The sequence below is a fragment of the Symphalangus syndactylus genome, chromosome 3 (genome assembly GCF_028878055.3).
Source record: "Symphalangus syndactylus isolate Jambi chromosome 3, NHGRI_mSymSyn1-v2.1_pri, whole genome shotgun sequence".
Taxonomy (NCBI): Eukaryota; Metazoa; Chordata; class Mammalia; order Primates; family Hylobatidae; genus Symphalangus; species Symphalangus syndactylus.
In genome coordinates, this window is record NC_072425.2 from 77,006,349 (window position 1) to 77,294,706 (window position 288,358).

Here is a 288,358-nt window from a genome sequence, read left to right on the forward strand (position 1 = left end):
TTGCACTCTACTCCACTTTTTTCCATTCCATTCTATTCCATTCCATTGCATTCCGTTCCATTCCGTTCCATTCCCTTCCATTCCATGTCATTCCATTCCCTTCTTTTCCCCTAGAATCTACTCCAGTCCACTCCAATCCATTCCATTCTATTCAAATCCACTCTTCTCCACTACACTGCTCTCCAATCTCTGCATTGCATTCTTTCCCATTCGCCTCCATTCCATTCATTCCATTCAATTCCATTCCATTCCATTCCATTCCATTCCATTGAAATCCACGCCTCTCCCTTCCTTTCTTCTCCATTCCACTACACTGCACTCCATTGCACTTTTTTCCATTCCATTGCATTCCTTTCCTTTCCATTCTATTCCATTCCATTCCATTCCATTCCATTAAACCCCACACAATTCCATTCCAATCCACTGCATTCCATTCCATTACATTCTATTCCATTTCAATCCATTGCACCTGAATCCACTCTACTATCCTCCACTACTCTACACTCCACTCCTCTCCACTACACTCCATTCCACCTCATTCCATTCCTTCCCATTCTGCTCCACTCCACTCCACTCCTTTCCATACAATTCATTTCCAATACACTGCACTGCACTCCATCCCATTCCATTTCATTTCATTGCATCCATTCCATTCAATTCAAATCCACTCTTCTCCACTCCACTCCACTCCCCTCCACTGCATTCCACTCCTTCCCATTCCCCTCCATTCCAGTCGACTCCATTGCATTCCATTTCATTCCATTCTTTTCCATTCCATTCCATTCCATTCCACTCCATTCCGCACCACTGCAATCCGTTCCTTCCTTCTCCATTCCATTCCACTGCACTCCACTTCACATTTTTCCATTAATATCATTCCATTCCATTCCATTCCATTCCGTTGCACTCCATTCAAACTGAGTCTTCTGCACTCCCCTTCTCTCCACACCACTGCCTTCCATTCCTTCCCATTCGCCTCCATTCCAATCCACTCTATTCCATTCTATTCCATTCCATACAATTCTATTCCACTCCATTCCACTCAATTCCACTCCCTTCCTTTCTTCTCCGTGCCTATCCAGTGCACTCCACTGCACTTTTTTCCATTCCATTCCATCCCATTCCATTCCATTGCATTCCATTCCATTACTTTCCATTATTTTCCACTAGAATCCACTCCACTCCACTCAAATAGATTCATTTCTATTAAACGTAATTTAAATCCACTGTTCTGCACTACAAGCATCTCTACACCACTGCATTCCATTCCTTCACCTTCGCCTTCATTGCAATCCACTCCATTCCATTCCAGTCCATTTCATTCCATTCCATTCCATTCCACTACATTCCACTCCACACCACTCCCTTCCATTCTTCTCCATTATTCTCCACTGCACTCCACTGTACTTTTTACGATTCTGTTCCTTTCCTTTCAATTCCATTCCATTCCATTCCCTTCCATTCCATTCCATTCCATTACACTCTTTTCCACTCTTTTCCATTCCATTCTATTCCATTCCATTCCATTCCATTCCATTCCATTCCATTCCATTCCATTCCATTATATTCCATTCCATTCCATTCCATTACTTTCCATTCCGTTCCATTCTTTTCCACTAGAATCCACTCCACTACACTCCAATCCATTCCAATCAATTCAAATGCACTCTCCTCCACTCCACTCCTCTCCAATCCACTATTTTCCACTCCTTCCCATTGGCCTTCATTCCAGTCAACTCCATTCCATTCCTTTCCATTCCATTCCATTCCACTCTATAACACTCCATTCTACTCCGTGCCTTTCTTCTCTGTTCCACTCCACTACACATCATTGCACATTTTTCCATTCCTTTCCTTTCCATTCCATTCCGTTCCACTCCATTCCATTCCTTTCCATTTCATTCCTTTCCACTAGAATCCACTCCACTTCATTCCATTCCATTCAAATTCACTCTTCTCCACTCCAATGCCCTCCACTCCACAGGATTCCATTCCTTCCCTTTCACCTCCATTCTGGTTCAATCCATTCCATTCCATTCTATTCCTTTCCATTCCATTCTATTCCATTCCATTCCATTCTTTTCCACTCCATTCCACTCCACTCCACTCCCTTCATTTCTTGTGTATTACACTCCACTGCACTACATTCTTCTTTTTTCCATTCCATTCCATTCCATTCCACTCCATTCCACTCCACTCCACTAACTTCCTTTCTTCTCCATTTCACTATACTGCACTCCGCTTCACTTTTTTCCAATTCATTCCATTCCATTCCATTTGATTCCCTTCCATACCATTCCATTCTATTCCATTCCATTCCCTTCCACGCAAGTCCAATCAAAACCACTGCATTCCATTTCATTCTATTCCATTCCATTCCATTCCACCTGAATCCACTCTTCTGCCCTTCATTCAACTCCACTCTATTCCTCTTCATTTCATTCCTTCCCATTCCACTCTACAGCCCTCCACCCCTCTCCAATCCATTCATTTCCAATACACTCCACTCCACTCCATTCCATTCCATTCCTTTTCATTCCATTCCATTGTATTGCATTCCATTCCATTACTTTCGATTAAATTCCATTCTCCTCCAATCCACTCCAATCCAACGCACTGCATTCCATTCCATTCCTTTCCATTTCTTCGAATTCAAATCCACACTTCTTCACAGCACTCCTTCACTGCATTCCATTCCTTCCCAATCGTCTCCATTCCAGTCCAATCCATTCCATTCCATTCCATTCCATTTCATTCCATTCCATTCCACTCCAATCCAATCTTATCCACTCCACTCCTATCCACACCTCTGCATTCCATACTTCCCATTCTCCTCCAATCCAGTCCACTCCATTGCATTCCATTCCATTCCATTCCATTTCATATCATTCCATTCCATTCCATGGAATTCCACACCATTCCACTCCACTCCATTCCCTCGTTTCTTCTCCATTCCACTCCACTTCCCTCCAATGCAATTTTTTCGTTCCATTCCATTCCATTCCTTTCCATTCCATTCCATTCTTTTCCAATAGAATCCACTCCACTCCAATCCATTCTATTCCATTCCATTCAATTCAAATCCACTCTTATACACTCCACTCGTCTCCACTCCACTGCATTCCATTCTTTCCCGTTCGCTGCCATTCCAATCCACTCCACTCCATTCCACTCCATTCCATTCTATTGCAATCCACTCTATTCCATTCCACTCCACGCAACTCAAATCCAATCCACTTCATTCCATTCCATTCCATTCCATTCTATTCCATTCTAATCCATTCTGCCTGATTCCACTCTACGATTTTCCACTCCACTCCACACCATTCCATTCCTTGCCTTCCACTCCATTTTTCTATGCTCCTCTCCATACCATTCAATTCCAATACACTGCACTCCACTCCACTCCATTCCATTCCATTGCATTCTAATCCATTCCATTCTATTCAGTTGAGATCCACTTTTCTCCACTCCACTCCTCTCCAGTCCACTCTTTTCCATTACTTACCATTCGCCTCCATTCCAGTGCATTACATTCCATTTCATTCCTTTCCATTTAATTCCACTCTATTCCAATCCAATCTACTCCCTTTCTTCTCCATTCAACTCCACCACAATGCACTGCAATTTTTTCCAATCCATTCCATTCCATTCCATTCCATTCCATTCCATTCCATTCCATTCCTATACATTCCATTCCATTCCATTCTTTTCCACTAGAATCTACTGCACTACACTCTAATCCATTCCATTCCATTTCACTAAATTCAAATGCACTCTAATCCACTCCACTCCTCTCAGATCCACTGTATTCTATTTGTTCCCATTTCCCTCCCTTCCAGTTTACTCCATTCCATTCCATTCCATTCCATTCCATTCCATTCCATAGCATTCCATTCCATTCCATTCTTTTCCTCTAGAATCCACTCCACTCCACTCCAATCCATTCCATTCCATTCCATTCAATACAAATCCACTCTTCTCCACTCCACTCCTCTGCACTCCACTGCATTTCATTCCTTCCAGTTTGCCTCCATTCTAGTCCACTCCATACCAATCCAATCCATTCCATTCCATTCCACCCCATTCCACTCCATTCCACTCCCTTCCTTTCTTCTCAATTCCACTCCATTGCACTCTACTCCACTTTTTTCCATTCCATTCTATTCCATTCCATTGCATTCCGTTCCATTCCGTTCCATTCCCTTCCATTCCATGTCATTCCATTCCCTTCTTTTCCCCTAGAATCTACTCCAGTCCACTCCTATCCATTCCATTCTATTCAAATCCACTCTTCTCCACTACACTGCTCTCCAATCTCTGCATTGCATTCTTTCCCATTCGCCTCCATTCCATTCATTCCATTCCATTCCATTCCATTCCATTGAAATCCACGCCTCTCCCTTCCTTTCTTCTCCATTCCACTACACTGCACTCCATTGCACTTTTTTCCATTCCATTGCATTCCTTTCCTTTCCATTCTATTCCATTCCATTCCATTCCATTCCATTAAACCCCACACAACTCCATTCCAATCCACTGCATTCCATTCCATTACATTCTATTCCATTTCAATCCATTGCACCTGAATCCACTCTACTATCCTCCACTACTCTACACTCCACTCCTCTCCACTACACTCCATTCCACCTCATTCCATTCCTGCCCATTCTGCTCCATTCCACTCCACTCCTTTCCATACAATTCATTTCCAATACACTGCACTGCACTCCATCCCATTCCATTTCATTTCATTGCATCCATTCCATTCAATTCAAATCCACTCTTCTCCACTCCACTCCTCTCCCCTCCACTGCATTCCACTCCTTCCCATTCCCCTCCATTCCAGTCGACTCCATTGCATTCCATTTCATTCCATTCTTTTCCATTCCATTCCATTCCATTCCATTCCATTCCACTCCATTCCACTCCACTCCACTAACTTCCTTTCTTCTCCATTTCACTATACTGCACTCCGCTTCACTTTTTTCCAATTCATTCCATTCCATTCCATTTGATTCCCTTCCATACCATTCCATTCTATTCCATTCCATTCCCTTCCACGCAAGTCCAATCAAAACCACTGCATTCCATTTCATTCCATTCCATTCCATTCCATTCCACCTGAATCCACTCTTCTGCCCTTCATTCAACTCCACTCTATTCCTCTTCATTTCATTCCTTCCCATTCCACTCTACAGCCCTCCACCCCTCTCCAATCCATTCATTTCCAATACACTCCACTCCACTCCATTCCATTCCATTCCTTTTCATTCCATTCCATTGTATTGCATTCCATTCCATTACTTTCCATTAAATTCCATTCTCCTCCAATCCACTCCAATCCAACGCACTGCATTCCATTCCATTCCTTTCCATTTCTTCGAATTCAAATCCACACTTCTTCACAGCACTCCTTCACTGCATTCCATTCCTTCCCAATCGTCTCCATTCCAGTCCAATCCATTCCATTCCATTCCATTCCATTCCATTCCATTCCAATCCAATCTTATCCACTCCACTCCTCTCCACTCCTCTGCATTCCATACTTCCCATTCTCCTCCAATCCAGTCCACTCCATTGCATTCCATTCCATTCCATTCCATTTCATATCATTCCATTCCATTCCATGCAATTCCACACCATTCCACTCCACTCCATTCCCTTCGTTTCTTCTCCATTCCACTCCACTTCACTTCAATGCAATTTTTCGTTCCATTCCATTCCATTCCATTCCTTTCCATTCCATTCCATTCTTTTCCGATAGAATCCACTCCACTCCAATCCATTCTATTCCATTCCATTCAATTCAAATCCACTCTTATCCACTCCACTCGTCTCCCCTCCACTGCATTCCATTCTTTCCCGTTCGCTGCCATTCCAATCCACTCCACTCCATTCCACTCCATTCCATTCCATTGCAATCCACTCTATTCCATTCCACTCCACGCAACTCAAATCCAATCCACTTCATTCCATTCCATTCCATTCCATTCTATTCCATTCAAATCCATTCTGCCTGATTCCACTCTAAGACTTTCCACTCCACTCCACTCCATTCCATTCCTTGCCTTCCACTCCATTTTTCTATGCTCATCTCCATACCGTTCAATTCCAATACACTGCACTCCACTCCACTCCATTCCATTCCATTGCATTCTAATCCATTCCATTCTATTCAGTTGAGATCCACTTTTCTCCACTCCACTCCTCTCCAGTACACTCTTTTCCATTACTTACCATTCGCCTCCATTCCAGTGCACTACATTCCATTTCATTCCTTTCCATTTAATTCCACTCTATTCCACTCCACTCTACTCCCTTTCTTCTCCATTCAACTCCACCACAATGCACTGCACTTTTTTCCATTCCATTCCATTCCATTCCATTCCATTCCATTCCATTCCATTCCATTCCATTCCATTCCTATACATTCCATTCCATTCCATTCTTTTCCACTAGAATCTACTGCACTACATTCTAATCCATTCCATTCCATTTCACTAAATTCAAATGCACTCTAATCCACTCCACTCCTCTCAGATCCACTGTATTCTATTTGTTCCCATTTGCCTCCCTTCCAGTTTACTCCATTCCATTCTATTCCATTCCATTCCATAGCATTCCATTCCATTCCATTCTTTTCCTCTAGAATCCACTCCACTCCACTCCAATCCATTCCATTCCATTCCATTCAATACAAATCCACTCTTCTCCACTCCACTCCTCTGCACTCCACTGCATTTCATTCCTTCCAGTTTGCCTCCATTCTAGTCCACTCCATACCAATCCAATCCATTCCCTTCCATTCCACCCCATTCCACTCCATTCCACTCCCTTCCTTTCTTCTCAATTCCACTCCATTGCACTCTACTCCACTTTTTTCCATTCCATTCTATTCCATTCCATTGCATTCCGTTCCATTCCGTTCCATTCCCTTCCATTCCATGTCATTCCATTCCCTTCTTTTCCCCTAGAATCTACTCCAGTCCACTCCAATCCATTCCATTCTATTCAAATCCACTCTTCTCCACTACACTGCTCTCCAATCTCTGCATTGCATTCTTTCCCATTCGCCTCCATTCCATTCATTCCATTCAATTCCATTCCATTCCATTCCATTCCATTGAAATCCACGCCTCTCCCTTCCTTTCTTCTCCATTCCACTACACTGCACTCCATTGCACTTTTTTCCATTCCATTGCATTCCTTTCCTTTCCATTCTATTCCATTCCATTCCATTCCATTCCATTAAACCCCACACAATTCCATTCCAATCCACTGCATTCCATTCCATTACATTCTATTCCATTTCAATCCATTGCACCTGAATCCACTCTACTATCCTCCACTACTCTACACTCCACTCCTCTCCACTACACTCCATTCCACCTCATTCCATTCCTTCCCATTCTGCTCCACTCCACTCCACTCCTTTCCATACAATTCATTTCCAATACACTGCACTGCACTCCATCCCATTCCATTTCATTTCATTGCATCCATTCCATTCAATTCAAATCCACTCTTCTCCACTCCACTCCTCTCCCCTCCACTGCATTCCACTCCTTCCCATTCCCCTCCATTCCAGTCGACTCCATTGCATTCCATTTCATTCCATTCTTTTCCATTCCATTCCATTCCATTCCATTCCATTCCATTCCATTCCACTCCATTCCGCACCACTGCAATCCGTTCCTTCCTTCTCCATTCCATTCCACTGCACTCCACTTCACTTTTTTCCATTAATATCATTCCATTCCATTCCATTCCATTCCGTTGCACTCCATTCAAACTGAGTCTTCTGCACTCCCCTTCTCTCCACACCACTGCCTTCCATTCCTTCCCATTCACCTCCATTCCAATCCACTCTATTCCATTCTATTCCATTCCATACCATTCTATTCCACTCCATTCCACTCAATTCCACTCCCTTCCTTTCTTCTCCGTGCCTATCCAATGCACTCCACTGCACTTTTTTCCATTCCATTCCATCCCATTCCATTCCATTGCATTACATTCCATTACTTTCCATTATTTTCCACTAGAATCCACTCCACTCCACTCAAATAGATTCATTTCTATTAAACGTAATTTAAATCCACTGTTCTGCACTACAAGCATCTCCACACCACTGCATTCCATTCCTTCACCTTCGCCTTCATTGCAATCCACTCCATTCCATTCCAGTCCATTTCATTCCATTCCATTCCATTCCACTACATTCCACTCCACACCACTCCCTTCCATTCTTCTCCATTATTCTCCACTGCACTCCACTGTACTTTTTACGATTCTGTTCCTTTCCATTCAATTCCATTCCATTCCGTTCCCTTCCATTCCATTCCATTCCATTACACTCTTTTCCACTCTTTTCCATTCCATTCTATTCCATTCCATTCCATTCCATTCCATTCCATTCCATTCCATTATATTCCATTCCATTAAATTCCATTACTTTCCATTCCGTTCCATTTCATTCCATTCTTTTCCACTAGAATCCACTCCACTACACTCCAATCCATTCCAATCAATTCAAATGCACTCTCCTCCACTCCATTCCTCTCCAATCCACTATTTTCCACTCCTTCCCATTGGCCTTCATTCCAGTCAACTCCATTCCATTCCTTTCCATTCCATTCCATTCCACTCTATAACACTCCATTCTACTCCGTGCCTTTCTTCTCTGTTCCACTCCACTACACATCATTGCACATTTTTCCATTCCTTTCCTTTCCATTCCATTCCGTTCCACTCCATTCCATTCCTTTCCATTTCATTCCTTTCCACTACAATCCACTCCACTTCATTCCATTCCATTCAAATTCACTCTTCTCCACTCCAATGCCCTCCACTCCACAGGATTCCATTCCTTCCCTTTCACCTCCATTCTGGTTCAATCCATTCCATTCCATTCTATTCCTTTCCATTCCATTCTATTCCATTCCATTCCATTCTTTTCCACTCCATTCCACTCCACTCCACTCCCTTCATTTCTTGTGTATTACACTCCACTGCACTACATTCTTCTTTTTTCCATTCCATTCCATTCCATTCCACTCCATTCCACTCCACTCCACTAACTTCCTTTCTTCTCCATTTCACTATACTGCACTCCGCTTCACTTTTTTCCAATTCATTCCATTCCATTCCATTTGATTCCCTTCCATACCATTCCATTCTATTCCATTCCATTCCCTTCCACGCAAGTCCAATCAAAACCACTGCATTCCATTTCATTCCATTCCATTCCATTCCATTCCACCTGAATCCACTCTTCTGCCCTTCATTCAACTCCACTCTATTCCTCTTCATTTCATTCCTTCCCATTCCACTCTACAGCCCTCCACCCCTCTCCAATCCATTCATTTCCAATACACTCCACTCCACTCCATTCCATTCCATTCCTTTTTATTCCATTCCATTGTATTGCATTCCATTCCATTACTTTCCATTAAATTCCATTCTCCTCCAATCCACTCCAATCCAACGCACTGCATTCCATTCCATTCCTTTCCATTTCATCGAATTCAAATACACACTTCTTCACAGCACTCCTTCACTGCATTCCATTCCTTCCCAATCGTCTCCATTCCAGTCCAATCCATTCAATTCCATTCCATTCCATTTCATTCCATTCCATTCCATTCCAATCCAATCTTATCCACTCCACTCCTCTCCACTCCTCTGCATTCCATACTTCCCATTCTCCTCCAATCCAGTCCACTCCATTGCATTCCATTCCATTCCATTCCATTCCATTTCATATCATTCCATTCCATTCCATGCAATTCCACACCATTCCACTCCACTCCATTCCCTTCGTTTCTTCTCCATTCCACTCCACTTCACTCCAATGCAATTTTTTCGTTCCATTCCATTCCATTCCTTTCCATTCCATTCCATTCTTTTCCAATAGAATCCACTCCACTCCAATCCATTCTATTCCATTCCATTCAATTCAAATCCACTCTTATCCACTCCACTCGTCTCCACTCCACTGCATTCCATTCTTTCCCGTTCGCTGCCATTCCAATCCACTCCACTCCATTCCACTCCATTCCATTCCATTGCAATCCACTCTATTCCATTCCACTCCACGCAACTCAAATCCAATCCACTTCATTCCATTCCATTCCATTCCATTCCATTCCATTCCATTCCATTCTATTCCATTCAAATCCATTCTGCCTGATTCCACTCTACGACTTTCAACTCCACTCCACTCCATTCCATTCCTTGCCTTCCACTCCATTTTTCTATGCTCCCCTCCATACCATTCAATTCCAAAACACTGCAGTCCACTCCACTCCATTCCATTCCATTGCATTCTAATCCATTCCATTCTATTCAGTTGAGATCCACTTTTCTCCACTCCACTCCTCTCCAGTCCACTCTTTTCCATTACTTACCATTCGCCTCCATTCCAGTGCACTACATTCCATTTCATTCCTTTCCATTTAATTCCACTCTATTCCACTCCACTCTACTCCCTTTCTTCTCCATTCAACTCCACCACAATGCACTGCACTTTTTTCCATTCCATTCCATTCCATTCCATTCCATTCCATTCCATTCCATTCTTTTCCACTAGAATCTACTGCACTGCACTCTAATCCATTCCATTCCATTTCACTAAATTCAAATGCACTCTAATCCACTCCACTCCTCTCAGATCCACTGTATTCTATTTGTTCCCATTTGCCTCCCTTCCAGTTTACTCCATTCCATTACATTCCATTCCATTCCTTTCCTTTCCATAGCATTCCATTCCATTCCATTCTTTTCCTCTAGAATCCACTCCACTCCACTCCAATCCATTCCATTCCATTCCATTCAATACAAATCCACTCTTCTCCACTCCACTCCTCTGCACTCCACTGCATTTCATTCCTTCCAGTTTGCCTCCATTCTAGTCCACTCCATACCAATCCAATCCATTCCATTCCATTCCACCCCATTCCACTCCCTTCCTTTCTTCTCAATTCCACTCCATTGCACTCTACTCCACTTTTTTCCATTCCACTCTATTCCATTCCATTGCATTCCGTTCCATTCCGTTCCATTCCCTTCCATTCCATGTCATTCCATTCCCTTCTTTTCCCCTAGAATCTACTCCAGTCCACTCCAATCCATTCCATTCTATTCAAATCCACTCTTCTCCACTACACTGCTCTCCAATCTCTGCATTGCATTCTTTCCCATTCGCCTCCATTCCATTCATTCCATTCCATTCCATTCCATTCCATTCCATTCCATTCCATTGAAATCCACGCCTCTCCCTTCCTTTCTTCTCCATTCCACTACACTGCACTCCATTGCACTTTTTTCCATTCCATTGCATTCCTTTCCTTTCCATTCTATTCCATTCCATTCCATTCCATTCCATTAAACCCCACACAACTCCATTCCAATCCACTGCATTCCATTCCATTACATTCTATTCCATTTCAATCCATTGCACCTGAATCCACTCTACTATCCTCCACTACTCTACACTCCACTCCTCTCCACTACACTCCATTCCACCTCATTCCATTCCTGCCCATTCTGCTCCATTCCACTCCACTCCTTTCCATACAATTCATTTCCAATACACTGCACTGCACTCCATCCCATTCCATTTCATTTCATTGCATCCATTCCATTCAATTCAAATCCACTCTTCTCCACTCCACTCCTCTCCCCTCCACTGCATTCCACTCCTTCCCATTCCCCTCCATTCCAGTCGACACCATTGCATTCCATTTCATTCCATTCTTTTCCATTCCATTGCATTCCATTCCATTCCATTCCATTCCATTCCACTCCATTCCGCACCACTGCAATCCGTTCCTTCCTTCTCCATTCCATTCCACTGCAATCCACTTCCCTTTTTTCCATTAATATCATTCCATTCCATTCCATTCCGTTGCACTCCATTCAAACTGAGTCTTCTGCACTCCCCTTCTCTCCACACCACTGCCTTCCATTCCTTCCCATTCGCCTCCATTCCAATCCACTCTATTCCATTCTATTCCATTCCATACCATTCTATTCCACTCCATTCCACTCAATTCCACTCCCTTCCTTTCTTCTCCGTGCCTATCCAGTGCACTCCACTGCACTTTTTTCCATTCCATTGCATCCCATTCCATTCCATTGCATTCCATTCCATTACTTTCCTTTATTTTCCACTAGAATCCACTCCACTCCACTCTAATAGATTCATTTCTATTAAACGTAATTTAAATCCACTGTTCTGCACTACAAGCATCTCCACACCACTGCATTCCATTCCTTCACCTTCGCCTTCATTGCAATCCACTCCATTCCATTCCAGTCCATTTCATTCCATTCCATTCCATTCCACTACATTCCACTCCACACCACTCCCTTCCATTCTTCTCCATTATTCTCCACTGCACTCCACTGTACTTTTTACGATTCTGTTCCTTTCCTTTCAATTCCATTCCATTCCATTCCCTTCCATTCCATTCCATTCCATTACACTCTTTTCCACTCTTTTCCATTCCATTCTATTCCATTCCATTCCATTCCATTCCATTCCATTCCATTCCATTATATTCCATTCCATTCCATTCCATTACTTTCCATTCCGTTCCATTCTTTTCCACTAGAATCCACTCCACTACACTCCAATCCATTCCAATCAATTCAAATGCACTCTCCTCCACTCCATTCCTCTCCAATCCACTATTTTCCACTCCTTCCCATTGGCCTTCATTCCAGTCAACTCTATTCCATTCCTTTCCATTCCATTCCATTCCACTCTATAACACTCCATTCTACTCCGTGCCTTTCTTCTCTGTTCCACTCCACTACACATCATTGCACATTTTTCCATTCCTTTCCTTTCCATTCCATTCCGTTCCACTCCATTCCATTCCTTTCCATTTCATTCCTTTCCACTACAATCCACTCCACTTCATTCCATTCCATTCAAATTCACTCTTCTCCACTCCAATGCCCTCCACTCCACAGGATTCCATTCCTTCCCTTTCACCTCCATTCTGGTTCAATCCATTCCATTCCATTCTATTCCTTTCCATTCCATTCTATTCCATTCCATTCCATTCTTTTCCACTCCATTCCACTCCACTCCACTCCCTTCATTTCTTGTGTATTACACTCCACTGCACTACATTCTTCTTTTTTCCATTCCATTCCATTCCATTCCACTCCATTCCACTCCACTCCACTAACTTCCTTTCTTCTCCATTTCACTATACTGCACTCCGCTTCACTTTTTTCCAATTCATTCCATTCCATTCCATTTGATTCCCTTCCATACCATTCCATTCTATTCCATTCCATTCCCTTCCACGCAAGTCCAATCAAAACCACTGCATTCCATTTCATTCCATTCTATTCCATTCCATTCCACCTGAATCCACTCTTCTGCCCTTCATTCAACTCCACTCTATTCCTCTTCATTTCATTCCTTCCCATTCCACTCTACAGCCCTCCACCCCTCTCCAATCCATTCATTTCCAATACACTCCACTCCACTCCATTCCATTCCATTCCTTTTCATTCCATTCCATTGTATTGCATTCCATTCCATTACTTTCCATTAAATTCCATTCTCCTCCAATCCACTCCAATCCAACGCACTGCATTCCATTCCATTCCTTTCCATTTCTTCAAATTCAAATCCACACTTCTTCACAGCACTCCTTCACTGCATTCCATTCCTTCCCAATCGTCTCCATTCCAGTCCAATCCATTCCATTCCATTCCATTCCATTTCATTCCGTTCCATTCCACTCCAATCCAATCTTATCCGCTCCACTCCTCTCCACACCTCTGCATTCCATACTTCCCATTCTCCTCCAATCCAGTCCACTCCATTGCATTCCATTCCATTCCATTCCATTTCATATCATTCCATTCCATTCCATGGAATTCCACACCATTCCACTCCACTCCATTCCCTCGTTTCTTCTCCATTCCACTCCACTTCCCTCCAATGCAATTTTTTCGTACCATTCCATTCCATTCCTTTCCATTCCATTCCATTCTTTTCCAATAGAATCCACTCCACTCCAATCCATTCTATTCCATTCCATTCAATTCAAATCCACTCTTATACACTCCACTCGTCTCCACTCCACTGCATTCCATTCTTTCCCGTTCGCTGCCATTCCAATCCACTCCACTCCATTCCACTCCATTCCATTCTATTGCAATCCACTCTATTCCATTTCACTCCACGCAACTCAAATCCAATCCACTTCATTCCATTCCATTCCATTCCATTCTATTCCATTCTAATCCATTCTGCCTGATTCCACTCTACGACTTTCCACTCCACTCCACTCCATTCCATTCCTTGCCTTCCACTCCATTTTTCTATGCTCCTCTCCATAACATTCAATTCCAATACACTGCACTCCACTCCACTCCATTCCATTCCATTGCATTCTAATCCATTCCATTCTATTCAGTTGAGATCCACTTTTCTCCACTCCACTCCTCTCCAGTCCATTCTTTTCCATTACTTACCATTCGCCTCCATTCCAGTGCACTACATTCCATTTCATTCCTTTCCATTTAATTCCACTCTATTCCACTCAAATCTACTCCCTTTCTTCTCCATTCAACTCCACCACAATGCACTGCAATTTTTTCCATTCCATTCCATTCCATTCCATTCCATTCCATTCCATTCCATTCCATTCCATTCCATTCCTATACATTCCATTCCATTCCATTCTTTTCCACTAGAATCTACTGCACTACACTCTAATCCATTCCATTCCATTTCACTAAATTCAAATGCACTCTAAACCACTCCACTCCTCTCAGATCCACTGTATTCTATTTGTTAACATTTGCCTCCCTTCCAGTTTACTCCATTCCATTCCATTCCATTCCATTCCATTCCATTCCATTCCATTCCATAGCATTCCATTCCATTCCATTCTTTTCCTCTAGAATCCACTCCACTCCACTCCAATCCATTCCATTCCATTCCATTCAATACAAATCCACTCTTCTCCACTCCACTCCTCTGCACTCCACTGCATTTCATTCCTTCCAGTTTGCCTCCATTCTAGTCCACTCCATACCAATCCAATCCATTCCATTCCATTCCACCCCTTTCCACTCCATTCCACTCCCTTCCTTTCTTCTCAATTCCACTCCATTGCACTCTACTCCACTTTTTTCCATTCCATTCTATTCCATTCCTTTGCATTCCGTTCCATTCCGTTCCATTCCCTTCCATTCCATGTCATTCCATTCCCTTCTTTTCCCCTAGAATCTACTCCAGTCCACTCCAATCCATTCCATTCTATTCAAATCCACTCTTCTCCACTACACTGCTCTCCAATCTCTGCATTGCATTCTTTCCCATTCGCCTCCATTCCATTCATTCCATTCCATTCCATTCCATTCCATTCCATTGAAATCCACGCCTCTCCCTTCCTTTCTTCTCCATTCCACTACACTGCACTCCATTGCACTTTTTTCCATTCCATTGCATTCCTTTCCTTTCCATTCTATTCCATTCCATTCCATTCCATTCCATTAAACCCCACACAACTCCATTCCAATCCACTGCATTCCATTCCATTACATTCTATTCCATTTCAATCCATTGCACCTGAATCCACTCTACTATCCTCCACTACTCTACACTCCACTCCTCTCCACTACACTCCATTCCACCTCATTCCATTCCTGCCCATTCTGCTCCATTCCACTCCACTCCTTTCCATACAATTCATTTCCAATACACTGCACTGCACTCCATCCCATTCCATTTCATTTCATTGCATCCATTCCATTCAATTCAAATCCACTCTTCTCCACTCCACTCCTCTCCCCTCCACTGCATTCCACTCCTTCCCATTCCCCTCCATTCCAGTCGACACCATTGCATTCCATTTCATTCCATTCTTTTCCATTCCATTGCATTCCATTCCATTCCATTCCATTCCATTCCACTCCATTCCGCACCACTGCAATCCGTTCCTTCCTTCTCCATTCCATTCCACTGCAATCCACTTCCCTTTTTTCCATTAATATCATTCCATTCCATTCCATTCCGTTGCACTCCATTCAAACTGAGTCTTCTGCACTCCCCTTCTCTCCACACCACTGCCTTCCATTCCTTCCCATTCGCCTCCATTCCAATCCACTCTATTCCATTCTATTCCATTCCATACCATTCTATTCCACTCCATTCCACTCAATTCCACTCCCTTCCTTTCTTCTCCGTGCCTATCCAGTGCACTCCACTGCACTTTTTTCCATTCCATTGCATCCCATTCCATTCCATTGCATTCCATTCCATTACTTTCCTTTATTTTCCACTAGAATCCACTCCACTCCACTCTAATAGATTCATTTCTATTAAACGTAATTTAAATCCACTGTTCTGCACTACAAGCATCTCCACACCACTGCATTCCATTCCTTCACCTTCGCCTTCATTGCAATCCACTCCATTCCATTCCAGTCCATTTCATTCCATTCCACTCCATTCCACTACATTCCACTCCAAACCACTCCCTTCCATTCTTCTCCATTATTCTCCACTGCACTCCACTGTACTTTTTACGATTCTGTTCCTTTCCTTTCAATTCCATTCCATTCCATTCCCTTCCATTCCATTCCATTCCATTACACTCTTTTCCACTCTTTTCCATTCCATTCTATTCCATTCCATTCCAATCCATTCCATTCCATTCCATTCCATTCCATTCCATTCCATTCCATTCCATTATATTCCATTCCATTCCATTCCATTACTTTCCATTCCGTTCCATTCTTTTCCACTAGAATCCACTCCACTACACTCCAATCCATTCCAATCAATTCAAATGCACTCTCCTCCACTCCACTCCTCTCCAATCCACTATTTTCCACTCCTTCCCATTGGCCTTCATTCCAGTCAACTCCATTCAATTCCTTTCCATTCCATTCCATTCCACTCTGTAACACTCCATTCTACTCCGTTCCTTTCTTCTCTGTTCCACTCCACTACACATCATTGCACATTTTTCCATTCCTTTCCTTTCCATTCCATTCCGTTCCACTGCATTCCATTCCTTTCCATTTCATTCCTTTCCACTAGAATCCACTCCACTTCATTCCATTCCATTCAAATTCACTCTTCTCCACTCCAATGCCCTCCACTCCACAGGATTCCATTCCTTCCCTTTCACCTCCATTCTGGTTCAATCCATTCCATTCCATTCTATTCCTTTCCATTCCATTCTATTCCATTCCATTCCATTCTTTTCCACTCCATTCCACTCCACTCCACTCCCTTCATTTCTTGTGTATTACACTCCACTGCACTACATTCTTCTTTTTTCCATTCCATTCCGTTCCATTCCACTCCATTCCACTCCACTCCACTAACTTCCTTTCTTCTCCATTTCACTATACTGCACTCCGCTTCACTTTTTTCCAATTCATTCCATTCCATTCCATTTGATTCCCTTCCATACCATTCCATTCTATTCCATTCCATTCCCTTCCACGCAAGTCCAATCAAAACCACTGCATTCCATTTCATTCCATTCCATTCCATTCCATTCCACCTGAATCCACTCTTCTGCCCTTCATTCAACTCCACTCTATTCCTCTTCATTTCATTCCTTCCCATTCCACTCTACAGCCCTCCACCCCTCTCCAATCCATTCATTTCCAATACACTCCACTCCACTCCATTCCATTCCATTCCTTTTCATTCCATTCCATTGTATTGCATTCCATTCCATTACTTTCCATTAAATTCCATTCTCCTCCAATCCACTCCAATCCAACGCATTGCATTCCATTCCATTCCTTTCCATTTCTTCGAATTCAAATCCACACTTCTTCACAGCACTCCTTCACTGCATTCCATTCCTTCCCATTCGTCTCCATTCCAGTCCAATCCATTCCATTCCATTCCATTCCATTCCATTCCAATCCAATCTTATCCACTCCACTCCTCTCCACTCCTCTGCATTCCATACTTCCCATTCTCCTCCAATCCAGTCCACTCCATTGCATTCCATTCCATTCCATTCCATTTCATATCATTCCATTCCATTCCATGCAATTCCACACCATTCCACTCCACTCCATTCCCTTCGTTTCTTCTCCATTCCACTCCACTTCACTCCAGTGCAATTTTTTCGTTCCATTCCATTCCATTCCTTTCCATTCCATTCCATTCTTTTCCGATAGAATCCACTCCACTCCAATCCATTCTATTCCATTCCATTCAATTCAAATCCACTCTTATCCACTCCACTCGTCTCCACTCCACTGCATTCCATTCTTTCCCGTTCGCTGCCATTCCAATCCACTCCACTCCATTCCACTCCATTCCATTCCATTGCAATCCATTCTATTCCATTCCACTCCACGCAACTCAAATCCAATCCACTAAATTCCATTCCATTCCATTCCATTCTATTCCATTCAAATCCATTCTGCCTGATTCCACTCTAAGACTTTCCACTCCACTCCACTCCATTCCATTCCTTGCCTTCCACTCCATTTTTCTATGCTCATCTCCATACCGTTCAATTCCAATACACTGCACTCCACTCCACTCCATTCCATTCCATTGCATTCTAATCCATTCCATTCTATTCAGTTGAGATCCACTTTTCTCCACTCCACTCCTCTCCAGTCCACTCTTTTCCATTACTTACAATTCGCCTCCATTCCAGTGCACTACATTCCATTTCATACTTTTCCATTTAATTCCACTCTATTCCACTCCACTCTACTCCCTTTCTTCTCCATTCAACTCCACCACAATGCACTGCACTTTTTTCCATTCCATTCCATTCCATTCCATTCCATTCCATTCCATTCCATTCCATTCCATTCCATTCCATTCCATTCCTATACATTCCATTCCATTCCATTCTTTTCCACCAGAATCTACTGCACTACACTCTAATCCATTCCATTAAATTTCACTAAATTCAAATGCACTCTAATCCACTCCACTCCTCTCAGATCCACTGTATTCTATTTGTTCCCATTTGCCTCCCTTCCAGTTTACTCCATTCCATTCCATTCCATTCCATTCCATTCCATTCCATTCCATTCCATAGCATTCCATTCCATTCCATTCTTTTCCTCTAGAATCCACTCCACTCCACTCCAATCCATTCCATTCCATTCCATTCAATACAAATCCACTCTTCTCCACTCCACTCCTCTGCACTCCACTGCATTTCATTCCTTCCAGTTTCCCTGCATTCTAGTCCACTCCATACCAATCCAATCCATTCCCTTCCATTCCACCCCATTCCACTCCATTCCACTCCCTTCTTTTCTTCTCAATTCCACTCCATTGCACTCTTCTCCACTTTTTTCCATTCCATTCTATTCCATTCCATTGCATTCCGTTCCATTCCGTTCCATTCCCTTCCATTCCATGTCATTCCATTCCCTTCTTTTCCCCTAGAATCTACTCCAGTCCACTCCAATCCATTCCATTCTACTCAAATCCACTCTTCTCCACTAACTGCTCTCCAATCTCTGCATTGCATTCTTTCCCATTCGCCTCCATTCCATTCATTCCATTCAATTCCATTCCATTCCATTCCATTCCATTGAAATCCACGCCTCTCCCTTCCTTTCTTCTCCATTCCACTACACTGCACTCCATTGCACTTTTTTCCATTCCATTGCATTCCTTTAATTTCCATTCTATTCCATTCCATTCCATTCCATTCCATTAAACCCCACACAATTCCATTCCAATCCACTGCATTCCATTCCATTACATTCTATTCCATTTCAATCCATTGCACCTGAATCCACTCTACTATCCTCCACTACTCTACACTCCACTCCTCTCCACTACACTCCATTCCACCTCATTCCATTCCTTCCCATTCTGCTCCACTCCACTCCACTCCTTTCCATACAATTCATTTCCAATACACTGCACTGCACTCCATCCCATTCCATTTCATTTCATTGCATCCATTCCATTCAATTCAAATGCACTCTTCTCCACTCCACTCCTCTCCCCTCCACTGCATTCCACTCCTTCCCATTCCCCTCCATTCCAGTCGACTCCATTGCATTCCATTTCATTCCATTCTTTTCCATTCCATTCCATTCCATTCCACTCCATTCCGCACCACTGCAATCCGTTCCTTCCTTCTCCATTCCATTCCACTGCACTCCACTTCACTTTTTTCCATTAATATCATTCCATTCCATTCCATTCCATTCCGTTGCACTCCATTCAAACTGAGTCTTCTGCACTCCCCTTCTCTCCACACCACTGCCTTCCATTCCTTCCCATTCACCTCCATTCCAATCCACTCTATTCCATTCTATTCCATTCCATACCATTCTATTCCACTCCATTCCACTCAATTCCACTCCCTTCCTTTCTTCTCCGTGCCTATCCAGTGCACTCCAGTGCACTTTTTTCCATTCCATTCCATCCCATTCCATTCCATTGCATTCCATTCCATTACTTTCCATTATTTTCCACTAGAATCCACTCCACTCCACTCAAATAGATTCATTTCTATTAAACGTAATTTAAATCCACTGTTCTGCACTACAAGCATCTAAACACCACTGCATTCCATTCCTTCACCTTCGCCTTCATTGCAATCCACTCCATTCCATTCCAGTCCATTTCATTCCATTCCATTCCATTCCACTACATTCCACTCCACACCACTCCCTTCCATTCTTCTCCATTATTCTCCACTGCACTCCACTGTACTTTTTACGATTCTGTTCCTTTCCTTTCAATTCCATTCCGTTCCGTTCCCTTCCATTCCATTCCATTCCATTACACTCTTTTCGACTCTTTTCCATTCCATTCTATTCCATTCCATTCCATTCCATTCCATACCATTCCATTCCATTCCATTCCATTCCATTATATTCCATTCCATTCCATTCCATTACTTTCCACTCCTTTCCATTTCATTCCATTCTTTTCCACTAGAATCCACTCCACTACACTCCAATCCATTCCAAGCAATTCAAATGCACTCTCCTCCACTCCACTCCTCTCCAATCCACTATTTTCCACTCCTTCCCATTGGCCTTCATTCCAGTCAACTCCATTCCATTCCTTTCCATTCCATTCCATTCCACTCTATAACACTCCATTCTACTCCGTTCCTTTCTTCTCTGTTCCACTCCACTACACATCATTGCACATTTTTCCATTCCTTTCCTTTCCATTCCATTCCGTTCCACTCCATTCCATTCCTTTCCATTTCATTCCTTTCCACTAGAATCCACTCCACTTCATTCCATTCCATTCAAATTCACTCTTCTCCACTCCAATGCCCTCCACTCCACAGGATTCCATTCCTTCCCTTTCACCTCCATTCTGGTTCAATCCATTCCATTCCATTCTATTCCTTTCCATTCCATTCTATTCCATTCCATTCCATTCTTTTCCACTCCATTCCACTCCACTCCACTCCCTTCATTTCTTGTGTATTACACTCCACTGCACTACATTCTTCTTTTTTCCATTCCATTCCATTCCATTCCACTCCATTCCACTCCACTCCACTAACTTCCTTTTTTCTCCATTTCACTATACTGCACTCCGCTTCACTTTTTTCCAATTCATTCCATTCCATTCCATTTGATTCCCTTCCATACCATTCCATTCTATTCCATTCCATTCCCTTCCACGCAAGTCCAATCTAAACCACTGCATTCCATTTCATTCCATTCCATTCCATTCCATTCCACCTGAATCCACTCTTCTGCCCTTCATTCAACTCCACTCTATTCCTCTTCATTTCATTCCTTCCCATTCCACTCTACAGCCCTCCACCCCTCTCCAATCCATTCATTTCCAATACACTCCACTCCACTCCATTCCATTCCATTCCTTTTCATTCCATTCCATTGTATTGCATTCCATTCCATTACTTTCCATTAAATTCCATTCTCCTCCAATCCACTCCAATCCAACGCACTGCATTACATTCCATTCCTTTCCATTTCTTCGAATTCAAATCCACACTTCTTCACAGCACTCCTTCACTGCATTCCATTCCTTCCCAATCGTCTCCATTCCAGTCCAATCCTTTCAATTCCATTCCATTCCATTTCATTCCATTCCATTCCATTCCAATCCAATCTTATCCACTCCACTCCTCTCCACTCCTCTGCATTCCATACTTCCCATTCTCCTCCAATCCAGTCCACTCCATTGCATTCCATTCCATTCCATTCCATTTCATATCATTCCATTCCATTCCATGCAATTCCACACCATTCCACTCCACTCCATTCCCTTCGTTTCTTCTCCATTCCACTCCACTTCACTCCAATGCAATTTTTTCGTTCCATTCCATTCCATTCCTTTCCATTCCATTCCATTCTTTTCCAATAGAATCCACTCCACTCCAATCCATTCTATTCCATTCCATTCAATTATAATCCACTCTTATCCACTCCACTCGTCTCCACTCCACTGCATTCCATTCTTTCCCGTTCGCTGCCATTCCAATCCACTCCACTCCCTTCCACTCCATTCCATTCCATTGCAATCCACTCTATTCCATTCCACTCCACGCAACTCAAATCCAATCCACTTCATTCCATTCCATTCCATTCCATTCTATTCCATTCAAATCCATTCTGCCTGATTCCACTCTACGACTTTCCACTCCACTCCACTCCATTCCATTCCTTGCCTTCCACTCCATTTTTCTATGCTCCTCTCCATACCATTCAATTCCAAAACACTGCAGTCCACTCCACTCCATTCCATTCCATTCCATTCTAATCCATTCCATTCTATTCAGTTGAGATCCACTTTTCTCCACTCCACTCCTCTCCAGTCCACTCTTTTCCATTACTTACCCTTCGCCTCCATTCCAGTGCACTACATTCCATTTCATTCCTTTCCATTTAATTCCACTCTATTCCACTCCACTCTACTCCCTTTCTTCTCCATTCAACTCCACCACAATGCACTGCACTTTTTTCCATTCCATTCCATTCCATTCCATTCCATTCCATTCCATTCCATTCTTTTCCACTAGAATCTACTGCACTACACTCTAATCCATTCCATTCCATTTCACTAAATTCAAATGCACTCTAATCCACTCCACTCCTCTCAGATCCACTGTATTCTATTTGTTCCCATTTGCCTCCCTTCCAGTTTACTCCATTCCATTACATTCCATTCCATTCCTTTCCTTTCCATAGCATTCCATTCCATTCCATTCTTTTCCTCTAGAATCCACTCCACTCCACTCCAATCCATTCCATTACATTCCATTCAATACGAATCCACTCTTCTCCACTCCACTCCTCTGCACTCCACTGCATTTCATTCCTTCCAGTTTGCCTCCATTCTAGTCCACTCCATACCAATCCAATCCATTCCATTCCATTCCACCCCATTCCACTCCCTTCCTTTCTTCTCAATTCCACTCCATTGCACTCTACTCCACTTTTTTCCATTCCACTCTATTCCATTCCATTGCATTCCGTTCCATTCCGTTCCATTCCCTTCCATTCCATGTCATTCCATTCCCTTCTTTTCCCCTAGAATCTACTCCAGTCCACTCCAATCCATTCCATTCTACTCAAATCCACTCTTCTCCACTACACTGCTCTCCAATCTCTGCATTGCATTCTTTCCCATTCGCCTCCATTCCATTCATTCCATTCAATTCCATTCCATTCCATTCCATTCCATTCCATTCCATTCCATTCCATTGAAATCCACGCCTCTCCCTTCCTTTCTTCTCCATTCCACTACACTGCACTCCATTGCACTTTTTTCCATTCCATTGCATTCCTTTCCTTTCCATTCTATTCCATTCCATTCCATTCCATTCCATTAAACCCCACACAACTCCATTCCAATCCACTGCATTCCATTCTATTACATTCTATTCCATTTCAATCCATTGCACCTGAATCCACTCTACTATCCGCCACTACTCTACACTCCACTCCTCTCCACTACACTCCATTCCACCTCATTCCATTCCTTCCCATTCTGCTCCACTCCACTCCACTCCTTTCCATACAATTCATTTCCAATACACTGGACTGCACTCCATCCCATTCCATTTCATTTCATTGCATCCATTCCATTCAATTCAAATCCACTATTCTCCCCTCCAGTCCTCTCCCCTCCACTGCATTCCACTCCTTCCCATTCCCCTCCATTCCAGTCGACTCCATTGCATTCCATTTCATTCCATTCTTTTCCATTCCATTCCACTCCATTCCGCACCACTGCAATCCGTTCCTTCCTTCTCCATTCCATTCCACTGCACTCCACTTCACTTTTTTCCATTAATATCATTCCATTCCATTCCATTCCATTCCATTCCATTCCATTCCACTCCATTCCGCACCACTGCAATCCGTTCCTTCCTTCTCCATTCCATTCCACTGCACTCCACTTCACTTTTTTCCATTAATATCATTCCATTCCATTCCATTCCATTCCGTTGCACTCCATTCAAACTGAGTCTTCTGCACTCCCCTTCTCTCCACACCACTGCCTTCCATTCCTTCCCATTCGCCTCCATTCCAATCCACTCTATTCCATTCTATTCCATTCCATACCATTCTATTCCACTCCATTCCACTCAATTCCACTCCCTTCCTTTCTTCTCCGTGCCTATCCAGTGCACTCCACTGCACTTTTTTCCATTCCATTCCATCCCATTCCATTCCATTGCATTCCATTCCATTACTTTCCATTATTTTCCACTAGAATCCACTCCACTCCACTCAAATAGATTCATTTCTATTAAACGTAATTTAAATCCACTGTTCTGCACTACAAGCATCTCCACACCACTGCATTCCATTCCTTCACCTTCGCCTTCATTGCAATCCACTCCATTCCGTTCCAGTCCATTTCATTCCATTCCATTCCATTCCACTACATTCCACTCCACACCACTCCCTTCCATTCTTCTCCATTATTCTCCACTGCACTCCACTGTACTTTTTACGATTCTGTTCCTTTCCTTTCAATTCCATTCCATTCCATTCCCTTCCATTCCATTCCATTCCATTACACTCTTTTCCACTCTTTTCCATTCCATTCTATTCCATTCCATTCCATTCCATTCCATTCCATTCCATTCCATTATATTCCATTCCATTCCATTCCATTACTTTCCATTCCGTTCCATTCTTTTCCACTAGAATCCACTCCACTACACTCCAATCCATTCCAATCAATTCAAATGCACTCTCCTCCACTCCACTCCTCTCCAATCCACTATTTTCCACTCCTTCCCATTGGCCTTCATTCCAGTCAACTCCATTCCATTCCTTTCCATTCCATTCCATTCCACTCTATAACACTCCATTCTACTCCGTTCCTTTCTTCTCTGTTCCACTCCACTACACATCATTGCACATTTTTCCATTCCTTTCCTTTCCATTCCATTCCGTTCCACTCCATTCCATTCCTTTCCATTTCATTCCTTTCCACTACAATCCACTCCACTTCATTCCATTCCATTCAAATTCACTCTTCTCCACTCCAATGCCCTCCACTCCACAGGATTCCATTCCTTCCCTTTCACCTCCATTCTGGTTCAATCCATTCCATTCCATTCTATTCCTTTCCATTCCATTCTATTCCATTCCATTCCATTCTTTTCCACTCCATTCCACTCCACTCCACTCCCTTCATTTCTTGTGTATTACACTCCACTGCACTACATTCTTCTTTTTTCCATTCCATTCCATTCCATTCCACTCCATTCCACTCCACTCCACTAACTTCCTTTCTTCTCCATTTCACTATACTACACTCCGCTTCACTTTTTTCCAATTTATTCCATTCCATTCCATTTGATTCCCTTCCATACCATACCATTCTATTCCATTCCATTCCCTTCCACGCAAGTCCAATCAAAACCACTGCATTCCATTTCATTCCATTCCATTCCATTCCATTCCACCTGAATCCACTCTTCTGCCCTTCATTCAACTCCACTCTATTCCTCTTCATTTCATTCCTTCCCATTCCACTCTACAGCCCTCCACCCCTCTCCAATCCATTCATTTCCAATACACTCTACTCCACTCCATTCCATTCCATTGCTTTTCATTCCATTCCATTGTATTGCATTCCATTCCATTACTTTCCATTAAATTCCATTCTCATCCAATCCACTCCAATTCAACGCACTGCATTCCATTCCGTTCCTTTACATTTCATCGAATTCAAATACACACTTCTTCACAGCACTCCTTCACTGCATTCCATTCCTTCCCAATCGTCTCCATTCCAGTCCAATCCATTCCATTCCATTCCATTCCATTCCATTCCATTCCATTCCAATCCAATCTTATCCACTCCACTCCTCTCCACTCCTCTGCATTCCATACTTCCCATTCTCCTCCAATCCAGTCCACTCCATTGCATTCCATTCCATTCCATTCCATTTCACATCATACCATTCCATTACATGCAATTCCACACCATTCCACTCCACTACACTCCCTTCGTTTCTTCTCCATTCCACTCCACTTCCCTCCAATGCAATTTTTTCGTTCCATTCCATTCCATTCCTTTCCATTCCATTCCATTCTTTTCCAATAGAATCCACTCCACTCCGATCCATTCTATTCCATTCCATTCAATTCAAATCCACTCTTATCCACTCCACTCGTCTCCACTCCACTGCATTCCATTCTTTCCCGTTCGCTGCCATTCCAATCCACTCCACTCCATTCCACTCCATTCCATTCCATTGCAATCCACTCTATTCCATTCCACTCCACGCAACTCAAATCCAATCCACTTCATTCCATTCCATTCCATTCTATTCCATTCAAATCCATTCTGCCTGATTCCACTCTACGACTTTCCACTCCACTCCACTCCATTCCATTCCTTGCCTTCCACTCCACTTTTCTATGCTCCTCTCCATACCATTCAATTCCAATACACTGCACTCCACTCCACTCCATTCCATTCCATTGCATTCCAATCCATTCCATTCTATTCAGTTGAGATCCACTTTTCTCCACTCCACTCCTCTCCAGTCCACTCTTTTCCATTACTTACCATTCGCCTCCATTCCAGTGCACTACATTCCATTTCATTCCTTTCCATTTAATTCCACTCTATTCCACTCCACTCTACTCCCATTCGTCTCCATTCAACTCCACCACAATGCACTGCACTTTTTTCCATTCCATTCCATTCCATTCCTATACATTCCATTCCATTTCATTCTTTTCCACTAGAATCTACTGCACTACACTCTAATCCATTCCATTCCATTTCACTAAATTCAAATGCACTCTAATCCACTCCACTCCTCTCAGATCCACTGTATTCTATTTGTTCCCATTTGCCTCCCTTCCAGTTTACTCCATTCCATTCCATTCCATTCCATTCCATTCCATAGCATTCCATTCCATTCCATTCTTTTCCTCTAGAATCCACTCCACTCCACTCCAATCCATTCCATTCCATTCCATTCAATACAAATCCACTCTTCTCCACTCCACTCCTCTGCACTCCACTGCATTTCATTTCTTCCACTTTGCCTCCATTCTAGTCCACTCCATAACAATCCAATGCATTCCATTCCATTCCACCCCATTCCACTCCATTCCACTCCCTTCCTTTCTTCTCAATTCCACTCCATTGCACTCTACTCCACTTTTTCCATTCCATTCTATTCCATTCCATTGCATTCCGTTCCATTCCGTTCCATTCCCTTCCATTCCATGTCATTCCATTCCCTTCTTTTCCCCTAGAATCTACTCCAGTCCACTCCAATCCATTCCATTCTATTCAAATCCACTCTTCTCCACTACACTGCTCTCCAATCTCTGCATTGCATTCTTTCCCATTCGCCTCCATTCCATTCATTCCATTCAATTCCATTCCATTCCATTCCATTCCATTCCATTCCATTGAAATCCACGCCTCTCCCTTCCTTTCTTCTCCATTCCACTACACTGCACTCCATTGCACTTTTTTCCATTCCATTGCATTCCTTTCTTTCCATTCTATTCCATTCCATTCCATTCCATTCCATTAAACCCCACACAAATCCATTCCAATCCACTGCATTCCATTCCATTACATTCTATTCCATATCAATCCATTGCACCTGAATCCACTCTACTATCCTCCACTACTCTACACTCCACTCCTCTCCACTACACTCCATTCCACCTCATTCCATTCCTTCCCATTCTGCTCCACTCCACTCCACTCCTTTCCATACAATTCATTTCCAATACACTGCACTTCACTCCATCCCATTCCATTTCATTTCATTGCATCCATTCCATTCAATTCAAATCCACTCTTCTCCACTCCACTCCTCTCCCCTCCACTGCATTCCACTCCTTCCCATTCCCCTCCATTCCAGTCGACTCCATTGCATTCCATTCCATTCCATTCTTTTCCATTCCATTCCATTCCATTCCATTCCATTCCATTCCATTCCACTCCATTCCGCACCACTGCAATCCGTTCCTTCCTTCTCCATTCCATTACACTGCACTCCACTTCTCTTTTTTCCATTAATATCATTCCATTCCATTCCATTCCATTCCGTTGCACTCCATTCAAACTGAGTCTTCGGCACTCCCCTTCTCTCCACACCACTGCCTTCCATTCCTTCCCATTCGCCTCCATTCCAATCCACTCTATTCCATTCTATTCCATTCCATACCGTTCTATTCCACTCCATTCCACTCAATTCCACTCCCTTCCTTTCTTCTCCGTGCCTATCCAGTGCACGCCACTGCACTTTTTTCCATTCCATTCCATCCCATTCCATTCCATTGCATTCCATTCCATTACTTTCCATTATTTTCCACTAGAATCCACTCCACTCCACTCAAATAGATTCATTTCTATTAAACGTAATTTAAATCCACTGTTCTGCACTACAAGCATCTCCACACCACTGCATTCCATTCCTTCACCTTCGCCTTCATTGCCATCCACTCCATTCCATTCCAGTCCATTTCATTCCATTCCATTCCATTCCACTACATTCGACTGCACACCACTCCCTTCCATTCTTCTCCATTATTCTCCACTGCACTCCACTGTACTTTTTACGATTCTGTTCCTTTCCTTTCAATTCCATTCCATTCCATTCCCTTCCATTCCATTCCATTCCATTCCATTACACTCTTTTCCACTCTTTTCCATTCCATTCTATTCCATTCCATTCCATTCCATTCCATTCCATTCCATTCCATTCCATTATATTCCATTCCATTCCATTACTTTCCATTCCGTTCCATTCTTTTCCACTAGAATCCACTCCACTACACTCCAATCCATTCCAATCAATTCAAATGCACTCTCCTCCACTCCACTCCTCCCCAATCCACTATTTTCCAATCCTTCCCATTGGCCTTCATTCCAGTCAACTCCATTCCATTCCTTTCCATTCCATTCCATTCCACTCTATAACACTCCATTCTACTCCGTTCCTTTCTTCTCTGTTCCACTCCACTACACATCATTGCACATTTTTCCATTCCTTTCCTTTCCATTCCATTCCGTTCCACTCCATTCCGTTCCTTTCCATTTCATTCCTTTCCACTAGAATCCACTCCACTTCATTCCATTCCATTCAAATTCACTCTTCTCCACTCCAATGCCCTCCACTCCACAGGATTCCATTCCTTCCCTTTCACCTCCATTCTGGTTCAATCCATTCCATTCCATTCTATTCCTTTCCATTCCATTCTATTCCATTCCATTCCATTCTTTTCCACTCCATTCCACTCCACTCCACTCCCTTCATTTCTTGTGTATTACACTCCACTGCACTACATTCTTCTTTTTTCCATTCCATTCCATTCCATTCCACTCCATTCCACTCCACTCCACTAACTTCCTTTCTTCTCCATTTCACTATACTGCACTCCGCTTCACTTTTTTCCAATTCATTCCATTCCATTTCATTTGATTCCTTTCCATACCATTCCATTCTATTCCATTCCATTCCCTTCCACCCAAGTCCAATCAAAACCACTGCATTCCATTTCATTCCATTCCATTCCATTCCATTCCACCTGAATCCACTCTTCTGCCCTTCATTCAACTCCACTCTATTCCTCTTCATTTCATTCCTTCCCATTCCACTCTACAGCCCTCCACCCCTCTCCAATCCATTCATTTCCAATACACTCCACTACACTCCATTCCATTCCATTCCTTTTCATTCCATTCCATTGTATTGCATTCCATTCCATTACTTTCCATTATATTCCATTCTCCTCCAATCCACTCCAATCCAACGCACTGCATTCCATTCCATTCCTTTCCATTTCTTCGATTCAAATCCACACTTCTGCACAGCACTCCTTCACTGCATTCCATTCCTTCCCAATCGTCTCCATTCCTGTCCAATCCATTCCATTCCATTCCATTCCATTCCATTCCATTCCATTCCAATCCAATCTTATCCACTCCACTCCTCTCCACTCCTCTGCATTCCATACTTCCCATTCTCCTCCAATCCAGTCCACTCCATTGCATTCCATTCCATTCCATTCCATTTCATATCATTCCATTCCATTCCATGCAATTCCACACCATTCCACTCCACTCCACTCCCTTCATTTCTTCTCCATTCCACTCCACTTCCCTCCAATGCAATTTTTTCGTTCCATTCCATTCCATTCCTTTCCATTCCATTCCATTCTTTTCCAATAGAATCCACTCCACTCCAATCCATTCTATTCCATTCCATTCAATTCAAATCCACTCTTATCCACTCCACTCGTCTCCACTCCACTGCATTCCATTCTTTCCCGTTCGCTGCCATTCCAATCCACTCCACTCCATTCCACTCCATTCCATTCCATTGCAATCCACTCTATTCCATTCCACTCCACGCAACTCAAATCCAATCCACTTCATTCCATTCCATTCCATTCTATTCCATTCAAATCCATTCTGCCTGATTCCACTCTACGACTTTCCACTCCACTCCACTCCATTCCATTCCTTGCATTCCACTCCACTTTTCTATGCTCCTCTCCTTACCATTCAATTCCAATACACTGCACTCCACTCCACTCCATTCCATTCCATTGCATTCCAATCCATTCCATTCTATTCAGTTGAGATCCACTTTTCTCCACTCCACTCCTCTCCAGTCCACTCTTTTCCATTACTTACCATTCGCCTCCATTCCAGTGCACTACATTCCATTTCATTCCTTTCCATTTAATTCCACTTTATTCCACTCCACTCTACTCCCTTTCTTCTCCATTCAACTCCACCACAATGCACTGCACCTTTTTCCATTCCATTCCATTCCATTCCTATACATTCCATTCCATTCCATTCTTTTCCACTAGCATCTACTGCACTACCCTCTAATCCATTCCATTCCATTTCACTAAATTCAAATGCACTCTAATCCACTCCACTCCTCTCAGATCCACTGTATTCTGTTTGTTCCCATTTGCCTCCCTTCCAGTTTACTCCATTCCATTCCATTCCATTCCATTCCATTCCATTCCATAGCATTCCATTCCATTCCATTCTTTTCCTCTAGAATCTACTCCACTCCACTCCAATCCATTCCATTCCATTCCATTCAATACAAATCCACTCTTCTCCACTCCACTCCTCTGCACTCCACTGCATTTCATTCCTTCCAGTTTGCCTCCATTCTAGTCCACTCCATACCAATCCAATCCATTCCATTCCATTTCATATCATACCATTCCATTCCATGCAATTCCACACCATTCCACTCCACTCCACTCCCTTCGTTTCTTCTCCATTCCACTCCACTTCCCTCCAATGCAATTTTTTCGTTCCATTCCATTCCATTCCTTTCCATTCCATTCCATTCTTTTCCAATACAATCCACTCCACTCCGATCCATTCTATTCCATTCCATTCAATTCAAATCCACTCTTATCCACTCCACTCGTCTCCACTCCACTGCATTCCATTCTTTCCCGTTCGCTGCCATTCCAGTCCACTCCACTCCATTCCACTCCATTCCATTCCATTGCAATCCACTCTATTCCATTCCACTCCACGCAACTCAAATCCAATCCACTTCATTCCATTCTATTCCATTCTATTCCATTCAAATCCATTCTGCCTGATTCCACTCTACGACTTTCCACTCCACTCCACTCCATTCCATTCCTTGCCTTCCACTCCACTTTTCTATGCTCCTCTCCATACCATTCAATTCCAATACACTGCACTCCACTTTTCTATGCTCCTCTCCATACCATTCAATTCCAATACACTGCACTCCACTCCACTCCATTCCATTCCATTGCATTCCAATCCATTCCATTCTATTCAGTTGAGATCCACTTTTCTCCACTCCACTCCTCTCCAGTCCACTCTTTTCCATTACATACCATTCGCCTCCATTCCAGTGCACTACATTCCATTTCATTCCTTTCCATTTAATTCCACTCTATTCCACTCCACTCTACTCCCTTTCTTCTCCATTCAACTCCACCACAATGCACTGCACTTTTATCCATTCCATTCCATTCCATTCCATTCCATTCCAATCCATTCCATTCCCTTCCTATACATTCCATTCCATTCCATTCTTTTCCACTAGAATCTACTGCACTACACTCTAATCCATTCCATTCCATTTCACTAAATTCAAATGCACTCTAATCCACTCCACTCCTCTCAGATCCACTGTATTCTATTTGTTCCCATTTGCCTCCCTTCCAGTTTACTCCATTCCATTCCATTCCATTCCATTCCATAGCATTCCATTCCATTCCATTCTTTTCCTCTAGAATCCACTCCACTCCACTCCAATCCATTCCATTCCATTCCATTCAATACAAATCCACTATTCTCCACTCCACTCCTCTGCACTCCACTGCATTTCACTTCTTCCAGTTTGCCTCCATTCTAGTCCACTCCATACCAATCCAATGCATTCCATTCCATTCCACCCCATTCCACTCCATTCCACTCCCTTCCTTTCTTCTCAATTCCACTCCATTGCACTCTACTCCACTTTTTTCCATTCCATTCTATTCCATTCCATTGCATTCCGTTCCATTCCGTTCCATTCCCTTCCATTCCATGTCATTCCATTCCCTTCTTTTCCCCTAGAATCTACTCCAGTCAACTCCAATCCATTCCATTCTATTCAAATCCACTCTTCTCCACTACACTGCTCTCCAAACTCTGCATTGCATTCTTTCCCATTCGCCTCCATTCCATTCATTCCATTCAATTCCATTCCATTCCATTCCATTCCATTGAAATCCACGCCTCTCCCTTCCTTTCTTCTCTATTCCACTACACTGCACTCCATTGCACTTTTTTCCATTCCATTGCATTCCTTTCCTTTCCATTCTATTCCATTCCATTCCATTCCATTCCATTAAACCCCACACAACTCCATTCCAATCCACTGCATTCCATTCCATTACATTCTATTCCATTTCAATCCATTGCACCTGAATCCACTCTACTATCCTCCACTACTCTACACTCCACTCCTCTCCACTACACTCCATTCCACCTCATTCCATTCCTTCCCATTCTGCTCCACTCCACTCCACTCCTTTCCATACAATTCATTTGAAATACACTGCACTGCACTCCATCCCATTCCATTTCATTTCATTGCGTCCATTCCATTCAATTCAAATCCACTCTTCTCCACTCCACTCCTCTCTCCTCCACTGCATTCCACTCCTTCCCATTCCCCTCCATTCCAGTCGACTCCATTGCATTCCATTTCATTCCATTCTTTTCCATTCCATTCCATTCCATTCCATTCCATTCCATTCCATTCCATTCCATTCCATTCCATTCCATTCCACTCCATTCCGCACCACTGCAATCCGTTCCTTCCTTCTCCATTCCATTCCACTGCACTCCACTTCACTTTTTTCCATAAATATCATTCCATTCCATTCCATTCCATTCCGTTGCACTCCATTCAAACTGAGTCTTCTGCACTCCCCTTCTCTCCACACCACTGCCTTCCATTCCTTCCCATTCGCCTCCATTCCAATCCACTCTATTCCATTCTATTCCATTCCATACCATTCTATTCCACTCCATTCCACCCAATTCCACTCCCTTCCTTTCTTCTCCGTGCCTATCCAGTGCACTCCACTGCACTTTTTTCCATTCCATTCCATGCCATTCCATTCCATTGCATTCCATTCCATTACTTTCCATTATTTTCCACTAGAATCCACTCCACTCCACTCAAATAGATTCATTTCTATTAAACGTAATTTAAATCCACTGTTCTGCACTACAAGCATCTCCACACCACTGCATTCCATTCCTTCACCTTCGCCTTCATTGCAATCCACTCCATTCCATTCCAGTCCATTTCATTCCATTCCATTCCATTCCACTACATTCCACCCCACACCACTCCCTTCCATTCTTCTCCATTATTCTCCACTGCACTCACCTGTACTTTTTACGATTCTGTTCCTTTCCTTTCAATTCCATTCCATTCCATTCCCTTCCATTCCATTCCATTCCATTACACTCTTTTCCACTCTTTTCCATTCCATTCTTTTCCATTCCATTCCATTCCATTCCATTCCATTCCATTCCATTCCATTATATTCCATTCCATTCCATTCCATTACTTTCCATTCCGTTCCATTCTTTTCCACTAGAATCCACTCCACTACACTCCAATCCATTCCAATCAATTCAAATGCACTCTCCTCCATTCCACTCCTCTCCAATCCACTATTTTCCACTCCTTCCCATTGGCCTTCATTCCAGTCAACTCCATTCCATTCCTTTCCATTCCATTCCATTCCACTCTATAACACTCCATTCTACTCCGTTCCTTTCTTCTCTGTTCCACTCCACTACACATCATTGCACATTTTTCCAATCCTTTCCTTTCCATTCCATTCCATTCCACTCCATTCCGTTCCTTTCCATTTCATTCCTTTCCACTAGAATCCACTCCACTTCATTCCATTCCATTCAAATTCACTCTTCTCCACTCCAATGCCCTCCAATCCACAGGATTCCATTCCTTCACTTTCACCTCCATTCTGGTTCAATCCATTCCATTCCATTCTATTCCTTTCCATTCCATTCTATTCCATTCCATTCCATTCTTTTCCACTCCATTCCACTCCACTCCACTCCACTCCCTTCATTTCTTGTGTATTACACTCCACTGCACTACATTCTTCTTTTTTCCATTCCATTCCATTCCATTCCACTCCATTCCACTCCACTCCACTAACTTCCTTTCTTCTTCATTTCACTATACTGCACTCCGCTTCACTTTTATCCAATTCATTCCATTCCATTCCATTTGATTCCTTTCCATACCATTCCATTCTATTCCATTCCATTCCCTTCCACGCAAGTCCAATCAAAACCACTGCATTCCATTTCATTCCATTCCATTCCATTCCATTCCACCTGAATCCACTCTTCTGCCCTTCATTCAACACCACTCTATTCCTCTTCATTTCATTCCTTCCCATTCCACTCTACAGCCCTCCACCCCTCTCCAATCCATTCATTTCCAATACACTCCACTCCACTCCATTCCATTCCATTCCTTTTCATTCCATTCCATTGTATTGCATTCCATTCCATTACTTTCCATTAAATTCCATTCTCCTCCAATCCACTCCAATCCAACGCACTGCATTCCATTCCATTCCTTTCCATTTCTTCGAATTCAAATCCACACTTCCTCACAGCACTCCTTCACTGCATTCCATTCCTTCCCAATCGTCTCCATTCCAGTCCAATCCATTCCATTCCATTCCATTCCATTCCATTCCATTCCATTCCATTCCAATCCAATCTTATCCACTCCACTCCTCTCCACTCCTCTGCATTCCATAATTTCCATTCTCCCCCAATCCAGTCCACTCCATTGCATTCCATTCCATTCCATTCCATTTCATATCATTCCATTCCATTCCATGCAATTCCACACCATTCCACTCCACTCCACTCCCTTCGTTTCTTCTCCATTCCACTCCACTTCCCTCCAATGCAATTTTTTCGTTCCATTCCATTCCATTCCTTTCCATTCCATTCCATTCTTTTCCAATAGAATCCACTCCACTCCAATCCATTCTATTCCATTCCATTCAATTCAAATCCACTCTTATCCACTCCACTCGTCTCCACTCCACTGCATTCCATTCTTTCCCGTTCGCTGCCATTCCAATCCACTCCACTCCATTCCACTCCATTCCATTCCATTTCAATCCACTCTATTCCATTCCACTCCACGCAACTCAAATCCAATCCACTTCATTCCATTCCATTCCATTCTATTCCATTCAAATCCATTCTGCCTGATTCCACTCTACGACTTTCCACTCCACTCCACTCCATTCCATTCCTTGCCTTCCACTCCACTTTTCTATGCTCCTCTCCATACCATTCAATTCCAATACACTGCACTCCACTCCACTCCATTCCATTCCATTACATTCCAATCCATTCCATTCTATTCAGTTGAGATCCACTTTTCTCCCCTCCACTCCTCTCCAGTCCACTCTTTTCCATTACTTACCATTCGCCTCCATTCCAGTGCACTACATTCCATTTCATTCCTTTCCATTTAATTCCACTCTATTCCACTCCACTCTACTCCCTTTCTTCTCCATTCAACTCCACCACAATGCACTGCACTTTTTTCCATTCCATTCCATTCCATTCCTATACATTCCATTCCATTCCATTCTTTTCCACTAGAATCTACTGCACTACACTCTAATCCATTCCATTCCATTTCACTAAATTCAAATGCACTCTAATCCACTCCACTCCTCTCAGATCAAGTGTATTCTATTTGTTCCCATTTGCCTCCCTTCCAGTTTACTCCATTCCATTCCATTCCATTCCATTCCATTCCATTCCATTCCATTCCATTCCATTCTTTTCCTCTAGAATCCACTCCACTCCACTCCAATCCATTCCATTCCATTCCATTCAATACAAATCCACTCTTCTCCACTCCACTCCTCTGCACTCCACTGCATTTCATTTCTTCCAGTTTGCCTCCATTCTAGTCCACTCCATACCAATCCAATGCATTCCATTCCATTCCACCCCATTCCACTCCATTCCACTCCCTTCCTTTCTTCTCAATTCCACTCCATTGCACTCTACTCCACTTTTTTCCATTCCATTCTATTCCATTCCATTGCATTCCGTTCCATTCCGTTCCATTCCCTTCCATTCCATGTCATTCCATTCCCTTCTTTTCCCCTAGAATCTACTCCAGTCCACTCCAATCCATTCCATTCTATTCAAATCCACTCTTCTCCACTACACTGCTCTCCAATCTCTGCATTGCATTCTTTCCCATTCGCCTCCATTCCATTCATTCCATTCAATTCCATTCCATTCCATTCCATTCCATTGAAATCCACGCCTCTCCCTTCCTTTCTTCTCCATTCCACTACACTGCACTCCATTGCACTTTTTTCCATTCCATTGCATTCCTTTCCTTTCCATTATATTCCATTCCATTCCATTCCATTCCATTAAACCCCACACAACTCCATTCCAATCCACTGCATTCCATTCCATTACATTCTATTCCATTTCAATCCATTGCACCTGAATCCACTCTACTATCCTGCACTACTCTACACTCCACTCCTCTCCACTACACTCCATTCCACCTCATTCCATTCCTTCCCATTCTGCTCCACTCCACTCCACTCCTTTCCATACAATTCATTTCCAATACACTGCACTGCACTCCATCCCATTCCATTTCATTTCATTGCATCCATTCCATTCAATTCAAATCCACTCTTCTCCACTCCACTCCTCTCCCCTCCACTGCATTCCACTCCTTCCCATTCCCCTCCATTCCAGTCGACTCCATTGCATTCCATTTCATTCCATTCTTTTCCATTCCATTCCATTCCATTCCATTCCATTCCATTCCATTCCATTCCATTCCATTCCACTCCATTCCGCACCACTGCAATCCGTTCCTTCCTTCTCCATTCCGTTCCACTGCACTCCACTTCACTTTTTTCCATAAATATCATTCCATTCCATTCCATTCCATTCCGTTGCACTCCATTCAAACTGAGTCTTCTGCACTCCCCTTCTCTCCACACCACTGCCTTCCATTCCTTCCCATTCGCCTCCATTCCAATCCACTCTATTCCATTCTATTCCATTCCATACCGTTCTATTCCACTCCATTCCACTCAATTCCACTCCCTTCCTTTCTTCTCCGTGCCTATCCAGTGCACTCCACTGCCCTTTTTTCCATTCCATTCCATCCCATTCCATTCCATTGCATTCCATTCCATTACTTTCCATTATTTTCCACTAGAATCCACTCCACTCCACTCAAATAGATTCATTTCTATTAAACGTAATTTAAATCCACTGTTCTGCACTACAAGCATCTCCAAACCACTGCATTTAATTCCTTCACCTTCGCCTTCATTGCAATCCACTCCATTCCATTCCAGTCCATTTCATTCCATTCCATTCAATTCCACTACATTCCACCCCACACCACTCCCTTCCATTCTTCTCCATTATTCTCCACTGCACTCCACTGTACTTTTTACGATTCTGTTCCTTTCCTTTCAATTCCATTCCATTCCATTCCCTTCCATTCCATTCCATTCCATTACACTCTTTTCCACTCTTTTCCATTCCATTCTATTACATTCCATTCCATTCCATTCCATTCCATTCCATTATATTCCATTCCATTCCATTCCATTACTTTCCATTCCGTTCCATTCTTTTCCATTAGAATCCACTCCACTACACTCCAATCCATTCCAATCAATTCAAATGCACTCTCCTCCACTCCACTCCTCTCCAATCCACTATTTTCCACTCCTTCCCATTGGCCTTCATTCCAGTCAACTCCATTCCATTCCTTTCCATTCCATTCCATTCCACTCTATAACACTCCATTCTACTCCGTTCCTTTCTTCTCTGTTCCACTCCACTACACATCATTGCACATTTTTCCATTCCTTTCCTTTCCATTCCATTCCGTTCCACTCCATTCCGTTCCTTTCCATTTCATTCCTTTCCACTAGAATCCACTCCACTTCATTCCATTCCATTCAAATTCACTCTTCTCCACTCCAATGCCCTCCACTCCACAGGATTCCATTCCTTCCCTTTCACCTCCATTCTGGTTCAATCCATTCCATTCCATTCTATTCCTTTCCATTCCATTCTATTCCATTCCATTCCATTCTTTTCCACTCCATTCCACTCCACTCCACTCCCTTCATTTCTTGTGTATTACACTCCAATGCACTACATTCTTCTTTTTTCCATTCCATTGAATTCCATTCCACTCCATTCCACTCCACTCCACTAACTTCCTTTCTTCTCCATTTCACTATACTGCACTCCGCTTCACTTTTATCCAATTCATTCCATTCCATTCCATTTGATTCCTTTCCATACCATTCCATTCTATTCCATTCCATTCCCTTCCACGCAAGTCCAATCAAAACCACTGCATTCCATTTCATTCCATTCCATTCCATTCCATTCCACTTGAATCCACTCTTCTGCTCTTCATTCAACTCCACTCTATTCCTCTTCATTTCATTCCTTCCCATTCCACTCTACAGCCCTCCACCCCTCTCCAATCCATTCATTTCCAATACACTCCACTCCACTCCATTGCATTCCATTCCTTTTCATTCCATTCCACTGTATTGCATTCCATTCCATTACTTTCCATTAAATTCCATTCTCCTCCAATCCACTCCAATCCAACGCACTGCATTCCATTCCATTCCTTTCCATTTCTTCGAATTCAAATCCACACTTCTTCACAGCACTCCTTCACTGCATTCCATTCCTTCCCAATCGTCTCCATTCCAGTCCAATCCATTCCATTCCATTCCATTCCATTCCATTCCATTCCATTCCATTCCAATCTTATCCACTCCACTCCTCTCCACTCCTCTGCATTCCATACTTCCCATTCTCCTCCAATCCAGTCCACTCCATTGCATTCCATTCCATTCCATTCCATTTCATATCATTCCATTCCATTCCATGGAATTCCACACCATTCCACTCCACTCCACTCCCTTCGTTTCTTCTCCATTCCACTCCACTTCCCTCCAATGCAATTTTTTCGTTCCATTCCATTCCATTCCTTTCCATTCCATTCCATTCTTTTCCAATAGAATCCACTCCACTCCGATCCATTCTATTCTATTCCATTCCATTCAAATCCACTCTTATCCACTCCACTCGTCTCCACTCCACTGCATTCCATTCTTTCCCGTTCGCTGCCATTCCAATCCACTCCACTCCATTCCACTCCATTCCATTCCATTGCAATCCACTCTATTCCATTCCACTCCACGCAACTCAAATCCAATCCACTTCATTCCATTCCATTCCATTCTATTCCATTCAAATCCATTCTGCCTGATTCCACTCTACGACTTTCCACTCCACTCCACTCCATTCCATTCCTTGCCTTCCACTCCACTTTTCTATGCTCCTCTCCATACCATTCAATTCCAATACACTGCACTCCACTCCACTCCATTCCATTCCATTGCATTCCAATCCATTCCATTCTATTCAGTTGAGATCCACTTTTCTCCACTCCACTCCTCTCCAGTCCACTCTTTTCCATTACTTACCATTCGCCTCCATTCCAGTGCACTACATTCCATTTCATTCCTTTCCATTTAATTCCACTCTATTCCTCTCCCCTCTACTCCCTTTCTTCTCCATTCAACTCCACCACAATGCACTGCACTTTTTTCCATTCCATTCCATTCCATTCCTATACATTCCATTCCATTCCATTCTTTTCCACTAGAATCTACTGCACTACACTCTAATCCATTCCATTCCATTTCACTAAATTCAAATGCACTCTAATCCACTCCACTCCTCTCAGATCCACTGTATTCTATTTGTTCCCATTTGCCTCCCTTCCAGTTTACTCCATTCCATTCCATTCCATTCCATTCCATAGCATTCCATTCCATTCCATTCTTTTCCTCTAGAATCCACTCCACTCCACTCCAATCCATTCCATTCCATTCCATTCCATTCAATACAAATCCACTCTTCTCCACTCCACTCCTCTGCACTCCACTGCATTTCATTCCTTCCAGTTTGCCTCCATTCTAGTCCACTCCATACCAATCCAATCCATTCCATTCCATTCCACCCCATTCCACTCCATTCCACTCCCTTCCTTTCTTCTCAATTCCACTCCATTGCACTCTACTCCACTTTTTTCCATTCCATTCTATTCCATTCCATTGCATTCCGTTCCATTCCGTTCCATTCCCTTCCATTCCATGTCATTCCATTCCCTTCTTTTCCCCTAGAATCTACTCCAGTCCACTCCTATCCATTCCATTCTATTCAAATCCACTCTTCTCCACTACACTGCTCTCCAATCTCTGCATTGCATTCTTTCCCATTCGCCTCCATTCCATTCATTCCATTCCATTCCATTCCATTCCATTGAAATCCACGCCTCTCCCTTCCTTTCTTCTCCATTCCACTACACTGCACTCCATTGCACTTTTTTCCATTCCATTGCATTCCTTTCCTTTCCATTCTATTCCATTCCATTCCATTCCATTCCATTCCATTAAACCCCACACAACTCCATTCCAATCCACTGCATTCCATTCCATTACATTCTATTCCATTTCAATCCATTGCACCTGAATCCACTCTACTATCCTCCACTACTCTACACTCCACTCCTCTCCACTACACTCCATTCCACCTCATTCCATTCCTTCCCATTCTGCTCCACTCCACTCCACTCCTTTCCATACAATTCATTTCCAATACACTGCACTGCACTCCATCCCATTCCATTTCATTTCATTGCATCCATTCCATTCAATTCAAATCCACTCTTCTCCACTCCACTCCTCTCCCCTCCACTGCATTCCACTCCTTCCCATTCCCCTCCATTCCAGTCGACTCCATTGCATTCCATTTCATTCCATTCTTTTCCATTCCATTCCATTCCATTCCATTCCATTCCATTCCACTCCATTCCGCACCACTGCAATCCGTTCCTTCCTTCTCCATTCCATTCCATTGCACTCCACTTCACATTTTTCCATTAATATCATTCCATTCCATTCCATTCCGTTGCACTCCATTCAAACTGAGTCTTCTTCACTCCCCTTCTCTCCACACCACTGCCTTCCATTCCTTCCCATTCGCCTCCATTCCAATCCACTCTATTCCATTCTATTCCATTCCATACCATTCTATTCCACTCCATTCCACTCAATTCCACTCCCTTCCTTTCTTCTCCGTGCCTATCCAGTGCACTCCACTGCACTTTTTTCCATTCCATTCCATCCCATTCCATTCCATTGCATTCCATTCCATTACTTTCCTTTATTTTCCACTAGAATCCACTCCACTCCACTCAAATAGATTCATTTCTATTAAACGTAATTTAAATCCACTGTTCTGCACTACAAGCATCTCCACACCACTGCATTCCATTCCTTCACCTTCGCCTTCATTGCAATCCACTCCATTCCATTCCAGTACATTTCATTCCATTCCATTCCATTCCACTACATTCCACTCCACACCACTCCCTTCCATTCTTCTCCATTATTCTCCACTGCACTCCACTGTACTTTTTACGATTCTGTTCCTTTCCTTTCAATTCCATTCCATTCCATTCCCTTCCATTCCATTCCATTCCAATACACTCTTTTCCACTCTTTTCCATTCCATTCTATTCCATTCCATTCCATTCCATTCCATTCCATTCCATTCCATTATATTCCATTCCATTCCATTACTTTCCATTCCGTTCCATTCTTTTCCACTAGAATCCACTCCACTACACTCCAATCCATTCCAATCAATTCAAATGCACTCTCCTCCACTCCACTCCTCTGCAATCCACTATTTTCCACTCCTTCCCATTGACCTTCATTCCAGTCAACTCCATTCCATTCCTTTCCATTCCATTCCATTCCACTCTATAACACTCCATTCTACTCCGTGCCTTTCTTCTCTGTTCCACTCCACTACACATCATTGCACATTTTTCCATTCCTTTCCTTTCCATTCCATTCCGTTCCACTCCATTCCGTTCCTTTCCATTTGATTCCTTTCCACTAGAATCCACTCCACTTCATTCCATTCCATTCAAATTCACTCTTCTCCACTCCAATGCCCTCCACTCCACAGGATTCCATTCCTTCCCTTTCAACTCCATTCTGGTTCAATCCACTCCATTCCATTCTATTCCTTTCCATTCCATTCTATTCCATTCCATTCCATTCTTTTCCACTCCATTCCACTCCACTCCACTCCCTTCATTTCTTGTGTATTACACTCCACTGCACTACATTCTTCTTTTTTCCATTCCATTCCATTCCATTCCACTCCATTCCACTCCACTCCACTAACTTCCTTTCTTCTCCATTTCACTATACTGCACTCCGCTTCACTTTTTTCCAATTCATTCCATTCCATTCCATTTGATTCCCTTCCATACCATTCCATTCTATTCCATTCCATTCCCTTCCACGCAAGTCCAATCAAAACCACTGCATTCCATTTCATTCCATTCCATTCCATTCCATTCCACCTGAATCCACTCTTCTGCCCTTCATTCAACTCCACTCTATTCCTCTTCATTTCATTCCTTCCCATTCCACTCTACAGCCCTCCACCCCTCTCCAATCCATTCATTTCCAATACACTCCACTCCACTCCATTCCATTCCATTCCTTTTCATTCCATTCCATTGTATTGCATTCCATTCCATTACTTTCCATTAAATTCCATTCTCCTCCAATCCACTCCAATCCAACGCACTGCATTCCATTCCATTCCTTTCCATTTCATCGAATTCAAATACACACTTCTTCACAGCACTCATTCACTGCATTCCATTCCTTCCCAATCGTCTCCATTCCAGTCCAATCCATTCCATTCCATTCCATTCCATTCCATTCCATTCCATTCCATTCCAATCCAATCTTATCCACTCCACTCCTCTCCACTCCTCTGCATTCCATACTTCCCATTCTCCTCCAATCCAGTCCACTCCATTGCATTCCATTCCATTCCATTTCATATCATTCCATTCCATTCCATGGAATTCCACACCATTCCACTCCACTCCACTCCCTTCGTTTCTTCTCCATTCCACTCCACTTCCCTCCAATGCAATTTTTTCGTTCCATTCCATTCCATTCCTTTCCATTCCATTCCATTCTTTTCCAATAGAATCCACTCCACTCCAATCCATTCTATTCCATTCCATTCCATTCAAATCCACTCTTATCCACTCCACTCGTCTCCACTCCACTGCATTCCATTCTTTCCCGTTCGCTGCCATTCCAATCCACTCCACTCCATTCCACTCCATTCCATTCCATTGCAATCCACTCTATTCCATTCCACTCCACGCAACTCAAATCCAAACCACTTCATTCCATTCCATTCCATTCTATTCCATTCAAATCCATTCTGCCTGATTCCACTCTACGACTTTCCACTCCACTCCACTCCATTCCATTCCTTGCCTTCCACTCCACTTTTCTATGCTCCTCTCCATACCATTCAATTCCAATACACTGCACTCCACTCCACTCCATTCCATTCCATTGCATTCCAATCCATTCCATTCTATTCAGTTGAGATCCACTTTTCTCCACTCCACTCCTCTCCAGTCCACTCTTTTCCATTACTTACCATTCGCCTCCATTCCAGTGCACTACATTCCATTTCATTCCTTTCCTTTTAATTCCACTCTATTCCTCTCCACTCTACTCCCTTTCTTCTCCATTCAACTCCACCACAATGCACTGCACTTTTTTCCATTCCATTCCATTCCATTCCTATACATTCCATTCCATTCCATTCTTTTCCACTAGAATCTACTGCACTACACTCTAATCCATTCCATTCCATTTCACTAAATTCAAATGCACTCTAATCCACTCCACTCCTCTCAGATCCACTGTATTCTATTTTTTCCCATTTGCCTCCCTTCCAGTTTACTCCATTCCATTCCATTCCATTCCATTCCATTCCATTCCATTCCATTCCATAGCATTCCATTCCATTCCATTCTTTTCCTCTAGAATCCACTCCACTCCACTCCAATCCATTCCATTCCATTCCATTCAATACAAATCCACTCTTCTCCACTCCACTCCTCTGCACTCCACTGCATTTCATTCCTTCCAGTTTGCCTCCATTCTAGTCCACTCCATACCTATCCAATCCATTCCATTCCATTCCACCCCATTCCACTCCATTCCACTCCCTTCCTTTCTTCTCAATTCCACTCCATTGCACTCTACTCCACTTTTTTCCATTCCATTCTATTCCATTCCATTGCATTCCGTTCCATTCCGTTCCATTCCCTTCCTTTCCATGTCATTCCATTCCCTTCTTTTCCCCTAGAATCTACTCCAGTCCACTCCAATCCATTCCATTCTATTCAAATCCACTCTTCTCCACTACACTGCTCTCCAATCTCTGCATTGCATTCTTTCCCATTCGCCTCCATTCCATTCATTCCATTCAATTCCATTCCATTCCATTCCATTCCATTCCATTCCATTCCATTGAAATCCACGCCTCTCCCTTCCTTTCTTCTCCATTCCACTACACTGCACTCCATTGCACTTTTTTCCATTCCATTGCATTCCTTTCCTTTCCATTCTATTCCATTCCATTCCATTCCATTCCATTAAACCCCACACAACTCCATTCCAATCCACTGCATTCCATTCCATTACATTCTATTCCATTTCAATCCATTGCACCTGAATCCACTCTACTATCCTCCACTACTCTACACTCCACTCCTCTCCACTACACTCCATTCCACCTCATTCCATTCCTTCCCATTCTGCTCCACTCCACTCCACTCCTTTCCATACAATTCATTTCCAATACACTGCACTGCACTCCATCCCATTCCATTTCATTTCATTGCATCCATTCCATTCAATTCAAATCCACTCTTCTCCACTCCACTCCTCTCCCCTCCACTGCATTCCACTCCTTCCCATTCCCCTCCATTCCAGTCGACTCCATTGCATTCCATTTCATTCCATTCTTTTCCATTCCATTCCATTCCATTCCATTCCATTCCATTCCATTCCATTCCATTCCACTCCATTCCGCACCACTGCAATCCGTTCCTTCCTTCATTCCATTCCACTGCACTCCACTTCACATTTTTCAATTAATATCATTCCATTCCATTCCATTCCATTCCGTTGCACTCCATTCAAACTGAGTCTTCTGCACTCCCCTTCTCTCCACACCACTGCCTTCCATTCCTTCCCATTCGCCTCCATTCCAATCCACTCTATTCCATTCTATTCCATTCCATACCATTCTATTCCACTCCATTCCACTCAATTCCACTCCCTTCCTTTCTTCTCCGTGCCTATCCAGTGCACTCCACTGCACTTTTTTCCATTCCATTCCATCCCATTCCATTCCATTGCATTCCATTCCATTACTTTCCTTTATTTTCCACTAGAATCCACTCCACTCCACTCAAATAGATTCATTTCTATTAAACGTAATTTAAATCCACTGTTCTGCACTACAAGCATCTCCACACCACTGCATTCCATTCCTTCACATTCGCCTTCATTGCAATCCACTCCATTCCATTCCAGTCCATTTCATTCCATTCCATTCCATTCCACTACATTCCACTCCACACCACTCCCTTCCATTCTTCTCCATTATTCTCCACTGCACTCCACTGTACTTTTTACGATTCTGTTCCTTTCCTTTCAATTCCATTCCATTCCATTCCCTTCCATTCCATTCCATTCCAATACCCTCTTTTCCACTCTTTTCCATTCCATTCTATTCCATTCCATTCCATTCCATTCCATTCCATTATATTCCATTCCATTCCATTACTTTCCATTCCGTTCCATTCTTTTCCACTAGAATCCACTCCACTACACTCCAATCCATTCCAATCAATTCAAATGCACTCTCCTCCACTCCACTCCTCTGCAATCCACTATTTTCCACTCCTTCCCATTGGCCTTCATTCCAGTCAACTCCATTCCATTCCTTTCCATTCCATTCCATTCCACTCTATAACACTCCATTCTACTCCGTGCCTTTCTTCTCTGTTCCACTCCACTACACATCATTGCACATTTTTCCATTCCTTTCCTTTCCATTCCATTCCGTTCCACTCCATTCCGTTCCTTTCCTTTTCATTCCTTTCCACTCGAATCCACTCCACTTCATTCCATTCCATTCAAATTCACTCTTCTCCACTCCAATGCCCTCCACTCCACAGGATTCCATTCCTTCCCTTTCACCTCCATTCTGGTTCAATCCATTCCATTCCATTCTATTCCTTTCCATTCCATTCTATTCCATTCCATTCCATTCTTTTCCACTCCATTCCACTCCACTGCACTCCCTTCATTTCTTGTGTATTACACTCCACTGCACTACATTCTTCTTTTTTCCATTCCATTCCATTCCATTCCACTCCATTCCACTCCACTCCACTAACTTCCTTTCTTCTCCATTTCACTATACTGCACTCCGCTTCACTTTTTTCCAATTCATTCCATTCCATTCCATTTGATTCCCTTCCATACCATTCCATTCTATTCCATTCCATTCCCTTCCACGCAAGTCCAATCAAAACCACTGCATTCCATTTCATTCCATTCCATTCCATTCCATTCCACCTGAATCCACTCTTCTGCCCTTCATTCAACTCCACTCTATTCCTCTTCATTTCATTCCTTCCCATTCCACTCTACAGCCCTCCACCCCTCTCCAATCCATTCATTTCCAATACACTCCACTCCACTCCATTCCATTCCATTCCTTTTCATTCCATTCCATTGTATTGCATTCCATTCCATTACTTTCCATTAAATTCCATTCTCCTCCAATCCACTCCAATCCAACGCACTGCATTCCATTCCATTCCTTTCCATTTCATCGAATTCAAATACACACTTCTTCACAGCATTCATTCACTGCATTCCATTCCTTCCCAATCGTCTCCATTCCAGTCCAATCCATTCCATTCCATTCCATTCCATTCCATTCCATTCCAATCCAATCTTATCCACTCCACTCCTCTCCACTCCTCTGCATTCCATACTTCCCATTCTCCTCCAATCCAGTCCACTCCATTGCATTCCATTCCATTCAATTTCATATCATTCCATTCCATTCCATGGAATTCCACACCATTCCACTCCACTCCACTCCCTTCGTTTCTTCTCCATTCCACTCCACTTCCCTCCAATGCAATTTTTTCGTTCCATTCCATTCCATTCCTTTCCATTCCATTCCATTCTTTTCCAATAGAATCCACTCCACTCCAATCCATTCTATTCCATTCCATTCCATTCAAATCCACTCTTATCCACTCCACTCGTCTCCACTCCACTGCATTCCATTCTTTCCCGTTCGCTGCCATTCCAATCCACTCCACTCCATTCCACTCCATTCCATTCCATTGCAATCCACTCTATTCCATTCCACTCCACGCAACTCAAATCCAATCCACTTCATTCCATTCCATTCCATTCTATTCCATTCAAATCCATTCTGCCTGATTCCACTCTACGACTTTCCACTCCACTCCACTCCATTCCATTCCTTGCCTTCCACTCCACTTTTCTATGCTCCTCTCCATACCATTCAATTCCAATACACTGCACTCCACTCCACTCCATTCCATTCCATTGCATTCCAATCCATTCCATTCTATTCAGTTGAGATCCACTTTTCTCCACTCCACTCCTCTCCAGTCCACTCTTTTCCATTACTTACCATTCGCCTCCATTCCAGTGCACTACATTCCATTTCATTCCTTTCCTTTTAATTCCACTCTATTCCTCTCCACTCTACTCCCTTTCTTCTCCATTCAACTCCACCACAATGCACTGCACTTTTTTCCATTCCATTCCATTCCATTCCTATACATTCCATTCCATTCCATTCTTTTCCACTAGAATCTACTGCACTACACTCTAATCCATTCCATTCCATTTCACTAAATTCAAATGCACTCTAATCCACTCCACTCCTCTCAGATCCACTGTATTCTATTTTTTCCCATTTGCCTCCCTTCCAGTTTACTCCATTCCATTCCATTCCATTCCATTCCATTCCATTCCATTCCATAGCATTCCATTCCATTCCATTCTTTTCCTCTAGAATCCACTCCACTCCACTCCAATCCATTCCATTCCATTCCATTCAATACAAATCCACTCTTCTCCACTCCACTCCTCTGCACTCCACTGCATTTCATTCCTTCCAGTTTGCCTCCATTCTAGTCCACTCCATACCTATCCAATCCATTCCATTCCATTCCACCCCATTCCACTCCATTCCACTCCCTTCCTTTCTTCTCAATTCCACTCCATTGCACTCTACTCCACTTTTTTCCATTCCATTCTATTCCATTCCATTGCATTCCGTTCCATTCCGTTCCATTCCCTTCCTTTCCATGTCATTCCATTCCCTTCTTTTCCCCTAGAATCTACTCCAGTCCACTCCAATCCATTCCATTCTATTCAAATCCACTCTTCTCCACTACACTGCTCTCCAATCTCTGCATTGCATTCTTTCCCATTCGCCTCCATTCCATTCATTCCATTCAATTCCATTCCATTCCATTCCATTCCATTCCATTCCATTCCATTGAAATCCACGCCTCTCCCTTCCTTTCTTCTCCATTCCACTACACTGCACTCCATTGCACTTTTTTCCATTCCATTGGATTCCTTTCCTTTCCATTCTATTCCATTCCATTCCATTCCATTCCATTAAACCCCACACAACTCCATTCCAATCCACTGCATTCCATTCCATTACATTCTATTCCATTTCAATCCATTGCACCTGAATCCACTCTACTATCCTCCACTACTCTACACTCCACTCCTCTCCACTACACTCCATTCCACCTCATTCCATTCCTTCCCATTCTGCTCCACTCCACTCCACTCCTTTCCATACAATTCATTTCCAATACACTGCACTGCACTCCATCCCATTCCATTTCATTTCATTGCATCCATTCCATTCAATTCAAATCCACTCTTCTCCACTCCACTCCTCTCCCCTCCACTGCATTCCACTCCTTCCCATTCCCCTCCATTCCAGTCGACTCCATTGCATTCCATTTCATTCCATTCTTTTCCATTCCATTCCATTCCATTCCATTCCATTCCATTCCATTCCATTCCATTCCATTCCATTCCATTCCATTCCACTCCATTCCGCACCACTGCAATCCGTTCCTTCCTTCATTCCATTCCACTGCACTCCACTTCACATTTTTCCATTAATATCATTCCATTCCATTCCATTCCATTCCGTTGCACTCCATTCAAACTGAGTCTTCTGCACTCCCCTTCTCTCCACACCACTGCCTTCCATTCCTTCCCATTCGCCTCCATTCCAATCCACTCTATTCCATTCTATTCCATTCCATACCATTCTATTCCACTCCATTCCACTCAATTCCACTCCCTTCCTTTCTTCTCCGTGCCTATCCAGTGCACTCCACTGCACTTTTTTCCATTCCATTCCATCCCATTCCATTCCATTGCATTCCATTCCATTACTTTCCTTTATTTTCCACTAGAATCCACTCCACTCCACTCAAATAGATTCATTTCTATTAAACGTAATTTAAATCCACTGTTCTGCACTACAAGCATCTCCACACCACTGCATTCCATTCCTTCACCTTCGCCTTCATTGCAATCCACTCCATTCCATTCCAGTCCATTTCATTCCATTCCATTCCATTCCACTACATTCCACTCCACACCACTCCCTTCCATTCTTCTCCATTATTCTCCACTGCACTCCACTGTACTTTTTACGATTCTGTTCCTTTCCTTTCAATTCCATTCCATTCCATTCCCTTCCATTCCATTCCATTCCAATACACTCTTTTCCACTCTTTTCCATTCCATTCTATTCCATTCCATTCCATTCCATTCCATTCCATTCCATTATATTCCATTCCATTCCATTACTTTCCATTCCGTTCCATTCTTTTCCACTAGAATCCACTCCACTACACTCCAATCCATTCCAATCAATTCAAATGCACTCTCCTCCACTCCACTCCTCTGCAATCCACTATTTTCCACTCCTTCCCATTGGCCTTCATTCCAGTCAACTCCATTCCATTCCTTTCCATTCCATTCCATTCCACTCTATAACACTCCATTCTACTCCGTGCCTTTCTTCTCTGTTCCACTCCACTACACATCATTGCACATTTTTCCATTCCTTTCCTTTCCATTCCATTCCGTTCCACTCCATTCCGTTCCTTTCCATTTCATTCCTTTCCACTCGAATCCACTCCACTTCATTCCATTCCATTCAAATTCACTCTTCTCCACTCCAATGCCCTCCACTCCACAGGATTCCATTCCTTCCCTTTCACCTCCATTCTGGTTCAATCCATTCCATTCCATTCTATTCCTTTCCATTCCATTCTATTCCATTCCATTCCATTCTTTTCCACTCCATTCCACTCCACTGCACTCCCTTCATTTCTTGTGTATTACACTCCACTGCACTACATTCTTCTTTTTTCCATTCCATTCCATTCCATTCCACTCCATTCCACTCCACTCCACTAACTTCCTTTCTTCTCCATTTCACTATACTGCACTCCGCTTCACTTTTTTCCAATTCATTCCATTCCATTCCATTTGATTCCCTTCCATACCATTCCATTCTATTCCATTCCATTCCCTTCCACGCAAGTCCAATCAAAACCGCTGCATTCCATTTCATTCCATTCCATTCCATTCCATTCCACCTGAATCCACTCTTCTGCCCTTCATTCAACTCCACTCTATTCCTCTTCATTTCATTCCTTCCCATTCCACTCTACAGCCCTCCACCCCTCTCCAATCCATTCATTTCCAATACACTCCACTCCACTCCATTCCATTCCATTCCTTTTCATTCCATTCCATTGTATTGCATTCCATTCCATTACTTTCCATTAAATTCCATTCTCCTCCAATCCACTCCAATCCAACGCACTGCATTCCATTCCATTCCTTTCCATTTCATCGAATTCAAATACACACTTCTTCACAGCACTCATTCACTGCATTCCATTCCTTCCCAATCGTCTCCATTCCAGTCCAATCCATTCCATTCCATTCCATTCCATTCCATTCCATTCCATTCCAATCCAATCTTATCCACTCCACTCCTCTCCACTCCTCTGCATTCCATACTTCCCATTCTCCTCCAATCCAGTCCACTCCATTGCATTCCATTCCATTCAATTTCATATCATTCCATTCCATTCCATGGAATTCCACACCATTCCACTCCACTCCACTCCCTTCGTTTCTTCTCCATTCCACTCCACTTCCCTCCAATGCAATTTTTTCGTTCCATTCCATTCCATTCCTTTCCATTCCATTCCATTCTTTTCCAATAGAATCCACTCCACTCCAATCCATTCTATTCCATTCCATTCCATTCAAATCCACTCTTATCCACTCCACTCGTCTCCACTCCACTGCATTCCATTCTTTCCCGTTCGCTGCCATTCCAATCCACTCCACTCCATTCCACTCCATTCCATTCCATTGCAATCCACTCTATTCCATTCCACTCCACGCAACTCAAATCCAATCCACTTCATTCCATTCCATTCCATTCTATTCCATTCAAATCCATTCTGCCTGATTCCACTCTACGACTTTCCACTCCACTCCACTCCATTCCATTCCTTGCCTTCCACTCCACTTTTCTATGCTCCTCTCCATACCATTCAATTCCAATACACTGCACTCCACTCCACTCCATTCCATTCCATTGCATTCCAATCCATTCCATTCTATTCAGTTGAGATCCACTTTTCTCCACTCCACTCCTCTCCAGTCCACTCTTTTCCATTACTTACCATTCGCCTCCATTCCAGTGCACTACATTCCATTTCATTCCTTTCCATTTAATTCCACTCTATTCCTCTCCACTCTACTCCCTTTCTTCTCCATTCAACTCCACCACAATGCACTGCACTTTTTTCCATTCCATTCCATTCCATTCCTATACATTCCATTCCATTCCATTCTTTTCCACTAGAATCTACTGCACTACACTCTAATCCATTCCATTCCATTTCACTAAATTCAAATGCACTCTAATCCACTCCACTCCTCTCAGATCCACTGTATTCTATTTTTTCCCATTTGTCTCCCTTCCAGTTTACTCCATTCCATTCCATTCCATTCCATTCCATAGCATTCCATTCCATTCCATTCTTTTCCTCTAGAATCCACTCCACTCCACTCCAATCCATTCCATTCCATTCCATTCAATACAAATCCACTCTTCTCCACTCCACTCCTCTGCACTCCACTGCATTTCATTCCTTCCAGTTTGCCTCCATTCTAGTCCACTCCATACCAATCCAATCCATTCCATTCCATTCCACCCCATTCCACTCCATTCCACTCCCTTCCTTTCTTCTCAATTCCACTCCATTGCACTCTACTCCACTTTTTTCCATTCCATTCTATTCCATTCCATTGCATTCCGTTCCATTCCGTTCCATTCCCTTCCATTCCATGTCATTCCATTCCCTTCTTTTCCCCTAGAATCTACTCCAGTCCACTCCAATCCATTCCATTCTATTCAAATCCACTCTTCTCCACTACACTGCTCTCCAATCTCTGCATTGCATTCTTTCCCATTCGCCTCCATTCCATCCATTCCATTCAATTCCATTCCATTCCATTCCATTCCATTCCATTCCATTCCATTGAAATCCACGCCTCTCCCTTCCTTTCTTCTCCATTCCACTACACTGCACTCCATTGCACTTTTTTCCATTCCATTGCATTCCTTTCCTTTCCATTCTATTCCATTCCATTCCATTCCATTCCATTCCATTGAAATCCACGCCTCTCCCTTCCTTTCTTCTCCATTCCACTACACTGCACTCCATTGCACTTTTTTCCATTCCATTGCATTCCTTTCCTTTCCGTTCTATTCCATTCCATTCCATTCCATTCCATTAAACCCCACACAACTCCATTCCAATCCACTGCATTCCATTCCATTACATTCTATTCCATTTCAATCCATTGCACCTGAATCCACTCTACTATCCTCCACTACTCTACACTCCACTCCTCTCCACTACACTCCATTCCACCTCATTCCATTCCTTCCCATTCTACTCCACTCCACTCCACTCCTTTCCATACAATTCATTTCCAATACACTGCACTGCACTCCATCCCATTCCATTTCATTTCATTGCATCCATTCCATTCAATTCAAATCCACTCTTCTCCACTCCACTCCTCTCCCCTCCACTGCATTCCACTCCTTCCCATTCCCCTCCATTCCAGTCGACTCCATTGCATTCCATTTCATTCCATTCTTTTCCATTCCATTCCATTCCATTCCATTCCATTCCATTCCATTCCACTCCATTCCGCACCACTGCAATCCGTTCCTTCCTTCTCCATTCCATTCCACTGCACTCCACTTCACATTTTTCCATTAATATCATTCCATTCCATTCCATTCCATTCCGTTGCACTCCATTCAAACTGAGTCTTCTGCACTCCCCTTCTCTCCACACCACTGCCTTCCATTCCTTCCCATTCGCCTCCATTCCAATCCACTCTATTCCATTCTATTCCATTCCATACCATTCTATTCCACTCCATTCCACTCAATTCCACTCCCTTCCTTTCTTCTCCGTGCCTATCCAGTGCACTCCACTGCACTTTTTTCCATTCCATTCCATCCCATTCCATTCCATTGCATTCCATTCCATTACTTTCCTTTATTTTCCACTAGAATCCACTCCACTCCACTCAAATAGATTCATTTCTATTAAACGTAATTTAAATCCACTGTTCTGCACTACAAGCATCTCCACACCACTGCATTCCATTCCTTCACCTTCGCCTTCATTGCAATCCACTCCATTCCATTCCAGTCCATTTCATTTCATTCCATTCCATTCCACTACATTCCACTCCACACCACTCCCTTCCATTCTTCTCCATTATTCTCCACTGCACTCCACTGTACTTTTTACGATTCTGTTCCTTTCCTTTCAATTCCATTCCATTCCATTCCCTTCCATTCCATTCCATTCCAATACACTCTTTTCCACTCTTTTCCATTCCATTCTATTCCATTCCATTCCATTCCATTCCATTCCATTATATTCCATTCCATTCCATTACTTTCCATTCCGTTCCATTCTTTTCCACTAGAATCCACTCCACTACACTCCAATCCATTCCAATCAATTCAAATGCACTCTCCTCCACTCCACTCCTCTGCAATCCACTATTTTCCACTCCTTCCCATTGGCCTTCATTCCAGTCAACTCCATTCCATTCCTTTCCATTCCATTCCATTCCACTCTATAACACTCCATTCTACTCCGTGCCTTTCTTCTCTGTTCCACTCCACTACACATCATTGCACATTTTTCCATTCCTTTCCTTTCCATTCCATTCCGTTCCACTCCATTCCGTTCCTTTCCATTTCATTCCTTTCCACTAGAATCCACTCCACTTCATTCCATTCCATTCAAATTCACACTTCTCCACTCCAATGCCCTCCACTCCACAGGATTCCATTCCTTCCCTTTCACCTCCATTCTGGTTCAATCCATTCCATTCCATTCTATTCCTTTCCATTCCATTCTATTCCATTCCATTCCATTCTTTTCCACTCCATTCCACTCCACTCCACTCCCTTCATTTCTTGTGTATTACACTCCACTGCTCTACATTCTTCTTTTTTCCATTCCATTCCATTCCATTCCAATCCATTCCACTCCACTCCACTAACTTCCTTTCTTCTCCATTTCACTATACTGCACTCCGCTTCACTTTTATCCAATTCATTCCATTCCATTCCATTTGATTCCCTTCCATACCATTCCATTCTATTCCATTCCATTCCCTTCCACGCAAGTCCAATCAAAACCACTGCATTCCATTTCATTCCATTCCATTCCATTCCATTCCACCTGAATCCACTCTTCTGCCCTTCATTCAACTCCACTCTATTCCTCTTCATTTCATTCCTTCCCATTCCACTCTACAGCCCTCCACCCCTCTCCAATCCATTCATTTCCAATACACTCCACTCCACTCCATTCCATTCCATTCCTTTTCATTCCATTCCATTGTATTGCATTCCATTCCATTACTTTCCATTAAATTCCATTCTCCTCCAATCCACTCCAATCCAACGCACTGCATTCCATTCCATTCCTTTCCATTTCATCGAATTCAAATACACACTTCTTCACAGCACTCATTCACTGCATTCCATTCCTTCCCAATCGTCTCCATTCCAGTCCAATCCATTCCATTCCATTCCATTCCATTCCATTCCATTCCATTCCATTCCTTTCCATTCCAATCCAATCTTATCCACTCCACTCCTCTCCACTCCTCTGCATTCCATACTTCCCATTCTCCTCCAATCCAGTCCACTCCATTGCATTCCATTCCATTCCATTCCATTTCATATCATTCCATTCCATTCCATGCAATTCCACACCATTCCACTCCACTCCACTCCCTTCGTTTCTTCTCCATTCCACTCCACTTCCCTCCAATGCAATTTTTTCGTTCCATTCCATTCCATTCCTTTCCATTCCATTCCATTCTTTTCCAATAGAATCCACTCCACTCCAATCCATTCTATTCCATTCCATTCCATTCAAATCCACTCTTATCCACTCCACTCGTCTCCACTCCACTGCATTCCATTCTTTCCCGTTCGCTGCCATTCCAATCCACTCCACTCCATTCCACTCCATTCCATTCCATTGCAATCCACTCTATTCCATTCCACTCCACGCAACTCAAATCCAATCCACTTCATTCCATTCCATTCCATTCTATTCCATTCAAATCCATTCTGCCTGATTCCACTCTACGACTTTCCACTCCACTCCACTCCATTCCATTCCTTGCCTTCCACTCCACTTTTCTATGCTCCTCTCCATACCATTCAATTCCAATACACTGCACTCCACTCCACTCCATTCCATTCCATTGCATTCCAATCCATTCCATTCTATTCAGTTGAGATCCACTTTTCTCCACTCCACTCCTCTCCAGTCCACTCTTTTCCATTACTTACCATTCGCCTCCATTCCAGTGCACTACATTCCATTTCATTCCTTTCCATTTAATTCCACTCTATTCCTCTCCACTCTACTCCCTTTCTTCTCCATTCAACTCCACCACAATGCACTGCACTTTTTTCCATTCCATTCCATTCCATTCCTATACATTCCATTCCATTCCATTCTTTTCCACTAGAATCTACTGCACTACACTCTAATCCATTCCATTCCATTTCACTAAATTCAAATGCACTCTAATCCACTCCACTCCTCTCAGATCCACTGTATTCTATTTTTTCCCATTTGCCTCCCTTCCAGTTTACTCCATTCCATTCCATTCCATTCCATTCCATAGCATTCCATTCCATTCCATTCTTTTCCTCTAGAATCCACTCCACTCCACTCCAATCCATTCCATTCCATTCCATTCAATACAAATCCACTCTTCTCCACTCCACTCCTCTGCACTCCACTGCATTTCATTCCTTCCAGTTTGCCTCCATTCTAGTCCACTCCATACCAATCCAATCCATTCCATTCCATTCCACCCCATTCCACTCCATTCCACTCCCTTCCTTTCTTCTCAATTCCACTCCATTGCACTCTACTCCACTTTTTTCCATTCCATTCTATTCCATTCCATTGCATTCCGTTCCATTCCGTTCCATTCCCTTCCATTCCATGTCATTCCATTCCCTTCTTTTCCCCTAGAATCTACTCCAGTCCACTCCAATCCATTCCATTCTATTCAAATCCACTCTTCTCCACTACACTGCTCTCCAATCTCTGCATTGCATTCTTTCCCATTCGCCTCCATTCCATCCATTCCATTCAATTCCATTCCATTCCATTCCATTCCATTCCATTCCATTCCATTCCATTGAAATCCACGCCTCTCCCTTCCTTTCTTCTCCATTCCACTACACTGCACTCCATTGCACTTTTTCCATTCCATTGCATTCCTTTCCTTTCCATTCTATTCCATTCCATTCCATTCCATTCCATTCCATTGAAATCCACGCCTCTCCCTTCCTTTCTTCTCCATTCCACTACACTGCACTCCATTGCAATTTTTTCCATTCCATTGCATTCCTTTCCTTTCCGTTCTATTCCATTCCATTCCATTCCATTCCATTAAACCCCACACAACTCCATTCCAATCCACTGCATTCCATTCCATTACATTCTATTCCATTTCAATCCATTGCACCTGAATCCACTCTACTATCCTCCACTACTCTACACTCCACTCCTCTCCACTACACTCCATTCCACCTCATTCCATTCCTTCCCATTCTACTCCACTCCACTCCACTCCTTTCCATACAATTCATTTCCAATACACTGCACTGCACTCCATCCCATTCCATTTCATTTCATTGCATCCATTCCATTCAATTCAAATCCACTCTTCTCCACTCCACTCCTCTCCCCTCCACTGCATTCCACTCCTTCCCATTCCCCTCCATTCCAGTCGACTCCATTGCATTCCATTTCATTCCATTCTTTTCCATTCCATTCCATTCCATTCCATTCCATTCCATTCCATTCCACTCCATTCCGCACCACTGCAATCCGTTCCTTCCTTCTCCATTCCATTCCACTGCACTCCACTTCACATTTTTCCATTAATATCATTCCATTCCATTCCATTCCATTCCGTTGCACTCCATTCAAACTGAGTCTTCTGCACTCCCCTTCTCTCCACACCACTGCCTTCCATTCCTTCCCATTCGCCTCCATTCCAATCCACTCTATTCCATTCTATTCCATTCCATACCATTCTATTCCACTCCATTCCACTCAATTCCACTCCCTTCCTTTCTTCTCCGTGCCTATCCAGTGCACTCCACTGCACTTTTTTCCATTCCATTCCATCCCATTCCATTCCATTGCATTCCATTCCATTACTTTCCTTTATTTTCCACTAGAATCCACTCCACTCCACTCAAATAGATTCATTTCTATTAAACGTAATTTAAATCCACTGTTCTGCACTACAAGCATCTCCACACCACTGCATTCCATTCCTTCACCTTCGCCTTCATTGCAATCCACTCCATTCCATTCCAGTCCATTTCATATCATTCCATTCCATTCCACTACATTCCACTCCACACCACTCCCTTCCATTCTTCTCCATTATTCTCCACTGCACTCCACTGTACTTTTTACGATTCTGTTCCTTTCCTTTCAATTCCATTCCATTCCATTCCCTTCCATTCCATTCCATTCCAATACACTCTTTTCCACTCTTTTCCATTCCATTCTATTCCATTCCATTCCATTCCATTCCATTCCATTCCATTATATTCCATTCCATTCCATTACTTTCCATTCCGTTCCATTCTTTTCCACTAGAATCCACTCCACTACACTCCAATCCATTCCAATCAATTCAAATGCACTCTCCTCCACTCCACTCCTCTGCAATCCACTATTTTCCACTCCTTCCCATTGGCCTTCATTCCAGTCAACTCCATTCCATTCCTTTCCATTCCATTCCATTCCACTCTATAACACTCCATTCTACTCCGTGCCTTTCTTCTCTGTTCCACTCCACTACACATCATTGCACATTTTTCCATTCCTTTCCTTTCCATTCCATTCCGTTCCACTCCATTCCGTTCCTTTCCATTTCATTCCTTTCCACTAGAATCCACTCCACTTCATTCCATTCCATTCAAATTCACTCTTCTCCACTCCAATGCCCTCCCTCCACAGGATTCCATTCCTTCCCTTTCACCTCCATTCTGGTTCAATCCATTCCATTCCATTCTATTCCTTTCCATTCCATTCTATTCCATTCCATTCCATTCTTTTCCACTCCATTCCACTCCACTCCACTCCCTTCATTTCTTGTGTATTACACTCCACTGCTCTACATTCTTCTTTTTTCCATTCCATTCCATTCCATTCCAATCCATTCCACTCCACTCCACTAACTTCCTTTCTTCTCCATTTCACTATACTGCACTCCGCTTCACTTTTATCCAATTCATTCCATTCCATTCCATTTGATTCCCTTCCATACCATTCCATTCTATTCCATTCCATTCCCTTCCACGCAAGTCCAATCAAAACCACTGCATTCCATTTCATTCCATTCCATTCCATTCCATTCCACCTGAATCCACTCTTCTGCCCTTCGTTCAACTCCACTCTATTCCTCTTCATTTCATTCCTTCCCATTCCACTCTACAGCCCTCCACCCCTCTCCAATCCATTCATTTCCAATACACTCCACTCCACTCCATTCCATTCCATTCCTTTTCATTCCATTCCATTGTATTGCATTCCATTCCATTACTTTCCATTAAATTCCATTCTCCTCCAATCCACTCCAATCCAACGCACTGCATTCCATTCCATTCCTTTCCATTTCATCGAATTCAAATACACACTTCTTCACAGCACTCATTCACTGCATTCCATTCCTTCCCAATCGTCTCCATTCCAGTCCAATCCATTCCATTCCATTCCATTCCATTCCATTCCATTCCATTCCATTCCAATCCAATCTTATCCACTCCACTCCTCTCCACTCCTCTGCATTCCATACTTCCCATTCTCCTCCAATCCAGTCCACTCCATTGCATTCCATTCCATTCCATTCCATTTCATATCATTCCATTCCATTCCATGGAATTCCACACCATTCCACTCCACTCCACTCCCTTCGTTTCTTCTCCATTCCACTCCACTTCCCTCCAATGCAATTTTTTCGTTCCATTCCATTCCATTCCTTTCCATTCCATTCCATTCTTTTCCAATAGAATCCACTCCACTCCAATCCATTCTATTACATTCCATTCCATTCAAATCCACTCTTATCCACTCCACTCGTCTCCACTCCACTGCATTCCATTCTTTCCCGTTCGCTGCCATTCCAATCCACTCCACTCCATTCCACTCCATTCCATTCCATTGCAATCCACTCTATTCCATTCCACTCCACGCAACTCAAATCCAATCCACTTCATTCCATTCCATTCCATTCTATTCCATTCAAATCCATTCTGCCTGATTCCACTCTACGACTTTCCACTCCACTCCACTCCATTCCATTCCTTGCCTTCCACTCCACTTTTCTATGCTCCTCTCCATACCATTCAATTCCAATACACTGCACTCCACTCCACTCCATTCCATTCCATTGCATTCCAATCCATTCCACTCTATTCAGTTGAGATCCACTTTTCTCCACTCCACTCCTCTCCAGTCCACTCTTTTCCATTACTTACCATTCGCCTCCATTCCAGTGCACTACATTCCATTTCATTCCTTTCCATTTAATTCCACTCTGTTCCTCTCCACTCTACTCCCTTTCTTCTCCATTCAACTCCACCACAATGCACTGCACTTTTTTCCATTCCATTCCATTCCATTCCTATACATTCCATTCCATTCCATTCTTTTCCACTAGAATCTACTGCACTACACTCTAATCCATTCCATTCCATTTCACTAAATTCAAATGCACTCTAATCCACTCCACTCCTCTCAGATCCACTGTATTCTATTTTTTCCCATTTGCCTCCCTTCCAGTTTACTCCATTCCATTCCATTCCATTCCATTCCATTCCATTCCATAGCATTCCATTCCATTCCATTCTTTTCCTCTAGAATCCACTCCACTCCACTCCAATCCATTCCATTCCATTCCATTCAATACAAATCCACTCTTCTCCACTCCACTCCTCTGCACTCCACTGCATTTCATTCCTTCCAGTTTGCCTCCATTCTAGTCCACTCCATACCAATCCAATCCATTCCATTCCATTCCACCCCATTCCACTCCATTCCACTCCCTTCCTTTCTTCTCAATTCCACTCCATTGCACTCTACTCCACTTTTTTCCATTCCATTCTATTCCATTCCATTGCATTCCGTTCCATTCCGTTCCATTCCCTTCCATTCCATGTCATTCCATTCCCTTCTTTTCCCCTAGAATCTACTCCAGTCCACTCCAATCCATTCCATTCTATTCAAATCCACTCTTCTCCACTACACTGCTCTCCAATCTCTGCATTGCATTCTTTCCCATTCGCCTCCATTCCATCCATTCCATTCAATTCCATTCCATTCCATTCCATTCCATTCCATTCCATTCCATTGAAATCCACGCCTCTCCCTTCCTTTCTTCTCCATTCCACTACACTGCACTCCATTGCACTTTTTTCCATTCCATTGCATTCCTTTCCTTTCCATTCTATTCCATTCCATTCCATTCCATTCCATTCCATTGAAATCCACGCCTCTCCCTTCCTTTCTTCTCCATTCCACTACACTGCACTCCATTGCACTTTTTTCCATTCCATTGCATTCCTTTCCTTTCCGTTCTATTCCATTCCATTCCATTCCATTCCATTAAACCCCACACAACTCCATTCCAATCCACTGCATTCCATTCCATTACATTCTATTCCATTTCAATCCATTGCACCTGAATCCACTCTACTATCCTCCACTACTCTACACTCCACTCCTCTCCACTACACTCCATTCCACCTCATTCCATTCCTTCCCATTCTACTCCACTCCACTCCACTCCTTTCCATACAATTCATTTCCAATACACTGCACTGCACTCCATCCCATTCCATTTCATTTCATTGCATCCATTCCATTCAATTCAAATCCACTCTTCTCCACTCCACTCCTCTCCCCTCCACTGCATTCCACTCCTTCCCATTCCCCTCCATTCCAGTCGACTCCATTGCATTCCATTTCATTCCATTCTTTTCCATTCCATTCCATTCCATTCCATTCCATTCCATTCCATTCCATTCCACTCCATTCCGCACCACTGCAATCCGTTCCTTCCTTCTCCATTCCATTCCACTGCACTCCACTTCACATTTTTCCATTAATATCATTCCATTCCATTCCATTCCATTCCGTTGCACTCCATTCAAACTGAGTCTTCTGCACTCCCCTTCTCTCCACACCACTGCCTTCCATTCCTTCCCATTCGCCTCCATTCCAATCCACTCTATTCCATTCTATTCCATTCCATACCATTCTATTCCACTCCATTCCACTCAATTCCACTCCCTTCCTTTCTTCTCCGTGCCTATCCAGTGCACTCCACTGCACTTTTTTCCATTCCATTCCATCCCATTCCATTCCATTGCATTCCATTCCATTACTTTCCTTTATTTTCCACTAGAATCCACTCCACTCCACTCAAATAGATTCATTTCTATTAAACGTAATTTAAATCCACTGTTCTGCACTACAAGCATCTCCACACCACTGCATTCCATTCCTTCACCTTCGCCTTCATTGCAATCCACTCCATTCCATTCCAGTCCATTTCATTTCATTCCATTCCATTCCACTACATTCCACTCCACACCACTCCCTTCCATTCTTCTCCATTATTCTCCACTGCACTCCACTGTACTTTTTACGATTCTGTTCCTTTCCTTTCAATTCCATTCCATTCCATTCCCTTCCATTCCATTCCATTCCAATACACTCTTTTCCACTCTTTTCCATTCCATTCTATTCCATTCCATTCCATTCCATTCCATTCCATTATATTCCATTCCATTCCATTACTTTCCATTCCGTTCCATTCTTTTCCACTAGAATCCACTCCACTACACTCCAATCCATTCCAATCAATTCAAATGCACTCTCCTCCACTCCACTCCTCTGCAATCCACTATTTTCCACTCCTTCCCATTGGCCTTCATTCCAGTCAACTCCATTCCATTCCTTTCCATTCCATTCCATTCCACTCTATAACACTCCATTCTACTCCGTGCCTTTCTTCTCTGTTCCACTCCACTACACATCATTGCACATTTTTCCATTCCTTTCCTTTCCATTCCATTCCGTTCCACTCCATTCCGTTCCTTTCCATTTCATTCCTTTCCACTAGAATCCACTCCACTTCATTCCATTCCATTCAAATTCACACTTCTCCACTCCAATGCCCTCCACTCCACAGGATTCCATTCCTTCCCTTTCACCTCCATTCTGGTTCAATCCATTCCATTCCATTCTATTCCTTTCCATTCCATTCTATTCCATTCCATTCCATTCTTTTCCACTCCATTCCACTCCACTCCACTCCCTTCATTTCTTGTGTATTACACTCCACTGCTCTACATTCTTCTTTTTTCCATTCCATTCCATTCCATTCCAATCCATTCCACTCCACTCCACTAACTTCCTTTCTTCTCCATTTCACTATACTGCACTCCGCTTCACTTTTATCCAATTCATTCCATTCCATTCCATTTGATTCCCTTCCATACCATTCCATTCTATTCCATTCCATTCCCTTCCACGCAAGTCCAATCAAAACCACTGCATTCCATTTCATTCCATTCCATTCCATTCCATTCCACCTGAATCCACTCTTCTGCCCTTCATTCAACTCCACTCTATTCCTCTTCATTTCATTCCTTCCCATTCCACTCTACAGCCCTCCACCCCTCTCCAATCCATTCATTTCCAATACACTCCACTCCACTCCATTCCATTCCATTCCTTTTCATTCCATTCCATTGTATTGCATTCCATTCCATTACTTTCCATTAAATTCCATTCTCCTCCAATCCACTCCAATCCAACGCACTGCATTCCATTCCATTCCTTTCCATTTCATCGAATTCAAATACACACTTCTTCACAGCACTCATTCACTGCATTCCATTCCTTCCCAATCGTCTCCATTCCAGTCCAATCCATTCCATTCCATTCCATTCCATTCCATTCCATTCCATTCCATTCCTTTCCATTCCAATCCAATCTTATCCACTCCACTCCTCTCCACTCCTCTGCATTCCATACTTCCCATTCTCCTCCAATCCAGTCCACTCCATTGCATTCCATTCCATTCCATTCCATTTCATATCATTCCATTCCATTCCATGCAATTCCACACCATTCCACTCCACTCCACTCCCTTCGTTTCTTCTCCATTCCACTCCACTTCCCTCCAATGCAATTTTTTCGTTCCATTCCATTCCATTCCTTTCCATTCCATTCCATTCTTTTCCAATAGAATCCACTCCACTCCAATCCATTCTATTCCATTCCATTCCATTCAAATCCACTCTTATCCACTCCACTCGTCTCCACTCCACTGCATTCCATTCTTTCCCGTTCGCTGCCATTCCAATCCACTCCACTCCATTCCACTCCATTCCATTCCATTGCAATCCACTCTATTCCATTCCACTCCACGCAACTCAAATCCAATCCACTTCATTCCATTCCATTCCATTCTATTCCATTCAAATCCATTCTGCCTGATTCCACTCTACGACTTTCCACTCCACTCCACTCCATTCCATTCCTTGCCTTCCACTCCACTTTTCTATGCTCCTCTCCATACCATTCAATTCCAATACACTGCACTCCACTCCACTCCATTCCATTCCATTGCATTCCAATCCATTCCATTCTATTCAGTTGAGATCCACTTTTCTCCACTCCACTCCTCTCCAGTCCACTCTTTTCCATTACTTACCATTCGCCTCCATTCCAGTGCACTACATTCCATTTCATTCCTTTCCATTTAATTCCACTCTATTCCTCTCCACTCTACTCCCTTTCTTCTCCATTCAACTCCACCACAATGCACTGCACTTTTTTCCATTCCATTCCATTCCATTCCTATACATTCCATTCCATTCCATTCTTTTCCACTAGAATCTACTGCACTACACTCTAATCCATTCCATTCCATTTCACTAAATTCAAATGCACTCTAATCCACTCCACTCCTCTCAGATCCACTGTATTCTATTTTTTCCCATTTGCCTCCCTTCCAGTTTACTCCATTCCATTCCATTCCATTCCATTCCATTCCATAGCATTCCATTCCATTCCATTCTTTTCCTCTAGAATCCACTCCACTCCACTCCAATCCATTCCATTCCATTCCATTCAATACAAATCCACTCTTCTCCACTCCACTCCTCTGCACTCCACTGCATTTCATTCCTTCCAGTTTGCCTCCATTCTAGTCCACTCCATACCAATCCAATCCATTCCATTCCATTCCACCCCATTCCACTCCATTCCACTCCCTTCCTTTCTTCTCAATTCCACTCCATTGCACTCTACTCCACTTTTTTCCATTCCATTCTATTCCATTCCATTGCATTCCGTTCCATTCCGTTCCATTCCCTTCCATTCCATGTCATTCCATTCCCTTCTTTTCCCCTAGAATCTACTCCAGTCCACTCCAATCCATTCCATTCTATTCAAATCCACTCTTCTCCACTACACTGCTCTCCAATCTCTGCATTGCATTCTTTCCCATTCGCCTCCATTCCATCCATTCCATTCAATTCCATTCCATTCCATTCCATTCCATTCCATTCCATTCCATTCCATTGAAATCCACGCCTCTCCCTTCCTTTCTTCTCCATTCCACTACACTGCACTCCATTGCACTTTTTTCCATTCCATTGCATTCCTTTCCTTTCCATTCTATTCCATTCCATTCCATTCCATTCCATTCCATTGAAATCCACGCCTCTCCCTTCCTTTCTTCTCCATTCCACTACACTGCACTCCATTGCACTTTTTTCCATTCCATTGCATTCCTTTCCTTTCCGTTCTATTCCATTCCATTCCATTCCATTCCATTAAACCCCACACAACTCCATTCCAATCCACTGCATTCCATTCCATTACATTCTATTCCATTTCAATCCATTGCACCTGAATCCACTCTACTATCCTCCACTACTCTACACTCCACTCCTCTCCACTACACTCCATTCCACCTCATTCCATTCCTTCCCATTCTACTCCACTCCACTCCACTCCTTTCCATACAATTCATTTCCAATACACTGCACTGCACTCCATCCCATTCCATTTCATTTCATTGCATCCATTCCATTCAATTCAAATCCACTCTTCTCCACTCCACTCCTCTCCCCTCCACTGCATTCCACTCCTTCCCATTCCCCTCCATTCCAGTCGACTCCATTGCATTCCATTTCATTCCATTCTTTTCCATTCCATTCCATTCCATTCCATTCCATTCCATTCCATTCCACTCCATTCCGCACCACTGCAATCCGTTCCTTCCTTCTCCATTCCATTCCACTGCACTCCACTTCACATTTTTCCATTAATATCATTCCATTCCATTCCATTCCATTCCGTTGCACTCCATTCAAACTGAGTCTTCTGCACTCCCCTTCTCTCCACACCACTGCCTTCCATTCCTTCCCATTCGCCTCCATTCCAATCCACTCTATTCCATTCTATTCCATTCCATACCATTCTATTCCACTCCATTCCACTCAATTCCACTCCCTTCCTTTCTTCTCCGTGCCTATCCAGTGCACTCCACTGCACTTTTTTCCATTCCATTCCATCCCATTCCATTCCATTGCATTCCATTCCATTACTTTCCTTTATTTTCCACTAGAATCCACTCCACTCCACTCAAATAGATTCATTTCTATTAAACGTAATTTAAATCCACTGTTCTGCACTACAAGCATCTCCACACCACTGCATTCCATTCCTTCACCTTCGCCTTCATTGCAATCCACTCCATTCCATTCCAGTCCATTTCATATCATTCCATTCCATTCCACTACATTCCACTCCACACCACTCCCTTCCATTCTTCTCCATTATTCTCCACTGCACTCCACTGTACTTTTTACGATTCTGTTCCTTTCCTTTCAATTCCATTCCATTCCATTCCCTTCCATTCCATTCCATTCCAATACACTCTTTTCCACTCTTTTCCATTCCATTCTATTCCATTCCATTCCATTCCATTCCATTCCATTCCATTATATTCCATTCCATTCCATTACTTTCCATTCCGTTCCATTCTTTTCCACTAGAATCCACTCCACTACACTCCAATCCATTCCAATCAATTCAAATGCACTCTCCTCCACTCCACTCCTCTGCAATCCACTATTTTCCACTCCTTCCCATTGGCCTTCATTCCAGTCAACTCCATTCCATTCCTTTCCATTCCATTCCATTCCACTCTATAACACTCCATTCTACTCCGTGCCTTTCTTCTCTGTTCCACTCCACTACACATCATTGCACATTTTTCCATTCCTTTCCTTTCCATTCCATTCCGTTCCACTCCATTCCGTTCCTTTCCATTTCATTCCTTTCCACTAGAATCCACTCCACTTCATTCCATTCCATTCAAATTCACTCTTCTCCACTCCAATGCCCTCCCTCCACAGGATTCCATTCCTTCCCTTTCACCTCCATTCTGGTTCAATCCATTCCATTCCATTCTATTCCTTTCCATTCCATTCTATTCCATTCCATTCCATTCTTTTCCACTCCATTCCACTCCACTCCACTCCCTTCATTTCTTGTGTATTACACTCCACTGCTCTACATTCTTCTTTTTTCCATTCCATTCCATTCCATTCCAATCCATTCCACTCCACTCCACTAACTTCCTTTCTTCTCCATTTCACTATACTGCACTCCGCTTCACTTTTATCCAATTCATTCCATTCCATTCCATTTGATTCCCTTCCATACCATTCCATTCTATTCCATTCCATTCCCTTCCACGCAAGTCCAATCAAAACCACTGCATTCCATTTCATTCCATTCCATTCCATTCCATTCCACCTGAATCCACTCTTCTGCCCTTCGTTCAACTCCACTCTATTCCTCTTCATTTCATTCCTTCCCATTCCACTCTACAGCCCTCCACCCCTCTCCAATCCATTCATTTCCAATACACTCCACTCCACTCCATTCCATTCCATTCCTTTTCATTCCATTCCATTGTATTGCATTCCATTCCATTACTTTCCATTAAATTCCATTCTCCTCCAATCCACTCCAATCCAACGCACTGCATTCCATTCCATTCCTTTCCATTTCATCGAATTCAAATACACACTTCTTCACAGCACTCATTCACTGCATTCCATTCCTTCCCAATCGTCTCCATTCCAGTCCAATCCATTCCATTCCATTCCATTCCATTCCATTCCATTCCATTCCATTCCAATCCAATCTTATCCACTCCACTCCTCTCCACTCCTCTGCATTCCATACTTCCCATTCTCCTCCAATCCAGTCCACTCCATTGCATTCCATTCCATTCCATTCCATTTCATATCATTCCATTCCATTCCATGGAATTCCACACCATTCCACTCCACTCCACTCCCTTCGTTTCTTCTCCATTCCACTCCACTTCCCTCCAATGCAATTTTTTCGTTCCATTCCATTCCATTCCTTTCCATTCCATTCCATTCTTTTCCAATAGAATCCACTCCACTCCAATCCATTCTATTACATTCCATTCCATTCAAATCCACTCTTATCCACTCCACTCGTCTCCACTCCACTGCATTCCATTCTTTCCCGTTCGCTGCCATTCCAATCCACTCCACTCCATTCCACTCCATTCCATTCCATTGCAATCCACTCTATTCCATTCCACTCCACGCAACTCAAATCCAATCCACTTCATTCCATTCCATTCCATTCTATTCCATTCAAATCCATTCTGCCTGATTCCACTCTACGACTTTCCACTCCACTCCACTCCATTCCATTCCTTGCCTTCCACTCCACTTTTCTATGCTCCTCTCCATACCATTCAATTCCAATACACTGCACTCCACTCCACTCCATTCCATTCCATTGCATTCCAATCCATTCCACTCTATTCAGTTGAGATCCACTTTTCTCCACTCCACTCCTCTCCAGTCCACTCTTTTCCATTACTTACCATTCGCCTCCATTCCAGTGCACTACATTCCATTTCATTCCTTTCCATTTAATTCCACTCTATTCCTCTCCACTCTACTCCCTTTCTTCTCCATTCAACTCCACCACAATGCACTGCACTTTTTTCCATTCCATTCCATTCCATTCCTATACATTCCATTCCATTCCATTCTTTTCCACTAGAATCTACTGCACTACACTCTAATCCATTCCATTCCATTTCACTAAATTCAAATGCACTCTAATCCACTCCACTCCTCTCAGATCCACTGTATTCTATTTTTTCCCATTTGCCTCCCTTCCAGTTTACTCCATTCCATTCCATTCCATTCCATTCCATTCCATTCCATAGCATTCCATTCCATTCCATTCTTTTCCTCTAGAATCCACTCCACTCCACTCCAATCCATTCCATTCCATTCCATTCAATACAAATCCACTCTTCTCCACTCCACTCCTCTGCACTCCACTGCATTTCATTCCTTCCAGTTTGCCTCCATTCTAGTCCACTCCATACCAATCCAATCCATTCCATTCCATTCCACCCCATTCCACTCCATTCCACTCCCTTCCTTTCTTCTCAATTCCAGTCCATTGCACTCTACTCCACTTTATTCCATTCCATTCTATTCCATTCCATTGCATTCCGTTCCATTCCGTTCCATTCCCTTCCATTCCATGTCATTCCATTCCCTTCTTTTCCCCTAGAATCTACTCCAGACCACTCCAATCCATTCCATTCTATTCAAATCCACTCTTCTCCACTACACTGCTCTCCAATCTCTGCATTGCATTCTTTCCCATTCGCCTCCATTCCATTCATTCCATTCAATTCCATTCCATTCCATTCCATTCCATTCCATTCCTTTCCATTCCATTGAAATCCACGCCTCTCCCTTCCTTTCTTCTCCATTCCACTACACTGCACTCCATTGCACTTTTTTCCATTCCATTGCATTCCTTTCCTTTCCGTTCTATTCCATTCCATTCCATTCCATTCCATTAAACCCCACACAACTCCATTCCAATCCACTGCATTCCATTCCATTACATTCTATTCCATTTCAATCCATTGCACCTGAATCCACTCTACTATCCTCCACTACTCTACACTCCACTCCTCTCCACTACACTCCATTCCACCTCATTCCATTCCTTCCCATTCTGCTCCACTCCACTCCACTCCTTTCCATACAATTCATTTCCAATACACTGCACTGCACTCCATCCCATTCCATTTCATTTCATTGCATCCATTCCATTCAATTCAAATCCACTCTTCTCCACTCCACTCCTCTCCCCTCCACTGCATTCCACTCCTTCCCATTCCCCTCCATTCCAGTCGACTCCATTGCATTCCATTTCATTCCATTCTTTTCCATTCCATTCCATTCCATTCCATTCCATTCCATTCCATTCCATTCCATTCCACTCCATTCCGCACCACTGCAATCCATTCCTTCCTTCTCCATTCCATTCCACTGCACTCCACTTCACATTTTTCCATTAATATCATTCCATTCCATTCCATTCCATTCCGTTGCACTCCATTCAAACTGAGTCTTCTGCACTCCCCTTCTCTCCACACCACTGCCTTCCATTCCTTCCCATTCGCCTCCATTCCAATCCACTCTATTCCATTCTATTCCATTCCATACCATTCTATTCCACTCCATTCCACTCAATTCCACTCCCTTCCTTTCTTCTCCGTGCCTATCCAGTGCACTCCACTGCACTATTTTCCATTCCATTCCATCCCATTCCATTCCATTGCATTCCATTCCATTACTTTCCTTTATTTTCCACTAGAATCCACTCCACTCCACTCAAATAGATTCATTTCTATTAAACGTAATTTAAATCCACTGTTCTGCACTACAAGCATCTCCACACCACTGCATTCCATTCCTTCACCTTCGCCTTCATTGCAATCCACTCCATTCCATTCCAGTCCATTTCATTTCATTCCATTCCATTCCACTACATTCCACTCCACACCACTCCCTTCCATTCTTCTCCATTATTCTCCACTGCACTCCACTGTACTTTTTACGATTCTGTTCCTTTCCTTTCAATTCCATTCCATTCCATTCCCTTCCATTCCATTCCATTCCAATACACTCTTTTCCAATCTTTTCCATTCCATTCTATTCCATTCCATTCCATTCCATTCCATTCCATTCCATTATATTCCATTCCATTCCATTACTTTCCATTCCGTTCCATTCTTTTCCACTAGAATCCACTCCACTACACTCCAATCCATTCCAATCAATTCAAATGCACTCTCCTCCACTCCACTCCTCTGCAATCCACTATTTTCCACTCCTTCCCATTGGCCTTCATTCCAGTCAACTCCATTCCATTCCTTTCCATTCCATTCCATTCCACTCTATAACACTCCATTCTACTCCGTGCCTTTCTTCTCTGTTCCACTCCACTACACATCATTGCACATTTTTCCATTCCTTTCCTTTCCATTCCATTCCGTTCCTCTCCATTCCGTTCCTTTCCATTTCATTCCTTTCCACTAGAATCCACTCCACTTCATTCCATTCCATTCAAATTCACTCTTCTCCACTCCAATGCCCTCCACTCCACAGGATTCCATTCCTTCCCTTTCACCTCCATTCTGGTTCAATCCATTCCATTCCATTCTATTCCTTTCCATTCCATTCTATTCCATTCCATTCCATTCTTTTCCACTCCATTCCACTCCACTCCACTCCCTTCATTTCTTGTGTATTACACTCCACTGCTCTACATTCTTCTTTTTTCCATTCCATTCCATTCCATTCCAATCCATTCCACTCCACTCCACTAACTTCCTTTCTTCTCCATTTCACTATACTGCACTCCGCTTCACTTTTATCCAATTCATTCCATTCCATTCCATTTGATTCCCTTCCATACCATTCCATTCTATTCCATTCCATTCCCTTCCACGCAAGTCCAATCAAAACCACTGCATTCCATTTCATTCCATTCCATTCCATTCCATTCCACCTGAATCCACTCTTCTGCCCTTCATTCAACTCCACTCTATTCCTCTTCATTTCATTCCTTCCCATTCCACTCTACAGCCCTCCACCCCTCTCCAATCCATTCATTTCCAATACACTCCACTCCACTCCATTCCATTCCATTCCTTTTCATTCCATTCCATTGTATTGCATTGCATTCCATTACTTTCCATTAAATTCCATTCTCCTCCAACCCACTCCAATCCAACGCACTGCATTCCATTCCATTCCTTTCCATTTCATCGAATTCAAATACACACTTCTTCACAGCACTCATTCACTGCATTCCATTCCTTCCCAATCGTCTCCATTCCAGTCCAATCCATTCCATTCCATTCCATTCCATTCCATTCCATTCCATTCCATTCCAATCCAATCTTATCCACTCCACTCCTCTCCACTCCTCTGCATTCCATACTTCCCATTCTCCTCCAATCCAGTCCACTCCATTGCATTCCATTCCATTCCATTCCATTTCATATCATTCCATTCCATTCCATGCAATTCCACACCATTCCACTCCACTCCACTCCCTTCGTTTCTTCTCCATTCCACTCCACTTCCCTCCAATGCAATTTTTTCGTTCCATTCCATTCCATTCCTTTCCATTCCATTCCATTCTTTTCCAATAGAATCCACTCCACTCCAATCCATTCTATTACATTCCATTCCATTCAAATCCACTCTTATCCACTCCACTCGTCTCCACTCCACTGCATTCCATTCTTTCCCGTTCGCTGCCATTCCAATCCACTCCACTCCATTGCACTCCATTCCATTCCATTGCAATCCACTCTATTCCATTCCACTCCACGCAACTCAAATCCAATCCACTTCATTCCATTCCATTCCATTCTATTCCATTCAAATCCATTCTGCCTGATTCCACTCTACGACTTTCCACTCCACTCCACTCCATTCCATTCCTTGCCTTCCACTCCACTTTTCTATGCTCCTCTCCATACCATTCAATTCCAATACACTGCACTCCACTCCACTCCATTCCATTCCATTGCATTCCAATCCATTCCATTCTATTCAGTTGAGATCCACTTTTCTCCACTCCACTCCTCTCCAGTCCACTCTTTTCCATTACTTACCATTCGCCTCCATTCCAGTGCACTACATTCCATTTCATTCCTTTCCATTTAATTCCACTCTATTCCTCTCCACTCTACTCCCTTTCTTCTCCATTCAACTCCACCACAATGCACTGCACTTTTTTCCATTCCATTCCATTCCATTCCTATACATTCCATTCCATTCCATTCTTTTCCACTAGAATCTACTGCACTACACTCTAATCCATTCCATTCCATTTCACTAAATTCAAATGCACTCTAATCCACTCCACTCCTCTGAGATCCACTGTATTCTATTTTTTCCCATTTGCCTCCCTTCCAGTTTACTCCATTCCATTCCATTCCATTCCATTCCATTCCATAGCATTCCATTCCATTCCATTCTTTTCCTCTAGAATCCACTCCACTCCACTCCAATCCATTCCATTCCATTCCATTCAATACAAATCCACTCTTCTCCACTCCACTCCTCTGCACTCCACTGCATTTCATTCCTTCCAGTTTGCCTCCATTCTAGTCCACTCCATACCAATCCAATCCATTCCATTCCATTCCACCCCATTCCACTCCATTCTACTCCCTTCCTTTCTTCTCAATTCCACTCCATTGCACTCTACTCCACTTTTTTCCATTCCATTCTATTCCATTCCATTGCATTCCGTTCCATTCCGTTCCATTCCCTTCCATTCCATGTCATTCCATTCCCTTCTTTTCCCCTAGAATCTACTCCAGTCCACTCCAATCCATTCCATTCTATTCAAATCCACTCTTCTCCACTACACTGCTCTCCAATCTCTGCATTGCATTCTTTCCCATTCGCCTCCATTCCATTCCATTCCATTCCATTCCATTCCATTCCATTCCATTGAAATCCACGCCTCTCCCTTCCTTTCTTCTCCATTCCACTACACTGCACTCCATTGCACTTTTTTCCATTCCATTGCATTCCTTTCCTTTCCATTCTATTCCATTCCATTCCATTCCATTCCATTAAACCCCACACAACTCCATTCCAATCCACTGCATTCCATTCCATTACATTCTATTCCATTTCAATCCATTGCACCTGAATCCACTCTACTATCCTCCACTACTCTACACTCCACTCCTCTCCACTACACTCCATTCCACCTCATTCCATTCCTTCCCATTCTGCTCCACTCCACTCCACTCCTTTCCATACAATTCATTTCCAATACACTGCACTGCACTCCATCCCATTCCATTTCATTTCATTGCATCCATTCCATTCAATTCAAATCCACTCTTCTCCACTCCACTCCTCTCCCCTCCACTGCATTCCACTCCTTCCCATTCCCCTCCATTCCAGTCGACTCCATTGCATTCCATTTCATTCCATTCTTTTCCATTCCATTCCATTCCATTCCATTCCACTCCATTCCGCACCACTGCAATCCGTTCCTTCCTTCTCCATTCCATTCCACTGCACTCCACTTCACATTTTTCCATTAATATCATTCCATTCCATTCCATTCCATTCCGTTGCACTCCATTCAAACTGAGTCTTCTGCACTCCCCTTCTCTCCACACCACTGCCTTCCATTCCTTCCCATTCGCCTCCATTCCAATCCACTCTATTCCATTCTATTCCATTCCATACCATTCTATTCCACTCCATTCCACTCAATTCCACTCCCTTCCTTTCTTCTCCGTGCCTATCCAGTGCACTCCACTGCACTTTTTTCCATTCCATTCCATCCCATTCCATTCCATTGCATTCCATTCCATTACTTTCCTTTATTTTCCACTAGAATCCACTCCACTCCACTCAAATAGATTCATTTCTATTTAACGTAATTTAAATCCACTGTTCTGCACTACAAGCATCTCCACACCACTGCATTCCATTCCTTCACCTTCGCCTTCATTGCAATCCACTCCATTCCATTCCAGTCCATTTCATTCCATTCCATTCCATTCCACTACATTCCACTCCACACCACTCCCTTCCATTCTTCTCCATTATTCTCCACTGCACTCCACTGTACTTTTTACGATTCTGTTCCTTTCCTTTCAATTCCATTCCATTCCATTCCCTTCCATTCCATTCCATTCCAATACACTCTTTTCCACTCTTTTCCATTCCATTCTATTCCATTCCATTCCATTCCATTCCATTCCATTCCATTATATTCCATTCCATTCCATTACTTTCCATTCCGTTCCATTCTTTTCCACTAGAATCCACTCCACTACACTCCAATCCATTCCAATCAATTCAAATGCACTCTCCTCCACTCCACTCCTCTGCAATCCACTATTTTCCACTCCTTCCCATTGGCCTTCATTCCAGTCAACTCCATTCCATTCCTTTCCATTCCATTCCATTCCACTCTATAACACTCCATTCTACTCCGTGCCTTTCTTCTCTGTTCCACTCCACTACACATCATTGCACATTTTTCCATTCCTTTCCTTTCCATTCCATTCCGTTCCACTCCATTCCGTTCCTTTCCATTTCATTCCTTTCCACTAGAATCCACTCCACTTCATTCCATTCCATTCAAATTCACTCTTCTCCACTCCAATGCCCTCCACTCCACAGGATTCCATTCCTTCCCTTTCACCTCCATTCTGGTTCAATCCATTCCATTCCATTCTATTCCTTTCCATTCCATTCTATTCCATTCCATTCCATTCTTTTCCACTCCATTCCACTCCACTCCACTCCCTTCATTTCTTGTGTATTACACTCCACTGCACTACATTCTTCTTTTTTCCATTCCATTCCATTCCATTCCACTCCATTCCACTCCACTCCACTAACTTCCTTTCTTCTCCATTTCACTATACTGCACTCCGCTTCACTTTTATCCAATTCATTCCATTCCATTCCATTTGATTCCCTTCCATACCATTCCATTCTATTCCATTCCATTCCCTTCCACGCAAGTCCAATCAAAACCACTGCATTCCATTTCATTCCATTCCATTCCATTCCATTCCACCTGAATCCACTCTTCTGCCCTTCATTCAACTCCACTCTATTCCTCTTCATTTCATTCCTTCCCATTCCACTCTACAGCCCTCCACCCCTCTCCAATCCATTCATTTCCAATACACTCCACTCCACTCCATTCCATTCCATTCCTTTTCATTCCATTCCATTGTATTGCATTCCATTCCATTACTTTCCATTAAATTCCATTCTCCTCCAATCCACTCCAATCCAACGCACTGCATTCCATTCCATTCCTTTCCATTTCATCGAATTCAAATACACACTTCTTCACAGCACTCCTTCACTGCATTCCATTCCTTCCCAATCGTCTCCATTCCAGTCCAATCCATTCCATTCCATTCCATTCCATTCCATTCCATTCCATTCCATTCCAATCCAATCTTATCCACTCCACTCCTCTCCACTCCTCTGCATTCCATACTTCCCATTCTCCTCCAATCCAGTCCACTCCATTGCATTCCATTCCATTCCATTCCATTTCATATCATTCCATTCCATTCCATGGAATTCCACACCATTCCACTCCACTCCACTCCCTTCGTTTCTTCTCCATTCCACTCCACTTCCCTCCAATGCAATTTTTTCGTTCCATTCCATTCCATTCCTTTCCATTCCATTCCATTCTTTTCCAATAGAATCCACTCCACTCCAATCCATTCTATTCCATTCCATTCCATTCAAATCCACTCTTATCCACTCCACTCGTCTCCACTCCACTGCATTCCATTCTTTCCCGTTCGCTGCCATTCCAATCCACTCCACTCCATTCCACTCCATTCCATTCCATTGCAATCCACTCTATTCCATTCCACTCCACGCAACTCAAATCCAATCCACTTCATTCCATTCCATTCCATTCTATTCCATTCAAATCCATTCTGCCTGATTCCACTCTACGACTTTCCACTCCACTCCACTCCATTCCATTCCTTGCCTTCCACTCCACTTTTCTATGCTCCTCTCCATACCATTCAATTCCAATACACTGCACTCCACTCCACTCCATTCCATTCCATTGCATTCCAATCCTTTCCATTCTATTCAGTTGAGATCCACTTTTCTCCACTCCACTCCTCTCCAGTCCACTCTTTTCCATTACTTACCATTCGCCTCCATTCCAGTGCACTACATTCCATTTCATTCCTTTCCATTTAATTCCACTCTATTCCTCTCCACTCTACTCCCTTTCTTCTCCATTCAACTCCACCACAATGCACTGCACTTTTTTCCATTCCATTCCATTCCATTCCTATACATTCCATTCCATTCCATTCTTTTCCACTAGAATCTACTGCACTACACTCTAATCCATTCCATTCCATTTCACTAAATTCAAATGCACTCTAATCCACTCCACTCCTCTCAGATCCACTGTATTCTATTTTTTCCCATTTGCCTCCCTTCCAGTTTACTCCATTCCATTCCATTCCATTCCATTCCATTCCATTCCATTCCATAGCATTCCATTCCATTCCATTCTTTTCCTCTAGAATCCACTCCACTCCACTCCAATCCATTCCATTCCATTCCATTCAATACAAATCCACTCTTCTCCACTCCACTCCTCTGCACTCCACTGCATTTCATTCCTTCCAGTTTGCCTCCATTCTAGTCCACTCCATACCAATCCAATCCATTCCATTCCATTCCACCCCATTCCACTCCATTCCACTCCCTTCCTTTCTTCTCAATTCCACTCCATTGCACTCTACTCCACTTTTTTCCATTCCATTCTATTCCATTCCATTGCATTCCGTTCCATTCCGTTCCATTCCCTTCCATTCCATGTCATTCCATTCCCTTCTTTTCCCCTAGAATCTACTCCAGTCCACTCCAATCCATTCCATTCTATTCAAATCCACTCTTCTCCACTACACTGCTCTCCAATCTCTGCATTGCATTCTTTCCCATTCGCCTCCATTCCATTCATTCCATTCAATTCCATTCCATTCCATTCCATTCCATTCCATTCCATTGAAATCCACGCCTCTCCCTTCCTTTCTTCTCCATTCCACTACACTGCACTCCATTGCACTTTTTTCCATTCCATTGCATTCCTTTCCTTTCCGTTCTATTCCATTCCATTCCATTCCATTCCATTAAACCCCACACAACTCCATTCCAATCCACTGCATTCCATTCCATTACATTCTATTCCATTTCAATCCATTGCACCTGAATCCACTCTACTATCCTCCAGTACTCTACACTCCACTCCTCTCCACTACACTCCATTCCACCTCATTCCATTCCTTCCCATTCTGCTCCACTCCACTCCACTCCTTTCCATACAATTCATTTCCAATACACTGCACTGCACTCCATCCCATTCCATTTCATTTCATTGCATCCATTCCATTCAATTCAAATCCACTCTTCTCCACTCCACTCCTCTCCCCTCCACTGCATTCCACTCCTTCCCATTCCCCTCCATTCCAGTCGACTCCATTGCATTCCATTTCATTCCATTCTTTTCCATTCCATTCCATTCCATTCCATTCCATTCCATTCCAATCCATTCCATTCCACTCCATTCCGCACCACTGCAATCCGTTCCTTCCTTCTCCATTCCATTCCACTGCACTCCACTTCACTTTTTTCCATTAATATCATTCCATTCCATTCCATTCCATTCCGTTGCACTCCATTCAAACTGAGTCTTCTGCACTCCCCTTCTCTCCACACCACTGCCTTCCATTCCTTCCCATTCGCCTCCATTCCAATCCACTCTATTCCATTCTATTCCATTCCATACCATTCTATTCCACTCCATTCCTCTCAATTCCACTCCCTTCCTTTCTTCTCCGTGCCTATCCAGTGCACTCCACTGCACTTTTTTCCATTCCATTCCATCCCATTCCATTCCATTGCATTCCATTCCATTACTTTCGTTTATTTTCCACTAGAATCCACTCCACTCCACTCAAATAGATTCATTTCTATTAAACGTAATTTAAATCCACTGTTCTGCACTACAAGCATCTCTACACCACTGCATTCCATTCCTTCACCTTCGCCTTCATTGCAATCCACTCCATTCCATTCCAGTCCATTTCATTCCATTCCATTCCATTCCACTACATTCCACTCCACACCACTCCCTTCCATTCTTCTCCATTATTCTCCACTGCACTCCACTGTACTTTTTACGATTCTGTTCCTTTCCTTTCAATTCCATTCCATTCCATTCCCTTCCATTCCATTCCATTCCAATACACTCTTTTCCACTCTTTTCCATTCCATTCTATTCCATTCCATTCCATTCCATTCCATTCCATTCCATTCCATTATATTCCATTCCATTCCATTACTTTCCATTCCGTTCCATTCTTTTCCACTAGAATCCACTCCACTACACTCCAATCCATTCCAATCAATTCAAATGCACTCTCCTCCACTCCACTCCTCTGCAATCCACTATTTTCCACTCCTTCCCATTGGCCTTCATTCCAGTCAACTCCATTCCATTCCTTTGCATTCCATTCCATTCCACTCTATAACACTCCATTCTACTCCGTGCCTTTATTCTCTGTTCCACTCCACTACACATCATTGCACATTTTTCCATTCCTTTCCTTTCCATTCCATTCCGTTCCACTCCATTCCGTTCCTTTCCATTTCATTCCTTTCCACTAGAATCCACTCCACTTCATTCCATTCCATTCAAATTCACTCTTCTCCACTCCAATGCCCTCCACTCCACAGGATTCCATTCCTTCCCTTTCACCTCCATTCTGGTTCAATCCATTCCATTCCATTCTATTCCTTTCCATTCCATTCTATTCCATTCCATTCCATTCTTTTCCACTCCATTCCACTCCACTCCACTCCCTTCATTTCTTGTGTATTACACTCCACTGCTCTACATTCTTCTTTTTTCCATTCCATTCCATTCCATTCCAATCCATTCCACTCCACTCCACTAACTTCCTTTCTTCTCCATTTCACTATACTGCACTCCGCTTCACTTTTATCCAATTCATTCCATTCCATTCCATTTGATTCCCTTCCATACCATTCCATTCTATTCCATTCCATTCCCTTCCACGCAAGTCCAATCAAAACCACTGCATGCCATTTCATTCCATTCCATTCCATTCCATTCCCCCTGAATCCACTCTTCTGCCCTTCATTCAACTCCACTCTATTCCTCTTCATTTCATTCCTTCCCATTCCACTCTACAGCCCTCCACCCCTCTCCAATCCATTCATTTCCAATACACTCCACTCCACTCCATTCCATTCCATTCCTTTTCATTCCATTCCATTGTATTGCATTCCATTCCATTACTTTCCATTAAATTCCATTCTCCTCCAATCCACTCCAATCCAACGCACTGCATTCCATTCCATTCCTTTCCATTTCATCGAATTCAAATACACACTTCTTCACAGCACTCATTCACTGCATTCCATTCCTTCCCAATCGTCTCCATTCCAGTCCAATCCATTCCATTCCATTCCATTCCATTCCATTCCATTCCATTCCATTCCATTCCAATCCAATCTTATCCACTCCACTCCTCTCCACTCCTCTGCATTCCATACTTCCCATTCTCCTCCAATCCAGTCCACTCCATTGCATTCCATTCCATTCCATTCCATTTCATATCATTCCATTCCATTCCATGGAATTCCACACCATTCCACTCCACTCCACTCCCTTCGTTTCTTCTCCATTCCACTCCACTTCCCTCCAATGCAATTTTTTCGTTCCATTCCATTCCATTCTTTCCATTCCATTCCATTCTTTTCCAATAGAATCCACTCCACTCCAATCCATTCTATTACATTCCATTCCATTCAAATCCACTCTTATCCACTCCACTCGTCTCCACTCCACTGCATTCCATTCTTTCCCGTTCGCTGCCATTCCAATCCACTCCACTCCATTCCACTCCATTCCATTCCATTGCAATCCACTCTATTCCATTCCACTCCACGCAACTCAAATCCAATCCACTTCATTCCATTCCATTCCATTCTATTCCATTCAAATCCATTCTGCCTGATTCCACTCTACCACTTTCCACTCCACTCCACTCCATTCCATTCCTTGCCTTCCACTCCACTTTTCTATGCTGCTCTCCATACCATTCAATTCCAATACACTGCACTCCACTCCACTCCATTCCATTCCATTGCATTCCAATCCATTCCATTCTATTCAGTTGAGATCCACTTTTCTCCACTCCACTCCTCTCCAGTCCACTCTTTTCCATTACTTACCATTCGCCTCCATTCCAGTGCACTACATTCCATTTCATTCCTTTCCATTTAATTCCACTCTATTCCTCTCCACTCTACTCCCTTTCTTCTCCATTCTACTCCACCACAATGCACTGCACTTTTTTCCATTCCATTCCATTCCATTCCTATACATTCCATTCCATTCCATTCTTTTCCACTAGAATCTACTGCACTACACTCTAATCCATTCCATTCCATTTCACTAAATTCAAATGCACTCTAATCCACTCCACTCCTCTCAGATCCACTGTATTCTATTTGTTCCCATTTGCCTCCCTTCCAGTTTACTCCATTCCATTCCATTCCATTCCATTCCATTCCATTCCATTCCATAGCATTCCATTCCATTCCATTCTTTTCCTCTAGAATCCACTCCACTCCACTCCAATCCATTCCATTCCATTCCATTCAATACAAATCCACTCTTCTCCACTCCACTCCTCTGCACTCCACTGCATTTCATTCCTTCCAGTTTGCCTCCATTCTAGTCCACTCCATAGCAATCCAATCCATTCCATTCCATTCCACCCCATTCCACTCCATTCTACTCCCTTCCTTTCTTCTCAATTCCACTCCATTGCACTCTACTCCACTTTTTTCCATTCCATTCTATTCCATTCCATTGCATTCCGTTCCATTCCGTTCCATTCCCTTCCATTCCATGTCATTCCATTCCCTTCTTTTCCCCTAGAATCTACTCCAGTCCACTCCAATCCATTCCATTCTATTGAAATCCACTCTTCTCCACTACACTGCTCTCCAATCTCTGCATTGCATTCTTTCCCATTCGCCTCCATTCCATTCATTCCATTCAATTCCATTCCATTCCATTCCATTCCATTCCATTCCATTCCATTCCATTGAAATCCACGCCTCTCCCTTCCTTTCTTCTCCATTCCACTACACTGCACTCCATTGCACTTTTTTCCATTCCATTGCATTCCTTTCCTTTCCATTCTATTCCATTCCATTCCATTCCATTCCATTAAACCCCACACAACTCCATTCCAATCCACTGCATTCCATTCCATTACATTCTATTCCATTTGAATCCATTGCACCTGAATCCACTCTACTATCCTCCACTACTCTACACTCCACTCCTCTCCACTACACTCCATTCCACCTCATTCCATTCCTTCCCATTCTGCTCCACTCCACTCCACTCCTTTCCATACAATTCATTTCCAATACACTGCACTGCACTCCATCCCATTCCATTTCATTTCATTGCATCCATTCCATTCAATTCAAATCCACTCTTCTCCACTCCACTCCTCTCCCCTCCACTGCATTCCACTCCTTCCCATTACCCTCCATTCCAGTCGACTCCATTGCATTCCATTTCATTCCATTCTTTTCCATTCCATTCCATTCCATTCCATTCCACTCCATTCCGCACCACTGCAATCCGTTCCTTCCTTCTCCATTCCATTCCACTGCACTCCACTTCACATTTTTCCATTAATATCATTCCATTCCATTCCATTCCATTCCGTTGCACTCCATTCAAACTGAGTCTTCTGCACTCCCCTTCTCTCCACACCACTGCCTTCCATTCCTTCCCATTCGCCTCCATTCCAATCCACTCTATTCCATTCTATTCCATTCCATACCATTCTATTCCACTCCATTCCACTCAATTCCACTCCCTTCCTTTCTTCTCCGTGCCTATCCAGTGCACTCCACTGCACTTTTTTCCATTCCATTCCATCCCATTCCATTCCATTGCATTCCATTCCATTACTTTCCTTTATTTTCCACTAGAATCCACTCCACTCCACTCAAATAGATTCATTTCTATTTAACGTAATTTAAATCCACTGTTCTGCACTACAAGCATCTCCACACCACTGCATTCCATTCCTTCACCTTCGCCTTCATTGCAATCCACTCCATTCCATTCCAGTCCATTTCATTCCATTCCATTCCATTCCACTACATTCCACTCCACACCACTCCCTTCCATTCTTCTCCATTATTCTCCACTGCACTCCACTGTACTTTTTACGATTCTGTTCCTTTCCTTTCAATTCCATTCCATTCCATTCCCTTCCATTCCATTCCATTCCAATACACTCTTTTCCACTCTTTTCCATTCCATTCTATTCCATTCCATTCCATTCAATTCCATTCCATTCCATTATATTCCATTCCATTCCATTACTTTCCATTCCGTTCCATTCTTTTCCACTAGAATCCACTCCACTACACTCCAATCCATTCCAATCAATTCAAATGCACTGTCCTCCACTCCACTCCTCTGCAATCCACTATTTTCCACTCCTTCCCATTGGCCTTCATTCCAGTCAACTCCATTCCATTCCTTTCCATTCCATTCCATTCCACTCTATAACACTCCATTCTACTCCGTGCCTTTCTTCTCTGTTCCACTCCACTACACATCATTGCACATTTTTCCATTCCTTTCCTTTCCATTCCATTCCGTTCCACTCCATTCCGTTCCTTTCCATTTCATTCCTTTCCACTCGAATCCACTCCACTTCATTCCATTCCATTCAAATTCACTCTTCTCCACTCCAATGCCCTCCACTCCACAGGATTCCATTCCTTCCCTTTCACCTCCATTCTGGTTCAATCCATTCCATTCCATTCTATTCCTTTCCATTCCATTCTATTCCATTCCATTCCATTCTTTTCCACTCCATTCCACTCCACTCCACTCCCTTCATTTCTTGTGTACTACACTCCACTGCACTACATTCTTCTTTTTTCCATTCCATTCCATTCCATTCCAATCCATTCCACTCCACTCCACTAACTTCCTTTCTTCTCCATTTCACTATACTGCACTCCGCTTCACTTTTTTCCAATTCATTCCATTCCATTCCATTTGATTCCCTTCCATACCATTCCATTCTATTCCATTCCATTCCCTTCCACGCAAGTCCAATCAAAACCACTGCATTCCATTTCATTCCATTCCATTCCATTCCATTCCACCTGAATCCACTCTTCTGCCCTTCATTCAACTCCACTCTATTCCTCTTCATTTCATTCCTTCCCATTCCACTCTACAGCCCTCCACCCCTCTCCAATCCATTCATTTCCAATACACTCCACTCCACTCCATTCCATTCCATTCCTTTTTATTCCATTCCATTGTATTGCATTCCATTCCATTACTTTCCATTAAATTCCATTCTCCTCCAATCCACTCCAATCCAACGCACTGCGTTCCATTCCATTCCTTTCCATTTCATCGAATTCAAATACACACTTCTTCACAGCACTCATTCACTGCATTCCATTCCTTCCCAATCGTCTCCATTCCAGTCCAATCCATTCCATTCCATTCCATTCCATTCCATTCCATTCCATTCCATTCCATTCCATTCCAATCCAATCTTATCCACTCCACTCCTCTCCACTCCTCTGCATTCCATACTTCCCATTCTCCTCCAATCCAGTCCACTCCATTGCATTCCATTCCATTCAATTTCATATCATTCCATTCCATTCCATGGAATTCCACACCATTCCACTCCACTCCACTCCCTTCGTTTCTTCTCCATTCCACTCCACTTCCCTCCAATGCAATTTTTTCGTTCCATTCCATTCCATTCCTTTCCATTCCATTCCATTCTTTTCCAATAGAATCCACTCCACTCCAATCCATTCTATTCCATTCCATTCAATTCAAATCCACTCTTATCCACTCCACTCGTCTCCACTCCACTGCATTCCATTCTTTCCCGTTCGCTGCCATTCCAATCCACTCCACTCCATTCCACTCCATTCCATTCCATTGCAATCCACTCTATTCCATTCCACTCCACGCAACTCAAATCCAATCCACTTCATTCCATTCCATTCCATTCTATTCCATTCAAATCCATTCTGCCTGATTCCACTCTACGACTTTCCACTCCACTCCACTCCATTCCCATCCTTGCCTTCCACTCCACTTTTCTATGCTCCTCTCCATACCATTCAATTCCAATACACTGCACTCCACTCCACTCCATTCCATCCCATTGCATTCCAATCCATTCCATTCTATTCAGTTGAGATCCACTTTTCTCCACTCCACTCCTCTCCAGTCCACTCTTTTCCATTACTTACCATTCGCCTCCATTCCAGTGCACTACATTCCATTTCATTCCTTTCCATTTAATTCCACTCTATTCCACTCCACTCTACTCCCTTTCTTCTCCATTCAACTCCACCACAATGCACTGCACTTTTTTCCATTCCATTCCATTCCATTCCTATACATTCCATTCCATTCCATTCTTTTCCACTGGCATCTACTGCACTACACTCTAATCCATTCCATTCCATTTCACTAAATTCAAATGCATTCTAATCCACTCCACTCCTCTCAGATCCACTGTATTCTATTTGTTCCGATTCGCCTCCCTTCCAGTTTACTCCATTCCATTCCATTCCATTCCATTCCATTCCATTCCATTTCATTCCATTCCATTCCATTCCATTCCATAGCATTCCATTCCATTCCATTCTTTTCCTCTCGAATCCACTCCACTCCACTCCAATCCATTCCATTCCATTCCATTCAATACAAATCCACTCTTCTCCACTCCACTCCTCTGCACTCCACTGCATTTCATTCCTTCCAGTTTGCCTCCATTCTAGTCCACTCCATACCAATCCAATGCATTCCATTCCATTCCACCCCATTCCACTCCATTCCACTCCCTTCTTTTCCTCTCAATTCCACTCCATTGCACTCTACTCCACTTTTTTCCATTCCATTCTATTCCATTCCATTGCATTCCGTTCCATTCCGTTCCATTCCCTTCCATTCCATGTCATTCCATTCCCTTCTTTTCCCCTAGAATCTACTCCAGTCCACTCCAATCCATTCCATTCTATTCAAATCCACTCTTCTCCACTACACTGCTCTCCAATCTCTGCATTGCATTCTTTCCCATTCGCCTCCATTCCATTCATTCCATTCAATTCCATTCCATTCCATTCCATTCCATTGAAATCCACGCCTCTCCCTTCCTTTCTTCTCCATTCCACTACACTGCACTCCATTGCACTTTTTTCCATTCCATTGCATTCCGTTCCTTTCCATTCTATTCCATTCCATTCCATTCCATTCCATTAAACCCCACACAACTCCATTCCAATCCACTGCATTCCATTCCATTACATTCTATTCCATTTCTATCCATTGCACCTGAATCCACTCTACTATCCTCCACTACTCTACACTCCACTCCTCTCCACTACACTCCATTCCACCTCATTCCATTCCTTCCCATTCTGCTCCACTCCACTCCGCTCCTTTCCATACAATTCATTTCCAATACACTGCACTGCACTCCATCCCATTCCATTTCATTTCATTGCATCCATTCCATTCAATTCAAATCCACTCTTCTCCACTCCACTCCTCTCCCCTCCACTGCATTCCACTCCTTCCCATTCCCCTCCATTCCAGTCGACTCCATTGCATTCCATTTCATTCCATTCTTTTCCATTCCATTCCATTCCATTCCATTCCATTCCATTCCATTCCATTCCACTCCATTCCGCACCACTGCAATCCGTTCCTTCCTTCTCCATTCCATTCCACTGCACTCCACTTCACATTTTTCCATTAATATCATTCCATTCCATTCCATTCCATTCCGTTGCACTCCATTCAAACTGAGTCTTCTGCACTCCCCTTCTCTCCACACCACTGCCTTCCATTCCTTCCCATTCGCCTCCATTCCAATCCACTCTATTCCATTCTATTCCATTCCATACCATTCTATTCCACTCCATTCCACTCAATTCCACTCCCTTCCTTTCTTCTCCGTGCCTATCCAGTGCACTCCACTGCACTTTTTTCCATTCCATTCCATCCCATTCCATTCCATTGCATTCCATTCCATTACTTTCCTTTATTTTCCACTAGAATCCACTCCACTCCACTCAAATAGATTCATTTCTATTAAACGTAATTTAAATCCACTGTTCTGCACTACAAGCATCTCCACACCACTGCATTCCATTCCTTCACCTTCGCCTTCATTGCAATCCACTCCATTCCATTCCAGTCCATTTCATTCCATTCCATTCCATTCCACTACATTCCACTCCACACCACTCCCTTCCATTCTTCTCCATTATTCTCCACTGCACTCCACTGTACTTTTTACGATTCTGTTCCTTTCCTTTCAATTCCATTCCATTCCATTCAATTCCATTCCATTCCATTCCAATACACTCTTTTCCACTCTTTTCCATTCCATTCTATTCCATTCCATTCCATTCCATTCCATTCCATTCCATTATATTCCATTCCATTCCATTACTTTCCATTCCGTTCCATTCTTTTCCACTAGAATCCACTCCACTACACTCCAATCCATTCCAATCAATTCAAATGCACTCTCCTCCACTCCACTCCTCTGCAATCCACTATTTTCCACTCCTTCCCATTGGCCTTCATTCCAGTCAACTCCATTCCATTCCTTTCCATTCCATTCCATTCCACTCTATAACACTCCATTCTACTCGGTGCCTTTCTTCTCTGTTCCACTCCACTACACATCATTGCACATTTTTCCATTCCTTTCCTTTCCATTCCATTCCGTTCCACTCCATTCCGTTCCTTTCCATTTCATTCCTTTCCACTAGAATCCACTCCACTTCATTCCATTCCATTCAAATTCACTCTTCTCCACTCCAATGCCCTCCACTCCACAGGATTCCATTCCTTCCCTTTCACCTCCATTCTGGTTCAATCCATTCCATTCCATTCTATTCCTTTCCATTCCATTCTATTCCATTCCATTCCATTCTTTTCCACTCCATTCCACTCCACTCCACTCCCTTCATTTCTTGTGTATTACACTCCACTGCACTACATTCTTCTTTTTTCCATTCCATTCCATTCCATTCCACTCCATTCCACTCCACTCCACTAACTTCCTTTCTTCTCCATTTCACTATACTGCACTCCGCTTCACTTTTATCCAATTCATTCCATTCCATTCCATTTGATTCCCTTCCATACCATTCCATTCTATTCCATTCCATTCCCTTCCACGCAAGTCCAATCAAAACCACTGCATTCCATTTCATTCCATTCCATTCCATTCCATTCCACCTGAATCCACACTTCTGCCCTTCATTCAACTCCACTCTATTCCTCTTCATTTCATTCCTTCCCATTCCACTCTACAGCCCTCCACCCCTCTCCAATCCATTCATTTCCAATACACTCCACTCCACTCCATTCCATTCCATTCCTTTTCATTCCATTCCATTGTATTGCATTCCATTCCATTACTTTCGATTAAATTCCATTCTCCTCCAATCCACTCCAATCCAACGCACTGCATTCCATTCCATTCCTTTCCATTTCATCGAATTCAAATACACACTTCTTCACAGCACTCATTCACTGCATTCCATTCCTTCCCAATCGTCTCCATTCCAGTCCAATCCATTCCATTCCATTCCATTCCATTCCATTCCATTCCATTCCATTCCAATCCAATCTTATCCACTCCACTCCTCTCCACTCCTCTGCATTCCATACTTCCCATTCTCCTCCAATCCAGTCCACTCCATTGCATTCCATTCCATTCAATTTCATATCATTCCATTCCATTCCATGGAATTCCACACCATTCCACTCCACTCCACTCCCTTCATTTCTTCTCCATTCCACTCCACTTCCCTCCAATGCAATTTTTTCGTTCCATTCCATTCCATTCCTTTCCATTCCATTCCATTCTTTTCCAATAGAATCCACTCCACTCCAATCCATTCTATTCCATTCCATTCCATTCAAATCCACTCTTATCCACTCCACTCGTCTCCACTCCACTGCATTCCATTCTTTCCCGTTCGCTGCCATTCCAATCCACTCCACTCCATTCCACTCCATTCCATTCCATTGCAATCCACTCTATTCCATTCCACTCCACGCAACTCAAATCCAATCCACTTCATTCCATTCCATTCCATTCTATTCCATTCAAATCCATTCTGCCTGATTCCACTCTACGACTTTCCACTCCACTCCACTCCATTCCCATCCTTGCCTTCCACTCCACTTTTCTATGCTCCTCTCCATACCATTCAATTCCAATACACTGCACTCCTCTCCACTCCATTCCATTCCATTGCATTCCAATCCATTCCATTCTATGAAGTTGAGATCCACTTTTCTCCACTCCACTCCTCTCCAGTCCACTCTTTTCCATTACTTACCATTCGCCTCCATTCCAGTGCACTACATTCCATTTCATTCCTTTCCAATTAATTCCACTCTATTCCACTCCACTCTACTCCCTTTCTTCTCCATTCAACTCCACCACAATGCACTGCACTTTTTTCCATTCCATTCCATTCCATTCCTATACATTCCATTCCATTCCATTCTTTTCCACTAGCATCTACTGCACTACACTCTAATCCATTCCATTCCATTTCACTAAATTCAAATGCATTCTAATCCACTCAACTCCTCTCAGATCCACTGTATTCTATTTGTTCCGATTTGCCTCCCTTCCAGTTTACTCCATTCCATTCCATTCCATTCCATTCCATTCCATTCCATAGCAATCCATTCCATTCCATTCTTTTCCTCTAGAATCCACTCCACTCCACTCCAATCCATTCCATTCCATTCCATTCAATACAAATCCACTCTTCTCCACTCCACTACTCTGCACTCCACTGCATTTCATTCCTTCCAGTTTGCCTCCATTCTAGTCCACTCCATACCAATCCAATGCATTCCATTCCATTCCACCCCATTCCACTCCATTCCACTCCCTTCTTTTCCTCTCAATTCCCCTCCGTTGCACTCTACTCCACTTTTTTCCATTCCATTCTATTCCATTCCATTGCATTCCGTTCCATTCCGTTCCATTCCCTTCCATTCCATGTCATTCCATTCCTTTCTTTTCCCCTAGAATCTACTCCAGTCCACTCCAATCCATTCCATTCTATTCAAATCCACTCTTCTCCACTACACTGCTCTCCAATCTCTGCATTGCATTCTTTCCCATTCGCCTCCATTCCATTCATTCCATTCAATTCCATTCCATTTCATTCCATTCCATTGAAATGCACGCCTCTCCCTTCCTTTCTTCTCCATTCCACTACACTGCACTCCATTGCACTTTTTTCCATTCCATTGCATTCCTTTCCTTTCCATTCTATTCCATTCCATTCCATTCCATTCCATTAAACCCCACACAACTCCATTCCAATCCACTGCATTCCATTCCATTACATTCTATTCCATTTCAATCCATTGCACCTGAATCCACTCTACTATCCTCCACTACTCTACACTCCACTCCTCTCCACTACACTCCATTCCACCTCATTCCATTCCTTCCCATTCTGCTCCACTCCACTCCAATCCTTTCCATACAATTCATTTCCAATACACTGCACTGCACTCCATCCCATTCCATTTCATTTCATTGCATCCATTCCATTCAATTCAAATCCACTCTTCTCCACTCCACTCCTCTCCCCTCCACTGCATTCCACTCCTTCCCATTCCCCTCCGTTCCAGCCGACTCCATTGCATTCCATTTCATTCCATTCTTTTCCATTCCATTCCATTCCATTCCATTCCATTCCATTCCATTCCACTCCATTCCGCACCACTGCAATCCGTTCCTTCCTTCTCCATTCCATTCCACTGCACTCCACTTCACTTTTTTCCATTAATATCATTGCATTCCATTCCATTCCATTCCATTCAGTTGCACTCCATTCAAACAGAGTCTTCTGCACTCCCCTTCTCTCCACACCACTGCCTTCCATTCCTTCCCATTCGCCTCCATTCCAATCCACTCTATTCCATTCTATTCCATTCCATACCATTCTATTCCACTCCATTCCACTCAATTCCACTCCCTTCCTTTCTTCTCCGTGCCTATCCAGTGCACTCCACTGCACTTTTTTCCATTCCATTCCATCCCATTCCATTCCATTGCATTCCATTCCATTACTTTCCATTATTTTCCACTAGAATCCACTCCACTCCACTCAAATAGATTCATTTCTATTAAACGTAATTTAAATCCACTGTTCTGCACTACAAGCATCTTCACACCACTGCATTCCATTCCTTCAACTTCGCCTTCATTGCAATCCACTCCATTCCATTCCAGTCCATTTCATTCCATTCCATTCCATTCCACTACATTCCACTCCACACCACTCCCTTCCATTCTTCTCCATTATTCTCCACTGCACTCCACTGTACTTTTTACGATTCTGTTCCTTTCCTTTCAATTCCATTCCATTCCATTCCCTTACATTCCATTCCATTCCATTACCCTCTTTTCCACTCTTTTCCATTCCATTCTATTCCATTCCATTCCATTCCATTCCATTCCATTCCATTCCATTATATTCCATTCCATTCCATTACTTTCCATTCCGTTCCATTCTTTTCCACTAGAATCCACTCCACTACACTCCAATCCATTCCAATCAATTCAAATGCACTCTCCTCCACTCCACTCCTCTCCAATCCACTATTTTCCACTTTTTAACATTGGCCTTCATTCCAGTCAACTCCATTCCATTCCTTTCCATTCCATTCCATTCCACTCTATAACACTCCATTCTACTCCGTTCCTTTCTTCTCTGTTCCACTCCACTACACATCATTGCACATTTTTCCATTCCTTTCCTTTCCATTCCATTCCGTTCCACTCCATTCCGTTCCTTTCCATTTCATTCCTTTCCACTAGAATCCACTCCACTTCATTCCATTCCATTCAAATTCACTCTTCTCCACTCCAATGCCCTCCACTCCGCAGGATTCCATTCCTTCCCTTTCACCTCCATTCTGGTTCAATCCATTCCATTCCATTCTATTCCTTTCCATTCCATTCTATTCCATTCCATTCCATTCTTTTCCACTCCATTCCACTCCACTCCACTCCCTTCATTTCTTGTGTATTACACTCCACTGCACTACATTCTTCTTTTTTCCATTCCATTCCATTCCATTCCACTCCATTCCACTCCACTCCACTAACTTCCTTTCTTCTCCATTTCACTATACTCCACTCCGCTTCACTTTTTTCCAATTCATTCCATTCCATTCCATTTGATTCCCTTCCATACCATTCCATTCTATTCCATTCCATTCCCTTCCACGCAAGTCCAATCAAAACCACTGCATTCCATTTCATTCCATTCCATTCCATTCCATTCCACCTGAATCCACTCTTCTGCCCTTCATTCAACTCCACTCTATTCCTCTTCATTTCATTCCTTCCCATTCCACTCTACAGCCCTCCACCCCTCTCCAATCCATTCATTTCCAATACACTCCACTCCACTCCATTCCATTCCATTCCTTTTCATTCCATTCCATTGTATTGCATTCCATTCCATTACTTTCCATTAAATTCCATTCTCCTCCAATCCACTCCAATCCAACGCACTGCATTCCATTCCATTACTTTCCATTTCTTCGAATTCAAATCCACACTTCTTCACAGCACTCCTTCACTGCATTCCATTCCTTCCCAATCGTCTCCATTCCAGTCCAATCCATTCCATTCCATTCCATTCCATTCCATTCCATTCCATTCCAATCCAATCTTATCCACTCCACTCCTCTCCACTCCTCTGCATTCCATACTTCCCATTCTCCTCCAATCCAGTCCACTCCATTGCATTCCATTCCATTCCATTCCATTTCATATCATTCCATTCCATTCCATGGAATTCCACACCATTCCACTCCACTCCACTCCCTTCGTTTCTTCTCCATTCCACTCCACTTCCCTCCAATGCAATTTTTTCGTTCCATTCCATTCCATTCCTTTCCATTCCATTCCATTCTTTTCCAATAGAATCCACTCCACTCCAATCCATTCTATTCCATTCCATTCCATTCAAATCCACTCTTATCCACTCCACTCGTCTCCACTCCACTGCATTCCATTCTTTCCCGTTCGCTGCCATTCCAATCCACTCCACTCCATTCCACTCCATTCCATTCCATTGCAATCCACTCTATTCCATTCCACTCCACGCAACTCAAATCCAATCCACTTCATTCCATTCCATTCCATTCTATTCCATTCAAATCCATTCTGCCTGATTCCACTCTACGACTTTCCACTCCACTCCACTCCATTCCATTCCTTGCCTTCCACTCCACTTTTCTATGCTCCTCTCCATACCATTCAATTCCAATACACTGCACTCCACTCCACTCCATTCCATTCCATTGCATTCCAATCCATTCCATTCTATTCAGTTGAGATCCACTTTTCTCCACTCCACTCCTCTCCAGTCCACTCTTTTCCATTACTTACCATTCGCCTCCATTCCAGTGCACTACATTCCATTTCATTCCTTTCCATTTAATTCCACTCTATTCCTCTCCACTCTACTCCCTTTCTTCTCCATTCAACTCCACCACAATGCACTGCACTTTTTTCCATTCCATTCCATTCCATTCCTATACATTCCATTCCATTCCATTCTTTTCCACTAGAATCTACTGCACTACACTCTAATCCATTCCATTCCATTTCACTAAATTCAAATGCACTCTAATCCACTCCACTCCTCTCAGATCCACTGTATTCTATTTTTTCCCATTTGCCTCCCTTCCAGTTTACTCCATTCCATTCCATTCCATTCCATTCCATTCCATTCCATAGCATTCCATTCCATTCCATTCTTTTCCTCTAGAATCCACTCCACTCCACTCCAATCCATTCCATTCCATTCCATTCAATACAAATCCACTCTTCTCCACTCCACTCCTCTGCACTCCACTGCATTTCATTCCTTCCAGTTTGCCTCCATTCTAGTCCACTCCATACCAATCCAATCCATTCCATTCCATTCCACCCCATTCCACTCCATTCCACTCCCTTCCTTTCTTCTCAATTCCACTCCATTGCACTCTACTCCACTTTTTTCCATTCCATTCTATTCCATTCCATTGCATTCCGTTCCATTCCGTTCCATTCCCTTCCATTCCATGTCATTCCATTCCCTTCTTTTCCCCTAGAATCTACTCCAGTCCACTCTAATCCATTCCATTCTATTCAAATCCACTCTTCTCCACTACACTGCTCTCCAATCTCTGCATTGCATTCTTTCCCATTCGCCTCCATTCCATTCATTCCATTCAATTCCATTCCATTCCATTCCATTCCATTCCATTCCATTCCATTCCATTCCATTCCATTGAAATCCACGCCTCTCCCTTCCTTTCTTCTCCATTCCACTACACTGCACTCCATTGCACTTTTTTCCATTCCATTGCATTCCTTTCCTTTCCATTCTATTCCATTCCATTCCATTCCATTCCATTAAACCCCACACAACTCCATTCCAATCCACTGCATTCCATTCCATTACATTCTATTCCATTTCAATCCATTGCACCTGAATCCACTCTACTATCCTCCACTACTCTACACTCCACTCCTCTCCACTACACTCCATTCCACCTCATTCCATTCCTTCCCATTCTGCTCCACTCCACTCCACTCCTTTCCATACAATTCATTTCCAATACACTGCACTGCATTCCATCCCATTCCATTTCATTTCATTGCATCCATTCCATTCAATTCAAATCCACTCTTCTCCACTCCACTCCTCTCCCCTCCACTGCATTCCACTCCTTCCCATTCCCCTCCATTCCAGTCGACTCCATTGCATTCCATTTCATTCCATTCTTTTCCATTCCATTCCATTCCATTCCATTCCATTCCATTCCATTCCACTCCATTCCGCACCACTGCAGTCCGTTCCTTCCTTTTCCATTCCATTCCACTGCACTCCACTTCACATTTTTCCATTAATATCATTCCATTCCATTCCATTCCATTCCGTTGCACTCCATTCAAACTGAGTCTTCTGCACTCCCCTTCTCTCCACACCACTGCCTTCCATTCCTTCCCATTCGCCTCCATTCCAATCCACTCTATTCCATTCTATTCCATTCCATACCATTCTATTCCACTCCATTCCACTCAATTCCACTCCCTTCCTTTCTTCTCCGTGCCTATCCAGTGCACTCCACTGCACTTTTTTCCATTCCATTCCATCCCATTCCATTCCATTGCATTCCATTCCATTACTTTCCTTTATTTTGCACTAGAATCCACTCCACTCCACTCAAATAGATTCATTTCTATTAAACGTAATTTAAATCCACTGTTCTGCACTACAAGCATCTCCACACCACTGCATTCCATTCCTTCACCTTCGCCTTCATTGCAATCCACTCCATTCCATTCCAGTCCATTTCATTCCATTCCATTCCATTCCACTACATTCCACTCCACACCACTCCCTTCCATTCTTCTCCATTATTCTCCACTGCACTCCACTGTACTTTTTACGATTCTGTTCCTTTCCTTTCAATTCCATTCCATTCCATTCCCTTCCATTCCATTCCATTCCAATACACTCTTTTCCAATCTTTTCCATTCCATTCTATTCCATTCCATTCCATTCCATTCCATTCCATTCCATTATATTCCATTCCATTCCATTACTTTCCATTCCGTTCCATTCTTTTCCACTAGAATCCACTCCACTACACTCCAATCCATTCCAATCAATTCAAATGCACTCTCCTCCACTCCACTCCTCTGCAATCCACTATTTTCCACTCCTTCCCATTGGCCTTCATTCCAGTCAACTCCATTCCATTCCTTTCCATTCCATTCCATTCCACTCTATAACACTCCATTCTACTCCGTGCCTTTCTTCTCTGTTCCACTCCACTACACATCATTGCACATTTTTCCATTCCTTTCCTTTCCATTCCATTCCGTTCCACTCCATTCCGTTCCTTTCCATTTCATTCCTTTCCACTAGAATCCACTCCACTTCATTCCATTCCATTCAAATTCACTCTTCTCCACTCCAATGCCCTCCACTCCACAGGATTCCATTCCTTCCCTTTCACCTCCATTCTGGTTCAATCCATTCCATTCCATTCTATTCCTTTCCATTCCATTCTATTCCATTCCATTCCATTCTTTTCCACTCCATTCCACTCCACTCCACTCCCTTCATTTCTTGTGTATTACACTCCACTGCACTACATTCTTCTTTTTTCCATTCCATTCCATTCCATTCCACTCCATTCCACTCCACTCCACTAACTTCCTTTCTTCTCCATTTCACTATACTGCACTCCGCTTCACTTTTTTCCAATTCATTCCATTCCATTCCATTTGATTCCCTTCCATACCATTCCATTCTATTCCATTCCATTCCCTTCCACGCAAGTCCAATCAAAACCACTGCATTCCATTTCATTCCATTCCATTCCATTCCATTCCACCTGAATCCACTCTTCTGCCCTTCATTCAACTCCACTCTATTCCTCTTCATTTCATTCCTTCCCATTCCACTCTACAGCCCTCCACCCCTCTCCAATCCATTCATTTCCAATACACTCCACTCCACTCCATTCCATTCCATTCCTTTCATTCCATTCCATTGTATTGCATTCCATTCCATTACTTTCCATTAAATTCCATTCTCCTCCAATCCACTCCAATCCAACGCACTGCATTCCATTCCATTCCTTTCCATTTCTTCGAATTCAAATCCACACTTCTTCACAGCACTCCTTCACTGCATTCCATTCCTTCCCAATCGTCTCCATTCCAGTCCAATCCATTCCATTCCATTCCATTCCATTCCATTCCATTCCAATCCAATCTTATCCACTGCACTCCTCTCCACACCTCTGCATTCCATACTTCCCATTCTCCTCCAATCCAGTCCACTCCATTGCATTCCATTCCATTCCATTCCATTTCATATCATTCCAATCCATTCCATGCAATTCCACACCATTCCACTCCACTCCACTCCCTTCGTTTCTTCTCCATTCCACTCCACTTCCCTCCAATGCAATTTTTTCGTTCCATTCCATTCCATTCCTTTCCATTCCATTCCATTCTTTTCCAATAGAATCCACTCCACTCCAATCCATTCTATTCCATTCCATTCAATTCAAATCCACTCTTATCCACTCCACTCGTCTCCACTCCACTGCATTCCATTCTTTCCCGTTCGCTGCCATTCCAATCCACTCCACTCCATTCCACTCCATTCCATTCCATTGCAATCCACTCTATTCCATTCCACTCCACGCAACTCAAATCCAGTCCACTTCATTCCATTCCATTCCATTCTATTCCATTCAAATCCATTCTGCCTGATTCCACTCTACGACTTTCCACTCCACTCCACTCCATTCCATTCCTTGCATTCCACTCCACTTTTCTATGCTCCTCTCCATACCATTCAATTCCAATACACTGCACTCCACTCCACTCCATTCCATTCCATTGCATTCCAATCCATTCCATTCTATTCAGTTGAGATCCACTTTTCTCCACTCCACTCCTCTCCAGTCCACTCTTTTCCATTACTTACCATTCGCCTCCATTCCAGTGCACTACATTCCATTTCATTCCTTTCCATTTAATTCCACTCTATTCCACTCCACTCTACTCCCTTTCTTCTCCATTCAACTCCACCACAATGCACTGCACTTTTTTCCATTCCATTCCATTCCATTCCTATACATTCCATTCCATTCCATTCTTTTCCAATAGAATCTACTGCACTACACTCTAATCCATTCCATTCCATTTCACTAAATTCAAATGCACTCTAATCCACTCCACTCCTCTCAGATCCACTGTATTCTATTTGTTCCCATTTGCCTCCCTTCCAGTTTACTCCATTCCATTCCATTCCATTCCATTCCATTCCATTCCATTCCATTCCATAGCATTCCATTCCATTCCATTCTTTTCCTCTAGAATCCACTCCACTCCAATCCAATCCATTCCATTCCATTCCATTCAATACAAATCCACTCTTCTCCACTCCACTCCTCTGCACTCCACTGCATTTCATTCCTTCCAGTTTGCCTCCATTCTAGTCCACTCCATACCAATCCAATCCATTCCATTCCATTCCACCCCATTCCACTCCATTCCACTCCCTTCCTTTCTTCTCAATTCCACTCCATTGCACTCTACTCCACTTTTTTCCATTCCATTCTATTACATTCCATTACATTCCGTTCCATTCCGTTCCATTCCCTTCCATTCCATGTCATTAAATTCCCTTCTTTTCCCCTAGAATCTACTCCAGTCCACTCCAATCCATTCCATTCTATTCAAATCCACTCTTCTCCACTACACTGCTCTCCAATCTCTGCATTGCATTCTTTCCCATTCGCCTCCATTCCATTCATTCCATTCAATTCCATTCCATTCCATTCCATTCCATTCCATTCCATTCCATTGAAATCCATGCCTCTCCCTTCCTTTCTTCTCCATTCCACTACACTGCACTCCATTGCACTTTTTTCCATTCCATTGCATTCCTTTCCTTTCCATTCTATTCCATTCCATTCCATTCCATTCCATTAATCCCCACACAACTCCATTCCAATCCACTGCATTCCATTCCATTACATTCTATTCCATTTCAATCCATTGCACCTGAATCCACTCTACTATCCTCCACTACTCTACACTCCACTCCGCTCCACTACACTCCATTCCACCTCATTCCATTCCTTCCCATTCTGCTCCACTCCACTCCACTCCTTTCCACACAATTCATTTCCAATACACTGCACTGCACTCCATCCCATTCCATTTCATTTCATTGCATCCATTCCATTCAATTCAAATCCACTCTTCTCCACTCCACTCCTCTCCCCTCCACTGCATTCCACTCCTTCCCATTCCCCTCCGTTCCAGCCGACTCCATTGCATTCCATTTCATTCCATTCTTTTCCATTCCATTCCATTCCATTCCATTCCATTCCATTCCATTCCACTCCATTCCGCACCACTGCAATCCGTTCCTTCCTTCTCCATTCCATTCCACTGCACTCCACTTCACTTTTTTCCATTAATATCATTGCATTCCATTCCATTCCATTCCATTCAGTTGCACTCCATTCAAACTGAGTCTTCTGCACTCCCCTTCTCTCCACACCACTGCCTTCCATTCCTTCCCATTCGCCTCCATTCCAATCCACTCTATTCCATTCTATTCCATTCCATACCATTCTATTCCACTCCATTCCACTCAATTCCACTCCCTTCCTTTCTTCTCCGTGCCTATCCAGTGCACTCCACTGCACTTTTTTCCATTCCATTCCATCCCATTCCATTCCATTGCATTCCATTCCATTACTTTCCATTATTTTCCACTAGAATCCACTCCACTCCACTCAAATAGATTCATTTCTATTAAACGTAATTTAAATCCACTGTTCTGCACTACAAGCATCTTCACACCACTGCATTCCATTCCTTCAACTTCGCCTTCATTGCAATCCACTCCATTCCATTCCAGTCCATTTCATTCCATTCCATTCCATTCCACTACATTCCACTCCACACCACTCCCTTCCATTCTTCTCCATTATTCTCCACTGCACTCCACTGTACTTTTTACGATTCTGTTCCTTTCCTTTCAATTCCATTCCATTCCATTCCCTTCCATTCCATTCCATTCCATTACCCTCTTTTCCACTCTTTTCCATTCCATTCTATTCCATTCCATTCCATTCCATTCCATTCCATTCCATTCCATTATATTCCATTCCATTCCATTACTTTCCATTCCGTTCCATTCTTTTCCACTAGAATCCACTCCACTACACTCCAATCCATTCCAATCAATTCAAATGCACTCTCCTCCACTCCACTCCTCTCCAATCCACTATTTTCCACTTTTTAACATTGGCCTTCATTCCAGTCAACTCCATTCCATTCCTTTCCATTCCATTCCATTCCACTCTATAACACTCCATTCTACTCCGTTCCTTTCTTCTCTGTTCCACTCCACTACACATCATTGCACATTTTTCCATTCCTTTCCTTTCCATTCCATTCCGTTCCACTCCATTCCGTTCCTTTCCATTTCATTCCTTTCCACTAGAATCCACTCCACTTCATTCCATTCCATTCAAATTCACTCTTCTCCACTCCAATGCCCTCCACTCCGCAGGATTCCATTCCTTCCCTTTCACCTCCATTCTGGTTCAATCCATTCCATTCCATTCTATTCCTTTCCATTCCATTCTATTCCATTCCATTCCATTCTTTTCCACTCCATTCCACTCCACTCCACTCCCTTCATTTCTTGTGTATTACACTCCACTGCACTACATTCTTCTTTTTTCCATTCCATTCCATTCCATTCCACTCCATTCCACTCCACTCCACTAACTTCCTTTCTTCTCCATTTCACTATACTCCACTCCGCTTCACTTTTTTCCAATTCATTCCATTCCATTCCATTTGATTCCCTTCCATACCATTCCATTCTATTCCATTCCATTCCCTTCCACGCAAGTCCAATCAAAACCACTGCATTCCATTTCATTCCATTCCATTCCATTCCATTCCACCTGAATCCACTCTTCTGCCCTTCATTCAACTCCACTCTATTCCTCTTCATTTCATTCCTTCCCATTACACTCTACAGCCCTCCACCCCTCTCCAATCCATTCATTTCCAATACACTCCACTCCACTCCATTCCATTCCATTCCTTTTCATTCCATTCCATTGTATTGCATTCCATTCCATTACTTTCCATTAAATTCCATTCTCCTCCAATCCACTCCAATCCAACGCACTGCATTCCATTCCATTACTTTCCATTTCTTCGAATTCAAATCCACACTTCTTCACAGCACTCCTTCACTGCATTCCATTCTTTCCCAATCGTCTCCATTCCAGTCCAATCCATTCCATTCCATTCCATTCCATTCCATTCCATTCCAATCCAATCTTATCCACTCCACTCCTCTCCACTCCTCTGCATTCCATACTTCCCATTCTCCTCCAATCCAGTCCACTCCATTGCATTCCATTCCATTCCATTCCATTTCATATCATTCCATTCCATTCCATGGAATTCCACACCATTCCACTCCACTCCACTCCCTTCGTTTCTTCTCCATTCCACTCCACTTCCCTCCAATGCAATTTTTTCGTTCCATTCCATTCCATTCCTTTCCATTCCATTCCATTCTTTTCCAATAGAATCCACTCCACTCCAATCCATTCTATTCCATTCCATTCCATTCAAATCCACTCTTATCCACTCCACTCGTCTCCACTCCACTGCATTCCATTCTTTCCCGTTCGCTGCCATTCCAATCCACTCCACTCCATTCCACTCCATTCCATTCCATTGCAATCCACTCTATTCCATTCCACTCCACGCAACTCAAATCCAATCCACTTCATTCCATTCCATTCCATTCTATTCCATTCAAATCCATTCTGCCTGATTCCACTCTACGACTTTCCACTCCACTCCACTCCATTCCATTCCTTGCCTTCCACTCCACTTTTCTATGCTCCTCTCCATACCATTCAATTCCAATACACTGCACTCCACTCCACTCCATTCCATTCCATTGCATTCCAATCCATTCCATTCTATTCAGTTGAGATCCACTTTTCTCCACTCCACTCCTCTCCAGTCCACTCTTTTCCATTACTTACCATTCGCCTCCATTCCAGTGCACTACATTCCATTTCATTCCTTTCCATTTAATTCCACTCTATTCCTCTCCACTCTACTCCCTTTCTTCTCCATTCAACTCCACCACAATGCACTGCACTTTTTTCCATTCCATTCCATTCCATTCCTATACATTCCATTCCATTCCATTCTTTTCCACTAGAATCTACTGCACTACACTCTAATCCATTCCATTCCATTTCACTAAATTCAAATGCACTCTAATCCACTCCACTCCTCTCAGATCCACTGTATTCTATTTTTTCCCATTTGCCTCCCTTCCAGTTTACTCCATTCCATTCCATTCCATTCCATTCCATTCCATTCCATAGCATTCCATTCCATTCCATTCTTTTCCTCTAGAATCCACTCCACTCCACTCCAATCCATTCCATTCCATTCCATTCAATACAAATCCACTCTTCTCCACTCCACTCCTCTGCACTCCACTGCATTTCATTCCTTCCAGTTTGCCTCCATTCTAGTCCACTCCATACCAATCCAATCCATTCCATTCCATTCCACCCCATTCCACTCCATTCCACTCCCTTCCTTTCTTCTCAATTCCACTCCATTGCACTCTACTCCACTTTTTTCCATTCCATTCTATTCCATTCCATTGCATTCCGTTCCATTCCGTTCCATTCCCTTCCATTCCATGTCATTCCATTCCCTTCTTTTCCCCTAGAATCTACTCCAGTCCACTCTAATCCATTCCATTCTATTCAAATCCACTCTTCTCCACTACACTGCTCTCCAATCTCTGCATTGCATTCTTTCCCATTCGCCTCCATTCCATTCATTCCATTCAATTCCATTCCATTCCATTCCATTCCATTCCATTCCATTCCATTCCATTCCATTCCATTCCATTGAAATCCACGCCTCTCCCTTCCTTTCTTCTCCATTCCACTACACTGCACTCCATTGCACTTTTTTCCATTCCATTGCATTCCTTTCCTTTCCATTCTATTCCATTCCATTCCATTCCATTCCATTAAACCCCACACAACTCCATTCCAATCCACTGCATTCCATTCCATTACATTCTATTCCATTTCAATCCATTGCACCTGAATCCACTCTACTATCCTCCACTACTCTACACTCCACTCCTCTCCACTACACTCCATTCCACCTCATTCCATTCCTTCCCATTCTGCTCCACTCCACTCCACTCCTTTCCATACAATTCATTTCCAATACACTGCACTGCATTCCATCCCATTCCATTTCATTTCATTGCATCCATTCCATTCAATTCAAATCCACTCTTCTCCACTCCACTCCTCTCCCCTCCACTGCATTCCACTCCTTCCCATTCCCCTCCATTCCAGTCGACTCCATTGCATTCCATTTCATTCCATTCTTTTCCATTCCATTCCATTCCATTCCATTCCATTCCATTCCATTCCACTCCATTCCGCACCACTGCAGTCCGTTCCTTCCTTTTCCATTCCATTCCACTGCACTCCACTTCACATTTTTCCATTAATATCATTCCATTCCATTCCATTCCATTCCGTTGCACTCCATTCAAACTGAGTCTTCTGCACTCCCCTTCTCTCCACACCACTGCCTTCCATTCCTTCCCATTCGCCTCCATTCCAATCCACTCTATTCCATTCTATTCCATTCCATACCATTCTATTCCACTCCATTCCACTCAATTCCACTCCCTTCCTTTCTTCTCCGTGCCTATCCAGTGCACTCCACTGCACTTTTTTCCATTCCATTCCATCCCATTCCATTCCATTGCATTCCATTCCATTACTTTCCTTTATTTTGCACTAGAATCCACTCCACTCCACTCAAATAGATTCATTTCTATTAAACGTAATTTAAATCCACTGTTCTGCACTACAAGCATCTCCACACCACTGCATTCCATTCCTTCACCTTCGCCTTCATTGCAATCCACTCCATTCCATTCCAGTCCATTTCATTCCATTCCATTCCATTCCACTACATTCCACTCCACACCACTCCCTTCCATTCTTCTCCATTATTCTCCACTGCACTCCACTGTACTTTTTACGATTCTGTTCCTTTCCTTTCAATTCCATTCCATTCCATTCCCTTCCATTCCATTCCATTCCAATACACTCTTTTCCAATCTTTTCCATTCCATTCTATTCCATTCCATTCCATTCCATTCCATTCCATTCCATTATATTCCATTCCATTCCATTACTTTCCATTCCGTTCCATTCTTTTCCACTAGAATCCACTCCACTACACTCCAATCCATTCCAATCAATTCAAATGCACTCTCCTCCACTCCACTCCTCTGCAATCCACTATTTTCCACTCCTTCCCATTGGCCTTCATTCCAGTCAACTCCATTCCATTCCTTTCCATTCCATTCCATTCCACTCTATAACACTCCATTCTACTCCGTGCCTTTCTTCTCTGTTCCACTCCACTACACATCATTGCACATTTTTCCATTCCTTTCCTTTCCATTCCATTCCGTTCCACTCCATTCCGTTCCTTTCCATTTCATTCCTTTCCACTAGAATCCACTCCACTTCATTCCATTCCATTCAAATTCACTCTTCTCCACTCCAATGCCCTCCACTCCACAGGATTCCATTCCTTCCCTTTCACCTCCATTCTGGTTCAATCCATTCCATTCCATTCTATTCCTTTCCATTCCATTCTATTCCATTCCATTCCATTCTTTTCCACTCCATTCCACTCCACTCCACTCCCTTCATTTCTTGTGTATTACACTCCACTGCACTACATTCTTCTTTTTTCCATTCCATTCCATTCCATTCCACTCCATTCCACTCCACTCCACTAACTTCCTTTCTTCTCCATTTCACTATACTGCACTCCGCTTCACTTTTTTCCAATTCATTCCATTCCATTCCATTTGATTCCCTTCCATACCATTCCATTCTATTCCATTCCATTCCCTTCCACGCAAGTCCAATCAAAACCACTGCATTCCATTTCATTCCATTCCATTCCATTCCATTCCACCTGAATCCACTCTTCTGCCCTTCATTCAACTCCACTCTATTCCTCTTCATTTCATTCCTTCCCATTCCACTCTACAGCCCTCCACCCCTCTCCAATCCATTCATTTCCAATACACTCCACTCCACTCCATTCCATTCCATTCCTTTCATTCCATTCCATTGTATTGCATTCCATTCCATTACTTTCCATTAAATTCCATTCTCCTCCAATCCACTCCAATCCAACGCACTGCATTCCATTCCATTCCTTTCCATTTCTTCGAATTCAAATCCACACTTCTTCACAGCACTCCTTCACTGCATTCCATTCCTTCCCAATCGTCTCCATTCCAGTCCAATCCATTCCATTCCATTCCATTCCATTCCATTCCATTCCAATCCAATCTTATCCACTGCACTCCTCTCCACACCTCTGCATTCCATACTTCCCATTCTCCTCCAATCCAGTCCACTCCATTGCATTCCATTCCATTCCATTCCATTTCATATCATTCCAATCCATTCCATGCAATTCCACACCATTCCACTCCACTCCACTCCCTTCGTTTCTTCTCCATTCCACTCCACTTCCCTCCAATGCAATTTTTTCGTTCCATTCCATTCCATTCCTTTCCATTCCATTCCATTCTTTTCCAATAGAATCCACTCCACTCCAATCCATTCTATTCCATTCCATTCAATTCAAATCCACTCTTATCCACTCCACTCGTCTCCACTCCACTGCATTCCATTCTTTCCCGTTCGCTGCCATTCCAATCCACTCCACTCCATTCCACTCCATTCCATTCCATTGCAATCCACTCTATTCCATTCCACTCCACGCAACTCAAATCCAGTCCACTTCATTCCATTCCATTCCATTCTATTCCATTCAAATCCATTCTGCCTGATTCCACTCTACGACTTTCCACTCCACTCCACTCCATTCCATTCCTTGCATTCCACTCCACTTTTCTATGCTCCTCTCCATACCATTCAATTCCAATACACTGCACTCCACTCCACTCCATTCCATTCCATTGCATTCCAATCCATTCCATTCTATTCAGTTGAGATCCACTTTTCTCCACTCCACTCCTCTCCAGTCCACTCTTTTCCATTACTTACCATTCGCCTCCATTCCAGTGCACTACATTCCATTTCATTCCTTTCCATTTAATTCCACTCTATTCCACTCCACTCTACTCCCTTTCTTCTCCATTCAACTCCACCACAATGCACTGCACTTTTTTCCATTCCATTCCATTCCATTCCTATACATTCCATTCCATTCCATTCTTTTCCAATAGAATCTACTGCACTACACTCTAATCCATTCCATTCCATTTCACTAAATTCAAATGCACTCTAATCCACTCCACTCCTCTCAGATCCACTGTATTCTATTTGTTCCCATTTGCCTCCCTTCCAGTTTACTCCATTCCATTCCATTCCATTCCATTCCATTCCATTCCATTCCATTCCATAGCATTCCATTCCATTCCATTCTTTTCCTCTAGAATCCACTCCACTCCAATCCAATCCATTCCATTCCATTCCATTCAATACAAATCCACTCTTCTCCACTCCACTCCTCTGCACTCCACTGCATTTCATTCCTTCCAGTTTGCCTCCATTCTAGTCCACTCCATACCAATCCAATCCATTCCATTCCATTCCACCCCATTCCACTCCATTCCACTCCCTTCCTTTCTTCTCAATTCCACTCCATTGCACTCTACTCCACTTTTTTCCATTCCATTCTATTACATTCCATTACATTCCGTTCCATTCCGTTCCATTCCCTTCCATTCCATGTCATTAAATTCCCTTCTTTTCCCCTAGAATCTACTCCAGTCCACTCCAATCCATTCCATTCTATTCAAATCCACTCTTCTCCACTACACTGCTCTCCAATCTCTGCATTGCATTCTTTCCCATTCGCCTCCATTCCATTCATTCCATTCAATTCCATTCCATTCCATTCCATTCCATTCCATTCCATTGAAATCCATGCCTCTCCCTTCCTTTCTTCTCCATTCCACTACACTGCACTCCATTGCACTTTTTTCCATTCCATTGCATTCCTTTCCTTTCCATTCTATTCCATTCCATTCCATTCCATTCCATTAATCCCCACACAACTCCATTCCAATCCACTGCATTCCATTCCATTACATTCTATTCCATTTCAATCCATTGCACCTGAATCCACTCTACTATCCTCCACTACTCTACACTCCACTCCGCTCCACTACACTCCATTCCACCTCATTCCATTCCTTCCCATTCTGCTCCACTCCACTCCACTCCTTTCCACACAATTCATTTCCAATACACTGCACTGCACTCCATCCCATTCCATTTCATTTCATTGCATCCATTCCATTCAATTCAAATCCACTCTTCTCCACTCCACTCCTCTCCCCTCCACTGCATTCCACTCCTTCCCATTCCCCTCCATTCCAGTCGACTCCATTGCATTCCATTTCATTCCATTCTTTTCCATTCCATTCCATTCCATTCCATTCCACTCCATTCCGCACCACTCCATTCCGCACAACTGCAATCCGTTCCTTCCTTCTCCATTCCATTCCACTGCACTCCACTTCACTTTTTTCCATTAATATCATTCCATTCCATTCTATTCCATTCCGTTGCACTCCATTCAAACTGAGTCTTCTGCACTCCCCTTCTCTCCACACCACTGCCTTCCATTCCTTCCCATTCGCCTCCATTCCAATCCACTCTATTCCATTCTATTCCATTCCATACCATTCTATTCCACTCCATTCCACTTAATTCCACTCCCTTCCTTTCTTCTCCGTGCCTATCCAGTGCACTCCACTGCACTTTTTTCCATTCCATTCCATCCCATTCCATTCCATTGCATTCCATTCCATTACTTTCCATTATTTTCCACTAGAATCCACTCCACTCCACTCAAATAGATTCATTTCTATTAAACGTAATTTAAATCCACTGTTCTGCACTACAAGCATCTCCACACCACTGCATTCCATTCCTTCACCTTCGCCTTCATTGCAATCCACTCCATTCCATTCCAGTCCATTTCATTCCATTCCATTCCATTCCACTACATTCCACCCCACACCACTCCCTTCCATTCTTCTCCATTATTCTCCACTGCACTCCACTGTACTTTTTACGATTCTGTTCCTTTCCTTTCAATTCCATTCCATTCCATTCCCTTCCATTCCATTCCATTCCATTACACTCTTTTCCACTCTTTTCCATTCCATTCTATTCCATTCCATTCCATTGCATTCCATTCCATTCCATTCCATTCCATTCCATTCCATTCCATTCCATTATATTCCATTCCTTTCCATTCCATTACTTTCCATTCCGTTCCATTCTTTTCCACTAGAATCCACTCCACTACACTCCAATCCATTCCAATCAATTCAAATGCACTCTCCTCCACTCCACTCCTCTCCAATCCACTATTTTCCACTCCTTCCCATTGGCCTTCATTCCAGTCAACTCCATTCCATTCCTTTCCATTCCATTCCATTCCACTCTATAACACTCCATTCTACTCCGTGCCTTTCTTCTCTGTTCCACTCCACTACACATCATTGCACATTTTTCCATTCCTTTCCTTTCCATTCCATTCCGTTCCACTCCATTCCCTTCCTTTCCATTTCATTCCTTTCCACTAGAATCCACTGCACTTCATTCCATTCCATTCAAATTCACTCTTCTCCACTCCAATGCCCCCCACTCCACAGGATTCCTTTCCTTCCCTTTCACCTCTATTCTGGTTCAATCCATTCCATTCCATTCTATTCCTTTCCATTCCATTCTATTCCATTCCATTCCATTCTTTTCCACTCCATTCCACTCCACTCCACTCCCTTCATTTCTTGTGTATTACACTCCACTGCACTACATTCTTCTTTTTTCCATTCCATTCCACCCCATTCCACGCCACTCCACTAACTTCCTTTCTTCTCCATTTCACTATACTGCACTCCGCTTCACTTTTATCCAATTCATTCCATTCCATTCCATTTGATTCCTTTCCATACCATTTCATTCTATTCCATTCCATTCCCTTCCACGCAAGTCCAATCAAAACCACTGCATTCCATTTCATTCCATTCCATTCCATTCCATTCCACCTGAATCCACTCTTCTGCCCTTCATTCAACTCCACTCTATTCCTCTTCATTTCATTCCTTCCCATTCCACTCTACAGCCCTCCACCCCTCTCCAATCCATTCATTTCCAATACACTCCACTCCACTCCATTCCATTCCATTCCTTTTCATTCCATTCCATTGTATTGCATTCCATTCCATTACTTTCCATTAAATTCCATTCTCTTCCAATCCACTCCAATCCAACACACTGCATTCCATTCCATTCCTTTCCATTTCATCGAATTCAAATACACACTTCTTCACAGCACTCCTTCACTGCATTCCATTCCTTCCCAATCGTCTCCATTCCAGTCCAATCCATTCCATTCCATTCCATGCCATTCCATTCCATTCCATTCCATTCCATTCCAATCTTATCCACTCCACTCCTCTCCACTCCTCTGCATTCCATACTTCCCATTCTCCTCCAATCCAGTCCACTCCATTGCATTCCATTCCATTCCATTCCATTTCATATCATTCCATTCCATTCCATGCAATTCCACACCATTCCACTCCACTCCACTCCCTTCGTTTCTTCTCCATTCAACTCCACTTCCTTCCAATGCAATTTTTTCATTCCATTCCATTCCATTCCATTCTTTTCCAATAGAATCCACTCCACTCCAATCCATTCTATTCCATTCCATTCAATTCAAATCCACTCTTATCCACTCCACTCGTCTCCACTCCACTGCATTCCATTCTTTCCCGTTCGCTGCCATTCCAATCCACTCCACTCCATTGCACTCCATTCCATTCCATTGCAATCCACTCTATTCCATTCCACTCCACGCAACTCAAATCCAATCCACTTCATTCCATTCCATTCCATTCTATTCCATTCAAATCCATTCTGCCTGATTCCACTCTACGACTTTCCACTCCACTCCACTCCATTCCATTCCTTGCCTTCCACTCCACTTTTCTGTGCTCCTCTCCATACCATTCAATTCCAATACACTGCACTCCACTCCACTCCATTCCATTCCATTGCATTCCAATCCATTCCATTCTATTCAGTTGAGATCCACTTTTCTCCACTCCATTCCTCTCCAGTCCACTCTTTTCCATTACTTACCATTCGCCTCCATTCCAGTGCACTACATTCCATTTCATTCCTTTCCATTTAATTCCACTCTATTCCACTCCACTCTACTCCCTTTCTTCTCCATTCAACTCCACCACAATGCACTGCACTTTTTTCCATTCCATTCCATTCCATTCCATTCCATTCCATTCCTATACATTCCATTCCATTCCATTCTTTTCCACTAGAATCTACTGCACTACACTCTAATCCATTCCATTCCATTTCACTAAATTCAAATGCACTCTAATCCACTCCACTCCTCTCAGATCCACTGTATTCTATTTGTTCCCATTTGCCTCCCTTCCAGTTTACTCCATTCCATTCCATTCCATTCCATTACTTTCCATTCCATAGCATTCCATTCCATTCCATTCTTTTCCTCTAGAATCCACTCCACTCCACTCCAATCCATTCCATTCCATTCCATTCAATACAAATCCACTCTTCTCCACTCCACTCCTCTGCACTCCACTGCATTTCATTCCTTCCAGTTTGCCTCCATTCTAGTCCACTCCATACCAATCCAATGCATTCCATTCCATTCCACCCCATTCCACTCCATTCCACTCCCTTCCTTTCTTCTCAATTCCACTCCATTGCACTCTACTCCACTTTTTTCCATTCCATTCTATTCCATTCCATTGCATTCCGTTCCATTCCGTTCCATTCCCTTCCATTCCATGTCATTCCATTCCCTTCTTTTCCCCTAGAATCTACTCCAGTCCACTCCAATGCATTCCATTCTATTCAAATCCACTCTTCTCCACTACACTGCTCTCCAATCTCTGCATTGCATTCTTTCCCATTCGCCTCCATTCCATTCATTCCATTCAATTCCATTCCATTCCATTCCATTCCATTGAAATCCACGCCTCTCCCTTCCTTTCTTCTCCATTCCACTACACTGCACTCCATTGCACTTTTTTCCATTCCATTGCATTCCTTTCCTTTCCATTCTATTCCATTCCATTCCATTCCATTCCATTAAACCCCACACAACTCCATTCCAATCCACTGCATTCCATTCCATTACATTCTATTCCATTTCAATCCATTGCACCTGAATCCACTCTACTATCCTCCACTACTCTACACTCCACTCCTCTCCACTACACTCCATTCCACCTCATTCCATTCCTTCCCATTCTGCTCCACTCCACTCCACTCCTTTCCATACAATTCATTTCCAATACACTGCACTGCACTCCATCCCATTCCATTTCATTTCATTGCATCCATTCCATTCAATTCAAATCCACTCTTCTCCACTCCACTCCTCTCCCCTCCACTGCATTCCACTCCTTCCCATCCCCCTCCATTCCAGTCGACTCCATTGCATTCCATTTCATTCCATTCTTTTCCATTCCATTCCATTCCATTCCATTCCATTCCATTCCACTCCATTCCGCACCACTGCAATCCGTTCCTTCCTTCTCCATTCCATTCCACTGCACTCCACTTCACTTTTTTCCATTAATATCATTCCATTCCATTCCATTCCATTCCGTTGCACTCCATTCAAACTGAGTCTTCTGCACTCCCCTTCTCTCCACACCACTGCCTTCCATTCCTTCCCATTCGCCTCCATTCCAATCCACTCTATTCCATTCTATTCCATTCCATACCATTCTATTCCACTCCATTCCACTCAATTCCACTCCCTTCCTTTCTTCTCCGTGCCTATCCAGTGCACTCCACTGCACTTTTTTCCATTCCATTCCATCCCATTCCATTCCATTGCATTCCATTCCATTACTTTCCATTATTTTCCACTAGAATCCACTCCACTCCACTCAAATAGATTCATTTCTATTAAACGTAATTTAAATCCACTGTTCTGCACTACAAGCATCTCCACACCACTGCATTCCATTCCTTCACCTTCGCCTTCATTGCAATCCACTCCATTCCATTCCAGTCCATTTCATTCCATTCCATTCCATTCCACTACATTCCACTCCACACCACTCCCTTCCATTCTTCTCCATTATTCTCCACTGCAGTCCACTGTACTTTTTACGATTCTGTTCCTTTCCGTTCAAATCCATTCCATTCCATTCCCTTCCATTCCATTCCATTCCATTACACTCTTTTCCACTCTTTTCCATTCCATTCTATTCCATTCCATTCCATTCCATTCCATTCCATTCCATTCCATTCCATCCATTATTTTCCATTCCATTCCATTCCATTACTTTCCATTCCGTTCCATTCTTTTCCACTAGAATCCACTCCACTACACTCCAATCCATTCCAATCAATTCAAATGCACTCTCCTCCACTCCACTCCTCTCCAATCCACTATTTTCCACTCCTTCCCATTGGCCTTCATTCCAGTCAACTCCATTCCATTCCTTTCCATTCCATTCCATTCCACTCTATAACACTCCATTCTACTCCGTTCCTTTCTTCTCTTTTCCACTCCACTACACATCATTGCACATTTTTCCATTCCTTTCCTTTCCATTCCATTCCGTTCCACTCCACTCCATTCCTTTCCATTTCATTCCTTTCCACTAGAATCCACTCCACTTCATTCCATTCCATTCCAATTCACTCTTCTCCACTCCAATGCCCTCCACTCCACAGGATTCCATTCCTTCCCTTTCACCTCCATTCTGGTTCAATCCATTCCATTCCATTCTATTCTTTTCCATTCCATTCTATTCCATTCCATTCCATTCTTTTCCACTCCATTCCACTCCCCTCCACTCCCTTCATTTCTTGTGTATTACACTCCACTGCACTACATTCTTCTTTTTTCCATTCCATTCCATTCCATTCCACTCCATTCCACTCCACTCCCCTAACTTCCTTTCTTCTCCATTTCACTATACTGCACTCCGCTTCACTTTTTTCCAATTCATTCCATTCCATTCCATTTGATTCCCTTCCATACCATTCCATTCTATTCCATTCCATTCCCTTCCACGCAAGTCCAATCAAAACCACTGCATTCCATTTCATTCCATTCCATTCCATTCCACTCCACCTGAATCCACTCTTCTGCCCTTCATTCAACTCCACTCTATTCCTCTTTATTTCATTCCTTCCCATTCCACTCTACAGCCCTCGACCCCTCTCCAATCCATTCATTTCCAATACACTCCACTCCACTCCATTCCATTCCATTCCTTTTCATTCCATTCCATTGTATTGCATTCCCTTCCATTACAATCCATTAAATTCCATTCTCCTCCAATCCACTCCAATCCAACGCACTGCATTCCATTCCATTCCTTTCCATTTCATCGAATTCAAATACACACTTCTTGGCAGCACTCCTTCACTGCATTCCATTCCTTCCCAATCGTCTCCATTCCAGTCCAATCCATTCCATTCCATTCCATTAAATTCCATTCCATTCCATTCCATTCCATTCCAATCCAATCTTATCCACTCCACTCCTCTAAACTCCTCTGCATTCCATACTTCCCATTCTCCTCCAATCCAGTCCACTCCATTGCATTCCATTCCATTCCATTCCATTTCATATCATACCATTCCATTCCATGCAATTCCACACCATTCCACTCCACTCCACTCCCTTCGTTTCTTCTCCATTCCACTCCACTTCCCTCCAATGCAATTTTTTCGTGCCATTCCATTCCATTCCTTTCCATTCCATTCCATTCTTTTCCAATAGAATCCACTCCACTCCGATCCATTCTATTCCATTCCATTCAATTCAAATCCACTCTTATCCACTCCACTCGTCTCCACTCCACTGCATTCCATTCTTTCCCGTTCGCTGCCATTCCAATCCACTCCACTCCATTGCACTCCATTCCATTCCATTGCAATCCACTCTATTCCATTCCATTCCACGCAACTCAAATCCAATCCACTTCATTCCATTCCATTCCATTCTATTCCATTCAAATCCATTCTGCCTGATTCCACTCTACGACTTTCCACTCCACTATACTCCATTCCATTCCTTGCCTTCCACTCCACTTTTCTATGCTCCTCTCCATACCATTCAATTCCAATACACTGCACTCCACTCCACTCCATTCCATTCCATTGCATTCCAATCCATTCCATTCTATTCAGTTGAGATCCACTTTTCTCCACTCCACTCCTCTCCAGTCCACTCTTTTCCATTACTTACCATTCGCCTCCATTCCAGTGCACTACATTCCATTTCATTCCTTTCCATTTAATTCCACTCTATTCCACTCCACTCTACTCCCTTTCTTCTCCATTCAACTCCACCACAATGCACTGCACTTTTTTCCATTCCATTCCATTCCATTCCATTCCATTCCACTCCATTCCATTCCATTCCATTCCTATACATTCCATTCCATTCCATTCTTTTCCACTAGAATCTACTGCACTACACTCTAATCCATTCCATTCCATTTCACTAAATTCAAATGCACTCTAATCCACTCCACTCCTCTCAGATCCACTGTATTCTATTTGTTCCCATTTGCCTCCCTTCCAGTTTACTCCATTCCATTCCATTCCATTCCATTCCATTCCATTCCTTTCCATTCCATAGCATTCCATTCCATTCCATTCTTTTCCTCTAGAATCCACTCCACTCCACTCCAATCCATTCCATTCCATTCCATTCAATAAAAATCCACTACTCTCCACTCCACACCTCTGCACTCCACTGCATTTCATTCCTTCCAGTTTGCCTCCATTCTAGTCCACTCCATACCAATCCAATGCATTCCATTCCATTCCACCCCATTCCACTCCATTCCACTCCCTTCCTTTTTTCTCAATTCCACTCCATTGCACTCTACTCCACATTTTTCCATTCCATTCTATTCCATTCCATTGCATTCCGTTCCATTCCGTTCCATTCCCTTCCATTCCATGTCATTCCATTCCCTTCTTTTCCCCTAGAATCTACTCCAGTCCACTCCAATGCATTCCATTCTATTCAAATCCACTCTTCTCCACTACACTGCTCTCCAATCTCTGCATTGCATTCTTTCCCATTCGCCTCCATTCCATTCATTCCATTCAATTCCATTCCATTCCATTCCATTCCATTCCATTCCATTGAAATCCACGCCTCTCCCTTCCTTTCTTCTCCATTCCACTACACTGCACTCCATTGCACTTTTTTCCATTCCATTGCATTCCTTTCCTTTCCATTCTATTCCATTCCATTCCATTCCATTCCATTAAACCCCACACAACTCCATTCCAATCCACTGCATTCCATTCCATTACATTCTATTCCATTTCTATCCATTGCACCTGAATCCACTCTACTATCCTCCACTACTCTACACTCCACTCCTCTCCACTACACTCCATTCCACCTCATTCCATTCCTTCCCATTCTGCTCCACTCCACTCCACTCCTTTCCATACAATTCATTTCCAATACACTGCACTGCACTCCATCCCATTCCATTTCATTTCATTGCATCCATTCCATTCAATTCAAATCCACTCTTCTCCACTCCACTCCTCTCCCCTCCACTGCATTCCACTCCTTCCCATTCCCCTCCATTCCAGTCGACTCCATTGCATTCCATTTCATTCCATTCTTTTCCATTCCATTCCATTCCATTCCATTCCATTCCATTCCATTCCACTCCATTCCGCACCACTGCAATCCGTTCCTTCCTTCTCCATTCCATTCCATTGCACTCCACTTCACTTTTTTCCATTAATATCATTCCATTCCATTCCATTCCATTACGTTGCACTCCATTCAAACTGAGTCTTCTGCACTCCCCTTCTCTCCACACCACTGCCTTCCATTCCTTCCCATTCGCCTCCATTCCAATCCACTCTATTCCATTCTATTCCATTCCATACCATTCTATTCCACTCCATTCCACTCAATTCCACTCCCTTCCTTTCTTCTCCGTGCCTATCCAGTGCACTCCACTGCACTTTTTTCCATTCCATTCCATCCCATTCCATTCAATTGCATTCCATTCCATTACTTTCCATTATTTTCCACTAGAATCCACTCCACTCCACTCAAATAGATTCATTTCTATTAAACGTAATTTAAATCCACTGTTCTGCACTACAAGCATCTCCACACCACTGCATTCCATTCCTTCACCTTCGCCTTCATTGCAATCCACTCCATTCCTTTCCAGTCCATTTCATTCCATTCCATTCCATTCCACTACATTCCACTCCACACCACTCCCTTCCATTCTTCTCCATTATTCTCCACTGCACTCCACTGTACTTTTTACGATTCTGTTCCTTTCCGTTCAAATCCATTCCATTCCATTCCCTTCCATTCCATTCCATTCCATTACACTCTTTTCCACTCTTTTCCATTCCATTCTATTCATTCCATTCCATTCCATTCCATTCCACTCCATTCCATTCCATTCCATTATATTCCATTCCATTCCATTCCATTCCATTACTTTCCATTCTGTTCCATTCTTTTCCACTAGAATCCACTCCACTACACTCCAATCCATTCCAATCAATTCAAATGCACTCTCCTCCACTCCATTCCTCTCCAATCCACTATTTTCCACTCCTTCCCATTGGCCTTCATTCCAGTCAACTCCATTCCATTCCTTTCCATTCCATTCCATTCCACTCTATAACACTCCATTCTACTCCGTTCTTTTCTTCTCTGTTCCACTCCACTACACATCATTGCACATTTTTCCATTCCTTTCCTTTCCATTCCATTCCGTTCCACTCCATTCCATTCCTTTCCATTTCATTCCTTTCCACTAGAATCCACTCCACTTCATTCCATTCCATTCAAATTCACTCTTCTCCACTCCAATGCCCTCCACTCCGCAGGATTCCATTCCTTCCCTTTCACCTCCATTCTGGTTCAATCCATTCCATTCCATTCTATTCCTTTCCATTCCATTCTATTCCATTCCATTCCATTCTTTTCCACTCCATTCCACTCCACTCCACTCCCTTCATTTCTTGTATATTACACTCCACTGCACTACATTCTTCTTTTTTACATTCCATTCCATTCCATTCCACTCCATTCCACTCCACTCCACTAACTTCCTTTCTTCTCCATTTCACTATACTGCACTCCGCTTCACTTTTTTCCAATTCATTCCATTCCATTCCATTTGATTCCCTTCCATACCATTCCATTCTATTCCATTCCATTCCCTTCCACGCAAGTCCAATCAAAACCACTGCATTCCATTTCATTCCATTCCATTCCATTCCATTCCCCCTGAATCCACTCTTCTGCCCTTCATTCAACTCCACTCTATTCCTCTTCATTTCATTCCTTCCCATTCCACTCTACAGCCCTCCACCCCTCTCCAATCCATTCATTTCCAATACACTCCACTCCACTCCATTCCATTCCATTCCTTTTCATTCCATTCCATTGTATTGCATTCCATTCCATTTCTTTCCATTAAATTCCATTCTCCTCCAATCCACTCCAATCCAACGCACTGCATTCCATTCCATTCCTTTCCATTTCATCGAATTCAAATACACACTTCTTCACAGCACTCCTTCACTGCATTCCATTCCTTCCCAATCGTCTCCATTCCAGTCCAATCCATTCCATTCCATTCCATTCCATTCCAATCCAATCTTATCCACTCCACTCCTCTCCACTCCTCTGCATTCCATACTTCCCATTCTCCTCCAATCCAGTCCACTCCATTGCATTCCATTCCATTCCATTACATTTCATATCATTATATTCCATTCCATGCAATTCCACACCATTCCACTCCACTCCACTCCCTTCGTTTCTTCTCCATTCCACTCCACTTCCCTCCAATGCAATTTTTTCGTTCCATTCCATTCCATTCCTTTCCATTCCATTCCATTCTTTTCCAATAGAATCCACTCCACTCCAATCCATTCTATTCCATTCCATTCAATTCAAATCCACTCTTATCCACTCCACTCGTCTCCACTCCACTGCATTCCATTCTTTCCCGTTCGCTGCCATTCCAATCCACTCCACTCCATTCCACTCCATTCCATTCCATTGCAATCCACTCTATTCCATTCCACTCCACGCAACTCAAATCCAATCCACTTCATTCCATTCCATTCCATTCTATTCCATTCAAATCCATTCTGCCTGATTCCACTCTACGACTTTCCACTCCACTCCACTCCATTCCATTCCTTGCCTTCCACTCCACTTTTCTATGCTCCTCTCCATACCATTCAATTCCAATACACTGCACTCCACTCCACTCCATTCCATTCCATTGCATTCCAATCCATTCCATTCTATTCAGTTGAGATCCACTTTTCTCCACTCCACTCCTCTCCAGTCCACTCTTTTCCATTACTTACCATTCGCCTCCATTCCAGTGCACTACATTCCATTTCATTCCTTTCCATTTAATTCCACTCTATTCCACTCCACTCTACTCCCTTTCTTCTCCATTCAACTCCACCACAATGCACTGCACTTTTTTCCATTCCATTCCATTCCATTCCATTCCATTCCATTCCATTCCATTCCATTCTTTTCCACTAGAATCTACTGCACTACACTCTAATCCATTCCATTCCATTTCACTAAATTCAAATGCACTCTAATCCACTCCACTCCTCTCAGATCCACTGTATTCTATTTGTTCCCATTTGCCTCCCTTCCAGTTTACTCCATTCCATTCCATTCCATTCCATTCCATTCCATAGCATTCCATTCCATTCCATTCTTTTCCTCTAGAATCCACTCCACTCCACTCCAATCCATTCCATTCCATTCCATTCAATGCAAATCCACTCTTCTCCACTCCACTCCTCTGCACTCCACTGCATTTCATTCCTTCCAGTTTGCCTCCATTCTAGTCCACTCCATACCAATCCAATGCATTCCATTCCATTCCACCCCATTCCACTCCATTCCACTCCCTTCCTTTCTTCTCAATTCCACTCCATTGCACTCTACTCCACTTTTTTCCATTCCATTCTATTCCATTCCATTGCATTCCGTTCCATTCCGTTCCATTCCCTTCCATTCCATGTCATTCCATTCCCTTCTTTTCCCCTAGAATCTACTCCAGTCCACTCCAATCCATTCCATTCTATTCAAATCCACTCTTCTCCACTACACTGCTCTCCAATCTCTGCATTGCATTCTTTCCCATTCGCCTCCATTCCATTCATTCCATTCAATTCCATTCCATTCCATTCCATTCCATTGAAATCCACGCCTCTCCCTTCCTTTCTTCTCCATTCCACTACACTGCACTCCATTGCACTTTTTTCCATTCCCTTGCATTCCTTTCCTTTCCATTCTATTTCATTCCATTCCATTCCATTCCATTAAACCCCACACAACTCCATTCCAATCCACTGCATTCCATTCCATTACATTCTATTCCATTTCTATCCATTGCACCTGAATCCACTCTACTATCCTCCACTACTCTACACTCCACTCCTCTCCACTACACTCCATTCCACCTCATTCCATTCCTTCCCATTCTGCTCCACTCCACTCCACTCCTTTCCATACAATTCATTTCCAATACACTGCACTGCACTCCATCCCATTAAATTTCATTTCATTGCATCCATTCCATTCAATTCAAATCCACTCTTCTCCACTCCACTCCTCTCCCCTCCACTGCATTCCACTCCTTCCCATTCCCCTCCATTCCAGTCGACTCCATTGCATTCCATTTCATTCCATTCTTTTCCATTCCATTCTATTCCATTCCATTCCATTCCATTCCATTCCATTCCATTCCACTCCATTCCGCACCACTGCAATCCGTTCCTTCCTTCTCCATTCCATTCCATTGCACTCCACTTCACTTTTTTCCATTAATATCATTCCATTCCATTCCATTCCATTCCGTTGCACTCCATTCAAACTGAGTCTTCTGCACTCCCCTTCTCTCCACACCACTGCCTTCCATTCCTTCCCATTCGCCTCCATTCCAATCCACTCTATTCCATTCTATTCCATTCCATACCATTCTATTCCACTCCATTCCACTCAATTCCACTCCCTTCCTTTCTTCTCCGTGCCTATCCAGTGCACTCCACTGCACTTTTTTCCATTCCATTCCATCCCATTCCATTCCATTGCATTCCATTCCATTACTTTCCATTATTTTCCACTAGAATCCACTCCACTCCACTCAAATAGATTCATTTCTATTAAACGTAATTTAAATCCACTGTTCTGCACTACAAGCATCTCCACACCACTGCATTCCATTCCTTCAACTTCGCCTTCATTGCAATCCACTCCATTCCTTTCCAGTCCATTTCATTCCATTCCATTCCATTCCACTACATTCCACTCCACACCACTCCCTTCCATTCTTCTCCATTATTCTCCACTGCACTCCACTGTACTTTTTACGATTCTGTTCCTTTCCGTTCAAATCCATTCCATTCCTTTCCCTTCCATTCCATTCCATTCCATTACACTCTTTTCCACTCTTTTCCATTCCATTCTATTCATTCCATTCCATTCCATTCCATTCCACTCCATTCCATTCCATTCCATTATATTCCATTCCATTCCATTCCATTCCATTACTTTCCATTCCGTTCCATTCTTTTCCACTAGAATCCACTCCACTACACTCCAATCCATTCCAATCAATTCAAATGCACTCTCCTCCACTCCACTCCTCTCCAATCCACTATTTTCCACTCCTTCCCATTGGCCTTCATTCCAGTCAACTCCATTCCATTCCTTTCCATTCCATTCCATTCCACTCTATAACACTCCATTCTACTCCGTTCTTTTCTTCTCTCTTCCACTCCACTACACATCATTGCACATTTTTCCATTCCTTTCCTTTCCATTCCATTCCGTTCCACTCCATTCCATTCCTTTCCATTTCATTCCTTTCCACTAGAATCCACTCCACTTCATTCCATTCCATTCAAATTCACTCTTCTCCACTCCAATGCCCTCCACTCCACAGGATTCCATTCCTTCCCTTTCACCTCCATTCTGGTTCAATCCATTCCATTCCATTCTATTCCTTTCCATTCCATTCTATTCCATTCCATTCCATTCTTTTCCACTCCATTCCACTCCACTCCACTCCCTTCATTTCTTGTATATTACACTCCACTGCACTACATTCTTCTTTTTTCCATTCCATTCCATTCCATTCCACTCCATTCCACTCCACTCCACTAACTTCCTTTCTTCTCCATTTCACTATACTGCACTCCGCTTCACTTTTTTCCAATTCATTCCATTCCATTCCATTTGATTCCCTTCCATACCATTCCATTCTATTCCATTCCATTCCCTTCCATGCAAGTCCAATCAAAACCACTGCATTCCATTTCATTCCATTCCATTCCATTCCATTCCACCTGAATCCACTCTTCTGCCCTTCATTCAACTCCACTCTATTCCTCTTCATTTCATTCCTTCCCATTCCACTCTACAGCCCTCCACCCCTCTCCAATCCATTCATTTCCAATACACTCCACTCCACTCCATTCCATTCCATTCCTTTTCATTCCATTCCATTGTATTGCATTCCATTCCATTTCTTTCCATTAAATTCCATTCTCCTCCAATCCACTCCAATCCAACGCACTGCATTCCATTCCATTCCTTTCCATTTCATCGAATTCAAATACACACTTCTTCACAGCACTCCTTCACTGCATTCCATTCCTTCCCAATCGTCTCCATTCCAGTCCAATCCATTCCATTCCATTCCATTCCATTCCAATCCAATCTTATCCACTCCACTCCTCTCCACTCCTCTGCATTCCATACTTCCCATTCTCCTCCAATCCAGTCCACTCCATTGCATTCCATTCCATTCCATTCCATTTCATATCATTCCATTCCATTCCATGCAATTCCCCACCATTACACTCCACTCCACTCCCTTCGTTTCTTCTCCATTCCACTCCACTTCCCTCCAATGCAATTTTTTCGTTCCATTCCATTCCATTCCATTCTTTTCCAATAGAATCCACTCCACTCCAATCCATTCTATTCCATTCCATTCTATTCAAATCCACTCTTATCCACTCCACTCGTCTCCACTCCACTGCATTCCATTCTTTCCCGTTCGCTGCCATTCCAATCCACTCCACTCCATTCCCCTCCATTCCATTCCATTGCAATCCACTCTATTCCATTCCACTCCACGCAACTCAAATCCAATCCACTTCATTCCATTCCATTCCATTCTATTCCATTCAAATCCATTCTGCCTGATTCCACTCTACGACTTTCCACTCCACTCCACTCCATTCCATTCCTTGCCTTAAACTCCACTTTTCTATGCTCCTCTCCATACCATTCAATTCCAATACACTGCACTCCACTCCACTCCATTCCATTCCATTGCATTCCAATCCATTCCATTCTATTCAGTTGAGATCCACTTTTCTCCACTCCACTCCTCTCCAGTCCACTCTTTTCCATTACTTACCATTCACCTCCATTCCAGTGCACTACATTCCATTTCATTCCTTTCCATTTAATTCCACTCTATTCCACTCCACTCTACTCCCTTTCTTCTCCATTCAACTCCACCACAATGCACTGCAATTTTTTCCATTCCATTCCATTCCATTCCATTCCATTCCATTCCATTCCTATACATTCCATTCCATTCCATTCTTTTCCACTAGAATCTACTGCACTACACTCTAATCCATTCCATTCCATTTCACTAAATTCAAATGCACTCTAATCCACTCCACTCCTCTCAGATCCACTGTATTCTATTTGTTCCCATTTCCCTCCCTTCCAGTTTACTCCATTCCATTCCATTCCATTCCATTTCATTCCATTCCATAGCATTCCAATCCATTCCATTCCATTTCATTCCATTCCATAGCATTCCATTCCATTCCATTCTTTTCCTCTAGAATCCACTCCACTCCACTCCAATCCATTCCATTCCATTCCATTCAATGCAAATCCACTCTTCTCCACTCCACTCCTCTGCACTCCACTGCATTTCATTCCTTCCAGATTGCCTCCATTCTAGTCCACTCCATACCAATCCAATGCATTCCATTCCATTCCACCCCATTCCACTCCATTCCACTCCCTTCCTTTCTTCTCAATTCCACTCCATTGCACTCTACTCCACTTTTTTCCATTCCATTCTATTCCATTCCATTGCATTCCGTTCCATTCCGTTCCATTCCCTTCCATTCCATGTCATTCCATTCCCTTCTTTTCCCCTAGAATCTACTCCAGTCCACTCCAATACATTCCATTCTATTCAAATCCACTCTTCTCCACTACACTGCTCTCCAATCTCTGCATTGCATTCTTTCCCATTCGCCTCCATTCCATTCATTCCATTCAATTCCATTCCATTCCATTCCATTCCATTGAAATCCACGCCTCTCCCTTCCTTTCTTCTCCATTCCACTACACTGCACTCCATTGCACTTTTTTCCATTCCATTGCATTCCTTTCCTTTCCATTCTATTCCATTCCATTCCATTCCATTCCATTAAACCCCACACAACTCCATTCCAATCCACTGCATTCCATTCCATTACATTCTATTCCATTTCTATCCATTGCACCTGAATCCACTCTACTATCCTCCACTACTCTACACTCCACTCCTCTCCACTACACTCCATTCCACCTCATTCCATTCCTTCCCATTCTGCTCCACTCCACTCCACTCCTTTCCATACAATTCATTTCCAATACACTGCACTGCACTCCATCCCATTCCATTTCATTTCATTGCATCCATTCCATTCAATTCAAATCCACTCTTCTCCACTCCACTCCTCTCCCCTACACTGCATTCCACTCCTTCCCATTCCCCTCCATTCCAGTCGACTCCATTTCATTCCATTTCATTCCATTCTTTTCCATTCCATTCCATTCCATTCCATTCCATTCCATTCCATTCCACTCCATGCTGCACCACTGCAATCCGTTCCTTCCTTCTCCATTCCATTCCATTGCACTCCACTTCACTTTTTTCCATTAATATCATTCCATTCCATTCCATTCCATTACGTTGCACTCCATTCAAACTGAGTCTTCTGCACTCCCCTTCTCTCCACACCACTGCCTTCCATTCCTTCCCATTCGCCTCCATTCCAATCCACTCTATTCCATTCTATTCCATTCCATACCATTCTATTCCACTCCCTTCCACTCAATTCCACTCCCTTCCTTTCTTCTCCGTGCCTATCCCGTGCACTCCACTGCACTTTTTTCCATTCCATTCCATCCCATTCCATTCCATTGCATTCCATTCCATTACTTTCCATTATTTTCCACTAGAATCCACTCCACTCCACTCAAATAGATTCATTTCTATTAAACGTAATTTAAATCCACTGTTCTGCACTACAAGCATCTCCACACCACTGCATTCCATTCCTTCACCTTCGCCTTCATTGCAATCGACTCGATTCCTTTCCAGTCCATTTCATTCCATTCCATTCCATTCCACTACATTCCACTCCACACCACTCCCTTCCATTCTTCTCCATTATTCTCCACTGCACTCCACTGTACGTTTTACGATTCTGTTCCTTTCAGTTCAAATCCATTCCATTCCATTCCCTTCCATTCCATTCCATTCCATTACACTCTTTTCCACTCTTTTCCATTCCATTCTATTCATTCCATTCCATTCCATTCCATTCCACTCCATTCCATTCCATTCCATTATATTCCATTCCATTCCATTCCATTCCATTACTTTCCATTCTGTTCCATTCTTTTCCACTAGAATCCACTCCACTACACTCCAATCCATTCCAATCAATTCAAATGCACTCTCCTCCACTCCATTCCTCTCCAATCCACTATTTTCCACTCCTTCCCATTGGCCTTCATTCCAGTCAACTCCATTCCATTCCTTTCCATTCCATTCCATTCCACTCTATAACACTCCATTCTACTCCGTTCTTTTCTTCTCTGTTCCACTCCACTACACATCATTGCACATTTTTCCATTCCTTTCCTTTCCATTCCATTCCGTTCCACTCCATTCCATTCCTTTCCATTTCATTCCTTTCCACTAGAATCCACTCCACTTCATTCCATTCCATTCAAATTCACTCTTCTCCACTCCAATGCCCTCCACTCCACAGGATTCCATTCCTTCCCTTTCACCTCCATTCTGGTTCAATCCATTCCATTCCATTCTATTCCTTTCCATTCCATTCTATTCCATTCCATTCCATTCTTTTCCACTCCATTCCACTCCCCTCCACTCCCTTCATTTCTTGTGTATTACACTCCACTGCACTACATTCTTCTTTTTTCCATTCCATTCCATTCCATTCCACTCCATTCCACTCCACTCCACTAACTTCCTTTCTTCTCCATTTCACTATACTGCACTCCGCTTCACTTTTTTCCAATTCATTCCATTCCATTCCATTTGATTCCCTTCCATACCATTCCATTCTATTCCATTCCATTCCCTTCCACGCAAGTCCAATCAAAACCACTGCATTCCATTTCATTCCATTCCATTCCATTCCACTCCACCTGAATCCACTCTTCTGCCCTTCATTCAACTCCACTCTATTCCTCTATATTTCATTCCTTCCCATTCCAATCTACAGCCCTCCACCCCTCTCCAATCCATTCATTTCCAATACACTCCACTCCACTCCATTCCATTCCATTCCTTTTCATTCCATTCCATTGTATTGAATTCCATTCCATTACTTTCCATTAAATTCCATTCTCCTCCAATCCACTCCAATCCAACGCACTGCATTCCATTCCATTCCTTTCCATTTCATCGAATTCAAATACACACTTCTTGGCAGCACTCCTTCACTGCATTCCATTCCTTCCCAATCGTCTCCATTCCAGTCCAATCCATTCCATTCCATTCCATTAAATTCCATTCCATTCCATTCTATTCCATTCCAATCCAATCTTATCCACTCCACTCCTCTCCACTCCTCTGCATTCCATACTTCCCATTCTCCTCCAATCCAGTCCACTCCATTGCATTCCATTCCATTCCATTCCATTTCATATCATAGCATTCCATTCCATGCAATTCCACACCATTCCACTCCACTCCACTCCCTTCGTTTCTTCTCCATTCCACTCCACTTCCCTCCAATGCAATTTTTTCGTTCCATTCCATTCCATTCCTTTCCATTCCATTCCATTCTTTTCCAATAGAATCCACTCCACTCCGATCCATTCTATTCCATTCCATTCAATTCAAATCCACTCTTATCCACTCCACTCGTCTCCACTCCACTGCATTCCATTCTTTCCCGTTCGCTGCCATTCCAATCCACTCCACTCCATTGCACTCCATTCCATTCCATTGCAATCCACTCTATTCCATTCCACTCCACGCAACTCAAATCCAATCCACTTCATTCCATTCCATTCCATTCTATTCCATTCAAATCCATTCTGCCTGATTCCACTCTACGACTTTCCACTCCACTCCACTCCATTCCATTCCTTGCCTTCCACTCCACTTTTCTGTGCTCCTCTCCATACCATTCAATTCCAATACACTGCACTCCACTCCACTCCATTCCATTCCATTGCATTCCAATCCATTCCATTCTATTCAGTTGAGATCCACTTTTCTCCACTCCATTCCTCTCCAGTCCACTCTTTTCCATTACTTACCATTCGCCTCCATTCCAGTGCACTACATTCCATTTCATTCCTTTCCATTTAATTCCACTCTATTCCACTCCACTCTACTCCCTTTCTTCTCCATTCAACTCCACCACAATGCACTGCACTTTTTTCCATTCCATTCCATTCCATTCCATTCCATTCCATTCCATTCCATTCTTTTCCACTAGAATCTACTGCACTAAACTCTAATCCATTCCATTCCATTTCACTAAATTCAAATGCACTCTAATCCACTCCACTCCTCTCAGATCCACTGTATTCTATTTGTTCCCATTTGCCTCCCTTCCAGTTTACTCCATTCCATTCCATTCCATTCCATTCCATTCCATAGCATTCCATTCCATTCCATTCTTTTCCTCTAGAATCCACTCCACTCCACTCCAATCCATTCCATTCCATTCCATTCAATGCAAATCCACTCTTCTCCACTCCACTCCTCTGCACTCCACTGCATTTCATTCCTTCCAGTTTGCCTCCATTCTAGTCCACTCCATACCAATCCAATGCATTCCATTCCATTCCACCCCATTCCACTCCATTCCACTCCCTTCCTTTCTTCTCAATTCCACTCCATTGCACTCTACTCCACTTTTTTCCATTCCATTCTATTCCATTCCATTGCATTCCGTTCCATTCCGTTCCATTCCCTTCCATTCCATGTCATTCCATTCCCTTCTTTTCCCCTAGAATCTACTCCAGTCCACTCCAATCCATTCCATTCTATTCAAATCCACTCTTCTCCACTACACTGCTCTCCAATCTCTGCATTGCATTCTTTCCCATTCGCCTCCATTCCATTCATTCCATTCAATTCCATTCCATTCCATTCCATTCCATTCCATTGAAATCCACGCCTCTCCCTTCCTTTCTTCTCCATTCCACTACACTGCACTCCATTGCACTTTTTTCCATTCCCTTGCATTCCTTTCCTTTCCATTCTATTTCATTCCATTCCATTCCATTCCATTAAACCCCACACAACTCCATTCCAATCCACTGCATTCCATTCCATTACATTCTATTCCATTTCTATCCATTGCACCTGAATCCACTCTACTATCCTCCACTACTCTACACTCCACTCCTCTCCACTACACTCCATTCCACCTCATTCCATTCCTTCCCATTCTGCTCCACTCCACTCCACTCCTTTCCATACAATTCATTTCCAATACACTGCACTGCACTCCATCCCATTAAATTTCATTTCATTGCATCCATTCCATTCAATTCAAATCCACTCTTCTCCACTCCACTCCTCTCCCCTCCACTGCATTCCACTCCTTCCCATTCCCCTCCATTCCAGTCGACTCCATTGCATTCCATTTCATTCCATTCTTTTCCATTCCATTCTATTCCATTCCATTCCATTCCATTCCATTCCATTCCATTCCACTCCATTCCGCACCACTGCAATCCGTTCCTTCCTTCTCCATTCCATTCCATTGCACTCCACTTCACTTTTTTCCATTAATATCATTCCATTCCATTCCATTCCATTCCGTTGCACTCCATTCAAACTGAGTCTTCTGCACTCCCCTTCTCTCCACACCACTGCCTTCCATTCCTTCCCATTCGCCTCCATTCCAATCCACTCTATTCCATTCTATTCCATTCCATACCATTCTATTCCACTCCATTCCACTCAATTCCACTCCCTTCCTTTCTTCTCCGTGCCTATCCAGTGCACTCCACTGCACTTTTTTCCATTCCATTCCATCCCATTCCATTCCATTGCATTCCATTCCATTACTTTCCATTATTTTCCACTAGAATCCACTCCACTCCACTCAAATAGATTCATTTCTATTAAACGTAATTTAAATCCACTGTTCTGCACTACAAGCATCTCCACACCACTGCATTCCATTCCTTCACCTTCGCCTTCATTGCAATCCACTCCATTCCTTTCCAGTCCATTTCATTCCATTCCATTCCATTCCACTACATTCCACTCCACACCACTCCCTTCCATTCTTCTCCATTATTCTCCACTGCACTCCACTGTACTTTTTACGATTCTGTTCCTTTCCGTTCAAATCCATTCCATTCCTTTCCCTTCCACTCCATTCCATTCCATTACACTCTTTTCCACTCTTTTCCATTCCATTCTATTCATTCCATTCCATTCCATTCCATTCCACTCCATTCCATTCCATTCCATTATATTCCATTCCATTCCATTCCATTCCATTACTTTCCATTCCGTTCCATTCTTTTCCACTAGAATCCACTCCACTACACTCCAATCCATTCCAATCAATTCAAATGCACTCTCCTCCACTCCACTCCTCTCCAATCCACTATTTTCCACTCCTTCCCATTGGCCTTCATTCCAGTCAACTCCATTCCATTCCTTTCCATTCCATTCCATTCCACTCTATAACACTCCATTCTACTCCGTTCTTTTCTTCTCTGTTCCACTCCACTACACATCATTGCACATTTTTCCATTCCTTTCCTTTCCATTCCATTCCGTTCCACTCCATTCCATTCCTTTCCATTTCATTCCTTTCCACTAGAATCCACTCCACTTCATTCCATTCCATTCAAATTCACTCTTCTCCACTCCAATGCCCTCCACTCCACAGGATTCCTTTCCTTCCCTTTCACCTCCATTCTGGTTCAATCCATTCCATTCCATTCTATTCCTTTCCATTCCATTCTATTCCATTCCATTCCATTCTTTTCCACTCCATTCCACTCCACTCCACTCCCTTCATTTCTTGTATATTACACTCCACTGCACTACATTCTTCTTTTTTCCATTCCATTCCATTCCATTCCACTCCATTCCACTCCACTCCACTAACTTCCTTTCTTCTCCATTTCACTATACTGCACTCCGCTTCACTTTTTTCCAATTCATTCCATTCCATTCCATTTGATTCCCTTCCATACCATTCCATTCTATTCCATTCCATACCCTTCCATGCAAGTCCAATCAAAACCACTGCATTCCATTTCATTCCATTCCATTCCATTCCATTCCACCTGAATCCACTCTTCTGCCCTTCATTCAACTCCACTCTATTCCTCTTCATTTCATTCCTTCCCATTCCACTCTACAGCCCTCCACCCCTCTCCAATCCATTCATTTCCAATACACTCCACTCCACTCCATTCCATTCCATTCCTTTTCATTCCATTCCATTGTATTGCATTCCATTCCATTTCTTTCCATTAAATTCCATTCTCCTCCAATCCACTCCAATCCAACGCACTGCATTCCATTCCATTCCTTTCCATTTCATCGAATTCAAATACACACTTCTTCACAGCACTCCTTCACTGCATTCCATTCCTTCCCAATCGTCTCCATTCCAGTCCAATCCATTCCATTCCATTCCATTCCATTCCAATCCAATCTTATCCACTCCACTCCTCTCCACTCCTCTGCATTCCATACTTCCCATTCTCCTCCAATCCAGTCCACTCCATTGCATTCCATTCCATTCCATTCCATTTCATATCATTCCATTCCATTCCATGCAATTCCCCACCATTACACTCCACTCCACTCCCTTCGTTTCTTCTCCATTCCACTCCACTTCCCTCCAATGCAATTTTTTCGTTCCATTCCATTCCATTCCATTCTTTTCCAATAGAATCCACTCCACTCCAATCCATTCTATTCCATTCCATTCTATTCAAATCCACTCTTATCCACTCCACTCGTCTCCACTCCACTGCATTCCATTCTTTCCCGTTCGCTGCCATTCCAATCCACTCCACTCCATTCCCCTCCATTCCATTCCATTGCAATCCACTCTATTCCATTCCACTCCACGCAACTCAAATCCAATCCACTTCATTCCATTCCATTCCATTCTATTCCATTCAAATCCATTCTGCCTGATTCCACTCTACGACTTTCCACTCCACTCCACTCCATTCCATTCCTTGCCTTAAACTCCACTTTTCTATGCTCCTCTCCATACCATTCAATTCCAATACACTGCACTCCACTCCACTCCATTCCATTCCATTGCATTCCAATCCATTCCATTCTATTCAGTTGAGATCCACTTTTCTCCACTCCACTCCTCTCCAGGCCACTCTTTTCCATTACTTACCATTCGCCTCCATTCCAGTGCACTACATTCCATTTCATTCCTTTCCATTTAATTCCACTCTATTCCACTCCACTCTACTCCCTTTCTTCTCCATTCAACTCCACCACAATGCACTGCACTTTTTTCCATTCCATTCCATTCCATTCCATTCCATTCCATTCCATTCCATTCCATTCCTATACATTCCATTCCATTCCATTCTTTTCCACTAGAATCTACTGCACTACACTCTAATCCATTCCATTCCATTTCACTAAATTCAAATGCACTCTAATCCACTCCACTCCTCTCAGATCCACTGTATTCTATTTGTTCCCATTTCCCTCCCTTCCAGTTTACTCCATTCCATTCCATTCCATTCCATTTCATTCCATTCCATAGCATTCCAATCCATTCCATTCCATTTCATTCCATTCCATAGCATTCCATTCCATTCCATTCTTTTCCTCTAGAATCCACTCCACTCCACTCCAATCCATTCCATTCCATTCCATTCAATGCAAATCCACTCTTCTCCACTCCACTCCTCTGCACTCCACTGCATTTCATTCCTTCCAGATTGCCTCTATTCTAGTCCACTCCATACCAATCCAATGCATTCCATTCCATTCCACCCCATTCCACTCCATTCCACTCCCTTCCTTTCTTCTCAATTCCACTCCATTGCACTCTACTCCACTTTTTTCCATTCCATTCTATTCCATTCCATTGCATTCCGTTCCATTCCGTTCCATTCCCTTCCATTCCATGTCATTCCATTCCCTTCTTTTCCCCTAGAATCTACTCCAGTCCACTCCAATACATTCCATTCTATTCAAATCCACTCTTCTCCACTACACTGCTCTCCAATCTCTGCATTGCATTCTTTCCCATTCGCCTCCATTCCATTCATTCCATTCAATTCCATTCCATTCCATTCCATTCCATTGAAATCCACGCCTCTCCCTTCCTTTCTTCTCCATTCCACTACACTGCACTCCATTGCACTTTTTTCCATTCCATTGCATTCCTTTCCTTTCCATTCTATTCCATTCCATTCCATTCCATTCCATTAAACCCCACACAACTCCATTCCAATCCACTGCATTCCATTCCATTACATTCTATTCCATTTCTATCCATTGCACCTGAATCCACTCTACTATCCTCCACTACTCTACACTCCACTCCTCTCCACTACACTCCATTCCACCTCATTCCATTCCTTCCCATTCTGCTCCACTCCACTCCACTCCTTTCCATACAATTCATTTCCAATACACTGCACTGCACTCCATCCCATTCCATTTCATTTCATTGCATCCATTCCATTCAATTCAAATCCACTCTTCTCCACTCCACTCCTCTCCCCTACACTGCATTCCACTCCTTCCCATTCCCCTCCATTCCAGTCGACTCCATTGCATTCCATTTCATTCCATTCTTTTCCATTCCATTCCATTCCATTCCATTCCATTCCATTCCATTCCACTCCATTCCGCACCACTGCAATCCGTTCCTTCCTTCTCCATTCCATTCCATTGCACTCCACTTCACTTTTTTCCATTAATATCATTCCATTCCATTCCATTCCATTACGTTGCACTCCATTCAAACTGAGTCTTCTGCACTCCCCTTCTCTCCACACCACTGCCTTCCATTCCTTCCCATTCGCCTCCATTCCAATCCACTCTATTCCATTCTATTCCATTCCATACCATTCTATTCCACTCCATTCCACTCAATTCCACTCCCTTCCTTTCTTCTCCGTGCCTATCCCGTGCACTCCACTGCACTTTTTTCCATTCCATTCCATCCCATTCCATTCCATTGCATTCCATTCCATTACTTTCCATTATTTTCCACTAGAATCCACTCCACTCCACTCAAATAGATTCATTTCTATTAAACGTAATTTAAATCCACTGTTCTGCACTACAAGCATCTCCACACCACTGCATTCCATTCCTTCACCTTCGCCTTCATTGCAATCCACTCCATTCCTTTCCAGTCCATTTCATTCCATTCCATTCCATTCCACTACATTCCACTCCACACCACTCCCTTCCATTCTTCTCCATTATTCTCCACTGCACTCCACTGTACGTTTTACGATTCTGTTCCTTTCCGTTCAAATCCATTCCATTCCATTCCCTTCCATTCCATTCCATTCCATTACACTCTTTTCCACTCTTTTCCATTCCATTCTATTCATTCCATTCCATTCCATTCCATTCCACTCCATTCCATTCCATTCCATTATATTCCATTCCATTCCATTCCATTCCATTACTTTCCATTCTGTTCCATTCTTTTCCACTAGAATCCACTCCACTACACTCCAATCCATTCCAATCAATTCAAATGCACTCTCCTCCACTCCATTCCTCTCCAATCCACTATTTTCCACTCCTTCCCATTGGCCTTCATTCCAGTCAACTCCATTCCATTCCTTTCCATTCCATTCCATTCCACTCTATAACACTCCATTCTACTCCGTTCTTTTCTTCTCTGTTCCACTCCACTACACATCATTGCACATTTTTCCATTCCTTTCCTTTCCATTCCATTCCGTTCCACTCCATTCCATTCCTTTCCATTTCATTCCTTTCCACTAGAATCCACTCCACTTCATTCCATTCCATTCAAATTCACTCTTCTCCACTCCAATGCCCTCCACTCCACAGGATTCCATTCCTTCCCTTTCACCTCCATTCTGGTTCAATCCATTCCATTCCATTCTATTCCTTTCCATTCCATTCTCTTCCATTCCATTCCATTCTTTTCCACTCCATTCCGCTCCCCTCCACTCCCTTCATTTCTTGTGTATTACACTCCACTGCACTACATTCTTCTTTTTTCCATTCCATTCCATTCCATTCCACTCCATTCCACTCCACTCCACTAACTTCCTTTCTTCTCCATTTCACTATACTGCACTCCGCTTCACTTTTTTCCAATTCATTCCATTCCATTCCATTTGATTCCCTTCCATACCATTCCATTCTATTCCATTCCATTCCCTTCCACGCAAGTCCAATCAAAACCACTGCATTCCATTTCATTCCATTCCATTCCATTCCACTCCACCTGAATCCACTCTTCTGCCCTTCATTCAACTCCACTCTATTCCTCTTTATTTCATTCCTTCCCATTCCAATCTACAGCCCTCCACCCCTCTCCAATCCATTCATTTCCAATACACTCCACTCCACTCCATTCCATTCCATTCCTTTTCATTCCATTCCATTGTATTGAATTCCATTCCATTACTTTCCATTAAATTCCATTCTCCTCCAATCCACTCCAATCCAACGCACTGCATTCCATTCCATTCCTTTCCATTTCATCGAATTCAAATACACACTTCTTGGCAGCACTCCTTCACTGCATTCCATTCCTTCCCAATCGTCTCCATTCCAGTCCAATCCATTCCATTCCATTCCATTAAATTCCATTCCATTCCATTCTATTCCATTCCAATCCAATCTTATCCACTCCACTCCTCTCCACTCCTCTGCATTCCATACTTCCCATTCTCCTCCAATCCAGTCCACTCCATTGCATTCCATTCCATTCCATTCCATTTCATATCATAGCATTCCATTCCATGCAATTCCACACCATTCCACTCCACTCCACTCCCTTCGTTTCTTCTCCATTCCACTCCACTTCCCTCCAATGCAATTTTTTCGTTCCATTCCATTCCATTCCTTTCCATTCCATTCCATTCTTTTCCAATAGAATCCACTCCACTCCGATCCATTCTATTCCATTCCATTCAATTCAAATCCACTCTTATCCACTCCACTCGTCTCCACTCCACTGCATTCCATTCTTTCCCGTTCGCTGCCATTCCAATCCACTCCACTCCATTGCACTCCATTCCATTCCATTGCAATCCACTCTATTCCATTCCACTCCACGCAACTCAAATCCAATCCACTTCATTCCATTCCATTCCATTCTATTCCATTCAAATCCATTCTGCCTGATTCCACTCTACGACTTTCCACTCCACTCCACTCCATTCCATTCCTTGCCTTCCACTCCACTTTTCTGTGCTCCTCTCCATACCATTCAATTCCAATACACTGCACTCCACTCCACTCCATTCCATTCCATTGCATTCCAATCCATTCCATTCTATTCAGTTGAGATCCACTTTTCTCCACTCCATTCCTCTCCAGTCCACTCTTTTCCATTACTTACCATTCGCCTCCATTCCAGTGCACTACATTCCATTTCATTCCTTTCCATTTAATTCCACTCTATTCCACTCCACTCTACTCCCTTTCTTCTCCATTCAACTCCACCACAATGCACTGCACTTTTTCCATTCCATTCAATTCCATTCCATTCCATTCCATTCCTATACATTCCATTCCATTCCATTCTTTTCCACTAGAATCTACTGCACTACACTCTAATCCATTCCATTCCATTTCACTAAATTCAAATGCACTCTAATCCACTCCACTCCTCTCAGATCCACTGTATTCTATTTGTTTCCATTTGCCTCCCTTCCAGTTTACTCCATTCCATTCCATTCCATTCCATTTCATTCCATTCCATAGCATTCCATTCCATTCCATTCTTTTCCTCTAGAATCCACTCCACTCCACTCCAATCCATTCCATTCCATTCCATTCAATACAAATCCACTCTTCTCCACTCCACTCCTCTGCACTCCACTGCATTTCATTCCTTCCAGTTTGCCTCCATTCTAGTCCACTCCATACCAATCCAATGCATTCCATTCCATTCCACCCCATTCCACTCCATTCCACTCCCTTCCTTTCTTCTCAATTCCACTCCATTGCACTCTACTCCACTTTTTTCCATTCCATTCTATTCCATTCCATTGCATTCCGTTCCATTCCGTTCCATTCCCTTCCATTCCATGTCATTCCATTCCCTTCTTTTCCCCTAGAATCTACTCCAGTCCACTCCAATCCATTCCATTCTATTCAAATCCACTCTTCTCCACTACACTGCTCTCCAATCTCTGCATTGCATTCTTTCCCATTCGCCTCCATTCCATTCATTCCATTCAATTCCATTCCATTCCATTCCATTCCATTGAAATCCACGCCTCTCCCTTCCTTTCTTCTCCATTCCACTACACTGCACTCCATTGCACTTTTTTCCATTCCATTGCATTCCTTTCCTTTCCATTCTATTCCATTCCATTCCATTCCATTCCATTCCATTAAACCCCACACAACTCCATTCCAATCCACTGCATTCCATTCCATTACATTCTATTCCATTTCTATCCATTGCACCTGAATCCACTCTACTATCCTCCACTACTCTACACTCCACTCCTCTCCACTACACTCCATTCCACCTCATTCCATTCCTTCCCATTCTGCTCCACTCCACTCCACTCCTTTCCATACAATTCATTTCCAATACACTGCACTGCACTCCATCCCATTCCATCTCATTTCATTGCATCCATTCCATTCAATTCAAATCCACTCTTCTCCACTCCACTCCTCTCCTCTCCACTGCATTCCACTCCTTCCCATTCCCCTCCATTCCAGTCGACTCCATTGCATTCCATTTCATTCCATTCTTTTCCATTCCATTCCATTCCATTCCATTCCATTCCATTCCATTCCACTCCATTCCGCACCACTCCATTCCGCACCGCTGCAATCCGTTCCTTCCTTCTCCATTCCATTCCACTGCACTCCACTTCACATTTTTCCATTAATATCATTCCATTCCATTCCATTCCATTCCGTTGCACTCCATTCAAACTGAGTCTTCTGCACACCCCTTCTCTCCACACCACTGCCTTCCATTCCTTCCCATTCGCCTCCATTCCAATCCACTCTATTCCATTCTATTCCATTCCATACCATTCTATTCCACTCCATTCCACTCAATTCCACTCCCTTCCTTTCTTCTCCGTGCCTATCCAGTGCACCCCACTGCACTTTTTTCCATTCCATTCCATCCCATTCCATTCCATTGCATTCCATTCCATTACTTTCCATTATTTTCCACTAGAATCCACTCCACTCCACTCAAATAGATTCATTTCTATTAAACGTAATTTAAATCCACTGTTCTGCACTACAAGCATCTCCACACCACTGCATTCCATTCCTTCACCTTCGCCTTCATTGCAATCCACTCCATTCCATTCCAGTCCATTTCATTCCATTCCATTCCATTCCACTACATTCCACTCCACACCACTCCCTTCCATTCTTCTCCATTATTCTCCACTGCACTCCACTGTACTTTTTACGATTCTGTTCCTTTCCTTTCAAATCCATTCCATTCCATTCCCTTCCATTCCATTCCATTCCATTACACTCTTTTCCACTCTTTTCCATTCCATTCTATTCATTCCATTCCATTCCATTCCATTCCACTCCATTCCATTCCATTCCATTATATTCCATTCCATTCCATTCCATTCCATTACTTTCCATTCCGTTCCATTCTTTTCCACTAGAATCCACTCCACTACACTCCAATCCATTCCAATCAATTCAAATGCACTCTCCTCCACTCCACTCCTCTCCAATCCACTATTATCCACTCCTTCCCATTGGCCTTCATTCCAGTCAACTCCATTCCATTCCTTTCCATTCCATTCCATTCCACTCTATAACACTCCATTCTACTCCGTTCCTTTCTTCTCTGTTCCACTCCACTACACATCATTGCACATTTTTCCATTCCTTTCCTTACCATTCCATTCCGTTCCACTCCATTCCATTCCTTTCCATTTCATTCCTTTCCACTAGAATCCACTATACTTCATTCCATTCCATTCAAATTCACTCTTCTCCACTCCAATGCCCTCCACTCCACAGGATTCCATTCCTTCCCTTTCACCTCCATTCTGGTTCAGTCCATTCCATTCCATTCTATTCCTTTCCATTCCATTCTATTCCATTCCATTCCATTCTTTTCCACTCCATTCCACTCCACTCCACTCCCTTCATTTCTTGTATATTACACTCCACTGCACTACATTCTTCTTTTTTCCATTCCATTCCATTCCATTCCACTCCACTCCACTAACTTCCTATCTTCTACATTTCACTATACTGCACTCCGCTTCACTTTTTTCCAATTCATTCCTTTCCATTCCATTTGATTCCCTTCCATAGCATTCCATTCTATTCCATTCCATTCCCTTCCACGCAAGTCCAATCAAAACCACTGCATTCCATTTCATTCCATTCCATTCCATTCCATTCCACCTGAATCCACTCTTCTGCCCTTCATTCAACTCCACTCTATTCCTCTTCATTTCATTCCTTCCCATTCCACTCTACAGCCCTCCACCCCTCTCCAATCCGTTCATTTCCAATACACTCCACTCCACTCCATTCCATTCCATTCCTTTTCATTCCATTCCATTGTATTGCATTCCATTCCATTACTTTCCATTAAATTCCATTCTCCTCCAATCCACTCCAATCCAACGCACTGCATTCCATTCCATTCCTTTCCATTTCATCGAATTCAAATACACACTTCTTGGCAGCACTCCTTCACTGCATTCCATTCCTTCCCAATCGTCTCCATTCCAGTCCAATCCATTCCATTCCATTCCATTAAATTCCATTCCATTCCATTCCATTCCATTCCAATCCAATCTTATCCACTCCACTCCTCTCCACTCCTCTGCATTCCATACTTCCCATTCTCCTCCAATCCAGTCCACTCCATTGCATTCCATTCCATTCCATTCCATTTCATATCATACCATTCCATTCCATGCAATTCCACACCATTCCACTCCACTCCACTCCCTTCGTTTCTTCTCCATTCCACTCCACTTCCCTTCAATGCAATTTTTTCGTTCCATTCCATTCCATTCCTTTCCATTCCATTCCATTCTTTTCCAATAGAATCCACTCCACTCCGATCCATTCTATTCCACTCCATTCAATTCAAATCCACTCTTATCCACTCCACTCGTCTCCACTCCACTGCATTCCATTCTTTCCCGTTCGCTGCCATTCCAATCCACTCCACTCCATTGCACTCCATTCCATTCCATTGCAATCCACTCTATTCCATTCCACTCCACTCAACTCAAATCCAATCCACTTCATTCCATTCCATTCCATTCTATTCCATTCAAATACATTCTGCCTGATTCCACTCTACGACTTTCCACTCCACTCCACTCCATTCCATTCCATTGCATTCCAATCCATTCCATTCTATTCAGTTGAGATCCACTTTTCTCCACTCCACTCCTCTCCAGTCCACTCTTTTCCATTACTTACCATTCGCCTCCATTCCAGTGCACTGCATTCCATTTCATTCCTTTCCATTTAATTCCACTCTATTCCACTCCACTCTACTCCCTTTCTTCTCCATTCAACTCCACCACAATGCACTGCACTTTTTTCCATTCCATTCCATTCCATTCCATTCCATTCCATTCCATTCCATTCCATTGCATTCCATTCCATTCCTATACATTCCATTCCATTCCATTCTTTTCCACTAGAATCTACTGCACTACACTCTAATCCATTCCATTCCATTTCACTAAATTCAAATGCACTCTAATCCACTCCACTCCTCTCAGATCCACTGTATTCTATTTGTTCCCATTTCCCTCCCTTCCAGTTTACTCCATTCCATTCCATTCCTTTCCATTTCATTCCATTCCATAGCATTCCAATCCATTCCATTCCATTTCATTCCATTCCATAGCATTCCATTCCATTCCATTCTTTTCCTCTAGAATCCACTCCACTCCACTCCAATCCATTCCATTCCATTCCATTCAATGCAAATCCACTCTTCTCCACTCCACTCCTCTGCACTCCACTGCATTTCATTCCTTCCAGATTGCCTCCATTCTAGTCCACTCCATACCAATCCAATGCATTCCATTCCATTCCACCCCATTCCACTACATTCCACTCCCTTCCTTTCTTCTCAATTCCACTCCATTGCACTCTACTCCACTTTTTTCCATTCCATTCTATTCCATTCCATTGCATTCCGTTCCATTCCGTTCCATTCCCTTCCATTCCATGTCATTCCATTCCCTTCTTTTCCCCTAGAATCTACTCCAGTCCACTCCAATACATTCCATTCTATTCAAATCCACTCTTCTCCACTACACTGCTCTCCAATCTCTGCATTGCATTCTTTCCCATTCGCCTCCATTCCATTCATTCCATTCAATTCCATTCCATTCCATTCCATTCCATTGAAATCCACGCCTCTCCCTTCCTTTCTTCTCCATTCCACTACACTGCACTCCATTGCACTTTTTTCCATTCCATTGCATTCCTTTCCTTTCCATTCTATTCCATTCCATTCCATTCCATTCCATTAAACCCCACACAACTCCATTCCAATCCACTGCATTCCATTCCATTACATTCTATTCCATTTCTATCCATTGCACCTGAATCCACTCTACTATCCTCCACTACTCTACACTCCACTCCTCTCCACTACACTCCATTCCACCTCATTCCATTCCTTCCCATTCTGCTCCACTCCACTCCACTCCTTTCCATACAATTCATTTCCAATACACTGCACTGCACTCCATCCCATTCCATTTCATTTCATTGCATCCATTCCATTCAATTCAAATCCACTCTTCTCCACTCCACTCCTCTCCCCTACACTGCATTCCACTCCTTCCCATTCCCCTCCATTCCAGTCGACTCCATTGCATTCCATTTCATTCCATTCTTTTCCATTCCATTCCATTCCATTCCATTCCATTCCATTCCATTCCACTCCATGCCGCACCACTGCAATCCGTTCCTTCCTTCTCCATTCCATTCCATTGCACTCCACTTCACTTTTTTCCATTAATATCATTCCATTCCATTCCATTCCATTACGTTGCACTCCATTCAAACTGAGTCTTCTGCACTCCCCTTCTCTCCACACCACTGCCTTCCATTCCTTCCCATTCGCCTCCATTCCAATCCACTCTATTCCATTCTATTCCATTCCATACCATTCTATTCCACTCCCTTCCACTCAATTCCACTCCCTTCCTTTCTTCTCCGTGCCTATCCCGTGCACTCCACTGCACTTTTTTCCATTCCATTCCATCCCATTCCATTCCATTGCATTCCATTCCATTACTTTCCATTATTTTCCATTAGAATCCACTCCACTCCACTCAAATAGATTCATTTCTATTAAACGTAATTTAAATCCACTGTTCTGCACTACAAGCATCTCCACACCACTGCATTCCATTCCTTCACCTTCGCCTTCATTGCAATCCACTCCATTCCTTTCCAGTCCATTTCATTCCATTCCATTCCATTCCACTACATTCCACTCCACACCACTCCCTTCCATTCTTCTCCATTATTCTCCACTGCACTCCACTGTACGTTTTACGATTCTGTTCCTTTCCGTTCAAATCCATTCCATTCCATTCCCTTCCATTCCATTCCATTCCATTACACTCTTTTCCACTCTTTTCCATTCCATTCTATTCATTCCATTCCATTCCATTCCATTCCACTCCATTCCATTCCATTCCATTATATTCCATTCCATTCCATTCCATTCCATTACTTTCCATTCTGTTCCATTCTTTTCCACTAGAATCCACTCCACTACACTCCAATCCATTCCAATCAATTCAAATGCACTCTCCTCCACTCCATTCCTCTCCAATCCACTATTTTCCACTCCTTCCCATTGGCCTTCATTCCAGTCAACTCCATTCCATTCCTTTCCATTCCATTCCATTCCACTCTATAACACTCCATTCTACTCCGTTCTTTTCTTCTCTGTTCCACTCCACTACACATCATTGCACATTTTTCCATTCCTTTCCTTTCCATTCCATTCCGTTCCACTCCATTCCATTCCTTTCCATTTCATTCCTTTCCACTAGAATCCACTCCACTTCATTCCATTCCATTCAAATTCACTCTTCTCCACTCCAATGCCCTCCACTCCACAGGATTCCATTCCTTCCCTTTCACCTCCATTCTGGTTCAATCCATTCCATTCCATTCTATTCCTTTCCATTCCATTCTATTCCATTCCATTCCATTCTTTTCCACTCCATTCCGCTCCCCTCCACTCCCTTCATTTCTTGTGTATTACACTCCACTGCACTACATTCTTCTTTTTTCCATTCCATTCCATTCCATTCCACTCCATTCCACTCCACTCCACTAACTTCCTTTCTTCTCCATTTCACTATACTGCACTCCGCTTCACTTTTTTCCAATTCATTCCATTCCATTCCATTTGATTCCCTTCCATACCATTCCATTCTATTCCATTCCATTCCCTTCCACGCAAGTCCAATCAAAACCACTGCATTCCATTTCATTCCATTCCATTCCATTCCACTCCACCTGAATCCACTCTTCTGCCCTTCATTCAACTCCACTCTATTCCTCTTTATTTCATTCCTTCCCATTCCAATCTACAGCCCTCCACCCCTCTCCAATCCATTCATTTCCAATACACTCCACTCCACTCCATTCCATTCCATTCCTTTTCATTCCATTCCATTGTATTGAATTCCATTCCATTACTTTCCATTAAATTCCATTCTCCTCCAATCCACTCCAATCCAACGCACTGCATTCCATTCCATTCCTTTCCATTTCATCGAATTCAAATACACACTTCTTGGCAGCACTCCTTCACTGCATTCCATTCCTTCCCAATCGTCTCCATTCCAGTCCAATCCATTCCATTCCATTCCATTAAATTCCATTCCATTCCATTCTATTCCATTCCAATCCAATCTTATCCACTCCACTCCTCTCCACTCCTCTGCATTCCATACTTCCCATTCTCCTCCAATCCAGTCCACTCCATTGCATTCCATTCCATTCCATTCCATTTCATATCATAGCATTCCATTCCATGCAATTCCACACCATTCCACTCCACTCCACTCCCTTCGTTTCTTCTCCATTCCACTCCACTTCCCTCCAATGCAATTTTTTCGTTCCATTCCATTCCATTCCTTTCCATTCCATTCCATTCTTTTCCAATAGAATCCACTCCACTCCGATCCATTCTATTCCATTCCATTCAATTCAAATCCACTCTTATCCACTCCACTCGTCTCCACTCCACTGCATTCCATTCTTTCCCGTTCGCTGCCATTCCAATCCACTCCACTCCATTGCACTCCATTCCATTCCATTGCAATCCACTCTATTCCATTCCACTCCACGCAACTCAAATCCAATCCACTTCATTCCATTCCATTCCATTCTATTCCATTCAAATCCATTCTGCCTGATTCCACTCTACGACTTTCCACTCCACTCCACTCCATTCCATTCCTTGCCTTCCACTCCACTTTTCTGTGCTCCTCTCCATACCATTCAATTCCAATACACTGCACTCCACTCCACTCCATTCCATTCCATTGCATTCCAATCCATTCCATTCTATTCAGTTGAGATCCACTTTTCTCCACTCCATTCCTCTCCAGTCCACTCTTTTCCATTACTTACCATTCGCCTCCATTCCAGTGCACTACATTCCATTTCATTCCTTTCCATTTAATTCCACTCTATTCCACTCCACTCTACTCCCTTTCTTCTCCATTCAACTCCACCACAATGCACTGCACTTTTTCCATTCCATTCAATTCCATTCCATTCCATTCCATTCCTATACATTCCATTCCATTCCATTCTTTTCCACTAGAATCTACTGCACTACACTCTAATCCATTCCATTCCATTTCACTAAATTCAAATGCACTCTAATCCACTCCACTCCTCTCAGATCCACTGTATTCTATTTGTTTCCATTTGCCTCCCTTCCAGTTTACTCCATTCCATTCCATTCCATTCCATTTCATTCCATTCCATAGCATTCCATTCCATTCCATTCTTTTCCTCTAGAATCCACTCCACTCCACTCCAATCCATTCCATTCCATTCCATTCAATACAAATCCACTCTTCTCCACTCCACTCCTCTGCACTCCACTGCATTTCATTCCTTCCAGTTTGCCTCCATTCTAGTCCACTCCATACCAATCCAATGCATTCCATTCCATTCCACCCCATTCCACTCCATTCCACTCCCTTCCTTTCTTCTCAATTCCACTCCATTGCACTCTACTCCACTTTTTTCCATTCCATTCTATTCCATTCCATTGCATTCCGTTCCATTCCGTTCCATTCCCTTCCATTCCATGTCATTCCATTCCCTTCTTTTCCCCTAGAATCTACTCCAGTCCACTCCAATCCATTCCATTCTATTCAAATCCACTCTTCTCCACTACACTGCTCTCCAATCTCTGCATTGCATTCTTTCCCATTCGCCTCCATTCCATTCATTCCATTCAATTCCATTCCATTCCATTCCATTCCATTCCATTCCATTGAAATCCACGCCTCTCCCTTCCTTTCTTCTCCATTCCACTACACTGCACTCCATTGCACTTTTTTCCATTCCATTGCATTCCTTTCCTTTCCATTCTATTCCATTCCATTCCATTCCATTCCATTCCATTAAACCCCACACAACTCCATTCCAATCCACTGCATTCCATTCCATTACATTCTATTCCATTTCTATCCATTGCACCTGAATCCACTCTACTATCCTCCACTACTCTACACTCCACTCCTCTCCACTACACTCCATTCCACCTCATTCCATTCCTTCCCATTCTGCTCCACTCCACTCCACTCCTTTCCATACAATTCATTTCCAATACACTGCACTGCACTCCATCCCATTCCATCTCATTTCATTGCATCCATTCCATTCAATTCAAATCCACTCTTCTCCACTCCACTCCTCTCCTCTCCACTGCATTCCACTCCTTCCCATTCCCCTCCATTCCAGTCGACTCCATTGCATTCCATTTCATTCCATTCTTTTCCATTCCATTCCATTCCATTCCATTCCATTCCATTCCATTCCATTCCACTCCATTCCGCACCACTCCATTCCGCACCGCTGCAATCCGTTCCTTCCTTCTCCATTCCATTCCACTGCACTCCACTTCACATTTTTCCATTAATATCATTCCATTCCATTCCATTCCATTCCGTTGCACTCCATTCAAACTGAGTCTTCTGCACACCCCTTCTCTCCACACCACTGCCTTCCATTCCTTCCCATTCGCCTCCATTCCAATCCACTCTATTCCATTCTATTCCATTCCATACCATTCTATTCCACTCCATTCCACTCAATTCCACTCCCTTCCTTTCTTCTCCGTGCCTATCCAGTGCACCCCACTGCACTTTTTTCCATTCCATTCCATCCCATTCCATTCCATTGCATTCCATTCCATTACTTTCCATTATTTTCCACTAGAATCCACTCCACTCCACTCAAATAGATTCATTTCTATTAAACGTAATTTAAATCCACTGTTCTGCACTACAAGCATCTCCACACCACTGCATTCCATTCCTTCACCTTCGCCTTCATTGCAATCCACTCCATTCCATTCCAGTCCATTTCATTCCATTCCATTCCATTCCACTACATTCCACTCCACACCACTCCCTTCCATTCTTCTCCATTATTCTCCACTGCACTCCACTGTACTTTTTACGATTCTGTTCCTTTCCTTTCAAATCCATTCCATTCCATTCCCTTCCATTCCATTCCATTCCATTACACTCTTTTCCACTCTTTTCCATTCCATTCTATTCATTCCATTCCATTCCATTCCATTCCACTCCATTCCATTCCATTCCATTATATTCCATTCCATTCCATTCCATTCCATTACTTTCCATTCCGTTCCATTCTTTTCCACTAGAATCCACTCCACTACACTCCAATCCATTCCAATCAATTCAAATGCACTCTCCTCCACTCCACTCCTCTCCAATCCACTATTTTCCACTCCTTCCCATTGGCCTTCATTCCAGTCAACTCCATTCCATTCCTTTCCATTCCATTCCATTCCACTCTATAACACTCCATTCTACTCCGTTCCTTTCTTCTCTGTTCCACTCCACTACACATCATTGCACATTTTTCCATTCCTTTCCTTTCCATTCCATTCCGTTCCACTCCATTCCATTCCTTTCCATTTCATTCCTTTCCACTAGAATCCACTATACTTCATTCCATTCCATTCAAATTCACTCTTCTCCACTCCAATGCCCTCCACTCCACAGGATTCCATTCCTTCCCTTTCACCTCCATTCTGGTTCAGTCCATTCCATTCCATTCTATTCCTTTCCATTCCATTCTATTCCATTCCATTCCATTCTTTTCCACTCCATTCCACTCCACTCCACTCCCTTCATTTCTTGTATATTACACTCCACTGCACTACATTCTTCTTTTTTCCATTCCATTCCATTCCATTCCACTCCACTCCACTAACTTCCTATCTTCTACATTTCACTATACTGCACTCCGCTTCACTTTTTTCCAATTCATTCCTTTCCATTCCATTTGATTCCCTTCCATAGCATTCCATTCTATTCCATTCCATTCCCTTCCACGCAAGTCCAATCAAAACCACTGCATTCCATTTCATTCCATTCCATTCCATTCCATTCCACCTGAATCCACTCTTCTGCCCTTCATTCAACTCCACTCTATTCCTCTTCATTTCATTCCTTCCCATTCCACTCTACAGCCCTCCACCCCTCTCCAATCCGTTCATTTCCAATACACTCCACTCCACTCCATTCCATTCCATTCCTTTTCATTCCATTCCATTGTATTGCATTCCATTCCATTACTTTCCATTAAATTCCATTCTCCTCCAATCCACTCCAATCCAACGCACTGCATTCCATTCCATTCCTTTCCATTTCATCGAATTCAAATACACACTTCTTGGCAGCACTCCTTCACTGCATTCCATTCCTTCCCAATCGTCTCCATTCCAGTCCAATCCATTCCATTCCATTCCATTAAATTCCATTCCATTCCATTCCATTCCATTCCAATCCAATCTTATCCACTCCACTCCTCTCCACTCCTCTGCATTCCATACTTCCCATTCTCCTCCAATCCAGTCCACTCCATTGCATTCCATTCCATTCCATTCCATTTCATATCATACCATTCCATTCCATGCAATTCCACACCATTCCACTCCACTCCACTCCCTTCGTTTCTTCTCCATTCCACTCCACTTCCCTCCAATGCAATTTTTTCGTTCCATTCCATTCCATTCCTTTCCATTCCATTCCATTCTTTTCCAATAGAATCCACTCCACTCCGATCCATTCTATTCCACTCCATTCAATTCAAATCCACTCTTATCCACTCCACTCGTCTCCACTCCACTGCATTCCATTCTTTCCCGTTCGCTGCCATTCCAATCCACTCCACTCCATTGCACTCCATTCCATTCCATTGCAATCCACTCTATTCCATTCCACTCCACTCAACTCAAATCCAATCCACTTCATTCCATTCCATTCCATTCTATTCCATTCAAATACATTCTGCCTGATTCCACTCTACGACTTTCCACTCCACTCCACTCCATTCCATTCCATTGCATTCCAATCCATTCCATTCTATTCAGTTGAGATCCACTTTTCTCCACTCCACTCCTCTCCAGTCCACTCTTTTCCATTACTTACCATTCGCCTCCATTCCAGTGCACTGCATTCCATTTCATTCCTTTCCATTTAATTCCACTCTATTCCACTCCACTCTACTCCCTTTCTTCTCCATTCAACTCCACCACAATGCACTGCACTTTTTTCCATTCCATTCCATTCCATTCCATTCCATTCCATTGCATTCCATTCCATTCCTATACATTCCATTCCATTCCATTCTTTTCCACTAGAATCTACTGCACTACACTCTAATCCATTCCATTCCATTTCACTAAATTCAAATGCACTCTAATCCACTCCACTCCTCTCAGATCCACTGTATTCTATTTGTTCCCATTTCCCTCCCTTCCAGTTTACTCCATTCCATTCCATTCCTTTCCATTTCATTCCATTCCATAGCATTCCAATCCATTCCATTCCATTTCATTCCATTCCATAACATTCCATTCCATTCCATTCTTTTCCTCTAGAATCCACTCCACTCCACTCCAATCCATTCCATTCCATTCCATTCAATGCAAATCCACTCTTCTCCACTCCACTCCTCTGCACTCCACTGCATTTCATTCCTTCCAGATTGCCTCCATTCTAGTCCACTCCATACCAATCCAATGCATTCCATTCCATTCCACCCCATTCCACTACATTCCACTCCCTTCCTTTCTTCTCAATTCCACTCCATTGCACTCTACTCCACTTTTTTCCATTCCATTCTATTCCATTCCATTGCATTCCGTTCCATTCCGTTCCATTCCCTTCCATTCCATGTCATTCCATTCCCTTCTTTTCCCCTAGAATCTACTCCAGTCCACTCCAATACATTCCATTCTATTCAAATCCACTCTTCTCCACTACACTGCTCTCCAATCTCTGCATTGCATTCTTTCCCATTCGCCTCCATTCCATTCATTCCATTCAATTCCATTCCATTCCATTCCATTCCATTGAAATCCACGCCTCTCCCTTCCTTTCTTCTCCATTCCACTACACTGCACTCCATTGCACTTTTTTCCATTCCATTGCATTCCTTTCCTTTCCATTCTATTCCATTCCATTCCATTCCATTCCATTAAACCCCACACAACTCCATTCCAATCCACTGCATTCCATTCCATTACATTCTATTCCATTTCTATCCATTGCACCTGAATCCACTCTACTATCCTCCACTACTCTACACTCCACTCCTCTCCACTACACTCCATTCCACCTCATTCCATTCCTTCCCATTCTGCTCCACTCCACTCCACTCCTTTCCATACAATTCATTTCCAATACACTGCACTGCACTCCATCCCATTCCATTTCATTTCATTGCATCCATTCCATTCAATTCAAATCCACTCTTCTCCACTCCACTCCTCTCCCCTACACTGCATTCCACTCCTTCCCATTCCCCTCCATTCCAGTCGACTCCATTGCATTCCATTTCATTCCATTCTTTTCCATTCCATTCCATTCCATTCCATTCCATTCCATTCCATTCCACTCCATGCCGCACCACTGCAATCCGTTCCTTCCTTCTCCATTCCATTCCATTGCACTCCACTTCACTTTTTTCCATTAATATCATTCCATTCCATTCCATTCCATTACGTTGCACTCCATTCAAACTGAGTCTTCTGCACTCCCCTTCTCTCCACACCACTGCCTTCCATTCCTTCCCATTCGCCTCCATTCCAATCCACTCTATTCCATTCTATTCCATTCCATACCATTCTATTCCACTCCCTTCCACTCAATTCCACTCCCTTCCTTTCTTCTCCGTGCCTATCCCGTGCACTCCACTGCACTTTTTTCCATTCCATTCCATCCCATTCCATTCCATTGCATTCCATTCCATTACTTTCCATTATTTTCCACTAGAATCCACTCCACTCCACTCAAATAGATTCATTTCTATTAAACGTAATTTAAATCCACTGTTCTGCACTACAAGCATCTCCACACCACTGCATTCCATTCCTTCACCTTCGCCTTCATTGCAATCCACTCCATTCCATTCCAGTCCATTTCATTCCATTCCATTCCATTCCACTACATTCCACTCCACACCACTCCCTTCCATTCTTCTCCATTATTCTCCACTGCACTCCACTGTACGTTTTACGATTCTGTTCCTTTCCGTTCAAATCCATTCCATTCCATTCCCTTCCATTCCATTCCATTCCATTACACTCTTTTCCACTCTTTTCCATTCCATTCTATTCATTCCATTCCATTCCATTCCATTCCACTCCATTCCATTCCATTCCATTATATTCCATTCCATTCCATTCCATTCCATTACTTTCCATTCTGTTCCATTCTTTTCCACTAGAATCCACTCCACTACACTCCAATCCATTCCAATCAATTCAAATGCACTCTCCTCCACTCCATTCCTCTCCAATCCACTATTTTCCACTCCTTCCCATTGGCCTTCATTCCAGTCAACTCCATTCCATTCCTTTCCATTCCACTCTATAACACTCCATTCTACTCCGTTCTTTTCTTCTCTGTTCCACTCCACTACACATCATTGCACATTTTTCCATTCCTTTCCTTTCCATTCCATTCCGTTCCACTCCATTCCATTCCTTTCCATTTCATTCCTTTCCACTAGAATCCACTCCACTTCATTCCATTCCATTCAAATTCACTCTTCTCCACTCCAATGCCCTCCACTCCACAGGATTCCATTCCTTCCCTTTCACCTCCATTCTGGTTCAATCCATTCCATTCCATTCTATTCCTTTCCATTCCATTCTATTCCATTCCATTCCATTCTTTTCCACTCCATTCCACTCCCCTCCACTCCCTTCATTTCTTGTGTATTACACTCCACTGCACTACATTCTTCTTTTTTCCATTCCATTCCATTCCATTCCACTCCATTCCACTCCACTCCACTAACTTCCTTTCTTCTCCATTTCACTATACTGCACTCCGCTTCACTTTTTTCCAATTCATTCCATTCCATTCCATTTGATTCCCTTCCATACCATTCCATTCTATTCCATTCCATTCCCTTCCACGCAAGTCCAATCAAAACCACTGCATTCCATTTCATTCCATTCCATTCCATTCCACTCCACCTGAATCCACTCTTCTGCCCTTCATTCAACTCCACTCTATTCCTCTTTATTTCATTCCTTCCCATTCCAATCTACAGCCCTCCACCCCTCTCCAATCCATTCATTTCCAATACACTCCACTCCACTCCATTCCATTCCATTCCTTTTCATTCCATTCCATTGTATTGAATTCCATTCCATTACTTTCCATTAAATTCCATTCTCCTCCAATCCACTCCAATCCAACGCACTGCATTCCATTCCATTCCTTTCCATTTCATCGAATTCAAATACACACTTCTTGGCAGCACTCCTTCACTGCATTCCATTCCTTCCCAATCGTCTCCATTCCAGTCCAATCCATTCCATTCCATTCCATTAAATTCCATTCCATTCCATTCTATTCCATTCCAATCCAATCTTATCCACTCCACTCCTCTCCACTCCTCTGCATTCCATACTTCCCATTCTCCTCCAATCCAGTCCACTCCATTGCATTCCATTCCATTCCATTCCATTTCATATCATAGCATTCCATTCCATGCAATTCCACACCATTCCACTCCACTCCACTCCCTTCGTTTCTTCTCCATTCCACTCCACTTCCCTCCAATGCAATTTTTTCGTTCCATTCCATTCCATTCCTTTCCATTCCATTCCATTCTTTTCCAATAGAATCCACTCCACTCCGATCCATTCTATTCCATTCCATTCAATTCAAATCCACTCTTATCCACTCCACTCGTCTCCACTCCACTGCATTCCATTCTTTCCCGTTCGCTGCCATTCCAATCCACTCCACTCCATTGCACTCCATTCCATTCCATTGCAATCCACTCTATTCCATTCCACTCCACGCAACTCAAATCCAATCCACTTCATTCCATTCCATTCCATTCTATTCCATTCAAATCCATTCTGCCTGATTCCACTCTACGACTTTCCACTCCACTCCACTCCATTCCATTCCTTGCCTTCCACTCCACTTTTCTGTGCTCCTCTCCATACCATTCAATTCCAATACACTGCACTCCACTCCACTCCATTCCATTCCATTGCATTCCAATCCATTCCATTCTATTCAGTTGAGATCCACTTTTCTCCACTCCATTCCTCTCCAGTCCACTCTTTTCCATTACTTACCATTCGCCTCCATTCCAGTGCACTACATTCCATTTCATTCCTTTCCATTTAATTCCACTCTATTCCACTCCACTCTACTCCCTTTCTTCTCCATTCAACTCCACCACAATGCACTGCACTTTTTCCATTCCATTCAATTCCATTCCATTCCATTCCATTCCTATACATTCCATTCCATTCCATTCTTTTCCACTAGAATCTACTGCACTACACTCTAATCCATTCCATTCCATTTCACTAAATTCAAATGCACTCTAATCCACTCCACTCCTCTCAGATCCACTGTATTCTATTTGTTTCCATTTGCCTCCCTTCCAGTTTACTCCATTCCATTCCATTCCATTCCATTTCATTCCATTCCATAGCATTCCATTCCATTCCATTCTTTTCCTCTAGAATCCACTCCACTCCACTCCAATCCATTCCATTCCATTCCATTCAATACAAATCCACTCTTCTCCACTCCACTCCTCTGCACTCCACTGCATTTCATTCCTTCCAGTTTGCCTCCATTCTAGTCCACTCCATACCAATCCAATGCATTCCATTCCATTCCACCCCATTCCACTCCATTCCACTCCCTTCCTTTCTTCTCAATTCCACTCCATTGCACTCTACTCCACTTTTTTCCATTCCATTCTATTCCATTCCATTGCATTCCGTTCCATTCCGTTCCATTCCCTTCCATTCCATGTCATTCCATTCCCTTCTTTTCCCCTAGAATCTACTCCAGTCCACTCCAATCCATTCCATTCTATTCAAATCCACTCTTCTCCACTACACTGCTCTCCAATCTCTGCATTGCATTCTTTCCCATTCGCCTCCATTCCATTCATTCCATTCAATTCCATTCCATTCCATTCCATTCCATTCCATTCCATTGAAATCCACGCCTCTCCCTTCCTTTCTTCTCCATTCCACTACACTGCACTCCATTGCACTTTTTTCCATTCCATTGCATTCCTTTCCTTTCCATTCTATTCCATTCCATTCCATTCCATTCCATTCCATTAAACCCCACACAACTCCATTCCAATCCACTGCATTCCATTCCATTACATTCTATTCCATTTCTATCCATTGCACCTGAATCCACTCTACTATCCTCCACTACTCTACACTCCACTCCTCTCCACTACACTCCATTCCACCTCATTCCATTCCTTCCCATTCTGCTCCACTCCACTCCACTCCTTTCCATACAATTCATTTCCAATACACTGCACTGCACTCCATCCCATTCCATTTCATTTCATTGCATCCATTCCATTCAATTCAAATCCACTCTTCTCCACTCCACTCCTCTCCCCTACACTGCATTCCACTCCTTCCCATTCCCCTCCATTCCAGTCGACTCCATTGCATTCCATTTCATTCCATTCTTTTCCATTCCATTCCATTCCATTCCATTCCATTCCATTCCATTCCACTCCATGCCGCACCACTGCAATCCGTTCCTTCCTTCTCCATTCCATTCCATTGCACTCCACTTCACTTTTTTCCATTAATATCATTCCATTCCATTCCATTCCATTACGTTGCACTCCATTCAAACTGAGTCTTCTGCACTCCCCTTCTCTCCACACCACTGCCTTCCATTCCTTCCCATTCGCCTCCATTCCAATCCACTCTATTCCATTCTATTCCATTCCATACCATTCTATTCCACTCCCTTCCACTCAATTCCACTCCCTTCCTTTCTTCTCCGTGCCTATCCCGTGCACTCCACTGCACTTTTTTCCATTCCATTCCATCCCATTCCATTCCATTGCATTCCATTCCATTACTTTCCATTATTTTCCACTAGAATCCACTCCACTCCACTCAAATAGATTCATTTCTATTAAACGTAATTTAAATCCACTGTTCTGCACTACAAGCATCTCCACACCACTGCATTCCATTCCTTCACCTTCGCCTTCATTGCAATCCACTCCATTCCTTTCCAGTCCATTTCATTCCATTCCATTCCATTCCACTACATTCCACTCCACACCACTCCCTTCCAATCTTCTCCATTATTCTCCACTGCACTCCACTGTACGTTTTACGATTCTGTTCCTTTCCGTTCAAATCCATTCCATTCCATTCCCTTCCATTCCATTCCATTCCATTACACTCTTTTCCACTCTTTTCCATTCCATTCTATTCATTCCATTCCATTCCATTCCATTCCACTCCATTCCATTCCATTCCATTATATTCCATTCCATTGCATTCCATTCCATTACTTTCCATTCTGTTCCATTCTTTTCCACTAGAATCCACTCCACTACACTCCAATCCATTCCAATCAATTCAAATGCACTCTCCTCCACTCCATTCCTCTCCAATCCACTATTTTCCACTCCTTCCCATTGGCCTTCATTCCAGTCAACTCCATTCCATTCCTTTCCATTCCATTCCATTCCACTCTATAACACTCCATTCTACTCCGTTCCTTTCTTCTCTGTTCCACTCCACTACACATCATTGCACATTTTTCCATTCCTTTCCTTTCCATTCCATTCCGTTCCACTCCATTCCATTCCTTTCCATTTCATTCCTTTCCACTAGAATCCACTCCACTTCATTCCATTCCATTCAAATTCACTCTTCTCCACTCCAATGCCCTCCACTCCACAGGATTCCATTCCTTCCCTTTCACCTCCATTCTGGTTCAATCCATTCCATTCCATTCTATTCCTTTCCATTCCATTCTATTCCATTCCATTCCATTCTTTTCCACTCCATTCCGCTCCCCTCCACTCCCTTCATTTCTTGTGTATTACACTCCACTGCACTACATTCTTCTTTTTTCCATTCCATTCCATTCCATTCCACTCCATTCCACTCCACTCCACTAACTTCCTTTCTTCTCCATTTCACTATACTGCACTCCGCTTCACTTTTTTCCAATTCATTCCATTCCATTCCATTTGATTCCCTTCCATACCATTCCATTCTATTCCATTCCATTCCCTTCCACGCAAGTCCAATCAAAACCACTGCATTCCATTTCATTCCATTCCATTCCATTCCACTCCACCTGAATCCACTCTTCTGCCCTTCATTCAACTCCACTCTATTCCTCTTTATTTCATTCCTTCCCATTCCAATCTACAGCCCTCCACCCCTCTCCAATCCATTCATTTCCAATACACTCCACTCCACTCCATTCCATTCCATTCCTTTTCATTCCATTCCATTGTATTGAATTCCATTCCATTACTTTCCATTAAATTCCATTCTCCTCCAATCCACTCCAATCCAACGCACTGCATTCCATTCCATTCCTTTCCATTTCATCGAATTCAAATACACACTTCTTGGCAGCACTCCTTCACTGCATTCCATTCCTTCCCAATCGTCTCCATTCCAGTCCAATCCATTCCATTCCATTCCATTAAATTCCATTCCATTCCATTCTATTCCATTCCAATCCAATCTTATCCACTCCACTCCTCTCCACTCCTCTGCATTCCATACTTCCCATTCTCCTCCAATCCAGTCCACTCCATTGCATTCCATTCCATTCCATTCCATTTCATATCATAGCATTCCATTCCATGCAATTCCACACCATTCCACTCCACTCCACTCCCTTCGTTTCTTCTCCATTCCACTCCACTTCCCTCCAATGCAATTTTTTCGTTCCATTCCATTCCATTCCTTTCCATTCCATTCCATTCTTTTCCAATAGAATCCACTCCACTCCGATCCATTCTATTCCATTCCATTCAATTCAAATCCACTCTTATCCACTCCACTCGTCTCCACTCCACTGCATTCCATTCTTTCCCGTTCGCTGCCATTCCAATCCACTCCACTCCATTGCACTCCATTCCATTCCATTGCAATCCACTCTATTCCATTCCACTCCACGCAACTCAAATCCAATCCACTTCATTCCATTCCATTCCATTCTATTCCATTCAAATCCATTCTGCCTGATTCCACTCTACGACTTTCCACTCCACTCCACTCCATTCCATTCCTTGCCTTCCACTCCACTTTTCTGTGCTCCTCTCCATACCATTCAATTCCAATACACTGCACTCCACTCCACTCCATTCCATTCCATTGCATTCCAATCCATTCCATTCTATTCAGTTGAGATCCACTTTTCTCCACTCCATTCCTCTCCAGTCCACTCTTTTCCATTACTTACCATTCGCCTCCATTCCAGTGCACTACATTCCATTTCATTCCTTTCCATTTAATTCCACTCTATTCCACTCCACTCTACTCCCTTTCTTCTCCATTCAACTCCACCACAATGCACTGCACTTTTTCCATTCCATTCAATTCCATTCCATTCCATTCCATTCCTATACATTCCATTCCATTCCATTCTTTTCCACTAGAATCTACTGCACTACACTCTAATCCATTCCATTCCATTTCACTAAATTCAAATGCACTCTAATCCACTCCACTCCTCTCAGATCCACTGTATTCTATTTGTTTCCATTTGCCTCTCTTCCAGTTTACTCCATTCCATTCCATTCCATTCCATTTCATTCCATTCCATAGCATTCCATTCCATTCCATTCTTTTCCTCTAGAATCCACTCCACTCCACTCCAATCCATTCCATTCCATTCCATTCAATACAAATCCACTCTTCTCCACTCCACTCCTCTGCACTCCACTGCATTTCATTCCTTCCAGTTTGCCTCCATTCTAGTCCACTCCATACCAATCCAATGCATTCCATTCCATTCCACCCCATTCCACTCCATTCCACTCCCTTCCTTTCTTCTCAATTCCACTCCATTGCACTCTACTCCACTTTTTTCCATTCCATTCTATTCCATTCCATTGCATTCCGTTCCATTCCGTTCCATTCCCTTCCATTCCATGTCATTCCATTCCCTTCTTTTCCCCTAGAATCTACTCCAGTCCACTCCAATCCATTCCATTCTATTCAAATCCACTCTTCTCCACTACACTGCTCTCCAATCTCTGCATTGCATTCTTTCCCATTCGCCTCCATTCCATTCATTCCATTCAATTCCATTCCATTCCATTCCATTCCATTCCATTCCATTGAAATCCACGCCTCTCCCTTCCTTTCTTCTCCATTCCACTACACTGCACTCCATTGCACTTTTTTCCATTCCATTGCATTCCTTTCCTTTCCATTCTATTCCATTCCATTCCATTCCATTCCATTCCATTAAACCCCACACAACTCCATTCCAATCCACTGCATTCCATTCCATTACATTCTATTCCATTTCTATCCATTGCACCTGAATCCACTCTACTATCCTCCACTACTCTACACTCCACTCCTCTCCACTACACTCCATTCCACCTCATTCCATTCCTTCCCATTCTGCTCCACTCCACTCCACTCCTTTCCATACAATTCATTTCCAATACACTGCACTGCACTCCATCCCATTCCATTTCATTTCATTGCATCCATTCCATTCAATTCAAATCCACTCTTCTCCACTCCACTCCTCTCCTCTCCACTGCATTCCACTCCTTCCCATTCCCCTCCATTCCAGTCGACTCCATTGCATTCCATTTCATTCCATTCTTTTCCATTCCATTCCATTCCATTCCATTCCATTCCATTAAATTCCACTCCATTCCGCACCACTCCATTCCGCACCGCTGCAATCCGTTCCTTCCTTCTCCATTCCATTCCACTGCACTCCACTTCACATTTTTCCATTAATATCATTCCATTCCATTCCATTCCATTCCGTTGCACTCCATTCAAACTGAGTCTTCTGCACACCCCTTCTCTCCACACCACTGCCTTCCATTCCTTCCCATTCGCCTCCATTCCAATCCACTCTATTCCATTCTATTCCATTCCATACCATTCTATTCCACTCCATTCCACTCAATTCCACTCCCTTCCTTTCTTCTCCGTGCCTATCCAGTGCACCCCACTGCACTTTTTTCCATTCCATTCCATCCCATTCCATTCCATTGCATTCCATTCCATTACTTTCCATTATTTTCCACTAGAATCCACTCCACTCCACTCAAATAGATTCATTTCTATTAAACGTAATTTAAATCCACTGTTCTGCACTACAAGCATCTCCACACCACTGCATTCCATTCCTTCACCTTCGCCTTCATTGCAATCCACTCCATTCCATTCCAGTCCATTTCATTCCATTCCATTCCATTCCACTACATTCCACTCCACACCACTCCCTTCCATTCTTCTCCATTATTCTCCACTGCACTCCACTGTACTTTTTACGATTCTGTTCCTTTCCTTTCAAATCCATTCCATTCCATTCCCTTCCATTCCATTCCATTCCATTACACTCTTTTCCACTCTTTTCCATTCCATTCTATTCATTCCATTCCATTCCATTCCATTCCACTCCATTCCATTCCATTCCATTATATTCCATTCCATTCCATTCCATTCCATTACTTTCCATTCCGTTCCATTCTTTTCCACTAGAATCCACTCCACTACACTCCAATCCATTCCAATCAATTCAAATGCACTCTCCTCCACTCCACTCCTCTCCAATCCACTATTTTCCACTCCTTCCCATTGGCCTTCATTCCAGTCAACTCCATTCCATTCCTTTCCATTCCATTCCATTCCACTCTATAACACTCCATTCTACTCCGTTCCTTTCTTCTCTGTTCCACTCCACTACACATCATTGCACATTTTTCCATTCCTTTCCTTTCCATTCCATTCCGTTCCACTCCATTCCATTCCTTTCCATTTCATTCCTTTCCACTAGAATCCACTATACTTCATTCCATTCCATTCAAATTCACTCTTCTCCACTCCAATGCCCTCCACTCCACAGGATTCCATTCCTTCCCTTTCACCTCCATTCTGGTTCAGTCCATTCCATTCCATTCTATTCCTTTCCATTCCATTCTATTCCATTCCATTCCATTCTTTTCCACTCCATTCCACTCCACTCCACTCCCTTCATTTCTTGTATATTACACTCCACTGCACTACATTCTTCTTTTTTCCATTCCATTCCATTCCATTCCACTCCACTCCACTAACTTCCTATCTTCTACATTTCACTATACTGCACTCCGCTTCACTTTTTTCCAATTCATTCCTTTCCATTCCATTTGATTCCCTTCCATAGCATTCCATTCTATTCCATTCCATTCCCTTCCACGCAAGTCCAATCAAAACCACTGCATTCCATTTCATTCCATTCCATTCCATTCCATTCCACCTGAATCCACTCTTCTGCCCTTCATTCAACTCCACTCTATTCCTCTTCATTTCATTCCTTCCCATTCCACTCTACAGCCCTCCACCCCTCTCCAATCCGTTCATTTCCAATACACTCCACTCCACTCCATTCCATTCCATTCCTTTTCATTCCATTCCATTGTATTGCATTCCATTCCATTACTTTCCATTAAATTCCATTCTCCTCCAATCCACTCCAATCCAACGCACTGCATTCCATTCCATTCCTTTCCATTTCATCGAATTCAAATACACACTTCTTGGCAGCACTCCTTCACTGCATTCCATTCCTTCCCAATCGTCTCCATTCCAGTCCAATCCATTCCATTCCATTCCATTAAATTCCATTCCATTCCATTCCATTCCATCCCAATCCAATCTTATCCACTCCACTCCTCTCCACTCCTCTGCATTCCATACTTCCCATTCTCCTCCAATCCAGTCCACTCCATTGCATTCCATTCCATTCCATTCCATTTCATATCATACCATTCCATTCCATGCAATTCCACACCATTCCACTCCACTCCACTCCCTTCGTTTCTTCTCCATTCCACTCCACTTCCCTTCAATGCAATTTTTTCGTTCCATTCCATTCCATTCCTTTCCATTCCATTCCATTCTTTTCCAATAGAATCCACTCCACTCCGATCCATTCTATTCCACTCCATTCAATTCAAATCCACTCTTATCCACTCCACTCGTCTCCACTCCACTGCATTCCATTCTTTCCCGTTCGCTGCCATTCCAATCCACTCCACTCCATTGCACTCCATTCCATTCCATTGCAATCCACTCTATTCCATTCCACTCCACTCAACTCAAATCCAATCCACTTCATTCCATTCCATTCCATTCTATTCCATTCAAATACATTCTGCCTGATTCCACTCTACGACTTTCCACTCCACTCCACTCCATTCCATTCCATTGCATTCCAATCCATTCCATTCTATTCAGTTGAGATCCACTTTTCTCCACTCCACTCCTCTCCAGTCCACTCTTTTCCATTACTTACCATTCGCCTCCATTCCAGTGCACTGCATTCCATTTCATTCCTTTCCATTTAATTCCACTCTATTCCACTCCACTCTACTCCCTTTCTTCTCCATTCAACTCCACCACAATGCACTGCACTTTTTTCCATTCCATTCCATTCCATTCCATTCCATTCCATTCCATTCCATTGCATTCCATTCCATTCCTATACATTCCATTCCATTCCATTCTTTTCCACTAGAATCTACTGCACTACACTCTAATCCATTCCATTCCATTTCACTAAATTCAAATGCACTCTAATCCACTCCACTCCTCTCAGATCCACTGTATTCTATTTGTTCCCATTTCCCTCCCTTCCAGTTTACTCCATTCCATTCCATTCCTTTCCATTTCATTCCATTCCATAGCATTCCAATCCATTCCATTCCATTTCATTCCATTCCATAGCATTCCATTCCATTCCATTCTTTTCCTCTAGAATCCACTCCACTCCACTCCAATCCATTCCATTCCATTCCATTCAATGCAAGTCCACTCTTCTCCACTCCACTCCTCTGCACTCCACTGCATTTCATTCCTTCCAGATTGCCTCCATTCTAGTCCACTCCATACCAATCCAATGCATTCCATTCCATTCCACCCCATTCCACTACATTCCACTCCCTTCCTTTCTTCTCAATTCCACTCCATTGCACTCTACTCCACTTTTTTCCATTCCATTCTATTCCATTCCATTGCATTCCGTTCCATTCCGTTCCATTCCCTTCCATTCCATGTCATTCCATTCCCTTCTTTTCCCCTAGAATCTACTCCAGTCCACTCCAATACATTCCATTCTATTCAAATCCACTCTTCTCCACTACACTGCTCTCCAATCTCTGCATTGCATTCTTTCCCATTCGCCTCCATTCCATTCATTCCATTCAATTCCATTCCATTCCATTCCATTCCATTGAAATCCACGCCTCTCCCTTCCTTTCTTCTCCATTCCACTACACTGCACTCCATTGCACTTTTTTCCATTCCATTGCATTCCTTTCCTTTCCATTCTATTCCATTCCATTCCATTCCATTCCATTAAACCCCACACAACTCCATTCCAATCCACTGCATTCCATTCCATTACATTCTATTCCATTTCTATCCATTGCACCTGAATCCACTCTACTATCCTCCACTACTCTACACTCCACTCCTCTCCACTACACTCCATTCCACCTCATTCCATTCCTTCCCATTCTGCTCCACTCCACTCCACTCCTTTCCATACAATTCATTTCCAATACACTGCACTGCACTCCATCCCATTCCATTTCATTTCATTGCATCCATTCCATTCAATTCAAATCCACTCTTCTCCACTCCACTCCTCTCCCCTACACTGCATTCCACTCCTTCCCATTCCCCTCCATTCCAGTCGACTCCATTGCATTCCATTTCATTCCATTCTTTTCCATTCCATTCCATTCCATTCCATTCCATTCCATTCCACTCCATGCCGCACCACTGCAATCCGTTCCTTCCTTCTCCATTCCATTCCATTGCACTCCACTTCACTTTTTTCCATTAATATCATTCCATTCCATTCCATTCCATTACGTTGCACTCCATTCAAACTGAGTCTTCTGCACTCCCCTTCTCTCCACACCACTGCCTTCCATTCCTTCCCATTCGCCTCCATTCCAATCCACTCTATTCCATTCTATTCCATTCCATACCATTCTATTCCACTCCCTTCCACTCAATTCCACTCCCTTCCTTTCTTCTCCGTGCCTATCCCGTGCACTCCACTGCACTTTTTTCCATTCCATTCCATCCCATTCCATTCCATTGCATTCCATTCCATTACTTTCCATTATTTTCCACTAGAATCCACTCCACTCCACTCAAATAGATTCATTTCTATTAAACGTAATTTAAATCCACTGTTCTGCACTACAAGCATCTCCACACCACTGCATTCCATTCCTTCACCTTCGCCTTCATTGCAATCCACTCCATTCCTTTCCAGTCCATTTCATTCCATTCCATTCCATTCCACTACATTCCACTCCACACCACTCCCTTCCATTCTTCTCCATTATTCTCCACTGCACTCCACTGTACGTTTTACGATTCTGTTCCTTTCCGTTCAAATCCATTCCATTCCATTCCCTTCCATTCCATTCCATTCCATTACACTCTTTTCCACTCTTTTCCATTCCATTCTATTCATTCCATTCCATTCCATTCCATTCCACTCCATTCCATTCCATTCCATTATATTCCATTCCATTCCATTCCATTCCATTACTTTCCATTCTGTTCCATTCTTTTCCACTAGAATCCACTCCACTACACTCCAATCCATTCCAATCAATTCAAATGCACTCTCCTCCACTCCATTCCTCTCCAATCCACTATTTTCCACTCCTTCCCATTGGCCTTCATTCCAGTCAACTCCATTCCATTCCTTTCCATTCCATTCCATTCCACTCTATAACACTCCATTCTACTCCGTTCTTTTCTTCTCTGTTCCACTCCACTACACATCATTGCACATTTTTCCATTCCTTTCCTTTCCATTCCATTCCGTTCCACTCCATTCCATTCCTTTCCATTTCATTCCTTTCCACTAGAATCCACTCCACTTCATTCCATTCCATTCAAATTCACTCTTCTCCACTCCAATGCCCTCCACTCCACAGGATTCCATTCCTTCCCTTTCACCTCCATTCTGGTTCAATCCATTCCATTCCATTCTATTCCTTTCCATTCCATTCTATTCCATTCCATTCCATTCTTTTCCACTCCATTCCACTCCCCTCCACTCCCTTCATTTCTTGTGTATTACACTCCACTGCACTACATTCTTCTTTTTTCCATTCCATTCCATTCCATTCCACTCCATTCCACTCCACTCCACTAACTTCCTTTCTTCTCCATTTCACTATACTGCACTCCGCTTCACTTTTTTCCAATTCATTCCATTCCATTCCATTTGATTCCCTTCCATACCATTCCATTCTATTCCATTCCATTCCCTTCCACGCAAGTCCAATCAAAACCACTGCATTCCATTTCATTCCATTCCATTCCATTCCACTCCACCTGAATCCACTCTTCTGCCCTTCATTCAACTCCACTCTATTCCTCTATATTTCATTCCTTCCCATTCCAATCTACAGCCCTCCACCCCTCTCCAATCCATTCATTTCCAATACACTCCACTCCACTCCATTCCATTCCATTCCTTTTCATTCCATTCCATTGTATTGAATTCCATTCCATTACTTTCCATTAAATTCCATTCTCCTCCAATCCACTCCAATCCAACGCACTGCATTCCATTCCATTCCTTTCCATTTCATCGAATTCAAATACACACTTCTTGGCAGCACTCCTTCACTGCATTCCATTCCTTCCCAATCGTCTCCATTCCAGTCCAATCCATTCCATTCCATTCCATTAAATTCCATTCCATTCCATTCTATTCCATTCCAATCCAATCTTATCCACTCCACTCCTCTCCACTCCTCTGCATTCCATACTTCCCATTCTCCTCCAATCCAGTCCACTCCATTGCATTCCATTCCATTCCATTCCATTTCATATCATAGCATTCCATTCCATGCAATTCCACACCATTCCACTCCACTCCACTCCCTTCGTTTCTTCTCCATTCCACTCCACTTCCCTCCAATGCAATTTTTTCGTTCCATTCCATTCCATTCCTTTCCATTCCATTCCATTCTTTTCCAATAGAATCCACTCCACTCCGATCCATTCTATTCCATTCCATTCAATTCAAATCCACTCTTATCCACTCCACTCGTCTCCACTCCACTGCATTCCATTCTTTCCCGTTCGCTGCCATTCCAATCCACTCCACTCCATTGCACTCCATTCCATTCCATTGCAATCCACTCTATTCCATTCCACTCCACGCAACTCAAATCCAATCCACTTCATTCCATTCCATTCCATTCTATTCCATTCAAATCCATTCTGCCTGATTCCACTCTACGACTTTCCACTCCACTCCACTCCATTCCATTCCTTGCCTTCCACTCCACTTTTCTGTGCTCCTCTCCATACCATTCAATTCCAATACACTGCACTCCACTCCACTCCATTCCATTCCATTGCATTCCAATCCATTCCATTCTATTCAGTTGAGATCCACTTTTCTCCACTCCATTCCTCTCCAGTCCACTCTTTTCCATTACTTACCATTCGCCTCCATTCCAGTGCACTACATTCCATTTCATTCCTTTCCATTTAATTCCACTCTATTCCACTCCACTCTACTCCCTTTCTTCTCCATTCAACTCCACCACAATGCACTGCACTTTTTCCATTCCATTCAATTCCATTCCATTCCATTCCATTCCTATACATTCCATTCCATTCCATTCTTTTCCACTAGAATCTACTGCACTACACTCTAATCCATTCCATTCCATTTCACTAAATTCAAATGCACTCTAATCCACTCCACTCCTCTCAGATCCACTGTATTCTATTTGTTTCCATTTGCCTCCCTTCCAGTTTACTCCATTCCATTCCATTCCATTCCATTTCATTCCATTCCATAGCATTCCATTCCATTCCATTCTTTTCCTCTAGAATCCACTCCACTCCACTCCAATCCATTCCATTCCATTCCATTCAATACAAATCCACTCTTCTCCACTCCACTCCTCTGCACTCCACTGCATTTCATTCCTTCCAGTTTGCCTCCATTCTAGTCCACTCCATACCAATCCAATGCATTCCATTCCATTCCACCCCATTCCACTCCATTCCACTCCCTTCCTTTCTTCTCAATTCCACTCCATTGCACTCTACTCCACTTTTTTCCATTCCATTCTATTCCATTCCATTGCATTCCGTTCCATTCCGTTCCATTCCCTTCCATTCCATGTCATTCCATTCCCTTCTTTTCCCCTAGAATCTACTCCAGTCCACTCCAATACATTCCATTCTATTCAAATCCACTCTTCTCCACTACACTGCTCTCCAATCTCTGCATTGCATTCTTTCCCATTCGCCTCCATTCCATTCATTCCATTCAATTCCATTCCATTCCATTCCATTCCATTCCATTCCATTGAAATCCACGCCTCTCCCTTCCTTTCTTCTCCATTCCACTACACTGCACTCCATTGCACTTTTTTCCATTCCATTGCATTCCTTTCCTTTCCATTCTATTCCATTCCATTCCATTCCATTCCATTCCATTAAACCCCACACAACTCCATTCCAATCCACTGCATTCCATTCCATTACATTCTATTCCATTTCTATCCATTGCACCTGAATCCACTCTACTATCCTCCACTACTCTACACTCCACTCCTCTCCACTACACTCCATTCCACCTCATTCCATTCCTTCCCATTCTGCTCCACTCCACTCCACTCCTTTCCATACAATTCATTTCCAATACACTGCACTGCACTCCATCCCATTCCATTTCATTTCATTGCATCCATTCCATTCAATTCAAATCCACTCTTCTCCACTCCACTCCTCACCTCTCCACTGCATTCCACTCCTTCCCATTCCCCTCCATTCCAGTCGACTCCATTGCATTCCATTTCATTCCATTCTTTTCCATTCCATTCCATTCCATTCCATTCCATTCCATTCCATTCCACTCCATTCCGCACCACTCCATTCCGCACCGCTGCAATCCGTTCCTTCCTTCTCCATTCCATTCCACTGCACTCCACTTCACATTTTTCCATTAATATCATTCCATTCCATTCCATTCCATTCCGTTGCACTCCATTCAAACTGAGTCTTCTGCACACCCCTTCTCTCCACACCACTGCCTTCCATTCCTTCCCATTCGCCTCCATTCCAATCCACTCTATTCCATTCTATTCCATTCCATACCATTCTATTCCACTCCATTCCACTCAATTCCACTCCCTTCCTTTCTTCTCCGTGCCTATCCAGTGCACCCCACTGCACTTTTTTCCATTCCATTCCATCCCATTCCATTCCATTGCATTCCATTCCATTACTTTCCATTATTTTCCACTAGAATCCACTCCACTCCACTCAAATAGATTCATTTCTATTAAACGTAATTTAAATCCACTGTTCTGCACTACAAGCATCTCCACACCACTGCATTCCATTCCTTCACCTTCGCCTTCATTGCAATCCACTCCATTCCATTCCAGTCCATTTCATTCCATTCCATTCCATTCCACTACATTCCACTCCACACCACTCCCTTCCATTCTTCTCCATTATTCTCCACTGCACTCCACTGTACTTTTTACGATTCTGTTCCTTTCCTTTCAAATCCATTCCATTCCATTCCCTTCCATTCCATTCCATTCCATTACACTCTTTTCCACTCTTTTCCATTCCATTCTATTCATTCCATTCCATTCCATTCCATTCCACTCCATTCCATTCCATTCCATTATATTCCATTCCATTCCATTCCATTCCATTACTTTCCATTCCGTTCCATTCTTTTCCACTAGAATCCACTCCACTACACTCCAATCCATTCCAATCAATTCAAATGCACTCTCCTCCACTCCACTCCTCTCCAATCCACTATTTTCCACTCCTTCCCATTGGCCTTCATTCCAGTCAACTCCATTCCATTCCTTTCCATTCCATTCCATTCCACTCTATAACACTCCATTCTACTCCGTTCCTTTCTTCTCTGTTCCACTCCACTACACATCATTGCACATTTTTCCATTCCTTTCCTTTCCATTCCATTCCGTTCCACTCCATTCCATTCCTTTCCATTTCATTCCTTTCCACTAGAATCCACTATACTTCATTCCATTCCATTCAAATTCACTCTTCTCCACTCCAATGCCCTCCACTCCACAGGATTCCATTCCTTCCCTTTCACCTCCATTCTGGTTCAATCCATTCCATTCCATTCTATTCCTTTCCATTCCATTCTATTCCATTCCATTCCATTCTTTTCCACTCCATTCCACTCCACTCCACTCCCTTCATTTCTTGTATATTACACTCCACTGCACTACATTCTTCTTTTTTCCATTCCATTCCATTCCATTCCACTCCACTCCACTAACTTCCTATCTTCTACATTTCACTATACTGCACTCCGCTTCACTTTTTTCCAATTCATTCCTTTCCATTCCATTTGATTCCCTTCCATAGCATTCCATTCTATTCCATTCCATTCCCTTCGACGCAAGTCCAATCAAAACCACTGCATTCCATTTCATTCCATTCCATTCCATTCCATTCCACCTGAATCCACTCTTCTGCCCTTCATTCAACTCCACTCTATTCCTCTTCATTTCATTCCTTCCCATTCCACTCTACAGCACTCCACCCCTCTCCAATCCGTTCATTTCCAATACACTCCACTCCACTCCATTCCATTCCATACCTTTTCATTCCATTCCATTGTATTGCATTCCATTCCATTACTTTCCATTAAATTCCATTCTCCTCCAATCCACTCCAATCCAACGCACTGCATTCCATTCCATTCCTTTCCATTTCATCGAATTCAAATACACACTTCTTGGCAGCACTCCTTCACTGCATTCCATTCCTTCCCAATCGTCTCCATTCCAGTCCAATCCATTCCATTCCATTCCATTAAATTCCATTCCATTCCATTCCATTCCATTCCAATCCAATCTTATCCACTCCACTCCTCTCCACTCCTCTGCATTCCATACTTCCCATTCTCCTCCAATCCAGTCCACTCCATTGCATTCCATTCCATTCCATTCCATTCCATTTCATATCATACCATTCCATTCCATGCAATTCCACACCATTCCACTCCACTCCACTCCCTTCGTTTCTTCTCCATTCCACTCCACTTCCCTCCAATGCAATTTTTTCGTTCCATTCCATTCCATTCCTTTCCATTCCATTCCATTCTTTTCCAATAGAATCCACTCCACTCCGATCCATTCTATTCCACTCCATTCAATTCAAATCCACTCTTATCCACTCCACTCGTCTCCACTCCACTGCATTCCATTCTTTCCCGTTCCCTGCCATTCCAATCCACTCCACTCCATTGCACTCCATTCCATTCCATTGCAATCCACTCTATTCCATTCCACTCCACTCAACTCAAATCCAATCCACTTCATTCCATTCCATTCCATTCTATTCCATTCAAATACATTCTGCCTGATTCCACTCTACGACTTTCCACTCCACTCCACTCCATTCCATTCCTTGCCTTCCACTCCACTTTTCTATGCTCCTCTCCATACCATTCAATTCCAATACACTGCACTCCACTCCACTCCATTCCATTCCATTGCATTCCAATCCATTCCATTCTATTCAGTTGAGATCCACTTTTCTCCACTCCACTCCTCTCCAGTCCACTCTTTTCCATTACTTACCATTCGCCTCCATTCCAGTGCACTGCATTCCATTTCATTCCTTTCCATTTAATTCCACTCTATTCCACTCCACTCTACTCCCTTTCTTCTCCATTCAACTCCACCACAATGCACTGCACTTTTTTCCATTCCATTCCATTCCATTCCATTCCATTCCATTCCTATACATTCCATTCCATTCCATTCTTTTCCACTAGAATCTACTGCACTACACTCTAATCCATTCCATTCCATTTCACTAAATTCAAATGCACTCTAATCCACTCCACTCCTCTCAGATCCACTGTATTCTATTTGTTCCCATTTGCCTCCCTTCCAGTTTACTCCATTCCATTCCATTCCATTCCATTCCTTTCCATTCCATAGCATTCCATTCCATTCCATTCTTTTCCTCTAGAATCCACTCCACTCCACTCCAATCCATTCCATTCCATTCTATTCAATACAAATCCACTCTTCTCCACTCCAATCCTCTGCACTCCACTGCATTTCATTCCTTCCAGTTTGCCTCCATTCTAGTCCACTCCATACCAATCCAATCCATTCCATTCCATTCCACCCCATTCCACTCCATTCCACTCCCTTCCTTTCTTCTCAATTCCACTCCATTGCACTCTACTCCACTTTTTTCCATTCCATTCTATTCCATTCCATTGCATTCCGTTCCATTCCGTTCCATTCCCTTCCATTCCATGTCATTCCATTCCCTTCTTTTCCCCTAGAATCTACTCCAGTCCACTCCAATGCATTCCATTCTATTCAAATCCACTCTTCTCCACTACACTGCTCTCCAATCTCTGCATTGCATTCTTTCCCATTCGCCTCCATTCCATTCATTCCATTCAATTCCATTCCATTCCATTCCATTCCATTGAAATCCACGCCTCTCCCTTCCTTTCTTCTCCATTCCACTACACTGCACTCCATTGCACTTTTTTCCATTCCATTGCATTCCTTTCCTTTCCATTCTATTCCATTCCATTCCATTCCATTCCATTAAACCCCACACAACTCCATTCCAATCCACTGCATTCCATTCCATTACATTCTATTCCATTTCAATCCATTGCACCTGAATCCACTCTACTATCCTCCACTACTCTACACTCCACTCCTCTCCACTACACTCCATTCCACCTCATTCCATTCCTTCCCATTCTGCTCCACTCCACTCCACTCCTTTCCATACAATTCATTTCCAATACACTGCACTGCACTCCATCCCATTCCATTTCATTTCATTGCATCCATTCCATTCAATTCAAATCCACTCTTCTCCACTCCACTCCTCTCCCCTCCACTGCATTCCACTCCTTCCCATTCCCCTCCATTCCAGTCGACTCCATTGCATTCCATTTCATTCCATTCTTTTCCATTCCATTCCATTCCATTCCATTCCATTCCACTCCATTCCGCACCACTGCAATCCGTTCCTTCCTTCTCCATTCCATTCCACTGCACTCCACTTCACTTTTTTCCATTAATATCATTCCATTCCATTCCATTCCATTCCGTTGCACTCCATTCAAACTGAGTCTTCTGCACTCCCCTTCTCTCCACACCACTGCCTTCCATTCCTTCCCATTCGCCTCCATTCCAATCCACTCTATTCCATTCTATTCCATTCCATACCATTCTATTCCACTCCATTCCACTCAATTCCACTCCCTTCCTTTCTTCTCCGTGCCTATCCAGTGCACTCCACTGCACTTTTTTCCATTCCATTCCATCCCATTCCATTCCATTGCATTCCATTCCATTACTTTCCATTATTTTCCACTAGAATCCACTCCACTCCACTCAAATAGATTCATTTCTATTAAACGTAATTTAAATCCACTGTTCTGCACTACAAGCATCTCCACACCACTGCATTCCATTCCTTCACCTTCGCCTTCATTGCAATCCACTCCATTCCATTCCAGTCCATTTCATTCCATTCCATTCCATTCCACTACATTCCACTCCACACCACTCCCTTCCATTCTTCTCCATTATTCTCCACTGCAGTCCACTGTACTTTTTCCGATTCTGTTCCTTTCCTTTCAATTCCATTCCATTCCATTCCCTTCCATTGCATTCCATTCCATTACACTCTTTTCCACTCTTTTCCATTCCATTCTATTCCATTCCATTCCATTCCATTCCATTCCATTCCATTCCATTATATCCATTATTTTCCATTCCATTACATTCCATTACTTTCCATTCCGTTCCATTCTTTTCCACTAGAATCCACTCCACTACACTCCAATCCATTCCAATCAATTCAAATGCACTCTCCTCCACTCCACTCCTCTCCAATCCACTATTTTCCACTCCTTCCCATTGGCCTTCATTCCAGTCAACTCCATTCCATTCCTTTCCATTCCATTCCATTCCACTCTATAACACTCCATTCTACTCCGTTCCTTTCTTCTCTTTTCCACTCCACTACACATCATTGCACATTTTTCCATTCCTTTCCTTTCCATTCCATTCCGTTCCACTCCACTCCATTCCTTTCCATTTCATTCCTTTCCACTAGAATCCACTCCACTTCATTCCATTCCATTCCAATTCACTCTTCTCCACTCCAATGCCCTCCACTCCACAGGATTCCATTCCTTCCCTTTCACCTCCATTCTGGTTCAATCCATTCCATTCCATTCTATTCCTTTCCATTCCATTCTATTCCATTCCATTCCATTCTTTTCCACTCCATTCCACTCCCCTCCACTCCCTTCATTTCTTGTGTATTACACTCCACTGCACTACATTCTTCTTTTTTCCATTCCATTCCATTCCATTCCACTCCATTCCACTCCACTCCCCTAACTTCCTTTCTTCTCCATTTCACTATACTGCACTCCGCTTCACTTTTTTCCAATTCATTCCATTCCATTCCATTTGATTCCCTTCCATACCATTCCATTCTATTCCATTCCATTCCCTTCCACGCAAGTCCAATCAAAACCACTGCATTCCATTTCATTCCATTCCATTCCATTCCACTCCACCTGAATCCACTCTTCTGCCCTTCATTCAACTCCACTCTATTCCTCTTTATTTCATTCCTTCCCATTCCACTCTACAGCCCTCGACCCCTCTCCAATCCATTCATTTCCAATACACTCCACTCCACTCCATTCCATTCCATTCCTTTTCATTCCATTCCATTGTATTGCATTCCCTTCCATTACAATCCATTAAATTCCATTCTCCTCCAATCCACTCCAATCCAACGCACTGCATTCCATTCCATTCCTTTCCATTTCATCGAATTCAAATACACACTTCTTGGCAGCACTCCTTCACTGCATTCCATTCCTTCCCAATCGTCTCCATTCCAGTCCAATCCATTCCATTCCATTCCATTAAATTCCATTCCATTCCATTCCATTCCATTCCAATCCAATCTTATCCACTCCACTCCTCTAAACTCCTCTGCATTCCATACTTCCCATTCTCCTCCAATCCAGTCCACTCCATTGCATTCCATTCCATTCCATTCCATTTCATATCATACCATTCCATTCCATGCAATTCCACACCATTCCACTCAACTCCACTCCCTTCGTTTCTTCTCCATTCCACTCCACTTCCCTCCAATGCAATTTTTTCGTTCCATTCCATTCCATTCCTTTCCATTCCATTCCATTCTTTTCCAATAGAATCCACTCCACTCCGATCCATTCTATTCCATTCCATTCAATTCAAATCCACTCTTATCCACTCCACTCGTCTCCACTCCACTGCATTCCATTCTTTCCCGTTCGCTGCCATTCCAATCCACTCCACTCCATTGCACTCCATTCCATTCCATTGCAATCCACTCTATTCCATTCCATTCCACGCAACTCAAATCCAATCCACTTCATTCCATTCCATTCCATTCTATTCCATTCAAATCCATTCTGCCTGATTCCACTCTACGACTTTCCACTCCACTATACTCCATTCCATTCCTTGCCTTCCACTCCACTTTTCTATGCTCCTCTCCATACCATTCAATTCCAATACACTGCACTCCACTCCACTCCATTCCATTCCATTGCATTCCAATCCATTCCATTCTATTCAGTTGAGATCCACTTTTCTCCACTCCACTCCTCTCCAGTCCACTCTTTTCCATTACTTACCATTCGCCTCCATTCCAGTGCACTACATTCCATTTCATTCCTTTCCATTTAATTCCACTCTATTCCACTCCACTCTACTCCCTTTCTTCTCCATTCAACTCCACCACAATGCACTGCACTTTTTTCCATTCCATTCCATTCCATTCCATTCCATTCCATTCCATTCCATTCCATTCCATTCCTATACATTCCATTCCATTCCATTCTTTTCCACTAGAATCTACTGCACTACACTCTAATCCATTCCATTCCATTTCACTAAATTCAAATGCACTCTAATCCACTCCACTCCTCTCAGATCCACTGTATTCTATTTGTTCCCATTTGCCTCCCTTCCAGTTTACTCCATTCCATTCCATTCCATTCCATTCCATTCCTTTCCATTCCATAGCATTCCATTCCATTCCATTCTTTTCCTCTAGAATCCACTCCACTCCACTCCAATCCATTCCATTCCATTCCATTCAATAAAAATCCACTCCTCTCCACTCCACACCTCTGCACTCCACTGCATTTCATTCCTTCCAGTTTGCCTCAATTCTAGTCCACTCCATACCAATCCAATGCATTCCATTCCATTCCACCCCATTCCACTCCATTCCACTCCCTTCCTTTTTTCTCAATTCCACTCCATTGCACTCTACTCCACTTTTTTCCGTTCCATTCTATTCCATTCCATTGCATTCCGTTCCATTCCGTTCCATTCCCTTCCATTCCATGTCATTCCATTCCCTTCTTTTCCCCTAGAATCTACTCCAGTCCACTCCAATGCATTCCATTCTATTCAAATCCACTCTTCTCCACTACACTGCTCTCCAATCTCTGCATTGCATTCTTTCCCATTCGCCTCCATTCCATTCATTCCATTCAATTCCATTCCATTCCATTCCATTCCATTGAAATCCACGCCTCTCCCTTCCTTTCTTCTCCATTCCAATACACTGCACTCCATTGCACTTTTTTCCATTCCATTGCATTCCTTTCCTTTCCATTCTATTCCATTCCATTCCATTCCATTCCATTAAACCCCACACAACTCCATTCCAATCCACTGCATTCCATTCCATTACATTCTATTCCATTTCTATCCATTGCACCTGAATCCACTCTACTATCCTCCACTACTCTACACTCCACTCCTCTCCACTACACTCCATTCCACCTCATTCCATTCCTTCCCATTCTGCTCCACTCCACTCCACTCCTTTCCATACAATTCATTTCCAATACACTGCACTGCACTCCATCCCATTCCATTTCATTTCATTGCATCCATTCCATTCAATTCAAATCCACTCTTCTCAACTCCACTCCTCTCCCCTCCACTGCATTCCACTCCTTCCCATTCCCCTCCATTCCAGTCGACTCCATTGCATTCCATTTCATTCCATTCTTTTCCATTCCATTCCATTCCATTCCATTCCATTCCACTCCATTCCGCACCACTGCAATCCGTTCCTTCCTTCTCCATTCCATTCCATTGCACTCCACTTCACTTTTTTCCATTAATATCATTCCATTCCATTCCATTCCATTACGTTGCACTCCATTCAAACTGAGTCTTCTGCACTCCCCTTCTCTCCACACCACTGCCTTCCATTCCTTCCCATTCGCCTCCATTCCAATCCACTCTATTCCATTCTATTCCATTCCATACCATTCTATTCCACTCCATTCCACTCAATTCCACTCCCTTCCTTTCTTCTCCGTGCCTATCCAGTGCACTCCACTGCACTTTTTTCCATTCCATTCCATCCCATTCCATTCAATTGCATTCCATTCCATTACTTTCCATTATTTTCCACTAGAATCCACTCCACTCGACTCAAATAGATTCATTTCTATTAAACGTAATTTAAATCCACTGTTCTGCACTACAAGCATCTCCACACCACTGCATTCCATTCCTTCACCTTCGCCTTCATTGCAATCCACTCCATTCCTTTCCAGTCCATTTCATTCCATTCCATTCCATTCCACTACATTCCACTCCACACCACTCCCTTCCATTCTTCTCCATTATTCTCCACTGCACTCCACTGTACTTTTTACGATTCTGTTCCTTTCCGTTCAAATCCATTCCATTCCATTCCCTTCCATTCCATTCCATTCCATTACACTCTTTTCCACTCTTTTCCATTCCATTCTATTCATTCCATTCCATTCCATTCCATTCCACTCCATTCCATTCCATTCCATTATATTCCATTCCATTCCATTCCATTCCATTACTTTCCATTCTGTTCCATTCTTTTCCACTAGAATCCACTCCACTACACTCCAATCCATTCCAATCAATTCAAATGCACTCTCCTCCACTCCATTCCTCTCCAATCCACTATTTTCCACTCCTTCCCATTGGCCTTCATTCCAGTCAACTCCATTCCATTCCTTTCCATTCCATTCCATTCCACTCTATAACACTCCATTCTACTCCGTTCTTTTCTTCTCTGTTCCACTCCACTACACATCATTGCACATTTTTCCATTCCTTTCCTTTCCATTCCATTCCGTTCCACTCCATTCCATTCCTTTCCATTTCATTCCTTTCCACTAGAATCCACTCCACTTCATTCCATTCCATTCAAATTCACTCTTCTCCACTCCAATGCCCTCCACTCCGCAGGATTCCATTCCTTCCCTTTCACCTCCATTCTGGTTCAATCCATTCCATTCCATTCTATTCCTTTCCATTCCATTCTATTCCATTCCACTCCATTCTTTTCCACTCCATTCCACTCCACTCCACTCCCTTCATTTCTTGTATATTACACTCCACTGCACTACATTCTTCTTTTTTCCATTCCATTCCATTCCATTCCACTCCATTCCACTCCACTCCACTAACTTCCTTTCTTCTCCATTTCACTATACTGCACTCCGCTTCACTTTTTTCCAATTCATTCCATTCCATTCCATTTGATTCCCTTCCATACCATTCCATTCTATTCCATTCCATTCCCTTCCACGCAAGTCCAATCAAAACCACTGCATTCCATTTCATTCCATTCCATTCCATTCCATTCCACCTGAATCCACTCTTCTGCCCTTCATTCAACTCCACTCTATTCCTCTTCATTTCATTCCTTCCCATTCCACTCTACAGCCCTCCACCCCTCTCCAATCCATTCATTTCCAATACACTCCACTCCACTCCATTCCATTCCATTCCTTTTCATTCCATTCCATTGTATTGCATTCCATTCCATTTCTTTCCATTAAATTCCATTCTCCTCCAATCCACTCCAATCCAACGCACTGCATTCCATTCCATTCCTTTCCATTTCATCGAATTCAAATACACACTTCTTCACAGCACTCCTTCACTGCATTCCATTCCTTCCCAATCATCTCCATTCCAGTCCAATCCATTCCATTCCATTCCATTCCATTCCATTCCATTCCAATCCAATCTTATCCACTCCACTCCTCTCCACTCCTCTGCATTCCATACTTCCCATTCTCCTCCAATCCAGTCCACTCCATTGCATTCCATTCCATTCCATTCCATTTCATATCATTCCATTCCATTCCATGCAATTCCCCACCATTACACTCCACTCCACTCCCTTCGTTTCTTCTCCATTCCACTCCACTTCCCTCCAATGCAATTTTTTCGTTCCATTCCATTCCATTCCATTCTTTTCCAATAGAATCCACTCCACTCCAATCCATTCTATTCCATTCCATTCTATTCAAATCCACTCTTATCCACTCCACTCGTCTCCACTCCACTGCATTCCATTCTTTCCCGTTCGCTGCCATTCCAATCCACTCCACTCCATTCCCCTCCATTCCATTCCTTTGCAATCCACTCTATTCCATTCCACTCCACGCAACTCAAATCCAATCCACTTCATTCCATTCCATTCCATTCTATTCCATTCAAATCCATTCTGCCTGATTCCACTCTACGACTTTCCACTCCACTCCACTCCATTCCATTCCTTGCCTTAAACTCCACTTTTCTATGCTCCTCTCCATACCATTCAATTCCAATACACTGCACTCCACTCCACTCCATTCCATTCCATTGCATTCCAATCCATTCCATTCTATTCAGTTGAGATCCACTTTTCTCCACTCCACTCCTCTCCAGTCCACTCTTTTCCATTACTTACCATTCGCCTCCATTCCAGTGCACTACATTCCATTTCATTCCTTTCCATTTAATTCCACTCTATTCCACTCCACTCTACTCCCTTTCTTCTCCATTCAACTCCACCACAATGCACTGCACTTTTTTCCATTCCATTCCATTCCATTCCATTCCATTCCATTCCATTCCATTCCTATACATTCCATTCCATTCCATTCTTTTCCACTAGAATCTACTGCACTACACTCTAATCCATTCCATTCCATTTCACTAAATTCAAATGCACTCTAATCCACTCCACTCCTCTCAGATCCACTGTATTCTATTTGTTCCCATTTGCCTCCCTTCCAGTTTACTCCATTCCATTCCATTCCATTCCATTTCATTCCATTCCATAGCATTCCATTCCATTCCATTCTTTTCCTCTAGAATCCACTCCACTCCACTCCAATCCATTCCATTCCATTCCATTCAATGCAAATCCACTCTTCTCCACTCCACTCCTCTGCACTCCACTGCATTTCATTCCTTCCAGTTTGCCTCCATTCTAGTCCACTCCATACCAATCCAGTGCATTCCATTCCATTCCACCCCATTCCACTCCATTCCACTCCCTTCCTTTCTTCTCAATTCCACTCCATTGCACTCTACTCCACTTTTTTCCATTCCATTCTATTCCATTCCATTGCATTCCGTTCCATTCCGTTCCATTCCCTTCCATTCCATGTCATTCCATTCCCTTCTTTTCCCCTAGAATCTACTCCAGTCCAGTCCAATACATTCCATTCTATTCAAATCCACTCTTCTCCACTACACTGCTCTCCAATCTCTGCATTGCATTCTTTCCCATTCGCCTCCATTCCATTCATTCCATTCAATTCCATTCCATTCCATTCCATTCCATTGAAATCCACGCCTCTCCCTTCCTTTCTTCTCCATTCCACTACACTGCACTCCATTGCACTTTTTTCCATTCCATTGCATTCCTTTCCTTTCCATTCTATTCCATTCCATTCCATTCCATTCCATTAAACCCCACACAACTCCATTCCAATCCACTGCATTCCATTCCATTACATTCTATTCCATTTCTATCCATTGCACCTGAATCCACTCTACTATCCTCCACTACTCTACACTCCACTCCTCTCCACTACACTCCATTCCACCTCATTCCATTCCTTCCCATTCTGCTCCACTCCACTCCACTCCTTTCCATACAATTCATTTCCAATACACTGCACTGCACTCCATCCCATTCCATTTCATTTCATTGCATCCATTCCATTCAATTCAAATCCACTCTTCTCCACTCCACTCCTCTCCCCTCCACTGCATTCCACTCCTTCCCATTCCCCTCCATTCCAGTCGACTCCATTGCATTCCATTTCATTCCATTCTTTTCCATTCCATTCCATTCCATTCCATTCCATTCCATTCCATTCCACTCCATTCCGCACCACTGCAATCCGTTCCTTCCTTCTCCATTCCATTCCATTGCACTCCACTTCACTTTTTTCCATTAATATCATTCCATTCCATTCCATTCCATTCCGTTGCACTCCATTCAGACTGAGTCTTCTGCACTCCCCTTCTCTCCACACCACTGCCTTCCATTCCTTCCCATTCGCCTCCATTCCAATCCACTCTATTCCATTCTATTCCATTCCATACCATTCTATTCCACTCCATTCCACTCAATTCCACTCCCTTCCTTTCTTCTCCGTGCCTATCCAGTGCACTCCACTGCACTATTTTCCATTCCATTCCATCCCATTTCATTCCATTGCATTCCATTCCATTACTTTCCATTATTTTCCACTAGAATCCACTCCACTCCACTCAAATAGATTCATTTCTATTAAACGTAATTTAAATCCACTGTTCTGCACTACAAGCATCTCCACACCACTGCATTCCATTCCTTCACCTTCGCCTTCATTGCAATCCACTCCATTCCATTCCAGTCCATTTCATTCCATTCCATTCCATTCCACTACATTCCACTCCACACCACTCCCTTCCATTCTTCTCCATTATTCTCCACTGCAGTCCACTGTACTTTTTACGATTCTGTTCCTTTCCTTTCAATTCCATTCCATTCCATTCCCTTCCATTGCATTCCATTCCATTACACTCTTTTCCACTCTTTTCCATTACATTCTATTCCATTCCATTCCATTCCATTCCATTCCATTCCATTCCATTATATCCATTATTTTCCATTCCATTACATTCCATTACTTTCCATTCCGTTCCATTCTTTTCCACTAGAATCCACTCCACTACACTCCAATCCATTCCAATCAATTCAAATGCACTCTCCTCCACTCCACTCCTCTCCAATCCACTATTTTCCACTCCTTCCCATTGGCCTTCATTCCAGTCAACTCCATTCCATTCCTTTCCATTCCATTCCATTCCACTCTATAACACTCCATTCTACTCCGTTCCTTTCTTCTCTTTTCCACTCCACTACACATCATTGCACATTTTTCCATTCCATTCCTTTCCATTCCATTCCGTTCCACTCCATTCCATTCCTTTCCATTTCATTCCTTTCCACTAGAATCCACTCCACTTCATTCCATTCCATTCAAATTCACTCTTCTCCACTCCAATGCCCTCCACTCCACAGGATTCCATTCCTTCCCTTTCACCTCCATTCTGGTTCAATCCATTCCATTCCATTCTATTCCTTTCCATTCCATTCTATTCCATTCCATTCCATTCTTTTCCACTCCATTCCACTCCCCTCCACTCCCTTCATTTCTTGTGTATTACACTCCACTGCACTACATTCTTCTTTTTTCCATTCCATTCCATTCCATTCCACTCCATTCCACTCCACTCCCCTAACTTCCTTTCTTCTCCATTTCACTATACTGCACTCCGCTTCACTTTTTTCCAATTCATTCCATTCCATTCCATTTGATTCCCTTCCATACCATTCCATTCTATTCCATTCCATTCCCTTCCACGCAAGTCCAATCAAAACCACTGCATTCCATTTCATTCCATTCCATTCCATTCCACTCCACCTGAATCCACTCTTCTGCCCTTCATTCAACTCCACTCTATTCCTCTTTATTTCATTCCTTCCCATTCCACTCTACAGCCCTCGACCCCTCTCCAATCCATTCATTTCCAATACACTCCACTCCACTCCGTTCCATTCCATTCCTTTTCATTCCATTCCATTGTATTCCATTCCCTTCCATTACAATCCATTAAATTCCATTCTCCTCCAATCCACTCCAATCCAACGCACTGCATTCCATTCCATTCCTTTCCATTTCATCGAATTCAAATACACACTTCTTGGCAGCACTCCTTCACTGCATTCCATTCCTTCCCAATCGTCTCCATTCCAGTCCAATCCATTCCATTCCATTCCATTAAATTCCATTCCATTCCATTCCATTCCATTCCAATCCAATCTTATCCACTCCACTCCTCTAAACTCCTCTGCATTCCATACTTCCCATTCTCCTCCAATCCAGTCCACTCCATTGCATTCCATTCCATTCCATTCCATTTCATATCATACCATTCCATTCCATGCAATTCCACACCATTCCACTCCACTCCACTCCCTTCGTTTCTTCTCCATTCCACTCCACTTCCCTCCAATGCAATTTTTTCGTTCCATTCCATTCCATTCCTTTCCATTCCATTCCATTCTTTTCCAATAGAATCCACTCCACTCCGATCCATTCTATTCCATTCCATTCAATTCAAATCCACTCTTATCCACTCCACTCGTCTCCACTCCACTGCATTCCATTCTTTCCCGTTCGCTGCCATTCCAATCCACTCCACTCCATTGCACTCCATTCCATTCCATTGCAATCCACTCTATTCCATTCCATTCCACGCAACTCAAATCCAATCCACTTCATTCCATTCCATTCCATTCTATTCCATTCAAATCCATTCTGCCTGATTCCACTCTACGACTTTCCACTCCACTATACTCCATTCCATTCCTTGCCTTCCACTCCACTTTTCTATGCTCCTCTCCATACCATTCAATTCCAATACACTGCACTCCACTCTACTCCATTCCATTCCATTGCATTCCAATCCATTCCATTCTATTCAGTTGAGATCCACTTTTCTCCACTCCACTCCTCTCCAGTCCACTCTTTTCCATTACTTACCATTCGCCTCCATTCCAGTGCACTACATTCCATTTCATTCCTTTCCATTTAATTCCACTCTATTCCACTCCACTCTACTCCCTTTCTTCTCCATTCAACTCCACCACAATGCACTGCACTTTTTTCCATTCCATTCCATTCCATTCCATTCCATTCCATTCCATTCCATTCCATTCCATTCCTATACATTCCATTCCATTCCATTCTTTTCCACTAGAATCTACTGCACTACACTCTAATCCATTCCATTCCATTTCACTAAATTCAAATGCACTCTAATCCACTCCACTCCTCTCAGATCCACTGTATTCTATTTGTTCCCATTTGCCTCCCTTCCAGTTTACTCCATTCCATTCCATTCCATTCCATTCCATTCCTTTCCATTCCATAGCATTCCATTCCATTCCATTCTTTTCCTCTAGAATCCACTCCACTCCACTCCAATCCATTCCATTCCATTCCATTCAATAAAAATCCACTCCTCTCCACTCCACACCTCTGCACTCCACTGCATTTCATTCCTTCCAGTTTGCCTCAATTCTAGTCCACTCCATACCAATCCAATGCATTCCATTCCATTCCACCCCATTCCACTCCATTCCACTCCCTTCCTTTTTTCTCAATTCCACTCCATTGCACTCTACTCCACTTTTTTCCATTCCATTCTATTCCATTCCATTGCATTCCGTTCCATTCCGTTCCATTCCCTTCCATTCCATGTCATTCCATTCCCTTCTTTTCCCCTAGAATCTACTCCAGTCCACTCCAATGCATTCCATTCTATTCAAATCCACTCTTCTCCACTACACTGCTCTCCAATCTCTGCATTGCATTCTTTCCCATTCGCCTCCATTCCATTCATTCCATTCAATTCCATTCCATTCCATTCCATTCCATTGAAATCCACGCCTCTCCCTTCCTTTCTTCTCCATTCCACTACACTGCACTCCATTGCACTTTTTTCCATTCCATTGCATTCCTTTCCTTTCCATTCTATTCCATTCCATTCCATTCCATTCCATTAAACCCCACACAACTCCATTCCAATCCACTGCATTCCATTCCATTACATTCTATTCCATTTCTATCCATTGCACCTGAATCCACTCTACTATCCTCCACTACTCTACACTCCACTCCTCTCCACTACACTCCATTCCACCTCATTCCATTCCTTCCCATTCTGCTCCACTCCACTCCACTCCTTTCCATACAATTCATTTCCAATACACTGCACTGCACTCCATCCCATTCCATTTCATTTCATTGCATCCATTCCATTCAATTCAAATCCACTCTTCTCAACTCCACTCCTCTCCCCTCCACTGCATTCCACTCCTTCCCATTCCCCTCCATTCCAGTCGACTCCATTGCATTCCATTTCATTCCATTCTTTTCCATTCCATTCCATTCCATTCCATTCCATTCCATTCCACTCCATTCCGCACCACTGCAATCCGTTCCTTCCTTCTCCATTCCATTCCATTGCACTCCACTTCACTTTTTTCCATTAATATCATTCCATTCCATTCCATTCCATTACGTTGCACTCCATTCAAACTGAGTCTTCTGCACTCCCCTTCTCTCCACACCACTGCCTTCCATTCCTTCCCATTCGCCTCCATTCCAATCCACTCTATTCCATTCTATTCCATTCCATACCATTCTATTCCACTCCATTCCACTCAATTCCACTCCCTTCCTTTCTTCTCCGTGCCTATCCAGTGCACTCCACTGCACTTTTTTCCATTCCATTCCATCCCATTCCATTCAATTGCATTCCATTCCATTACTTTCCATTATTTTCCACTAGAATCCACTCCACTCGACTCAAATAGATTCATTTCTATTAAACGTAATTTAAATCCACTGTTCTGCACTACAAGCATCTCCACACCACTGCATTCCATTCCTTCACCTTCGCCTTCATTGCAATCCACTCCATTCCTTTCCAGTCCATTTCATTCCATTCCATTCCATTCCACTACATTCCACTCCACACCACTCCCTTCCCTTCTTCTCCATTATTCTCCACTGCACTCCACTGTACTTTTTACGATTCTGTTCCTTTCCGTTCAAATCCATTCCATTCCATTCCCTTCCATTCCATTCCATTCCATTACACTCTTTTCCACTCTTTTCCATTCCATTCTATTCATTCCATTCCATTCCATTCCATTCCACTCCATTCCATTCCATTCCATTATATTCCATTCCATTCCATTCCATTCCATTACTTTCCATTCTGTTCCATTCTTTTCCACTAGAATCCACTCCACTACACTCCAATCCATTCCAATCAATTCAAATGCACTCTCCTCCACTCCATTCCTCTCCAATCCACTATTTTCCACTCCTTCCCATTGGCCTTCATTCCAGTCAACTCCATTCCATTCCTTTCCATTCCATTCCATTCCACTCTATAACACTCCATTCTACTCCGTTCTTTTCTTCTCTGTTCCACTCCACTACACATCATTGCACATTTTTCCATTCCTTTCCTTTCCATTCCATTCCGTTCCACTCCATTCCATTCCTTTCCATTTCATTCCTTTCCACTAGAATCCACTCCACTTCATTCCATTCCATTCAAATTCACTCTTCTCCACTCCAATGCCCTCCACTCCGCAGGATTCCATTCCTTCCCTTTCACCTCCATTCTGGTTCAATCCATTCCATTCCATTCTATTCCTTTCCATTCCATTCTATTCCATTCCATTCCATTCTTTTCCACTCCATTCCACTCCACTCCACTCCCTTCATTTCTTGTATATTACACTCCACTGCACTACATTCTTCTTTTTTCCATTCCATTCCATTCCATTCCACTCCATTCCACTCCACTCCACTAACTTCCTTTCTTCTCCATTTCACTATACTGCACTCCGCTTCACTTTTTTCCAATTCATTCCATTCCATTCCATTTGATTCCCTTCCATACCATTCCATTCTATTCCATTCCATTCCCTTCCACGCAAGTCCAATCAAAACCACTGCATTCCATTTCATTCCATTCCATTCCATTCCATTCCACCTGAATCCACTCTTCTGCCCTTCATTCAACTCCACTCTATTCCTCTTCATTTCATTCCTTCCCATTCCACTCTACAGCCCTCCACCCCTCTCCAATCCATTCATTTCCAATACACTCCACTCCACTCCATTCCATTCCATTCCTTTTCATTCCATTCCATTGTATTGCATTCCATTCCATTTCTTTCCATTAAATTCCATTCTCCTCCAATCCACTCCAATCCAACGCACTGCATTCCATTCCATTCCTTTCCATTTCATCGAATTCAAATACACACTTCTTCACAGCACTCCTTCACTGCATTCCATTCCTTCCCAATCGTCTCCATTCCAGTCCAATCCATTCCATTCCATTCCATTCCATTCCATTCCATTCCAATCCAATCTTATCCACTCCACTCCTCTCCACTCCTCTGCATTCCATACTTCCCATTCTCCTCCAATCCAGTCCACTCCATTGCATTCCATTCCATTCCATTCCATTTCATATCATTCCATTCCATTCCATGCAATTCCCCACCATTACACTCCACTCCACTCCCTTCGTTTCTTCTCCATTCCACTCCACTTCCCTCCAATGCAATTTTTTCGTTCCATTCCATTCCATTCCATTCTTTTCCAATAGAATCCACTCCACTCCAATCCATTCTATTCCATTCCATTCTATTCAAATCCACTCTTATCCACTCCACTCGTCTCCACTCCACTGCATTCCATTCTTTCCCGTTCGCTGCCATTCCAATCCACTCCACTCCATTCCCCTCCATTCCATTCCATTGCAATCCACTCTATTCCATTCCACTCCACGCAACTCAAATCCAATCCACTTCATTCCATTCCATTCCATTCTATTCCATTCAAATCCATTCTGCCTGATTCCACTCTACGACTTTCCACTCCACTCCACTCCATTCCATTCCTTGCCTTAAACTCCACTTTTCTATGCTCCTCTCCATACCATTCAATTCCAATACACTGCACTCCACTCCACTCCATTCCATTCCATTGCATTCCAATCCATTCCATTCTATTCAGTTGAGATCCACTTTTCTCCACTCCACTCCTCTCCAGTCCACTCTTTTCCATTACTTACCATTCGCCTCCATTCCAGTGCACTACATTCCATTTCATTCCTTTCCATTTAATTCCACTCTATTCCACTCCACTCTACTCCCTTTCTTCTCCATTCAACTCCACCACAATGCACTGCACTTTTTTCCATTCCATTCCATTCCATTCCATTCCATTCCATTCCATTCCATTCCATTCCTATACATTCCATTCCATTCCATTCTTTTCCACTAGAATCTACTGCACTACACTCTAATCCATTCCATTCCATTTCACTAAATTCAAATGCACTCTAATCCACTCCACTCCTCTCAGATCCACTGTATTCTATTTGTTCCCATTTGCCTCCCTTCCAGTTTACTCCATTCCATTCCATTCCATTCCATTTCATTCCATTCCATAGCATTCCATTCCATTCCATTCTTTTCCTCTAGAATCCACTCCACTCCACTCCAATCCATTCCATTCCATTCCATTCAATGCAAATCCACTCTTCTCCACTCCACTCCTCTGCACTCCACTGCATTTCATTCCTTCCAGTTTGCCTCCATTCTAGTCCACTCCATACCAATCCAGTGCATTCCATTCCATTCCACCCCATTCCACTCCATTCCACTCCCTTCCTTTCTTCTCAATTCCACTCCATTGCACTCTACTCCACTTTTTTCCATTCCATTCTATTCCATTCCATTGCATTCCGTTCCATTCCGTTCCATTCCCTTCCATTCCATGTCATTCCATTCCCTTCTTTTCCCCTAGAATCTACTCCAGTCCAGTCCAATACATTCCATTCTATTCAAATCCACTCTTCTCCACTACACTGCTCTCCAATCTCTGCATTGCATTCTTTCCCATTCGCCTCCATTCCATTCATTCCATTCAATTCCATTCCATTCCATTCCATTCCATTGAAATCCACGCCTCTCCCTTCCTTTCTTCTCCATTCCACTACACTGCACTCCATTGCACTTTTTTCCATTCCATTGCATTCCTTTCCTTTCCATTCTATTCCATTCCATTCCATTCCATTCCATTCCATTAAACCCCACACAACTCCATTCCAATCCACTGCATTCCATTCCATTACATTCTATTCCATTTCTATCCATTGCACCTGAATCCACTCTACTATCCTCCACTACTCTACACTCCACTCCTCTCCACTACACTCCATTCCACCTCATTCCATTCCTTCCCATTCTGCTCCACTCCACTCCACTCCTTTCCATACAATTCATTTCCAATACACTGCACTGCACTCCATCCCATTCCATTTCATTTCATTGCATCCATTCCATTCAATTCAAATCCACTCTTCTCCACTCCACTCCTCTCCCCTCCACTGCATTCCACTCCTTCCCATTCCCCTCCATTCCAGTCGACTCCATTGCATTCCATTTCATTCCATTCTTTTCCATTCCATTCCATTCCATTCCATTCCATTCCATTCCATTCCACTCCATTCCGCACCACTGCAATCCGTTCCTTCCTTCTCCATTCCATTCCATTGCACTCCACTTCACTTTTTTCCATTAATATCATTCCATTCCATTCCATTCCATTCCGTTGCACTCCATTCAGACTGAGTCTTCTGCACTCCCCTTCTCTCCACACCACTGCCTTCCATTCCTTCCCATTCGCCTCCATTCCAATCCACTCTATTCCATTCTATTCCATTCCATACCATTCTATTCCACTCCATTCCACTCAATTCCACTCCCTTCCTTTCTTCTCCGTGCCTATCCAGTGCACTCCACTGCACTATTTTCCATTCCATTCCATCCCATTTCATTCCATTGCATTCCATTCCATTACTTTCCATTATTTTCCACTAGAATCCACTCCACTCCACTCAAATAGATTCATTTCTATTAAACGTAATTTAAATCCACTGTTCTGCACTACAAGCATCTCCACACCACTGCATTCCATTCCTTCACCTTCGCCTTCATTGCAATCCACTCCATTCCATTCCAGTCCATTTCATTCCATTCCATTCCATTCCACTACATTCCACTCCACACCACTCCCTTCCATTCTTCTCCATTATTCTCCACTGCACTCCACTGTACTTTTTACGATTCTGTTCCTTTCCTTTCAAATCCATTCCATTCCATTCCCTTCCATTCCATTCCATTCCATTACACTCTTTTCCACTCTTTTCCATTCCATTCTATTCATTCCATTCCATTCCATTCCATTCCACTCCATTCCATTCCATTCCATTATATTCCATTCCATTCCATTCCATTCCATTACTTTCCATTCCGTTCCATTCTTTTCCACTAGAATCCACTCCACTACACTCCAATCCATTCCAATCAATTCAAATGCACTCTCCTCCACTCCACTCCTCTCCAATCCACTATTTTCCACTCCTTCCCATTGGCCTTCATTCCAGTCAACTCCATTCCATTCGTTTCCATTCCATTCCATTCCACTCTATAACACTCCATTCTACTCCGTTCTTTTCTTCTCTGTTCCACTCCACTACACATCATTGCACATTTTTCCATTCCTTTCCTTTCCATTCCATTCCGTTCCACTCCATTCCATTCCTTTCCATTTCATTCCTTTCCACTAGAATCCACTCCACTTCATTCCATTCCATTCAAATTCACTCTTCTCCACTCCAATGCCCTCCACTCCACAGGATTCCATTCCTTCCCTTTCACCTCCATTCTGGTTCAATCCATTCCATTCCATTCTATTCCTTTCCATTCCATTCTATTCCATTCCATTCCATTCTTTTCCACTCCATTCCACTCCACTCCACTCCCTTCATTTCTTGTATATTACACTCCACTGCACTACATTCTTCTTTTTTCCATTCCATTCCATTCCATTCCACTCCATTCCACTCCACTCCACTAACTTCCTTTCTTCTCCATTTCACTATACTGCACTCCGCTTCACTTTTTTCCAATTCATTCCATTCCATTCCATTTGATTCCCTTCCATACCATTCCATTCTATTCCATTCCATTCCCTTCCACGCAAGTCCAATCTAAACCACTGCATTCCATTTCATTCCATTCCATTCCATTCCATTCCACCTGAATCCACTCTTCTGCCCTTCATTCAACTCCACTCTATTCCTCTTCATTTCATTCCTTCCCATTCCACTCTACAGCCCTCCACCCCTCTCCAATCCATTCATTTCCAATACACTCCACTCCACTCCATTCCATTCCATTCCTTTTCATTCCATTCCATTGTATTGCATTCCATTCCATTTCTTTCCATTAAATTCCATTCTCCTCCAATCCACTCCAATCCAACGCACTGCATTCCATTCCATTCCTTTCCATTTCATCGAATTCAAATACACACTTCTTCACAGCACTCCTTCACTGCATTCCATTCCTTCCCAATCGTCTCCATTCCAGTCCAATCCATTCCATTCCATTCCATTCCATTCCAATCCAATCTTATCCACTCCACTCCTCTCCACTCCTCTGCATTCCATACTTCCCATTCTCCTCCAATCCAGTCCACTCCATTGCATTCCATTCCATTCCATTCCATTTCATATCATTCCATTCCATTCCATGCAATTCCCCACCATTACACTCCACTCCACTCCCTTCGTTTCTTCTCCATTCCACTCCACTTCCCTCCAATGCAATTTTTTCGTTCCATTCCATTCCATTCCATTCTTTTCCAATAGAATCCACTCCACTCCAATCCATTCTATTCCATTCCATTCTATTCAAATCCACTCTTATCAACTCCACTCGTCTCCACTCCACTGCATTCCATTCTTTCCCGTTCGCTGCCATTCCAATCCACTCCACTCCATTCCACTCCATTCCATTCCATTGCAATCCACTCTATTCCATTCCACTCCACGCAACTCAAATCCAATCCACTTCATTCCATTCCATTCCATTCTATTCCATTCAAATCCATTCTGCCTGATTCCACTCTACGACTTTCCACTCCACTCCACTCCATTCCATTCCTTGCCTTAAACTCCACTTTTCTATGCTCCTCTCCATACCATTCAATTCCAATACACTGCACTCCACTCCACTCCATTCCATTCCATTGCATTCCAATCCATTCCATTCTATTCAGTTGAGATCCACTTTTCTCCACTCCACTCCTCTCCAGTCCACTCTTTTCCATTACTTACCATTCGCCTCCATTCCAGTGCACTACATTCCATTTCATTCCTTTCCATTTAATTTCACTCTATTCCACTCCACTCTACTCCCTTTCTTCTCCATTCAACTCCACCACAATGCACTGCACTTTTTTCCATTCCATTCCATTCCATTCCATTCCATTCCATTCCATTCCATTCCATTCCATTCCATTCCATTCCTATACATTCCATTCCATTCCATTCTTTTCCACTAGAATCTACTGCACTACACTCTAATCCATTCCATTCCATTTCACTAAATTCAAATGCACTCTAATCCACTCCACTCCTCTCAGATCCACTGTATTCTATTTGTTCCCATTTCCCTCCCTTCCAGTTTACTCCATTCCATTCCATTCCATTCCATTTCATTCCATTCCATAGCATTCCATTCCATTCCATTCCATTTCATTCCATTCCATAGCATTCCATTCCATTCCATTCTTTTCCTCTAGAATCCACTCCACTCCACTCCAATCCATTCCATTCCATTCCATTCAATGCAAATCCACTCTTCTCCACTCCACTCCTCTGCACTCCACTGCATTTCATTCTTCCAGATTGCCTCTATTCTAGTCCACTCCATACCAATCCAATGCATTCCATTCCATTCCACCCCATTCCACTCCATTCCACTCCCTTCCTTTCTTCTCAATTCCACTCCATTGCACTCTACTCCACTTTTTTCCATTCCATTCTATGCCATTCCATTGCATTCCGTTCCATTCCGTTCCATTCCCTTCCATTCCATGTCATTCCATTCCCTTCTTTTCCCCTAGAATCTACTCCAGTCCACTCCAATACATTCCATTCTATTCAAATCCACTCTTCTCCACTACACTGCTCTCCAATCTCTGCATTGCATTCTTTCCCATTCGCCTCCATTCCATTCATTCCATTCAATTCCATTCCATTCCATTCCATTCCATTGAAATCCACGCCTCTCCCTTCCTTTCTTCTCCATTCCACTACACTGCACTCCATTGCACTTTTTTCCATTCCATTGCATTCCTTTCCTTTCCATTCTATTCCATTCCATTCCATTCCATTCCATTAAACCCCACACAACTCCATTCCAATCCACTGCATTCCATTCCATTACATTCTATTCCATTTCTATCCATTGCACCTGAATCCACTCTACTATCCTCCACTACTCTACACTCCACTCCTCTCCACTACACTCCATTCCACCTCATTCCATTCCTTCCCATTCTGCTCCACTCCACTCCACTCCTTTCCATACAATTCATTTCCAATACACTGCACTGCACTCCATCCCATTCCATTTCATTTCATTGCATCCATTCCATTCAATTCAAATCCACTCTTCTCCACTCCACTCCTCTCCCCTACACTGCATTCCACTCCTTCCCATTCCCCTCCATTCCAGTTGACTCCATTGCATTCCATTTCATTCCATTCTTTTCCATTCCATTCCATTCCATTCCATTCCATTCCATTCCATTCCACTCCATTCCGCACCACTGCAATCCGTTCCTTCCTTCTCCATTCCATTCCATTGCACTCCACTTCACTTTTTTCCATTAATATCATTCCATTCCATTCCATTCCATTACGTTGCACTCCATTCAAACTGAGTCTTCTGCACTCCCCTTCTCTCCACACCACTGCCTTCCATTCCTTCCCATTCGCCTCCATTCCAATCCACTCTATTCCATTCTATTCCATTCCATACCATTCTATTCCACTCCATTCCACTCAATTCCACTCCCTTCCTTTCTTCTCCGTGCCTATCCAGTGCACTCCACTGCACTTTTTTCCATTCCATTCCATCCCATTCCATTCCATTGCATTCCATTCCATTACTTTCCATTATTTTCCACTAGAATCCACTCCACTCCACTCAAATAGATTCATTTCTATTAAACGTAATTTAAATCCACTGTTCTGCACTACAAGCATCTCCACACCACTGCATTCCATTCCTTCACCTTCGCCTTCATTGCAATCCACTCCATTCCTTTCCAGTCCATTTCATTCCATTCCATTCCATTCCACTACATTCCACTCCACACCACTCCCTTGCATTCTTCTCCATTATTCTCCACTGCACTCCACTGTACTTTTTACGATTCTGTTCCTTTCCGTTCAAATCCATTCCATTCCATTCCCTTCCATTCCATTCCATTCCATTACACTCTTTTCCACTCTTTTCCATTCCATTCTATTCATTCCATTCCATTCCATTCCATTCCACTCCATTCCATTCCATTCCATTATATTCCATTCCATTCCATTCCATTCCATTACTTTCCATTCTGTTCCATTCTTTTCCACTAGAATCCACTCCACTACACTCCAATCCATTCCAATCAATTCAAATGCACTCTCCGCCACTCCATTCCTCTCCAATCCACTATTTTCCACTCCTTCCCATTGGCCTTCATTCCAGTCAACTCCATTCCATTCCTTTCCATTCCATTCCATTCCACTCTATAACACTCCATTCTACTCCGTTCTTTTCTTCTCTGTTCCACTCCACTACACATCATTGCACATTTTTCCATTCCTTTCCTTTCCATTCCATTCCGTTCCACTCCATTCCATTCCTTTCCATTTCATTCCTTTCCACTAGAATCCACTCCACTTCATTCCATTCCATTCAAATTCACTCTTCTCCACTCCAATGCCCTCCACTCCACAGGATTCCATTCCTTCCCTTTCACCTCCATTCTGGTTCAATCCATTCCATTCCATTCTATTCCTTTCCATTCCATTCTATTCCATTCCATTCCATTCTTTTCCACTCCATTCCACTCCACTCCACTCCCTTCATTTCTTGTATATTACACTCCACTGCACTACATTCTTCTTTTTTCCATTCCATTCCATTCCATTCCACTCCATTCCACTCCACTCCACTAACTTCCTTTCTTCTCCATTTCACTATACTGCATTCCGCTTCACTTTTTTCCAATTCATTCCATTCCATTCCATTTGATTCCCTTCCATACCATTCCATTCTATTCCATTCCATTCCCTTCCACGCAAGTCCAATCAAAACCACTGCATTCCATTTCATTCCATTCCATTCCATTCCATTCCACCTGAATCCACTCTTCTGCCCTTCATTCAACTCCACTCTATTCCTCTTCATTTCATTCCTTCCCATTCCACTCTACAGCCCTCCACCCCTCTCCAATCCATTCATTTCCAATACACTCCACTCCACTCCATTCCATTCCATTCCTTTTCATTGCATTCCATTGTATTGCATTCCATTCCATTTCTTTCCATTAAATTCCATTCTCCTCCAATCCACTCCAATCCAACGCACTGCATTCCATTCCATTCCTTTCCATTTCATCGAATTCAAATACACACTTCTTCACAGCACTCCTTCACTGCATTCCATTCCTTCCCAATCGTCTCCATTCCAGTCCAATCCATTCCATTCCATTCCATTCCATTCCAATCCAATCTTATCCACTCCACTCCTCTCCACTCCTCTGCATTCCATACTTCCCATTCTCCTCCAATCCAGTCCACTCCATTGCATTCCATTCCATTCCATTCCATTTCATATCATTCCATTCCATTCCATGCAATTCCCCACCATTACACTCCACTCCACTCCCTTCGTTTCTTCTCCATTCCACTCCACTTCCCTCCAATGCAATTTTTTCGTTCCATTCCATTCCATTCCATTCTTTTCCAATAGAATCCACTCCACTCCAATCCATTCTATTCCATTCCATTCTATTCAAATCCACTCTTATCCACTCCACTCGTCTCCACTCCACTGCATTCCATTCTTTCCCGTTCGCTGCCATTCCAATCCACTCCACTCCATTCCCCTCCATTCCATTCCATTGCAATCCACTCTATTCCATTCCACTCCACGCAACTCAAATCCAATCCACTTCATTCCATTCCATTCCATTCTATTCCATTCAAATCCATTCTGCCTGATTCCACTCTACGACTTTCCACTCCACTCCACTCCATTCCATTCCTTGCCTTAAACTCCACTTTTCTATGCTCCTCTCCATACTATTCAATTCCAATACACTGCACTCCACTCCACTCCATTCCATTCCATTGCATTCCAATCCATTCCATTCTATTCAGTTGAGATCCACTTTTCTCCACTCCACTCCTCTCCAGTCCACTCTTTTCCATTACTTACCATTCGCCTCCATTCCAGTGCACTACATTCCATTTCATTCCTTTCCATTTAATTCCACACTATTCCACTCCACTCTACTCCCTTTCTTCTCCATTCAACTCCACCACAATGCACTGCACTTTTTTCCATTCCATTCCATTCCATTCCATTCCATTCCATTCCATTCCATTCCATTCCTATACATTCCATTCCATTCCATTCTTTTCCACTAGAATCTACTGCACTACACTCTAATCCATTCCATTCCATTTCACTAAATTCAAATGCACTCTAATCCACTCCACTCCTCTCAGATCCACTGTATTCTATTTGTTCCCATTTGCCTCCCTTCCAGTTTACTCCATTCCATTCCATTCCATTCCATTTCATTCCATTCCATAGCATTCCATTCCATTCCATTCTTTTCCTCTAGAATCCACTCCACTCCACTCCAATCCATTCCATTCCATTCCATTCAATGCAAATCCACTCTTCTCCACTCCACTCCTCTGCACTCCACTGCATTTCATTCCTTCCAGTTTGCCTCCATTCTAGTCCACTCCATACCAATCCAATGCATTCCATTCCATTCCACCCCATTCCACTCCATTCCACTCCCTTCCTTTCTTCTCAATTCCACTCCATTGCACTCTACTCCACTTTTTTCCATTCCATTCTATTCCATTCCATTGCATTCCGTTCCATTCCGTTCCATTCCCTTCCATTCCATGTCATTCCATTCCCTTCTTTTCCCCTAGAATCTACTCCAGTCCACTCCAATCCATTCCATTCTATTCAAATCCACTCTTCTCCACTACACTGCTCTCCAATCTCTGCATTGCATTCTTTCCCATTCGCCTCCATTCCATTCATTCCATTCAATTCCATTCCATTCCATTCCATTCCATTGAAATCCACGCCTCTCCCTTCCTTTCTTCTCCATTCCACTACACTGCACTCCATTGCACTTTTTTCCATTCAATTGCATTCCTTTCCTTTCCATTCTATTCCATTCCATTCCATTACATTTCATTAAACCCCACACAACTCCATTCCAATCCACTGCATTCCATTCCATTACATTCTATTCCATTTCTATCCATTGCACCTGAATCCACTCTACTATCCTCCACTACTCTACACTCCACTCCTCTCCACTACACTCCATTCCACCTCATTCCATTCCTTCCCATTCTGCTCCACTCCACTCCTTTCCATACAATTCATTTCCAATACACTGCACTGCACTCCATCCCATTCCATTTCATTTCATTGCATCCATTCCATTCAATTCAAATCCACTCTTCTCCACTCCACTCCTCTCCCCTACACTGCATTCCACTCCTTCCCATTCCCCTCCATTCCAGTCGACTCCATTGCATTCCATTTCATTCCATTCTTTTCCATTCCATTCCATTCCATTCCATTCCATTCCATTCCATTCCACTCCATTCCGCACCACTGCAATCCGTTCCTTCCTTCTCCATTCCATTCCATTGCACTCCACTTCACTTTTTTCCATTAATATCATTCCATTCCATTCCATTCCATTCCGTTGCACTCCATTCAAACTGAGTCTTCTGCACTCCCCTTCTCTCCACACCACTGCCTTCCATTCCTTCCCATTCGCCTCCATTCCAATCCACTCTATTCCATTCTATTCCATTCCATACCATTCTATTCCACTCCATTCCACTCAATTCCACTCCCTTCCTTTCTTCTCCGTGCCTATCCAGTGCACTCCACTGCACTTTTTTCCATTCCATTCCATCCCATTCCATTCCATTGCATTCCATTCCATTACTTTCCATTATTTTCCACTAGAATCCACTCCACTCCACTCAAATAGATTCATTTCTATTAAACGTAATTTAAATCCACTGTTCTGCACTACAAGCATCTCCACACCACTGCATTCCATTCCTTCACCTTCGCCTTCATTGCAATCCACTCCATTCCATTCTAGTCCATTTCATTCCATTCCATTCCATTCCACTACATTCCACTCCACACCACTCCCTTCCATTCTTCTCCATTATTCTCCACTGCACTCCACTGTACTTTTTACGATTCTGTTCCTTTCCTTTCAAATCCATTCCATTCCATTCCCTTCCATTCCATTCCATTCCATTACACTCTTTTCCACTCTTTTCCATTCCATTCTATTCATTCCATTCCATTCCATTCCATTCCACTCCATTCCATTCCATTCCATTATATTCCATTCCATTCCATTCCATTCCATTACTTTCCATTCCGTTCCATTCTTTTCCACTAGAATCCACTCCACTACACTCCAATCCATTCCAATCAATTCAAATGCACTCTCCTCCACTCCACTCCTCTCCAATCCACTATTTTCCACTCCTTCCCATTGGCCTTCATTCCAGTCAACTCCATTCCATTCCTTTCCATTCCATTCCATTCCACTCTATAACACTCCATTCTACTCCGTTCTTTTCTTCTCTGTTCCACTCCACTACACATCATTGCACATTTTTCCATTCCTTTCCTTTCCATTCCATTCCGTTCCACTCCATTCCATTCCTTTCCATTTCATTCCTTTCCACTAGAATCCACTCCACTTCATTCCATTCCATTCAAATTCACTCTTCTCCACTCCAATGCCCTCCACTCCACAGGATTCCATTCCTTCCCTTTCACCTCCATTCTGGTTCAATCCATTCCATTCCATTCTATTCCTTTCCATTCCATTCTATTCCATTCCATTCCATTCTTTTCCACTCCATTCCACTCCACTCCACTCCCTTCATTTCTTGTATATTACACTCCACTGCACTACATTCTTCTTTTTTCCATTCCATTCCATTCCATTCCACTCCATTCCACTCCACTCCACTAAATTCCTTTCTTCTCCATTTCACTATACTGCACTCCGCTTCACTTTTTTCCAATTCATTCCATTCCATTCCATTTGATTCCTTTCCATACCATTCCATTCTATTCCATTCCATTCCCTTCCACGCAAGTCCAATCTAAACCACTGCATTCCATTTCATTCCATTCCATTCCATTCCATTCCACCTGAATCCACTCTTCTGCCCTTCATTCAACTCCACTCTATTCCTCTTCATTTCATTCCTTCCCATTCCACTCTACAGCCCTCCACCCCTCTCCAATCCATTCATTTCCAATACACTCCACTCCACTCCATTCCATTCCATTCCTTTTCATTCCATTCCATTGTATTGCATTCCATTCCATTTCTTTCCATTAAATTCCATTCTCCTCCAATCCACTCCAATCCAACGCACTGCATTCCATTCCATTCCTTTCCATTTCATCGAATTCAAATACACACTTCTTCACAGCACTCCTTCACTGCATTCCATTCCTTCCCAATCGTCTCCATTCCAGTCCAATCCATTCCATTCCATTCCATTCCATTCCATTCCATTCCATTCCAATCCAATCTTATCCACTCCACTCCTCTCCACTCCTCTGCATTCCATACTTCCCATTCTCCTCCAATCCAGTCCACTCCATTGCATTCCATTCCATTCCATTCCATTTCATATCATTCCATTCCATTCCATGCAATTCCACACCATTCCACTCCACTCCACTCCCTTCGTTTCTTCTCCATTCCACTCCACTTCCCTCCAATGCAATTTTTTCGTTCCATTCCATTCCATTCCTTTCCATTCCATTCCATTCTTTTCCAATAGAATCCACTCCACTCCAATCCATTCTATTCCATTCCATTCAATTCAAATCAACTCTTATCCACTCCACTCGTCTCCACTCCACTGCATTCCATTCTTTCCCGTTCGCTGCCATTCCAATCCACTCCACTCCATTCCACTCCATTCCATTCCATTGCAATCCACTCTATTCCATTCCACTCCACGCAACTCAAATCCAATCCACTTCATTCCATTCCATTCCATTCTATTCCATTCAAATCCATTCTGCCTGATTCCACTCTACGACTTTCCACTCCACTCCACTCCATTCCATTCCTTGCCTTCCACTCCACTTTTCTATGCTCCTCTCCATACCATTCAATTCCAATACACTGCACTCCACTCCACTCCATTACATTCCATTGCATTCCAATCCATTCCATTTTATTCAGTTGAGATCCACTTTTCTCCACTCCACTCCTCTACAGTCCACTCTTTTCCATTACTTACCATTCGCCTCCATTCCAGTGCACTACATTCCATTTCATTCCTTTCCATTTAATTCCACTCTATTCCACTCCACTCTACTCCCTTTCTTCTCCATTCAACTCCACCACAATGCACTGCACTTTTTTCCATTCCATTCCATTCCATTCCATTCCATTCCATTCCATTCCATTCCATTCCTATACATTCCATTCCATTCCATTCTTTTCCACTAGAATCTACTGCACTACACTCTAATCCATTCCATTCCATTTCACTAAATTCAAATGCACTCTAATCCACTCCACTCCTCTCAGATCCACTGTATTCTATTTGTTCCCATTTGCCTCCCTTCCAGTTTACTCCATTCCATTCCATTCCATTCCATTCCATTCCATAGCATTCCATTCCATTCCATTCTTTTCCTCTAGAATCCACTCCACTCCACTCCAATCCATTCCATTCCATTCCATTCAATGCAAATCCACTCTTCTCCACTCCACTCCTCTGCACTCCACTGCATTTCATTCCTTCCAGTTTGCCTCCATTCTAGTCCACTCCATACCAATCCAATGCATTCCATTCCATTCCACCCCATTCCACTCCATTCCACTCCCTTCCTTTCTTCTCAATTCCACTCCATTGCACTCTACTCCACTTTTTTCCATTCCATTCTATTCCATTCCATTGCATTCCGTTCCATTCCGTTCCATTCCCTTCCATTCCATGTCATTCCATTCCCTTCTTTTCCCCTAGAATCTACTCCAGTCCACTCCAATCCATTCCATTCTATTCAAATCCACTCTTCTCCACTACACTGCTCTCCAATCTCTGCATTGTATTCTTACCCATTCGCCTCCATTCCATTCATTCCATTCAATTCCATTCCATTCCAATCCATTCGATTGAAATCCACGCCTCTCCCTTCCTTTCTTCTCCATTCCACTACACTGCACTCCATTGCACTTTTTTCCATTCCCTTGCATTCCTTTCCTTTCCATTCTATTTCATTCCATTCCATTCCATTCCATTAAACCCCACACAACTCCATTCCAATCCACTGCATTCCATTCCATTACATTCTATTCCATTTCTATCCATTGCACCTGAATCCACTCTACTATCCTCCACTACTCTACACTCCACTCCTCTCTACTACACTCCATTCCACCTCATTCCATTCCTTCCCATTCTGCTCCACTCCACTCCACTCATTTCCATACAATTCATTTCCAATACACTGCACTGCACTCCATCCCATTCCATTTCATTTCATTGCATCCATTCCATTCAATTCAAATCCACTCTTCTCCACTCCACTCCTCTCCCCTCCACTGCATTCCACTCCTTCCCATTCCCCTCCATTCCAGTCGACTCCATTGCATTCCATTTCATTCCATTCTTTTCCATTCCATTCCATTCCATTCCATTCCATTCCATTCCATTCCACTCCATTCCGCACCACTGCAATCCGATCCTTCCTTCTCCATTCCATTCCATTGCACTCCACTTCACTTTTTTCCATTAATATCATTCCATTCCATTCCATTCCATTCCGTTGCACTCCATTCAAACTGAGTCTTCTGCACTCCCCTTCTCTCCACACCACTGCCTTCCATTCCTTCCCATTCGCCTCCATTCCAATCCACTCTATTCCATTCTATTCCATTCCATACCATTCTATTCCACTCCATTCCACTCAATTCCACTCCCTTCCTTTCTTCTCCGTGCCTATCCAGTGCACTCCACTGCACTTTTTTCCATTCCATTCCATCCCATTCCATTCCATTGCATTCCATTCCCTTACTTTCCATTATTTTCCACTAGAATCCACTCCACTCCACTCAAATAGATTCATTTCTATTAAACGTAATTTAAATCCACTGTTCTGCACTACAAGCATCTCCACACCACTGCATTCCATTCCTTCACCTTCGCCTTGATTGCAATCCACTCCATTCCTTTCCAGTCCATTTCATTCCATTCCATTCCATTCCACTACATTCCACTCCACACCACTCCCTTCCATTCTTCTCCATTATTCTCCACTGCACTCCACTGTACTTTTTACGATTCTGTTCCTTTCCTTTCAAATCCATTCCATTCCATTCCCTTCCATTCCATTCCATTCCATTACACTCTTTTCCACTCTTTTCCATTCCATTCTATTCATTCCATTCCATTCCATTCCATTCCACTCCATTCCATTCCATTCCATTATATTCCATTCCATTCCATTCCATTCCATTACTTTCCATTCCGTTCCATTCTTTTCCACTAGAATCCACTCCACTACACTCCAATCCATTCCAATCAATTCAAATGCACTCTCCTCCACTCCACTCCTCTCCAATCCACTATTTTCCACTCCTTCCCATTGGCCTTCATTCCAGTCAACTCCATTCCATTCCTTTCCATTCCATTCCATTCCACTCTATAACACTCCATTCTACTCCGTTCTTTTCTTCTCTGTTCCACTCCACTACACATCATTGCACATTTTTCCATTCCTTTCCTTTCCATTCCATTCCGTTCCACTCCATTCCATTCCTTTCCATTTCGTTCCTTTCCACTAGAATCCACTCCACTTCATTCCATTCCATTCAAATTCACTCTTCTCCACTCCAATGCCCTCCACTCCACAGGATTCCATTCCTTCCCTTTCACCTCCATTCTGGTTCAATCCATTCCATTCCATTCTATTCCTTTCCATTCCATTCTATTCCATTCCATTCCATTCTTTTCCACTCCATTCCACTCCACTCCACTCCCTTCATTTCTTGTATATTACACTCCACTGCACTACATTCTTCTTTTTTCCATTCCATTCCATTCCATTCCACTCCATTCCACTCAACTCCACTAACTTCCTTTCTTCTCCATTTCACTATACTGCACTCCGCTTCACTTTTTTCCAATTCATTCCATTCCATTCCATTTGATTCCCTTCCATACCATTCCATTCTATTCCATTCCATTCCCTTCCACGCAAGTCCAATCAAAACCACTGCATTCCATTTCATTCCATTCCATTCCATTCCATTCCACCTGAATCCACTCTTCTGCCCTTCATTCAACTCCACTCTATTCCTCTTCATTTCATTCCTTCCCATTCCACTCTACAGCCCTCCACCCCTCTCCAATCCATTCATTTCCAATACACTCCACTCCAATCCATTCCATTCCATTCCTTTTCATTCCATTCCATTGTATTGCATTCCATTCCATTTCTTTCCATTAAATTCCATTCTCCTCCAATCCACTCCAATCCAACGCACTGCATTCCATTCCATTCCTTTCCATTTCATCGAATTCAAATACACACTTCTTCACAGCACTCCTTCACTGCATTCCATTCCTTCCCAATCGTCTCCATTCCAGTCCAATCCATTCCATTCCATTCCATTCCATTCCAATCCAATCTTATCCACTCCACTCCTCTCCACTCCTCTGCATTCCATACTTCCCTTTCTCCTCCAATCCAGTCCACTCCATTGCATTCCATTCCATTCCATTCCATTTCATATCATTCCATTCCATTCCATGCAATTCCCCACCATTACACTCCACTCCACTCCCTTCGTTTCTTCTCCATTCCACTCCACTTCCCTCCAATGCAATTTTTTCGTTCCATTCCATTCCATTCCATTCTTTTCCAATAGAATCCACTCCACTCCAATCCATTCTATTCCATTCCATTCTATTCAAATCCACTCTTATCCACTCCACTCGTCTCCACTCCCCTGCATTCCATTCTTTCCCGTTCGCTGCCATTCCAATCCACTCCACTCCATTCCCCTCCATTCCATTCCATTGCAATCCACTCTATTCCATTCCACTCCACGCAACTCAAATCCAATCCACTTCATTCCATTCCATTCCATTCTATTCCATTCAAATCCATTCTGCCTGATTCCACTCTACGACTTTCCACTCCACTCCACTCCATTCCATTCCTTGCCTTAAACTCCACTTTTCTATGCTCCTCTCCATACCATTCAATTCCAATACACTGCACTCCACTCCACTCCATTCCATTCCATTGCATTCCAATCCATTCCATTCTATTCAGTTGAGATCCACTTTTCTCCACTCCACTCCTCGCCAGTCCACTCTTTTCCATTACTTACCATTCGCCTCCATTCCAGTGCACTACATTCCATTTCATTCCTTTCCATTTAATTCCACTCTATTCCACTCCACTCTACTCCCTTTCTTCTCCATTCAACTCCACCACAATGCACTGCACTTTTTTCCATTCCATTCCATTCCATTCCATTCCATTCCATTCCATTCCATTCCTATACATTCCATTCCATTCCATTCTTTTCCACTAGAATCTACTGCACTACACTCTAATCCATTCCATTCCATTTCACTAAATTCAAATGCACTCTAATCCACTCCACTCCTCTCAGATCCACTGTATTCTATTTGTTCCCATTTGCCTCCCTTCCAGTTTACTCCATTCCATTCCATTCCATTCCATTTCATTCCATTCCATAGCATTCCATTCCATTCCATTCTTTTCCTCTAGAATCCACTCCACTCCACTCCAATCCATTCCATTCCATTCCATTCAATGCAAATCCACTCTTCTCCACTCCACTCCTCTGCACTCCACTGCATTTCATTCCTTCCAGTTTGCCTCCATTCTAGTCCACTCCATACCAATCCAATGCATTCCATTCCATTCCACCCCATTCCACTCCATTCCACTCCCTTCCTTTCTTCTCAATTCCACTCCATTGCACTCTACTCCACTTTTTTCCATTCCATTCTATTCCATTCCATTGCATTCCGTTCCATTCCGTTCCATTCCCTTCCATTCCATGTCATTCCATTCCCTTCTTTTCCCCTAGAATCTACTCCAGTCCACTCCAATCCATTCCATTCTATTCAAATCCACTCTTCTCCACTACACTGCTCTCCAATCTCTGCATTGCATTCTTTCCCATTCGCCTCCATTCCATTCATTCCATTCAATTCCATTCCATTCCATTCCATTCCATTCCATTCCATTCCATTCCATTGAAATCCACGCCTCTCCCTTCCTTTCTTCTCCATTCCACTACACTGCACTCCATTGCACTTTTTTCCATTCCATTGCATTCCTTTCCTTTCCATTCTATTCCATTCCATTCCATTCCATTCCATTAAACCCCACACAACTCCATTCCAATCCACTGCATTCCATTCCATTACATTCTATTGCATTTCAATCCATTGCACCTGAATCCACTCTACTATCCTCCACTACTCTACACTCCACTCCTCTCCACTACACTCCATTCCACCTCATTCCATTCCTTCCCATTCTGCTTCACTCCACTCCACTCCTTTCTATACAATTCATTTCCAATACACTGCACTGCACTCCATCCCATTCCATTTCATTTCATTGCATCCATTCCATTCAATTCAAATCCACTCTTCTCCACTCCACTCCTCTCCCCTACACTGCATTCCACTCCTTCCCATTCCCCTCCATTCCAGTCGACTCCATTGCATTCCATTTCATTCCATTCTTTTCCATTCCATTCCATTCCATTCCATTCCATTCCATTCCACTCCATTCCGCACCAGTGCAATCCGTTCCTTCCTTCTCCATTCCATTCCATTGCACTCCACTTCACTTTTTTCCATTAATATCATTCCATTCCATTCCATTCCATTCCGTTGCACTCCATTCAAACTGAGTCTTCTGCACTCCCCTTCTCTCCACACCACTGCCTTCCATTCCTTCCCATTCGCCTCCATTCCAATCCACTCTATTCCATTCTATTCCATTCCATACCATTCTATTCCACTCCATTCCACTCAATTCCACTCCCTTCCTTTCTTCTCCGTGCCTATCCAGTGCACTCCACTGCACTTTTTTCCATTCCATTCCATCCCATTCCATTCCATTGCATTCCATTCCCTTACTTTCCATTATTTTCCACTAGAATCCACTCCACTCCACTCAAATAGATTCATTTCTATTAAACGTAATTTAAATCCACTGTTCTGCACTACAAGCATCTCCACACCACTGCATTCCATTCCTTCACCTTCGCCTTCATTGCAATCCACTCCATTCCTTTCCAGTCCATTTCATTCCATTCCATTCCATTCCACTACATTCCACTCCACACCACTCCCTTCCATTCTTCTCCATTATTCTCCACTGCACTCCACTGTACTTTTTACGATTCTGTTCCTTTCCTTTCAAATCCATTCCATTCCATTCCCTTCCATTCCATTCCATTCCATTACACTCTTTTCTACTCTTTTCCATTCCATTCTATTCATTCCATTCCATTCCATTCCATTCCACTCCATTCCATTCCATTCCATTATATTCCATTCCATTCCATTCCATTCCATTACTTTCTATTCCGTTCCATTCTTTTCCACTAGAATCCACTCCACTACACTCCAATCCATTCCAATCAATTCAAATGCACTCTCCTCCACTCCACTCCTCTCCAATCCACTATTTTCCACTCCTTCCCATTGGCCTTCATTCCAGTCAACTCCATTCCATTCCTTTCCATTCCATTCCATTCCACTCTATAACACTCCATTCTACTCCGTTCTTTTCTTCTCTGTTCCACTCCACTACACATCATTGCACATTTTTCCATTCCTTTCCTTTCCATTCCATTCCGTTCCACTCCATTCCATTCCTTTCCATTTCATTCCTTTCCACTAGAATCCACTCCACTTCATTCCATTCCATTCAAATTCACTCTTCTCCACTCCAATGCCCTCCACTCCACAGGATTCCATTCCTTCCCTTTCACCTCCATTCTGGTTCAATCCATTCCATTCCATTCTATTCCTTTCCATTCCATTCTATTCCATTCCATTCCATTCTTTTCCACTCCATTCCACTCCACTCCACTCCCTTCATTTCTTGTATATTACACTCCATTGCACTACATTCTTCTTTTTTCCATTCCATTCCATTCCATTCCACTCCATTCCACTCCACTCCACTAACTTCCTTTCTTCTCCATTTCACTATACTGCACTCCGCTTCACTTTTTTCCAATTCATTCCACTCCATTCCATTTGATTCCCTTCCATACCATTCCATTCTATTCCATTCCATTCCCTTCCACGCAAGTCCAATCAAAACCACTGCATTCCATTTCATTCCATTCCATTCCATTCCATTCCACCTGAATCCACTCTTCTGCCCTTCATTCAACTCCACTCTATTCCTCTTCATTTCATTCCTTCCCATTCCACTCTACAGCCCTCCACCCCTCTCCAATCCATTCATTTCCAATACACTCCACTCCACTCCATTCCATTCCATTCCTTTTCATTCCATTCCATTGTATTGCATTCCATTCCATTTCTTTCCATTAAATTCCATTCTCCTCCAATCCACTCCAATCCAACGCACTGCATTCCATTCCATTCCTTTCCATTTCATCGAATTCAAATACACACTTCTTCACAGCACTCCTTCACTGCATTCCATTCCTTCCCAATCGTCTCCATTCCAGTCCAATCCATTCCATTCCATTCCATTCCATTCCAATCCAATCTTATCCACTCCACTCCTCTCCACTCCTCTGCATTCCATACTTCCCATTCTCCTCCAATCCAGTCCACTCCATTGCATTCCATTCCATTCCATTCCATTTCATATCATTCCATTCCATTCCATGCAATTCCCCACCATTACACTCCACTCCACTCCCTTCGTTTCTTCTCCATTCCACTCCACTTCCCTCCAATGCAATTTTTTCGTTCCATTCCATTCCATTCCATTCTTTTCCAATAGAATCCACTCCACTCCAATCCATTCTATTCCATTCCATTCTATTCAAATCCACTCTTATCCACTCCACTCGTCTCCACTCCACTGCATTCCATTCTTTCCCGTTCGCTGCCATTCCAATCCACTCCACTCCATTCCCCTCCATTCCATTCCATTGCAATCCACTCTATTCCATTCCACTCCACGCAACTCAAATCCAATCCACTTCATTCCATTCCATTCCATTCTATTCCATTCAAATCCATTCTGCCTGATTCCACTCTACGACTTTCCACTCCACTCCACTCCATTCCATTCCTTGCCTTAAACTCCACTTTTCTATGCTCCTCTCCATACCATTCAATTCCAATACACTGCACTCCACTCCACTCCATTCCATTCCATTGCATTCCAATCCATTCCATTCTATTCAGTTGAGATCCACATTTCTCCACTCCACTCCTCTCCAGTCCACTCTTTTCCATTACATACCATTCGCCTCCATTCCAGTGCACTACATTCCATTTCATTCCTTTCCATTTAATTCCACTCTATTCCACTCCACTCTACTCCCTTTCTTCTCCATTCAACTCCACCACAATTCACTACACTTTTTTCCATTCCATTCCATTCCATTCCATTCCATTCCATTCCATTCCATTCCATTCCATTCCTATACATTCCATTCCATTCCATTCTTTTCCACTAGAATCTACTGCACTACACTCTAATCCATTCCATTCCATTTCACTAAATTCAAATGCACTCTAATCCACTCCACTCCTCTCAGATCCACTGTATTCTATTTGTTCCCATTTGCCTCCCTTCCAGTTTACTCCATTCCATTCCATTCCATTCCATTTCATTCCATTCCATAGCATTCCATTCCATTCCATTCTTTTCCTCTAGAATCCACTCCACTCCACTCCAATCCATTCCATTCCATTCCATTCAATGCAAATCCACTCTTCTCCACTCCACTCCTCTGCACTCCACTGCATTTCATTCCTTCCAGTTTGCCTCCATTCTAGTCCACTCCATACCAATCCAATGCATTCCATTCCATTCCACCCCATTCCACTCCATTCCACTCCCTTCCTTTCTTCTCAATTCCACTCCATTGCACTCTACTCCACTTTTTTCCATTCCATTCTATTCCATTCCATTGCATTCCGTTCCATTCCGTTCCATTCCCTTCCATTCCATGTCATTCCATTCCCTTCTTTTCCCCTAGAATCTACTCCAGTCCACTCCAATACATTCCATTCTATTCAAATCCACTCTTCTCCACTACACTGCTCTCCAATCTCTGCATTGCATTCTTTCCCATTCGCCTCCATTCCATTCATTCCATTCAATTCCATTCCATTCCATTCCATTCCATTGAAATCCACGCCTCTCCCTTCCTTTCTTCTCCATTCCACTACACTGCACTCCATTGCACTTTTTTCCATTCCATTGCATTCCTTTCCTTTCCATTCTATTCCATTCCATTCCATTCCATTCCATTAAACCCCACACAACTCCATTCCAATCCACTGCATTCCATTCCATTACATTCTATTCCATTTCTATCCATTGCACCTGAATCCACTCTACTATCCTCCACTACTCTACACTCCACTCCTCTCCACTACACTCCATTCCACCTCATTCCATTCCTTCCCATTCTGCTCCACTCCACTCCACTCCTTTCCATACAATTCATTTCCAATACACTGCACTGCACTCCATCCCATTCCATTTCATTTCATTGCATCCATTCCATTCAATTCAAATCCACTCTTCTCCACTCCACTCCTCTCCCCTCCACTGCATTCCACTCCTTCCCATTCCCCTCCATTCCAGTCGACTCCATTGCATTCCATTTCATTCCATTCTTTTCCATTCCATTCCATTCCATTCCATTCCATTCCATTCCATTCCACTCCATTCCGCACCACTGCAATCCGTTCCTTCCTTCTCCATTCCATTCCATTGCACTCCACTTCACTTTTTTCCATTAATATCATTCCATTCCATTCCATTCCATTCCGTTGCACTCCATTCAAACTGAGTCTTCTGCACTCCCCTTCTCTCCACACCACTGCCTTCCATTCCTTCCCATTCGCCTCCATTCCAATCCACTCTATTCCATTCTATTCCATTCCATACCATTCTATTCCACTCCATTCCACTCAATTCCACTCCCTTCCTTTCTTCTCCGTGCCTATCCAGTGCACTCCACTGCACTTTTTTCCATTCCATTCCATCCCATTCCATTCCATTGCATTCCATTCCATTACTTTCCATTATTTTCCACTAGAATCCACTCCACTCCACTCAAATAGATTCATTTCTATTAAACGTAATTTAAATCCACTGTTCTGCACTACAAGCATCTCCACACCACTGCATTCCATTCCTTCACCTTCGCCTTCATTGCAATCCACTCCATTCCATTCCAGTCCATTTCATTCCATTCCATTCCATTCCACTACATTCCACTCCACACCACTCCCTTCCATTCTTCTCCATTATTCTCCACTGCACTCCACTGTACTTTTTACGATTCTGTTCCTTTCCTTTCAAATCCATTCCATTCCATTCCCTTCCATTCCATTCCATTCCATTACACTCTTTTCCACTCTTTTCCATTCCATTCTATTCATTCCATTCCATTCCATTCCATTCCACTCCATTCCATTCCATTCCATTATATTCCATTCCATTCCATTCCATTCCATTACTTTCCATTCCGTTCCATTCTTTTCCACTAGAATCCACTCCACTACACTCCAATCCATTCCAATCAATTCAAATGCACTCTCCTCCACTCCACTCCTCTCCAATCCACTATTTTCCACTCCTTCCCATTGGCCTTCATTCCAGTCAACTCCATTCCATTCGTTTCCATTCCATTCCATTCCACTCTATAACACTCCATTCTACTCCGTTCTTTTCTTCTCTGTTCCACTCCACTACACATCATTGCACATTTTTCCATTCCTTTCCTTTCCATTCCATTCCGTTTCACTCCATTCCATTCCTTTCCATTTCATTCCTTTCCACTAGAATCCACTCCACTTCATTCCATTCCATTCAAATTCACTCTTCTCCACTCCAATGCCCTCCACTCCACAGGATTACATTCCTTCCCTTTCACCTCCATTCTGGTTCAATCCATTCCATTCCATTCTATTCCTTTCCATTCCATTCTATTGCATTCCATTCCATTCTTTTCCACTCCATTCCACTCCACTCCACTCCCTTCATTTCTTGTATATTACACTCCACTGCACTACATTCTTCTTTTTTCCATTCCATTCCATTCCATTCCACTCCATTCCACTCCACTCCACTAACTTCCTTTCTTCTCCATTTCACTATACTGCACTCCGCTTCACTTTTTTCCAGTTCATTCCATTCCATTCCATTTGATTCCCTTCCATACCATTCCATTCTATTCCATTCCATTCCCTTCCACGCAAGTCCAATCTAAACCACTGCATTCCATTTCATTCCATTCCATTCCATTCCATTCCACCTGAATCCACTCTTCTGCCCTTCATTCAACTCCACTCTATTCCTCTTCATTTCATTCCTTCCCATTCCACTCTACAGCCCTCCACCCCTCTCCAATCCATTCATTTCCAATACACTCCACTCCACTCCATTCCATTCCATTCCTTTTCATTCCATTCCATTGTATTGCATTCCATTCCATTTCTTTCCATTAAATTCCATTCTCCTCCAATCCACTCCAATCCAACGCACTGCATTCCATTCCATTCCTTTCCATTTCATCGAATTCAAATACACACTTCTTCACAGCACTCCTTCACTGCATTCCATTCCTTCCCAATCGTCTCCATTCCAGTCCAATCCATTCCATTCCATTCCATTCCATTCCATTCCATTCCATTCCAATCCAATCTTATCCACTCCACTCCTCTCCACTCCTCTACATTCCATACTTCCCATTCTCCTCCAATCCAGTCCACTCCATTGCATTCCATTCCATTCCATTCCATTTCATATCATTCCATTCCATTCCATGCAATTCCACACCATTCCACTCCACTACACTCCCTTCGTTTCTTCTCCATTCCACTCCACTTCCCTCCAATGCAATTTTTTCGTTCCATTCCATTCCATTCCTTTCCATTCCATTCCATTCTTTTCCAATAGAATCCACTCCACTCCAATCCATTCTATTCCATTCCATTCAATTCAAATCCACTCTTATCCACTCCACTCGTCTCCACTCCACTGCATTCCATTCTTTCCCGTTCGCTGCCATTCCAATCCACTCCACTCCATTCCACTCCATTCCATTCCATTGCAATCCACTCTATTCCATTCCACTCCACGCAACTCAAATCCAATCCACTTCATTCCATTCTATTCCATTCTATTCCATTCAAATCCATTCTGCCTGATTCCACTCTACGACTTTCCACTCCACTCCACTCCATTCCATTCCTTGCCTTCCACTCCACTTTTCTATGCTCCTCTCCATACCATTCAATTCCAATACACTGCACTCCACTCCACTCCATTCCATTCCATTGCATTCCAATCCATTCCATTCTGTTCAGTTGAGATCCACTTTTCTCCACTCCACTCCTCTCCAGTCCACTCTTTTCCATTACTTACCATTCGCCTCCATTCCAGTGCACTACATTCCATTTCATTCCTTTCCATTTAATTCCACTCTATTCAACTCCACTCTACTCCCTTTCTTCTCCATTCAACTCCACCACAATGCACTGCACTTTTTTCCATTCCATTCCATTCCATTCCATTCCATTCCATTCCATTCCATTCTTTTCCACTAGAATCTACTGCACTACACTCTAATCCACTCCATTCCATTTCACTAAATTCAAATGCACTCTTATCCACTCCACTCCTCTCAGATCCACTGTATTCTATTTGTTCCCATTTGCCTCCCTTCCAGTTTACTCCATTCCATTCCATTCCATTCCATTCCATTCCATAGCATTCCATTCCATTCCATTCTTTTCCTCTAGAATCCACTCCACTCCACTCCAATCCATTCCATTCCATTCCATTCAATGCAAATCCACTCTTCTCCACTCCACTCCTCTGCACTCCACTGCATTTCATTCCTTCCAGTTTGCCTCCATTCTAGTCCACTCCATACCAATCCAATGCATTCCATTCCATTCCACCCCATTCCACTCCATTCCACTCCCTTCCTTTCTTCTCAATTCCACTCCATTGCACTCTACTCCACTTTTTTCCATTCCATTCTATTCCATTCCATTGCATTCCGTTCCATTCCGTTCCATTCCCTTCCATTCCATGTCATTCCATTCCCTTCTTTTCCCCTAGAATCTACTCCAGTCCACTCCAATCCATTCCATTCTATTCAAATCCACTCTTCTCCACTACACTGCTCTCCAATCTCTGCATTGTATTCTTACCCATTCGCCTCCATTCCATTCATTCCATTCAATTCCATTCCATTCCAATCCATTCGATTGAAATCCACGCCTCTCCCTTCCTTTCTTCTCCATTCCACTACACTGCCCTCCATTGCACTTTTTTCCATTCCCTTGCATTCCTTTCCTTTCCATTCTATTTCATTCCATTCCATTCCATTCCATTAAACCCCACACAACTCCATTCCAATCCACTGCATTCCATTCCATTACATTCTATTCCATTTCTATCCATTGCACCTGAATCCACTCTACTATCCTCCACTACTCTACACTCCACTCCTCTCCACTACACTCCATTCCACCTCATTCCATTCCTTCCCATTCTGCTCCACTCCACTCCACTCCTTTCCATACAATTCATTTCCAATACACTGCACTGCACTCCATCCCATTCCATTTCATTTCATTGCATCCATTCCATTCAATTCAAATCCACTCTTCTCCACTCCACTCCTCTCCCCTCCACTGCATTCCACTCCTTCCCATTCCCCTCCATTCCAGTCGACTCCATTGCATTCCATTTCATTCCATTCTTTTCCATTCCATTCCATTCCATTCCATTCCATTCCATTCCATTCCATTCCACTCCATTCCGCACCACTGCAATCCGTTCCTTCCTTCTCCATTCCATTCCATTGCACTCCACTTCACTTTTTTCCATTAATATCATTCCATTCCATTCCATTCCATTCCGTTGCACTCCATTCAAACTGAGTCTTCTGCACTCCCCTTCTCTCCACACCACTGCCTTCCATTCCTTCCCATTCGCCTCCATTCCAATCCACTCTATTCCATTCTATTCCATTCCATACCATTCTATTCCACTCCATTCCACTCAATTCCACTCCCTTCCTTTCTTCTCCGTGCCTATCCAGTGCACTCCACTGCACTTTTTTCCATTCCATTCCATCCCATTCCATTCCATTGCATTCCATTCCATTACTTTCCATTATTTTCCACTAGAATCCACTCCACTCCACTCAAATAGATTCATTTCTATTAAACGTAATTTAAATCCACTGTTCTGCACTACAAGCATCTCCACACCACTGCATTCCATTCCTTCACCTTCGCCTTCATTGCAATCCACTCCATTCCATTCCAGTCCATTTCATTCCATTCCATTCCATTCCACTACATTCCACTCCACACCACTCCCTTCCATTCTTCTCCATTATTCTCCACTGCACTCCACTGTACTTTTTACGATTCTGTTCCTTTCCTTTCAAATCCATTCCATTCCATTCCCTTCCATTCCATTCCATTCCATTACACTCTTTTCCACTCTTTTCCATTCCATTCTATTCATTCCATTCCATTCCATTCCATTCCACTCTATTCCATTCCATTCCATTACTTTCCATTCCGTTCCATTCTTTTCCACTAGAATCCACTCCACTACACTCCAATCCATTCCAATCAATTCAAATGCACTCTCCTCCACTCCACTCCTCTCCAATCCACTATTTTCCACTCCTTCCCATTGGCCTTCATTCCAGTCAACTCCATTCCATTCGTTTCCATTCCATTCCATTCCACTCTATAACACTCCATTCTACTCCGTTCTTTTCTTCTCTGTTCCACTCTACTACACATCATTGCACATTTTTCCATTCCTTTCCTTTCCATTCCATTCTGTTTCACTCCATTCCATTCCTTTCCATTTCATTCCTTTCCACTAGAATCCACTCCACTTCATTCCATTCCATTCAAATTCACTCTTCTCCACTCCAATGCCCTCCACTCCACAGGATTCCATTCCTTCCCTTTCACCTCCATTCTGGTTCAATCCATTCCATTCCATTCTATTCCTTTCCATTCCATTCTATTGCATTCCATTCCATTCTTTTCCACTCCATTCCACTCCACTCCACTCCCTTCATTTCTTGTATATTACACTCCACTGCACTACATTCTTCTTTTTTCCATTCCATTCCATTCCATTCCACTCCATTCCACTCCACTCCACTAACTTCCTTTCTTCTCCATTTCACTATACTGCACTCCGCTTCACTTTTTTCCAATTCATTCCATTCCATTCCATTTGATTCCCTTCCATACCATTCCATTCTATTCCATTCCATTCCCTTCCACGCAAGTCCAATCTAAACCACTGCATTCCATTTCATTCCATTCAATTCCATTCCATTCCACCTGAATCCACTCTTCTGCCCTTCATTCAACTCCACTCTATTCCTCTTCATTTCATTCCTTCCCATTCCACTCTACAGCCCTCCACCCCTCTCCAATCCATTCATTTCCAATACACTCCACTCCACTCCATTCCATTCCATTCCTTTTCATTCCATTCCATTGTATTGCATTCCATTCCATTTCTTTCCATTAAATTCCATTCTCCTCCAATCCACTCCAATCCAACGCACTGCATTCCATTCCATTCCTTTCCATTTCATCGAATTCAAATACACACTTCTTCACAGCACTCCTTCACTGCATTCCATTCCTTCCCAATCGTCTCCATTCCAGTCCAATCCATTCCATTCCATTCCATTCCATTCCATTCCATTCCATTCCAATCCAATCTTATCCACTCCACTCCTCTCCACTCCTCTGCATTCCATACTTCCCATTCTCCTCCAATCCAGTCCACTCCATTGCATTCCATTCCATTCCATTCCATTTCATATCATTCCATTCCATTCCATGCAATTCCACACCATTCCACTCCACTCCACTCCCTTCGTTTCTTCTCCATTCCACTCCACTTCCCTCCAATGCAATTTTTTCGTTCCATTCCATTCCATTCCTTTCCATTCCATTCCATTCTTTTCCAATAGAATCCACTCCACTCCAATCCATTCTATTCCATTCCATTCAATTCAAATCCACTCTTATCCACTCCACTCGTCTCCACTCCACTGCATTCCATTCTTTCCCGTTCGCTGCCATTCCAATCCACTCCACTCCATTCCACTCCATTCCATTCCATTGCAATCCACTCTATTCCATTCCACTCCACGCAACTCAAATCCAATCCACTTCATTCCATTCCATTCCATTCTATTCCATTCAAATCCATTCTGCCTGATTCCACTCTACGACTTTCCACTCCACTCCACTCCATTCCATTCCTTGCCTTCCACTCCACTTTTCTATGCTCCTCTCCATACCATTCAATTCCAATACACTGCACTCCACTCCACTCCATTCCATTCCATTGCATTCCAATCCATTCCATTCTATTCAGTTGAGATCCACTTTTCTCCACTCCACTCCTCTCCAGTCCACTCTTTTCCATTACTTACCATTCGCCTCCATTCCAGTGCACTACATTCCATTTCATTCCTTTCCATTTAATTCCACTCTATTCAACTCCACTCTACTCCCTTTCTTCTCCATTCAACTCCACCACAATGCACTGCACTTTTTTCCATTCCATTCCATTCCATTCCATTCCATTCCATTCCATTCTTTTCCACTAGAATCTACTGCACTACACTCTAATCCACTCCATTCCATTTCACTAAATTCAAATGCACTCTAATCCACTCCACTCCTCTCAGATCCACTGTATTCTATTTGTTCCCATTTGCCTCCCTTCCAGTTTACTCCATTCCATTCCATTCCATTCCATTCCATTCCATAGCATTCCATTCCATTCCATTCTTTTCCTCTAGAATCCACTCCACTCCACTCCAATCCATTCCATTCAATGCAAATCCACTCTTCTCCACTCCACTCCTCTGCACTCCACTGCATTTCATTCCTTCCAGTTTGCCTCCATTCTAGTCCACTCCATACCAATCCAATGCATTCCATTCCATTCCACCCCATTCCACTCCATTCCACTCCCTTCCTTTCTTCTCAATTCCACTCCATTGCACTCTACTCCACTTTTTTCCATTCCATTCTATTCCATTCCATTGCATTCCGTTCCATTCCGTTCCATTCCCTTCCATTCCATGTCATTCCATTCCCTTCTTTTCCCCTAGAATCTACTCCAGTCCACTCCAATCCATTCCATTCTATTCAAATCCACTCTTCTCCACTACACTGCTCTCCAATCTCTGCATTGTATTCTTACCCATTCGCCTCCATTCCATTCATTCCATTCAATTCCATTCCATTCCAATCCATTCGATTGAAATCCACGCCTCTCCCTTCCTTTCTTCTCCATTCCACTACACTGCACTCCATTGCACTTTTTTCCATTCCCTTGCATTCCTTTCCTTTCCATTCTATTTCATTCCATTCCATTCCATTCCATTAAACCCCACACAACTCCATTCCAATCCACTGCATTCCATTCCATTACATTCTATTCCATTTCTATCCATTGCACCTGAATCCACTCTACTATCCTCCACTACTCTACACTCCACTCCTCTCCACTACACTCCATTCCACCTCATTCCATTCCTTCCCATTCTGCTCCACTCCACTCCACTCCTTTCCATACAATTCATTTCCAATACACTGCACTGCACTCCATCCCATTCCATTTCATTTCATTGCATCCATTCCATTCAATTCAAATCCACTCTTCTCCACTCCACTCCTCTCCCCTCCACTGCATTCCACTCCTTCCCATTCCCCTCCATTCCAGTCGACTCCATTGCATTCCATTTCATTCCATTCTTTTCCATTCCATTCCATTCCATTCCATTCCATTCCATTCCATTCCATTCCATTCCACTCCATTCCGCACCACTGCAATCCGTTCCTTCCTTCTCCATTCCATTCCATTGCACTCCACTTCACTTTTTTCCATTAATATCATTCCATTCCATTCCATTCCATTCCGTTGCACTCCATTCAAACTGAGTCTTCTGCACTCCCCTTCTCTCCACACCACTGCCTTCCATTCCTTCCCATTCGCCTCCATTCCAATCCACTCTATTCCATTCTATTCCATTCCATACCATTCTATTCCACTCCATTCCACTCAATTCCACTCCCTTCCTTTCTTCTCCGTGCCTATCCAGTGCACTCCACTGCACTTTTTTCCATTCCATTCCATCCCATTCCATTCCATTGCATTCCATTCCATTACTTTCCATTATTTTCCACTAGAATCCACTCCACTCCACTCAAATAGATTCATTTCTATTAAACGTAATTTAAATCCACTGTTCTGCACTACAAGCATCTCCACACCACTGCATTCCATTCCTTCACCTTCGCCTTCATTGCAATCCACTCCATTCCTTTCCAGTCCATTTCATTCCATTCCATTCCATTCCACTACATTCCACTCCACACCACTCCCTTCCATTCTTCTCCATTATTCTCCACTGCACTCCACTGTACTTTTTACGATTCTGTTCCTTTCCTTTCAAATCCATTCCATTCCATTCCCTTCCATTCCATTCCATTCCATTACACTCTTTTCCACTCTTTTCCATTCCATTCTATACATTCCATTCCATTCCATTCCATTCCACTCCATTCCATTCCATTCCATTATATTCCATTCCATTCCATTCCATTCCATTACTTTCCATTCCGTTCCATTCTTTTCCACTAGAATCCACTCCACTACACTCCAATCCATTCCAATCAATTCAAATGCACTCTCCTCCACTCCACTCCTCTCCAATCCACTATTTTCCACTCCTTCCCATTGGCCTTCATTCCAGTCAACTCCATTCCATTCCTTTCCATTCCATTCCATTCCACTCTATAACACTCCATTCTACTCCGTTCTTTTCTTCTCTGTTCCACTCCACTACACATCATTGCACATTTTTCCATTCCTTTCCTTTCCATTCCATTCCGTTCCACTCCATTCCATTCCTTTCCATTTCATTCCTTTCCACTAGAATCCACTCCACTTCATTCCATTCCATTCAAATTCACTCTTCTCCACTCCAATGCCCTCCACTCCACAGGATTCCATTCCTTCCCTTTCACCTCCATTCTGGTTCAATCCATTCCATTCCATTCTATTCCTTTCCATTCCATTCTATTCCATTCCATTCCATTCTTTTCCATTCCATTCCACTCCACTCCACTCCCTTCATTTCTTGTATATTACACTCCACTGCACTACATTCTTCTTTTTTCCATTCCATTCCATTCCATTCCACTCCATTCCACTCCACTCCACTAACTTCCTTTCTTCTCCATTTCACTATACTGCACTCCGCTTCACTTTTTTCCAATTCATTCCATTCCATTCCATTTGATTCCCTTCCATACCATTCCATTCTATTCCATTCCATTCCCTTCCACGCAAGTCCAATCAAAACCACTGCATTCCATTTCATTCCATTCCATTCCATTCCATTCCACCTGAATCCACTCTTCTGCCCTTCATTCAACTCCACTCTATTCCTCTTCATTTCATTCCTTCCCATTCCACTCTACAGCCCTCCACCCCTCTCCAATCCATTCATTTCCAATACACTCCACTCCACTCCATTCCATTCCATTCCTTTTCATTCCATTCCATTGTATTGCATTCCATTCCATTTCTTTCCATTAAATTCCATTCTCCTCCAATCCACTCCAATCCAACGCACTGCATTCCATTCCATTCCTTTCCATTTCATCGAATTCAAATACACACTTCTTCACAGCACTCCTTCACTGCATTCCATTCCTTCCCAATCGTCTCCATTCCAGTCCAATCCATTCCATTCCATTCCATTCCATTCCATTCCATTCCATTCCAATCCAATCTTATCCACTCCACTCCTCTCCACTCCTCTGCATTCCATACTTCCCATTCTCCTCCAATCCAGTCCACTCCATTGCATTCCATTCCATTCCATTCCATTTCATATCATTCCATTCCATTCCATGCAAATCCCCACCATTACACTCCACTCCACTCCCTTCGTTTCTTCTCCATTCCACTCCACTTCCCTCCAATGCAATTTTTTCGTTCCATTCCATTCCATTCCATTCTTTTCCAATAGAATCCACTCCACTCCAATCCATTCTATTCCATTCCATTCTATTCAAATCCACTCTTATCCACTCCACTCGTCTCCACTCCACTGCATTCCATTCTTTCCCGTTCGCTGCCATTCCAATCCACTCCACTCCATTCCCCTCCATTCCATTCCATTGCAATCCACTCTATTCCATTCCACTCCACGCAACTCAAATCCAATCCACTTCATTCCATTCCATTCCATTCTATTCCATTCAAATCCATTCTGCCTGATTCCACTCTACGACTTTCCACTCCACTCCACTCCATTCCATTCCTTGCCTTAAACTCCACTTTTCTATCCTCCTCTCCATACCATTCAATTCCAATACACTGCACTCCACTCCACTCCATTCCATTCCATTGCATTCGAATCCATTCCATTCTATTCAGTTGAGATCCACTTTTCTCCACTCCACTCCTCTCCAGTCCACTCTTTTCCATTACTTACCATTCGCCTCCATTCGAGTGCACTACATTCCATTTCATTCCTTTCCATTTAATTCCACTCTATTCCACTCCACTCTACTCCCTTTCTTCTCCATTCAACTCCACCACAATGCACTGCACTTTTTTCCATTCCATTCCATTCCATTCCATTCCATTCCATTCCATTCCATTCCATTCCATTCCATTCCATTCCTATACATTCCATTCCATTCCATTCTTTTCCACTAGAATCTACTGCTCTACACTCTAATCCATTCCATTCCATTTCACTAAATTCAAATGCACTCTAATCCACTCCACTCCTCTCAGATCCACTGTATTCTATTTGTTCCCATTTGCCTCCCTTCCAGTTTACTCCATTCCATTCCATTCCATTCCATTTCATTCCATTCCATAGCATTCCATTCCATTCCATTCTTTTCCTCTAGAATCCACTCCACTCCACTCCAATCCATTCCATTCCATTCCATTCAATGCAAATCCACTCTTCTCCACTCCACTCCTCTGCACTCCACTGCATTTCATTCCTTCCAGTTTGCCTCCATTCTAGTCCACTCCATACCAATCCAATGCATTCCATTCCATTCCACCCCATTCCACTCCATTCCACTCCCTTCCTTTCTTCTCAATTCCACTCCATTGCACTCTACTCCACTTTTTTCCATTCCATTCTATTCCATTCCATTGCATTCCGTTCCATTCCGTTCCATTCCCTTCCATTCCATGTCATTCCATTCCCTTCTTTTCCCCTAGAATCTACTCCAGTCCACTCCAATCCATTCCATTCTATTCAAATCCACTCTTCTACACTACACTGCTCTCCAATCTCTGCATTGCATTCTTTCCCATTCGCCTCCATTCCATTCATTCCATTCAATTCCATTCCATTCCATTCCATTCCATTGAAATCCACGCCTCTCCCTTCCTTTCTTCTCCATTCCACTACACTGCACTCCATTGCACTTTTTTCCATTCCATTGCATTCCTTTCCTTTCCATTCTATTCCATTCCATTCCATTCCATTCCATTAAACCCCACACAACTCCATTCCAATCCACTGCATTCCATTCCATTACATTCTATTCCATTTCTATCCATTGCACCTGAATCCACTCTACTATCCTCCACTACTCTACACTCCACTCCTCTCCACTACACTCCATTCCACCTCATTCCATTCCTTCCCATTCTGCTCCACTCCACTCCACTCCTTTCCATACAATTCATTTCCAATACACTGCACTGCACTCCATCCCATTCCATTTCATTTCATTGCATCCATTCCATTCAATTCAAATCCACTCTTCTCCACTCCACTCCTCTCCCCTCCACTGCATTCCACTCCTTCCCATTCCCCTCAATTCCAGTCGACTCCATTGCATTCCATTTCATTCCATTCATTTCCATTCCATTCCATTCCATTCCATTCCATTCCATTCCATTCCATTCCACTCCATTCCGCACCACTGCAATCCGTTCCTTCCTTCTCCATTCCATTCCATTGCACTCCACTTCACTTTTTTCCATTAATATCATTCCATTCCATTCCATTCCATTCCGTTGCACTCCATTCAAACTGAGTCTTCTGCACTCCCCTTCTCTCCACACCACTGCCTTCCATTCCTTCCCATTCGCCTCCATTCCAATCCACTCTATTCCATTCTATTCCATTCCATACCATTCTATTCCACTCCATTCCACTCAATTCCACTCCCTTCCTTTCTTCTCCGTGCCTATCCAGTGCACTCCACTGCACTTTTTTCCATTCCATTCCATCCCATTCCATTCCATTGCATTCCATTCCATTACTTTCCATTATTTTCCACTAGAATCCACTCCACTCCACTCAAATAGATTCATTTCTATTAAACGTAATTTAAATCCACTGTTCTGCACTACAAGCATCTCCACACCACTGCATTCCATTCCTTCACCTTCGCCTTCATTGCAATCCACTCCATTCCATTCCAGTCCATTTCATTCCATTCCATTCCATTCCACTACATTCCACTCCACACCACTCCCTTCCATTCTTCTCCATTATTCTCCACTGCACTCCACTGTACTTTTTACGATTCTGTTCCTTTCCTTTCAAATCCATTCCATTCCATTCCCTTCCATTCCATTCCATTCCATTACACTCTTTTCCACTCTTTTCCATTCCATTCTATTCATTCCATTCCATTCCATTCCATTCCACTCCATTCCATTCCATTCCATTATATTCCATTCCATTCCATTCCATTCCATTACTTTCCATTCCGTTCCATTCTTTTCCACTAGAATCCACTCCACTACACTCCAATCCATTCCAATCAATTCAAATGCACTCTCCTCCACTCCACTCCTCTCCAATCCACTATTTTCCACTCCTTCCCATTGGCCTTCATTCTAGTCAACTCCATTCCATTCGTTTCCATTCCATTCCATTCCACTCTATAACACTCCATTCTACTCCGTTCTTTTCTTCTCTGTTCCACTCCACTACACATCATTGCACATTTTTCCATTCCTTTCCTTTCCATTCCATTCCGTTTCACTCCATTCCATTCCTTTCCATTTCATTCCTTTCCACTAGAATCCACTCCACTTCATTCCATTCCATTCAAATTCACTCTTCTCCACTCCAATGCCCTCCACTCCACAGGATTCCATTCCTTCCCTTTCACCTCCATTCTGGTTCAATCCATTCCATTCCATTCTATTCCTTTCCATTCCATTCTATTGCATTCCATTCCATTCTTTTCCACTCCATTCCACTCCACTCCACTCCCTTCATTTCTTGTATATTACACTCCACTGCACTACATTCTTCTTTTTTCCATTCCATTCCATTCCATTCCACTCCATTCCACTCCACTCCACTAACTTCCTTTCTTCTCCATTTCACTATACTGCACTCCGCTTCACTTTTTTCCAATTCATTCCATTCCATTCCATTTGATTCCCTTCCATACCATTCCATTCTATACCATTCCATTCCCTTCCACGCAAGTCCAATCTAAACCACTGCATTCCATTTCATTCCATTCCATTCCATTCCATTCCACCTGAATCCACTCTTCTGCCCTTCATTCAACTCCACTCTATTCCTCTTCATTTCATTCCTTCCCATTCCACTCTACAGCCCTCCACCCCTCTCCAATCCATTCATTTCCAATACACTCCACTCCACTCCATTCCATTCCATTCCTTTTCATTCCATTCCATTGTATTGCATTCCATTCCATTTCTTTCCATTAAATTCCATTCTCCTCCAATCCACTCCAATCCAACGCACTGCATTCCATTCCATTCCTTTCCATTTCATCGAATTCAAATACACACTTCTTCACAGCACTCCTTCACTGCATTCCATTCCTTCCCAATCGTCTCCATTCCAGTCCAATCCATTCCATTCCATTCCATTCCATTCCATTCCATTCCATTCCAATCCAATCTTATCCACTCCACTCCTCTCCACTCCTCTACATTCCATACTTCCCATTCTCCTCCAATCCAGTCCACTCCATTGCATTCCATTCCATTCCATTCCATTTCATATCATTCCATTCCATTCCATGCAATTCCACACCATTCCACTCCACTCCACTCCCTTCGTTTCTTCTCCATTCCACTCCACTTCCCTCCAATGCAATTTTTTCGTTCCATTCCATTCCATTCCTTTCCATTCCATTCCATTCTTTTCCAATAGAATCCACTCCACTCCAATCCATTCTATTCCATTCCATTCAATTCAAATCCACTCTTATCCACTCCACTCGTCTCCACTCCACTGCATTCCATTCTTTCCCGTTCGCTGCCATTCCAATCCACTCCACTCCATTCCACTCCATTCCATTCCATTGCAATCCACTCTATTCCATTCCACTCCACGCAACTCAAATCCAATCCACTTCATTCCATTCCATTCCATTCTATTCCATTCAAATCCATTCTGCCTGATTCCACTCTACGACTTTCCACTCCACTCCACTCCATTCCATTCCTTGCCTTCCACTCCACTTTTCTATGCTCCTCTCCATACCATTCAATTCCAATACACTGCACTCCACTCCACTCCATTCCATTCCATTGCATTCCAATCCATTCCATTCTGTTCAGTTGAGATCCACTTTTCTCCACTCCACTCCTCTCCAGTCCACTCTTTTCCATTACTTACCATTCGCCTCCATTCCAGTGCACTACATTCCATTTCATTCCTTTCCATTTAATTCCACTCTATTCAACTCCACTCTACTCCCTTTCTTCTCCATTCAACTCCACCACAATGCACTGCACTTTTTTCCATTCCATTCCATTCCATTCCATTCCATTCCATTCCATTCTTTTCCACTAGAATCTACTGCACTACACTCTAATCCACTCCATTCCATTTCACTAAATTCAAATGCACTCTTATCCACTCCACTCCTCTCAGATCCACTGTATTCTATTTGTTCCCATTTGCCTCCCTTCCAGTTTACTCCATTCCATTCCATTCCATTCCATTCCATAGCATTCCATTCCATTCCATTCTTTTCCTCTAGAATCCACTCCACTCCACTCCAATCCATTGCATTCAATGCAAATCCACTCTTCTCCACTCCACTCCTCTGCACTCCACTGCATTTCATTCCTTCCAGTTTGCCTCCATTCTAGTCCACTCCATACCAATCCAATGCATTCCATTCCATTCCACCCCATTCCACTCCATTCCACTCCCTTCCTTTCTTCTCAATTCCACTCCATTGCACTCTACTCCACTTTTTTCCATTCCATTCTATTCCATTCCATTGCATTCCGTTCCATTCCGTTCCATTCCCTTCCATTCCATGTCATTCCATTCCCTTCTTTTCCCCTAGAATCTACTCCAGTCCACTCCAATCCATTCCATTCTATTCAAATCCACTCTTCTCCACTACACTGCTCTCCAATCTCTGCATTGTATTCTTACCCATTCGCCTCCATTCCATTCATTCCATTCAATTCCATTCCATTCCAATCCATTCGATTGAAATCCACGCCTCTCCCTTCCTTTCTTCTCCATTCCACTACACTGCACTCCATTGCACTTTTTTCCATTCCCTTGCATTCCTTTCCTTTCCATTCTATTTCATTCCATTCCATTCCATTCCATTAAACCCCACACAACTCCATTCCAATCCACTGCATTCCATTCCATTACATTCTATTCCATTTCTATCCATTGCACCTGAATCCACTCTACTATCCTCCACTACTCTACACTCCACTCCTCTCCACTACACTCCATTCCACCTCATTCCATTCCTTCCCATTCTGCTCCACTCCACTCCACTCCTTTCCATACAATTCATTTCCAATACACTGCACTGCACTCCATCCCATTCCATTTCATTTCATTGCATCCATTCCATTCAATACAAATCCACTCTTCTCCACTCCACTCCTCTCCCCTCCACTGCATTCCACTCCTTCCCATTCCCCTCCATTCCAGTCGACTCCATTGCATTCCATTTCATTCCATTCTTTTCCATTCCATTCCATTCCATTCCATTCCATTCCATTCCACTCCATTCCGCACCACTGCAATCCGTTCCTTCCTTCTCCATTCCATTCCATTGCACTCCACTTCACTTTTTTCCATTAATATCATTCCATTCCATTCCATTCCATTCCGTTGCACTCCATTCAAACTGAGTCTTCTGCACTCCCCTTCTCTCCACACCACTGCCTTCCATTCCTTCCCATTCGCCTCCATTCCAATCCACTCTATTCCATTCTATTCCATTCCATACCATTCTATTCCACTCCATTCCACTCAATTCCACTCCCTTCCTTTCTTCTCCGTGCCTATCCAGTGCACTCCACTGCACTTTTTTCCATTCCATTCCATCCCATTCCATTCCATTGCATTCCATTCCATTACTTTCCATTATTTTCCACTAGAATCCACTCCACTCCACTCAAATAGATTCATTTCTATTAAACGTAATTTAAATCCACTGTTCTGCACTACAAGCATCTCCACACCACTGCATTCCATTCCTTCACCTTCGCCTTCATTGCAATCCACTCCATTCCTTTCCAGTCCATTTCATTCCATTCCATTCCATTCCACTACATTCCACTCCACACCACTCCCTTCCATTCTTCTCCATTATTCTCCACTGCACTCCACTGTACTTTTTACGATTCTGTTCCTTTCCTTTCAAATCCATTCCATTCCATTCCCTTCCATTCCATTCCATTCCATTACACTCTTTTCCACTCTTTTCCATTCCATTCTATTCATTCCATTCCATTCCATTCCATTCCACTCCATTCCATTCCATTCCATTATATTCCATTCCATTCCATTCCATTCCATTACTTTCCATTCCGTTCCATTCTTTTCCACTAGAATCCACTCCACTACACTCCAATCCATTCCAATCAATTCAAATGCACTCTCCTCCACTCCACTCCTCTCCAATCCACTATTTTCCACTCCTTCCCATTGGCCTTCATTCCAGTCAACTCCATTCCATTCCTTTCCATTCCATTCCATTCCACTCTATAACACTCCATTCTACTCCGTTCTTTTCTTCTCTGTTCCACTCCACTACACATCATTGCACATTTTTCCATTCCTTTCCTTTCCATTCCATTCCGTTCCACTCCATTCCATTCCTTTCCATTTCATTCCTTTCCACTAGAATCCACTCCACTTCATTCCATTCCATTCAAATTCACTCTTCTCCACTCCAATGCCCTCCACTCCACAGGATTCCATTCCTTCCCTTTCACCTCCATTCTGGTTCAATCCATTCCATTCCATTCTATTCCTTTCCATTCCATTCTATTCCATTCCATTCCATTCTTTTCCATTCCATTCCACTCCACTCCACTCCCTTCATTTCTTGTATATTACACTCCACTGCACTACATTCTTCTTTTTTCCATTCCATTCCATTCCATTCCACTCCATTCCACTCCACTCCACTAACTTCCTTTCTTCTCCATTTCACTATACTGCACTCCGCTTCACTTTTTTCCAATTCATTCCATTCCATTCCATTTGATTCCCTTCCATACCATTCCATTCTATTCCATTCCATTCCCTTCCACGCAAGTCCAATCAAAACCACTGCATTCCATTTCATTCCATTCCATTCCATTCCATTCCACCTGAATCCACTCTTCTGCCCTTCATTCAACTCCACTCTATTCCTCTTCATTTCATTCCTTCCCATTCCACTCTACAGCCCTCCACCCCTCTCCAATCCATTCATTTCCAATACACTCCACTCCACTCCATTCCATTCCATTCCTTTTCATTCCATTCCATTGTATTGCATTCCATTCCATTTCTTTCCATTAAATTCCATTCTCCTCCAATCCACTCCAATCCAACGCACTGCATTCCATTCCATTCCTTTCCATTTCATCGAATTCAAATACACACTTCTTCACAGCACTCCTTCACTGCATTCCATTCCTTCCCAATCGTCTCCATTCCAGTCCAATCCATTCCATTCCATTCCATTCCATTCCATTCCAATCCAATCTTATCCACTCCACTCCTCTCCACTCCTCTGCATTCCATACTTCCCATTCTCCTCCAATCCAGTCCACTCCATTGCATTCCATTCCATTCCATTCCATTTCATATCATTCCATTCCATTCCATGCAATTCCCCACCATTACACTCCACTCCACTCCCTTCGTTTCTTCTCCATTCCACTCCACTTCCCTCCAATGCAATTTTTTCGTTCCATTCCATTCCATTCCATTCTTTTCCAATAGAATCCACTCCACTCCAATCCATTCTATTCCATTCCATTCTATTCAAATCCACTCTTATCCACTCCACTCGTCTCCACTCCACTGCATTCCATTCTTTCCCGTTCGCTGCCATTCCAATCCACTCCACTCCATTCCCCTCCATTCCATTCCATTGCAATCCACTCTATTCCATTCCACTCCACGCAACTCAAATCCAATCCACTTCATTCCATTCCATTCCATTCTATTCCATTCAAATCCATTCTGCCTGATTCCACTCTACGACTTTCCACTCCACTCCACTCCATTCCATTCCTTGCCTTAAACTCCACTTTTCTATCCTCCTCTCCATACCATTCAATTCCAATACACTGCACTCCACTCCACTCCATTCCATTCCATTGCATTCGAATCCATTCCATTCTATTCAGTTGAGATCCACTTTTCTCCACTCCACTCCTCTCCAGTCCACTCTTTTCCATTACTTACCATTCGCCTCCATTCGAGTGCACTACATTCCATTTCATTCCTTTCCATTTAATTCCACTCTATTCCACTCCACTCTACTCCCTTTCTTCTCCATTCAACTCCACCACAATGCACTGCACTTTTTTCCATTCCATTCCATTCCATTCCATTCCATTCCATTCCATTCCATTCCATTCCTATACATTCCATTCCATTCCATTCTTTTCCACTAGAATCTACTGCTCTACACTCTAATCCATTCCATTCCATTTCACTAAATTCAAATGCACTCTAATCCACTCCACTCCTCTCAGATCCACTGTATTCTATTTGTTCCCATTTGCCTCCCTTCCAGTTTACTCCATTCCATTCCATTCCATTCCATTTCATTCCATTCCATAGCATTCCATTCCATTCCATTCTTTTCCTCTAGAATCCACTCCACTCCACTCCAATCCATTCCATTCCATTCCATTCAATGCAAATCCACTCTTCTCCACTCCACTCCTCTGCACTCCACTGCATTTCATTCCTTCCAGTTTGCCTCCATTCTAGTCCACTCCATACCAATCCAATGCATTCCATTCCATTCCACCCCATTCCACTCCATTCCACTCCCTTCCTTTCTTCTCAATTCCACTCCATTGCACTCTACTCCACTTTTTTCCATTCCATTCTATTCCATTCCATTGCATTCCGTTCCATTCCGTTCCATTCCCTTCCATTCCATGTCATTCCATTCCCTTCTTTTCCCCTAGAATCTACTCCAGTCCACTCCAATCCATTCCATTCTATTCAAATCCACTCTTCTACACTACACTGCTCTCCAATCTCTGCATTGCATTCTTTCCCATTCGCCTCCATTCCATTCATTCCATTCAATTCCATTCCATTCCATTCCATTCCATTGAAATCCACGCCTCTCCCTTCCTTTCTTCTCCATTCCACTACACTGCACTCCATTGCACTTTTTTCCATTCCATTGCATTCCTTTCCTTTCCATTCTATTCCATTCCATTCCATTCCATTCCATTAAACCCCACACAACTCCATTCCAATCCACTGCATTCCATTCCATTACATTCTATTCCATTTCTATCCATTGCACCTGAATCCACTCTACTATCCTCCACTACTCTACACTCCACTCCTCTCCACTACACTCCATTCCACCTCATTCCATTCCTTCCCATTCTGCTCCACTCCACTCCACTCCTTTCCATACAATTCATTTCCAATACACTGCACTGCACTCCATCCCATTCCATTTCATTTCATTGCATCCATTCCATTCAATTCAAATCCACTCTTCTCCACTCCACTCCTCTCCCCTCCACTGCATTCCACTCCTTCCCATTCCCCTCAATTCCAGTCGACTCCATTGCATTCCATTTCATTCCATTCATTTCCATTCCATTCCATTCCATTCCATTCCATTCCATTCCATTCCATTCCATTCCATTCCACTCCATTCCGCACCACTGCAATCCGTTCCTTCCTTCTCCATTCCATTCCATTGCACTCCACTTCACTTTTTTCCATTAATATCATTCCATTCCATTCCATTCCATTCCGTTGCACTCCATTCAAACTGAGTCTTCTGCACTCCCCTTCTCTCCACACCACTGCCTTCCATTCCTTCCCATTCGCCTCCATTCCAATCCACTCTATTCCATTCTATTCCATTCCATACCATTCTATTCCACTCCATTCCACTCAATTCCACTCCCTTCCTTTCTTCTCCGTGCCTATCCAGTGCACTCCACTGCACTTTTTTCCATTCCATTCCATCCCATTCCATTCCATTGCATTCCATTCCATTACTTTCCATTATTTTCCACTAGAATCCACTCCACTCCACTCAAATAGATTCATTTCTATTAAACGTAATTTAAATCCACTGTTCTGCACTACAAGCATCTCCACACCACTGCATTCCATTCCTTCACCTTCGCCTTCATTGCAATCCACTCCATTCCATTCCAGTCCATTTCATTCCATTCCATTCCATTCCACTACATTCCACTCCACACCACTCCCTTCCATTCTTCTCCATTATTCTCCACTGCACTCCACTGTACTTTTTACGATTCTGTTCCTTTCCTTTCAAATCCATTCCATTCCATTCCCTTCCATTCCATTCCATTCCATTACACTCTTTTCCACTCTTTTCCATTCCATTCTATTCATTCCATTCCATTCCATTCCATTCCACTCCATTCCATTCCATTCCATTATATTCCATTCCATTCCATTCCATTCCATTACTTTCCATTCCGTTCCATTCTTTTCCACTAGAATCCACTCCACTACACTCCAATCCATTCCAATCAATTCAAATGCACTCTCCTCCACTCCATTCCTCTCCAATCCACTATTTTCCACTCCTTCCCATTGGCCTTCATTCCAGTCAACTCCATTCCATTCGTTTCCATTCCATTCCATTCCACTCTATAACACTCCATTCTACTCCGTTCTTTTCTTCTCTGTTCCACTCCACTACACATCATTGCACATTTTTCCATTCCTTTCCTTTCCATTCCATTCCGTTTCACTCCATTCCATTCCTTTCCATTTCATTCCTTTCCACTAGAATCCACTCCACTTCATTCCATTCCATTCAAATTCACTCTTCTCCACTCCAATGCCCTCCACTCCACAGGATTCCATTCCTTCCCTTTCACCTCCATTCTGGTTCAATCCATTCCATTCCATTCTATTCCTTTCCATTCCATTCTATTGCATTCCATTCCATTCTTTTCCACTCCATTCCACTCCACTCCACTCCCTTCATTTCTTGTATATTACACTCCACTGCACTACATTCTTCTTTTTTCCATTCCATTCCATTCCATTCCACTCCATTCCACTCCACTCCACTAACTTCCTTTCTTCTCCATTTCACTATACTGCACTCCGCTTCACTTTTTTCCAATTCATTCCATTCCATTCCATTTGATTCCCTTCCATACCATTCCATTCTATACCATTCCATTCCCTTCCACGCAAGTCCAATCTAAACCACTGCATTCCATTTCATTCCATTCCATTCCATTCCATTCCACCTGAATCCACTCTTCTGCCCTTCATTCAACTCCACTCTATTCCTCTTCATTTCATTCCTTCCCATTCCACTCTACAGCCCTCCACCCCTCTCCAATCCATTCATTTCCAATACACTCCACTCCACTCCATTCCATTCCATTCCTTTTCATTCCATTCCATTGTATTGCATTCCATTCCATTTCTTTCCATTAAATTCCATTCTCCTCCAATCCACTCCAATCCAACGCACTGCATTCCATTCCATTACTTTCCATTTCATCGAATTCAAATACACACTTCTTCACAGCACTCCTTCACTGCATTCCATTCCTTCCCAATCGTCTCCATTCCAGTCCAATCCATTCCATTCCATTCCATTCCATTCCATTCCATTCCATTCCAATCCAATCTTATCCACTCCACTCCTCTCCACTCCTCTACATTCCATACTTCCCATTCTCCTCCAATCCAGTCCACTCCATTGCATTCCATTCCATTCCATTCCATTTCATATCATTCCATTCCATTCCATGCAATTCCACACCATTCCACTCCACTCCACTCCCTTCGTTTCTTCTCCATTCCACTCCACTTCCCTCCAATGCAATTTTTTCGTTCCATTCCATTCCATTCCTTTCCATTCCATTCCATTCTTTTCCAATAGAATCCACTCCACTCCAATCCATTCTATTCCATTCCATTCAATTCAAATCCACTCTTATCCACTCCACTCGTCTCCACTCCACTGCATTCCATTCTTTCCCGTTCGCTGCCATTCCAATCCACTCCACTCCATTCCACTCCATTCCATTCCATTGCAATCCACTCTATTCCATTCCACTCCACGCAACTCAAATCCAATCCACTTCATTCCATTCCATTCCATTCTATTCCATTCAAATCCATTCTGCCTGATTCCACTCTACGACTTTCCACTCCACTCCACTCCATTCCATTCCTTGCCTTCCACTCCACTTTTCTATGCTCCTCTCCATACCATTCAATTCCAATACACTGCACTCCACTCCACTCCATTCCATTCCATTGCATTCCAATCCATTCCATTCTGTTCAGTTGAGATCCACTTTTCTCCACTCCACTCCTCTCCAGTCCACTCTTTTCCATTACTTACCATTCGCCTCCATTCCAGTGCACTACATTCCATTTCATTCCTTTCCATTTAATTCCACTCTATTCAACTCCACTCTACTCCCTTTCTTCTCCATTCAACTCCACCACAATGCACTGCACTTTTTTCCATTCCATTCCATTCCATTCCATTCCATTCCATTCCATTCTTTTCCACTAGAATCTACTGCACTACACTCTAATCCACTCCATTCCATTTCACTAAATTCAAATGCACTCTTATCCACTCCACTCCTCTCAGATCCACTGTATTCTATTTGTTCCCATTTGCCTCCCTTCCAGTTTACTCCATTCCATTCCATTCCATTCCATTCCATTCCATAGCATTCCATTCCATTCCATTCTTTTCCTCTAGAATCCACTCCACTCCACTCCAATCCATTGCATTCAATGCAAATCCACTCTTCTCCACTCCACTCCTCTGCACTCCACTGCATTTCATTCCTTCCAGTTTGCCTCCATTCTAGTCCACTCCATACCAATCCAATGCATTCCATTCCATTCCACCCCATTCCACTCCATTCCACTCCCTTCCTTTCTTCTCAATTCCACTCCATTGCACTCTACTCCACTTTTTTCCATTCCATTCTATTCCATTCCATTGCATTCCGTTCCATTCCGTTCCATTCCCTTCCATTCCATGTCATTCCATTCCCTTCTTTTCCCCTAGAATCTACTCCAGTCCACTCCAATCCATTCCATTCTATTCAAATCCACTCTTCTCCACTACACTGCTCTCCAATCTCTGCATTGTATTCTTACCCATTCGCCTCCATTCCATTCATTCCATTCAATTCCATTCCATTCCAATCCATTCGATTGAAATCCACGCCTCTCCCTTCCTTTCTTCTCCATTCCACTACACTGCCCTCCATTGCACTTTTTTCCATTCCCTTGCATTCCTTTCCTTTCCATTCTATTTCATTCCATTCCATTCCATTCCATTAAACCCCACACAACTCCATTCCAATCCACTGCATTCCATTCCATTACATTCTATTCCATTTCTATCCATTGCACCTGAATCCACTCTACTATCCTCCACTACTCTACACTCCACTCCTCTCCACTACACTCCATTCCACCTCATTCCATTCCTTCCCATTCTGCTCCACTCCACTCCACTCCTTTCCATACAATTCATTTCCAATACACTGCACTGCACTCCATCCCATTCCATTTCATTTCATTGCATCCATTCCATTCAATTCAAATCCACTCTTCTCCACTCCACTCCTCTCCCCTCCACTGCATTCCACTCCTTCCCATTCCCCTCCATTCCAGTCGACTCCATTGCATTCCATTTCATTCCATTCTTTTCCATTCCATTCCATTCCATTCCATTCCATTCCATTCCATTCCACTCCATTCCGCACCACTGCAATCCGTTCCTTCCTTCTCCATTCCATTCCATTGCACTCCACTTCACTTTTTTCCATTAATATCATTCCATTCCATTCCATTCCATTCCGTTGCACTCCATTCAAACTGAGTCTTCTGCACTCCCCTTCTCTCCACACCACTGCCTTCCATTCCTTCCCATTCGCCTCCATTCCAATCCACTCTATTCCATTCTATTCCATTCCATACCATTCTATTCCACTCCATTCCACTCAATTCCACTCCCTTCCTTTCTTCTCCGTGCCTATCCAGTGCACTCCACTGCACTTTTTTCCATTCCATTCCATCCCATTCCATTCCATTGCATTCCATTCCATTACTTTCCATTATTTTCCACTAGAATCCACTCTACTCCACTCAAATAGATTCATTTCTATTAAACGTAATTTAAATCCACTGTTCTGCACTACAAGCATCTCCACACCACTGCATTCCATTCCTTCACCTTCGCCTTCATTGCAATCCACTCCATTCCATTCCAGTCCATTTCATTCCATTCCATTCCATTCCACTACATTCCACTCCACACCACTCCCTTCCATTCTTCTCCATTATTCTCCACTGCACTCCACTGTACTTTTTACGATTCTGTTCCTTTCCTTTCAAATCCATTCCATTCCATTCCCTTCCATTCCATTCCATTCCATTACACTCTTTTCCACTCTTTTCCATTCCATTCTATTCATTCCATTCCATTCCATTCCATTCCACTCCATTCCATTCCATTCCATTACTTTCCATTCCGTTCCATTCTTTTCCACTAGAATCCACTCCACTACACTCCAATCCATTCCAATCAATTCAAATGCACTCTCCTCCACTCCACTCCTCTCCAATCCACTATTTTCCACTCCTTCCCATTGGCCTTCATTCCAGTCAACTCCATTCCATTCGTTTCCATTCCATTCCATTCCACTCTATAACACTCCATTCTACTCCGTTCTTTTCTTCTCTGTTCCACTCTACTACACATCATTGCACATTTTTCCATTCCTTTCCTTTCCATTCCATTCCGTTTCACTCCATTCCATTCCTTTCCATTTCATTCCTTTCCACTAGAATCCACTCCACTTCATTCCATTCCATTCAAATTCACTCTTCTCCACTCCAATGCCCTCCACTCCACAGGATTCCATTCCTTCCCTTTCACCTCCATTCTGGTTCAATCCATTCCATTCCATTCTATTCCTTTCCATTCCATTCTATTGCATTCCATTCCATTCTTTTCCACTCCATTCCACTCCACTCCACTCCCTTCATTTCTTGTATATTACACTCCACTGCACTACATTCTTCTTTTTTCCATTCCATTCCATTCCATTCCACTCCATTCCACTCCACTCCACTAACTTCCTTTCTTCTCCATTTCACTATACTGCACTCCGCTTCACTTTTTTCCAATTCATTCCATTCCATTCCATTTGATTCCCTTCCATACCATTCCATTCTATTCCATTCCATTCCCTTCCACGCAAGTCCAATCTAAACCACTGCATTCCATTTCATTCCATTCCATTCCATTCCATTCCACCTGAATCCACTCTTCTGCCCTTCATTCAACTCCACTCTATTCCTCTTCATTTCATTCCTTCCCATTCCACTCTACAGCCCTCCACCCCTCTCCAATCCATTCATTTCCAATACACTCCACTCCACTCCATTCCATTCCATTCCTTTTCATTCCATTCCATTACTTTCCATTAAATTCCATTCTCCTCCAATCCACTCCAATCCAACGCACTGCATTCCATTCCATTCCTTTCCATTTCATCGAATTCAAATACACACTTCTTCACAGCACTCCTTCACTGCATTCCATTCCTTCCCAATCGTCTCCATTCCAGTCCAATCCATTCCATTCCATTCCATTCCATTCCATTCCATTCCATTCCATTCCAATCCAATCTTATCCACTCCACTCCTCTTCACTCCTCTGCATTCCATACTTCCCATTCTCCTCCAATCCAGTCCACTCCATTGCATTCCATTCCATTCCATTCCATTTCATATCATTCCATTCCATTCCATGCAATTCCACACCATTCCACTCCACTCCACTCCCTTCGTTTCTTCTCCATTCCACTCCACTTCCCTCCAATGCAATTTTTTCGTTCCATTCCATTCCATTCCTTTCCATTCCATTCCATTCTTTTCCAATAGAATCCACTCCACTCCAATCCATTCTATTCCATTCCATTCAATTCAAATCCACTCTTATCCACTCCACTCGTCTCCACTCCACTGCATTCCATTCTTTCCCGTTCGCTGCCATTCCAATCCACTCCACTCCATTCCACTCCATTCCATTCCATTGCAATCCACTCTATTCCATTCCACTCCACGCAACTCAAATCCAATCCACTTCATTCCATTCCATTCCATTCTATTCCATTCAAATCCATTCTGCCTGATTCCACTCTACGACTTTCCACTCCACTCCACTCCATTCCATTCCTTGCCTTCCACTCCACTTTTCTATGCTAATCTCCATACCATTCAATTCCAATACACTGCACTCCACTCCACTCCATTCCATTCCATTGCATTCCAATCCATTCCATTCTATTCAGTTGAGATCCACTTTTCTCCACTCCACTCCTCTCCAGTCCACTCTTTTCCATTACTTACCATTCGCCTCCATTCCAGTGCACTACATTCCATTTCATTCCTTTCCATTTAATTCCACTCTATTCAACTCCACTCTACTCCCTTTCTTCTCCATTCAACTCCACCACAATGCACTGCACTTTTTTCCATTCCATTCCATTCCATTCCATTCCATTCCATTCTTTTCCACTAGAATCTACTGCACTACACTCTAATCCACTCCATTCCATTTCACTAAATTCAAATGCACTCTAATCCACTCCACTCCTCTCAGATCCACTGTATTCTATTTGTTCCCATTTGCCTCCCTTCCAGTTTACTCCATTCCATTCCATTCCATTCCATTCCATTCCATAGCATTCCATTCCATTCCATTCTTTTCCTCTAGAATCCACTCCACTCCACTCCAATCCATTCCATTCCATTCCATTCAATGCAAATCCACTCTTCTCCACTCCACTCCTCTGCACTCCACTGCATTTCATTCCTTCCAGTTTGCCTCCATTCTAGTCCACTCCATACCAATCCAATGCATTCCATTCCATTCCACCCCATTCCACTCCATTCCACTCCCTTCCTTTCTTCTCAATTCCACTCCATTGCACTCTACTCCACTTTTTTCCATTCCATTCTATTCCATTCCATTGCATTCCGTTCCATTCCGTTCCATTCCCTTCCATTCCATGTCATTCCATTCCCTTCTTTTCCCCTAGAATCTACTCCAGTCCACTCCAATCCATTCCATTCTATTCAAATCCACTCTTCTCCACTACACTGCTCTCCAATCTCTGCATTGTATTCTTACCCATTCGCCTCCATTCCATTCATTCCATTCAATTCCATTCCATTCCAATCCATTCGATTGAAATCCACGCCTCTCCCTTCCTTTCTTCTCCATTCCACTACACTGCACTCCATTGCACTTTTTTCCATTCCCTTGCATTCCTTTCCTTTCCATTCTATTTCATTCCATTCCATTCCATTCCATTAAACCCCACACAACTCCATTCCAATCCACTGCATTCCATTCCATTACATTCTATTCCATTTCTATCCATTGCACCTGAATCCACTCTACTATCCTCCACTACTCTACACTCCACTCCTCTCCACTACACTCCATTCCACCTCATTCCATTCCTTCCCATTCTGCTCCACTCCACTCCACTCCTTTCCATACAATTCATTTCCAATACACTGCACTGCACTCCATACCATTCCATTTCATTTCATTGCATCCATTCCATTCAATTCAAATCCACTCTTCTCCACTCCACTCCTCTCCCCTCCACTGCATTCCACTCCTTCCCATTCCCCTCCATTCCAGTCGACTCCATTGCATTCCATTTCATTCCATTCTTTTCCATTCCATTCCATTCCATTCCATTCCATTCCATTCCATTCCATTCCACTACATTCCACTCCACACCACTCCCTTCCATTCTTCTCCATTATTCTCCACTGCACTCCACTGTACTTTTTACGATTCTGTTCCTTTCCTTTCAAATCCGTTCCATTCCATTCCCTTCCATTCCATTCCATTCCATTACACTCTTTTCCACTCTTTTCCATTCCATTCTATTCATTCCTTTCCATTCCATTCCATTCCACTCCATTCCATTCCATTCCATTCCATTCCATTACTTTCCATTCCGTTCCATTCTTTTCCACTAGAATCCACTCCACTACACTCCAATCCATTCCAATCAATTCAAATGCACTCTCCTCCACTCCACTCCTCTCCAATCCACTATTTTCCACTCCTTCCCATTGGCCTTCATTCCAGTCAACTCCATTCCATTCCTTTCCATTCCATTCCATTCCACTCTATAACACTCCATTCTACTCCGTTCTTTTCTTCTCTGTTCCACTCTACTACACATCATTGCACATTTTTCCATTCCTTTCCTTTCCATTCCATTCCGTTTCACTCCATTCCATTCCTTTCCATTTCATTCCTTTCCACTAGAATCCACTCCACTTCATTCCATTCCATTCAAATTCACTCTTCTCCACTCCAATGCCCTCCACTCCACAGGATTCCATTCCTTCCCTTTCACCTCCATTCTGGTTCAATCCATTCCATTCCATTCTATTCCTTTCCATTCCATTCTATTGCATTCCATTCCATTCTTTTCCACTCCATTCCACTCCACTCCACTCCCTTCATTTCTTGTATATTACACTCCACTGCACTACATTCTTCTTTTTTCCATTCCATTCCATTCCATTCCACTCCATTCCACTCCACTCCACTAACTTCCTTTCTTCTCCATTTCACTATACTACACTCCGCTTCACTTTTTTCCAATTCATTCCATTCCATTCCATTTGATTCCCTTCCATACCATTCCATTCTATTCCATTCCATTCCCTTCCACGCAAGTCCAATCTAAACCACTGCATTCCATTTCATTCCATTCCATTCCATTCCATTCCACCTGAATCCACTCTTCTGCCCTTCATTCAACTCCACTCTATTCCTCTTCATTTCATTCCTTCCCATTCCACTCTACAGCCCTCCACCCCTCTCCAATCCATTCATTTCCAATACACTCCACTCCACTCCATTCCATTCCATTCCTTTTCATTCCATTCCATTGTATTGCATTCCATTCCATTTCTTTCCATTAAATTCCATTCTCCTCCAATCCACTCCAATCCAACGCACTGCATTCCATTCCATTCCTTTCCATTTCATCGAATTCAAATACACACTTCTTCACAGCACTCCTTCACTGCATTCCATTCCTTCCCAATCGTCTCCATTCCAGTCCAATCCATTCCATTCCATTCCATTCCATTCAATTCCATTCCATTCCATTCCAATCCAATCTTATCCACTCCACTCCTCTCCACTCCTCTGCATTCCATACTTCCCATTCTCCTCCAATCCAGTCCACTCCATTGCATTCCATTCCATTCCATTCCATTTCATATCATTCCATTCCATTCCATGCAATTCCACACCATTCCACTCCACTCCACTCCCTTCGTTTCTTCTCCATTCCACTCCACTTCCCTCCAATGCAATTTTTTCGTTCCATTCCATTCCATTCCTTTCCATTCCATTCCATTCTTTTCCAATAGAATCCACTCCACTCCAATCCATTCTATTCCATTCCATTCAATTCAAATCCACTCTTATCCACTCCACTCGTCTCCACTCCACTGCATTCCATTCTTTCCCGTTCGCTGCCATTCCAATCCACTCCACTCCATTCCACTCCATTCCATTCCATTGCAATCCACTCTATTCCATTCCACTCCACGCAACTCAAATCCAATCCACTTCATTCCATTCCATTCCATTCTATTCCATTCAAATCCATTCTGCCTGATTCCACTCTACGACTTTCCACTCCACTCCACTCCATTCCATTCCTTGCCTTCCACTCCACTTTTCTATGCTCCTCTCCATACCATTCAATTCCAATACACTGCACTCCACTCCACTCCATTCCATTCCATTGCATTCCAATCCATTCCATTCTATTCAGTTGAGATCCACTTTTCTCCACTCCACTCCTCTCCAGTCCACTCTTTTCCATTACTTACCATTCGCCTCCATTAGAGTGCACTACATTCCATTTCATTCCTTTCCATTTAATTCCACTCTATTCAACTCCACTCTACTCCCTTTCTTCTCCATTCAACTCCACCACAATGCACTGCACTTTTTTCCATTCCATTCCATTCCATTCCATTCCATTCCATTCCATTCCATTCTTTTCCACTAGAATCTACTGCACTACACTCTAATCCACTCCATTCCATTTCACTAAATTCAAATGCACTCTAATCCACTCCACTCCTCTCAGATCCACTGTATTCTATTTGTTCCCATTTGCCTCCCTTCCAGTTTATTCCATTCCATTCCATTCCATTCCATTCCATTCCATTCCATAGCATTCCATTCCATTCCATTCTTTTCCTCTAGAATCCACTCCACTCCACTCCAATCCATTCCATTCCATTCCATTCAATGCAAATCCACTCTTCTCCACTCCACTCCTCTGCACTCCACTGCATTTCATTCCTTCCAGTTTGCCTCCATTCTAGTCCACTCCATACCAATCCAATGCATTCCATTCCATTCCACCCCATTCCACTCCATTCCACTCCCTTCCTTTCTTCTCAATTCCACTCCATTGCACTCTACTCCACTTTTTTCCATTCCATTCTATTCCATTCCATTGCATTCCGTTCCATTCCGTTCCATTCCCTTCCATTCCATGTCATTCCATTCCCTTCTTTTCCCCTAGAATCTACTCCAGTCCACTCCAATCCATTCCATTCTATTCAAATCCACTCTTCTCCACTACACTGCTCTCCAATCTCTGCATTGTATTCTTACCCATTCGCCTCCATTCCATTCATTCCATTCAATTCCATTCCATTCCAATCCATTCGATTGAAATCCACGCCTCTCCCTTCCTTTCTTCTCCATTCCACTACACTGCACTCCATTGCACTTTTTTCCATTCCCTTGCATTCCTTTCCTTTCCATTCTATTTCATTCCATTCCATTCCATTCCATTAAACCCCACACAACTCCATTCCAATCCACTGCATTCCATTCCATTACATTCTATTCCATTTCTATCCATTGCACCTGAATCCACTCTACTATCCTCCACTACTCTACACTCCACTCCTCTCCACTACACTCCATTCCACCTCATTCCATTCCTTCCCATTCTGCTCCACTCCACTCCACTCCTTTCCATACAATTCATTTCCAATACACTGCACTGCACTCCATCCCATTCCATTTCATTTCATTGCATCCATTCCATTCAATTCAAATCCACTCTTCTCCACTCCACTCCTCTCCCCTCCACTGCATTCCACTCCTTCCCATTCCCCTCCATTCCAGTCGACTCCATTGCATTCCATTTCATTCCATTCTTTTCCATTCCATTCCATTCCATTCCATTCCATTCCATTCCATTCCATTCCATTCCACTCCATTCCGCACCACTGCAATCCGTTCCTTCCTTCTCCATTCCATTCCATTGCACTCCACTTCACTTTTTTCCATTAATATCATTCCATTCCATTCCATTCCATTCCATTCCGTTGCACTCCATTCAAACTGAGTCTTCTGAACTCCCCTTCTCTCCACACCACTGCCTTCCATTCCTTCCCATTCGCCTCCATTCCAATCCACTCTATTCCATTCTATTCCATTCCATACCATTCTATTCCACTCCATTCCACTCAATTCCACTCCCTTCCTTTCTTCTCCGTGCCTATCCAGTGCACTCCACTGCACTTTTTTCCATTCCATTCCATCCCATTCCATTCCATTGCATTCCATTCCATTACTTTCCATTATTTTCCACTAGAATCCACTCCACTCCACTCAAATAGATTCATTTCTATTAAACGTAATTTAAATCCACTGTTCTGCACTACAAGCATCTCCACACCACTGCATTCCATTCCTTCACCTTCGCCTTCATTGCAATCCACTCCATTCCTTTCCAGTCCTTTTCATTCCATTCCATTCCATTCCACTACATTCCACTCCACACCACTCCCTTCCATTCTTCTCCATTATTCTCCACAGCACTCCACTGTACTTTTTACGATTCTGTTCCTTTCCTTTCAAATCCATTCCATTCCATTCCCTTCCATTCCATTCCATTCCATTACACTCTTTTCCACTCTTTTCCATTCCATTCTATTCATTCCATTCCATTCCATTCCATTCCACTCCATTCCATTCCATTCCATTATATTCCATTCCATTCCATTCCATTCCATTACTTTCCATTCCGTTCCATTCTTTTCCACTAGAATCCACTCCACTACACTCCAATCCATTCCAATCAATTCAAATGCACTCTCCTCCACTCCACTCCTCTCCAATCCACTATTTTCCACTCCTTCCCATTGGCCTTCATTCCAGTCAACTCCATTCCATTCCTTTCCATTCCATTCCATTCCACTCTATAACACTCCATTCTACTCCGTTCTTTTCTTCTCTGTTCCACTCCACTACACATCATTGCACATTTTTCCATTCCTTTCCTTTCCATTCCATTCCGTTCCACTCCATTCCATTCCTTTCCATTTCATTCCTTTCCACTAGAATCCACTCCACTTCATTCCATTCCATTCAAATTCACTCTTCTCCACTCCAATGCCCTCCACACCACAGGATTCCATTCCTTCCCTTTCACCTCCATTCTGGTTCAATCCATTCCATTCCATTCTATTCCTTTCCATTCCATTCTATTCCATTCCATTCCATTCTTTTCCACTCCATTCCACTCCACTCCACTCCCTTCATTTCTTGTATATTACACTCCACTGCACTACATTCTTCTTTTTTCCATTCCATTCCATTCCATTCCACTCCATTCCACTCCACTCCACTAACTTCCTTTCTTCTCCATTTCACTATACTGCACTCCGCTTCACTTTTTTCCAATTCATTCCATTCCATTCCATTTGATTCCCTTCCATACCATTCCATTCTATTCCATTCCATTCCCTTCCACGCAAGTCCAATCAAAACCACTGCATTCCATTTCATTCCATTCCATTCCATTCCATTCCACCTGAATCCACTCTTCTGCCCTTCATTCAACTCCACTCTATTCCTCTTCATTTCATTCCTTCCCATTCCACTCTACAGCCCTCCACCCCTCTCCAATCCATTCATTTCCAATACACTCCACTCCACTCCATTCCATTCCATTCCTTTTCATTCCATTCCATTGTATTGCATTCCATTCCATTTCTTTCCATTAAATTCCATTCTCCTCCAATCCACTCCAATCCAACGCACTGCATTCCATTCCATTCCTTTCCATTTCATCGAATTCAAATACACACTTCTTCACAGCACTCCTTCACTGCATTCCATTCCTTCCCAATCGTCTCCATTCCAGTCCAATCCATTCCATTCCATTCCATTCCATTCCATTCCATTCCATTCCAATCCAATCTTATCCACTCCACTCCTCTCCACTCCTCTGCATTCCATACTTCCCATTCTCCTCCAATCCAGTCCACTCCATTGCATTCCATTCCATTCCATTCCATTTCATATCATTCCATTCCATTCCATGCAATTCCCCACCATTACACTCCACTCCACTCCCTTCGTTTCTTCTCCATTCCACTCCACTTCCCTCCAATGCAATTTTTTCGTTCCATTCCATTCCATTCCATTCTTTTCCAATAGAATCCACTCCACTCCAATCCATTCTATTCCATTCCATTCTATTCAAATCCACTCTTATCCACTCCACTCGTCTCCACTCCACTGCATTCCATTCTTTCCCGTTCGCTGCCATCCCAATCCACTCCACTCCATTCCCCTCCATTCCATTCCATTGCAATCCACTCTATTCCATTCCACTCCACGCAACTCAAATCCAATCCACTTCATTCCATTCCATTCCATTCTATTCCATTCAAATCCATTCTGCCTGATTCCACTCTACGACTTTCCACTCCACTCCACTCCATTCCATTCCTTGCCTTAAACTCCACTTTTCTATGCTCCTCTCCATACCATTCAATTCCAATACACTGCACTCCACTCCACTCCATTCCATTCCATTGCATTCCAATCCATTCCATTCTATTCAGTTGAGATCCACTTTTCTCCACTCCACTCCTCTCCAGTCCACTCTTTTCCATTACTTACCATTCGCCTCCATTCCAGTGCACTACATTCCATTTCATTCCTTTCCATTTAATTCCACTCTATTCCACTCCACTCTACTCCCTTTCTTCTCCATTCAACTCCACCACAATGCACTGCACTTTTTTCCATTCCATTCCATTCCATTCCATTCCATTCCATTCCATTCCATTCCATTCCATTCCATTCCATTCTTTTCCACTAGAATCTACTGCACTACACTCTAATCCATTCCATTCCATTTCACTAAATTCAAATGCACTCTAATCCACTCCACTCCTCTCAGATCCACTGTATTCTATTTGTTCCCATTTGCCTCCCTTCCAGTTTACTCCATTCCATTCCATTCCATTCCATTTCATTCCATTCCATAGCATTCCATTCCATTCCATTCTTTTCCTCTAGAATCCACTCCACTCCACTCCAATCCATTCCATTCCATTCCATTCAATGCAAATCCACTCTTCTCCACTCCACTCCTCTGCACTCCACTGCATTTCATTCCTTCCAGTTTGCCTCCATTCTAGTCCACTCCATACCAATCCAATGCATTCCATTCCATTCCACCCCATTCCACTCCATTCCACTCCCTTCCTTTCTTCTCAATTCCACTCCATTGCACTCTACTCCACTTTTTTCCATTCCATTCTATTCCATTCCATTGCATTCCGTTCCATTCCGTTCCATTCCCTTCCATTCCATGTCATTCCATTCCCTTCTTTTCCCCTAGAATCTACTCCAGTCCACTCCAATCCATTCCATTCTATTCAAATCCACTCTTCTCCACTACACTGCTCTCCAATCTCTGCATTGCATTCTTTCCCATTCGCCTCCATTCCATTCATTCCATTCAATTCCATTCCATTCCATTCCATTCCATTGAAATCCACGCCTCTCCCTTCCTTTCTTCTCCATTCCACTACACTGCACTCCATTGCACTTTTTTCCATTCCATTGCATTCCTTTCCTTTCCATTCTATTCCATTCCATTCCATTCCATTCCATTAAACCCCACACAACTCCATTCCAATCCACTGCATTCCATTCCATTACATTCTATTACATTTCTATCCATTGCACCTGAATCCACTCTACTATCCTCCACTACTCTACACTCCACTCCTCTCCACTACACTCCATTCCACCTCATTCCATTCCTTCCCATTCTGCTCCACTCCACTCCACTCCTTTCCATACAATTCATTTCCAATACACTGCACTGCACTCCATCCCATTCCATTTCATTTCATTGCATCCATTCCATTCAATTCAAATCCACTCTTCTCCACTCCACTCCTCTCCCCTCCACTGCATTCCACTCCTTCCCATTCCCCTCCATTCCAGTCGACTCCATTGCATTCCATTTCATTCCATTCTTTTCCATTCCATTCCATTCCATTCCATTCCATTCCATTCCATTCCATTCCACTCCATTCCGCACCACTGCAATCCGTTCCTTCCTTCTCCATTCCATTCCATTGCACTCCACTTCACTTTTTTCCATTAATATCATTCCATTCCATTCCATTCCATTCCGTTGCACTCCATTCAAACTGAGTCTTCTGCACTCCCCTTCTCTCCACACCACTGCCTTCCATTCCTTCCCATTCGCCTCCATTCCAATCCACTCTATTCCATTCTATTCCATTCCATACCATTCTATTCCACTCCATTCCACTCAATTCCACTCCCTTCCTTTCTTCTCCGTGCCTATCCAGTGCACTCCACTGCACTTTTTTCCATTCCATTCCATCCCATTCCATTCCATTGCATTCCATTCCATTACTTTCCATTATTTTCCACTAGAATCCACTCCACTCCACTCAAATAGATTCATTTCTATTAAACGTAATTTAAATCCACTGTTCTGCACTACAAGCATCTCCACAACACTGCATTCCATTCCTTCACCTTCGCCTTCATTGCAATCCACTCCATTCCTTTTCAGTCCATTTCATTCCATTCCATTCCATTCCACTACATTCCACTCCACACCACTCCCTTCCATTCTTCTCCATTATTCTCCACTGCACTCCACTGTACTTTTTACGATTCTGTTCCTTTCCGTTCAAATCCATTCCATTCCATTCCCTTCCATTCCATTCCATTCCATTACACTCTTTTCCACTCTTTTCCATTCCATTCTATTCATTCCATTCCATTCCATTCCATTCCATTCCACTCCATTCCATTCCATTCCATTATATTCCATTCCATTCCATTCCATTCCATTACTTTCCATTCCGTTCCATTCTTTTCCACTAGAATCCACTCCACTACACTCCAATCCATTCCAATCAATTCAAATGCACTCTCCTCCACTCCACTCCTCTCCAATCCACTATTTTCCACTCCTTCCCATTGGCCTTCATTCCAGTCAACTCCATTCCATTCCTTTCCATTCCATTCCATTCCACTCTATAACACTCCATTCTACTCCGTTCTTTTCTTCTCTGTTCCACTCCACTACACATCATTGCACATTTTTCCATTCCTTTCCTTTCCATTCCATTCCGTTCCACTCCATTCCATTCCTTTCCATTTCATTCCTTTCCACTAGAATCCACTCCACTTCATTCCATTCCATTCAAATTCACTCTTCTCCACTCCAATGCCCTCCACTCCACAGGATTCCATTCCTTCCCTTTCACCTCCATTCTGGTTCAATCCATTCCATTCCATTCTATTCCTTTCCATTCCATTCTATTCCATTCCATTCCATTCTTTTCCACTCCATTCCACTCCACTCCACTCCCTTCATTTCTTGTATATTACACTCCACTGCACTACATTCTTCTTTTTTCCATTCCATTCCATTCCATTCCACTCCATTCCACTCAACTCCACTAACTTCCTTTCTTCTCCATTTCACTATACTGCACTCCGCTTCACTTTTTTCCAATTCATTCCATTCCATTCCATTTGATTCCCTTCCATACCATTCCATTCTATTCCATTCCATTCCCTTCCACGCAAGTCCAATCAAAACCACTGCATTCCATTTCATTCCATTCCATTCCATTCCATTCCACCTGAATCCACTCTTCTGCCCTTCATTCAACTCCACTCTATTCCTCTTCATTTCATTCCTTCCCATTCCACTCTACAGCCCTCCACCCCTCTCCAATCCATTCATTTCCAATACACTCCACTCCACTCCATTCCATTCCATTCCTTTTCATTCCATTCCATTGTATTGCATTCCATTCCATTTCTTTCCATTAAATTCCATTCTCCTCCAATCCACTCCAATCCAACGCACTGCATTCCATTCCATTCCTTTCCATTTCATCGAATTCAAATACACACTTCTTCACAGCACTCCTTCACTGCATTCCATTCCTTCCCAATCGTCTCCATTCCAGTCCAATCCATTCCATTCCATTCCATTCCATTCCATTCCATTCCATTCCAATCCAATCTTATCCACTCCACTCCTCTCCACTCCTCTGCATTCCATACTTCCCGTTCTCCTCCAATCCAGTCCACTCCATTGCATTCCATTCCATTCCATTCCATTTCATATCATTCCATTCCATTCCATGCAATTCCCCACCATTACACTCCACTCCACTCCCTTCGTTTCTTCTCCATTCCACTCCACTTCCCTCCAATGCAATTTTTTCGTTCCATTCCATTCCATTCCATTCTTTTCCAATAGAATCCACTCCACTCCAATCCATTCTATTCCATTCCATTCTATTCAAATCCACTCTTATCCACTCCACTCGTCTCCACTCCACTGCATTCCATTCTTTCCCGTTCGCTGCCATTCCAATCCACTCCACTCCATTCCCCTCCATTCCATTCCATTGCAATCCACTCTATTCCATTCCACTCCACGCAACTCAAATCCAATCCACTTCATTCCATTCCAATCCATTCTATTCCATTCAAATCCATTCTGCCTGATTCCACTCTACGACTTTCCACTCCACTCCACTCCATTCCATTCCTTGCCTTAAACTCCACTTTTCTATGCTCCTCTCCATACCATTCAATTCCAATACACTGCACTCCACTCCACTCCATTCCATTCCATTGCATTCCAATCCATTCCATTCTATTCAGTTGAGATCCACTTTTCTCCACTCCACTCCTCTCCAGTCCACTCTTTTCCATTACTTACCATTCGCCTCCATTCCAGTGCACTACATTCCATTTCATTCCTTTCCATTTAATTCCACTCTATTCCACTCCACTCTACTCCCTTTCTTCTCCATTCAACTCCACCACAATGCACTGCACTTTTTTCCATTCCATTCCATTCCATTCCATTCCATTCCATTCCATTCCATTCCATTCCATTCCTATACATTCCATTCCATTCCATTCTTTTCCACTAGAATCTACTGCACTACACTCTAATCCATTCCATTCCATTTCACTAAATTCAAATGCACTCTAATCCACTCCACTCCTCTCAGATCCACTGTATTCTATTTGTTCCCATTTGCCTCCCTTCCAGTTTACTCCATTCCATTCCATTCCATTCCATTTCATTCCATTCCATAGCATTCCATTCCATTCCATTCTTTTCCTCTAGAATCCACTCCACTCCACTCCAATCCATTCCATTCCATTCCATTCAATGCAAATCCACTCTTCTCCACTCCACTCCTCTGCACTCCACTGCATTTCATTCCTTCCAGTTTGCCTCCATTCTAGTCCACTCCATACCAATCCAATGCATTCCATTCCATTCCACCCCATTCCACTCCATTCCACTCCCTTCCTTTCTTCTCAATTCCACTCCATTGCACTCTACTCCACTTTTTTCCATTCCATTCTATTCCATTCCATTGCATTCCGTTCCATTCCGTTCCATTCCCTTCCATTCCATGTCATTCCATTCCCTTCTTTTCCCCTAGAATCTACTCCAGTCCACTCCAATCCATTCCATTCTATTCAAATCCACTCTTCTCCACTACACTGCTCTCCAATCTCTGCATTGCATTCTTTCCCATTCGCCTCCATTCCATTCATTCCATTCAATTCCATTCCATTCCATTCCATTCCATTGAAATCCACGCCTCTCCCTTCCTTTCTTCTCCATTCCACTACACTGCACTCCATTGCACTTTTTTCCATTCCATTGCATTCCTTTCCTTTCCATTCTATTCCAATCCATTCCATTCCATTCCATTAAACCCCACACAACTCCATTCCAATCCACTGCATTCCATTCCATTACATTCTATTCCATTTCTATCCATTGCACCTGAATCCACTCTACTATCCTCCACTACTCTACACTCCACTCCTCTCCACTACACTCCATTCCACCTCATTCCATTCCTTCCCATTCTGCTCCACTCCACTCCACTCCTTTCCATACAATTCATTTCCAATACACTGCACTGCACTCCATCCCATTCCATTTCATTTCATTGCATCCATTCCATTCAATTCAAATCCACTCTTCTCCACTCCACTCCTCTCCCCTCCACTGCATTCCACTCCTTCCCATTCCCCTCCATTCCAGTCGACTCCATTGCATTCCATTTCATTCCATTCTTTTCCATTCCATTCCATTCCATTCCATTCCATTCCACTCCATTCCGCACCACTGCAATCCGTTCCTTCCTTCTCCATTCCATTCCATTGCACTCCACTTCACTTTTTTCCATTAATATCATTCCATTCCATTCCATTCCATTCCGTTGCACTCCATTCAAACTGAGTCTTCTGCACTCCCCTTCTCTCCACACCACTGCCTTCCATTCCTTCCCATTCGCCTCCATTCCAATCCACTCTATTCCATTCTATTCCATTCCATACCATTCTATTCCACTCCATTCCACTCAATTCCACTCCCTTCCTTTCTTCTCCGTGCCTATCCAGTGCACTCCACTGCACTTTTTTCCATTCCATTCCATCCCATTCCATTCCATTGCATTCCATTCCATTACTTTCCATTATTTTCCACTAGAATCCACTCCACTCCACTCAAATAGATTCATTTCTATTAAACGTAATTTAAATCCACTGTTCTGCACTACAAGCATCTCCACACCACTGCATTCCATTCCTTCACCTTCGCCTTCATTGCAATCCACTCCATTCCATTCCAGTCCATTTCATTCCATTCCATTCCATTCCACTACATTCCACTCCACACCACTCCCTTCCATTCTTCTCCATTATTCTCCATTGCACTCCACTGTACTTTTTACGATTCTGTTCCTTTCCTTTCAAATCCATTCCATTCCATTCCCTTCCATTCCATTCCATTCCATTACACTCTTTTCCACTCTTTTCCATTCCATTCTATTCATTCCTTTCCATTCCATTCCATTCCACTCCATTCCATTCCATTCCATTCCATTCCATTACTTTCCATTCCGTTCCATTCTTTTCCACTAGAATCCACTCCACTACACTCCAATCCATTCCAATCAATTCAAATGCACTCTCCTCCACTCCACTCCTCTCCAATCCACTATTTTCCACTCCTTCCCATTGGCCTTCATTCCAGTCAACTCCATTCCATTCGTTTCCATTCCATTCCATTCCAGTCTATAACACTCCATTCTACTCCGTTCTTTTCTTCTCTGTTCCACTCTACTACACATCATTGCACATTTTTCCATTCCTTTCCTTTCCATTCCATTCCGTTTCACTCCATTCCATTCCTTTCCATTTCATTCCTTTCCACTAGAATCCACTCCACTTCATTCCATTCCATTCAAATTCACTCTTCTCCACTCCAATGCCCTCCACTCCACAGGATTCCATTCCTTCCCTTTCACCTCCATTCTGGTTCAATCCATTCCATTCCATTCTATTCCTTTCCATTCCATTCTATTGCATTCCATTCCATTCTTTTCCACTCCATTCCACTCCACTCCACTCCCTTCTTTTCTTGTATATTACACTCCACTGCACTACATTCTTCTTTTTTCCATTCCATTCCATTCCATTCCACTCCATTCCACTCCACTCCACTAACTTCCTTTCTTCTCCATTTCACTATACTGCACTCCGCTTCACTTTTTTCCAATTCATTCCATTCCATTCCATTTGATTCCCTTCCATACCATTCCATTCTATTCCATTCCATTCCCTTCCACGCAAGTCCAATCTAAACCACTGCATTCCATTTCATTCCATTCCATTCCATTCCATTCCACCTGAATCCACTCTTCTGCCCTTCATTCAACTCCACTCTATTCCTCTTCATTTCATTCCTTCCCATTCCACTCTACAGCCCTCCACCCCTCTCCAATCCATTCATTTCCAATACACTCCACTCCACTCCATTCCATTCCATTCCTTTTCATTCCATTCCATTGTATTGCATTCCATTCCATTTCTTTCCATTAAATTCCATTCTCCTCCAATCCACTCCAATCCAACGCACTGCATTCCATTCCATTCCTTTCCATTTCATCGAATTCAAATACACACTTCTTCACAGCACTCCTTCACTGCATTCCATTCCTTCCCAATCGTCTCCATTCCAGTCCAATCCATTCCATTCCATTCCATTCCATTCCATTCCATTCCATTCCAATCCAATCTTATCCACTCCACTCCTCTCCACTCCTCTGCATTCCATACTTCCCGTTCTCCTCCAATCCAGTCCACTCCATTGCATTCCATTCCATTCCATTCCATTTCATATCATTCCATTCCATTCCATGCAATTCCCCACCATTACACTCCACTCCACTCCCTTCGTTTCTTCTCCATTCCACTCCACTTCCCTCCAATGCAATTTTTTCGTTCCATTCCATTCCATTCCATTCTTTTCCAATAGAATCCACTCCACTCCAATCCATTCTATTCCATTCCATTCTATTCAAATCCACTCTTATCCACTCCACTCGTCTCCACTCCACTGCATTCCATTATTTCCCGTTCGCTGCCATTCCAATCCACTCCACTCCATTCCCCTCCATTCCATTCCATTGCAATCCACTCTATTCCATTCCACTCCACGCAACTCAAATCCAATCCACTTCATTCCATTCCAATCCATTCTATTCCATTCAAATCCATTCTGCCTGATTCCACTCTACGACTTTCCACTCCACTCCACTCCATTCCATTCCTTGCCTTAAACTCCACTTTTCTATGCTCCTCTCCATACCATTCAATTCCAATACACTGCACTCCACTCCACTCCATTCCATTCCATTGCATTCCAATCCATTCCATTCTATTCAGTTGAGATCCACTTTTCTCCACTCCACTCCTCTCCAGTCCACTCTTTTCCATTACTTACCATTCGCCTCCATTCCAGTGCACTACATTCCATTTCATTCCTTTCCATTTAATTCCACTTTATTCCACTCCACTCTACTCCCTTTCTTCTCCATTCAACTCCACCACAATGCACTGCACTTTTTTCCATTCCATTCCATTCCATTCCATTCCATTCCTATACATTCCATTCCATTCCATTCTTTTCCACTAGAATCTACTGCACTACACTCTAATCCATTCCATTCCATTTCACTAAATTCAAATGCACTCTAATCCACTCCACTCCTCTCAGATCCACTGTATTCTATTTGTTCCCATTTGCCTCCCTTCCAGTTTACTCCATTCCATTCCATTCCATTCCATTTCATTCCATTCCATAGCATTCCATTCCATTCCATTCTTTTCCTCTAGAATCCACTCCACTCCACTCCAATCCATTCCATTCCATTCCATTCAATGCAAATCCACTCTTCTCCACTCCACTCCTCTGCACTCCACTGCATTTCATTCCTTCCAGTTTGCCTCCATTCTAGTCCACTCCATACCAATCCAATGCATTCCATTCCATTCCACCCCATTCCACTCCATTCCACTCCCTTCCTTTCTTCTCAATTCCACTCCATTGCACTCTACTCCACTTTTTTCCATTCCATTCTATTCCATTCCATTGCATTCCGTTCCATTCCGTTCCATTCCCTTCCATTCCATGTCATTCCATTCCCTTCTTTTCCCCTAGAATCTACTCCAGTCCACTCCAATCCATTCCATTCTATTCAAATCCACTCTTCTCCACTACACTGCTCTCCAATCTCTGCATTGCATTCTTTCCCATTCGCCTCCATTCCATTCATTCCATTCAATTCCATTCCATTCCATTCCATTCCATTGAAATCCACGCCTCTCCCTTCCTTTCTTCTCCATTCCACTACACTGCACTCCATTGCACTTTTTTCCATTCCATTGCATTCCTTTCCTTTCCATTCTATTCCAATCCATTCCATTCCATTCCATTAAACCCCACACAACTCCATTCCAATCCACTGCATTCCATTCCATTACATTCTATTCCATTTCTATCCATTGCACCTGAATCCACTCTACTATCCTCCACTACTCTACACTCCACTCCTCTCCACTACACTCCATTCCACCTCATTCCATTCCTTCCCATTCTGCTCCACTCCACTCCACTCCTTTCCATACAATTCATTTCCAATACACTGCACTGCACTCCATCCCATTCCATTTCATTTCATTGCATCCATTCCATTCAATTCAAATCCACTCTTCTCCACTCCACTCCTCTCCCCTCCACTGCATTCCACTCCTTCCCATTCCCCTCCATTCCAGTCGACTCCATTGCATTCCATTTCATTCCATTCTTTTCCATTCCATTCCATTCCATTCCATTCCATTCCACTCCATTCCGCACCACTGCAATCCGTTCCTTCCTTCTCCATTCCATTCCATTGCACTCCACTTCACTTTTTTCCATTAATATCATTCCATTCCATTCCATTCCATTCCGTTGCACTCCATTCAAACTGAGTCTTCTGCACTCCCCTTCTCTCCACACCACTGCCTTCCATTCCTTCCCATTCGCCTCCATTCCAATCCACTCTATTCCATTCTATTCCATTCCATACCATTCTATTCCACTCCATTCCACTCAATTCCACTCCCTTCCTTTCTTCTCCGTGCCTATCCAGTGCACTCCACTGCACTTTTTTCCATTCCATTCCATCCCATTCCATTCCATTGCATTCCATTCCATTACTTTCCATTATTTTCCACTAGAATCCACTCCACTCCACTCAAATAGATTCATTTCTATTAAACGTAATTTAAATCCACTGTTCTGCACTACAAGCATCTCCACAACACTGCATTCCATTCCTTCACCTTCGCCTTCATTGCAATCCACTCCATTCCTTTTCAGTCCATTTCATTCCATTCCATTCCATTCCACTACATTCCACTCCACACCACTCCCTTCCATTCTTCTCCATTATTCTCCACTGCACTCCACTGTACTTTTTACGATTCTGTTCCTTTCCGTTCAAATCCATTCCATTCCATTCCCTTCCATTCCATTCCATTCCATTACACTCTTTTCCACTCTTTTCCATTCCATTCTATTCATTCCATTCCATTCCATTCCATTCCATTCCACTCCATTCCATTCCATTCCATTATATTCCATTCCATTCCATTCCATTCCATTACTTTCCATTCCGTTCCATTCTTTTCCACTAGAATCCACTCCACTACACTCCAATCCATTCCAATCAATTCAAATGCACTCTCCTCCACTCCACTCCTCTCCAATCCACTATTTTCCACTCCTTCCCATTGGCCTTCATTCCAGTCAACTCCATTCCATTCCTTTCCATTCCATTCCATTCCACTCTATAACACTCCATTCTACTCCGTTCTTTTCTTCTCTGTTCCACTCCACTACACATCATTGCACATTTTTCCATTCCTTTCCTTTCCATTCCATTCCGTTCCACTCCATTCCATTCCTTTCCATTTCATTCCTTTCCACTAGAATCCACTCCACTTCATTCCATTCCATTCAAATTCACTCTTCTCCACTCCAATGCCCTCCACTCCACAGGATTCCATTCCTTCCCTTTCACCTCCATTCTGGTTCAATCCATTCCATTCCATTCTATTCCTTTCCATTCCATTCTATTCCATTCCATTCCATTCTTTTCCACTCCATTCCACTCCACTCCACTCCCTTCATTTCTTGTATATTACACTCCACTGCACTACATTCTTCTTTTTTCCATTCCATTCCATTCCATTCCACTCCATTCCACTCAACTCCACTAACTTCCTTTCTTCTCCATTTCACTATACTGCACTCCGCTTCACTTTTTTCCAATTCATTCCATTCCATTCCATTTGATTCCCTTCCATACCATTCCATTCTATTCCATTCCATTCCCTTCCACGCAAGTCCAATCAAAACCACTGCATTCCATTTCATTCCATTCCATTCCATTCCATTCCACCTGAATCCACTCTTCTGCCCTTCATTCAACTCCACTCTATTCCTCTTCATTTCATTCCTTCCCATTCCACTCTACAGCCCTCCACCCCTCTCCAATCCATTCATTTCCAATACACTCCACTCCACTCCATTCCATTCCATTCCTTTTCATTCCATTCCATTGTATTGCATTCCATTCCATTTCTTTCCATTAAATTCCATTCTCCTCCAATCCACTCCAATCCAACGCACTGCATTCCATTCCATTCCTTTCCATTTCATCGAATTCAAATACACACTTCTTCACAGCACTCCTTCACTGCATTCCATTCCTTCCCAATCGTCTCCATTCCAGTCCAATCCATTCCATTCCATTCCATTCCATTCCATTCCATTCCATTCCAATCCAATCTTATCCACTCCACTCCTCTCCACTCCTCTGCATTCCATACTTCCCGTTCTCCTCCAATCCAGTCCACTCCATTGCATTCCATTCCATTCCATTCCATTTCATATCATTCCATTCCATTCCATGCAATTCCCCACCATTACACTCCACTCCACTCCCTTCGTTTCTTCTCCATTCCACTCCACTTCCCTCCAATGCAATTTTTTCGTTCCATTCCATTCCATTCCATTCTTTTCCAATAGAATCCACTCCACTCCAATCCATTCTATTCCATTCCATTCTATTCAAATCCACTCTTATCCACTCCACTCGTCTCCACTCCACTGCATTCCATTATTTCCCGTTCGCTGCCATTCCAATCCACTCCACTCCATTCCCCTCCATTCCATTCCATTGCAATCCACTCTATTCCATTCCACTCCACGCAACTCAAATCCAATCCACTTCATTCCATTCCAATCCATTCTATTCCATTCAAATCCATTCTGCCTGATTCCACTCTACGACTTTCCACTCCACTCCACTCCATTCCATTCCTTGCCTTAAACTCCACTTTTCTATGCTCCTCTCCATACCATTCAATTCCAATACACTGCACTCCACTCCACTCCATTCCATTCCATTGCATTCCAATCCATTCCATTCTATTCAGTTGAGATCCACTTTTCTCCACTCCACTCCTCTCCAGTCCACTCTTTTCCATTACTTACCATTCGCCTCCATTCCAGTGCACTACATTCCATTTCATTCCTTTCCATTTAATTCCACTCTATTCCACTCCACTCTACTCCCTTTCTTCTCCATTCAACTCCACCACAATGCACTGCACTTTTTTCCATTCCATTCCATTCCATTCCATTCCATTCCATTCCATTCCATTCCATTCCATTCCTATACATTCCATTCCATTCCATTCTTTTCCACTAGAATCTACTGCACTACACTCTAATCCATTCCATTCCATTTCACTAAATTCAAATGCACTCTAATCCACTCCACTCCTCTCAGATCCACTGTATTCTATTTGTTCCCATTTGCCTCCCTTCCAGTTTACTCCATTCCATTCCATTCCATTCCATTTCATTCCATTCCATAGCATTCCATTCCATTCCATTCTTTTCCTCTAGAATCCACTCCACTCCACTCCAATCCATTCCATTCCATTCCATTCAATGCAAATCCACTCTTCTCCACTCCACTCCTCTGCACTCCACTGCATTTCATTCCTTCCAGTTTGCCTCCATTCTAGTCCACTCCATACCAATCCAATGCATTCCATTCCATTCCACCCCATTCCACTCCATTCCACTCCCTTCCTTTCTTCTCAATTCCACTCCATTGCACTCTACTCCACTTTTTTCCATTCCATTCTATTCCATTCCATTGCATTCCGTTCCATTCCGTTCCATTCCCTTCCATTCCATGTCATTCCATTCCCTTCTTTTCCCCTAGAATCTACTCCAGTCCACTCCAATCCATTCCATTCTATTCAAATCCACTCTTCTCCACTACACTGCTCTCCAATCTCTGCATTGCATTCTTTCCCATTCGCCTCCATTCCATTCATTCCATTCAATTCCATTCCATTCCATTCCATTCCATTGAAATCCACGCCTCTCCCTTCCTTTCTTCTCCATTCCACTACACTGCACTCCATTGCACTTTTTTCCATTCCATTGCATTCCTTTCCTTTCCATTCTATTCCAATCCATTCCATTCCATTCCATTAAACCCCACACAACTCCATTCCAATCCACTGCATTCCATTCCATTACATTCTATTCCATTTCTATCCATTGCACCTGAATCCACTCTACTATCCTCCACTACTCTACACTCCACTCCTCTCCACTACACTCCATTCCACCTCATTCCATTCCTTCCCATTCTGCTCCACTCCACTCCACTCCTTTCCATACAATTCATTTCCAATACACTGCACTGCACTCCATCCCATTCCATTTCATTTCATTGCATCCATTCCATTCAATTCAAATCCACTCTTCTCCACTCCACTCCTCTCCCCTCCACTGCATTCCACTCCTTCCCATTCCCCTCCATTCCAGTCGACTCCATTGCATTCCATTTCATTCCATTCTTTTCCATTCCATTCCATTCCATTCCATTCCATTCCACTCCATTCCGCACCACTGCAATCCGTTCCTTCCTTCTCCATTCCATTCCATTGCACTCCACTTCACTTTTTTCCATTAATATCATTCCATTCCATTCCATTCCATTCCGTTGCACTCCATTCAAACTGAGTCTTCTGCACTCCCCTTCTCTCCACACCACTGCCTTCCATTCCTTCCCATTCGCCTCCATTCCAATCCACTCTATTCCATTCTATTCCATTCCATACCATTCTATTCCACTCCATTCCACTCAATTCCACTCCCTTCCTTTCTTCTCCGTGCCTATCCAGTGCACTCCACTGCACTTTTTTCCATTCCATTCCATCCCATTCCATTCCATTGCATTCCATTCCATTACTTTCCATTATTTTCCACTAGAATCCACTCCACTCCACTCAAATAGATTCATTTCTATTAAACGTAATTTAAATCCACTGTTCTGCACTACAAGCATCTCCACACCACTGCATTCCATTCCTTCACCTTCGCCTTCATTGCAATCCACTCCATTCCATTCCAGTCCATTTCATTCCATTCCATTCCATTCCACTACATTCCACTCCACACCACTCCCTTCCATTCTTCTCCATTATTCTCCATTGCACTCCACTGTACTTTTTACGATTCTGTTCCTTTCCTTTCAAATCCATTCCATTCCATTCCCTTCCATTCCATTCCATTCCATTACACTCTTTTCCACTCTTTTCCATTCCATTCTATTCATTCCTTTCCATTCCATTCCATTCCACTCCATTCCATTCCATTCCATTCCATTCCATTACTTTCCATTCCGTTCCATTCTTTTCCACTAGAATCCACTCCACTACACTCCAATCCATTCCAATCAATTCAAATGCACTCTCCTCCACTCCACTCCTCTCCAATCCACTATTTTCCACTCCTTCCCATTGGCCTTCATTCCAGTCAACTCCATTCCATTCGTTTCCATTCCATTCCATTCCAGTCTATAACACTCCATTCTACTCCGTTCTTTTCTTCTCTGTTCCACTCTACTACACATCATTGCACATTTTTCCATTCCTTTCCTTTCCATTCCATTCCGTTTCACTCCATTCCATTCCTTTCCATTTCATTCCTTTCCACTAGAATCCACTCCACTTCATTCCATTCCATTCAAATTCACTCTTCTCCACTCCAATGCCCTCCACTCCACAGGATTCCATTCCTTCCCTTTCACCTCCATTCTGGTTCAATCCATTCCATTCCATTCTATTCCTTTCCATTCCATTCTATTGCATTCCATTCCATTCTTTTCCACTCCATTCCACTCCACTCCACTCCCTTCTTTTCTTGTATATTACACTCCACTGCACTACATTCTTCTTTTTTCCATTCCATTCCATTCCATTCCACTCCATTCCACTCCACTCCACTAACTTCCTTTCTTCTCCATTTCACTATACTGCACTCCGCTTCACTTTTTTCCAATTCATTCCATTCCATTCCATTTGATTCCCTTCCATACCATTCCATTCTATTCCATTCCATTCCCTTCCACGCAAGTCCAATCTAAACCACTGCATTCCATTTCATTCCATTCCATTCCATTCCATTCCACCTGAATCCACTCTTCTGCCCTTCATTCAACTCCACTCTATTCCTCTTCATTTCATTCCTTCCCATTCCACTCTACAGCCCTCCACCCCTCTCCAATCCATTCATTTCCAATACACTCCACTCCACTCCATTCCATTCCATTCCTTTTCATTCCATTCCATTGTATTGCATTCCATTCCATTTCTTTCCATTAAATTCCATTCTCCTCCAATCCACTCCAATCCAACGCACTGCATTCCATTCCATTCCTTTCCATTTCATCGAATTCAAATACACACTTCTTCACAGCACTCCTTCACTGCATTCCATTCCTTCCCAATCGTCTCCATTCCAGTCCAATCCATTCCATTCCATTCCATTCCATTCCATTCCATTCCATTCCAATCCAATCTTATCCACTCCACTCCTCTCCACTCCTCTGCATTCCATACTTCCCGTTCTCCTCCAATCCAGTCCACTCCATTGCATTCCATTCCATTCCATTCCATTTCATATCATTCCATTCCATTCCATGCAATTCCCCACCATTACACTCCACTCCACTCCCTTCGTTTCTTCTCCATTCCACTCCACTTCCCTCCAATGCAATTTTTTCGTTCCATTCCATTCCATTCCATTCTTTTCCAATAGAATCCACTCCACTCCAATCCATTCTATTCCATTCCATTCTATTCAAATCCACTCTTATCCACTCCACTCGTCTCCACTCCACTGCATTCCATTATTTCCCGTTCGCTGCCATTCCAATCCACTCCACTCCATTCCCCTCCATTCCATTCCATTGCAATCCACTCTATTCCATTCCACTCCACGCAACTCAAATCCAATCCACTTCATTCCATTCCAATCCATTCTATTCCATTCAAATCCATTCTGCCTGATTCCACTCTACGACTTTCCACTCCACTCCACTCCATTCCATTCCTTGCCTTAAACTCCACTTTTCTATGCTCCTCTCCATACCATTCAATTCCAATACACTGCACTCCACTCCACTCCATTCCATTCCATTGCATTCCAATCCATTCCATTCTATTCAGTTGAGATCCACTTTTCTCCACTCCACTCCTCTCCAGTCCACTCTTTTCCATTACTTACCATTCGCCTCCATTCCAGTGCACTACATTCCATTTCATTCCTTTCCATTTAATTCCACTTTATTCCACTCCACTCTACTCCCTTTCTTCTCCATTCAACTCCACCACAATGCACTGCACTTTTTTCCATTCCATTCCATTCCATTCCATTCCATTCCATTCCTATACATTCCATTCCATTCCATTCTTTTCCACTAGAATCTACTGCACTACACTCTAATCCATTCCATTCCATTTCACTAAATTCAAATGCACTCTAATCCACTCCACTCCTCTCAGATCCACTGTATTCTATTTGTTCCCATTTGCCTCCCTTCCAGTTTACTCCATTCCATTCCATTCCATTCCATTTCATTCCATTCCATAGCATTCCATTCCATTCCATTCTTTTCCTCTAGAATCCACTCCACTCCACTCCAATCCATTCCATTCCATTCCATTCAATGCAAATCCACTCTTCTCCACTCCACTCCTCTGCACTCCACTGCATTTCATTCCTTCCAGTTTGCCTCCATTCTAGTCCACTCCATACCAATCCAATGCATTCCATTCCATTCCACCCCATTCCACTCCATTCCACTCCCTTCCTTTCTTCTCAATTCCACTCCATTGCACTCTACTCCACTTTTTTCCATTCCATTCTATTCCATTCCATTGCATTCCGTTCCATTCCGTTCCATTCCCTTCCATTCCATGTCATTCCATTCCCTTCTTTTCCCCTAGAATCTACTCCAGTCCACTCCAATCCATTCCATTCTATTCAAATCCACTCTTCTCCACTACACTGCTCTCCAATCTCTGCATTGCATTCTTTCCCATTCGCCTCCATTCCATTCATTCCATTCAATTCCATTCCATTCCATTCCATTCCATTGAAATCCACGCCTCTCCCTTCCTTTCTTCTCCATTCCACTACACTGCACTCCATTGCACTTTTTTCCATTCCATTGCATTCCTTTCCTTTCCATTCTATTCCAATCCATTCCATTCCATTCCATTAAACCCCACACAACTCCATTCCAATCCACTGCATTCCATTCCATTACATTCTATTCCATTTCTATCCATTGCACCTGAATCCACTCTACTATCCTCCACTACTCTACACTCCACTCCTCTCCACTACACTCCATTCCACCTCATTCCATTCCTTCCCATTCTGCTCCACTCCACTCCACTCCTTTCCATACAATTCATTTCCAATACACTGCACTGCACTCCATCCCATTCCATTTCATTTCATTGCATCCATTCCATTCAATTCAAATCCACTCTTCTCCACTCCACTCCTCTCCCCTCCACTGCATTCCACTCCTTCCCATTCCCCTCCATTCCAGTCGACTCCATTGCATTCCATTTCATTCCATTCTTTTCCATTCCATTCCATTCCATTCCATTCCATTCCACTCCATTCCGCACCACTGCAATCCGTTCCTTCCTTCTCCATTCCATTCCATTGCACTCCACTTCACTTTTTTCCATTAATATCATTCCATTCCATTCCATTCCATTCCGTTGCACTCCATTCAAACTGAGTCTTCTGCACTCCCCTTCTCTCCACACCACTGCCTTCCATTCCTTCCCATTCGCCTCCATTCCAATCCACTCTATTCCATTCTATTCCATTCCATACCATTCTATTCCACTCCATTCCACTCAATTCCACTCCCTTCCTTTCTTCTCCGTGCCTATCCAGTGCACTCCACTGCACTTTTTTCCATTCCATTCCATCCCATTCCATTCCATTGCATTCCATTCCATTACTTTCCATTATTTTCCACTAGAATCCACTCCACTCCACTCAAATAGATTCATTTCTATTAAACGTAATTTAAATCCACTGTTCTGCACTACAAGCATCTCCACACCACTGCATTCCATTCCTTCACCTTCGCCTTCATTGCAATCCACTCCATTCCATTCCAGTCCATTTCATTCCATTCCATTCCATTCCACTACATTCCACTCCACACCACTCCCTTCCATTCTTCTCCATTATTCTCCACTGCACTCCACTGTACTTTTTACGATTCTGTTCCTTTCCTTTCAAATCCATTCCATTCCATTCCCTTCCATTCCATTCCATTCCATTACACTCTTTTCCACTCTTTTCCATTCCATTCTATTCATTCCATTCCATTCCATTCCATTCCACTCCATTCCATTCCATTCCATTCCATTCCATTACTTTCCATTCCGTTCCATTCTTTTCCACTAGAATCCACTCCACTACACTCCAATCCATTCCAATCAATTCAAATGCACTCTCCTCCACTCCACTCCTCTCCAATCCACTATTTTCCACTCCTTCCCATTGGCCTTCATTCCAGTCAACTCCATTCCATTCGTTTCCATTCCATTCCATTCCAGTCTATAACACTCCATTCTACTCCGTTCTTTTCTTCTCTGTTCCACTCTACTACACATCATTGCACATTTTTCCATTCCTTTCCTTTCCATTCCATTCCGTTTCACTCCATTCCATTCCTTTCCATTTCATTCCTTTCCACTAGAATCCACTCCACTTCATTCCATTCCATTCAAATTCACTCTTCTCCACTCCAATGCCCTCCACTCCACAGGATTCCATTCCTTCCCTTTCACCTCCATTCTGGTTCAATCCATTCCATTCCATTCTATTCCTTTCCATTCCATTCTATTGCATTCCATTCCATTCTTTTCCACTCCATTCCACTCCACTCCACTCCCTTCATTTCTTGTATATTACACTCCACTGCACTACATTCTTCTTTTTTCCATTCCATTCCATTCCATTCCACTCCATTCCACTCCACTCCACTAACTTCCTTTCTTCTCCATTTCACTATACTGCACTCCGCTTCACTTTTTTCCAATTCATTCCATTCCATTCCATTTGATTCCCTTCCATACCATTCCATTCTATTCCATTCCATTCCCTTCCACGCAAGTCCAATCTAAACCACTGCATTCCATTTCATTCCATTCCATTCCATTCCATTCCACCTGAATCCACTCTTCTGCCCTTCATTCAACTCCACTCTATTCCTCTTCATTTCATTCCTTCCCATTCCACTCTACAGCCCTCCACCCCTCTCCAATCCATTCATTTCCAATACACTCCACTCCACTCCATTCCATTCCATTCCTTTTCATTCCATTCCATTGTATTGCATTCCATTCCATTTCTTTCCATTAAATTCCATTCTCCTCCAATCCACTCCAATCCAACGCACTGCATTCCATTCCATTCCTTTCCATTTCATCGAATTCAAATACACACTTCTTCACAGCACTCCTTCACTGCATTCCATTCCTTCCCAATCGTCTCCATTCCAGTCCAATCCATTCCATTCCATTCCATTCCATTCCATTCCATTCCATTCCAATCCAATCTTATCCACTCCACTCCTCTCCACTCCTCTGCATTCCATACTTCCCATTCTCCTCCAATCCAGTCCACTCCATTGCATTCCATTCCATTCCATTCCATTTCATATCATTCCATTCCATTCCATGCAATTCCACACCATTCCACTCCACTCCACTCCCTTCGTTTCTTCTCCATTCCACTCCACTTCCCTCCAATGCAATTTTTTCGTTCCATTCCATTCCATTCCTTTCCATTCCATTCCATTCTTTTCCAATAGAATCCACTCCACTCCAATCCATTCTATTCCATTCCATTCAATTCAAATCCACTCTTATCCACTCCACTCGTCTCCACTCCACTGCATTCCATTCTTTCCCGTTCGCTGCCATTCCAATCCACTCCACTCCATTCCACTCCATTCCATTCCATTGCAATCCACTCTATTCCATTCCACTCCACGCAACTCAAATCCAATCCACTTCATTCCATTCCATTCCATTCTATTCCATTCAAATCCATTCTGCCTGATTCCACTCTACGACTTTCCACTCCACTCCACTCCATTCCATTCCTTGCCTTCCACTCCACTTTTCTATGCTCCTCTCCATACCATTCAATTCCAATACACTGCACTCCACTCCACTCCATTCCATTCCATTGCATTCCAATCCATTCCATTCTATTCAGTTGAGATCCACTTTTCTCCACTCCACTCCTCTCCAGTCCACTCTTTTCCATTACTTACCATTCGCCTCCATTCCAGTGCACTACATTCCATTTCATTCCTTTCCATTTAATTCCACTCTATTCAACTCCACTCTACTCCCTTTCTTCTCCATTCAACTCCACCACAATGCACTGCACTTTTTTCCATTCCATTCCATTCCATTCCATTCCATTCCATTCCATTCTTTTCCACTATAATCTACTGCACTACACTCTAATCCACTCCATTCCATTTCACTAAATTCAAATGCACTCTAATCCACTCCACTCCTCTCAGATCCACTGTATTCTATTTGTTCCCATTTGCCTCCCTTCCAGTTTACTCCATTCCATTCCATTCCATTCCATTCCATTCCTTTGCATTCCATAGCATTCCATTCCATTCCATTCTTTTCCTCTAGAATCCACTCCACTCCACTCCAATCCATTCCATTCCATTCCATTCAATGCAAATCCACTCTTCTCCACTCCACTCCTCTGCACTCCACTGCATTTCATTCCTTCCAGTTTGCCTCCATTCTAGTCCACTCCATACCAATCCAATGCATTCCATTCCATTCCACCCCATTCCACTCCATTCCACTCCCTTCCTTTCTTCTCAATTCCACTCCATTGCACTCTACTCCACTTTTTTCCATTCCATTCTATTCCATTCCATTGCATTCCGTTCCATTCCGTTCCATTCCCTTCCATTCCATGTCATTCCATTCCCTTCTTTTCCCCTAGAATCTACTCCAGTCCACTCCAATCCATTCCATTCTATTCAAATCCACTCTTCTCCACTACACTGCTCTCCAATCTCTGCATTGCATTCTTTCCCATTCGCCTCCATTCCATTCATTCCATTCAATTCCATTCCATTCCATTCCATTCCATTGAAATCCACGCCTCTCCCTTCCTTTCTTCTCCATTCCACTACACTGCACTCCATTGCACTTTTTTCCATTCCATTGCATTCCTTTCCTTTCCATTCTATTCCATTCCATTCCATTCCATTCCATTAAACCCCACACAACTCCATTCCAATCCACTGCATTCCATTCCATTACATTCTATTACATTTCTATCCATTGCACCTGAATCCACTCTACTATCCTCCACTACTCTACACTCCACTCCTCTCCACTACACTCCATTCCACCTCATTCCATTCCTTCCCATTCTGCTCCACTCCACTCCACTCCCTTCCATACAATTCATTTCCAATACACTGCACTGCACTCCATCCCATTCCATTTCATTTCATTGCATCCATTCCATTCAATTCAAATCCACTCTTCTCCACTCCACTCCTCTGCCCTCCACTGCATTCCACTCCTTCCCATTCCCCTCCATTCCAGTCGACTCCATTGCATTCCATTTCATTCCATTCTTTTCCATTCCATTCCATTCCATTCCATTCCATTCCATTCCATTCCATTCCATTCCATTCCACTCCATTCCGCACCACTGCAATCCGTTCCTTCCTTCTCCATTCCATTCCATTGCACTCCACTTCACTTTTTTCCATTAATATCATTCCATTCCATTCCATTCCATTCCGTTGCACTCCATTCAAACTGAGTCTTCTGCACTCCCCTTCTCTCCACACCACTGCCTTCCATTCCTTCCCATTCGCCTCCATTCCAATCCACTCTATTCCATTCTATTCCATTCCATACCATTCTATTCCACTCCATTCCACTCAATTCCACTCCCTTCCTTTCTTCTCCGTGCCTATCCAGTGCACTCCACTGCACTTTTTTCCATTCCATTCCATCCCATTCCATTCCATTGCATTCCATTCCATTACTTTCCATTATTTTCCACTAGAATCCACTCCACTCCACTCAAATAGATTCATTTCTATTAAACGTAATTTAAATCCACTGTTCTGCACTACAAGCATCTCCACACCACTGCATTCCATTCCTTCACCTTCGCCTTCATTGCAATCCACTCCATTCCTTTTCAGTCCATTTCATTCCATTCCATTCCATTCCACTACATTCCACTCCACACCACTCCCTTCCATTCTTCTCCATTATTCTCCACTGCACTCCACTGTACTTTTTACGATTCTGTTCCTTTCCGTTCAAATCCATTCCATTCCATTCCCTTCCATTCCATTCCATTCCATTACACTCTTTTCCACTCTTTTCCATTCCATTCTATTCATTCCATTCCATTCCATTCCATTCCACTCCATTCCATTCCATTCCATTATATTCCATTCCATTCCATTCCATTATATTCCATTCCATTCCATTCCATTCCATTACTTTCCATTCCGTTCCATTCTTTTCCACTAGAATCCACTCCACTACACTCCAATCCATTCCAATCAATTCAAATGCACTCTCCTCCACTCCACTCCTCTCCAATCCACTATTTTCCACTCCTTCCCATTGGCCTTCATTCCAGTCAACTCCATTCCATTCCTTTCCATTCCATTCCATTCCACTCTATAACACTCCATTCTACTCCGTTCTTTTCTTCTCTGTTCCACTCCACTACACATCATTGCACATTTTTCCATTCCTTTCCTTTCCATTCCATTCCGTTCCACTCCATTCCATTCCTTTCCATTTCATTCCTTTCCACTAGAATCCACTCCACTTCATTCCATTCCATTCAAATTCACTCTTCTCCACTCCAATGCCCTCCACTCCACAGGATTCCATTCCTTCCCTTTCACCTCCATTCTGGTTCAATCCATTCCATTCCATTCTATTCCTTTCCATTCCATTCTATTCCATTCCATTCCATTCTTTTCCACTCCATTCCACTCCACTCCACTCCCTTCATTTCTTGTATATTACACTCCACTGCACTACATTCTTCTTTTTTCCATTCCATTCCATTCCATTCCACTCCATTCCACTCCACTCCACTAACTTCCTTTCTTCTCCATTTCACTATACGGCACTCCGCTTCACTTTTTTCCAATTCATTCCATTCCATTCCATTTGATTCCCTTCCATACCATTCCATTCTATTCCATTCCATTCCCTTCCACGCAAGTCCAATCAAAACCACTGCATTCCATTTCATTCCATTCCATTCCATTCCATTCCACCTGAATCCACGCTTCTGCCCTTCATTCAACTCCACTCTATTCCTCTTCATTTCATTCCTTCCCATTCCACTCTACAGCCCTCCACCCCTCTCCAATCCATTCATTTCCAATACACTCCACTCCACTCCATTCCATTCCATTCCTTTTCATTCCATTCCATTGTATTGCATTCCATTCCATTCCTTTCCATTAAATTCCATTCTCCTCCAATCCACTCCAATCCAACGCACTGCATTCCATTCCATTCCTTTCCATTTCATCGAATTCAAATACACACTTCTTCACAGCACTCCTTCACTGCATTCCATTCCTTCCCAATCGTCTCCATTCCAGTCCAATCCATTCCATTCCATTCCATTCCATTCCATTCCATTCCATTCCAATCCAATCTTATCCACTCCACTCCTCTCCACTCCTCTGCATTCCATACTTCCCGTTCTCCTCCAATCCAGTCCACTCCATTGCATTCCATTCCATTCCATTCCATTTCATATCATTCCATTCCATTCCATGCAATTCCCCACCATTACACTCCACTCCACTCCCTTCGTTTCTTCTCCATTCCACTCCACTTCCCTCCAATGCAATTTTTTCGTTCCATTCCATTCCATTCCATTCTTTTCCAATAGACTCCACTCCACTCCAATCCATTCTATTCCATTCCATTCTATTCAAATCCACTCTTATCCACTCCACTCGTCTCCACTGCACTGCATTCCATTCTTTCCCGTTCGCTGCCATTCCAATCCACTCCACTCCATTCCCCTCCATTCCATTCCATTGCAATCCACTCTATTCCATTCCACTCCACGCAACTCAAATCCAATCCACTTCATTCCATTCCATTCCATTCTATTCCATTCAAATCCATTCTGCCTGATTCCACTCTACGACTTTCCACTCCACTCCACTCCATTCCATTCCTTGCCTTAAACTCCACTTTTCTATGCTCCTCTCCATACCATTCAATTCCAATACACTGCACTCCACTCCACTCCATTCCATTCCATTGCATTCCAATCCATTCCATTCTATTCAGTTGAGATCCACTTTTCTCCACTCCACTCCTCTCCAGTCCACTCTTTTCCATTACTTACCATTCGCCTCCATTCCAGTGCACTACATTCCATTTCATTCCTTTCCATTTAATTCCACTCTATTCCACTCCACTCTACTCCCTTTCTTCTCCATTCAACTCCACCACAATGCACTGCACTTTTTTCCATTCCATTCCATTCCATTCCATTCCATTCCATTCCATTCCATTCCATTCCATTCCTATACATTCCATTCCATTCCATTCTTTTCCACTAGAATCTACTGCACTACACTCTAATCCATTCCATTCCATTTCACTAAATTCAAATGCACTCTAATCCACTCCACTCCTCTCAGATCCACTGTATTCTATTTGTTCCCATTTGCCTCCCTTCCAGTTTACTCCATTCCATTCCATTCCATTCCATTTCATTCCATTCCATAGCATTCCATTCCATTCCATTCTTTTCCTCTAGAATCCACTCCACTCCACTCCAATCCATTCCATTCCATTCCATTCAATGCAAATCCACTCTTCTCCACTCCACTCCTCTGCACTCCACTGCATTTCATTCCTTCCAGTTTGCCTCCATTCTAGTCCACTCCATACAAATCCAATGCATTCCATTCCATTCCACCCCATTCCACTCCATTCCACTCCCTTCCTTTCTTCTCAATTCCACTCCATTGCACTCTACTCCACTTTTTTCCATTCCATTCTATTCCATTCCATTGCATTCCGTTCCATTCCGTTCCATTCCCTTCCATTCCATGTCATTCCATTCCCTTCTTTTCCCCTAGAATCTACTCCAGTCCACTCCAATCCATTCCATTCTATTCAAATCCACTCTTCTACACTACACTGCTCTCCAATCTCTGCATTGCATTCTTTCCCATTCGCCTCCATTCCATTCATTCCATTCAATTCCATTCCATTCCATTCCATTCCATTCCATTCCATTAAATTCCATTCCATTGAAATCCACGCCTCTCCCTTCCTTTCTTCTCCATTCCACTACACTGCACTCCATTGCACTTTTTTCCATTCCATTGCATTCCTTTCCTTTCCATTCTATTCCATTCCATTCCATTCCATTCCATTAAACCCCACACAACTCCATTCCAATCCACTGCATTCCATTCCATTACATTCTATTGCATTTCAATCCATTGCACCTGAATCCACTCTACTATCCTCCACTACTCTACACTCCACTCCTCTCCACTACACTCCATTCCACCTCATTCCATTCCTTCCCATTCTGCTCCACTCCACTCCACTCCTTTCCATACAATTCATTTCCAATACACTGCACTGCACTCCATCCCATTCCATTTCATTTCATTGCATCCATTCCATTCAATTCAAATCCAATCTTCTCCACTCCACTCCTCTCCCCTACACTGCATTCCACTCCTTCCCATTCCCCTCCATTCCAGTCGACTCCATTGCATTCCATTTCATTCCATTCTTTTCCATTCCATTCCATTCCATTCCATTCCATTCCATTCCATTCCACTCCATTCCGCACCACTGCAATCCGTTCCTTCCTTCTCCATTCCATTCCATTGCACTCCACTTCACTTTTTTCCATTAATATCATTCCATTCCATTCCATTCCATTCCGTTGCACTCCATTCAAACTGAGTCTTCTGCACTCCCCTTCTCTCCACACCACTGCCTTCCATTCCTTCCCATTCGCCTCCATTCCAATCCACTCTATTCCATTCTATTCCATTCCATACCATTCTATTCCACTCCATTCCACTCAATTCCACTCCCTTCCTTTCTTCTCCGTGCCTATCCAGTGCACTCCACTGCACTTTTTTCCATTCCATTCCATCCCATTCCATTCCATTGCATTCCATTCCATTACTTTCCATTATTTTCCACTAGAATCCACTCCACTCCACTCAAATAGATTCATTTCTATTAAACGTAATTTAAATCCACTGTTCTGCACTACAAGCATCTCCACACCACTGCATTCCATTCCTTCACCTTCGCCTTCATTGCAATCCACTCCATTCCTTTCCAGTCCATTTCATTCCATTCCATTCCATTCCACTACATTCCACTCCACACCACTCCCTTCCATTCTTCTCCATTATTCTCCACTGCACTCCACTGTACTTTTTACGATTCTGTTCCTTTCCTTTCAAATCCATTCCATTCCATTCCCTTCCATTCCATTCCATTCCATTACACTCTTTTCCACTCTTTTCCATTCCATTCTATTCATTCCATTCCATTCCATTCCATTCCACTCCATTCCATTCCATTCCATTATATTCCATTCCATTCCATTCCATTCCATTTCTTTCTATTCCGTTCCATTCTTTTCCACTAGAATCCACTCCACTACACTCCAATCCATTCCAATCAATTCAAATGCACTCTCCTCCACTCCACTCCTCTCCAATCCACTATTTTCCACTCCTTCCCATTGGCCTTCATTCCAGTCAACTCCATTCCATTCCTTTCCATTCCATTCCATTCCACTCTATAACACTCCATTCTACTCCGTTCTTTTCTTCTCTGTTCCACTCCACTACACATCATTGCACATTTTTCCATTCCTTTCCTTTCCATTCCATTCCGTTCCACTCCATTCCATTCCTTTCCATTTCATTCCTTTCCACTAGAATCCACTCCACTTCATTCCATTCCATTCAAATTCACTCTTCTCCACTCCAATGCCCTCCACTCCACAGGATTCCATTCCTTCCCTTTCACCTCCATTCTGGTTCAATCCATTCCATTCCATTCTATTCCTTTCCATTCCATTCTATTCCATTCCATTCCATTCTTTTCCACTCCATTCCACTCCACTCCACTCCCTTCATTTCTTGTATATTACACTCCACTGCACTACATTCTTCTTTTTTCCATTCCATTCCATTCCATTCCACTCCATTCCACTCCACTCCACTAACTTCCTTTCTTCTCCATTTCACTATACTGCACTCCGCTTCACTTTTTTCCAATTCATTCCACTCCATTCCATTTGATTCCCTTCCATACCATTCCATTCTATTCCATTCCATTCCCTTCCACGCAAGTCCAATCAAAACCACTGCATTCCATTTCATTCCATTCCATTCCATTCCATTCCACCTGAATCCACTCTTCTGCCCTTCATTCAACTCCACTCTATTCCTCTTCATTTCATTCCTTCCCATTCCACTCTACAGCCCTCCACCCCTCTCCAATCCATTCATTTCCAATACACTCCACTCCACTCCATTCCATTCCATTCCTTTTCATTCCATTCCATTGTATTGCATTCCATTCCATTTCTTTCCATTAAATTCCATTCTCCTCCAATCCACTCCAATCCAACGCACTGCATTCCATTCCATTCCTTTCCATTTCATCGAATTCAAATACACACTTCTTCACAGCACTCTTTCACTGCATTCCATTCCTTCCCAATCGTCTCCATTCCAGTCCAATCCATTCCATTCCATTCCATTCCATTCCATTCCATTCCAATCCGATCTTATCCACTCCACTCCTCTCCACTCCTCTGCATTCCATACTTCCCATTCTCCTCCAATCCAGTCCACTCCATTGCATTCCATTCCATTCCATTCCATTTCATATCATTCCATTCCATTCCATGCAATTCCCCACCATTACACTCCACTCCACTCCCTTCGTTTCTTCTCCATTCCACTCCACTTCCCTCCAATGCAATTTTTTCGTTCCATTCCATTCCATTCCATTCTTTTCCAATAGAATCCACTCCACTCCAATCCATTCTATTCCATTCCATTCTATTCAAATCCACTCTTATCCACTCCACTCGTCTCCACTCCACTGCATTCCATTCTTTCCCGTTCGCTGCCATTCCAATCCACTCCACTCCATTCCCCTCCATTCCATTCCATTGCAATCCACTCTATTCCATTCCACTCCGCGCAACTCAAATCCAATCCACTTCATTCCATTCCATTCCATTCTATTCCATTCAAATCCATTCTGCCTGATTCCACTCTACGACTTTCCACTCCACTCCACTCCATTCCATTCCTTGCCTTAAACTCCACTTTTCTATGCTCCTCTCCATACCATTCAATTCCAATACACTGCACTCCACTACACTCCATTCCATTCCATTGCATTCCAATCCATTCCATTCTATTCAGTTGAGATCCACTTTTCTCCACTCCACTCCTCTCCAGTCCACTCTTTTCCATTACATACCATTCGCCTCCATTCCAGTGCACTACATTCCATTTCATTCCTTTCCATTTAATTCCACTCTATTCCACTCCACTCTACTCCCTTTCTTCTCCATTCAACTCCACCACAATGCACTACACTTTTTTCCATTCCATTCCATTCCATTCCATTCCATTCCATTCCATTCCATTCCATTTAATTCCATTCCTATACATTCCATTCCATTCCATTCTTTTCCACTAGAATCTACTGCACTACACTCTAATCCATTCCATTCCATTTCACTAAATTCAAATGCACTCTAATCCACTCCACTCCTCTCAGATCCACTGTATTCTATTTGTTCCCATTTGCCTCCCTTCCAGTTTACTCCATTCCATTCCATTCCATTCCATTCCATAGCATTCCATTCCATTCCATTCTTTTCCTCTAGAATCCACTCCACTCCACTCCAATCCATTCCATTCCATTCCATTCAATGCAAATCCACTCTTCTCCACTCCACTCCTCTGCACTCCACTGCATTTCATTCCTTCCAGTTTGCCTCCATTCTAGTCCACTCCATACCAATCCAATGCATTCCATTCCATTCCACCCCATTCCACTCCATTCCACTCCCTTCCTTTCTTCTCAATTCCACTCCATTGCACTCTACTCCACTTTTTTCCATTCCATTCTATTCCATTCCATTGCATTCCGTTCCATTCCGTTCCATTCCCTTCCATTCCATGTCATTCCATTCCCTTCTTTTCCCCTAGAATCTACTCCAGTCCACTCCAATCCATTCCATTCTATTCAAATCCACTCTTCTCCACTACACTGCTCTCCAATCTCTGCATTGCATTCTTTCCCATTCGCCTCCATTCCATTCATTCCATTCAATTCCATTCCATTCCATTCCATTCCATTGAAATCCACGCCTCTCCCTTCCTTTCTTCTCCATTCCACTACACTGCACTCCATTGCACTTTTTTCCATTCCATTGCATTCCTTTCCTTTCCATTCTATTCCATTCCATTCCATTCCATTCCATTAAACCCCACACAACTCCATTCCAATCCACTGCATTCCATTCCATTACATTCTATTCCATTTCTATCCATTGCACCTGAATCCACTCTACTATCCTCCACTACTCTACACTCCACTCCTCTCCACTACACTCCATTCCACCTCATTCCATTCCTTCCCATTCTGCTCCACTCCACTCCACTCCTTTCCATACAATTCATTTCCAATACACTGCACTGCACTCCATCCCATTCCATTTCATTTCATTGCATCCATTCCATTCAATTCAAATCCACTCTTCTCCACTCCACTCCTCTCCCCTCCACTGCATTCCACTCCTTCCCATTCCCCTCCATTCCAGTCGACTCCATTGCATTCCATTTCATTCCATTCTTTTCCATTCCATTCCATTCCATTCCATTCCATTCCATTCCATTCCATTCCATTCCACTCCATTCCGCACCACTGCAATCCGTTCCTTCCTTCTCCATTCCATTCCATTGCACTCCACTTCACTTTTTTCCATTAATATCATTCCATTCCATTCCATTCCATTCCGTTGCACTCCATTCAAACTGAGTCTTCTGCACTCCCCTTCTCTCCACACCACTGCCTTCCATTCCTTCCCATTCGCCTCCATTCCAATCCACTCTATTCCATTCTATTCCATTCCATACCATTCTATTCCACTCCATTCCACTCAATTCCACTCCCTTCCTTTCTTCTCCGTGCCTATCCAGTGCACTCCACTGCACTTTTTTCCATTCCATTCCATCCCATTCCATTCCATTGCATTCCATTCCATTACTTTCCATTATTTTCCACTAGAATCCACTCCACTCCACTCAAATAGATTCATTTCTATTAAACGTAATTTAAATCCACTGTTCTGCACTACAAGCATCTCCACACCACTGCATTCCATTCCTTCACCTTCGCCTTCATTGCAATCCACTCCATTCCATTCCAGTCCATTTCATTCCATTCCATTCCATTCCACTACATTCCACTCCACACCACTCCCTTCCATTCTTCTCTATTATTCTCCACTGCACACCACTGTACTTTTTACGATTCTGTTCCTTTCCTTTCAAATCCATTCCATTCCATTCCCTTCCATTACATTCCATTCCATTACACTCTTTGCCACTCTTTTCCATTCCATTCTATTCATTCCATTCCATTCCATTCCATTCCACTCCATTCCATTCCATTCCATTATATTCCATTCCATTCCATTCCATTCCATTACTTTCCATTCGGTTCCAATCTTTTCCACTAGAATCCACTCCACTACACTCCAATCCATTCCAATCATTTCAAATGCACTCTCCTCCACTCCACTCCTCTCCAATCCACTATTTTCCACTCCTTCCCATTGGCCTTCATTCCAGTCAACTCCATTCCATTCCTTTCCATTCCATTCCATTCCACTCTATAACACTCCATTCTACTCCGTTCTTTTCTTCTCTGTTCCACTCCACTACACATCATTGCACATTTTTCCATTCCTTTCCTTTCCATTCCATTCCGTTCCACTCCATTCCATTCCTTTCCATTTCATTCCTTTCCACTAGAATCCACTCCACTTCATTCCATTCCATTCAAATTCACTCTTCTCCACTCCAATGCCCTCCACTCCACAGGATTCCATTCCTTCCCTTTCACCTCCATTCTGGTTCAATCCATTCCATTCCATTCTATTCCTTTCCATTCCATTCTATTCCATTCCATTCCATTCTTTTCCACTCCATTCCACTCCACTCCACTCCCTTCATTTCTTGTATATTACACTCCACTGCACTACATTCTTCTTTTTTCCATTCCATTCCATTCCATTCCATTCCACTCCATTCCACTCCACTCCACTAACTTCCTTTCTTCTCCATTTCACTATACTGCACTCCGCTTCACTTTATTCCAATTCATTCCATTCCATTCCATTTGATTCCCTTCCATACCATTCCATTCTATTCCATTCCATTCCCTTCCACGCAAGTCCAATCTAAACCACTGCATTCCATTTCATTCCATTCCATTCCATTCCATTCCATTCCACCTGAATCCACTCTTCTGCCCTTCATTCAACTCCACTCTATTCCTCTTCATTTCATTCCTTCCCATTCCACTCTACAGCCCTCCACCCCTCTCCAATCCATTCATTTCCAATACACTCCACTCCACTCCATTCCATTCCATTCCTTTTCATTCCATTCCATTGTATTGCATTCCATTCCATTTCTTTCCATTAAATTCCATTCTCCTCCAATCCACTCCAATCCAACGCACTGCATTCCATTCCATTCCTTTCCATTTCATCGAATTCAAATACACACTTCTTCACAGCACTCCTTCACTGTATTCCATTCCTTCCCAATCGTCTCCATTCCAGTCCAATCCATTCCATTCCATTCCATTCCATTCCATTCCATTCCAATCCAATCTTATCCACTCCACTCCTCTCCACTCCTCTGCATTCCATACTTCCCATTCTCCTCCAATCCAGTCCACTCCATTGCATTCCATTCCATTCCATTCCATTTCATATCATTCCATTCCATTCCATGCAATTCCACACCATTCCACTCCACTCCACTCCCTTCGTTTCTTCTCCATTCCACTCCACTTCCCTCCAATGCAATTTTTTCGTTCCATTCCATTCCATTCCTTTCCATTCCATTCCATTCTTTTCCAATAGAATCCACTCCACTCCAATCCATTCTATTCCATTCCATTCAATTCAAATCCACTCTTATCCACTCCACTCGTCTCCACTCCACTGCATTCCATTCTTTCCCGTTCGCTGCCATTCCAATCCACTCCACTCCATTCCACTCCATTCCATTCCATTGCAATCCACTCTATTCCATTCCACTCCACGCAACTCAAATCCAATCCACTTCATTCCATTCCATTCCATTCTATTCCATTCAAATCCATTCTGCCTGATTCCACTCTACGACTTTCCACTCCACTCCACTCCATTCCATTCCTTGCCTTCCACTCCACTTTTCTATGCTCCTCTCCATACCATTCAATTCCAATACACTCCACTCCACTCCATTCCATTCCATTGCATTCCAATCCATTCCATTCTATTCAGTTGAGATCCACTTTTCTCCACTCCACTCCTCTCCAGTCCACTCTTTTCCATTACATACCATTCGCCTCCATTCCAGTGCACTACATTCCATTTCATTCCTTTCCATTTAATTCCACTCTATTCCACTCCACTCTACTCCCTTTCTTCTCCATTCAACTCCACCACAATGCACTGCACTTTTTTCCATTGCATTCCATTCCATTCCATTCCATTCCATTCCATTCCATTCCATTCCATTCCATTCCTATACATTCCATTCCATTCCATTCTTTTCCACTAGAATCTACTGCACTACACTCTAATCCGTTCCATTCCCTTTCACTAAATTCAAATGCACTCTAAACCACTCCACTCCTCTCAGATCCACTGTATTCTATTTGTTCCCATTTGCCTCCCTTCCAGTTTACTCCATTCCATTCCATTCCATTCCATTCCATTCCATTCCATAGCATTCCATTCCATTCCATTCTTTTCCTCTAGAATCCACTCCACTCCACTCCAATCCATTCCATTCCATTCCATTCAATGCAAATCCACTCTTCTCCACTCCACTCCTCTGCACTCCACTGCATTTCATTCCTTCCAGTTTGCCCCCATTCTAGTCCACTCCATACCAATCCAATGCATTCCATTCCATTCCACCCCATTCCACTCCATTCCACTCCCTTCCTTTCTTCTCAATTCCACTCCATTGCACTCTACTCCACTTTTTTCCATTCCATTCTATTCCATTCCATTGCATTCCGTTCCATTCCGTTCCATTCCCTTCCATTCCATGTCATTCCATTCCCTTCTTTTCCCCTAGAATCTACTCCAGTCCACTCCAATCCATTCCATTCTATTCAAATCCACTCTTCTCCACTACACTGCTCTCCAATCTCTGCATTGCATTCTTACCCATTCGCCTCCATTATATTCATTCCATTCAATTCCATTCCATTCCATTCCATTCGATTGAAATCCACGCCTCTCCCTTACTTTCTTCTCCATTCCACTACACTGCACTCCATTGCACTTTTTTCCATTCCATTGCATTCCTTTCCTTTCCATTCTATTTCATTCCATTCCATTCCATTCCATTAAACCCCACACAACTCCATTCCAATCCACTGCATTCCATTCCATTACATTCTATTCCATTTCTATCCATTGCACCTGAATCCACTCTACTATCCTCCACTACTCTACACTCCACTCCTCTCCACTACACTCCATTCCACCTCATTCCATTCCTTCCCATTCTGCTCCACTCCACTCCACTCCTTTCCATACAATTCATTTCCAATACACTGCACTGCACTCCATCCCATTCCATTTCATTTCATTGCATCCATTCCATTCAATTCAAATCCACTCTTCTCCACTCCACTCCTCTCCCCTCCACTGCATTCCACTCCTTCCCATTCCCCTCCATTCCAGTCGACTCCATTGCATTCCATTTCATTCCATTCTTTTCCATTCCATTCCATTCCATTCCATTCCATTCCATTCCATTCCACTCCATTCCGCACCACTGCAATCCGTTCCTTCCTTCTCCATTCCATTCCATTGCACTCCACTTCACTTTTTTCCATTAATATCATTCCATTCCATTCCATTCCATTCCGTTGCACTCCATTCAAACTGAGTCTTCTGCACTCCCCTTCTCTCCACACCACTGCCTTCCATTCCTTCCCATTCGCCTCCATTCCAATCCACTCTATTCCATTCTATTCCATTCCATACCATTCTATTCCACTCCATTCCACTCAATTCCACTCCCTTCCTTTCTTCTCCGTGCCTATCCAGTGCACTCCACTGCACATTTTTCCATTCCATTCCATCCCATTCCATTCCATTGCATTCCATTCCATTACTTTCCATTATTTTCCACTAGAATCCACTCCACTCCACTCAAATAGATTCATTTCTATTAAACGTAATTTAAATCCACTGTTCTGCACTACAAGCATCTCCACACCACTGCATTCCATTCCTTCACCTTCGCCTTCATTGCAATCCACTCCATTCCTTTCCAGTCCATTTCATTCCATTCCATTCCATTCCACTACATTCCACTCCACACCACTCCCTTCCATTCTTCTCCATTATTCTCCACTGCACTCCACTGTACTTTTTACGATTCTGTTCCTTTCCTTTCAAATCCATTCCATTCCATTCCCTTCCATTCCATTCCATTCCATTACACTCTTTTCCACTCTTTTCCATTCCATTCTATTCATTCCATTCCATTCCATTCCATTCCACTCCATTCCATTCCATTCCATTATATTCCATTCCATTCCATTCCATTCCATTACTTTCCATTCCGTTCCATTCTTTTCCACTAGAATCCACTCCACTACACTCCAATCCATTCCAATCAATTCAAATGCACTCTCCTCCACTCCACTCCTCTCCAATCCACTATTTTCCACTCCTTCCCATTGGCCTTCATTCCAGTCAACTCCATTCCATTCCTTTCCATTCCATTCCATTCCACTCTATAACACTCCATTCTACTCCGTTCTTTTCTTCTCTGTTCCACTCCACTACACATCATTGCACATTTTTCCATTCCTTTCCTTTCCATTCCATTCCGTTCCACTCCATTCCATTCCTTTCCATTTCATTCCTTTCCACTAGAATCCACTCCACTTCATTCCATTCCATTCAAATTCACTCTTCTCCACTCCAATGCCCTCCACTCCACAGGATTCCATTCCTTCCCTTTCACCTCCATTCTGGTTCAATCCATTCCATTCCATTCTATTCCTTTCCATTCCATTCTATTCCATTCCATTCCATTCTTTTCCACTCCATTCCACTCCACTCCACTCCCTTCATTTCTTGTATATTACACTCCACTGCACTACATTCTTCTTTTTTCCATTCCATTCCATTCCATTCCACTCCATTCCACTCCACTCCACTAACTTCCTTTCTTCTCCATTTCACTATACTGCACTCCGCTTCCCTTTTTTCCAATTCATTCCACTCCATTCCATTTGATTCCCTTCCATACCATTCCATTCTATTCCATTCCATTCCCTTCCACGCAAGTCCAATCAAAACCACTGCATTCCATTTCATTCCATTCCATTCCATTCCATTCCACCTGAATCCACTCTTCTGCCCTTCATTCAACTCCACTCTATTCCTCTTCATTTCATTCCTTCCCATTCCACTCTACAGCCCTCCACCCCTCTCCAATCCATTCATTTCCAATACACTCCACTCCACTCCATTCCATTCCATTCCTTTTCATTCCATTCCATTGTATTGCATTCCATTCCATTTCTTTCCATTAAATTCCATTCTCCTCCAATCCACTCCAATCCAACGCACTGCATTCCATTCCATTCCTTTCCATTTCATCAAATTCAAATACACACTTCTTCACAGCACTCCTTCACTGCATTCCATTCCTTCCCAATTGTCTCCATTCCAGTCCAATCCATTCCATTCCATTCCATTCCATTCCATTCCATTCCAATCCAATCTTATCCACTCCACTCCTCTCCACTCCTCTGCATTCCATACTTCCCATTCTCCTCCAATCCAGTCCACTCCATTGCATTCCATTCCATTCCATTCCATTTCATATCATTCCATTCCATTCCATGCAATTCCCCACCATTACACTCCACTCCACTCCCTTCGTTTCTTCTCCATTCCACTCCACTTCCCTCCAATGCAATTTTTTCGTTCCATTCCATTCCATTCCATTCTTTTCCAATAGAATCCACTCCACTCCAATCCATTCTATTCCATTCCATTCTATTCAAATCCACTCTTATCCACTCCACTCGTCTCCACTCCACTGCATTCCATTCTTTCCCGTTCGCTGCCTTTCCAATCCACTCCACTCCATTCCCCTCCATTCCATTCCATTGCAATCCACTCTATTCCATTCCACTCCACGCAACTCAAATCCAATCCACTTCATTCCATTCCATTCCATTCTATTCCATTCAAATCCATTCTGCCTGATTCCACTCTACGACTTTCCACTCCACTCCACTCCATTCCATTCCTCGCCTTAAACTCCACTTTTCTATGCTCCTCTCCATACCATTCAATTCCAATACACTGCACTCCACTCCACTCCATTCCATTCCATTGCATTCCAATCCATTCCATTCTATTCAGTTCAGATCCACTTTTCTCCACTCCACTCCTCTCCAGTCCACTCTTTTCCATTACTTACCATTCGCCTCCATTCCAGTGCACTACATTCCATTTCATTCCTTTCCATTTAATTCCACTCTATTCCACTCCACTCTACTCCCTTTCTTCTCCATTCAACTCCACCACAATGCACTGCACTTTTTTCCATTCCATTCCATTCCATTCCATTCCATTCCATTCCATTCCTATACATTCCATTCCATTCCATTCTTTTCCACTAGAATCTACTGCACTACACTCTAATCCATTCCATTCCATTTCACTAAATTCAAATGCACTCTAATCCACTCCACTCCTCTCAGATCCACTGTATTCTATTTGTTCCCATTTGCCTCCCTTCCAGTTTACTCCATTCCATTCCATTCCATTCCATTCCATTCCATTCCATTCCATAGCATTCCATTCCATTCCATTCTTTTCCTCTAGAATCCACTCCACTCCACTCCAATCCATTCCATTCCATTCCATTCAATGCAAATCCACTCTTCTCCACTCCACTCCTCTGCACTCCACTGCATTTCATTCCTTCCAGTTTGCCTCCATTCTAGTCCACTCCATACCAATCCAGTGCATTCCATTCCATTCCACCCCATTCCACTCCATTCCACTCCCTTCCTTTCTTCTCAATTCCACTCCATTGCACTCTACTCCACTTTTTTCCATTCCATTCTATTCCATTCCATTGCATTCCGTTCCATTCCGTTCCATTCCCTTCCATTCCATGTCATTCCATTCCCTTCTTTTCCCCTAGAATCTACTCCAGTCCACTCCAATCCATTCCATTCTATTCAAATCCACTCTTCTCCACTACACTGCTCTCCAATCTCTGCATTGCATTCTTTCCCATTCGCCTCCATTCCATTCATTCCATTCAATTCCATTCCATTCCATTCCATTCCATTGAAATCCACGCCTCTCCCTTCCTTTCTTCTCCTTTCCACTACATTGCACTCCATTGCACTTTTTTCCATTCCATTGCATTCCTTTCCTTTCCATTCTATTCCATTCCATTCCATTCCATTCCATTAAACCCCACACAACTCCATTCCAATCCACTGCATTCCATTCCATTACATTCTATTCCATTTCAATCCATTGCACCTGAATCCACTCTACTATCCTCCACTACTCTACACTCCACTCCTCTCCACTACACTCCATTCCACCTCATTCCATTCCTTCCCATTCTGCTCCACTCCACTCCACTCCTTTCCATACAATTCATTTCCAATACACTGCACTGCACTCCATCCAATTCCATTTCATTTCATTGCATCCATTCCATTCAATTCAAATCCACTCTTCTCCACTCCACTCCTCTCCCCTCCACTGCATTCCACTCCTTCCCATTCCCCTCCATTCCAGTCGACTCCATTGCATTCCATTTCATTCCATTCTTTTCCATTCCATTCCATTCCATTCCATTTTATTCCATTCCATTCCACTCCATTCCGCACCACTGCAATCCGTTCCTTCCTTCTCCATTCCATTCCACTGCACTCCACTTCACTTTTTTCCATTAATATCATTCCATTCCATTCCATTCCATTCCGTTGCACTCCATTCAAACTGAGTCTTCTGCACTCCCCTTCTCTCCACACCACTGCCTTCCATTCCTTCCCATTCGCCTCCATTCCAATCCACTCTATTCCATTCTATTCCATTCCATACCATTCTATTCCACTCCATTCCACTCAATTCCACTCCCTTCCTTTCTTCTCCGTGCCTATCCAGTGCACTCCACTGCACTTTTTTCCATTCCATTCCATTCCATCCCATTCCATTCCATTGCATTCCATTCCATTACTTTCCATTATTTTCCACTAGAATCCACTCCACTCCACTCAAATAGATTCATTTCTATTAAACGTAATTTAAATCCACTGTTCTGCACTACAAGCATCTCCACACCACTGCATTCCATTCCTTCACCTTCGCCTTCATTGCAATCCACTCCATTCCATTCCAGTCCATTTCATTCCATTCCATTCCATTCCACTACATTCCACTCCACACCACTCCCTTCCATTCTTCTCCATTATTCTCCACTGCACTCCACTGTACTTTTTACGATTCTGTTCCTTTCCTTTCAAATCCATTCCATTCCATTCCCTTCCATTCCATTCCATTCCATTACACTCTTTTCCACTCTTTTCCATTCCATTCTATTCCATTCCATTCCATTAAATTCCATTCCATTCCATTCCATTCCATTATTTTCCATTCCATTCCATTCCATTACTTTCCATTCCGTTCCATTCTTTTCCACTAGAATCCACTCCACTACACTCCAATCCATTCCAATCAATTCAAATGCACTCTCCTCCACTCCACTCCTCTCCAATCCACTATTTTCAACTCCTTCCCATTGGCCTTCATTCCAGTCAACTCCATTCCATTCCTTTCCATTCCATTCCATTCCACTCTATAACACTCTATTCTACTCCGTTCCTTTCTTCTCTGTTCCACTCCACTACACATCATTGCACATTTTTTTATTCCTTTCCTTTCCATTCCATTCCGTTCCACTCCACTCCATTCCTTTCCATTTCATTCCTTTCCACTAGAATCCACTCCACTTCATTCCATTCCATTCAAATTCACTCTTCTCCACTCCAATGCCCTCCACTCCACAGGATTCCATTCCTTCCCTTTCACCTCCATTCTGGTTCAATCCATTAAATTCCATTCTATTCCTTTCCATTCCATTCTATTCCATTCCATTCCATTCTTTTCCACTCCATTCCACTCCACTCCACTCCCTTCGTTTCTTGTGTATTACACTCCACTGCACTACATTCTTCTTTTTTCCATTCCATTCCATTCCATTTCACTCCATTCCACTCCACTCCTCTAACTTCCTTTCTTCTCCATTTCACTATACTGCACTCCGCTTCACTTTTTTCCAATTCATTCCATTCCATTCCATTTGATTCACTTCCATACCATTCCATTCTATTCCATTCCATTCCCTTCCACGCAAGTCCAATCAAAACCACTGCATTCCATTTCATTCCATTCCATTCCATTCCATTCCACCTGAATCCACTCTTCTGCCCTTCATTCAACTCCACCCTATTCCTCTTCATTTCATTCCTTCCCATTCCACTCTACAGCCCCCCACCCCTCTCCAATCCATTCATTTCCAATACACTCCACTCCACTCCATTCCATTCCATTCCTTTTCATTCCATTCCATTGTATTGCATTCCATTCCATTACTTTCCATTAAATTCCATTCTCCTCCAATCCACTCCAATCCAACGCACTGCATTCCATTCCATTCCTTTCCATTTCATCGAATTCAAATACACACTTCTTCACAGCACTCCTTCACTGCATTCCATTCCTTCCCAATCGTCTCCATTCCAGTCCAATCCATTCCATTCCATTCCATTCCATTCCATTCCAATCCAATCTTATCCACTCCACTCCTCTCCACTCCTCTGCATTCCATACTTCCCATTCTCCTCCAATCCAGTCCACTCCATTGCATTCCATTCCATTCCATTCCATTTCATATCATTCCATTCCATTCCATGCAATTCCCCACCATTACACTCCACTCCACTCCCTTCGTTTCTTCTCCATTCCACTCCACTTCCCTCCAATGCAATTTTTTCGTTCCATTCCATTCCATTCCATTCTTTTCCAATAGAATCCACTCCACTCCAATCCATTCTATTCCATTCCATTCTATTCAAATCCACTCTTATCCACTCCACTCGTCTCCACTCCACTGCATTCCATTCTTTCCCGTTCGCTGCCATTCCAATCCACTCCACTCCATTCCCCTCCATTCCATTCCATTGCAATCCACTCTATTCCATTCCACTCCACGCAACTCAAATCCAATCCACTTCATTCCATTCCATTCCATTCTATTCCATTCAAATCCATTCTGCCTGATTCCACTCTACGACTTTCCACTCCACTCCACTCCATTCCATTCCTTGCCTTAAACTCCACTTTTCTATGCTCCTCTCCATACCATTCAATTCCAATACACTGCACTCCACTCCACTCCATTCCATTCCATTGCATTCCAATCCATTCCATTCTATTCAGTTGCGATCCACTTTTCTCCACTCCACTCCTCTCCAGTCCACTCTTTTCCATTACTTACCATTCGCCTGCATTCCAGTGCACTACATTCCATTTCATTCCTTTCCATTTAATTCCACTCTATTCCACTCCACTCTACTCCCTTTCTTCTCCATTCAACTCCACCACAATGCACTGCACTTTTTTACATTCCATTCCATTCCATTCAATTCCATTCCATTCCATTCCATTCCATTCCATTCCATTCCTATACATTCCATTCCATTCCATTCTTTTCCACTAGAATCTACTGCACTACACTCTAATCCATTCCATTCCATTTCACTAAATTCAAATGCACTCTAATCCACTCCACTCCTCTCAGATCCACTGTATTCTATTTGTTCCCATTTGCCTCCCTTCCAGTTTACTCCATTCCATTCCATTCCATTCCATTTCATTCCATTCCATAGCATTCCATTCCATTCCATTCTTTTCCTCTAGAATCCACTCCACTCCACTCCAATCCATTCCATTCCATTCCATTCAATGCAAATCCACTCTTCTCCACTCCACTCCTCTGCACTCCACTGCATTTCATTCCTTCCAGTTTGCCTCCATTCTAGTCCACTCCATACCAATCCAATGAATTCCATTCCATTCCACCCCATTCCACTCCATTCCACTCCCTTCCTTTCTTCTCAATTCCACTCCATTGCACTCTACTCCACTTTTTTCCATTCCATTCTATTCCATTCCTTTGCATTCCGTTCCATTCCGTTCCATTCCCTTCCATTCCATGTCATTCCATTCCCTTCTTTTCCCCTAGAATCTACTCCAGTCCACTCCAATACATTCCATTCTATTCAAATCCACTCTTCTCCACTACACTGCTCTCCAATCTCTGCATTGCATTCTTTCCCATTCGCCTCCATTCCATTCATTCCATTCAATTCCATTCCATTCCATTCCATTCCATTGAAATCCACGCCTCTCCCTTCCTTTCTTCTCCATTCCACTACACTGCACTCCATTGCACTTTTTTCCATTCCATTGCATTCCTTTCCTTTCCATTCTATTCCATTCCATTCCATTCCATTCCATTAAACCCCACACAACTCCATTCCAATCCACTGCATTCCATTCCATTACATTCTATTACATTTCTATCCATTGCACCTGAATCCACTCTACTATCCTCCACTACTCTACACTCCACTCCTCTCCACTACACTCCATTCCACCTCATTCCATTCCTTCCCATTCTGCTCCACTCCACTCCACTCCTTTCCATACAATTCATTTCCAATACACTGCACTGCACTCCATCCCATTCCATTTCATTTCATTGCATCCATTCCATTCAATTCAAATCCACTCTTCTCCACTCCACTCCTCTCCCCTCCACTGCATTCCACTCCTTCCCATTCCCCTCCATTCCAGTCGACTCCATTGCATTCCATTTCATTCCATTCTTTTCCATTCCATTCCATTCCATTCCATTCCATTCCATTCCATTCCATTCAACTCCATTCCGCACCACTGCAATCCGTTCCTTCCTTCTCCATTCCATTCCATTGCACTCCACTTCACTTTTTTCCATTAATATCATTCCATTCCATTCCATTCCATTACGTTGCACTCCATTCAAACTGAGTCTTCTGCACTCCCCTTCTCTCCACACCACTGCCTTCCATTCCTTCCCATTCGCCTCCATTCCAATCCACTCTATTCCATTCTATTCCATTCCATACCATTCTATTCCACTCCATTCCACTCAATTCCACTCCCTTCCTTTCTTCTCCGTGCCTATCCAGTGCACTCCACTGCACTTTTTTCCATTCCATTCCATCCCATTCCATTCCATTGCATTCCATTCCATTACTTTCCATTATTTTCCACTAGAATCCACTCCACTCCACTCAAATAGATTCATTTCTATTAAACGTAATTTAAATCCACTGTTCTGCACTACAAGCATCTCCACACCACTGCATTCCATTCCTTCAACTTCGCCTTCATTGCAATCCACTCCATTCCTTTCCAGTCCATTTCATTCCATTCCATTCCATTCCACTACATTCCACTCCACACCACTCCCTTCCATTCTTCTCCATTATTCTCCACTGCACTCCACTGTACTTTTTACGATTCTGTTCCTTTCCGTTCAAATCCATTCCATTCCATTCCCTTCCATTCCATTCCATTCCATTACACTCTTTTCCACTCTTTTCCATTCCATTCTATTCATTCCATTCCATTCCATTCCATTCCACTCCATTCCATTCCATTCCATTATATTCCATTCCATTCCATTCCATTCCATTACTTTCCATTCTGTTCCATTCTTTTCCACTAGAATCCACTCCACTACACTCCAATCCATTCCAATCAATTCAAATGCACTCTCCTCCACTCCATTCCTCTCCAATCCACTATTTTCCACTCCTTCCCATTGGCCTTCATTCCAGTCAACTCCATTCCATTCCTTTCCATTCCATTCCATTCCACTCTATAACACTCCATTCTACTCCGTTCTTTTCTTCTCTGTTCCACTCCACTACACATCATTGCACATTTTTCCATTCCTTTCCTTTCCATTCCATTCCGTTCCACTCCATTCCATTCCTTTCCATTTCATTCCTTTCCACTAGAATCCACTCCACTTCATTCCATTCCATTCAAATTCACTCTTCTCCACTCCAATGCCCTCCACTTCACAGGATTCCATTCCTTCCCTTTCACCTCCATTCTGGTTCAATCCATTCCATTCCATTCTATTCCTTTCCATTCCATTCTATTCCATTCCATTCCATTCTTTTCCACTCCATTCCACTCCACTCCACTCCCTTCATTTCTTGTATATTACACTCCACTGCACTACATTCTTCTTTTTTCCATTCCATTCCATTCCATTCCACTCCATTCCACTCCACTCCACTAACTTCCTTTCTTCTCCATTTCACTATACTGCACTCCGCTTCACTTTTTTCCAATTCATTCCATTCCATTCCATTTGATTCCCTTCCATACCATTCCATTCTATTCCATTCCATTCCCTTCCACGCAAGTCCAATCAAAACCACTGCATTCCATTTCATTCCATTCCATTCCATTCCATTCCACCTGAATCCACTCTTCTGCCCTTCATTCAACTCCACTCTATTCCTCTTCATTTCATTCCTTCCCATTCCACTCTACAGCCCTCCACCCCTCTCCAATCCATTCATTTCCAATACACTCCACTCCACTCCATTCCATTCCATTCCTTTTCATTCCATTCCATTGTATTGCATTCCATTCCATTTCTTTCCATTAAATTCCATTCTCCTCCAATCCACTCCAATCCAACGCACTGCATTCCATTCCATTCCTTTCCATTTCATCGAATTCAAATACACACTTCTTCACAGCACTCCTTCACTGCATTCCATTCCTTCCCAATCGTCTCCATTCCAGTCCAATCCATTCCATTCCATTCCATTCCATTCCATTCCATTCCAATCCAATCTTATCCACTCCACTCCTCTCCACTCCTCTGCATTCCATACTTCCCATTCTCCTCCAATCCAGTCCACTCCATTGCATTCCATTCCATTCCATTCCATTTCATATCATTCCATTCCATTCCATGCAATTCCCCACCATTACACTCCACTCCACTCCCTTCGTTTCTTCTCCATTCCACTCCACTTCCCTCCAATGCAATTTTTTCGTTCCATTCCATTCCATTCCATTCTTTCCAATAGAATCCACTCCACTCCAATCCATTCTATTCCATTCCATTCTATTCAAATCCACTCTTATCCAATCCACTCGTCTCCACTCCACTTCATTCCATTCTTTCCCGTTCGCTGCCATTCCAATCCACTCCACTCCATTCCCCTCCATTCCATTCCATTGCAATCCACTCTATTCCATTCCACTCCACGCAACTCAAATCCATTCCACTTCATTCCATTCCATTCCATTCTATTCCATTCAAATCCATTCTGCCTGATTCCACTCTACGACTTTCCACTCCACTCCACTCCACTCCATTCCATTCCTTGCCTTAAACTCCACTTTTCTATGCTCCTCTCCATACCATTCAATTCCAATACACTGCACTCCACTCCACTCCATTCCATTCCATTGCATTCCAATCCATTCCATTCTATTCAGTTGAGATCCACTTTTCTCCACTCCACTCCTCTCCAGTCCACTCTTTTCCATTACTTACCATTCGCCTCCATTCCAGTGCACTACATTTCATTTCATTCCTTTCCATTTAATTCCACTCTATTCCACTCCACTCTACTCCCTTTCTTCTCCATTCAACTCCACCACAATTCACTGCACTTTTTTCCATTCCATTCCATTCCATTCCATTCCATTCCATTCCATTCCATTCCTATACATTCCATTCCATTCCATTCTTTTCCACTAGAATCTACTGCACTACACTCTAATCCATTCCATTCCATTTCACTAAATTCAAATGCACTCTAATCCACTCCACTCCTCTCAGATCCACTGTATTCTATTTGTTCCCATTTGCCTCCCTTCCAGTTTACTCCATTCCATTCCATTCCATTCCATTTCATTCCATTCCATAGCATTCCATTCCATTCCATTCTTTTCCTCTAGAATCCACTCCACTCCACTCCAATCCATTCCATTCCATTCCATTCAATGCAAATCCACTCTTCTCCACTCCACTCCTCTGCACTCCACTGCATTTCATTCCTTCCAGTTTGCCTCCATTCTAGTCCACTCCATACCAATCCAATGCATTCCATTCCATTCCACCCCATTCCACT